This window comes from Peromyscus eremicus, chromosome 6, assembly GCF_949786415.1.
Source record: "Peromyscus eremicus chromosome 6, PerEre_H2_v1, whole genome shotgun sequence".
NCBI classification, from domain to species: Eukaryota; Metazoa; Chordata; class Mammalia; order Rodentia; family Cricetidae; genus Peromyscus; species Peromyscus eremicus.
This window is the reverse complement of record NC_081421.1, coordinates 93,536,106-93,824,463: the sequence shown is the minus strand read 5'-3', so window position 1 is coordinate 93,824,463 and position 288,358 is coordinate 93,536,106. Positions and strand designations below refer to the sequence as shown.

Here is a 288,358-nt window from a genome sequence, read left to right as displayed (position 1 = left end):
TGTCTGACTTTGTTAGTTTGCAAGGCTCGGGAGAACAAGGAGAGTTCTTGTCTCTTTCATCAGTGGTCCAGAAGACTGAGCCTTGTGCAGGCGCGCAGTATATCATCAGTGGACTTTACTCCTGGCATGGTTATTGCTAATTGAAATTCTTTTCCCAGGGACCAGGAGCACACATGTGCTCTCTGGTTTGTTTGGGTACAACGCTTGTCCAGTCTGGAAGATCTGGGTCAATCTGGGCCTTTGTCCAACTTTCTTGGCAACCGCGAGGAGGAAATTGCCACTTACAGACAACCCTACATCCTTCTCAGCTCCAGACTTTGAAGCCTGGTGAGCAGCCACAGACTGCTAGCCTTGAGTTTTGAAGTTGGTGTACTGCCTGATTCAGCTGTGCTATGTTCTACACTTGCCTCCGTTTCCCTTTGTGATGAGACCCCCCTTCTCTGAACAAGAGCCCATCTATCTGAGACATTCCACTAGCTCTTCCCCATCCTTCCCTTGGTGGGCTGGATGCCACTCTCTTTACTGTTGGTTGTTTTTGTTCTTTTGGGGGGCCCACTACCTCCCAAATAAATCACACACGGAGTCTTATTCTTACTTATGAATGTCCAGCCTTAGCTTGTTTCTTGCTAGTTTTTCTTAACTTTAAATCAACCTGTCTACCTTTTGCCTCTGAGCTTTGCCTCTGGGCTTTTTCCTTTTCTTATTTCTGTATATCTTACTTTTAATCTTACTCCATGGCTGGCTGTGTGGCTGGGTGGCTGGCCCCTGGTGTCCTCCTCTCCTTATTCTCTTGTCCTTTCTTCTTTCTTGCTTCCTAATCCCTCTTTTTATCCTTCTATTTATTCTTTCTGCCTGCCAGCCCCACCTATCCTTTCTCCTGCCTTGCTATTGGCCATTCAGCTCTTATTAGACCAATCAGATGTTTTAGACAGACATAGTAACACAGCTTCACAGAGTTAAACAAATGCAACATAAAGGATTACAACACATCTTTGCATCATTAAAGCAAATGTTGCACAGCATAAACAAATGTAACCCACCTAAAAATAATATTCCACAACACTCTTTATCCTTAGCTAGTTTTCTTCTTAAATAAGCTGATGGCACAGAACCACGGAAGCGATCCATGCCCAGCTTTGTTATGACAACTCTGAACCTTCACGACTTCTCTGCCTGCCGCACCCAAGGATAAGTCCGGCGCATCCTTTCCCACACTGTGCCTTCAATTCACAGCCCCCTATCACTTCCCTGGCTTTGTCCCGTCATCTTCCTCGCAGCCCTGAGTCTGTGTGTGGACAACACCCCACCCAGTGTTCCTCGCCTATAGATCTGTTCTGAGCTAGGTAGCATTTCAAATGCAGCCTTCATTCCGATTCCCACTTCCCAGGACGCCATCCACCGTGCCAAACCTTGTGCTACCACACTGGTACCTTGCTCAAAGACCACTGCCTTGCTTCAACGCTGCCCGTGTGACTGCCATCCTTCTTTTAGGGGTAAACCAAGCACACATCTTTTCCATCTTTGTGTGCCCCTAAAGTCACTAATGTGCCAACTAGATGTCCGATCACTGTTTGCTGAAGGGATGAAGAATTATAGACAAACACTAGCTAGAAACAGAATGGAGTGTAACAGTCTTGCTGGCCTTCTGACTACAGCTTATACTTCCCTCCTACATGACTCACTCTAAAGGGCCGTCTTTCCAGGTCAACAGAGGCCAGTAGTTCCCCACCGCCTGTTGCACTGAGTCCACGTTTAATCTGAGTCAAGACTGCTCCAAGGCCTCTGCCGAGCCTGGTCTGCACTCGGCCGACATTCTCTTCCTCCTCCCTAACCTCCCTATTTCTACCTGATACCTTCCACAAGGATCCATTCACCTCCATTTTTTCTGCTCCTTTTTTTTTTTTTTTTTTTTTTTTTACCTTGATGTCTAAATTTCTTTAAATCTTGTTTGTTTTAGTGTGTGTTTGTGGGGGGTCAGAGGACAACTTTCAGAAGTCGGTTTTCTCCTTCCAGCATGCAGGTCTTCGGGACTGAACTCGGGTCTTCAGGCTTGACAACAGGTACCTTTACAAGATGAGCCTTCTCTCTGGCCCAGTGTCTACATTTCTTCACCTTTGAAACGTTTATTCTCTTTCCTTTATTCCCATCTTATGCTTAGTAGAATTTGTTTTTTTGCCTGGCTGAAACTCAGCACTTAAATATTTTAGGATAAAAAGTTCCATCCCTTAAATGTTGCTCCAGATTTTATCTGGCGAGACACTTGTCTTAAAAAATCCTTAGGGGTGGTCTACACCCTTGTTTGTGGAAACCATGTAGTTGAACAAATGAAAACAATTAGCTGTTCAAACTTCTTGCAGAAAAACTGTGGGAAAACCTTGAAGTTCAGTTTAGATGTCTTGAGGCAAGAGATAAGTAGGAACAAACGCGATACATGCTGTGTAGGGCAGGGCGGAGAGATGGGAAATGTTACCAGGGTTGTAACAAATTTAACTGTTCATTCAGGATCTGAGAGTTGTTTACTTCTTTCTTGAGAGACGTTTGCTAATAACAATCAAAAGCTAGTTCTCACGTTTACCTTGTGCCAGGACTGAGGTAAGTTCTTGCAAGCATTACACCTCAAAACACCTTAATGGTTTCTCAGATCAGGAAAAGATGGCTCAGCGAAGTTAGGAATCAAGTCTTGAAACGAAGAGGCAGAGCCAAGATTTGAACATCAATCCAACTCATAGCCTGTAATCCCAAACTACTACCAGATATTTTGTTTCTGTTTTCTATTTTTGTTCATTTGTTCATTTTTTACTTTTTAAAAATTTCATGTGCATTGTTGTTTTGCCTACAAGTATGCCTGTGTGAGGATGCTGGATCCCCTGGAACTGGAGCTGTAGACAGTTATGAGCTGCCATGTGGGTGCTGGGAATTGAACCTGGGTCCTTCGGAAGAGCAGCCAGTGCTCTTAGCTGCTCCAGCTCCATTTGTTTGTTTGGTTTTTTGTTTTTGAGACATTGACTATTTTCTAAAAGTCTATTCTTTGCAAATTCTTGGGGTATATTTTATAATCATTATAGTAGTTTGTGCTTATTATTTGGGAGTTCAGACTAAAAGACATTTACTGGCAGGGATACCCAATTGCAACTTGCCACCTAGAACAACATAGCAACTTGAAGCTAATCCTGCTGGGCAAACATGGAAAGTGTTACTGCAGACCCCGAAAGACAGGAACTGGGTTTGAACACCCAAGCAAGGTCCTGTTGAGCCTTCTTGTCTGGGAAGCTCTGGGGAAGGGCAGAGGTCGGCTCTGTAAAGGTGATGCTAACCCGTGCGTTGGCGCCCTCTGCTGGCAGGAGGAGGCCGCTTCTTGTTCTTGCGGGAATTCTTGGTTCAAGTGTGTAATTGCTTTATCATATAGCCCCGGTCAGCTCTAAGTTTATAACAAAACCCCTATTGATCTTTCTCCTTCTGCAGCAACCAAATACACATCCCATTCTTGTTCGAGGATAGCACACCTGCCCCTGAAGCCAGACTCTATACATTGCTTGTCAGAGAAGTTCCACATGCCTGACACACACTCTGCTGTGACATGTATGTATAACCTTAATCGTCTGCAGCGCTGCACACAAGCCTGGTTTCCCACAGTTCCTGCTAAAGTTGTCTCGGTATTGTTTTTTATAGCTAAGAATCTTAAAGTCTCAACCAGCAGAAGGAATCAAATATCTACAATTCTTTGCTTTGTTAAGTTGAAACAATTATTTGCACATCTTTCCTTAGCATATGTTTTTCTCTGTTCCTATTTCTTGGAATTTTAAGAGTAATGAGTCATTATTGTTAATCATGCCAATGACTCCTCAAATTTGGGATTTTGCGCCAATGCCCCTAGGCAAAATTCTTCTGTATGGTTTTCCCACGGAGCATTGAGCGTCTCTCTCTCTGCTTGAGTTGTGAACAACTTTTAAGAATCACTGGAGGACTTAAAAATGTCATCAGTGCATGACACATTGCAGCCTTCATAAAGATACTATTTAGAAATGCTGGTTTTAGTGTATCGTTCTGTTTTGAGGGGTATTGCCCATTTTAAGAGGCAAAAAACGTTTAAAATCCTTGTTGTTAAAGAAATTGTTTGTATGGAATGAAGTAGGCCTAGCATTGGACAGGACTCTGCCACTATTTGTAGAGGCTATTCACCATTAGTGTTATTATTGCACGCTCTTGTTGGGTGTGCCAAGAATGCAAGATTGATCATTCTTTCTTTGGGCCTTTTTTTTTTTTTTTTCCAGAGTTGTGTTTGCAAGGAGCAATTTTGAGAGATGAGGTAATGTCTCCCTGTAGAACAAAGAATAGGCTTTGCTTACTGCTCACTATAAAACATAGTAGTTTCCGAGCTCAGCATTCCTCTCCTATAATGAAAACCATTTTGTGTTCAAGCATGCATCTGGGGCCCATATGCTTTGTTCCTGAGGGAATCCGAGTTCAGAGAACCAGCATAAACACGCTGACCCTCCGGCTACTGCTTTCGTTGTCGATAGTACGCTGGTGTTCTGTCAATATCGATAAAACCGTGAAAGATAATATATTTAGCCTGCAAAGTAGAATAAAATCTGACTCTTCGCAGTTCGCCTCACTAGATGGGGCCCCTGTGTGTGTGAGATTTAACTTATTGCAGCGGCGGTTTTCCTTTCTACAAAGGGGATGCTGATACTTGTCCTTTAACATAAAAATGCCCCCCTCCCCTGGACTCTTCCGGAGAATTCCCTCTCTCCTTTCAGTGCACCGCGCCAGGCAAGCACCTATCCTCGGATGCCCGGTTCTGCCTGGCAGGGACCACCCCGTGGACACAGACGGGTGCTGCTCGGGTGTAAAAGGTGTCAGCGTCAGGTCGCGCCACGCGATTCCTATGCAGGCGGGGTCCGGAGAGCCGCACGCTGATTGGAGCCCGAGCCGGGGCTTTTGTCTGGCGGCGGCCGTTGCCTAGCAACCGGGGTTTTATTTAGATCTCCCCGCGTGGCTTCGGGGTCGCTCTGATGGAGATCGGGGGTGGGTGGATGCGGGGCGGCGGGGGGGGGGGGAACCCCGAAGAAGACCCACTCTCCCCACGCCGCAGCTCGGATTCACGGTGACCCCCGTCCCTCTGAGCCAAGGTGCCACCCGGCGGGGAAAAGTCTCCGCCACCGCGCTCGGCCGCGCGCCCTGCAGCCGCGGCGCCCGCACCCGCGCGCTCCCCACGCGCGCGCCGTCGGCCTCCGGGGGCCGCCCACTCGGACGCGCGTGGGGGGCGCGCGGGCATCGGCGGCTGCGCGGCGGCTTCCCAGCCCCTCGGAGGCGTAGCGAGCGGACCAGCTCCCGGGAGGCCGTCTCGGTGCGGGGCGCGTCGCCCCCCTCAGGCCACCAGAGCCCGGATACCTCAGACATTCGGCTCTGGGTCTGTGGGGAGCGAAATGCAACCCAAAAGCCCGTGGCCCCGAAGGCCCGCGCAGCTAAACACGCACAAGCACGCACACAGACGTCGCCGCGGCCCGCACTCTCAGCCGCAGGTCCCGGCGTCGGGGGAAGGGCCCGGGGGCCGCCCCCCCGGAGGGATCGCTGCCTTCGCCCGGCAGCCCCGGGTGCGGCCGCTCGCCCTCGCCGCTCGCAGAGGCGACGGAAGTGCCCGGCGTCACCGGCCCGGAGCAACGGCGCAACGGCCGGTCCGGGCCTGCAGCCTCCGCGGCCCGGGCGGGGCGGGAGCGGCCGCCGGACACAGCTGGTAGGCGGGGGCGCGGGGCCGGCAGGGGCCGGCCGGGGAGGGACGGGCGCGACCGGCGTGCAGCGGCGGGTTCCCGCTGCGCTCTCCCGACCCGCGCGGCCCGCAGTCGCCCTTCGGCAGCGGCGGCTCCCGGGAGGGTGGGCGCCCGCCGGCCTGGCCCGGCTTCGCCGCCGTTACGGCTGGAGGGGTCTCAGGCTCGGCGGCCGGGCTCCGGCGACGACCGAGACGGCGGTGGGCCGGGCGCGGGGCCGTTGCCTCTGGCTTAATACGGCAGATGCGCGGAAACTCCAACAGGTGGCTCCGTGGCGCAATGGATAGCGCATTGGACTTCTAGAGGTTGAAGGCATTCAAAGGTTCCGGGTTCGAGTCCCGGCGGAGTCGGAGTGTTTTTAAAACCTTGGGAGGTTTGTTTTTGACTTCTACCTTTTTTTACTCCTTCTGTCTGTGGCCTAAACAGCTTCCACGCCCGGCCCAGCCACCGGACCCCTCCCCGCTGCGTGCTGCTGTCACCACTCCCAGCTGCAGCTTCCGCAGCCTCCGGGCCGATCCCAGTCCGGAGAAGAGTTAGGTAAAGCGGGCTGTAAAGAAGCGGGCCTCTCGGTGTGGGCCTGTGAGAGCGTGGGGCGGGCCTGGGTCCCGCGTGATGTCCCACGTCTGGAGCTTGACAGTGGCCGCCAGCAGGGCAGAGGGAGCGCGCTGCTCAGGCTAGCCCAAGGGCATCCTAAGTACACACCCCTGCCCCTCCCCCTCCCCCGTATCTCGAGTGGATCTTGTAAAAAAAAAAAAATATATATATACACAGACCTCAGTCGTCACTTCAGGATGCCTTTTCGGTGGACCTGGGAAGAGGCCCAGAAACCTGCGTTTCTGGGGCAGACTGCTTTCTTCCACGATTTTAGTGCCGAGTTGGAGTGGGCACACACTGCCTGCCAGCTGGAAACAGGAGTCACTTAGTCTAGTCCCCCTGTGACACGTCTAACTTTGCACAAGGTTAGCGTTCCCCTTCGCCGAAGACAAATAAGCGTCGGAATGAAGGGAGTTTAAAAAAATATATTACCTACAAAACTCCGGGTTCATGCAGAACATGAAAAATTCAAAATTGTCGGGAAAGGTCCAGGAAAGAGTACACATCCTTGTTATTCCTGTATCTGAGACTTGAAATTCTCTCCAGAGCCAGTAGTAATAATAATGGCTACTTGAGCCGGGTGACACACGCCTTTAATCCCAGCACTTGGGAGGCAGAGGCAGGTTGATCTCTGTGAGTTCAAGGCCAGCCTGGGCCACAGAGTGAGCTCCAGGACAGGCGCAAAGCCATACAGAGAAACCCTGTCTCGAAAAAACATAACAATGATAATAATAATTGATAATAATGGTTACTTGAAAATGTTTTCCGGTTTGGTTTGTTGTTGTTGTTGTTGTTTTGTTTTTAATGCAGAAGTTAGCCCTTTCTGTACCTCTGCTCCATCTGGAATATCTGTTGGAATGGAAGTTCTGCCCCAGACTTGCTGGTGATGAGCCCACTGTCTCTTCCATAAAAATTTGAAATGCCCACCTTCATGATGGTCTAAATTCCTGTATATGTAGTAACTAGTATTTTAAGGTGTGTTACTTTTATGTTGAACTCTGTGAAGCTGTGTTACTGTGTAAAACACCTGATGGTCTAATAAAGAACTGCCCAATAAAGAACTAGCAAGGCAGGAGAAAGGATAGGCGGGGCTGGCAGGCAGAGAGAATATACAGGAGGAGAAATCTGGGAAGAGGGGTTGGAGAGCTAAGATCTAGCAGCCAGAGGAGGACAACGACTCCAGGGGCCAGCCACCCAGCTACACAGCAAGCCAAGGTTTACAGAAGTTAGAGAAAAGGAAAAGCCCAGAGGTAAAAGGAAGTTGGGATAATTTTAAGTTAAGGAAAGCTGGCTAGAAACTAAGCCAAGCTAAGGCCGGGCATTCATAAGTAATAATAAGCCTCCATGTGTGATTTATTTGGGAGCTGGGTGGCGAGCCCCCCCAAAAGAGTAAAAAACCAACAACAACATATATACACTTTGGTTTCTGGATTTTCTAGTTTGCTGCATTGGTCTGAAATTTGTATGTGCTATTTTACAGTCTAGCAAGGTCAGGTGTTTGTTATTTTTTAAAAGATTTCCCCTTCATAATCATGAATTATTCATTAATATAATAATAAAGTAGCATGGCCAAGGCTGCACATGCTGTGATTTATAAATTATAAACAGTTTCCACGTGTTTGATAACATGTGACCTGTGGGGAAACTGAGGAAACAGGCATACTCACACATGCTGGGGAGACTAAAATGAGTAGTCTCCAGTTGGGACGTTAGAAATCTTTTTGTTCCTGTGACAAAATAAGATACATTTATTTTGAGTCAAGGATTTTGAAAAGGAACTACCATCTTGTCCAAGGAAACAAACGGCAAATTCTGGTCCCTTAACTTTGTGTTCGTTACAGGTATGCTCCCAACAGATTCTTCATGAAACACTGGTTAAGCTACAAGGCCAGAATGTTTACAGAGTTCCTTATGACCTCACCAGTTGAGAACTAGTGGGGATTGAGGAGGTTACACCTGAGGAAAAGCTGTTACTAAGGGAAAATCTTTATCCCCAAGACTTCTTCAGTAAGCCTCCAGATCACTTCGGCTGTCAGTCACTGCATTCACTCCTGGTTGACACACTTTGGGAATCACACAGCTGAGCAGTATATATTAACTGCCTGCCAGCTTATGAGAAGTAACACCTCTGACATGTGGATACTCTGACATGGTAACAGTTGCCTAGGTTATTTTGCAGAAACTTGAACTTTTGCTAAGACAGATTCTTCACTGGAGGTTGCAAATACCTGATGGATAACCACGGTAAAAGGCTCGGCATCTGTCTTCCTACAGTGCCCATTTTGCTGTCTTAATTCCTGAGTCAGCTCTGTATATAGATAAATGTTCATCATTTGAGAAAAAAAAATGTTTTATCCGAGACTAGTATCACTTGACCTGCTGCCTATTGGAGCTGGTATTTCTTCACCCCACCCTTGTGCTTTCTAGGCAGCTTATGTACCTACAGTCTCTATAAACCATGAGACCAGAATGTTTTATGAGAAACTCAGCAGTTTCTGTGCAAAGCTGACTGCTCATTAGCCCACCAAATAAAAGGAGTGTGTGTGTGTGTGTGTGTGTGTGTGTGTGTGTGTGTGTGTGTGTACGTGTACACAAGAAGCATGTCTTTTGAAACCATGTTGGAACTAATGGGCAGTGACCAAACCATAGTCCATCCCAGAAGAATCAGAAGCCCGCTGTGTCATGTTGTAAGTGAGCAGCCCAGTCACCTCTTTAGTCCGTGTTAGCCTCCCTTTATTCTTACCTGGAAGAGCCAATAAATGGAGCCTTGCCGTGCCTGTCTGTGTTCACACCACATGCTTGGAGCCTGGCTTGGAAGGACACATTTAAAATCTGAACTACTCCGAAGGCCGAGGCAAGGGCATCACAAGGATCAAGAGCTGTCTGTAGAAAGTCGCTGTCTCAAAAAGCCTAAAGAGGGCTGAGGATATAGCTCAGAGCACGTACACTTCCCAGAAATGCAAAAGCAAATATTATGACTTGGTCTCATTGTGTTGTTCCCAAGCCATAAATCCTGCTATCCAATCTCAAATTTTAGTCCATGGTTACTTGGCTTGGAGGCTTCAGTGTCTCTTTGAGACAGAACATCATGACGGGAGCACGTGTGAAACAAAGGTGGTCACATCAGCAGATGGAAGGTGGGGGTGGGTAACAGAAGCAAGATAATATACTTCCTAAAAGCATGTTCCCAACGACCTGCTCTCAACATGGTCCTAAGTTTCCACTCTCTCCTAATAGCCCATCAAAAGATTAATTCATAGATGGATCAAAGCCCTTATGGTTAATCTCTTCCCTAAAGCTCCACATTTATTTAGACATCTCATGTAGCCGAGGACAACCTTAATTGCTAGGATTACAGCCACTAGTCCATGCGATGTTAGGGTTCAAATCCAGGTCTATGTGCATGCTAAGCAAGCCCTGTACCAGCTGAGCTTCATTCCCAGTCTTCATTTGTTCATGTGCAGGCCTCAGTGAGGAGTGGGCCCTTCGGAAGTCCACCTGTTAAATTACTGATCTCTAGGAGCCTACCTGATGAGCACCTGGAGGCGCTCCTATTATTAAGAACTGGAGAAGCAGCTGGCTGTGGTGGCGCACTTTGACCCCAGCTCTAGGAAGGCAGTCTGGTGGTGTGGAATCTTTTTGTACACTGTGAAGATGTGCCACTTGGATTGATTTATTACAAAGCTGAATGGCCAATAGCTAGGCAGGATTTCCAGGCGCAGAGGATGCTGGGAAGAAGACGGGAGGAGACATGGTAGAAGCAGGAAAGCAGGATGGACAGTATGTAGATGAGGTAAACAAGTCTGGAGCAGCACATAGATGAATAGAAATGGGTTAATTTAAGTTATAAGACTAGCTAAAAACAAGCCTAAGCTATTGGCCAAGCTTTCATAATAAGTCTCCGTATCATGATTTGGGAGCTGGCTAGCGGAACAGAAAAAGACTCACTACAGGCTGGTGGTTCTCAGAGCTTGAGGCCAGTCTAATCTGTCTAGTGAGTTCCAGAACAGTAATGGCTTCATAGTGAGACCCTGTCCAAAACAAACAAACAAATAAACAAAGCCCCATACTTTCCCCCCAGGACCATATTCCAAATGTTTCATACATCATTGTTGAGTGTGGACTTAAAGGCCATGGGGAAACGCTGAATAGTTGTTAGCTGGGAAGCAGTGTGATGTGTTTTGTATCATTCCTCTGCTGCAGTGTAGACCATGAACTGAGGCTGTTGAAGACATGAAAGTAAGAAAATGTTGAGAGTTGGAATGCGGGAAGTGGTTGAAGAGAAGGCTGAGGATATAAACTCGAGCTGTTTCCCAGGACAGCTGAGCCTTGAACTGAGGATGGAGGAGAGAGCAGAAGCAGCTAGCTAGAGTGCCAGAGATCTGCTGTTTCCACTTAGGCCAGTGGATGAATGCTGACATAATTGAGACAAAAAATAAAATGTAGGAATGAGTGTAGGAAAGTGAGTTCAGATATGCATGTGTTGACTGTTGGTGCTTAGACATGCTACGCTAAGCACAGAGCATGTTCCCTATGACTGTTTACAGAATGGAAGAGCATGGCAAGGGAAAGTTGAAGGTGTGAAGCGAAGGAAAAGCTAATATTAAGGAGACAGATACAGGCTTTGGATGACCTTAATTGATCTACTTCTTCATGCCCAGTTGTAGTAGTCTCGCTTTGTTAGTCATTAAGCCTAATAATTGTTGAGTGAATTAGATTTTTCATGCTCACTAAACCAAGACAGTTTCATCCATTATTCAAACGCCAATGGCCCCTGAGGAGTCTGACTCAGAACTGACTACAGCAGAGAGAAAGCAACTTGCATTGAGCAGAAACTACTTTTCCTGGGCTGGTGATGATTCTCATCATGCTGAGCAGAGGAGATCATCAAGGTGTTAGATTGTGCAATTGTAGACTAACATACATATTCTGAGCATTTCAGGGAAACTAGGTGAGGCTGTATTTGGTACATTAGATGAAATGCATCTTCAATTTACACTTCTTTCAACTGAAACTCTGTGAACCCTATCTTAAGTTGAAGTACAAAAGTATTTGTAGTCAGGATGACAGAGACCAAAAGAGAAGTTCAAGGCAGATGAGATGGGTCAGTAGGTAAAGCCTGTGGACAAGGCTGAAGGCCTGAATTTGATCCCCGGGACTCACATGGTGAAAGGAGACTCTTAGGGTTGTCCTCTGACCACCATACAAGTACATGCATGTGCCCCATGCACATCCACAAATAAAAATGTAATAAACAAGTTCCTAACTTTGTAACAGGACCCCAGACGTAACACATCCGACACCGTGATGGAAGTACTATCAGGCCTTAAAATCCAGCATGGACGTAGGCAGCAAGACCTGCCAAAATGAGAACCAAGACCTAATCCATCAAAGTCCATCGATCTGGGAAAGTCTCTAATGTACCAACCTTGCTTTTTGGCTTCTGTAGTTCCGAATCTGACCAACTGAGTTGTGTCAGTCCAGGATGTGGTTTTTATGCTTAAAAGCCCACTCCGAGAAAGGCTCAGTACTGCACTGGGGTCCCAGACACCCAGTGTAGTTACCAGCCTGGTAATAAAGACTTTGTATGGCTTGAAACCATGTCCGATAGGTCTTCTTTGGTAGACACTCCGCAATACCTTCTTATAATTACAATACTTTTTAGATATTATTCTTTATAGTTTGGAAGATAATTGTTTTTTTGGGGGGGTGGGGAGGACAGATTTGCATATAAAACAAATTCATTACGTAGTTGAAATGATTTTCAATGCCTGATCCTCCTGCCTCCACTTCCAAGGTGCTGGGATTTCAGGCTTGTACCATTACTCTACTTTGAAAGATTTAAAATAAAACTTGCTCATACTCAATTAAGAATGAATGTTAATAGGTGACTTCAGATTATTTTTAGGTAATTTCAGTTTACTTGATGGAAGTGATTATTTTGTTAAACATTCCCTACTTTATATAAATGAAGTGGAAAATAAAGGAACTTTCCATTGCAGTAACAAGATTCCTGATAATCAACTTGGAGGGACTATTTTGGCTTCGTTTCATAGGTTGTCATCTGTGGTCACTTTGGGCCCGTGGCAAGGCAGACCACAGCAGGAAGGAAATGTGTAAAAGTAAAGCTGGCCACCTTATGGCTGAAAATAGAAGGTAAACAACCAGGGGTCCCATCCCCTTACAAGGACTTGTCCCCACATGTAACTTCACTAGGCCCCACCTCCTACAGGTCCCTCCACTTCCCAAAGTACCATAGGCCTTTGAGGTATATTTAAGACCTCTGCATCATTTCAGGCATATTTGAGCCTCATTGAGTTGTTTCTACAAGTAGTTCATGTTGGCTCCAGAACACTTTTCCCTTACCTCCCCACACACTGTAGCGTGTACGCTGGAAGAAACAGGTAAACATAAGCTGTGTCTACATCCTCCACACACAACACAGTAGTTTTTATATTTAGACAGTTTTGATCACTTCAAAAAGTTCTTTGAACATACTGCCTATTTATGTTCTAATTACATTTTCTTTAAATAACCGAATACCGAAAACGGGACTAACATACTAAAATAGTTGATACTCGTTTTCCCCTTTAACCGTCTAAAACCAGACGTACCATCTATACACACAACCTATTTTTATTACAAGGGACACATGATTGATTTTGTCAGCTTTATTAACAAACAGAAATCACTAAATATATATTATTTATATAAATTATGTGATGACTTCAGCAAATAAAGGAGATCTATAAAATGCTGTGGTTTGCTTTGTGGATTTTAATTGCGAAATTTCTTCTTTTTCCGGAACTTCTTTCCTGCTGCATTTGCTGCTTTCTCAGCCATGATTTCCGAATACTTCCTTCGGTTAAATCTAAAGAGAAAAACAAACCTTTATGCTCCAATCTAAAGCACGATGTATCAGGTATTAGCAGTTAATACAGTTTTAAGGAGGAGCTAAGTCTCAAAATGCTCTGTGCTGAGCTGTCTTGTTTATCACACTGCTACCAAATGTCAGGAGGCTGAGGACAGCAGTGGACAAGGAAGCAATCAATGGTCTCTGTCCTCAGAGTTTGTAATTCATTTTATTTAGGTTTTGAGATGGTGTCTTGCAATGGCTGGCCATGAACTTCCTATGTATCCTAGGCTGACCTCGAACTCACAACCTGCCTTTTTCAGCTTCCTATGCATTGGATTTACAGATGTGCACTGAACTCCTCAGCCAGAGTTTGTATTTAAAAGACCAGTATCCAGTTACCTGGTGATGTTAGATCTGGGTATAAATGTGGGATAAAAATCCAGAAAGGACAAAGTAAAAGTTTCTACATAATAAAAACAGTATTATTGACATTTCTTAGAAGCTCAGAGCCAGGTGTACGGGCACACTTGGGAGGCAAAGGCAGGCAATCTCTGATCCACAACAACCAGAGCTACATAGTGAGAGATCCCGTCTTAAAAAACCAAAACAAAACAAAACCCCTTAGAAAACAAAGAGCAATGATTTTCAGGTCTGCTCTCCAGATAAGAGATGTTAGGTAAAAAGTATTTCCAAAGGAACACTGAGGCATCATTTCTTTTCACCCTCATTCTGAGGGTCTGTGTGCAGTTTAAAGGCTACATGATGTAGGGCTTGGCAGAAATAGATGAGGATCTAACTTTATGCCAAATACTAAATTATTTGTTTTGTTATTCTCATGAAAACACAGTCACCAAAATGTATTCTGAAAACCTATAAACTTGGTGTATTTAAAGGAAAGCATACACATTATATGGTGGTGCTCGCCTTTAATCCCAGCACTCGGGAGGCAGAGGCAGGCAGATTTCTGTGAGTTCGAGGCCAGCCTGGGCTACAGAGTGAGTTCTAGGAGAGGCACAAAGCTACACAGAGAAACCCTGTCTCAAAAAAACCAATAAATAAATTAATAAATAAAACGTAAATTACCTCCTGAACTCAGAATCAGCCAGCAGCTCTTCCACAATAGTCTTTTTCCTTTGTTTCTTGGGAATTCTTGAATGGTAGAAGTCAGCTGGATTATCAACAATGGTTCCAACCTAAGAAAAATTGATTGAAATAAGTGATGCAGTACGTAGATGTTAAGTTGCTCCACATTTCAGTATAGGTCTAAAGGGTTTTTACAGAAAGGAACAGAAAGCACAAGCTTACATTACACATGGATTAAAGTTATGCCATTTTTTTAAAGGCAAAAATAAACCACCTATTAGCCAGTCCACTGGTGCTACCGATGACATTTCCCCATTAGTGTACAGTACGTCCAAACTTTATATTCTTCAGTGCTAAACAGTAAGTTCATGATGAATAGCACAAAACACTATAAACTGTGCTTTCTAATCTAATCCAATGTCGTACATTTAAATTCTACATGTCTATTTGATTTTAGATTATCATAGATACTGCCGGCCTAGAAGCTGTTTAGTAAAGGTTCTACATTGATTCATTCAGCTGGCGTTTACAGGATGATTACTATGTGCCAGGCACTGTGCTTAGGTGATGGGAAAACAAGGACTGAACATCCAGTCCACGCCAGGAAGGGGCCACAACCTTCAGGCAGAGCCAGGCAGACACTGAACACTACAGTGCAAATGATGCACACGGAACAGAACACTATACATGGATGGCTCTGAAGACCTAGGGATCAGGCTTATTAAAGGAGGTAAGCATGACAGGCGACATTTTAGCTTGGCTCTCTGTAAGTAAACGGTCACCAAGCAAACAAGGGAGAGAAGTCCGAGCAGAAAAGACTGGCCCATGCTCTGAGAAGGCCGAGTAGCTGACTGAGTGTGGTGACGTTTAAGGGCTCAATAACAAAGGGGTGGCAAGCTAGTTTGGGTGCAGATCATGAAGGTCCAAAGGAAGTGATACAGACCACCCCAAAGGTCACCAGAATTACTCAAGCTTCTCAGAAGTATAACATGAAAACAAATATGGAAGTAAATTACAGAATACCACACTAGCTACAATGAGGCTGAGGGGGAGAAATCTGGAAACCAAGTGAGTAGAAAAGGGCTGAGGAGAGTGGAAACAGGATCAACTTGCTCGCTCACTGGGAGACACTGAAAAGCAACTTTTGAATGTCTTTCACCGTCTATCTGCCCAGAGATGCTTTGAAAAGAGAAAAGGAACGGAATAATTTCCTTTCTCTCTACAGCCTGCATCAACTTTTGCTCTTTGATTAGTACTAGCCACACATTCAGATACAAAAATTCAGTGAGTTTAACAGAACTAACCTTGATCCCAGCTACCATTTTTAACCATGCCCCTCTGTACTGAGGACACATTATAAAATGATGGCTGGCTGAGCTGCATTCTAGTCTTTATTAACCCTAAGCAGACACTGACCACAGGCTGGGTATGCACATGTAAACTCTTTCTTACTTTGCCATGCTATTCTCCACATACCCTACCCATTCTGCCTGTATACCTGGAAGTACTTAGGGAAACCATCTCTGTCATTTTTCTTGTAAAACCTCTTTGGGTCCATGCTTGCTCTCATCTTCAATGCTTTGAGGTCATTTTTCAGTTCGTCTGTCAGTTCTGGAGCTTTCATGCCAAACCAACCATTACCAGCTGTTTTTTGTCGCTCTTTCTGAAATACAAGTTTTAAAAATAAACATTAAAAAAAGATTCGTTTTACTTATATGTATGTGCACATACATTTGTATGCAGGTGCCGGTGGAGGTGAGGAGGGTGAGGAGTTCCTGAGCTGGAGTCACAGGAAGTTAGGAGGTGCCTCATGTGGATGCTGGGACCAAACTTTTGTCTTCTGTAAGAGTTGCAAGTGTTCTTGACCACCAAGCCCTCTCTCAAGTCCCCAAAATAAACATTCTAACTCTTCTTTGTGAGAGTATAGAGACTAATTTCCCCCAAAGTTAGACACACTGCCCACTGTGCTATAAAGGTGCCTCCTGTAAAATTATAAAAGAGAAAACTGTGTGAATTACTTGGTTGTGGTAGTACACAGCTGTGACCTCAATACTTACAAGAGATTGAGGATGGATGATTGAGAATTCAAGAAGCCAACCTGGGCTACCCATTCAGACTTGGGAAAGGGAGCATTTACAAGAGCTGGGGATGTAACTCAGTTGATAGAGGTCTCACCCAGCATACGTGAAGCCCTGGGGTTCACTCTTCAACACTGCATAAACTGAGTATGGCAATGCACATCTGTAACCCCAGAATTTGGGAATTGGTGGCCAGAGGATAAGAAGTCCAAGGTCATCCTCTGCTTAGCCAACCCAGGATATGAGACACTGTCTCAAAAAAAAAACAACAAAAAACAAAAAAACAAAAAACAACCCAGCTTTACAGAAAGCATTTATTTCCAGGATCCTTATAAAAAGAATTAACTCCCAAACAAAAGACACCCAAAACATTTCTTTGGCACAGCATCATCAATTTCATAAATGATGGCTTCCTGGTGATAATTTCAGGGAAAGGAACACACACACAGCTTCCATTTTTTTTTGGTCTAAAAGGGCTCATATAAGAGATAATGTATAAAAACATTTTATTTTAGGAGCTGGTATATAAGCATAATTTTTTTAAGGGTCTGAGAAACTAACTCTCAACAAATTCAGACCTTTTTATTATATCCAAAATAAAACAAAATTAATTCATTTGGAAATTCTACCAAGCATTTTGTTTCATTCATCCAAAATGGTTTAGTGCCTGCCACGTGCCAGTGTGCTGCATTATTAGCACCTTTTATAACTGCTTATAAGTTCAAGTAGTAAAGTAAGTTTGCTTACACTGCTAAATTGTTTCCCTTCCCTCACCTGCCAGACTAAGTAGATCAGAGTTTTAAGTTGGTTGTATTAACTCTGTGCAACAGAGCACTAGCCTTCAGGAATGTATTTAAAATCCAAATGATATGGATGGCGAACCTGTATGCTGGCTGTCACTGTTTAAGGTGTATTTTCAAAAGCTGTATTTATGGGGCAGAAGCAATAACTCAGTGACAGGGTACATGCTTACAACATGCACAAGACCCCAGGGTTCACTCCCAAGCACCAAAACAAACAAAACCAGAAACTATTCGTGTGCAAAGATGTGAAAAGCCACACTAGACATGCTGATGGAACCATATTCAACAGCCCTTAGTGTCTCAGAACTCTGGTCCTGTCTACAAGAGATGAATACACACAGTTAACTGCACAATCACACTGTCACATCCCCTGAAGTCCAAAGGCAAAGCACATGTGAGCAATCTAAACAGCAACTCCCCACTTACCCTGCGCTGTTTCTGAACTTGATGCTTCGATTCACTATATGGAGGGACAGAATAATTTTTTTCAAAATCAGGTGTAATGACAGCTTTCTGCAGAAGCTAGAAAATACAAAATTATTAATTTTTTTAATCTTTCTTCCCCATTTAAACTTAGGCTTTTAAATTTTGTGTAGGCAAATCCATTAATCTCTTCCTGAATGTTTTTTGCACTTTAAAGAGGTACATACTGCCAAACCTACTGGCCTTGTTTTTGATCCCTGGAACCCACAAGGTGGGGACATGCAGCTACCGCAGGTTGTCCTCTAATCTTCTCAGAAACACCACAGCACAAACATGCCCCCCCCAAAACAAACGAATGCTTAAAAAATTAGAGCAAGAAAATAGGACCCCTGGGTCTCTAAGTGGTGGATGCAAATAATAATAATATAATAATAGTAATAACAACACTGATCTTGAGTTAATTTAGTTCAAGTATCATCTCTTACAGATAAAACTTCATTCATAAAAAACCCAACTACTCCAACAAGATGGAAAAAGAGCACAACAGACCAATAGAGTTTTGCCATAGGGAAAGTAGTCATTTTCTAAGAACTAAAGAGGATGGGACAGTTTATGAGCTTACCTCGGTTTTCTTTTTCTCCTTGATCTGTGTTAGGGTTTTCTTGTGAGGCTGCAGTTTGTCTACATTGAAATTAATATACAAACCGCCCAACTGCTTGATACTTAGTCCAGGGTCTATGCTGCTGCTTGTCAACTTCAGACTGAAAGAGAAAAGGTCACTTAAAGATCAAGTAAGAAAAAATGAAAACAAGGTTACATGTTAAAGTCACACATGGAAACAGAGCATCTTATCTGTACAGTGCAGTTCCTAAAACACTGAATAAACGTGTATCTCATACATTCACTTAGAATAAAGTCTAGGATGAATAATGAATCAAGACTATTGGTGAAGACATCCAAAAGATTCCCAAGATTTTCTAGGAGGACTAAGCAAATAACATGCCCACATACTTCATAAAGAACTTGAAGAAAAGGCATTCAGTTGAATTTCACACACTGGAGGACACAGTTCAGAAAGACACACTGTGTCTCTGCACCAGGGAGAAAGAGCAGCTCTGAACTTAACAGGCAATCAACTCTACAATTCTTTCCTAGGCAGACCAGGTATGGTGCAGGACTATAATCCCAGCCATCAGGGCCGAGGCAGGATTGTGTGTTCCAGTCTAATGTAGGCTACAGAGAGATCTGTGCGAAAGAAAAAAGAATTGTTGCTGGGTAAATTAATGGCAGTGTTTCTAAATACATCTCAGGGGGCAATGAGCACCAACCCCACAGAAGCAGAAAAGACGGCATACTCTCGACCACCAACCCAGTCTCTTCCACATCTGGCCCCGGCTCCTATCATATTTTTATAGTGAGAATGTTTACTTTACAAAACCAAGAGTCCTTTTTATAAGCAAATACTCTCAGACTGAAAGTCAGTTTCTTCTCTGATCGTTCTCATAAACCATGTAATGTAGTTCAAAGTACAATGAGCCTCCACTGGAAAGTGGAGTCTATTACAGCGCCTTGGTAGTGGTTCTTATCTTTGAATATACATTGGAATTAATGTGGGAAGGAGTGTGGGGTTTTAAACAAAACAAAAAACAACAAACAAGTAACAAGCAAACAACAACAAAAGTATTAGCCAGTCATGGTGATGAACACCTGAGGCCCCTCAAAACCAGAGGCTATTACCAGGACTCTTGGTGGCCCACCAAGGACTAGATGTTAAGACCCTACTGCTGGCTGAGTGGTGGTGGTGGTGGTGGTGCATACCTTTTATCCCAGTACCTGGGAGGCAGAGGCAGGTGGATCTCTGTGAGTTCAAGGCCAGCCTGGTCTACAGAGCGAGATCCAGGACAGCCAGGACTACAAAGAAAAACTGTCTCGAAAAACCCAAAAGACCCTACTGCTGAAGATATCACAGGCTTCGGTTACAGGACACAGAAATGAACCTGAAATCGAGCTGGCAGCATCTCTCCTGTTGGCTAACTTTTATAGTGCTGGAAAGTAACTACACAGGCTGGGGAGAAAAGTTACCAATGGTCTCACCTGTAGAGGCCCACAGGGGCTTCCCAGTGAGAACTTACTCAGGGTCCAAGAATTTGAGCTTGCTTTACCCAGTGGGACTGCATAAGGGGAGGCTTTGACCATGGGCGTGGTTACCAGGTGTTTGGAAGAGTCTACACTTGGCTGTGTGGTGTGCTTTGATCTAGCAAGGGGGAGGTCTTTTGCCCCGCCCCTTGGCATTGTTATAAAAAGCCCTCTTGCAGAAGCAGAACGGTCACTGGGTATTGACCCAGGTCCTCCCGAAGCTATCCTGTGTTGTCTTTCTTCTCTTCACTATCTTTCTATCTAGAAGTTTCCTATCCCTCTTCTCCTCCTCATAGAACTCCTTTTAAAAGGTGGGAGCTGACCTCCCACACTTACTCACTGTGGATCCTACATGTTAAACTGACTTGCCAGAGGAGCTATGTCTGCCTACTGGTGCACTGTTAGAGAGGTAACCAACCACTTCTATTTGGATTTGAGGCCCACTTACAGGAATACATACCTGGTACAGTAAACTGCATCAGAAGTCTGTGGTTGGTCACAGGCCCTAGTAGGGAAGCTACTACTTTATTTTGCTAGACACGCTGAATTCATTAAAAATCCTTCTAAATATTTAGGTTCCTGCCCAGGTATGGTAAGTCCCCCCCCCCCTTTTTTTTTTTTGCAGTGGGTAGCAGTTACTACCAAGACTCAGAGCTGGTCAAAAGTGCTGACAGTAAGTGTCTCCAGATGCTCGTTTCTAAGTGGGACATCTGTATCGCCCCTTCCAAAGCTCAGGGACCACTGCAGGAGAGGGGCAGAGAGCAGCAGTGTGGAATGCTGTTCTGGGTAGCACCTGGGAGTCGCACCCGGGAACTCACAGAAGCTGTTGATCGACTGCACATGACTGGACCAGTCGGCACTTTGTAACGGAGGGTCCAGGAGCTCACAGGCCCCACCTCGCCCTGAGGACCTACAGGCAGTTAATGATTACTGGGGGGAAGAGGCATTGTCTTCAATGGTGTGGCACTAGTAAGCTTCCCATGAGCGTTCTAAATAACCCCTCACCCATCCTCCTATAAGCAATTAAACTCACTGGGTCACCTATGTCCCCCAAAGACATGAAAGCAGAAAGAGAACTAGCTGGGAAAAGGGTAATGAGTGGGGATGAAAGGTAGAGGAGAGGAGGGGGGGGGGTAACTGCACCTCAGAATACACTATACACACACGTAGGAGAGCATCATGATGAAACATCTATAATATATACTAATAAAAATTACTTTGGGGCTGAGGTGCAGCTCAGTGGCAAAGGATAGGCTTCTCATGCTGAGGCCATAGACTTAATCCTTGCATGCCCTCTCCTATTTAAAGGTAGTACTTACAGCTTAGACTTTGTGTGATTTAGTAAGTCTTCCTCATCACTAGACTCGTCTTTCTTTTCATCACTGTCTGATGATTTTTCTTCTTCACTATCTTCCTCCTCTTCTTCCTCTTCTTCTTCCTCAATAGCAACTTCGCTCGAGGCCTTGTCTTCCAGGTAAAAATTTTTATCAGCACTCAATCCAGGAGTTCTATCAATTACAAACAGTGCACTACCACATGCCGACTCTTCCAAGTCTCCACTTGACGACTCCTTCTGGCCACTGTTCTCAACAGGACACAGAGTGTCCTTTTCATTCTCGCTGTTTTCAGACTGTTGGCTTTCATCACTGCTAAGAAACAGTAAAACAGAACTATCTATATCCTGAGACACGCTGAGTTCAGACTTGGATAGTTTGGTATCACATTCAGGACCCACATCACTTTGGCTGTTGCTTTCACCGACACCTACACTTGTGGGCTCTTCATTACTATCCCCGGGATCACTGAATTGTGTCAAGTCGCTCGTTTTTAGGCTGTCTGCTCCCTCTTCATTCAATCTTTTTATTTTCACAACTGCACAGTTGTGCTCTGATTTCATTATAGTTGCACGATGTGGACTTGAAGGCTGTGATATGGCTTTACTATTCGGGGTGCTTGAATGATTCTGAGAAACAGACTGCTGAAGGTGGGCGTCTTGAACTTCAGAAAGATTCAACTGGGAATCTTTCCCATCCATTTTTTTTACGTCTATTATTTTGGTGTCCTCTTCATCCAGGCTCCTACGATTCTCCTTCCTGATTTCTGTAAGAGATGCAACACTGACTTGTTTTTCTTCTTGAATATGCAAATGTTGGTGGTTTTGTGTTGTTAGTTTTTTTTCTGAATTTCTGTGGATGGAATCATCGAAGTCATTATTAGAGAAATCCGGCCTATTTACCTGAGAAAGTGGTCTTGCTGGTAACTGAGAGGTCTGTCTAACATCTGAGTCTTCTGAATTCACAGATGTACCCATGATTTGCTTTTTATTTCCTGGTATAACCTTAGTATCTTTCTTCTCAGCCTGGGCCTGTAATTTCTTCTGCATAGCCCTGGCTGGTCTCCTGGCTGTAACCTCTGAGCATGAGGACTCAGCATCAGATATAGCTTCTGCCTGTGATTCTTGGCTTGATTCTCTTTCAGATTTACCCTTCTTTCTTCTGCTGCTTCTTTCTGTGGAAGGTACAATCATGGAAACCCCCGAAGCATGAGACTCTGTGTCAGAAACAACTCCTTCATCGAGAGATTCGTGTTGAGGGGTGATTTTCTGCCTTTTCCTAATACTGGACTTTGGGGTGGGTGCAATTACAATCTGCCTCTTCCTAGTTACTCTTACAATGGGCTCCTGCACCTCCAACACAGAAGAAACCCCTGAAGCATGGGACTCTGCCTCAGAGGCCTCTGCATCGGTAGCCGGTTCAACTATCTCTGCCGGAGGGCCTGCATTTCTACTTTTCCTCTTCCCGGAGAGGACTGAACTTTGTTTCTCAGCAGTATGTGATTCAGTAGTACTTCTGTCATCGGATTCTGATTCTTTCTTGCTTTCTAGATGTGCCCCAATTCCTTGAGGGGCAGAACTCTGCAAACCAAAAACAAACACAGTATCATTTAGATAGGGCTGGGACAAGAGAAAGCAAATGCGGTTAAGATCTCAAACAGCAAAACTGATTAAGGTACCAAACAAAGCCAAACTCATGATGAAGTAATTTTTTCAGAAAGCAGAACTGAAAAGAGAATTTTCTCCACTTAGAGGAAAAAAAAAAAAAATCCAAATCATTTCTAGAAGCCCAGGGGGCGGGGGAGTTAAGTTCTAACTGAACAGATAGAGCATATATACATTTATGAGTGTATAAGGGAATCCGCTGCTTGCCTGGTTTTTACATACAGGAAAGGGCTGCTCTACATCCGTTACCACACAAGCTAAAGAGCATGGCAGCAGGAGACAGACAGAAGCTCTGAGAGACACACTGCCGCCCTTAATACGCCAGAGGAGTTGGTGCTGGGCCACCGCCAGCCTCCCCACGTGAAAACAATGCTCCCTCCCATCCCCGAAATGAGGCTCGGGAGCGGTAGCTGGAATCTTCCCCGGTATTGTCTCAACAGAAAGCTTAAAAGGACTCATCTGCACAAGGCAACCAACCTACACTCTGGCAAGTGCCCTAAAAGACCCCGAGGCCTAACCAGGTTCGGGCCGACTAGGCGCAGCACTGTGCGCGCAAGGCTGGGTCCTCCTCACCCTCCTCCGGCCCGCCGAGCCTCCCCGCTCTCCTCCACCGGCCGAGCTGCTCTGCCTAGCGGCGAGGAGACTCGGGGAACCTGGGACCGCTCACCTTCTGCTGGGAGCTTTTTGACGCGACCTGCAGTGTAGTCCGGGACAGCCCGGACCTGGTGACCACCATTTCCCCGGCTCTTTACTCGGAGCCAGCGCGGCTTCCTCTGGTCCGTCGCTCCGGAAGTGCGTCAGACAAGGGCCTCGCTTACGAGTCCCTGCGGAAACCGAGGCTCGGGAGAATCGTTCCTTCCCCGGCGCCGGGGCAGTTCTAGACAGGATCTCCGCCGCCCGCCGCAGGGGCAGAGCGGGTCAGCCGGGTAGAAGACGACCCGCCTCTTGTTCCGAGCGTCTCCCGCGGTGCTCTCCGCGGCCGTAGAGGCCTTCCTCGCCATTTTCCACAAAACGGGAAGTTGCAGTATTTACCCTGCTTTCCATCCGTCTTCTTTGCAGTAATTGTAAGATCTTTAACCTGAGTCTTGACTGAAGCTAAAGGGAGACTTTAGTTCTTTTAGAAAACACTAGTATTTGTTAAGTTAAATATAAATGAGATTTCGAGATTTGTTTGGATACAAGGATGTATGTTAAGTGCCCAGGATCTCGGAGAATAACTAGAAAGCTCTGGATTTAACTAAGATGTCTCCGGATTTAAAATAAGCTTTAAAGTTAAAATAAGAAAGAAAACGAAAAGGAAAGAAATTGTAAAGGAGAGGTGTTAGCATTCAGGCATTTACACCGGCGTGCTCTCGGGGACCTAGCAGGCTACGTCATCAGTAGCAGCCAAAACGTGACACTGTAGCTGCTGCCGCCACTAAGTAGAGCACTCGCCCTAGGCGCATGCGCTGTATCCTCTCATAAAAGGCAAGCTTCTAGGCCCGCCTGGCCTAGAGAGATCCAGGACAGGCACCAAAACTACGCAGAGACACTGTCTCAAAAAACAAACAAACAAAGGCAAGCTCTTTCCGCCTCCCCCAGAGGCCTCCTCTGCACCGCGCCCCCATCTCTCGGTGAGCTCTGTTGCCTTTGTGGTGTGGTGTCCCTTGGCTCCAACTCGCCAAGGGTGCCTCCCACCCCTAAACGGTTACAGGAGGGATAAAACTTTTTATTTTTTGCAACGAAAGGCAGAGACTGGCCCAAATCAATAGGGTTTCGGGGGTTTTGTTTTGTTTTGAGATAAGGTCTCTCTATGTAGCCCTGGCTGTCCTGAAACTCACACTATGTAGACCAGGCTGATCTCACAAAGATCCACCTGCCCCTGCCTCTCAAGTGCTGGGATCAAAGACATGCACCTTCACACCTGGTTGAGGTGTTCAGTTTTGTTTTACAGATGAAAGATGGAACTAGATTATGTTGAGAGGCTACAAAACCGACTGAGGAAGGGGTAAAGGAATTAATGTTGGGAGTAAGAAAAGATGTGCCTCATCGAATCTATTTTCCTTCATTTTTTAAACACAAAATAATTTTTCTTAAAAACATGTATTCCAGCCCGGCGGCGGTGGTGCACGCCTTTAATCCCAGCACTTGGGAGGCAGAGCCTGGCAGATCTCTGTGAGTTCGAGGCCAGCCTGGTCTACAGAGTGAGATCCAGGACAAGCACCAAAACTACACGGAGAAACCCTGTCTCAAAAAAACAAAAACGAAAAAAAAAACCCTTTTGGAAACACGTATTCCAGTGGGTACACTGCTTCTGAGTTAAATAGCTCCTCTTCGTTTGCCTTAGAGGCAGGTATGCATAGTGACCAAGTATTTTTGTTTTTTCAAGACAGGTCTTCTCTGTGTAACAGCCCTGGCTATCCCAGACCTCACTCTGTAGACCAGGTTGGCTTCAAACTCACAGAGATCACCTGTCTGTCTCCTGAGTGCCAGGATTAAAGGCGTATGCCGCCACTGCCCAGCCATGACCAAGTTTTGATTGTTAGAAGTTGTCTTAAAAACATGACTCATGCTTAGTAAAGTGGTTGGTTTGTTTTCTCCTGGAGAATGTCTCTGGTTTTCAAGCAGCCATTGTGTGCCCTGAGGATGCAACCTGTGCTTTTAGGAGTCTCATAAAAGTGAAGGACAAGAACATGTGTTCCGCTAACGGTAGAACTTGAGTCCATCTCCTGTCTTCACATTCTTTAAGGCAGGCTAGGCTTCGTGGAAACACCGACAACAGTGAGGGCTGTTACTTTTCAGTTTAGGTGTAAAAGGTTCCATCTTGTTCTCTCAGCTATCTGGTGAAAGCTCACTGCTGGATGTGAGCTGCTCTATGGTGAAGACGAGGAGGGAAGTTTTTTGGCTAAAATAGCCAGTGAGAGATTGAGACCTTCAGTCTGATCAACTGCCTTAGAGTGGAATAATGCCATGCCAAGTGTACACTTGATTTTTATAAGAAATGCCAAAGCCAGGTATGGTAGTGCATGGCTTGTAACCTCAGCACTTGTAATGCTGGAGGACCCAGGCCAGTCTGAACTACCTAACAAGATTGTGTCTCAAGAACAAAAAGAAAAAAATAATGCCTGGGTATTTTCTATAGCGATAGTTTCTGTCTCGCCAACATCTGAGAGTTACATTTGCATCATATTCTCACCAGCACTTGCTGTAGTCAGTCTTTGCATTTTGTGTCATTAGTGACATGTCACTATAGTTTAAGCTGCACTTCCCTGATGATAATGTTGAACATCTTTAAACAGTTGCAGGGCTTGGGGTTCGATCTCCGGCACGATTAAGAAATAAAAAGACCGAGTATGAAGTACATGTTCAGACAAACAGAACCACCAAGTTCACTGCATGTCCTAGTCAGCTGTCGTTCCTGTGTCAAAATTTCTGGTTAAACAGCTCCAAAGATTTGGGCTCACAGTTCAGAGGCTGCAGCCCACGTCACTTCAGTCTGTCCCTTTAGGCTGATGGCAAGAGAGTATGTGACAGCAAAGTTGTTCACCACATGGTGGCTGAGATGCATAGAGGGAGGAGGGGCTGGGGCCCTCATCCCTCTTCAAGAATTCCAATGACCTAACTTCCACTAGGCTCCACTTCTTAAAGTTTCTACCGCATCCCTACAGTACCATCAGCCAAAGACCAGGTCCCTAATACACGACCCTTTGCGGGGATTTACGATCCAAACCATAACACTACTCCAAAGATGTTGGTGAAAATTACTAAGGATATAAGAAAAACAAGTGAATTTAATGAGCACAGTACAACCATCAGGACTGAGCAAAGAAAGGGAAGAGAGCTGACTCAAAGTAATAATTATCTGAAGATATGAAGCATCTTAAAAGGATGGAAAGTGGACATACCAAATCCATGTATGAAATACATGCTAACAAAACACATCCTGTTTTAATTTTCTGGCAATGGATATACAATCATATCCTATTGGAGGGGGGTGACAAGCTTTATTCTCTTTTATACAATGTGACTTTTCCAGCCATACCTCAACCGAACAAGCCTTCTGTGTGACTGTGCTCATGTGCTTGTGTGCCCGTACAGATGCATGCACAGACCAGAGGTCTACCTCACGGTATCTTTCTCTGGTACATTCCATCTTATTTTTTAAGATCTAAGTGAAGCAGAGCTTGCTGACTGGTGGAGCTGTCTGCTTCCTAGTGCTGGGATTACCACTCCACTGCCATGCCTGGCTTTTTATGAGGATGCTGAGGGTCCAAACTCACACCCTCATGCTTGTCTATGAGGTATCCCTGGGGCCAGCCATCTCCCAGAACAGCCCCAGAATAAGACTTTGAAAATGCCTTCATTGTACTGACATGTTTACATATAAATTACTCATTTGATGAAATATTTACAAATCAGGCAGAGAAGGATCTCTACCCACAATGCTCAGCACACTTTGTTCCCACCTGACCATAAAAGGTAACTGCATAGGCGCTTTCTTCCACATCCTCCAACCTTTCCCCCATTTCTGCCACCAACCAAGATAGCTTTTTATTGCTCTTCATGACCTCATCTCCTCCCTTTGAATATACTGTAAACTCTTTAAAGATAAGGATGTTGATCTGTGTCCATTTGTAGCATTTTGCATAACACACAGCACACGTCTCTGCTGAGGGAATGAATAGCTTTATGGGTTAGATATTTTTCAAGTAACTCTCAATTTATTTTCAAATCATATTGTTGAATTCAAATGATTCAAAATCAATGTGATGCTGTAAGATGTTCCCATTTTTCAAACAACTCAAATAAAAAACATACAACTCACATTTTAAGTAATATAAGCAAAATAAAAATTATCTTTAACAATGCCTTATATTTTGCTTTAGTACACTACTACAGACACATAATAATTCATTATTTCCATTTTCTGTTTCCCCCAATCTGAAAACTATAAAATACTGTTACATATTTTTAAAAAATCAAACTCTGACATATTCCTTCATCAGTCTTATGATGAAGAGAGAGGTAATTAACTTTGGAACATTGGAAATTAGTGTTGGAAAAATAGGTTTAGAATCAAAGCTGGTGTATGTGAGTCTAAGAACACAGATTACACAAGTGATTTAAATTCTTCAAAAAACTTCACAATTCTCTATCCATACATTTGGCAGAAGGATGAACTACCAGCCGGTATACACCAGTGACTGGTTGCTTACATTTCAAAGATCAAAGTACTTGGTGGATAGCCTAGGAGGAAACACTTAGAGAAAGACATATAATTAAGATGAGCCTTACAACTTTTGTCCCTGAAAAGCAAGATCCTAATTTTGGTTACTGCTTAGCCCCGATCTAGAAAATCCGAACTGTTCATGCAAAATAGACAAAATAGCTTTCTGATTTTCACAGGAAACCGGAACTGCCTGTGCAATGCAGAATAACGTCAGTTTTGTTTACCTTTATAGATTCTTAAATCATTTATTTTCAAATCATACTGTTTAAATTCAGATAGTTAAAAGTAATGTGATGCTTTAGGTCCTAGATGTTCCCACCATTGACACAACCAAATGAAAGCATACGTTCACATACCTGTCCAGATGACCATTTTTCTGAACTGAAACTCTATTAGATATTTGTGACTCATGTTCTATCACTAGTCATCCTTAAATGGATACTATATTAGTGTTCTGGCATCAGTATGGTCTTTAGGGGCAGGACATGGTGGCACATGCCTTTAGTCCCAGCACTCAGGAGAGGCAGAGGCAGGCAAATCTCTGATTTTGAGGCCAACCTGGCCTATATAGCAAGCTCCAGCACTACAGAGACCCTGTCTCAAAAAAGAAAACAAAAAAAGTCTTTAGAATATACAGCATATGAATCTAGCTTATTAGAGACCTTGGTCCTTCTGGTGTCTATAGTCTCTTGGATGGAAATTCAAGGTAAGCTCATAGAATAAATCCCAAGTAACAGAATGCTGCTGAGTAAGGCACCTGTCGATTTTGGAAACATAGTAAGCTAAAAACCTTTTTTAAAATGTTTACTTGGAAAGAAATTATACACAAAGTATTTCTACCTTGGGTCACTGAATTAAAATATATCTGTCACACACACTACTGATAACTTAACTTTTCATTTTAAGCAGTTACTTGGGTAGTATTTTTGAAAGATCTGTGTGTATATACCATGTGTATGACTGGTGCCTCCAGGTCAGAAGAGGACATTGGATACCCTGGAACTGAGTTACAGATGGTTGGGCACCACCATGTTGGTGCTGGGGCCTGAATCTGGATCCTCTGCAAGTGCAGCAAATGCTCTTAGCCACTAAGCCATCTTTTCAGCCCCCAAAAGACTCATTTTAAAAAGGTATCCAATAACTTAAGGATTTGGAGTAAAAGAATATTTTAACTGGGCAAAGATGTGTTACATTATGCTGAGGAATATTACTTTAACTATGTAAAGGTGTGTTACTTTTGTTTATGTTGCCATTTGTTTAATGATGTAAAGACGTGTGGCATCTGTTTCACCTGGCCTGCCTAAGGCACCTGATGGTCTAATAAAGAACTGAATGGCCAATAGACAGGCAGAGAAAGGATAGGTGGGGCTGGTGGGCAGAGAGAATAAATAGGAGGAATCTAGGCTTGAGAGGAAGAATGGGGTTACACCAGGGGTCAGAAGCCAGGCAGCTGCCAGCCAGCCATGGAGAAGCAGTGAAAGTAAGATACACAGAAGGAAGAAAGGTGATGAGCCCCAAGGTGAAAGGTGGATAAAAAGAGACAGGTTAATTTAAGAGAGCTAGCCAGAAACATGCCTAAGCTAGGCCAAGCATTCAAAACTAGTAAGTCTCTGTGTCATGATTTGGGAGCTGGTAGGTGGCCCCAAAGAAAAAGCCTGGTACAAAAGAACAACAGAATCACTTAAAAATTCCATACATGAAATTTTTCTTTTCTGTGCATGATCCCATCACAAACTGAATCCATCACTGTCCTTCCTCCCCTGTGAGAGTGGAAGATGATCACAAGCTCTAGCTGAGATCTGGATACATAAGCAAAGAAAGGTTTGGTTTTTGTTTTCTCACATTGTCAAAGTAACCCTTCAAAAAACTAGGTTTTAAAAAACCACAAAGGTGATACCAAAGTTTCTCTCAGAGTAGCTTGGCCAGCTCACTTCACAGATTTAAAATAAAACATATATTTAAAGATTTATGCAATATGAAATTTCCAAATTTAAAAGTTACCTATATATTTAGCATTATATACAATCAATGTAATTATAGGCTTTCAGTTCGAATTCTACACAAGTTTTAGCAGGCAAATCAGTTGGTTTCACATAATTCTAATTGAGAAAACCATCCAATCAGTAACCACAAAGCCTTACTTAGAAAAAAAGGTCTACTGTGTTGACTTAACATAGACTATAGTTCTAAGTTGAAAATTTCTGAGCAAAATTAGTTTTTCAAGGCCTATGTTAAAGAAGACTGACATATAAGATCTCCATTAAAGAGAGACAGAGTGGGTAACAGGCACAAGTTTACAGCCTAAGACCCTTTGGTGTGCTGCAGGTAGCATCACGGCGTCTTTGCAAACGTTCAGTTTTTAAACTAGTATGAAATTAGACTGAATGGTTCCCCTCAGACTTGGCTTTTCTCGCTCCTTGTCAGTAATTAATAGGTACAGATATCAAATCTTACTTAGCTGACTCTTAAGCTGTCTGTCCAGAGCTCACAGTGCCGAGTGCATGGTGTGAGTGCAACGGAGCTAGTGAATACTCCTGAGTGAGCAGCAACACACTGAGGATGTGTTAAGAGTTCCAGAGACTGAAGAGGACAGTAGTTGCTTTTCTCAAACTCCCAAACAATAATGGTAAAGCATCAAGTCTCCTTTTCAGATTCACTTGGGCTTGTCTTTGTAAATAACATGTGGAAGAAACATGACACAGAGCACATGGTCAGATCATAGTTAAGCTGTAAGAAGACACAAGATTAAGTTTCCATTCGTGGATCAAAGAATGAATTTTATTTACATTACTAGTAGAGCCCAGCTGCTGTAGTTACTCTGAGATAGATTATTTTGCCAATGACAGGAAAAAATATCTTCCAGTATCTATTTTAACAACTGTAATTTAATTGCTTAGTTATAGAGTACAGAAGTATAGAGTAAGAAGCAATTAATAAATCTTGGAAATAAAAAATATGTATATATATCACCCTGATGCCTAAGCCAAAATATATCTAAAAACAAATTTTCTTGATTTCTATTACTCATAAAAATAAAGGAAATATATTGCAAGTATTTTTCTTTATAGACAATTTCAGTTAGAAAACAATAGTTTAATGAAAACAATACAGTGGTTCCTGCAAGTGTGCTGATGAAGAGGCAAGAGAAGTATTCAAAACTTGACAACACATTGCCTCAATGACACTTCTTATAGGCAATAGCTAGATTTTTTATACATCTCAATTTTATCTTATGAATTTTTTATCTTACGTTTGAGATAAATACAGGTCAGTAAGTTATGAGCTTGAGTTGTAGTTAAGAACCCCTTCTTTTGGCTTGCAAGATGTAGCCTTTTGACTTGATGATTCCTCTGCTTTTCACAATGACAGAGTATCTCAGCAGCCACAGCGGCACCCACTCCTGGGCTTCAATGTCAGGGATGCTTTCCTGAAGAGCTTCTTGGAAACTTGCCTCAGAAAGCAGTTCTAAAATAGAACAGCAACCCCCAACAAGTTAGCTCTGAAGACAAAAGCTCTTTACTATGTAAGTAAGCATTTAAACACAACAAAAATGAATACAGGGTCAGGAAATTAGCTGGCTGGTAGAATGCTTGCCTAGAATGTATCTGGTATTGTTTGCCCCACCCACATAAACCAGCTCTGATGGCACAGAGCTGGAACTCAGCACTTGGGGGTGGAGGCAGGAGGATCAGAAGTTCAGGTCATTCATATATACAAAACAAAACTGAATATAAAATACATGTATCATCTAAACTGAACTACAATATTAAACATGACCAGTTCTTTTAAAATGCACCCCTGTAACCCAGCCTCTTGAATTTGTAACTTCTGGTTAGTGGAGCCTAGAGTATACAATCTTTGAAGATCTCCAGGGGACTCTAATTTCAACCAGGGAAATACAAGAGAGTAAGAAGAAAATAAATCATTCCTAACCCTATTTACAGCATTTCTATTATATTTCATCAGGACTTTTTCTAGAATGTATTCATCTGCGCACACGCGCGCGCGCACACAGGCGGGGGGAGACAGAATGATTCACACAATATTGTATTTAATTACACTGGGAAATATTAACAGTATGTGCAAAAAGGTGTAACTACAGGAGAATTTAACTCCCCCATTAGTATATTCGGTATATTTCATAACAAATTCCTCATCATGGCAAAAAGAAATCTAGTTTTCCATATGTTGAACTTTTGCTTTGGCTACAGCACGATATTTAAGTATATTCATCAGAGCATTACTCCCATTACTTTCTTTATTATGTATACAGTGTTATGTCTGCATGTACACCTGCATGCCAGAAGAAGGCACCAGATCTCATTATAGATGGTTGTGAGTCATCATGTGGTTGCTGGGAATTGAACTCAGAACCTCAGAACCTCTGTAAGAGCAGCCAGTGCTCTTAACCTCTGAGCCATCTCTCCAGCACCCCCATTGCTTTCTTTAAAAAAAAAAGTGGGGTCTAGAGAAACGGTTTATTCATTCTCATGCTCTTGCATAGGATCCTGCCAACTGATTTACAACTCCACCACTGCAGAGACAAAAATAAAGATGTGTACATTTTAAATTAACAATAATATTTCTGTTTGACAACACTGCACATTATCACAGCACACACTTAAAATTTCAACATTTCTTTTCTTTTTTCTTTTTTCAAATTTGTGTGCAGTATGTTGGGGATCAAACCCAGGCCGTGCACATTCTAGACAATTCTATCATTGGCCTGCACCTCCAGCCCATTAAACAAATAGCTTTGGCCTTCCAAAAGCTCATGATCAATACCTATAAATGAAAATATCAGTCTTACCTTTTGGGTCATTATGAGTCAGTAGCTGTATGTCAAATTTTTTAGCAAATGCAGTCAAATCTGGTGGCATCACACAGCAGGAGGCAAGATTAACTTGATTACTATTTGGTTTTACCTAAAAGTGGAAATAAAATATATTAAATTATGTCATATAGAACATAGAAAGCAGAAAACTGGGGTTGGGGATTTAGCTCAGTGGTAGAGCGCTTGCCTACCAAGAGCTTCAAGGGCCTGGGTTTGGTCCTGAGCTCCGGGGGGGAAAAAAAAGTAGAAAACTACTATTCATAGCAGCTAAGAAACAGAACCAGCCTACAACGTGCTACAAAAACACCATGGAGTTCTAGTCACCATAAAAGAAAGGAAGCTATGATACGGGCAGGAAAAGAATGGACTTGGAAACTAGTATGTGAAGTGAAATAAGCCGGACTCAAAAAGGCAATACTGCATGGTTCTCTCACATGTGGGACTTTTGATGTTAGGCTCTGTGTATGTGTGCACATGTGTCTAGGTCATGTAGCTAGAAAGGGAGGAAGAGATCTTGAGGGGCTGGAAGAGAATAATGGAACACAATGAGGAGGAAGGAAGGAGCCCCAAAGGAAGAGTGGTGAGAGGGGAATTAATTACAACTTAGTATAATGACATATGTATGAAAATGCTATAATGAAGCCCATCGCTTTATATGTTTAGTTAGACAGTTTTGTGTCTTTGTCTGCACATACGTGTGTAGACCGGTACAGGTGTCTTCCTCAATTACTGTCTGAGTAATTCCTCCATATTGTCTGAGATAGGGTCTCTCACTGAACCTGGAGCTCACGAATTCAGCTAGACTGGCTGGCCACCCATCCATCTCCCGGGCATCTTCCTGTCTCCGCCTTCTCCAGATGTGCTATCACAGGCAGGTGTTGCCTTGCTAGGTATTTTTACATGTGCTTTTTTGAATGCTAGGAATTGAACTCAGGTCCTCATGCTAATATAGCAAGAACCTAACTAAGCCATTGCCCTAGCCCCCACATTTAAAAAATGACAGCAGTACATTTTAGAACATAAAACTATACTTGACAATTCTTCACTTATAAAATACTTTTGCATGACTATCTGTATTAATATATGCCTTCCTAATCCATGTTAATGATAACAAAAAAAACCAGTTCTAGAATGAGGGGAAAGACAATACAGAATGACATTTACCATTAAGATTCCAATTAAAGCCCACTGGAATCATTAATAATCTAGTACATCTGCTTCTGAAGCAGTGATTCTAAAGGTAATGGTTTCAGCAACAAGGAATTATCTTCAAGGTAGACACTGAATGTCAAGGTATAAATTGTGGCTACTATTCAGGCATCTAAGGAGACTCCTAACTCCCAGGAGCTGCACTGGCTAATGGTTATATACTTCCTATATAACTAAGTCTCCAGCTGTGTCTTGGCCACATACTGCTACCAAGTCAACAAGAGAAGGAACAATGCTCTCTGTGGTCTTCCTGCTTGTTATCAACTCTGGAAGTCTGAGGAAGCAGCTGAGAATGAAATAAAAGGAATAGAGACAAGATATAGAAGTCAAGGTAACATGCTGGTAACCTCCCTCATAATTTTGTAGTCCTTAGAGTGAAGAGATGATGGCTTTATGATTCCTGGTCCATATTAGGTTCAACAGACTAAGTCTAATACCTCTTTACTTAATAGAAAAATACTGTTACATAGATTTCCTTACTTAAGAAATTAGAGCCATAATACCCAAAATGTAATATTTTCATCTCATGTAAAACTGAACGAATGGTTTTAATTCATTTGCTCTGAAAACTTAGCATTTAGTTTTCTTCATTCATTTTAAGTGGGATGAATACTCAGTTCAATTAGACATATTAAACTCAAAACTCCACGCTCCTAATGCTTTAGATGAAGCCTGTCTCCAAGCTCTCTCACATTTAGAAGTCACTCCATAGTGAACATGCACTAGATGGATGATGCTCCAGTGTGGCAAGTGTCAGGATGTGGATGCCCTTTACCTGTGCCCACTGGTACAGCTGCTCCAGCTGTGTCTTGTCTAGATCAGAGGTGCCTATAGCAACAATTTTCTTGCTCTGAACTAAGTTTTCTAGTTCCTCCCAGTAGGGCTGCAGATGCTCCAAGGAAAGATTGACTCCGTCGTCAATGGGAGGAGAGGCGATGATCACAGAGTCCAGCTGTGCAACTCCAAGGACGGAGCAGGCTGGCAGAAAGAAGACACAGGGTGACTGTGTGCTACCGACTCAAACAAGGTGACTTGTCTTCACCAGATCCCACTGACTTCTGTCTGGTCACTAACTAGCTCTCTGTATAACACATGACTGCATAATGTACCTGTCCCTTAGAACATGTCTGTAAGTGCTCATTCACCTACTTCTCTGTGCGGCAGACAAGAGGGTCTCTGCTCTGCCCTCTTCCTTGGGGTCTGCCTTCCTTTCTTTTTACCTAACCAGGTGCTGAAAGTGAATCCACAGTATTTGTATTTTGTTGTCTCTGATTTCAATATTTTATCTATAGTGTAATATTTAAAGGACTAATAATGATTACAGAGAAATTCTTTCCTCAAGCAGCTAACATTTAATACATCTTTTACATTTCTATCAAAACATCACTGTATGTATGTGAAGATTGGTTCTATGCAAATCTTAAAAGTTAGGCTAGAAGTTCAAATGGTAAAATTGAAATCACCTTATTTTCTTTATCTAGATTGGTTATACCTAAGTCACTTAAGATAATTAAAAATCCGTTATTATGAAAAAGATAAATTTTTGCTTACCCATGTCAACTGCACTTCTAGTTGATGACGAAGAATTCGATCCTACAATGAACAGTTTTGCTGGATAACAAAGAAAAAGCTGATTACCTCGTGTATCCACACCTTACTGTGATCATGTGTGTCCACATCCTACTGTGCACTTCTATGTGTCCACATCTTAGTATGTAGGCTCTGACAGGAATTAGTTTTCTTTTCCTACTTCTGTAATTGTGTAGCTCTACTTTAAGACAGACACATGCACTTTTACTGCAAATTTTAAATTACATGCTGGCTGTCAACATGTTTGTTTCTCAAGAATAAAACAAATAATAATTTCCCATGCATTACAGGGCAGGGTAGATAAATATTTTTATAAGCTAAGCATTATGGACCAATTTACATGCCTTCTACAATGAGCCAAATCCAAGCAAGCCTCTAAGTGTATAATGAGAAGAAAACTGGGGGAAAAAAACATCTCTCTCTCTCTCTCTCTCTCTCTCTCTCTCTCTATATATATATATATATATATATATATATATATATATATATATATATATATCTCCACAATATAAAACATGGTATACCTTTTCTTAAAGCTCTAGTTGGTTTCTCTTTTAATTTTTTAAAAATTATTTTTAATTATGTGCATGTGTAAGTGCACATGAGTGCAGGTGTTCTCAGAGCATCAGGCCCCTCTGGAGCTGTAGTTAGAGGATGTGAGCTGCCTGACAATGTGCTGGGAACCCACCTCTGGTCCTGTGTAAGGACTATGTGCCTTTTCCTGCTGAGCTATCTCTGAGCCCCACTGGGTTTATCTTTGTGTGGTAAGTAGAAAGTTTTCTTAGTAATGATGTGCTTACTCCTCAAATGAGGAAGACCAATCAAAGTAGAAAGACCAAAAAAAGGTGGGCTGGAGAGAAGGCTCAGAGGTTAAGAGCACTGGCTGCTCTTCCAGAGGTCCTGAGTTCAATTCCCAGCAACCACAGGGTGGCTCATAACCATCTGTAAAGAGATCTGATGCCCTCTTCTGATCTGAAGGGATACATGCAGACAGAACACTGTATACATAATAAATAATCCAAAAAAAAAAAAAAAAGACTGAAAAGGAAGCAAGCAGTATCAGCAGGCAAGCTGTAATGTAGCCACTTCATTTCCCTTGAGTGTTGCAGATCAAACGCATATGTATGGATACAAGGCTGGTCCCCAGCCTATGTTTTTTTTTTTTTTAATTTTTTTTTTTTTTTAAGATTTTATTTATTTATTTTGTATACAGCATGTATGACCAGAAGAGGGCACCAGATCTCATTACAGATGGTTGTGAGCCACCATGTGGTTGCTGGGAATTGAACTCAGGACCTCTGGAAGAGCAGTCAGTGCTCTTAACCTCTGAGCCATCTCTCCAGCCCCCAGCCTATGTTTTTAATGCACAATTTTATACTCTAATTCTTTTGAGACAAGGTCTCTGTTTATAGCCCATCTGCCTTCAAGATCACAGTCCTCCTGCCTTCAACCCCGAGTGCCGGGGCTGCAGATGCAACCACACCAGTTTCCAGTTCTCATTCTTGAGCGTTATTCTGCAAACTGACAGGGTGTATGTAGCTCACTCAGTATTTACCTTCCTAAAAGTTCCAGCAGCTCCAATTTTTTACATGAACAACTTGGTAACTTTTTATTCAACTTTATACTGACTCATTTCCCTAAGAAGAGCTGTTAGAAACGTGATTCTGAGTAAAGGACTGGTGTACCTTGTGTCTTCCTCTATGTATCTGCTTTCTATTTTGACAGCCATGTCCCAGCTTACCAGACCACCAACAGTTAACAACTGATCCCTTACAATGCAAGATACACAACCATCAAAATCAACATCAACCCAAACCTGAGAGCCTCTGAGACCTGAAACATCTATAGTTTCAAGCAGTCAATTTGGTGGAATTTCTTAAAATTCAGCAGGCATAAAATGTAGCCTCCCAGGCTTTATAATTTGTTATTTCTTTGGTTACTTGTGGAATATTTTAACTATGAAAAGATGTATTACATTTGTTTATGCTACGGAATATTACTTTTTAACTGTGTAAAAGTGTTACATTTGTTTCTGCTGTATTTGTTTAATGATGTAAGGATGTGTGTTTAATTATGTAAAGATGTGTTACATTTGTTTCACCTTGCCTGCCTAAGGCACTTGATTGGTCTAATAAAAAGCTGAATGGCCAATAGCTAGGCAGGAGAGGTGGGGCTGGCAGGCAGAGAGAATGAGTAGGAGGAGAAATCTAAGCTTAGGGGAGAGAGAGAAACAAAGAGAACTAGGGGAGAGGAGGAGGGAGGAGGGAGAGGGGGGGAGAGAGAGAGAGAGGGAGAGGGAGAGGGAGAGGGAGAGGGAGAGGGAGAGGGAGAGGCGGACACACACACAGACACAGACACACCCAGGGCCAGAATCCAGGTAGCTTCCAGCCAGACATGGAGACAGCAGGAAAGTAAGATATAAAGAAAGGTTAAAAAAAAAAAAAAAAACAACCCAAGGCAAAACATAAAGAGAAACAGATTAAAACAAGAGCTACAATAAGGCTGAGCGTTCATAACTAATATTAAATCTTTGTGTCGTGATTTGGGAGATAGAAAAAGCCTGGTATGGTTACTAGGGAAGTTTTGCTTTGTTTTGTTTAGTTTGTGTGTGAACACATACACATATGTAGGGGTAGGTGGCTATGGAGGTCAGAAGTGGATGTTGCATCTCCTAGACTAGAGTTACAGGTGGTTATGAGGTGCCTGATGTGGGAATTGGGAACCAAACTCAGGTCTTCTGGAAGAGCAGCAAGCACTCTTTAGTCCTGAAGTTGATTAGTTCTCAATAAAGGAAACTTACACATATAAGATTGGCGCTCTGGCTTAAGTTAAACTCAACTCTGTATGTGCATGTTTGTATAACCCACTGTGTACAGAGTAGGTTTACAGTTTTGACAACTCTGTATGTGCATGTTTGTATAACCCACTGTCTACAGAGTAGGTTTACAGTTTTGAACAAATCCGAGAGTGGTATGAAAACAATGAAAGAACACAGTGAGAAAGAAGAATGGAAGGAAATGGGGTAACAAAATGCTTGTTTTAGGCTTTCTAGTGCTGAGAAGAGACACCATGACCACGGCAACTCTTATAAAGAACATTTCATTGAGATGGAGGCTTATAGTTTCAGAGGTTCAGTCCATTATAATCACGGCAGGGAGTGTGGAGGCTGGAGAGTATGGCAGCATGCAGGCAGACATGGTTCTGGAGAGTTCTACATCTTGATCCAAAGGCAACAGGAAATGAACTCTATCACTGAGCATGGCTTGACCATATGAGACCTCAAAGCCCACCTCCACAGTGACACACTTCCTCCAACAAGGCCACACCTACCCCAGCAAAGCCACATCTCCTAATAGTGCCCCTCCTTGTGAGCTTCTGGGGCCAATCACATTCAAACTACCACAGCACTCATACACAGTGACTAGTGTTCAACATAGGCAACAAATGTCCTTGTACTTGTTTATCTGGCTCCTCTTTTCTACTACTAGATCTTCCTAAACAACTTGGTCCTGGTGTTACTCCTAATGAGCAGCCATTATAGCTCCCTTAGCAGGTAAGTCAGTGTTCACCAACTAAGCCTAGCTTAAGAGCACAAAAACATGCTGAAAAACCTTCCTCAGCTGGGGTACAGCTTGATGGTAAAGCATGTCTTGTCTCACGTGTTAAAGCCCTAGGTCTGAAACTCCTCCCCTTGCAACAAAGAAAATCTCCCACTACTAATCTGTAATGGCTTCCTCCCCCCGCCCCCCCCCCCGGAAGATAGGGTACATTGAGATAGAAAGAGTGTGGGATCCCACAGAGGTTTCCTAGTGAGATCTGAGCTTGCTTTACCATCAGGGCTGCATAAGAAGATGACTGGACCACGGGCCTGAGTACCAGGTGTTTGGAAGGGTCTGCACTTGGCTGTATCTAGCAGGGGGAGGTCTTTTGGCTAGCCCCTTGGCATTGTTATAAAAAGCCCTTTTGAATAAAGTTCTGGGCCGTTAGGTATTGACCCAGGCCCTCCCAAGGCTATCCTGTCTTTCCTCTTGTCAGCTAGGCCTATCATTCTATCTACAAGTTCCTTATTCCTCTTTCCTCCTCATAGGAACCCTGTAAAAGGTGGGGGCTGGTCTCCCACAAAAGAGGCAAGCTTCTCTTATCTAAGAATTTTATTACCTATCAAAATTCTCAAACCCTACAGGAATGGAGGACAGCATGGAGGAGGAGGCCCAAGACAGTGCTGAACTACATACAGTCAGCTAGATAAGAATGTTGGCTTTCCTCCATTTCCTACATAAGCAGTGATGTGAAGTTAACAGAGGAAATAGGTTTTGGAGTCAGGCATACCTTCACAGCCTGCTGGTTCATCAGTTCACTGCCTGAAAGACAGCTTTCTTTTTTCTTCTTTTATAGCTGGTGGGGTCTCATTATGTTGTTAGACAGGCTGAAATTTCTAATCCCCCCGTCTCAACCTCCAAGTAGCTGGAACTACTGTTATATGCCACTACACCCAGGTCTCTGTTAACTTTCACGTTAATTAATGTCACTGGTGTGATGGGGATAACTATATGAGGAAATATAATCATAAAGGGACAGTTTGGTGCTTAGCATAAAGCAAGGCTCAACTGATGGTGTTATGATTGGAATGAAAAGGCCATCCCTATCTCATTATCCTACAATATATGTCTCTGTCAATATGTTAGTAAATAATAGTTATCTATTACTACTTTGTGGCAAGCACTGCCCTAGCTTTGTGCTTCTTTTGTTACTTCATCCATATTATAAAGAAGCCTGTGAAATAATTGTATCCCATTGTAGATAAACAAACTGATGCTCAGAGAGGTCGAACACTTGCTAACCCTAGATTACTCTAGGCAGTAAGCTACACATCCAGGAACTTGAATGTAGGCAAGCTCAGGATTTGAATGAACTCTATGCTGTCTGTAAGCTAGGGCAGAAACTGTTAACTTTTCACCGCTGCTTCTGAAACGCAGCAGTCACTGACATATGCTGAATGTATAGAATACTCTTTCTGCATAACTGCTGCCCAGACTTCCTTCTATACTTCCAGGCAGCCCCAGCACCGTGACCAGCACCCCAGAAAAGGGAGATGTGTCTGCCCTGCACAGACACTGCTCCTGACTGTCCCCTCTCCGCCCCGTTTTCTACTTTACTCTTCCTATTGCTGACTACACATAAACCACACAAGACACAGAAACATCAGGAGGAACAGTAAGTCAAAGTTTCATTCTGACTCTGTGGTCCTCAGCTCTGACTTCCTATAACTCACTCTGCAGAGCTGACATTAGAACTACGTTATCTGTTTTCCTCACTAATGACTGACTCACTCGCTGTCAGAAGGAAGGATTTACTCTCAAGTCCCTTTGTCCACAGCACAGGAGAGTGACTGGAAAGGGCGGAGCTTACCAGACACTTTCATTTCATCTCTTTCATCAGGGTTTATCTTCTCAAGTGCGTGGGACACAGTGCATTCCAAGACATCTGGAAATTCCTGTAGGAAACAAAGTACAATGGACATAAAGTTAATCCTGCTGATTATAAAGTTTCTTACTGTCCTAAGCACTTCAGAAGCAAAGACTGTTTTTTAGGACTAATGGACTTTACAAGATAAAGTACAGATGTAAAAGGTTAAGTGTATGTGTTTGTGTGTGTGTGTGTGTTTCTATTTTCTGGAGAAAAAAGTCTCATTTTGAGCAGGGATTCAGAAATATTTATAACCAAAAATAAAAAAACAAACAAGCAGAAGAGTGTAGAGTTGTATGAGGTGTTAGAAATCACTGGCACAGAAGATAATTTTACTTTAAAATTAAGCAATGAAAATCACCTATTTTGAATAATGACATGTTAAAATCTTTTAAAAAATCTTCTATATACCAAGTGTCTTAGTTGCTGTTCTATGCTGTGAAGAGACACCATGACCAAGGCAAAGCATTTATCTGGGGGCTTACTTAGAGTTTAGGGGGGTAGTCCATGATTATTGCGGCAGGAAGCAGACAAGCATGGCACTGGAGCAGTAGCTGAGAGTTTAACATCCTGATCCACAGGCAGCAGAGAGAGACTGCGCTTGGCATGGGCTTGTGAAACCTCCATGCCCACTGACACACCTCCTCCAACAAGACCACACCCCCTAACCCTTCCCAACAAATATATGAGCTTATGCTGTACCATACTTGAGCAGACGGACACATCTCCTCGTGGTGTGCGGCTATGGATCTAGCAAGGCCTTTTTCTCAGTGCATGTCAACAAAGGCCACAAGAAGCAATCTGCTTTCAGTTGACAAGTCAGCAGTATACCTTTATACACTTACAGGATGTATTAACTCTCCAGCCCTCTGTCATAACTTAGTTAGAGGGGAATCTTGATCTTTTGTCTCTTATACAAAATATCACACTGGTCCACAATATTGATGACATTGTGCTGATTGGACCAAGTGAGTGGGAGGCAGCAACCACTCTGGACTTGTTGGTAGCACATATGTACATCAGAGGATGGGGAATAAATCCAACCAAAATCCAAGGGCCTTCACCTCAGTGAAATGCTTAGGAGTCCAGTGGTGTGGACCATGCAGAGATAGTCCTTCTAAGGTGAAGGATAAGCTATTGCCCCGGCCCTTCTCACCACCAAGAAAGAAGCACAGCAGTTAGTGGGCCTACTGGGATTGTGGGGACAGCACGTTCCTCACTTGGGTGTGTGACTTTGGCCCATGTACTGAGTGACAAGGAAAGCTGCTGGCTTTGTGAGGGGCCTAGAAAGGGAGAAGGCTCCGCAACAGGTCCAGGCTGCTGTGCAGGCTGCCCTACCACTGGGACCACATGATCCCGCAGACCCGGTGGTACTTGAAATGTCAGTGGCAGATGGGGATGCTGTTTGGAGCCTCCGGCAGACCCCTACAGGTGAATCACAGAAGAGACCTTTGGGATTATCTGAACCACCAAGCAAAAGTAGGACATGCACAGCAACAATGAAATGGAAGCGGTAGATACACGATGAGGCCTGAGCAGGTCCTGATGGCACAAGTAAGTACATGAAGAAGTTGTCCAAATGCCTATGGTTTCTACTCCTGTTACAATGCCTTCTGATCCCATGCATGGACCCAAAGGCGCACGTGGTAAGCCCTATAATTAGTTGAGAGATAGAGAGACAGAGACACAGACTGACTGACTAGGCCTGGTATGGGCTTTTGAAGGGTCCAAGCCCACTCCCCAGTGACACATTTTATCCAACAAGGCCACACCTCCTAATCCTTCCCAACAAACATATGAGCCTATGGTGGCCATTCTCATTCAAACCACCACACCAACTAAAACAAACCAACCAACAAACCATCTTACCATTCTTTTGGATTTCAAGGTCAACAAGCTTTAACCTGTTAACATAGCTGCTTTTGCTTCAATAGACTTTTCACAGAGCAATTGTAGGTTCATAGCAATACTGAACAGGAAGAACAGAGTTCTCATCTCCCTCCTACTTCTACACAGACTTTGCCTCCGCCATTATCAACATCCCCATCAGAGTGCTTCACCTGTAACCATCTAGGATGGACTCTTTCCAGACTGACTTCTTTCACTTAGCGATATGCATTTCAGGTTCCTTCACGTCTTTTCTGGCTTGATTGCTTTTCAGGACTCAGTAATACCTCATTGCCTGGATGCACCACAATTTGTATCTCCATTTGTCTACTGAAGAACATCTAAGTTACTTCAAACTGTTGTCAATTACTAATAAAGCTGACACAAACATCCATGTGTAGGATTTTTGTGTGCATAAATACTCAGGTCTTTTGGGCAGATACCAATGCATAAAACTGCTGGACTGTATGACAATAGTATATTCAGTTTTGTAATTGCAAATACTTTAAGTTAAAATAGTTCTTTTCTTGAGTATAATTTTTTAAAGATTATATATATATATATATATATATATATATATATATATATATATATATATATATATATATATATAGTGTTCTGTCTGTATATATGCTTGAATGCCAGAAGAAGGCACCAGATCTCATTACAGATGGTTGTGAGCCACCCTGTGGTTGCTGGGAATTGAACTCAGGACCTTTGGAAGAGCAGCCAGGGCTCTTAACCTCTTGAGCCATCTCTCCAGCTCCTTGAGCATAATTTTTTAAATGGCAAGGACCATCCCAATACATTACAATGAATAATCTATTAGGATAATGATAAAAAGACAGCATCTATCAGTCAGAAAAATACTGCCTAAGATTTAACAAAGCAAATAATGTCTTTCTTGTGGCTCCTGCACACATTATAATACCCAGGACAAATCAGTACCAAGCGCTGACGAAGTCAGACACAGAAGAAACAGCTATTTCAGATAAACAGACATTAACTAATTTCTGTACAGCAGCTGGATGGTTAAAAATAGTATGCCCAAAGGAACCAGTATTTCCAGCATATATTCTTTGTTTGAAACAGGGACCCACTGTGTAGCTAAGGCTATCCTGGAACTTTCACTATAGCCCAAGATGGCTTCAAGCTCTTGCCTTGAGCTTCCCAAGGGCTGGGATTACAGGCTTATACCATGTTCCCTGATGCTCCTCCATGCTTTTAAGTAGTGTACAACTAAACACGAGCCTTTGTCTCTGTTGGATTTCAGAGCAGCTGCAGATACTTACTGGGTTAGTTAACTTTTTTGAAAATAGTCAGGTACTGACATTTAATGAAGTATAGTTCCTTAATGTTTCATAAGAAACTGACATTTAAAAAGTTGTTCCAGCTGGGTGGTGGTGGCACACACCTTTAATCCCAGCACTTGGGAGGCAGAGGCAGGCGGATTTCTGTGAGTTCGAGGCCAGCCTGGACTACAGAGTGAGTTCCAGGAAAGGCGCAAAGTTACACAGAGAAACCCTGTCTCGAAAAACCAAAAAAAAAAAAAAAGTTGCTCCTAGCTACATTATTGGGGTTACATTCTACTGGAGCAACCTACTAGTCAAGGTCACGATAATCATTCTTAGACTAGACCAAGTGTTAACTGGAAGGAAACTGGTGGAGACTAAGCAGGGGAAACTAAATGGGGAACTGACTGGAGACCAGACATTCTGCTGTATGCTCAGCCCTACGAGACCAGACTGCCATCTCAGCAAAAGAGCCCCAGAGGGCTTGATGGCCAACTGCCTACTGGACTTCACTCACCACACTGAGAAAATCAGCTTCCTGCTCACGTCACATCTGCTTAGGCCTGCAGGATTTCTGCATTCACATTCCACTTACCCTGATCAAATCGGGGCTAATTTGGGAACTCCACTCATTCAAGGTCTTTTGGATACAGTCTCGAAGCTGCAGAAAGAAGCATTTTCAAAGTTAATCAACAGCCTTCACACCCAGTACTTCAGTAAAGATGCATCAGTAAGTGAAGGAGGGAGAAAAGAGGTATTATTAGAAAATACTACACAAGCCCATGTTTAATTCTTTAAATTTTTTGTTTCCTACCCTATCAATTCAAACCTTGCTTTATTTTATTCTTAATTTTTTTTTTTTTTTTTTTTTTTTTTTTGGGAAACAGTCTCTTCCACATAGCCCTGGCTGTCCTGGAACTCACTGTGTAGACCAGGCTGGCCTCAAACTCACAGAGATGCACCTGCCTCTGCCTCCTGAATGCTGTATTAAAGGCGTGCACCACCACACCTGGACTTTGATTCATTCTTGGCTGGAAGTGGTAGTCTAATTATTTTGAAGGTGATTTTGTACCAGTGAAACTTTAAGACATTAAAGTATTCATAAAGAAACAAAAAAATTATTTCAAGAATAGGTTATAAAGACTTGGGCCAAGTTGTAGTGGCACACACTGTTAATTCCAACAACATCCAGGAGGTGGAAGCAGAACAAGTTCTGAACTAAATGGTTGAGAATCTAGATGGAGTCTGAACGGAATTCACGTAAACCACTGTCACTGTGCTACATCCCTCAAAAACAAACAATGGGCTGCAGAGAAGGCTCAGCACCCAAGAGCACTTGTTGCTCCTGCCAAGGACCTGGGGTCAGCTCCCAGCACCACATCAGGCAGCTCGCAACTACCAGCACCTCCAGTACCAGGGATCCAATGCCTGCTTCGGGCCTGTGGGCAACTGCACGCATGTAGTGCATATACAGAGAAGCAGCAACACACATGTGCACATAAATAGAAATACGTTTTTAAAAAGTAACAGAGAATAAGTTTGGCCAGAGGAACTTCTATGTTAGATTAACCTGCGTCATACTATTAAAAATTCAAACCAGGGCTGGAGGAATGGCTCAGTGGTTAAGAGCCCTGGCTATTCTTCAGAGGACCCAGGCTCGATTCCTAGGACCCATACAGCACAACTGTCTGTTACCTCCAGTTTCAGATGACCAGCACCCCCTTCTGGCCTCCACGGGTGTCGGGCACAAAAGTGGCGCACTGACACACACGCAGGTCAAACACAAACATACATTTTAAAAATCGGTCTTGGTTCAGGGATACAGCGCAGTAACAGAGCAGCTGCCCAGCATTCCTGAGACCTGCCTGTGGTTCAGTCGCCAGTACCAAAACATCCAAACATTCAGACTCCGAGCACAATCACAGACCTGCCAAAGACCTTCTCAGAACAACCAGAACTTTCATTTTAACAAACTTTCGTTTAACAAATTCATTCCAATCGCTACACAATTCTACAGCCTGAAAGCTACCAGCATGGATCACCTGCATCATGACAATCTGTAAGTCATCTCCTAACACACAGGGGAGGGACACTTCTTACCTTATCTCCAATGTCTTTATAACAGATTTTTATACTAGCATCATTGTATGTTGTAAATTAAAATATGCATATATATATACATATATATATCAATGTCAGTGAGCATGGTCTCATATAAGATGCATATTTACTTAATGAGTAAAGACCTAGATATACATAACAGAAAATAATTAGAAAATGCTATTTATTACTATATACCAAGCATGCTAGTGGCATGTCTTCTACTAGGGAAAACATGCCATTTCATTATTCACTAAACTTATTTTTAAGTTTTTATGAGATCTATTCATTTTATTTTATGTGTGTTTTGCCTGCATGTATGTATGTATACCATGCATGTGCTTGGTGCCCATGGAGACCAGAAAAATGCACTGGATCCCCTGAAACTGGAGTTACAAGGTTGTGAACCACCAAGTGGGTGCTGGAAATCAAACCCCAGTCCTCGGCAAGAGCCACAGCACTCTTACCTGTTGAGCCATCTCTCCAACCCCTCACTTAACTCCTTTAAAAAGATGTATTGCATTGTTTTATTGTGTATGGGTAGCCTCAAGAAGCAATTCTCTCCTGCTATGTGTCTCGGGAATCAAGCTTGGGGTGTCCTGCCTGGACAAGTGCCTGCTGGAGCCACCTTGTAGCCTGGCTCTAAACTTCTTTTCCATCACTAATTAACCAACTCTGGCAGCTATAAATCACTGCTTTAAAGATAAGCAAGGGCACAGTGGTTCACATTCTGTGGGCAATCAATGAAAAAGGGAATGAGTAACTACAAGCCCCTGAGTTGCAAAAGCATTTTCTTAATAGCAATAGGGACTAAATTTTTGAACTCACTATCCCAACTATGATTGCTTATGATAAAGACTGATACAACATGCATTTACCACGTCTTAGTACAGATAATTACAAGGGACAAGAGGGTACCTATTCAAAGTAACAGAGCCACTTAACGTTAATATCTGCAATCTAGAATAGTTTATGTGCCACCCACAATAACTCATCTGGATTCAAGTTATAAGATCTGTATTGTTATGCAAAGCATAATTGAATTAAACTGGTCAGATGAAAAATTATCTGATAATCCTTTCCACACAATTACAAATCTCTATATATAAAGAAGCAAATAAACATTTGTTTCTTTTTTTAAGTTTTGGAGTTTTTTGTTTTTTCAGCTTACAAAGAATTAAGTTTCATTACTGTGTTTTTCAAAACAGAATTTGATTCTGTGGTTTCTTTCCTCCTTATTCCCCATTCCTCATCCCCTCTGTCCTCAATTCCTCTCCCATTTCTTGATGTCTTTCTTTTCAACCCCTCCTGCTCCCCTCATGGCCTCTAGTCCTCGTCTGTATCCTCACAACTCCGCCTTTACACAGCGTCTGTCTGTGTGGGAAGACGTCAGCGTCTTCTTACAAACCAGACAGCACTGAAGCGGCAGGACCGACCGACTGACAGGGAGAGGCTAAAGATCCCACGGGCGGTGCTTTAGCTCGCATTTGCAAACAGGCTAAGATGCTCCCCTCTGGGAAGATGACTGGTTTATATAGTGAGGCTCTGTGGATGCATCCCTCAATCCAAGAAGATAAGCTTCTCCTCAAAGTGGTGGCCCCTTTTCTGAAATCATTTTTTTAATCAATCTTGGATTCTGGACAAATTATAGAAAAGTTCCACAGTTAATTACTTGAGAAATTCATTAGCTGTATCATAAACATATGATTTTTAATCTTATAAATTACATATTATCTCTATTGCCTGGATATTCACCTTGTATTTTTCTGTTTCCTAGTCTCTTTAGTCTTAGGATACTCACACAATATCACTAAAGATCAATTATCACAACTTAGCCAGTCATTAGATCTGGAATTATGTAACAACTTAAAACACTACCACACAACTCAATTGGTCAAACACCCACCGTGTATGTCCTTTTGTAGGTGGTGGAATTGAGTCTGATATAGCTCCCAAATAACCCTCCTGCTTCTACTTCCCAAGTGCAGAGATTCTGGGTGAGTACCACCAAGTGCAGAGATTCTAGGTGAGTATCACCAAGTGCAGAGATTCTAGGTGAGTATCACCAAGTGCAGAGATTCTAGATGAGTACCACCAAGTGCAGAGATTCTAGGTGAGTATCACCAAGTGCAGAGATTCTAGGTGAGTACCACCAAGTGCAGAGATTCTGGGTGAGTACCACAAGTGCACAGATTCTGGGTGAGTACCACCAAGTGCAGAGATTCTAGGTGAGTATCACCAAGCCCAGTTTTCCTGTCCAACTTTTGACATTGCAACACCACAATGCTGTCATCTCCAATAGTCAGGCTCCAGAATCACACAACAGAGTTACAGATAAATGTTTTAAGTGTGTTTACAATCTTGTCTGAGGCCACATGTGTTGGCTGTATGTGGCTCATGGGCTGTAGGTTTGACAGGACTGAATGGGTAAAAGTCTCACAGAGGCTCATTAAAAATCAAACAGTATTTGATGCTGGTTTGGAATCTCAGCCCTGCCAAATAAGAGTAAATATTTTTAAACCTAATATTTGATCTCATTAAATTCTAGACAAAAGTCTTGGCAAAGGTCATAGACTTTTTTTTTTTTTTTTAATGTATTTAAGGAGCTGGAAGAATGGCTCATCAGTTGAGAGCATTGGTTGCTCTTCTAGAAGACCCGGGTTCGATTCTCAGTGCCCACATGGCAGCTCACAACCATCTTTAACTCCAGTTTCAGGGAATCCAACACCCTCTTCTGGCCTCCATTGGCATCAGGCACACATGTGGTGCACAGACATACGTACAGGCTAAACACCCACACACATACAATGAAAACAGACAAACGAACTCTACCAATGTGTAAATTTGTTTTAATTACAGTGATTTTTTTCCTCTTTTTTATGGATCCTCCTAGTGATCAGTTCCATCAAGATGACTAGCCATCAACAATGAATGCAAACTTCAAACACAGCCACAGAAGTTACTGCCGATGCCCTGAGTACAGAGTAGAAGGGTAATATGGTCTGAATCCACGGTGGGAATGACAGATGAGATCTTTTCATGAGGCAGGTTGTCCTGACCTACAGCAGTGTGTACCTGTTGTTGAGCAAAGAGCATTCTTACTACAGACCAAGGAGAACTGGACCAAGGAAGTGCAAGTCTACTTGGGAGGCATTCTGGATACCAATCTGAGTGCTCTCAACTTGGTTATTGAAAAAAAAAGGGGAGGGGGAATTTATTCCTGGACTGCCTCAGCAGTTGGGACCCAAAAGAGCAAGCAGAATCCTCAAACTTTTCAATCCCTCTAAAGAAGATAATGTCCACCAATATGTTGTCGTAAACACAGAAGGCGAGAAGCACCCAAAATTCAGCATCTCGTTATTCCACCTGTCCTGCAACTCAATCACCAACTGCTCTGAAGAATAACACACTAAGAAAAATGAGGCTGCAGAATACACTAAGCTTTTGGAAGCCAAGGAATAACGTCAGGAACAGACTGCCAAGACACATGACGTGGGCTGTCCTCGCTGAGAGCTTCTACTTTTGAGTGCCGACAAAATAAGAATCTCTGAGCCTTCCTTTCTAGCCCATCTCCTTTGTGCCCAACTCTACTGCAATAGGCCCTGAGAAAAGTAATTTATTTAAAGCACAAGACAAGGACTTCAAAATAGCAATTGTTCCAGGACCTTGAAGAGGACACGAATAAATGTCTTAATGAAGATCGTGAAAATACACTTGAATGCAATAATGAAAACAGTATAGGATATTGAAGTAAAATTTAAGAAAGAAATAGATCACTAATGAAAACCCAAACTAAAATAAAACTCACAATGAAAAAGAGGCTATCAGACAAAAACCTCAGAGACCAGTGCCTCGTTCAGCTTATGTCAGAGTAGCTGCTTCTAACAGTAGATGGGAATTAACACAGACTAAACAGGACAATGTTTAAAGACTTTGGCATACACAGCCCTAAGTGGGATGTCTTCACCAACCCCCTCCTCAAAGCTCAGGGATCTATGTAGAAGGTGGAAAGATTGTAGGAGCCAGAGGTGGTAGGTCCCACTCCAAGGAAGCAGGGTCTTCCGACACAACAGCACTGATGCACACATGAACTCAGACTGGGGCAGCATGCACAGGACCTGCACAGGTTCAAGCCAGATGGGTCCCAGCACTGAGAGAGGGATGTGGACGCAGGGTTCCACCCCTACCCTTGAAGCTATGTGCAATTGATACCAACTGGTAAGAGAACAAATCGGTTTTCTCCAGTGGAGTGTCAGTGGGTCTATCTACCATACCCACGGCAGGCCCCATGCCTAGGAGTGGTTGGGCAACAAAACAACTCCATGGCTTTTCCTGTGGACTTTGTTTGGCTTTGTCTTGCTTGTTTTGTCTTATTGGTCTTTTGTTTGTTCATTTTGAGGTTTTGTGGGTTTTTGTTTTTTGAAAGAAAGAACATAAAGTTGGACGGGTGGGGCGGTGGGGAGGATCTAGGAACAATCATAGGAGGGAAAATACAATCAAAATACATTGTTTGAAAAATAAAATAAAATTTAAAAAAGACTCTTTAAGAGTAAAAAAGATGATCAGGCCTGGAAAAAAATAGTGGTTGTTTTTTTGTTTTCCAATTTCCTTAATCTCTTCAGTGAAGTTGAACTGTTTCAAACAGCACAGCCCACTTTGATCTCTGGCTGTCAGGAAATTCTTTATGCAGAGACTGCAGAGATGGTTCTGTAGGTATACCACACAAAGCAGGAGGATCTGAACTCAGATCTCAGGACCTAGGTAAAAGCCAGGCATGGTGGTGGGTGCCCGAACCTGTGAGGGTTTGGGGGCACGAGGCAGTGGAGACAGGCTAGTCTAGCCAATCCGTGAGCTTTGGGCTCAGTGAGATATCCTGTCTAAAAATCAAGATTAAGAGTAATAGAGGAAAATATCAGCCATCAACCTCTGGCCTCTGAGCTCACACACAGAAGAGAATTCTCCATGCAGAAACAGAACACACCCACTGCATTCTAACTAATCTGTTATGGCTTCCTTATACTATGCTGACATATCGTGGGGCTTTCCTCAATGTTTTCTAGTTTGAGCTTCTGTCCTATTAGGAAACATCCTGAGCAAACACTACAGACCATTATTAATCCTTTCAACAATTTTTTCAAACTTCATACATTAGTGCATTTAAGAATCAATTTTTTAAGAGCTGGAGAGCTGGCTCAGTGGTTAAGAGAACCTATTGCTCTTGCAGATGGCTCAAATTTGATTCTCAGCACCCACAAGGCAGCTCCCAGGCACTGTAATTCCAGCTCCAAGGGGATCTGACACACTCACGTGCACAAGCACACACATAATTTTAAAAATTACATTTTTATAAATGGCAAAGAATGTTGAGGAATAGCATTAATTGAATCAGTGGGTCATTTTAGCTCAGGTTATTTGTTTGTTTATTTATTTATTTATTTATTTATTTATTTATTTTTGTTTTCGAGACAGGGTTTCTCTGTGTAGCCCTGGCTGTCCTGGAACTCAATCTGTAGACCAGGCTGGCCTCAAACTCACGAGATCCCTCCCTCCAAGTTCTGGGATTAAAGGCATGTGCCACTACGCCCAGCTTAAAAAAAAAAAATCAATTTTTACAAAGTGCAACAGGATTGAAAAAAATATCTACCATACAGTATGAAAGGGTTAATGATATCTACCATACAGTATGAAAAGGTTAATGATATCTACCATACAGTATGAAAGGGTTAATGATATCTACCACAAAGTATGAAAGGGTTAATGATACCTTCTGTGCAACCTCTTTCTAATATGCTGATAAACACACATGTGGGAGGCCAGCTCCCACTTTTCCCAGAGTTCCTACGAGGAGGCAAGAGGGATAATAAACTTGTAGACAGAAAGATAGCGAAGTGGAGAAAGACAGAAACACAGGATAGCTTTGGGAGGAGCTGGGTCAATACCCAATGGCCCCTTCTGCCTCTTCAAAACGGCTTTTCATAACAATGCCAAGGGGCGGGGCAAAAGACCTCCCCCTTACAAAATCAAAGCACACTGCACAGCCAAGTGTAGACCCTTCCAAACCCCTGGTAACCACACCCGTGGTCCAATCATCCCCTTATGCAGCCCTGCTGGGTAAAGCAAGCTCAGATTCTCAGACACTGAGTAATTTGGGCCTCCACACACACAGAAACAGAACTAAATGATGAACTATGAACTAAATGGATAAAATGTATTTATTATTTTCAGTCAAAAACTTTTGAAAGCCTCTCTGATGATGGCTGAGAGATGCACTGAAATTCTCACAGGATTAATCAAACATTAAAGAAAAAAACAACTTTGAAAGCCGCCAGAGCGTGTTGTGGTTAGATAAGAGAATGTTTCACCCAGTACATTCATACTCGTGGCAAAATGCTCGATTGAACTCAGTGCAGGGAGAAATTAGGGCTCTCTGTACCAAAATATAGTAATACCCTTGGGAGAAATAAGCAAAGTGGGCAGCTTAAACAAAACATACACATTTAGCTGGAACCTGAACACACATGGGCTGGGCTAGGCTAGGGACTCAGGTTCCTAAATCTGACTGGCCCAGGCTCTCAGTTTACAATGAGGAGGATGCGAGGTGCTGTTGTATACTTGGTCTCATTAAAAGAGTTGAGGCTTGTCTGATGACAGGTACTAATGCTACAATATGACAGAACTTAGGAAGTGTTTACCTTCTGATGATACAGTTGATAAAAAGCCTGTATGCTGAGTATTTTCATATACCATCTTTTACTTTCCACAACAACTTGATGAAAGGATATTACTCAGGGTTGAAGTTACAGACAGGAAAATGCTCTCAAACATACAGCTCCTGAATGTCAATGTTTTATATTTTAAAGAGTTTCTATTTATCTTATTTTTTTTTTGAGACAGGGTCTCACATCGTAGCCCAGGCTGGCCTCAAATTCCACATCCAATCCCTCATCCCATTGAGTCTTAACACAAATGCAACACGTTTTAAATTCAACATTAAACTCTGTCACTTCCAACTAGTAATTAGGGTTTTTTCTGGGGGCGGGGGGGGGGGAACGTGGTGTTAAGACAAGGTTTTTCTGTGTAGCTCTGGAATTCCCTTATGACCAGGCTGGCCTCAAACTAAGAAATCCTCCTGCCTCTGCTTCCCCAGGGCTGGCATTAAAGGCATGTGCCACCGTGCTGTTAGTTTTGAAGCAACTAAAATGTTAACTTGCAGTAAGTACCCCCAAATCCAAATTCAACCCATCAGAGAAACGAATGTCAGTGACGTCAAAGTCGAGCGCATTTGTTAGTTCATCTACCAAGCACTAACCTAAGACCCGGCTAGGCGAGAGGCAAGGACGCAGAGGATGCAGGGCTGCAGTGGCTCTGTCCAACTTCCCCAGCCAGGCAGGGGACCCAGTGAGCTGGAGAGTGGAGAGATCAACCGAGAGCCCGGCGGAGGAGCCGCCGTGCAGCGGCACCTGCTCAGGCGGGATGGCACCCAGCTCCCCCGCGATACCTCCCTCCGGGGCTAGCCTCCGGGGCGGGCGGAGCCCTGGCGCGTCCCTCCTGTCCCCGACCTGCCCCGAGGCCCGCGGGATGTCCCCGCAGCCCCCACCCCACCCCACCTTCCCGGGGGCCCGGCCCCACGGTGCTCACCTCCTCGCTGTGCGTGGACGGACACTTTTTCCGCAGGCGGCCCCAGTTGAGCAGGTTCCCCGTCTGCAGGTGCAGGGTGCTGGCCCGCGCCAGGAGCGCCCCGGCCGCGCGGCTGTCGGTGCCCATGGCAGCTGCCGCCTTGACGGGGGGGACCGGGGAGCGACGGGGCCGCGGAGGGGCGGGCGGGAAGACGGCTGCCTCCGCAGGGCGCGGTGTCCCCAGGCCCGAGAGGCGAGCGCGAGGCTGCCGGGCTCCGCGCGGCCACAGCCCGGTGTGCGCTCGGGCCCGAGGAGGCCGGAGCGGCGACGGGGAGGCGGTCCCGGAGGGGCGGCGCCGGCGCGGACGGACGGACGGGCGGGCGGACGGGCGGGCGGCCGCTGCGGTTTCTGCGGCCAGCACTCTGGAGCGGCCGCCGGGGTTAAGAGAGCTGTTTCCTGGAAGACAATGACTAAGCAGAAACCGACCCGGAGAAAAGTGCTTCGTAACCGTTACTCGTCCCGCGGCGGGCCAGGGGCGGGGCGCGGAAGGGCCGGCCGGGGCGCAGGCCCGCGGGTGACTGGCCCTCGGCCTGCGGCGGGCGTGGCGCCGGGCGGCGGGGCGCGGGCGGCGCCGCCGCGGGGGGCGGGGCGGGGCGGGGCGGGGCGGGGCGGGGCGGGGCGGGGGGAGCGCGGCGCGCGGGGGAGCGCCCCCTGCTGGCCAGAGCGCGCCGCGCGCCCGCCGCCGCCGCCGCCTCGTTGAGAGTTCACGGCCCCCAACCCCGGGCGCGCTCCCCAGCCACGGGCCGCCGCGCTGCGGGTCTCCGCACAGCCTCTTTCTAAGGACGTCTTTGACGTCTTGCCTGCTCCTAATTCTCTGAAGTTCCCCTTGCCCCGCGCCCTGCCAGTGCTTTTTTGGCTTTGCTTGGCTTCCCTCCAGAACCCTCCTCCCAAACTGATGATCAGGTTTTCTCCCCGCGTGTGTTGATTTACCCTATTTGCTGGTACCGCATGAAATCATCTTTAAATCACTTTATCTTGCCCTTTCAGAAGCCTCGACTTCGAGAGACAAGGTCTAAGCCCACGAAACATGAAATAATAAGAATATCACAGGGCAGTTAGTTTCCAGGTAAGCTAAGCGTAAAGAGCAGATGATAAGAGAAAGCTTTATCACCCACACTCTTAACAAGCTGTGATTCTTCATTCCCTTTGGGGTAGACTGGGTAGAGCATCAAACGGACCATTTATTAAGCTTTACTCAAGAAACTTACACTTTTGTTGAAATGAGTCAGCTGCGTTAGAACCAAATGGGGTTTTCAATTGTAAGGGGGCAAAATCTTTTAAGAAGAAAAATGAATCTGAGTTGGTAAACTCGTAAGAAACAGGGAAGGCAAGTTAAGAAGATCCAGAGAAAGTGAGGCTGATGTGGAGTAAATATTTGTGGGCCCAATGAACAAGAGTCCGTGGATGAAAAGGGTTATCTCGGAAGCAAACCCTAACATGGCCATGATTCTTCTGATGAATTTGCTATATCATTACTTGACTTTTTATATATTCTCTTAAGTCTGTGTAAATAATATTTGGTTAAAACTCAGTGGTCATATTTCCTAAACTGTTCTCTCTCTTTACTAGGATCTTTTTAAAAGATCTGATTAGCCCATGCCTTTGATCCCAGCACTTGGGAGCCAGAGGCAGGTGGATCTCTGTGAATTTAAGGCCAGCCTGGTCTACATAGTAAGTTACAGTGTGGTGATATATTGTGCCCCCCAATATACTGTGTCTCCCAATAAAATTTACCTGAGGACCAGAGGAAGAAGCCAGCCACTATATTAACACAGAAGTCAGGCAATGGTAGCACACACCTTTATTCCTATCACTTGGGAGGCAGGGATCTGTCTGGATCTCTCTGAGTTCAAGGCCACACTGGGGAACAGAGCCAAGCATGGTAAAACATGCTTTTAATCCCAGCACTAACCATAGAGGTCTGGAGGTCTGTACAGACAGACAGGAAGTGACAGAGCTGAGCAGGAAGAGGAAGTGATGAAGCTGGGCTGAGAGAGCCAATGAGAGAACAGTATAGGTGTGGAGATACAGGAAGTTGCTCTCTTTGGAAGCTGCGGAGTTGGTGAGGTGAGGTTAGCTGTGGCTTTTCCTATTCCTCTGATCTCTCTCAGGGTTTTAACCCCAATTTCTGGCTCCAAGTTTTTTTTATTTAATAAGACCGTTTAGTGATTCATCTACATTCCAGGGCAACCAGAGCTATGTAGAGAGACTCTGTCTCAAAAAACAAACAAACAAAAATGTTTATTTTATGTGTATGTAATGTATGTTTGCCTCCATGAGTTTGTGTGCACCATATGTGTTCAGGGCCCCTGGAAGCCAGAGGAGGGTGTCAGCTCCTCCATGTGGGTGATGGGAACTGAATCCTAGGTCTTCTGCAAGAGGAGTGAGCTCTCTTAACCATGGAGCCATCTCTCCAACCACTCTGCTCTACCAGTTTTTATTAATAATACAGCATGTTGTTCAGAAATGTTGGCTTATAGATCTCACATCAGCAAGTACTCTCAATGTCATTTTACCCGAATTTCTGTTTCACTTTCTCAAAACCAGGAAGGTAACTTGAACTATCACAAGACTACCAATAGCTGACCATCTTTTAATGTGTAGATCTATACATCTACCATTTTTCAAGTTAATATTTACTGAATTGGGTAGATGTGATGAGTTAATAAGAGAAGGTATGGGGATTTCTTCGTCCAGTACAGTAAATGCTCAGAAAGTGAGGATGATTCTTTGTGGTGCTGGGGATGAACACCAGGACATTGCACATGTGTTCTGACCCTGAACTACATCTCTAGCCCAAGAATGTTGTGGAATATTTGTTTAACTGGGCAAAGATGTGTTCCATTTGTTTATGCAGTGGACTTACTTTAACTGTGTAAAGGTGTGTCACATTTGTTCAGACTGCATTTGTTTAATTATGTAAAGACGTGTTGCATTTGTTTCACCTGGCCTGCCCAAAGCTCTTAGTTGGCCTAATAAAGAGCTGAAAGGCCAATAGTTAGGCAGAGAAAGGATAGGCAGGGCTGGCAGGCAGAGAGAATAAGTTGAAGGAGAAATCTAGAAGAGAAGAAGGAGAAGAGAACGGAGAGGAGAGGGACACACCCTGGGCCAGCCAGACGCGAGAAGCAGTGAAAGTAAGATATACAGAAGGAAGACAGGTAAAAAGCCCTGAGGCAAAAGGTAGATAAAGAGAAACCAGTTAATTTAAGTTAAAAGAGCTAGCCAGAAACAAGCCTAAGCTAGGCCAAGCATTCATAACTAATAATAAGTCTCCGTGTCATGATTTGGGAGCTGGTTGGTGGCCCAAAAGAAAAAGCCTGGTACACAAGAACTTCTGTTATCCTGGTCTACTCTCTCCTGTTACAGCCTAGCTACCACAGGTTGACAGATTCATAACATGATCAGAAGGCATCGCAGTATTGTAATGGATCTTTCTTGTCGGACTTTCTTTGGACCACCAGCCCCGAAATAATGACATGGAGACTCATTAATTTTGAAAGCTTGACCTTTAGCTTAGGCTTTGTCCCAACTAGCTCTTAAATGAACCTGCTTCTATTAATCTACATTCTGCCACATGACTTTTTACTTCTCCATTCTGGATGCCCAACTCCTTCAGTCCCAAATTCTAACCTTCAATCTCTCTCTCTCTCTCTCTCAGTCCTGCCTATTCTCTCTTGCCTAGCTATTGACCATTCAGCTTTATTAAATCAATCACAAAGATACATCTTCACACAGTGTACAATTATCTCGAAACACATTATGTTCCTGAGATTTACGTATGTAAACTCAAATGCTCTTAGCCACTCAGTTGAGTGACTTGTTGAAGATTCCCAGTGAGCCCTGACCAGATGTGGTAGCACACACGTACATTCCCACCACTCTGCAGGCCGAAGCAAGGAGGATCAGGAATCCAGTGGTAGTCTGAGCTACTTAATGAGATACCTATTTCAAAACAAACAACAGGGTTGCGGGAGAGCCTAGATGCTGTCATTTAAACTCTTTACTCTTCCATCATATTAAAGGTAATTTAAATTCTTTAATGTGTTTGTGCATGATTTATATGCTTCTCATGCCTTACGTATTTTACTTAATGATACTGTTGCTGTAACACCACAGTTTGGGGGGGAGGGTGGGGGAAGAGAAATGTAATCTTCTAAATGTATTCAGGGTGCAAAAGGAAGGAGTACAAACCAGAAGAACTTGTGAGTCTTTGTCTCCAGGAGGGCATGCTTGCATACTTCCTCCTGTAGGTACAGTACACCGCAAGCTTTGTTTCCAGGTGTGTGAACACTCCCCTGCAAGAGCTGCATGCGCAGGAGAAGTCACGAGCACCCAGTGCTTTTCAGCTCGTGCTTTTCATTTCCTGGCGTTGGTAGGATCTGATAGCATTGCTGCTTGCCTTTTCAAACCCCTTCCTTTTGCTTGGCCTGTAACAGTCTCTACCACATCCCCAGTGCATGTAACTACGGAACTCTTCTGGAAGCCCCACAAGTATTTAGATCAAAGCAGACAAGAAAAAAAAGTTCATGGTGAATTCGTTGCTGTAGAAAGAGGTATTATTTCATCCCCAGCTTTTTGTTTGTTGTTTCTGTGGGGTTTTTTTGTTTTTTGTTTTTTGGTTTTTTTTTTTTAGTTGGTTGGTTGGTTGGTTGGTTGGTTTTTTGCTATATATGAGACTAAACAACATCTAAGAATTAAATTCCTTTTGTCAAATTGTTGTAAGAAGTATCAAATAAGAGTCTTTTCTAACATGCAAACGTTTTAATCCTTACTCACTAAAACCCGTGTTTCCTCAGAGGTCCGCTGCTCCAGTCTAGGAATTGGATGTCCTTTTCTGTTTGGAGCAGAGACACCTTTGCCTTTCTCCGTTTCCTGTGTGCCAATTCTTTTCAAGCTAGCCCATTAAGTAAGATTGGGAGGTCTGCCCCAGCCAGTGGGGAAAACACACAGGCACACCTTCCTTAGAGGAAGAACAGAAAAACAGGTGCACTTCCTGTCCAGCTATGTTCCCTCCTCCCGAGCACACCCTCTTGATCAAGAGTAACGTTTTGTCCAGACACTTCAGTTGACACCATAGTCTCTTTTTTTTTTTTTTTTGACTCCAAACATACTTTTAGTATTAGAAGGCTACCTGATGAATTTATTCTTCTAAAGTAGATTTAAATTCTCAATTTTTATTTTAACTCCCCCAGTTACCGTGTTTTTGTTTCCGTGCTCAGGATTCACTGAGTGACACCATCTTAAGGATGTGGCCTGTGACAGAGCTGGGCAAGTGCCAAGGAGTCGTTTGGACTGATGGTGGGAGAAGCCGTGGTACCCTTTATCAGTGTGACTAGAGTGTGGCTAACAGAGGAGCTTACCAAGAGGAGGCTTTGGGTTGGTGTCTGAAGCCCTGAGGAGCCTCTCACACTTGAGTGAGGCAGAGTTGACAGAAGTCAATAAACAGGCAAAGCATCTCTATTTAAAAACACTGCTCAGTAGCTGTGTCTCAAGTGCCCAGGATTTGACAGTATGAGGCTAAGTAGGCAAAGTCCCCATGAGTGTGCACTGGTCCCTATTCTTTGGTAACTTGCAGTCTATTGGAGGAGGCTGATGCTAGTCGTAGAACAGAAGCAAAGCCAAATTACACTGTGGTGGTTGTTACAAGGAAAAGGTACAAATATACTAAACCCACAGTGGCTTGTAAAATTATAGTAGGGAATGCCAGTCTGGAGCCCTGTAAGAAGACTTTGGCCATTATCTAACATGGCTTAACAAGAACCATGGTGAACAAAGGCTAAAGAGGAGTCACCAAAACAGTGTGTGTGCCTTCATTTTGCCCTAATTAGAAAGGAGAAAATAACACTGCCGTGATGGTACTAAAAAGTACTATGACTTAGACCAAGCAAGAGAGAAGACGGTCTATTTTCCTAAGGATCAGGGGTTCAAAGGGAGAATGGTCCAACGGGACAATGTGAGGGTCAGGATTGAAGAGGAAAATTTGTTCATAATCCCATATGTTTGCATGTAATAAAAGTCATACCATTAATAAATGAATCCATTGTCTAGTATGGTCATGTAGGATTGACTGGAGAGCCGCTATGTTGTAAAATTTGGCAGTATAAGATGGTAGGTGATAGAAGAAGAGAAGAAATTTATTACTTTTGTTTGGAGCTGCACTGATATTTTGGCTCCAAGATCAACACTCTCCTCTTAAAGTTGGGATGGTCATGTTGTTATAAATGGAGGCATGGTCTTAGTAGTCCTTATATACTTTCTTAGCCAGTTAATTAGGAATTTTAAGCTTCTATTTTTGGACTCGTACTGCATAGTTTGTTATGTTTATAGCACATAAATCTTCAAGTAATTTTGGCATCAAGTGATAGGAAGTAGATGCATAACTATCAAAGTATTTTCTAGTGTGAAGGATGCCTTGATGTTATTAAGGTAGTATGTGAATATTCTTTATGGTGTTACTAACACATAGTGGGAATACAGGGTCATAACTAGTAAAATTAAGTTCTACTAGGATAATAGTGAAGCTAGATCATCACATTGCTATTAAAGGATGTAATCTGTAATAGACAAACGTAGTATAGTTTGACTATGGATTTGTTCATAGTTTGAGTTTATGAGACAAAGCAATGAGAGTTCGTGACTGTGGGCTATCAGGACTAAGGTGCCATAAAAACTTCATAACGTTTGGCTAAGAATGACTGCAATTACCTCTGTATGACTTGACAGACTCATGACTGGTGATTTTTAAGTCTGTTTGGTGTAAACAAGTAGAGCTTGATTTGTAGAGCCTGATGACCCTTCATTGGGATAATATAAGAAACGAATAGGCTGTATGTTCTGTCGGTGTTTGGAATTAGAGTAATGTTTATTATTCTGTAGCCGCCTGTTTTATCAACGATGCCGCTGCAAGGACCGAAGAGCTAGTACCTGGGGCTTGTCTGGGTGCTTTCCATAGGCAGAGGCCATGCGGGGTATTCTTAACTGTGACTGCTATTGTACTTGCTGATCATAGGAGACTATTAAATGAGGAGCTTGGTAACTCAGGAGTAGCTTATCAAATAATTTAAAGAGTGCTCCATATAGATTAAAGCTATGAGTAGTCAATCAGGGTACAAAACAGGAAATGAAAATGCTCTGTTTAATCATTCAGTTAATGATTATCTGAATAATAATATCACCTCAGTGGGCGATAATAATTAAATTGGAGTTAGAATAGAGAATATAGAATAGGATTAGGTCTTTTGGCAATAAATGCCATGATTAAAAATATTTGTAGAGAACTCTTACTGGGCAGTGGTGTCGCACACCTTTAGTCCCACCAATTGGGAGGCAGAGGCAGGTAAACTCTGTGAGTTCAAGGCCAGCCTGGTCTACAAAAGGAGTTCCAGGACAGTCAGAGTGGTTACACAGAGAAACCCTGTCTGAAAAAGAACAAACAAAAATTTGTAGAGAACTCTTAAAAATTGTGATAGGAATGCTAAAGTGTAGCTCTGCACAGTTGATGGTTTCTGGCAGGGTCGGGAAGGACTCAGTTTTCACTAAGAGCTGGCCACTGGGAGTCTGACCATGCTCCAGTGAGTAGTATATGGGAAACACAAATTGGGCTTGGTATATTTTTCTTCTTCTTCTTCTTTGGGAGGAAATCACAAGGATGGATATGGAAGGACTTGGGGGGGTGAGGATGATTGGTGTGCATTATGTGAAATTCTCAAACAATCAAAAATATGTTGTAAAAATATTTGTAGAGGTTGGATGTGGTGGCACACACCTGTAATTCTAGCATTTAGGAGATAGAGGCTAGAAGATGAAGAGTTCAAGGCCATCTTTGGCTCTGCAGATAGTTTGAAGCCACCCAGTGATAAATGAGATTCACTTACAAAACAAACAATCCAGGCATGGTGCTCCATGCCTTTAATCCCAGAACCCAGGAGGCTGAATTTGAGACTAGCCTGGTCTACAAATTGAGTTCCAGGACAGCAAAGGCTACACAGAGAAACCCTGTCTCAAACAACAAACAAACAAGCAATACCCCTTAAAGCAAAGAATATATGCAGAATAATTAATATTGATTAATAATCAATATTGAGTATTTTTGTCTTTCATTGCCATAACAAAATACCTAAGATAAAGAAGAGGAAGATTTTTTTTTTTGTTGTTTTTTGGTTTTTGGTTTTTTTTTTTCGAGACAGGGTTTCTCTGTGTAGCTTTGCACCTTTCCTGGAACTCTCTTGGTAGCCCAGGCTGGCCTCGAACTCACAGAGATCCACCTGGCTCTGCCTCCCGAGTGCTGGGATTAAAGGCGTGCGCCACCACCGCCCAGCTTGAAGAGGAAGATTTTTGGTTGTGGTGGTGTATCCCTTTAATCCTAGCACTAGGGAGACAGAGGCAATCAGATCTCTGAGTTCAAGGCCATGCTGGTCTACATGGTGAGTTCTAGGCCAGCCAGAGGTACCCAGTAGGGGTGGGGGGTTGGAGGGAGACAGAAGGAGGGAGGGAGAGATTATTGTCATTGACCGTTCAAAATTGGTCAAGGAATATGGAAAACTGGATTCTGTATTGACTGTCCCCAAATAGTGCTTCACCCCGAGATCAACATAAAGTCCAAAAATCTATTTGCCATTAAATGAAGAATCATCATCGTTCATTAGAGAGAACCCCAGGCTGCAGGGACCAGAATCCAGACTCCTGGTAGGAGCAGAGATGGTAAATACCAGAGGAACCTCAGGCAGGCCAAGAATGTTCAGAATCTCCTTTGTGAAGTGAAGGAGTTGGATATAGTTTCCTATGGCTAGCTCACTCTCCCCAAAGACTCTTCTCAATAACTGGCAACTGAGAAACCAAGGATTATAAAGGGGCTATTTTCATAAGAGGATTAAAAGACGTAAGCTCTATCCTAATATTCAGAGGTACAATGGGAAATTGCTCCCATTAGAAGGTATTGAGTTGAGATATTAATATTTGCACATTGAACTAGTCTTGGTGTGGATTATCAAGTATAATTTGAATACTAAGAACCAGAGAATGGCAACTGTATGTATTGCAGGTAGATTGTCTTGGCTTTTGGGAAACAGAGATTGGAAATCTGCTTTTAAAACAAGGTGTCTCTTATAATCTCTGTAATTTGAGAACCATTGATCTTGCATATATATTTTCTTTGACACCCGATCACAGATTTGTTAAGGAGTCTAATTGTCTTGCCCAGCATTTCTCCAGTAATACATACATGTCTATCTTCTGAGTCAGGTGTGGTGGTACATGCCTATAATCCTAGCTATTTGAGAAGCCGAGGCAAGAGGATCACTTGAATTACAGACAAGCTTAGGCAACATGACTACCTGAAAAAATTTAGCTTTTAAAATTTAGTGAGTGCAGGCGTGTGTGTGTGTGTGTGTGTGTGTGTGTGTGTGTGTGTGTTTGTGTGTGTGACATGAATTCACAGACAGTGCATATGTGGAGGTCAGTGGGCAGCTTTCATGAATCAGTTCTCTCCACATTTCACATGGGTTCTGGGAATCAAAGTCATGTCATCAGGCTTATGTGGTAAATGCTTTACTTGCTGGACTGTCTGGCCTGCCCCATATTTCCATTATATAAATAATATAATTTATTGTAACATATCTGGAGTGTGCAGAAAAATAGAAGACAAACCATCCAGACAACTACATTTTAAAAAATACATATCTTTATGACAACGATTCACAGTCTCAACAACTACGTTTCTTCTTTTTTAAGTTTAACATCTTAACAAATATTTCCTTATACTACTAAAATTATTCTTCAGTAACATTTTTCTGTGAGACAAGGTCTTGCTATGCTGTGCGTGTTGCCCAGGCTGACTTTGAACTCACAGTTCTTGGCTTCCCTAGCTTGAGGGACTGTGTTGAAGATATGCCTCATGGTAGTGTGTTTGTCTACTATACTTCAGGCCCCGGTTTGGTTCCTGGAACTGCCAAAGAAAGACAGTTTTAAAAGAACAGTAGCTGGGATGAGCAGCATCTGGCTTTGCAATAATAACTTTTAAAGAATAGTTTCTGGGGTGTACTGCGAAGAGATGTTGGCTGGGTAATCCCTTGACTACTATCTGCCTGCTGATCGATCTTTCTTTCTTTCTTTCTTTCTTTCTTTCTTTCTTTTTTTTTTTTTTTTTTTTTTGGTTTTTTGAGACAGGGTTTCTCTGTGTAGCTTTGCGCCTTTCCTGGAACTTAATTGGTAGCCCAGGCTGGCCTCGAACTCACAGAGATCCACCTGGCTCTGCCTCCCGAGTGCTGGGATTAAAGGCGTGCGCCACCACTGCCCGGCCTGCTGATATTTCTTAAGGATCCACTTTTCTTATGGTAAAATTAATGCCTATTCTCTGTAGGAAACATGGAAATGCAGGCAAGAGAAAGAAAGCAGAGCCGAATTCTACCGTCAGCGACAGGGTCTCTCACTGGGACCTGGGGCTTGCCGATTGGGCTGATTGGCCAGTGGCCCCCAGAGAGCCAGCCTCCTGTCTCTGCCTCCCCTGCACTGAGATGACAGGGGCATGCCACCATACCTGGCTTTTTACATGGCTGTCCAGGATCAAACTCACTTCTCGCCGGTGCCACGAGCCCTCTGCCGAGCCAGCTGTCTCCCTGGCCCCTCCTTGAATTCTTAGTGGATTAAAATTAGGGGTTTGGATGTACTTAGGGGAATCACTTCTCGGCTGTGTGGCTAAGTTCAAGTGGAGATGTACTTAGGGGGTGGAGGGTAACCCTGACCCTGCTTCCAACCAGAGCGGTTGGTATTTTCGCTTGTTTACACATCTTGGTAATGATTTAAACAAAAGGTTCTTCAGCCAAAACGTATTTGAAAATCATTGACTCACATGAATTACAAAATCCCTCTCCTCCTATTATCCCAGGGTAATCATCTCCTTGGGTATTATTATTATTATTATTATTATTTTATTAAGGAAGAAGTTTTATTGGCCTTCTAAGAAGAATTATTCCGTTCTGGGAAATGGTTTCCCCTTTAGTTCCTTTCAAAACTGACATTTAACCATAGGTCCAGCTGGCTCCCTGAGGTCTCTTGACACGGGCTGTCGATGTGCACAGTCCACTTTGCTTCTTGTCCTCCTAACGTTTGCTCTTTTCATGCTGAGATCATTGACTGATCCTACAATCCAGCTCTGTGGTGATTTTGTCTTGAAGATCAGCAGACTGTTGTAGGTTGGAGCCAGGCCCAAACTTGCCTTTTGTGAGTTCAATGGAGTGAGAGAAGCAAGGGAGTGTTTGCAGGACCCATCCAAACATTTGCCATAAAAGCAGTTGTTCTTTAAAAAACTAGAATACAAACTTAAACTTAGTACATTAGGTATAAATGAGAAAAAACTACTGGGCAGGTTTTTGTGTGTAATGCACTGTGGTGGGTGATAAGTATCAATTACACTGTCTCAGGAAGCCTGGAGTAGAAACTCTTCCAAGGAACTGGTAAATTAACCTGCTGTTTGGAGAAGCATATGTGCTTGCATGCCACTGAAGACAAAGAGAATGTCAGCCGTTTTGACCTGGCTGGAGATGAATGTAGTTGAGACTTGTTCTTTGACCTGTTAATCTGAATTCTCTGGGTTATACATTAATGGTTCAGTGAATATAGTGTCACGGTTTGAATATGAAGTGTGTTCCACTGACTTATGTTCATAATGCTCGGTCCCCAGTTGGGGGTGCTGTTTGGGGCTGCTGTTTTAGAAGGTTGTGGTCATTTGCGGAGGTGAGGCCTAGCTGGAGGAAGTAGGTCATCAAGGGCAGGGCTTCATAGGCATCTTTTCCCCTTGGACTGAACCTTCTGAAATCATAACATAAAGGAAGTCTTTCCTTCTTTTCAGTTGTTTTCCAAGGTGTTTTGGTCACAATGACAAACAGAAGGCACATTACAGATTCTGTAGTCATGGTTCTTGGTGACTTGCGGTTTGTATAGACACACCATAGAAAGCAAGCATTCTTTTTTCCCCGTCTTTGCAAGCAAACATTCTCCTCCCTGTCATCACAGTCCCGTCCTGTTATTAACTGATTTTTAAAAACCTTGTTTAGGATGTGGCTCTTTCTTAAACCTTCCTAAGTCTAGGTTACACAGGCCTCTTCGTGTTTTCCTAAAACATCTTATATTCACTGTTACCCAAAGCGTGTATTCCTTATTGTGTTAGTCTGCTCACTACTGTTAACTTGTGCTGTGTTGTGGTGACCCTACAAGTAACTTACTTGGTGCTAACCATAACCACTGATGTGCTTTGCATGTGTAAACTTAAGTGGTTCTCATCACTGTGAGAAAGGGCCTGCTGTCACCTCTCTGCTAAGATACAGAGTGCTATGCCTTGGGCCATACGTCTAGCAAGCTGGGACTCTGATCCAAGTAGCCTATCCAGAGTCTGCAGTGTCAAACCAGATGCCTTTCCAATGCAAAGAACTTACATAGAGCTTACAATCCCAGTGGGGTGATTTGTTTGGCAAGTAACAGACATTAATGCATATTCATTGGAAGAGTGGATGGCACCCAGGGCACCTCAGGAGACTTCAGCATCACGGCCCTGTCACAGAGACCCAAGATATGAAATCAGGCAGAGATTTTAGGGGGACAGTTCCTGGGCTGAGGGCCTGGGAGGAACAGAAGAGTCCTGATGTCTGGGGGTGGAATGTGTGGGCTCAGTGCTATCCCACAAGACTCTGACTTCATGTGGAACACTTGGTTGAAATTGAACCACTTTCGATGTATCTTTTTTTGAATCTTGAACAAGTCACTCAAAAGACTGTACTTTTAAGAGAATACATACTTGATTTGTAGAAGTTTATTAAAAAACGAAAAATTTGCCAGGTGGTGGTGGTACATGCCTTTAATCCCAGTACCCTGGAGGCAGAGGCAGGAGGAGCTCTGAGTTTAAGACCAGCCTGGTCTACACGCAAGTTCCATGACAGCCAGGGATACACAAAGAAACCACGTCTCAAAAATCCAAAACAGTTTCTCTTCAAGAGTGACAAAATGAAACTTGCAGCATTATCCAAACAAAATGTTCAAAGTGTAAGAAAAGATCAATATGTTTTTGAAAGGATTTTGAGTCTAAAGAACTTTTATAGAGCAAGTATCATGAACTGGCCCAGTTTTCCATGCCCCAGATAACAGAAAGAATGTCTAGAGGTTGGCCAAGCACTGTGTGTGGAGACCACCTGCCTGCTCTCAGCTCTCTCCCTGAGCACTGGGGCCAGCCTGCAGTTGACAGCATGCATTCATACATTCTCGGATAGGTCTTAATTTACAGATTAGATGCCTCCCAGCTGAGATGTCAGAGAAACTTTGCAGTCTCCTTCCCTGTCCATAGGTTCCTGCCTTCTTCCCTTCCTCTGGCCCCTCCACATCCTTCTTCTTGACTTACTGAACTTCACAAAAACTCCACCACTCACTAATCTCCGCATTTGGGGAAAATGCCATAGCCTTTATGATCTGTACCAACTCCATCAAGGCAGTATTATACAACATGCTCTGACATAGGTCATGGGACTTGGGGCCTCTGCTTCTGCAAATTTGCTTTTATTAACTAACCTTTCTGAGCTGTAAGTTCCCTGTACGTTACAGAGATCACAACCAGCAATTTTGTGGCATGGGGTTTTGTTTGTCATGAGGGTAACTAAAGAAATGTGTGTCACGGTGGTGGGCACAATGACAGAGCAGTGGCAGATACACTCCCAGCCCTCCTGAGCCAGCTGCACACAGCAGGCCTCCAGGAGCCTTCCTTTGCTTCTGAGTCCCCATGGAATTCCCATGGTGACACTGGATGAAGTTTAGAGTGGCCTTGCCGCCCACCCTACACAACAGCCACAGCCCCAACGAGGTTGGACAGAGACTGGAGTTACTAATCTAGTCTTTGTGTCTGCTGGCAATAAGGAAGATTCTTTCTGGGCTACAGGACAGAATGTGCCAGAGCAGCTTAATCACTGGCTTATGTATTAACCAAGTCAGGGAAACGTTAGCTGAGGACCCTAACTTAACATTTGGGACATTAATCTTCTCTTGACCTTTGCCAGCTCGATGTGGATCCTTTAGCTTTTTCTAAATGCAAAAAGACGAAGCCAATCCAAACAAAACAATATTATTGGCCCCAGAGCTGGCATGGACAACTGAGGACCCGCCTCTTCATTCCAGATGCCACCCATTGTCACATGCCCTGATGCTGCTCCCAGCTTCCTGATATTCGTGCCTCAACCCCCAGGCTACAGGGATTTTTTTTTCTTAATGAGATTAAAATGCAACGATTGCAAAGGTTCTGCTATGAGTAAGCAAAAGCTTGCCACGGCAGAGAGCTCCTGCAGACTTAAAGCCAGGGCCTTGAGTAGGGGCTGCCTGATGGTTAAGCTTGTGATCGTAGGGTGGAAGGAGACAGCAGGGCTGTCGGGGATCCTGACTTTGTGTCTGCCACTGGGGTCAAGGGACTGGCCAGTCTTTGCAGAGGGGGCTCTGTGTCACCTTTTTATAACCGAATTCTTTGTTAGCTAATGAAGGTAGCTAGAACTGTGAGGTGGGTAGATGACATGAAAAGACCCCGAATCCTGCACTGTGTGACCAGGATCTGGTCTCGATCAAACTGAGAGACAAAGGTACACGAGGAAAGTCTTTTGAAAATAGATGCTCGGGTGAGGGGCTGTCCGCAGGCACCATGTCGGGCCGTGAAGGGAGATGAGGCTTTTGAGCAGAAACAAAAAGAGGAGCAAAAGGAACTCGGGAGCTAAAAGCCAAGGCCACGGGCAAGGGACCTCTGGCCACAGGTGGAATTAAGAAATCTGGCAAAGAGTAAGCTGTTCCTCATACCTGAGATGATGGTGGCCCTCTTCCATTCCGATTTAAACATCTGGATTCCCTGCCATAACATCTTTGCCACCTATAGTCAGAATGAAGTGTTATCCTAGAACCTGTTGTACATTGTAATAAACTTTTGTAAAGTAAATAAATAATACAATGGCTCATTGTCTCTAGTGTTCAGCAATTCCTACCCTCAGCTGTGAATTTAGAGTAAACCCAGTCTGAAATCCTACCAGAGCTGCTTCATCTCTGTTGTACTCTGAATTCTGTACCATTTTGAATTAATTAAACCAAGTCATTAAAAGGCAAGAAAGAAAGAAAGAAAGAAAGAAAGAAAGAAAGAGAGAGAGAGAGAGAGAGAGAGAAAGAAAGAGAGAGAGAGAGAAAAAAAAAATAGATGCTAGTATTCTCAGGCAAGAATTTCAGGATATTGGGGCTGCACAGTATTCAGTCAAGAAGAAAATGAACAGTAAAGTTAAATACATACAGAAAAGAAACACCAGTGCACATCTTCTCCTTCCCTTGCTGAGAGAAGTGTTTGCTTCCCCTTACAACAGTCAAACGCCTCCTAACTCTAGTGTCCTGGGCAGGAGTGTGGGTTTGCTCCAGAGTAGAAATCCAGGGACTGTCATAGCCCAGTGCTGTGGTGCTGATTATTGTTTGGTCTTGGAAGAAACATGGCCCAAGTAAGGTCTAAACTTTGGCCAGTGGGGTCAGCATGGTTCCTTCATGTTAGAGGAAAGTGATTCCTACCCAGTCTAGAATTGCTTGTTTATAAAAAGCACCAACTGCAAGGACTTTTGTGAGATTTTGCCCTGAAACCCAGTGGTTAAGTTTTAGGCCTCCCGAAGGCCTCTCTGCCATTGCAACAAACCAAATCAGACTGGATCGGGAAAAGCCCAGGTTTAATGGGTAAAGCACTCCCGGGCGATTCCCAGCACTCCCGGGCGATTCCCAGCCCACCGAGAGAAGACAGGGAAGTGAGACTGGAAGAACCATGTGTCTGTTTTTGGGGATGCAGTTTATATACCCTGTGGGAGTGGTCTTGAGGCTCTCTGGGGGAGGAGCTGTGTTTGGCGGGCTTTGAAGGGGTGGGTTTAGGAAAAGAGATAGGGGAGAGGAGTTGAGGTGGATCTTCCACCAGACTCCTTCCAAACACCCAGAATGTGACTGTACAATGCACAGAGAGCTTATTTCAGGCATTGGATTAGGCTGTATCCAGGACCGAGCTGAGCGTTCAGTGCAAGCCCCTGTGTACTATTTCAGATTAATCAGTTTTCTTCCACCTCCCATCTTCCCACAGTCTTAGCCAACGAGTAACCCAACCCTGTATCCTACTCTGGGAACATTCAGGCTTGCGCGGCATCAGGACTTTTCACAGTCACAGACAAGATCCTTCAGTCCTCGAACCCATTTAGCTGGGCCTTGCAACCCTTATTCAGCTCCGGTAGACTGACTCTGAGAACTTTGTGCTGGGGGCTGGGGTGACTCCAGTCTCCAACATTCTATTCTCTCCATGTGCAAATTTTCGGGAAAAGACATTTGAGTAAGTGTGCACTTTAAGGTAAAGAGGCGGGGAGGAGGGGACCATAGCCATGGCTGCTCTGCACTTGACAAGGACGCCAAGCCAGCCGCTAACTCCTTCAGCACATGCTTTCTGAGCCTTCTGCCCAGCGCCAGAGGCAATGGTGGTAAACATTACAGCCCTTGTCAACAGCAAGCCAGGATGACCCCAGTGTGTCTGGGAGCAGAGCTGAGGGTGTTGAACTCAGAGGGCACCCCGGGGCGGGGGGGGGGGATGGGGACGGGGACAACGACTCTGCAAAGGGCAATCACACAGAGGTAGAGAAAGAGTGAGTCACAGGATACGTTGGATCAAGGAACTCCAGATTGCAAAATGATTCCGCCTAGTTTAGTGGTTGGCCCGAGAGCTGGAAAGGGGCACAGGGGCACAGGGGTACAGGGAGGAAAGGGGAGCAGACCTTGGCCAGGATTGGCTGCTTTCAGACAGCCGCAGGGTGGAAGGCTTCATTCCATCCTTGTAACCTGAGCATATGTGAGCAAGAAACTCTAATCACATGGGGACTTCTGTGTGAAGGTGTGTGCTCAGAGCTCTGGAAGTGTGATGCCCAGATCATGACCCCAAAGAGACCACCGAAGACCTTGGATGTTCAGAATGCAACAGCAAGGTTTATTCTGTAGATACAAGTCTACACAGGGAACTCATTCCTACACCCAATACAATGAGTCAGGGAGGAGTTGCTCTTTCTTTGTGAGGCTAGCTTTTTAAAGGCAAAAACTGTAAGCCCTTCAGGGGGGGTTGGGGAGTTTGCCACGGGTGCAACTCGGATTGGTTTATTTTTATCTCTGTTCTCTTTTAATTGGGTGAGGATATGTAACCTTTGAATTTACTGTTTGGGAGTTACTATTACCATTTGGGGGGTAATCCAGCACAAGTCCCAGGCTTTGTCCTTGAGCCGCCATGGGGGCTGACTGGCCAAGCACATACTGACTGTGTGATTATGTCTCTGGCACTGGAGCTAGGGGGGTTTGTGAGCCTCCTGCCGCCTTTGTGCCTCACTCCTCTGCAAGGCTCTGCCGTGCACTACACGACACAGTTGGGGGCTCCTGCTTGAGCCCTGCTGCAGAGAAAGGCTCAGACCCTGGAAGCAGAAGCTGTAGCCTGCGTAGCTTTGGTTTTCTAAAAGAGACTACCTTCTTACGGGTTATATGAAAATAATACAAACTCCTTATGAAAACTTAAGCATCCCGGAAGTGTACACAACAGAAAGAACTCCCTACTTCCTCTTCCCCTGCCTCCCCCAAACATTACTCAAAGGGCTTCAAAGAAATGCTTGTATTGTATGTCCAGTCATTTCCTCTAGCATTATTCTTGCCCCTCTGGCAAGGTAAAACTAGACCCCCAGGGCCTCCAAATGTCCTCCAGTTGTTTCTAGAAGCACCCCCAAAGGGGGCTGTGGTGGTTTGAAAGAAAATGGCCCCCAAAGACAGTGGCACTATTAGGAGGTGTGACCTTGTTGGACTAGGTGTGGTCTTGTTGGAGGAAGTGTGTCACTGTGGAGATGGGCTTTGAGGTCTCATGTATGCTCAAGCCACACCCAGTGTCTCAGACCACTTCCTGTTGCCTATGAGTCAAGTTGTAAGGACTCTCAGCTACTCCTCCAGCACCATGTCTGCCTGCACGCCACCATGTTGCACCATGGAGATAATGGACTAAACCTCTGCAAATGTAAGCCACCCCAATTGAACGTTTTTTCCTTTATAAAAGTTGCCATGGTCATGGTGTCTCTTCACAGCAATAGAAACCCTAACTTCTTGTGGGCCGCAAGAATATAGTATAGAGATTCAGCTGTATATTAAAGCTATACTTTGACCCACCAGGGGTCCGTCAAATGGGAAACCATTTATCACAGAATATTTGGTGTTATACAGCCTTAATATTCAGCTGCGCCTTGCTGTGATTTTCTTGTGAGCCCATATATTACTAGACCATTTGGCAAACAATTCAGCTTCTCAGACCTGCTGAACCTCTAGGTAACTAACTCCCCGGCTGAGGCTAGGAGACAAGCAGGCTGAAGATGCATAACTTTGCTTCTTATGCAAATGAAGCTCAGACCACCCCCTTCCTTCAGGCCTAGGGGCATGGCAGAGACTGACTGAGGACAATAGGGCTTTTTGCATAACCAGGTGCAGTAAGGACTGGAGTGGAACTCCAGAGGCAGACACAGAACCACCTAGCCAGAGAGAGGACAGGAAGACAGAGAGATTCTATAGAGGGTAAAGCAGATCTCTTGGAGAGTTTTCTGAGAGCCAGGAATAAGGAGCCAGGAAGGCGAGATGGAGGACGAAGGAACAGAGGACGAAGATGAGGTCAAAAGCATAGGAGCTTACTAAAACTATGAGGACAGGAAAAGTGTGCACAGAGAGGAGCTGAATGTGAGGAGGGAGCTGAAGCTGTACAGATAGAATTTTGTCATAAAGGAATAAAGTAAATGGACAAAGAAGCATGGTGTATGTAGATTCCTTTCCCTCAGATAACCCCTTGCTGGATGTAGTGTCCTTCCCAGGACTCTGGGAGGAATTTTCTCAGGGCTGGCCAAGGGAAAATTCCGTTATCTTTACTAACTAAGACAGGGCTTACATGTATCCACATGTCCACTCCTTGCTTGTAACTCTGCATGGCAACTTCTCTGTTTTTCTCCTGTGTTTGATCTTACTCTTGTGTCTGAGGCTTGGAAAAGTTCAAATGTCCATGCTGTAGGAAGTGTCTCCAGTCTTTGGTAGGCAGAGAGCTGTTTGCTCATTGTATATCAGTACCTTTTGTCATCTGGGTCCCCCTGGGGTCCCTACTTTGATGTTGAGTCTCAGGAGGTCTCTTAAATGACCTCATTCTTCTTCCCATGCTCAATATTGGTGACCACACAATTTAATCTAGGGGTTAAGTCTCAGGATTCAGGAGGCCAGGCAGGGGATTTTGAGTTCCAGGCCAGTCAGGGCTACATATCTCAGAGGGGAAAGGAGGGAGGCCATTTTATTAGGGCCCTATGTAAAGCACCTGAATATGATTACTTTTTCATTCTATTCCTTCAGCTCCTTAATTCCATGCGCACATGGGTGCATGAGCCTGAACATACAATACACATGCACATACATGCATACACCACACTACCACCTCCACACAATATCACGGCATTCCAACCAATAAGGATCCAGCTGATGAAGGGGTAATCCTTTTAAGCATAAGTATAAAAAAGAATTCTGAGGAGTGTTTAGAAAGCAAATGGGTAAGTCTGGAGAGAAGGCTCCATGGATGAAAGCATTTGCCGCTTTTCTTAGAGGACCTGGGTTTGGTTCCCAGCACCCATATCAGGCAGCTCACACTGCCTGCAGCTCCAGTCCCTGAAGACCCAATGTCCTTTTCATGCCTTCATGTACACTTTGTATACAAGTGTTATAGAGGCATGTACTTTGGCATATGCACTTGCACATAAAATAAATAAATAAATTGGTTTTTTTTTTTTTTTTTAAACAAGGTCTCTCTCTCTGTGTAGCCCTGGCTGTTCTGGAATTCACTATGGAGACCAGGTTGACCTTAAACTCACAGAGATCCTCCTGCCTCTGCCTCCTGAGTGCTGGTGTCAAAGTCGTAGATCACCTTGCCAGGCTTGAATAAATAAATCCTAAATCAAGAAAGATAAAAGAAAACAAAGGGTCTTAGCACAGCCTCCTGCTTATTTCAGCCTGACTCGCCTGAGTACAAGACGATAGAGTGGTTCCTCGTAAGACAGGATTCCTACACGATCATAGATGACCTCGCTCTGTCATCCTAGGAAGGACTGTCTGTTGAGACAGCGTGTCTCGCTTTCAGCAAACAAGTTTTGGAAGGAGAGAAATGTGGGTTAGAGACTTCAGAAGAGAAATGTGTCACAACAATTGCATTCCTTTTTTTTTTTTTTTTGGTTTTTCGAGACAGGGTTTCTCTATGTAGCTTTGCGCCTTTCCTGGGACTCACTTGGTAGTCCAGGCTGGCCTCGAACTCACAGAGATCCGCCTGGCTCTGCCTCCCGAGTGCTGGGATTAAAGGCGTGCGCCACCACCGCCCGGCAACAATTGCATTCCTAACCCCCTCACCCCACCCCTATAAAGAGACACAACCGTCTTTTTCCATCGACAGATCTCTCAGTTTCCGAGGGGAGAGAGACCGGCCCCTGTGGTGGGTACTAGTAAGCACAGTCGCGTCTGTTGAAGGTCAGAGCCCTGACTCTTTCACCTTCTGTCTCTGTACGCTGTCTTAGAAATCTAACACAGGGATCCAGAAACAAAGGATCTCACGAGGTGACTCTTGCCCTTTGCAATTGTAGAATGTAACTTTCAGAAGTGTCCAGCTTCAGATGAGTCACACGAAACCGGGCTGTGAGCACCTGGAACTTGAGGTGAATGGAGGTTGGAAGAATCTAGTAAGATGGGCTATAACTTGATCACATGGTTCTCTAGTGTAAAATTTGAAGGTAAGTCATGTGGCAAAAGATCAAAAACTGGTATGCAGTTTCAAGAAGTAGATGTACAGGCTCTTGGTTGGAAAGCCATTATTGTAGCCAACGCAAAATATTTATCAGAGTATTCAGTCATCATAGGCTGCAAGAAAATAGACTATGTTAACCCAAGTGGGTTTGGCTCTCTAACATGATATAATTGGTATTTCAGGGTAATAACTCCATGGCCTGTACCCAAATTGCCCTGGACCCGTGTTAACAAGCACAGGTTCTGTCTTGCCAGGAGTTCCTACAGCCCAGACTAGACCAAACAGGGATCCATCTACCCCAGGCTCTGTGCTACAGTACAGCCCATCCCCCAGAATCCAAAATCCCTTCTGAGAATTCCATCCCAAAGCTTCACCATCAGTAGCCTTCACTGTCTACATGTTATACCTACATTTGGAATATAAAAGTTCTGAAAAAGACAGTTCAAGACTGCTCAGACATGGTCTTCTCAGAGGCCTCTTATTAGCAGATTTACTTTCAGAGCTATGCCGCCCCTGGGCCACAGAGGGCTATTGGAGGATTATCCAAGGATTAGGGGCCTTGCTGAGTGAGCAGGGACACGAGAACTTTCTGCTAGAGCAACTTTTCTGAAACGGACCTGATCATGCTACTCTTTTATGACTCCGTGTCTCCTACAGCTGTGTTTGGAAAGTAACCACCCAGCCATCCTCTGCACCCCCCTGAGGAGGGAGGGGCTGTGAAAAATGCAAATTCCTGGCTTATTCTCTGATCTGTTGAATCTGGACTTCTACATGCAGAGTTCTGGAATCTACTGTTACCACAAACTCCCCTGTTTATCCTTCCATTCCGTACAGTTTAAGAAGTAAAGTATACCGTGGGATAAAGCCCAGCTGTAGAGGTCTAGCAGGATGTGGTTCTGTTTGTGGGTCTATCTTGTCATGTCTGCCGGAAACACCTATGAAACCCACATCTCTCTCTGTCTAGCACACTGATGCACCTCATTAAACTTGCCCGAGTGTCTTGTTCACTCCTGTGGTTTAAATGCCTTTTGTGCCATTCCCCAGCCCCTCCCTCTGTCTTGTTATTTTTTTGTTCTTAACCAGCTTATCTGTCATTTCCTTTGGATTAGGTGTGTCTTCTCCACTTATCTCTTGGTGGCACACACATGGAATTATAACCATTTGGTTGGTCCGTCCTTCTTTTCCTTCCTTCCTTCCTTCCTTCCTTCCTTCCTTCCTTCCTTCCTCCTCCCTTCCTTCTCCCATTGGACTATAAGCCCACAGAACAGAAACCATGTCTTATGCTTGGTTACTTCTTGGTCCTGAGTAGGAGCTCAGAGGCAGGTGGGGATGAATCAAGATCTTGTTGGAGGCCCCAGAGCTTTGTGTCTAGTTGGGTTGGTTATGTCTTTTCAGTAAAATATTTTTAACAATGACTTCAAACTCTGGTCTTTAAAAGACATTCACCAATAAAGCAAGAAATAAACACAAGCTAGGAGAAAAACCGTGTACAGTTTACTAGAGATTAAGCTGGGCATACTACATGGGATGAATGGCAAACAGGACTGTGGTTGGCGATAAAGCCGTACTCAGGGCCAGGGTTGCATTGCTGGGGACGGTGGATGGGCTGTAATTGGGGAGTGGGACGGAAACCAAGAAAGCCATCATAGCCTAGGACCTCTGAGAAATGAGGAGGCAGAGGGCAGGGGTCTGCGTCAGCATCAGTAGAGGCATTGTCAATTGAAGTTCAGTGGGGAGGGGCACAAGAACATTCTCCTAGGCCAAATGACCGAACTTCTTTATTATGGAGAGGTATAGAACCCAGCCATAAGCCATGGTTTCCATTATGTGGGCCTGTAGTCCAATGGGAGAAAGAGGGAGGGGGAGGGAGAGAGACAGAGACAGAGACACAGAGAGAAAGAAACCCAAAGGGCTGTGATTCTGTGTGAGTACCATCTTGAGGTAAATATAGAAGCATGCCTAACCCAAAGGAAATGGTAATTAAGCCAGTTGTTAAGAACTAAAGAATAATAGCAGGAGGGAGGGTGGGAGGAGGGAATGGTAGAGGGGTGTCCTAAGCGATGGGAGAGAGAGAGAGAGAGAGAGAGAGAGAGAGAGAGAGAGAGAGAGAGAGAGAGAGAGAGAGAGCGCGAGCAGGTTTACGAGGTGCATCAGCTTGGCTAGAAGTGGAGAGATGCAGATTTCATATAGAAGGTTCAGGTGAATTAAAAAAAAAAAGAAATAAAAAGGAAAGGACATGACTGCTCCTAGGTATGGTGGAGGAGAAGGTTTATTATAGATAAAAGGGAGAGTATAGCCAGAGGCAGGGACATCTGGGAGAGTCCAGAGTGGACAAGACCCTGAGCCATGTGAGGAGAGGGGGAGGGGAGAGGGAGAGGAAGCCAGGAAGGTAAAGGGTAGATGAAAGCGCCAGGTAACCAAAATGGTTGGATTGTACAGGGAAGGGCAGCTTCGAGGAGGGAAGCCCAGCCTAATAACTAGGCTAGAGAACTTTAGGGTGGGCGGGGGCATGCCAGCCAGGAGGACCCTGTAACAGGTAGGGACTGCGGGGTGCTGGGAGAATCTGGCAGCCAGGACTGCTTTGATATGTGAAGTAGGCACCTCAGCCATTTGTTCAGGTGTTGAGACCTAACAGCAGGCCAAAGCCCAAGTATCTTAGGCCACTCCGAATCCTTTGGAAAGCCTTTCATTGTCCACCTCTACATGAGACTTAACACCCTTGTGACTATCAAAATCTTTCAAATGTATTCTAAGGAAGCCACTGTTTTCCACAGTCCAAAAGCTAAGAGTTTCGTCAGATGGCATCTGCAACCGAGAAGTTTTCCTACCTGCTGTAAACCACCCACTTGTGGCTCCCACCCATGTATCCCCCCAATCCCTTGCTTTATGACTTTGTTCTGTAACTAATGAAATCTCTCATGAAACCACTTCCGCTGTGGAGCATGGTATCTGGGGAAACCTGAATCCTGGGCCATGATCACTTCTATTTGGCTCCAGAATAAAATCTTTTATTCCCTTCAAAGTGAGAGTTGTGGGTTGTTCATTTGTTTCTTGCCTCAACAGTGCCAAGGGGCAGTGTTCCTAAGACCATTAATCACACTGAGTCCTAAAGCAGCAAGTAGATTCATGGATACAGAAAACGACGTCGCCAGGAGTCAGGGATCAGACCGAAATTGGGCCAAGAACAGTGAAGAATTGGACAAGGCAGGGCTAGCACTGCTCTCCAGGACCTCTGGGGCCAACTTAGCAGACCTCATTATGAGGCTTTATAATGGAGGCCTTGTTTGGGGCTGTCAATTAACGGACAGATCTGGGTGAGTGTTCCTGGCAACATACACCTATGAGAGGGGAGACATGGAGGTTAAGAAGCTCTTGAAAGAACCCGTCCCAGCCTTCTCTCTCTGACCTGCTATTGGTCAAGGTCTTTTATGATTTACAACATGGCCACCACCCCTCCTGCTGCTCTTACTGAGGACCATAAACGGCCCTTTCTTTATCTGTTGCTTTCTCAAAATGAAGTCAGGTCGTGCAATGACAGGCCAGTGAGTTTCTTAGGTGAGGCTTTGCTAACACTTCTGAAGCTATGAGGCTTTTTGATGTTTGCAAGAGAGAAAACATCCCTATGATCTTCCCCAGAACACCACCACCTCCTGCTTTATTTTTCAGGCTTTTCAATCTTAGCTAGACAGAGAGCCTATACCTGCCCTTTCCAAGTTGGCCGAATCTGTTCCCAGGGGCAGGGGCTGTCTCAGTTCATGCCAAATGTCTCTCTTCTCTTACAGCTTTTGTAAATCCTTTCGTCTTGTTTTTCCAGCTTGGCTTGTATCTACAGGTCTCTTCACCTCACTGACCTGTCAATCAAAACAATGCTTACTCCATGGATGACTCGTGGGATCATGATGTTGAGGAACGCTGTGAATGCGTGTGCTCTGGTCCCCCACCTACTCTCAGAAGCAGGTGTCCATGCCCTCGGGGCTGGGTTCCCTGGAGGCTGCTTCAGGATTGTTTCAGCCTTGTTATCCACCCTGCCCTAACCTTCCCGTCCCAAGGTTTGCTTCCTTCTAGCTCTGTGCGCTCTGCCTCTGTTTAGCTCCCCTTTCAGCCTGCACTGTTGTAGACATGCCATGCTTTTGTGAAGAGCCTGGCGAGTATGCACACGTCCTGTTGGCCCTGGCTCAGTTCTGGCCTCTCTCTGCCATTCTTTCTCATTAAAGGAGAGCAGGGTGTGAATGCAGGGTGGAGACAGGACTGGGGCTGTTAGGACCTGAGCCTGACCGACCGTGGCTCTGGCATTAAGTTTCCTGTTGCCCTCAGGTTAGCTCTGCAAACAGTTATTTATTTATTTATTTATCCTTGCATTCATTTGCTTATTTTACTGGTTCTAATGAGTAGCTTACATTGTTTCTTTCGAACACGTTAAATATTGCTGAAAATGCTAAATATTGAGACTATCTCCTTAGCTATATAGATGTGTTCTTTGACAATTTCCAAATTCCTTTGGCTTTATCTGGTTTTGTAATGTTCAGGGCCAGATACCCCATTTGCCGTGGTCTGAGTACTTTCAACTGGCATTCACTTTTCCATAGCAAAACAGGATCATCAGGCATGGACATCCATTTGTTGTGGCTGTTAAAAAAAAAAAAGTTCACAAGCAAATCCAAGAATGTGGTTATGAAAGCCCAGGCCTCCTGCCAAAGGATGATTGTGTATGTGTGTGCTGCTGTAGATCATGTGCTGTGTTATGCAACATCTGACCGTTGATCCTTGGATGCTGTCCAGTGAGTAGCTGGATGCCTAGGGAACTACTTGTAGCCTCTCTGAGAGCTAGATGACTCTTTGGAGTTTTGATCCTGTTTGTAAACACTCTCTCTGCTGGTACATCTGACAAGGCCCAGCTGGCTTCAGACCTGGTGATCTTGCTTATAGTACCAAGAAGAAGTTCTCTGAATGGACCATTGAGGAATCAGTTCCAAGCTTGCAGTAGGATTCTGCATATTCCCGAAGATCTCTGTGAGCTGCTATGGTGCAATGTCTTTTCTTTTCTCTTCTTTTTATTTTTTTTAGTTAAGAATTTTTTTTTTATGCATTTTACATACCAACCACAGATTCCCCTCTCATCCCTCCTCCCGCTTCCCCCCTCTGGCCCACCCCCATCCCTACCTCCAAAAAAAAAAAAAAAAAAAGGTAAGGGCTCCTGTGGGGAGTCAGCAAAGCCTGGTACATTCAGTTGAGGCAGGACCAGGCCCCTCCCCTCTGCATCAAGGCTGATCAAGGCATCCTATCATAGGTAATGGGCTCCAAAAAGCCAGCTCATGCACCGTGAATAGATCCTGATCCCACTGCCAGGGGCCCCTCAAACAGACCAAGCTACACAACTGTCTCCCGTATGCAGAGGGCCTAGTCTGGTCCCATGCAGGTTCCAAGCTGTCTAAAGTTCGTGAGTTCCTACAAGCTTGGTTCAGTTGTCTCTGTAGATTTCCCCATCATGATCTTGACCCCCCACCCCCACCCCGCCTTGCTCATACAATCCCTCTTCTCTCTCTTCAACTAGACTCCCAGAGCTTGGCCTGTGCTTGGCTGTGGATCTCTTCATCTGCTTCCATCAGTTACTGGATGAAGTCTCTATGATGACAGTTAGGGTATTCACCAATCTGATTACCAGGGTAGGCCAGTTCAGGCACCCTCTCCACTATTGTTAGTAGTCTAAGATGGGGTCATCCTTGTGGATTCCTGGGAATTTCCCTAACACCGGGTTTCTCCCTTATGCCATAATGTCTCCCTCTATCATGGTATTTCTTTCGCAATGTGTTTTCAATGCAGCGACTTCCAGCTTGCTCTGTTAAACTTCAACAAGCTAGGCAGCTCATTAGAAAGAAAAACCTTAGATACATTACATTTAGTAGCATCACGCTGAGCAGAACAAAAGATTCATTTAGTATCAGATATCACTCTGGATAAAGGCACTTTGGAGAGTTCTACTGCACAGTTTGGGCAGAAAACAGAAGTGGTATATAGAAACAGCCTGCTTGGTTACAGGTCAGCAGTTGCTTTATTTGGACACGTTTTATTGTTTTGCAGTCTACAATTGACTGAAAGCTCATCCCTTGTGCCGGGCAAAGACTTGGCTACTTGTTAAAGAAGACAGTCTCACATTAGGTTTCAGTTTGCTTGCATATTGCAGAGTTATATTTTGCTACATAAGAAGGCAGCCTTGGGCTAAATGTAATGTATCATTTGCCCCTCAATTTTGAGAGACTGACCAGAGCCCTGGGTCCCAACACTGCTTTCCCTCACTGTCATAATGGACTCCTTTGGTTTCAGTATGGAGTAAACATGAGTTTATAACACCAAATTACTTGAATGACCCTGTGTGTTTTCTTCATGTTTTTGCTATTCTAATCATAGAGAGCATTGTTGAACAAAGGATGGTGGTACACAAGTCTTCAGGATTCTCAAATTTGAAAATAACACATCAGGGAGGCTAAGACGGGAGGGTTGCCTCACGTCTAAGGCCAGCTGGGGTTATGTGGTGAGTTCTAGGACAGCCTGAGCTACATAGTAAGATCCTATCTCAAAAACAAATACACAAATAAAAAGTGGGGGAGCCACTGGGAACTCTATTAGAATATTTCCCTACGAAAGGAATCCAACACACTTTCCTCTCTTTCAAGGTTGGTGCTAGCTTTGGCTATGGGCAGTGATGGGCTCTGGTTATGGAAGTACAATCAGTCCCCACATACGGACACTTCAGTCAATGAGAGGCTGTGTGTACGATGGTCCCATAGATCAGACTGGGGCTGGAAAATCCTTGGCACCCAGTGATCTCACAGTGATTGTAAGATTGCAGTAGAAAACATCACTCGCATATTTGTGGTGATGCTGGTACAAGCACCTCAACTGGGTGCCCATCAAATAAAAGTAGAGAACCGTAATTATGTAACGTACATAATACTTGACAATGATAATAAATGACTATGCTACTGTTTTATGCATTTCACATAACAGCCCTTTTTACTGTTGTTTTGGCATGTGCTGTTTCTTTGTCAAAAAAAAAAAAAAAAAAAAAAGCTTCCTGTAAAGCAGTGGGCTGTGTTAACTCGGCAACAGCCTCATGTGTCTCCTCTGTTCCGTATCTCTGGATTGCAACAGTCCCCATTGTGCTTGATTTAATCTTGTATTGGTCATCAGGACTTCCAAATCCACTGCTAATTTCACCAGCAAGAGACCAAGGGGAGATGATAGACTCAGAAACAGAATTAAAAGCAGTAAAGACTGTGAAGGGGAGAAGTCAGCAATGGTCACTGAGTGATCATCAGTCATGACCCCTCAATCAAAGATACCATCTTGATGAACAAAAATCAGAGCAATGGATTCAACAATCTGCTTCACAGAAGGCAATGAGACTATGAAAATTCCCACCAGGACCTCTATCACTTGTGGAGAAACCTCCAGTGATCTGGACCAAAGACCAGGCCCAGAAGCATATTCCTGTCAGTACCATGGCAATCAAAACCGAAGCACAAAGGTTGATCTCAACATTAAAAGAAAAGACTGGGCCAAGCAATGATGTTGGGTTTACTATTAGCCCTGAGTGAGTTAAGTGGTTGTTTTGTTTTGTTTTTTCTTTTTAAAAAAAGATTATTCACTATGTGATGTGTAAGGGATGTCAAGTCTCTGAATTGCAATGTGAAGACAGCTAAAGAAATTTTGGAAACTCTGGGTGAGTTGACTTCAGGGAAAAATTACTTACTGGAGCAAATGTTTAATGTCGACAAAATTCCCCTATTCTGGTGATGAATGCCTGAGGGGACTTTCACCTTCAGGAGGGCAAGTCAATGCTGGATTGAAGGCTACCACAGACAGTTCAGAGTCTGGCTTGAGGGTACTGCTGCAAGGTACACATTGAAACCCTTTGTGATCTGGCATAGTGAGAGCCCCCAAAGCTTTCAAACGTGGCATTGTGCCTATACCACCAGTATGTGATAGAAGCAGTAAGTCATGGTAACGGCTTGGTAACATGTAAGTCAGCTCTTCTCCCACGATGCTGTCTTGAATTGCCATGCCAAGCAAAGCAGAGAAGTATTGCTTGGAGAAAGATCGTTCAAGGATCTCCTTGCTGTTGCTGATGTCCCCACACATCAGCCTTTTTGCTGGCGCGGCACTCACATCACAATTAGCGAAGTGATATCTTCCCTCCAAACACCACTCTGCTCTGCCCAAGCCATTGCTGTAACGGAAAGACACAGAGGCAGCTCCTTGGGGGATTAAAACCTCCATGACTGCATCAAGAATCTTGGTTGGATTCGAGGTGACATCATCAAGGAGTGTCAGGGTGGCATCTTATGACAAGAGGATTGCCCATGGTTTTAAAAGGTTTACCAAAGATGAGGAGCTTGCCAAACTCATCAAGGCTGCAGCTGAGCTGGCAACACACTGGACCTGGGTGTGACAGGGGATGATACCTAGGAGCTCCTGAGGAAGTGACTAATAAAGAATTGTTAGCACAAGAAGAGGGACACATAGCTGGAGAAGAGAGAGGAAAAAAGAAACCGAAGAAGTCCAAGAAGAAGAAGAAGAAGAAGAAGAAGAAGAAGAAGAAGAAGAAGAAGAAAAGAAGAAGAAGAAAAGAAGAAAAGAAGAAGAAGAAGAAGAAGAAGAAGAAGAAGAAGAAGAAGAAGAAGAAAGAAGAAGAAGAAGAAGAAAGAAGAAGAAAGAAGAAGAAGAAGGAGAAGGAGAAGGAGAAGGAGAAGAAGAAGAAAAGAAGAAGAAGAAAGAAGAAGAAGAAGAAGAAGAAGAAGAAGAAGAAGAAGAAGAAGAAGAAGAAGAAGAAGAAGAAGAAAAGAAGAAGAAGAAGAAGAAGAAGAAGAAGAAGAAGAAGAAGAAGAAGAAGAAGAAGAAGAAGAAGAAGAAGGCGGCCAAGAAGAGCCACAGAATTTAGCCGAAGTTTCTATAGCCCTCAATAATCTTCAAAAGTTTGAAAACATGACCCCAAGAGCATACATTTTCATGACTAGAGGAATGTTCGAGCTGCGTTGTTGGCTTACAAGTGAATCTGTGCAAAGGGGGCAAGGCAAGCAAAGCATCATGGGCTGCAGTGACGTCATCTTTCTGCTACCGCTATGGCTTGGGCAAAGCAGAGTGGTGTTTGAAGGGAAGGTATCACTTCGATATTGCGATGTGGGCGCGACGCCAGCAAAAGGGCTGATGTGTGATGTGGGGGGAACGTCAGTAACAGCAAGAAATCCTTGAAAGATCTTTCTCCAAGCAATGCTTCTCTGCTCTGCTGGCATGGCAATTCAAGAGTGCATCTTGGGAGAAGAGCTGAGTCACCATGACATACTGTTCCTGCTGCACACTGAAAGGACTGATGTCCCTTGGTATTGGCAAGTTGCAAGGCTTTCATGAGCGACTCCAGCAGAAGATGATGTTGTTGTAGGAGGTGACAGCTCCGAGTGAGTTATTACCCTGAAAACTTTCCAATGAGAAGAACTGAGGAGGTCAAGGACACTGGTGGTTCAACTCTGAATAACTCTAAGCTTGTGTCTTGATCGCTAACCAAAAAGTTTAAAAAGTAAAATAGTAAAAGAATAAAACATTTAGTTGGATATGGTAGTTTAAGCCAGTAATCCCAGCAGTCAGGAGGCAGAGAGACAAAAGGATCAGGAGTTCAAGGGTACTGTTAACTACAAATTAAGTTTGAGGTTAGCATAAACTACATAAGAACCTGGCTCAAATTTTTTAGTAGAAAGAAAGCTTATATAATAAGGGTATAAAGGAACTATTTTTGTGCAACTGTAGGAATTTGTGCTTTTAGCAGTGTCCTAAAAAGTTGAAAGCTTAAAAAAAATAGTTTTTGGTGGCAAAAAGCTTCAGTACGATAAAATGAATATTATCGAAGAAAGATAAAATAACAAATCTAGTGTAAACTGAATATATGGTGTCTATGAAGTCTACAGGAGTGCACATGTCCTGGGCCTCCACATTCACACACCCACTCACACTAAAGGTTCCGCAGCCCTGAAGGGACTCTGACCTGCTTGATTGGCAGGCATGGCTCTGGCAGGCCTTGCCCTTCTCTCCCAGTCACCCTGCCTTGCTGACAAATCATTAGATTACATTCCTGAAGCTAGCCACCAAGGTCTATTCCCTTATTTGGTCACTTCCTGCTCCTGAGGCTGACCACCAAGGTCCAGCTATCAAAGTGTCGAAGTCCAGCCATCAAAAGCTCCCTTTGGCTGCCCTAATTAACACGCCCAATTAAAATGAAACACCTCATCCTAACACAGGCTTTCCCTTTGTACCTTTATAACCAGCTATGTTCCTCTGGGCCACGCCCGTCTCCTCTCTCTCCAGAGGCAGCTCTTTGTCCCCACCCCAAGACAAATGCCCTCGCACCCTTTCCTTTGATCCCTCCCCTTTACCCTCTCACTCTAGCTCCTGTTTTTGTCCCTCATCCCTGCCCTCTGTCACTCTGGGACAAATCAATCTTCTTTGTGCTGAGAACTTGCTCCTGGGCGTCCTGAGCTGATACTTCTCCTTTCAGCCTCTATTCCTGCTGAGTTCCTTCAAGTTCTAAACTGTGTTTTCTCAGTGCCTTTTCTGTTTGTATAAACACACCCTTCCCCCTGTGTTACATTTGCCTGCAGCAGTAATACGGTAACATGCTAAGGAAAAAGTAGGCCAGCCCCTGCAGCCTTTTATAGGCCAGACTATGTAGGTTTACATATATATACATGTTCTAGGATATTCATACAATAATACTGATTACTGATCAACTTCTCAGTGTATCCCATTTAACACCTGACAAAACACTTCAGGGGAAGTAATGTGAGGGGCAGGAATGAGGAGTAACATCTGATGCAGTGTGGAGGCAGGACAGGGCATTCATATTCTCCGTGACCCAACATGCCCTCACAGTGGCTGGCTAGAAAACAGTGTCTCTGTTTGATCAGAGACAGGTTAAAACTGTTTGCCTATGAGTCCACACAGCTCCTGAGCAAAGTCCAGGGAGAAAAACCACTTTCCCATAGTCCCTTTATGCTGCAAAGGTACAGAACCACTTCTAGTGAGAAAAAAAACAAAATAGACTTAATTCAGCGCACAAGATACCCACCCACACCCCGGCAAAATATCCCAGTTGTGGGCTGGGCTGTGGCTCAGTAGTAAGACAGTTGTCTAGCATGTGCTATGCTCTAGATTGGATTCCCAGCATTGAGAAAGGGAAAACAAAACAAAACCCCAACATAATTGCTACCAAATACAGAAAACCTATCCATGAGATATCTATAAAAGATATTGAAGCCGGGCAGTGGTGGCATACACCTTTAATCCCAGCCCTCAGGAGGCAGAGGCAGGCAGATCCCTGAGTTTGAGGTCAGCCTGGTCTATAGAGTGAGTTCCAGAAAAGCCAGGGCTATACAAAGAAACCCTGTCTGGAAAAACCAACCAACCAACCAACCAAACAAACAAACAACCCAGAATAAACAAAAGACATATTGTGTTTCCAGTATTGTATAATCAAGACCCGAACCCACCACTGATGGCTGAGTAATGGCTTATGTGATGTCACTGGATTGACTGGGTTCTTTTTCATGATGTGTGGTTATGTACCATCATCCAGACCAAGACAACAAAGAGGCAGTCTAAAACCCGACATGTCAGATGGTGATTAGGAGGTAGGGCCAGAGTTGCAGGAGTTGCTAGTCTACTGACTGGAAAGAGCTGTTTGGATTTTAGTGGACTTTCCATAGAATGTGAGGACTTGTAAATAAAGTTCATTTCCCAATGCCACCGTGAAGGAAAGTTCTGCCAATCAGGTTGCTGCTGGCGGTGCTTTTAAGTAATTTAGACATGCCTTAGCTACTCGATCTAATTGCACAATATAATATAGGCGGGCATGGTTGTTGCCATGCTCTGGTATAAAAGCCCATGATTATGTTCATGGACAAGTAAGCTTAACAGGTTTAGCATAATATGGCAGGTTTAAAACTAGGGTCAGAGGTCAATGCCATTTGGTTAAAGGGCTGCCATGATTCTCTTCCTAAAACAAAGACTGTGGTTCCTTCTAGTGAGAAAGATGAGGCTCCTAAGAAAACATGTCAGACCCAGAATCTACATCATCCCACAAGTCAAAAGAGCCTTGTTATTGTCTTTTGGGTGTAGGTCAGAGAAAATTTTTGGGATGCTCAGTCTTCGTTCAGTGCTGGTGTGTGTGTGTGTGTGTGTGTGTGTGTGTGTGTGTGTGTGTGTGTGTGTATGTGTGGCTTCAGTGAAGCCTTGGGGGTGCACTGTTGACCTTTCCAAACAAGACTGACTTTCTCAACTAGGGTCTCTCTATGTAACCCTGGCTGTCTTGGAACTCAGAGAAATCAGCCTGCGCCTGCATCCCCAGTGCTGGGATTAAAGAGGAGCACCACCATGTCTAGCCCATTATACTTTTAGCATGATTCAATCTCTAAATAAGCAAGACATTTTCCTTAATTTATATAAGGTCTGGTCTATAACACTTATACATAAAATCATCTGGAACCCCAGAAGACGACTCTAATTAGATAAACCCATTATCAAAATGTACCTAGCCGGGGCTGCTAATGGATCTGAACAGTTAGATATTGGATGTAGTTCATTCTGGACCCAGTCTAATCTACGAGTTGCTTAAATCAATCCAAAGAGTTTAGAACACAGGTTTGTGGAGTTCAGGATCCAAGAAAGAACTCACCCTTGACCTCCAGTGACTGGGAGAGGCCAAGGGTACAATGGGCCCTGACCAGGCAACTCTATCTAGTCATTAGCAGTCCTGGAATTCTACTTGAGAGCTCACTTCTGACTCCTACCTCTTAGGAAGGAAAATGTTAGACACATTCAACAGGGGTTAATTGAGCAGATCAAAGACTGAGATGCAGATGGTACTTGTGGCGAAGGTGGTCCAGAGAGCGCTAGAACACAGTCAGAAAACGCTGCTGAAGGACAGAGAAGTAGCCTGGGGGCGTAGAGTCTGATTGTCCCTTAAATGGACATATTTCCTCAGTTTGTAGTCTGTGGCTGGCAGAATACTTGCAATTAGCTGGGTTCCAGCCACTGGTTTTAAAACTATATTATCATATTAGGTTAATTTAGGGTAAGGCAAGCTTAATTTAATTCACCAGTTCTCAACTTCCCTAATGCTGCAACCCTTAATACAATTTCTCATGTCATGGTGACCCCCAGGCATAAAATTATTTTCATTGCTATTTCATAACTGTAATTTTGCTACTGTTATGAATCATAACATTTTCATGCTACCCACTTAGTAGTTACTGAAAATCTAGTATGTTGTTAAAACATCAGGAAAGAGCATATAAATAGCAAAGGCTACAAAGACGAGTAAGACTGAAGATCTATAGAATCTTGCAATCTAGTGGAGGGATGAGAGAAGTGGAATAAATTGTCACTCAAAATAGTTTACAGGGCATTCAAGATGGCTCAGTGGATGCTTACTACCAAGTCTGATGACCCAAATTTGACTCCTGGGACCCATATGGTAGACAAGAATGGACTTCATGCTTCTCTGAATCCCTCATGCTGTAAGTGACTACTCCTCTCCCCTCTGAGAAAGTCTGAAACTATACCATATGCTGAACACTAATGAAGCCATGTTTAGGGAAGATTAATGAGTAGTTCACAAGGAGAGTGCATTTTATTCCTCCTTCCAAATAACACCCACACACCCACACGCCTCCCACCCCACAAAAGCACATCCACTCAGAATGGCCGAGGTGCTAAGCAAAGCCACTGGTCAGGGGCTACTTTGATGTTCAGGATGTTTGGATAGGTCAGTTTTGCCATCAGGAATTCCGGTGAGCCAGTGAGTCTTGGTTTCCTTCTGGAAGAGCCTCCTTGAGTTCACTGTGGGCGCCTGGTATGTTTGTCTTCTGCCTCGGCAGGCTTGTTTATGTTTGCCAGTCGTTCAGTTGATCCTGTGGGCAAAGGCTCCTGCGTCTCCGGCCGTCCAGCTTTCCCTTCGAGCTATATGGAACAAGCAACATGGTTGGGATCAGCCCTGTGGAAGGTTAGCTGGACACTTCTGGTTTTCTGGAGCAATAGACTTTTAGGTTTCAAGGTATAGCCATTGGCAGGGTCTGGAGGACGCTCAGCTGAATGGACTTGGATTCTATGGAACAACCAAGGTTATGGGCTGCCTTGAGTTCTTAGCTGTGAAGTGAGCAGACCAGATGTGCTCTAAGGTCCACACATTTCTTACAGAGACTTATGTGCCTGTGCGTTTACATTTTTAGAAGAAAGCTATTCCCTTGGTGCTCTTTCCAATGGATGTTTTGGAGACCATATTCTCCACTCCCATGCTGGCGTTCAAACCTAGATCCTTTCAGTGTTGGACAAGGATTTCTACCATTGAGCTAAGTTCCCAACCCTGGGTGTTGTTTTTTTTTAATAATTTATTTTTAATTTATGTGCATTGGTATTTGGCCTGCATGTATACCTGTGTGAGGGAGTTAGATCCACTGGAATTTAAATTACAGACAGTTGTGACCTGCCATGTGGGTGCTGGGAATTGAACTCAGGACCTCTGGAAGAGCAGTCAGTGCTCTTAACTACTGAGCCATCTCTCCAGCTCCCCTGCGTGTTTTATTTAACCCAAGAAAGTCACCATCACCTTGCTGGCTTAAAAGCCAAGAAGTTACCATTTAAGTTCAGCCCTTGTCTAGACCTCTCTTTGTCTAGCTCATTCAGAGGTGGTCCCTGGGAAGAAAGATCATTTGACCAGGATATAGATAGCATGAAGAGAGATTCAAATGGAGTTCATGATAATGAATCCAGATCAAGCTTACGCACTAAGTTCAGGGTCCTAGAGAAATGGACATGTTTCTAACTCAACCTTTCTAGCTAGAGACATATCATCTCTAATCATAAATTATAGGCTGTCTTCATGATCCAATACCAGCGGTGAAGTCGGGGGAGCAGGAGGAGGAGAGGGTTGGAGGTAGGCCTTCGCAGCCTATGTGAAATGTGGCTTGTCCAATTACCTGGTTTAAACACACAACCTCTTAAGAAATGGACAATGAGATGTAGGGATAAGAACAGGCTCTGAGACAGAACGAGGGTCTCAGTCAAGACTGCAGGTACTTAAACACTGAAGAATCTAACTGAAGGATAAACACGATGTAGGGAAACCTCTATGTATAAAAATAAGAATCAGACGTTGTTCTGAGTTGCTCCTGATTTTCTAAAGCAAATGTGATGGGTGTAAAATGATTCACTTGTTTAGGAGATTTCTAAGTTAACAGATCCTCAATCGCCAGCTCTCCTGCCAGGACCTTGATGTTCATCTGTTTTCAGAAAACAGATTGTGACAATGTATGGAGCCGAATCCTAAGAGATGTCTCCTAAGACTGGGTCCTTTGGAGAACTTTAAAACATCCCTGATAAGTAGATTTCTAGATAATAAAATGTCTGTTTAGTCCCTGCTCAAAACCAGGAGCTGTGAAGCCATCAGCAGCTGAACTTCCCGAAGCATAGCTTTCTTGTTTGCTCAGAACAAACTGGGAACATTGCCTGGAGCTCCTTGACTGACGTAAAGCACCTGCTTCTTGTCTTCAGGATATTTAAGTAGGATAATGTAGATAAGAACTCAATTACTATCTGTTTTATGACAGATTTATATATAATACCATATAAAGGATTTGTGTAAACTTTTTATGAAGATGGTATGTCACAGGTCAGAGTTAGATTTCCGAATAACACATTTATTATAAAAATAGCAATTTAGCCAATGTGTTACAGTAGGTTCTTGAACATGGGTAAGCAAAACAAACAAACAAACAAACAAACAAACAAACCCAAAAACCAACAAACAAACAAAAAAAAGAATGTGATAAACACAATAGAAACATGAACTTAGGGAAAAGTTGGAATCAACCAGTCCAAATCACAGACCGTGAGCAACCTGGCCTGGTCCAGGTCAGCTAGTGTTAGTCCTGTAGGAGGGACTGTGCTGCTGGCTATGGCAGCACACACTTGCTTTGGCAGACCATGGCTTTGGAGCCAACCTGGACCACACAGTGAGACCCAGTCAACAAACAAACAAACAAATAGGTAAAATAAATAAGTAAATAAAGAGTATGTCGTGGTATGTGGAAGGGGACATAGGTAGCTCTTAGAAATAATTTTGCTATCTAACTATGTGTTCTCTGTTATAAAAGGGACCCGTGACTGTAAATGACCCTCAAAGAATAATTTTTTTCAGCCTGTATCAACAGTAACTACAAGATCTAAAAATGAGAGGCAATAGTTAGAAGATTGGCAAAAGGAATTTTCCCTGGACGGGCATTTTCACTTGGGCATTCCGGGCCCTCTGGAGGGTGACAGATGGAGAGACAAAATCATCCTTGCCAAGTAGCCATGGGATGGAGAAGTATTCATTACAAGCATGACCTTGGAAAGACATGCTTTGCTCTTCTGCTGTATTTGACTTTTATTGCAATCAAGAAATTGGTTGGGAGGAAAGAGAAACCTACGGAAAATAAGGCTTTTCATGTGTTTTTGTTTGTTTGTTGGTTTTTTAAATAAATACTTTGGGTTGATTTGATTTGCTGTCCAGTAGTCTGGACAGAATGGCACAGTTACTTGTCCTTGTTAAAAATCTCATGCTTAAGCCCAGCCATCTGGCTACTGGCATGGACCCCACTACTCTTTCTAGCTTTCTTTCCATCTGGGAAACTGGGTGGGTACTCTCCTGATGTAAGCACTGCGCTAGGGCAGAACTGGAAGTCCATCCCAGGCGTTATCCTGGGACAGAACTTGTACCTTCCATCACTTTCTATCACTTCTTCCTTTACTATCTTGATTGCTTCATGAAGAATAAAGAATCCACCTCCCCCAAACTGGCCAAAGCCTTGGCTCTAACCAGACATGTCTACCATTAAATGGAGTGCCCATTAGTCCCCATGTTTTTAAGCTCCAAGGTGTGACCAAGAAGTGTTGTTGATATCCCAACAGCCAAGACGTTTCAATATTCTCTCTTTCCCTGCTTATTCCTAAAACTTGAAGTTTGGAGATTTTTAGTTTTTATGCTGTTAGTAAAAATGTTCGGGAAAGTTCCTTTCAAAATACTCTTTGGGCCTGTGAGGCGGTATCACTGGATAAAGGCACGTGCCTCAACCCTGACAACTTGGGTTGGACACACACTCATGCACACACATGAATAAGTGCTTTTAAGATGTGATTCACCCACCCCAAATGGTTTTCAGATTATAGGTGGGAGCCGCTCAGCTACTGGTGAATCTTCAACTGAGATCTGTTCTTAGTGAGGACGGCTGGGATCAAGCAAGCAGGATTTCGGGCATGATAGGGACAGGCGGGGATGTGGCATGGCTGCTCTCTGCAGAGTGTCGTCTAAATGAACCTCAGAGCACCTCCGGCCCAGCAAAGCCTCTGAGCTGAGGCCCTGTCTAAGCCATGGTTAGGAAAGGGCAGTTGGGAGTACCTTGGCTTGCCAGCTGGCTCCAGCAGCTCGAGGGTGCAGAGGGAGGTCATAGGTCTCAGTCTGCTGTTTAGCGAAGTTCACAAATACCTACAAGCAAGAGAAGAGAAAGTAGATGTTTCTAGAAAGATGGGACCCTACACCACATGCGTGCTTTGCTCTGTGTTTCCCACAGTTGATGGACGGCCCTGTGGGTGTAGTTTGTTTCCTTCTGTGGTGTGCCACAAGCCCACACAGCAGTGCCCTGGACAAGGCTTGCTTCTTAGACTCCCGAGCCAAGCGAGTTTTGCTGGAGGATTCCAAGGGCCACGGACATGAGAAACTGGGATAACTAAGACAGCCGGCAGAGTCCCGGCTCTCTAAAAACAGGAACTGAGCACAGGCAGCTGCTCTCTGCTGTGGTCTTCATGCCACATGCAGTGTGGCCACAATTTGTGCAGGAGTCCAATGTGACTGTCACCTGCCTAAGGGTGGCAAGAAAGTACAGATAAGCAAGTGAGTGAGTTTCTCTAGAGGTAAACACTCGCCTGATTCCACTGCTTTACCAAATGGTCTTTAAAGATGTTTATTAAAAACAAGAAATTGGAAATAAAAAAAATCCCCAACAACCCAGGACAAACTCAAAAATTCACTGATGAATGAATGGATACATAAGTAAAATGCAGGTCTAATTGAATATTACTCAGTCTTGAAAGGGAAGGCAATTCTGACACATGATACAGTGTGGGGCTGAACCCTTGGGGACATTAGGCCAGTAACAAAATGACAAGTACTACTTGATTACACTTATATGAAGTGCCTAGAGTAGTCAGTTTCATAGACAGTAGAAGGACCCAAACAAGGGTGACACCAGTGGACACACTAACGTGGATGGTGGGGGAGCTTCAGAGGCCCCAACCCTACACAAAGAACTGCAGACATCTAAGAAAGGCTGAGAGAGAGAGAGAGAGAGAGAGAAAGAGAGAGAGAGAGAGAGAGAGCGCACCGGTTGGACAAAAACATATGCATATAAGTAACATTATAAGAACTGATCAGGTTGCATTTATATATTTAGAAATGTGTGTGTATCTATATATCTCTGTCATTTATCTATCTATCTATCTATCTATCTATCTATCTATCTATCTATCTATCATCTATCTATCTATTGCTCAGTCAATCAACAGAAATAGATAGATATCAACAACCATTTTAAAGAGAAAGTGGGAGGCACCAGCCATGGTGGCACAAGCCTTTATTCTCAGCACTTGGAAGCCGAAGCTTACATACAGTCCTGGGTTTCACATAACAAGACCCTCAAAAATAAAGTGAAGTAGTACTTGTCAGGCACTGTCAGGGGAGCAAAGAGTGGAAAGACAGTCTTTGGTAGACAGCATTCACTGACACAAAATTAAGAGAGTAAAGACAGGCTATGGAGACAACTCAGCTCTTAAACTACTGAAAATGCTCATCACACAAGTGGGAAGACCAGAGTTCAGATCCTCCAGAACCCACATAAATGCCGGGTAAGTGTGGTCAACTGTAATTCCAGCCTTGGAAGGTGGAGACAGGCGATCCCTGGTGCAAGCTGGCTTGCAAGAGCAGCCATATTATTGGAAAGCTCTGGGTTTGACTGAGAGACCCTGCCTCAAAGAATAGGAAGGAAGAGCAATTGAGGAGATCCTGGCATCAGCCTCAGGCCTCTACATGCATATTCACACACGTTCATGTGTATCTGCATACATGCAAGTACACACACACATAAACATCACATTTATACTAATAAATAAATACCTACACAAAGAATAAATGTTTATAAAGACTCACTGAGCTGTACAATTAAATATGTCTATTTTGTTCTTTGTAAATTACACATGAAAAATTGATTTGGAAAGAACAAAAACAGCTACCACCATGTACCAGCAAGCATGAAATAACATGTAAGAAAAGAACAAAAATCGTCAGTGAAATTTGTGGATGACTGAAATATTATTAGAAAACCATTTCTGAAATGCCAGATTTTACTCTAAGGGACATAAACCAACGATGTGTTAAAATTAAAGACATCCTGTCTGCCCCCATGTCATCCACTACTCATGTCAGGTGCTGTTATGCAGCGGGCACAGCCGACTGGCACTTAGTACCCTGGGTGGACTTGCCTGGTCGAGCGTGGTCTGAGTGACTGAGTACTCCTCGATGAGCAGGCTGTCCTTGTGGGAGATGAGCAGCTGGAAGATCCTGGCCAGGGAAGAGGAGGCGACCTGGAACTGGAGCATGCTGTGGTGCCTCTCTCTCTGCACACTGCCTGGGAAGTTGCCCTGGAAGAACTGCTCGACAGGATTCAGGTCGGGAAGCAAGTCGTCCTTTGGCGATTTAATTTTCATTGTGACAATGTAGCCGTCCCCAAACCTAGCAAGTGCACAGAGTGGACAGGACTATTGGAGCTAAGGCAGTCCCCAAAGAGTACTCTCATTAGGCATAACGGGGATTACAAGCCCACAGCATTGGCCTTCCACCCACATTTAAAACTAGGAGCAAAAAAATGTTCGGCATCAGTTTCTGGAGGTCTGAATGTCTGTGTGGCGAAGTTGGATAAACATCCTTGCTGAAGTTCAAGGTGGTTATAGCCCCTTGTAGAGATCCCAAGCCCACCCACGAGGACATGGCTGGAGCACACAGATGTAGGGAAAGCTGAATAACTTTTCTAAGATTTGCCAGGGAGGAACAAAGGTCTTGGGAAGGCAGTACTTCCTAAGGAAAGTTCCTGAAGGAAGTGGAACTTGGTTGTGGTTTGGATATATCTCCTGAAGACTCATGTATTGAAGTCTTGGTCCTCAATGCAGCACTGAGTAGAGGTAGGACCTTAAGGGATGATATGATCATGAGGGGGTTCTCACCTCAACCGTGGATGATTTCATTAGAGGTGGGGACTAGTTGGAGGAAGAAGAGCATGGGGACATGTGCTTGAAAAGGGTATTCTCTCTCTCCTGGAATCTACTAAGGTAAGCAGGATTCTCTACCACATATTACCATGGCCGTGATAGTCTGCCCCGGGCCCAAAGCAATGGAGCTGGCCAGCCTTTGCTCCTTGATGTGGGTTTTCTCAGGTTTTTTGTTACAACGATATAAAGCACTAACAATGCTTCTCCCTTCTCCTCACTAGGTCTGCGGGTCACCAGAAAGAGTGTGCATCCTTGGCTGGTGACTGTGATGACCTGTGTGTGGGTACACTGTGTCACTTAAAGTTTTCTATAAAACTTCCTCTATGGACCAGGGCTGTCTCTACAGTAAGATGCTATTAGCCTTCCAGTTCCAGGAAATCCACCATCCCTCTACATGGGAATACCCTCCCCCTTACCTCTGCTATCTTGAGGCTACTGAGGAATGAGAGGGATAGTGGGGGAAATGTTCTTTAGCAGTTGGGCATGGAGTGTTGGTCACAGGGGTCTGGTGACCTCACATCCTCATAGCTATCTCTGTAATCTCCACATGGTGGATACTGGAGAAGTTGGGGCCCAATGGCCATTTGCCAAAGGCACCTTACGTATTAGATCTTTCCGTCCTGAGGCATGTGAAGGATGATGTTTGCTATGCAACATGCTCCCATGGACTCCCCAAGATTTGGGTCTCAGATAAGCTAGATTCTCTGTTCTTTTTACCAGCCAGCTTGGTAGCTTATATCCTGGGCTCTTGATAAGCATGTTAAATACATGAGTGACAACTATAAATCCACTCTTTCCCAGGCATATTAGGATTCAAGGAAAGATAGTGATGTTACAATAATCTCATTTTAATGAATTGTTAGCTTTATCTTATAAGCTAGGAAAAATAAGGAATTATCTTTAACCATTTATATGTTGTTCAAGATTACTGGCATTATTAGTTTGTCATATAATATATGGTAATTCCCCCCCCCCAAACTTAACCAGATACAATATTTTAGAAAAGAAAATTGGTTCTCAAGCTGTTTGGTCTTTTTTTGTTTTGTTTTGTTTCATTTTGGTTTTTTTCAAGACAGAGTTTCTCTGTGTAGCCCTGGCTGTCAGGGCTGTAGACTAGGCTGGCCTTGAACTCACAGAGATCCGCCTGTCTCTGCCTAGCTGTTTGGTCTCTTAATTATTCCTGCATTGGTTGTGGACTGTCATAAAACAGGCCGTGGGTCCTGGACCTGTAGGCAACTGTGGGTTGACACTAGCTCAGTGATGGTGACCCTCCTTCTTCCCAGGTGACCCTCCTACTTCCCAGGTGACCCTCCTTCTTCCCAGGTGACCCTCCTACTTCCCAGGTGATCCTCCTTCTCCCCAGGTAGTCCTCCTACTTCCCAGGTGACCCTCCTTCTTCCCAGGTAGTCCTCCTACTTCCCAGGTGACCCTCCTTCTTCCCAGGTAGTCCTCCTACTTCCCTGCTAGGCTCCGTAAATGCCCCAGTAAGAAATCTCCCATGCTGAGACTCCTATGAGCTTCCAGGCACAAGCAATTAGCCCAGTATAGAACATCTCACCAGCCTTCTCCATCGGCCTCCAGAGAGTCTAGCCCGGCCATCATTGGCCAATGCCTATGGAATGAAGAGGCAAGTGTCCCAAACGTCCATGATGAACTCAAGGCCTGGTTGAACCCACTGAATGTAGTGGAAGGCATGTCCTTCCATCTGCTTACTTGTACTTGAGGTGTTGAATGGTGCCCAGACATTGAAAAGTGCCCTTCACCATGATGGCCAGCCGTGTACACAGCGCTTCACATTCTTCCATGCTGTCAAGCAGGAGAGAGGACGTGAGAACGAAGATGGGGGATGTTCCGCCCTCCCTCCACCTCCCTGGGGATCTCTTGCCTGTGGGAGGTGAGAACCACAGCTCTTCCTTCTCTGATGATGCTCACAATGGTATTCCACAGCATGCGGCGTGCCTGGGGATCCATCCCTGTCGTGGGCTCATCCTGTAGAGCAGGAGAGTAAACAGGGAGAGATGGACTTGGAGGTAGCCGTTCTCCATCACTGCACCCTTCCTGGGCTAACAGACATGTGTACAATCACTTCCCAGCAAGCACGACAGAGCCATGAGCTCTAGAACACTAGAGCAGAAGGAGAATCGGAGGGCACAGAAACATGGTGTACAACTATAGATCTATGTCAGCTATGAGTAAATTACAGTTAAGACCACAGGAATACAAAATATAATAACAATAATAATAATAATAGGAGGAGGAGGAGGAGAAAGGAGAAAGAAAGAAGGAAGGAAGAAAGAAAAAAGGAAGAAAGACAGACAATAGTAGAATTAGCCTTAGAAGGGGTCGGTGAGGGAGATAGCCCAGGTAACTTTTCCAGTCCCCTCTATGTCCTGTGTCCTCTTCAAACTCAGACTGCATGGACTCAGGGACTCTAGTCTACTCCAAATTCCTGTGAGGGTCCCTGGAGGCCCTGACTCAGCTCAGCACTCCTGTCCACACAGTCCTTCTCATCCTGATTTCTAACCAGATAGCAACATTCCCTGGAGCTGATGGAGCTTTCCCATTCTTAGCTTCTGGCCCCTCAGGATACTTCCCACGCACTGAAGGCCAGACTGTGCTGTGACCAAACACTGGGTTAATTTCCTCAAAGGGGACAAGATATGAGTGAGCCAGGTAAAAGCAAACTGTTCTTTTCTAAAGCTGCAAGCCCTGAACTAACTTTCCCAGCCCAGGATACGCAGCGATGCTTCAACTCTGCAGGGTATGGGTGTCCTCACCAGCAGCAGCAGGGGCGGGCAGCCAATGAGTGCTATGGCGGTGGAGAGTTTCCGCTTATTACCTCCACTGTAGGTGCCTACCAGGCGGTCAGCGTACTGAGACAAGCCAAGGCTCTGGATACCCCAGTTAGCAACCTAGGAACGTGAAAGACAATTCAGCTGGTGGATGATGAACAAGTGACTGCCCCAGGCACCGGACACAGTTCAGAGAGGTTCTCAGATCTCTTCCTGCCAGCCCCAGATCTGTGGCAGCAGGGCCGCCTGCTGGCTGGTATGCACTAGCACACGCTTCAAGGTCAGAAGGTCAATTTGCTTTTCCCGACCTTTGGTTTCACCAGCGTGGCTTCCTCAGTTCCGCAGCTTTAACCAAATCTGAGCACTAGGTGTGCTCAGTGCCGTTAGGGTATTTTGTGCCTGGGTCCTCTCACGGGACAGACAGACAGACAGACACACACACACACACACACACACACACTCACACTATGTATGCCATATGTGCGTACACCTACATACACATAAACATGTCAAGAGTACACAGGGATATCTCCAGTCCCAGTCTACTCCTCCGAGTTCCTTCTTGTCTCCCCTATTCCTAAAATGACATGCCACCTCTTCTACAATAAGGAAAGTAGCTCCCCAAAACATCAACACATTTGTTCATTTACTCAAGTCTATCACACACCTACAGTTCTACAGAACTGCTTTGTCCACTCTCTTCCTCAAGGGCTTTGTCCCTTCTGCCTTGCCCATGACTAAGGATAAATACCAACTGTCTGCATGATTCTTTAAAATAGACTGGTTTGTTCCAATTACATTCAATGCTAGGCTTTCTTCCTGTTCTCACGTTCATCCCCCGTCTTGCTCTTACTGATTCCGTCTTAGTTTTGAATCTGTGGAGCATGAACACACTTGCCTGAGTCAAAGCCAAACAGAAGGATAACTGCAGAGAAGCATCATCCCCTCCCAGCTCGCTCTCACGCCACTGTCCTCTGATTTCCACACTCACTGTTGTCTGGTTTACCCTCTTATGTCCTATTTGTAAAACTAAGCAGCTATACATCTGCTACTTTATTTTCCTACTTTCTTACATAAAAGTAGCATCCTACATGTTCACCTTCACACCTTGCCTCTTCTCATACAGTAATATTAGAAATAACATTGGCAATAAGTCTGTAATAGACCACAGAGTTCATCCTTTTTCTTTCTCTATAGCTGCATAAGACTATCACGTGTATCACATGTATCCAGCCAACTACACCTACATATTTAGGTGGTATCCAGTATTTTACAATTGCAGGTGTAATGAATAACTTTGTGCTTATGCATTTTATACTTTGACATGTGTGTCTTCAGGGTGAATTTCAAGAATGTTGATTGCTGGGTTAAAAGACAGATGCATGCACTACCAGATAGACTCCAGGGCAGGGACTTGCTATGTGTGTGCCTGTTTTGTTCACTGTTCTATCCAGCTTCTAGGTCAGCAGTTGGCAAATGGCGAACATGACTATTTGCTGGAATGGGTGGATAGCGTGCCCAGTTTCCTGTCTCTACATGATAGTGCTTCCTAAAGTAGGCACAGAGTTTGCCAATCTCCCCTGTGGTCACAACAAACTGATGTTCACCTTCTCAATGTCCTCTGCTGGCACGCCCCGCAGCCTGGCATAGAGGTAAAGGTGTTCTCGGCCTGTGAGCAGGTCATCAATTGCATCAAACTGAGGACAGTAGCCCATGTTTTGATGGACGTCAGAAATATTGGTTAAAATGCTGCAAGAAGACAGAGCAATTAGTGAGTTTTCCTTCATAAAGGGGGGTGACCGGAGAGCAGGAGCCAGAGAGGCTTCCGCCACTGGGGCATGACCTCCATTCTAGAAATGTACACGGAATTTGGAAATCAAGGTGGGGATCCTACAGTTGGAAGCATGAACTTCAGGAGTGCTGAGCTTTAAAACTAATCGGACCCTTCCGAGTGTCCACATCTAAGATGAATGGCCACTCGAAGGATTAGGTTGGACCACCTGGCGTGAGGGCTTAAAAACAAAGGTTTAAGAGATGATCAATGGATCATCATGGATCCTAATCCCTTCCAGACATTCGGGGAGTAGCTTGGGAAAGGTGGATGTCTCCCAGTGGAAGTCGGCCTCTTCCTCTGTATTTATTGGCAGACAGGGAGAGACAATCAGATAACTACCCAGCAGAATAGGATTCTATTTTCCTCATCTGATGAATCCATTAGATACCCCACTAGAAATGTATTGACTTCAACAACAACAACAACAAAAGTGTACATAAATCATTTTGTCTAATCACCTTCGTCTAACCCCTCATAGCTTAGGGCTTATTAATAAAGGATGGCTAGAACAGGATGGGACAGAGAGAGTCCACTGCAGTTCCTCACTGTGACAAAAGTCACTCAAGGTATAGGTTGGTCAGTTGAAACCACTCAGGGAAACAAGGAAGCAACCTTGCCAAATGCACAGGAGTTATCCCACCCGAGAGCCTCAGTCTTTAAACCTTGGCTCTCTCTCTAACTTGCAGCTCAGTTTTACCTTAGGATATCAGGCCGTGTCTCACCTGTACTAAAACTGGTGTCACTTAATAACTTCCTATTGCATCCCTCACTGAACCCTCTCTCCACAACTCCTGCTGTTATCAATGGGGAGTCGCTCGCTTGGTGGCAGATAGCTAGGTGGCAGATGACATACACTCAGCCATGACCTGGCTCTATCTTTGTAATCTGTTTGCTTCAGATCCACCAGGCACGGCCATGGAGGGCTGAGACCCTGGATTCATTGTATCTGAGTCCCGGAGGTGTGCTCAGGACTCTGGCTGCCCACTGGGCTGTGTTGAGCAGGGCTTTTTGGCAAAGAAAGGGGGTCTTAGTCAAGCAGATGCCAGGGAGCTGTCAGCAGTGTCTGTCCCCACTTACAAACCGGAACAGAGAGCTGTGAGCACCCTCACTGCGTGAGCACCCTTACTGCATGAGCACCCTCACTGAGTGAGCACCCTCACTGTATGAACACCCTCACTGCATGAGCACCCTCACTGCGTGAGCACCATCACTGCGTGAGCACCCTTACTGCATGAGCACCCTCACTGAGTGAGCACCCTCACTGTATGAACACCCTCACTGCATGAGCACCCTCACTGAGTGAACACCCTCACTGTGTGAGCACCCTCACTGTATGAGCACTGTCACTGCATGAGCACCCTCACTGTATGAGCATCCTCACTGCGTGAACACCCTCACTGTGTGAGCACCCTCACTGTATGAGCACTGTCACTGCGTGAGCACCCTCACTGCGTGAGCACCCTCACTGCATGAGCACCCTCACCGTGTGAGCACCCTCACTATGAGCACTGTCACTGCGTGAGCACCCTCACTGTATGAGCACCCTCACTGTGTGAACACCCTCACTGCGTGAGCACCCTCACTGTGTGAACACCCTCACTGTGTGAACACCCTCACTGCATGAGCACCCTCACTGTGTGAGCACCCTCACTGTGTGAACACCCTCACTGCGTGAGCACCCTCACCGTGTGAGCACCCTTACTGCATGAGCACCCTCACTGTGTGAGCACCCTCACTGTGTGAGAGCATTGCTGTTCAGGAGCAGCCAGCAATGAGACCATTCATCCTCTTCCCTGGCCTGCCTCCTAGAGGACAAGTCTGTTTAAACTCACAGTATTCCAGAGGCCATAGTGACTCTCCAGAAGCCAAGGATACAGCCAGCTTTCTCTTTCTTAGCTTTCCTTAGTCTGATGAGAGAAAGGATTGGCATACCAACAGCCAAATCTGATAAAGTCCTCCCAAGGTCCCTTGAATGGGGACCTCCATTCTGAAACTCAACCTAGAGAAAGGATGTATTATCCTGGGAATTCTTAATCTGGGATCCAGAGGCTGCAGAGGGACCATGGGTATACCCCAGGGCTCAATAAATTCCTCAAGGCTTTGTAAACTGTCAGGAGGGAGACAATGGGAGGCTATGGAATATTCTTACAGAGGCAGAGGACGCAGGGCTCATCGGTTGCCGAAAGGAGTTTATAGCCCACGGAGAAGAAGAAGCACCGACTTAGTGTTTTCCAGAACTTTCTAGGAATCCATGCTAAGAACACTCTTTGAGCCATACAGTGTAGTTTGGTTTCCCAGTGTGCCTCTGTCTTGTGTATTTCTTAATCACATTCTGTGGGAGGCCTCCCTCTCTGCATAGATCTTTCTGGGTCTCAGAGTTACTCTGGCGTGTGACTGAGAAACATGGCCTGTGGGGGAACACTCTACCACAGGCAGGACAGAGCACTCACCTCTTGCCTGCTACGGTAGCATCGCCTGATGTCACTGTGGTGTCCCCAGTGAGCATCTTGAATGTGGTGGTTTTCCCTGCACCGTTCACTCCCAGGAGCCCAAAGCACTAAGAGAAAACAGAGAACAGGTGTCGCCCTAGTGACCAAGGAGGTCTCCATTGCCAGACCCCAGGCCAGTGCAAGAGCTGGAAGTGTCGTTTTATACCTGGGCTGCCGCCACTGAGATTATTGGTCATGTGTGGCTGGCTACCAACAGGAAGCACACCTAATCCTAACTGACATGGGTGCTAAGTGTGTATGTAACATTGGCTTTGAAGACTTAGAACAAGAACAACAAAGAAAAATGAAAAATATCTCAGTAATATTTTATAGTAATTACACATTGAAATATTTTAGCTATATTGAGAAAAATAAAAATAGTAAATTTATTCTGATTTCTTTTTCCCTGTATCTACTAGAAAGTTTGGCTTTCATTAGATTCCTATCGTCCAGCTCTGCTCGGAGGGAGAAGATTCATGGTCAAGGGCTGATTTTTCTCAAGAGCTAGTCTGTATGGTACCCACCTCTCCAGGACGGACTCCGACACATAACCTGTCTACGGCTGGACTGGAAGAGCCTGAGTAAACCTGGAAGATGCAAAGAAACCGGGCTGAAGACCAAGACAGGGGTAGAGAGGGACAGTGGACCAAGATCAGAAGGCAGCAAAGAGTGTTTTGGGAGAAAGCCACCAACGCTAGGAGGTCACACATTAACCTGGTGACAGGAGAGGAGCCACGACACGGAGAGGTGTGGAGGGAGGACCACACCACGCACACACTGAACAGAGAGCAGATGCTGACACTCAGTTGGAGCTCTTCCGGAGGCCCTGCAGTACCCAAGATGAACAGCAGGGGCAGTACCACAGGAAACAGGTGCTCCCGGACGGCAAGTGAGAATGCAGAGATGGCATGCTTGTTGTACAGGACCACAGGATGGTCCCATGCCCTGTGTGGGTCAGCTCGGACCTCCAAGATGATATTGCCCACTTGCGCCCCTCACCTTGGTTAGTTCATTTAACCTTAAGATGTCAGTTTTATTTCCCCCACTAGTAATTCTTTGTCTTTCTTCAGCCACATCATCGTCTTCATCAAAAACGGGCTCTCGAGCGGGCTCGGCGACCCTAGAGGAAGGAATGTGGACAAGATTGGGCTGGGCATGCAGTAGCCGTCACACCGTCCGCTTCATCTCTCATCCCATGCCCCATTTTTACTTCCCTGGACTTCTTTCCTCTAAGTCTGTTGTCAAAATGGCTCCTGACAGGAGGGACACTAGGCAGAGAGGTCACGTGCTTCTGCTCAAATCAGCCCTGCATGGCAGCCCTGCCTCCTCATGCATGACTTTGTGCTTGCCTTCTCTGGGCCTTGCCTTCTTCAAGCATGTGAAGGGGAAGGAAGAAGGCTATCTCAGGGATGTGTGAAGATGAACTCTGAATGATGCCTCGTGGAAGCTCGTGTTGCATTATTAAAAGCTTTCCTCTGTGGCAAGTGAAATGTCAGCGAGCTATTATCTACCAGCCCTTCCTTCTTCCTGCAGCCTTCCCTACCGACCCAATGTCGAGATAGCCTTGTCATCTTACTAACACATGCTTCCAAAGATTTCTTGGTTCTTTGTAAGCTGTGAGTTCCAAGTCTAATTCTCCAAGCTTCCGTGTCCTGCAGGCAGGTCCCACAAGCCTTTGCTATCTGCACATTTTTAATGCACTCACTTCTCTACCAACCATTGGCATGTGCTCTGGTCCCTACCTCATGCAGGCCATTCCCCCTTGCTAGCCTCAGCATGTTCTCTTCCTTCTGCCCTGCCAAGAGAATCTTGCTCCTCTGGAAATCCTTCTGACCACCTATGTGCCGAGTGTCCAACCTTTTGACACTGACATATGACATTGTCCTCTACAAGTGCATCATGCTATACTCATAGCTCTCCTTGGATGCATGTAGACAGTAGGCTGTAAGTTAGACATGCCTGACCTAGGACTTCAGCTTTTCCCTCCTTCCTCACTGACCACATCTGGTCTATCACTAACTCTTGTCTAAAGGACTTTCTTCTGATTTTCTCTATCATTGCCCAGTGCCTCCATCCCCATTCTGGTCACTGTTGTCTCTTTTGCGTATCACCTCTCAGCTGTGGTAAGATCATGATCACGTCACTCCCTGGCTAAAAGCCCCCAGGGACTTCATGTTGCTCTTAGACTTGAGTCCCAAGTCATCAAGATGAGGAGCACTTCATGACCCAACACCGTCTTCCCCTCTGTACCCATCCTGTACCCCCTTCCCCTTCCTGTTCCATAGCTCCCTGGGAGTTCCTCCATCCCATGTTTTACTCTCTGGGGCTACTGTACTTTTGTGCAGGCCTTGTCCTCTACCAAGAGCATCCTTTCTTCCTTCCTTCCACTCTCTGTGCTTGTTAATCATCGGCATGGGTGTAGGTGTTGAGTGTCTGGAAACCAGGCCTCTCTGATCCTCTAGGGCTCACTTAATTGTGGTAGTATCACAGTTTAAACGACTTAGTTTTGGAAATCAACTCTCTTCCCCTCTTCTCTTTTAAACCTTATGGACAACACTTTTGAGGGGTCTGCAAAGGGCTGGGAGGCCCACCCATAGGTTCTCACAGTCTGGCCCATAACTGAAGCACCACTGACTGTTTATTCCACGTGTGTTGATTTCTTTTCTTTCTCAGCCCTCTCAACCCCGTCATTAGGGAAGTAGGTCATTATAAGCACCCAGCCTGGGGACCCTTTTATTTACATGTTATCAAACTCACCCTAAGAGAAGGAAAGGTTAAGAAACAACAACAAGAAAATTGTCATAAAAGTTCTTAGGGAGGGCCTGGGCGATTGCGACACAGGGCCCTGGGTGTGTGGCCCTCTGAAGGGGTTGTCAGCATGAGGCAGGCAGGACTGGAGAAGAGCCTGGGGAAGAATGGCGAGGCAGGAGCATGAGCTGGCTGAGCTGACCTTTGAGATGTTCTGGAAATTCTAGGGTTGGCAAACATCTCGCTTGGAGATGGGCATGGAAGCTGGATTGCTTTCTTTCTCTTCTCCCTAGGTGCCTGGCTGTCCTCACCCATCACAAGGACCCAAAGGGACTCCTGCACTCCATGTTCTAGCTAGCAAGGGAGTTTGTTTTGTCTCACTCCTCACAGGTCAAAACCCTGCTTCCCTATATCTTGGATATTCCACAGTAATCCTTATTTACAGTGCTAGCATCCAGTTTAAGACAGGGATGTGGTAACAATACAAGAAGGTTAAATATTAGTAACTGAAATGTAACCATTATAGTTCTAAAAGTTTGAAGCTAAGATTTGTCTCAAATTCTAACAGGCCCATTTTAACTCTTCTCTCCTGTAGTATGCAGAACAAGTAGGCCTTAAGAATGAAGAAAAAAATCAGAATGCAGTTTCTGAGAACCATGCTGATGTGAAGCCTAGGGTTGGAAACACTCGCTACCAGATGGCACCTTGGGGCGCAGTAAGACGTACCACCGGGTGAGGAAAAAGTGGTGTTGGATGAGGAGTGTCAGAAGGAAGTATACCACCCCTTCTATTGCCATAGCAACCAGATTCTTCCCAATCAGGTCCCACTGGAATGGGTTGGAAGAGTACTCCTCACCTGGGGATGGAAGCAAGAAGCCATTAGCGGGAATAAAGTCTGCATTACGGCTCCCGGGCTCACCCATGAGGACCTGACTATGACCCAGATACCCAGGCCAGAGCCTAAAGGAGACCCCAAATCAAGGTCCTCTTAGTTCCCCAGGTCAGAGTGCAGGAGGGTAAAATCTTGTCCTTGGCCCCACCTGTGGCTCCCCAGCCTCTAGGCTGCAGATCTGACATCAGAACCCTTGTAGCTTTCCCAGCCTGGATGGCTCCATGGTTGTGACCCACAGACCTAGGATGCTACCCACCAAACTGGGCATAGACGTCTGTCACAGCCTGGCTCAGTGCCAGGTCGATGAGGCCTCTGCCCAGGCAGAAGTGGGGAAAGACAATGAGCAGCTTCCTCAACATGGCGTTGAACCTGAGCAGCGTCTGAGAAAGAGAAGCGAGGCTGTTGAGAGTGGAAGCTGAAGCTACCTGTCCCCTTGTGAGCAGGTGGGCTCCAGTGCCTTCACAGAGCAAGGCCAGGGCCTCTGGCCTCTGGCAGCACTCAGTGCAGATGTGTGCCACCCTGTGACCTGTGAAGAACTAGTGAGAAAAGGACAGGCTAAGGAGACACTTGAGGACACAGGCCACCACCACACCAGGGAGCTGGATTGCTGGGAGGACAGCCAGAGCACAACACAGCCAGAGTACGGCACAGCCAGGGCATGGCACAGCCAGGGCATGGCACAGCCAGGGCACGGCACAGGCAGAGCACGGCACAGGCAGGGCATGGCACAGCCAGGGCACAGCACAGGCAGAGCACGGCACAGGCAGAGCACGGCACGGCCAGGGCACGGCACAGCCAGGGCACGGCACGGCCAGGGCACGGCACGGCCAGGGCACGGCACGGCCAGGGCACGGCACAGGCAGAGCACGGCACAGCCAGAGCACGGCACGGCCAGGGCACGGCACGGCCAGGGCACGGCATGGCCAGGGCATGGCACGGCCAGAGCACGGCACGGCCAGGGCATGGCACAGCCAGAGCATGGCACAGCCAGAGCATGGCACAGCCAGAGCATGGCACAGCCAGAGTAGGACAGTAACCATAAGGAGTGAGGGATAAAGACAGCCACCTCTGCAGCCACCTCCTCTCCTGGTTTTTAAGGGTTCTGTCTGGCACCCCCTTCTGGACAGGGAGAAGTCAGGGGGTGTAGACAGGGCAAGTGGGCTCCTAGGTTGTAAACAGAGTCGTTCAGACCAGGATTTCCTAATTCTGTCCTCAGGATTTCTTTGGGAGCAGGACAGACAGTATATGCTAGTATGTTGTCGTGTGTGTGTGAGTGTGTGTGTGTGTGTGTGTGTGTGTGTGTATTTGTGCGCACGCAATCTAAATCCTCCTGGGGAAACTTTCTAGCTTTAATCTAAAAAGTTAGAATCATGAGTGAATATATATATAGCTTAAAGAAGAGGCGCACAGAACCATGGCTCTCAGAGCACATAAATCAAGAGGCAAGAGAAGGGGAGGCAGCCCTGCTCATCTGTGCACATAAACCTGCATGCACAGTGTTTGCCATGGCTCTGGGGACCGGTGCATCTGCTCTAACATCCTACTAATTACACCAAGGAGCCAAGAAAGCTCTGCTCACCCGGTTATTCTCAAACAATTCCAGGACGAAGGTGATGGCGCTGCTGTTGATGCCGATGAACAGGTTAGCACAGGCCAAAGCCACATAGGCTGTGCTGGGGACGTCAAACAGGAAGGATGCTGGGTACATCATGGGGATGACTGCCCACCTGTGTGAGGTGACGCGGCTCAGAGGGAGAGAGACCCACCCTGTCAACTAGACCTCTTTATACCAGGTGACATAGTTGAACTGGCTGGGGTCCCAGGGAGAGAAAGGAAGTACTCCATTGCTTTTTGTGCCTCGTCTTCAAAGGGAGACAATGATGCTTGCCCTGACCATCTCATGAGTTTTATGAGGAGCAAATGAGGCAGGAGCTATGTGTGAACTTTATGAGACATAAAGCTCAGAGGTCACCCACAGTAATGCTCTCTACTCCAGGGAAAGCAGAACTGAAGGTCCCAAGAACTCAATCTTCACAGCTCATTTCATAGTTCCCAGTCAAGCTGGCTTCTGAGTCCATTTTCAAGGGAGATGAATGGAGGCCATTGTTCTGGGATGAATGGAGGCCATTGTTCTGGTAAGACTCTCCTCTCTACATAAGAAAGAGCCAAGCATCATCTTTTTTATAGATGAGGAGCCTGAGGTCCAGTTAAACGGATTATCTGCCCACAGTTAAACCTATAGCAAGTGGTAGTCCAGGGATACAAAGCTGCGCCCTGTGCTCCGTAATTCAATTGGATTTGCTCTCTACGTCATCTTCTAGCCTGATATGGGGGTAGTGTTATGGCCTGGAATCTTCTGTGGTAGGCAGACAATTCTTGGCAAGCACAGAGAGAGACACCACACTGGGCAGCTTGCCCACAGAGGGAATGGAAATCAGAGCTGGGGAGGAAGTGGAGAGGGACCGAGTCCCAGACTTTGGTCAAGGCCACAGTTGGAAGTGAAGAAGATTCAGACTATCTCTTTCCCTGAATGGACTAGGACTCAGAATTACATGGCTGGAGTCAGCCAGACAGATTTCTGATTAGCTCCACCGAAGCTTCTGGGGCTGGAAACTAGGCTTGCTGTGCCCCCACTACAAGAGGACCGAAGTTCACTGTCAGAAGAGAATATCTCCTCCCCTGGCCCAGACGGCTTACCCATACAGCATGAGCAGAGCTGCGAGAGCAGGAAGGTTGTCCGCAGATGTGTAGGCTTTCTTTTGAAATCCAATGAAGATGCCCACCACCAGCCCCGCACTCACAGCATAATTCATCTTGAAGAGAGGAGACAGTATGTCACTGAAACTCTGCGACCTGGGGACCAGGGCTCCTCTAGCTCCTGTGGTCTGGGATTGAATCTACTTGTCTAAACAGTTTTTGGTTAGTAGATACAGAGTTAAGATATAGGTTAAGCTGTTCATAGTTCACTTACAATCTCTTTTCTACTCCTGTTCAAAGGCCATCAGTCTGTATCTTTGCAAAGGATGGCTATGGAAGTCTATGCGATCTCTTACTCTCTCTCACTAACTGGTCATAAAGCCCTGATGGTTATCCTTTCCATACATGTCTCCAGAATTTAGAAAAGCTTAAAATATAGTCCTTGGCTTTGAGAAACTCACAAATTGGGTGTAACTCTTCTAAACAATGAGGTTTTAAAGACATTATTAGGTCAGGCTTGGAAAGATAGGCAGCATGGTAAGATTAGGTCTCTACCAGGGTGAAACCTGGTAAGAGTGAGGAGGGCACTGGACGGGTGCCAGAGGCCCTGTTGAGACAGATAAGCATAGGGACTAGCTTAGCAGCCTGGGGCTCCACTTGGCTTGGGCTACACGCACACCCATCTCCAAACAATACACCCACAAACTTGTTAGCAACTTAGGTCTCCTGCCTAAATCAAGTCGCATGCACACCTGTTTTAAACAATGGAAATAAGTTACCCCTCTTAGCAATCCCTTGATACGACCCATTTAGATTCCAGACTTCCTGGAACACAGTCTTGGAATTACAGGTAATGGACCTATCCAGCCTAGACTGGGGAGAGGTACAGGCACAATAAGGCAAAACTGTACACCCAAGTAAACTTTTAGGAGAAACTCCCTATTTACTGTCTTCTGCTGTGTAACTGGGCATGCGCATGACTAAAATCGGGAGGGGCATGCACCTTAAGCAAAGATTTACACAATCCTAGTCTATCAAAGCAGAAACTTCTGTACTCCACCAAGCAAGCTCACCTCCTTTTGAACCCCCAAAATAACTGGGGACCTTGATTGCCTCACTTGTTTGGCCTTCTGTCAATCTTGACAGTGTATCTGATCCGGTCTATTGCTTACTTTATATAAAATGTCTTTGCAGTCTGTGTAGGACTGTTTTTTAAAGATCTGATATATATATATATATGTGTGTGTGTGTGTGTGTGTGTGTGTGTATGTATGTATGTATGTATATATATGTATGTGTATATATATATATATATGTGAATGAATGTTTTGCCTGAATGTATGTCTGTGCACTATGTGCATGCAGTTTGCTAACAAACCAGAAGAGGTCATCAGATCCTCTGGAACTGGAGTCAGCAGTTGTTACATGTGGGTGCTAGGAACTGAACCCAGGACCCCTGCAAGAGCAGCAAGCACTCTTAACCACTGAGCCCTCTCTCCATCCCCTGCGTAGGCTTTTATTTCATTCTTAAACAGGAGCCAAGAACCTGAGAGCACCCATTCCAGACTCTGACTCATAATACCCTGGGTGAGGAAAGTGTCTGTATTGAGCCACATGGAACATCAGCACCAGGGTAGAATAAGGAGGACCTCCTCCATGCAGCAGCCGGAGCAGGGAGAGGAAGAGGGTATTCCTACAGAGAAGCAACCAGAGCAGAGATAGAGCACCCACTACAAGTGTATATATCGCTTGATTAGGTAAATGACTGAGGGTGGTAGAGCCAGTTTCTTACTCAGAGAAGAGAGTCATGAGCTTGGAAAGTCAGAAACCTAGCATGAACTCTTCAGTAGTAGACTTGAGTTAGAGGTGAGCATCACAGAGTGAATAGAGAGACTGTGGAACACGGTGTAAACCTCTGTATGGATGCAAACGTCTTCTCTGGTTCTATCTACTTAGAAGCCTTGCCATCAATGCTCTCTTGGTGGCAATGAAGAAGTCTGGTGCCCAGATCTTGGTTTATGAAGGCTCCTTTCCACTGAAATGAGCCAGGATCCCTTGGGGAAATATCTGGTTTCGGGGGTGGTACAGGTTGAGCCTGGGGTCTCTTGCAGTCAGGGGTAGTGAAGTACTCCAGGAAGATGGATACAAGTCAACCAGACATAAAAGCCATCTTGGAGGAGTTCCTACTGGCCACATTGTTGATTGTCTCTATATTAAAATGAATAATAGTAGTATCGGATTATAATCCACTGGTTAACAAGATCCATGACTGCACATAGACATAAATAAATGAACAAGTGGAAAATTTGCTAACAAACCAGATATTTGCATATCTTCAAAGTGCCTCATAAGGTTCTCATCAATAATAAAGAGTAAAAAAAATAATAAAGAATAATTCTTCTGGTGGAGACACTGGGCAAGCACCTTCTTAAGTGACAAAGTGAACACCCTCAAAACGGGGACAAGTTGAAATCAGATCCAAACTGATAGGATGCAATGAAAGCCCAGCCTCTGCACCCCAACACTGCTGTCAAGGACACATGACCTCAGTCTGGTCATGAGGACCTCAGATTGCCCCAAACTGAAAGACATACTGCCAAATAACTGCCTTGTAATCTTCCAATGGGTCAGGCCATGTGTGTTAAGGGGAGACTCAGGAACTGTTTCAGGTTGAAGGAGATAAAAAGATAGGATGGCATAGTGCAAGGCATTGGTATGAAGGTGTGCCCTTCTTTGTAGAGGTACACACTAGAGATATGTGTGTGTGTGTGTGTGTGTGTGTGTGTGTGTGTGTGTATGAAAAAGAGACAGAGAGGACACATACGTACAGATACACACACACACACACACACACACACACACACACACACACACACACACACATCGTGTTTCATCCCCTTTCCCCTGGCTAGCAACCTAGAGACTTCAGGATGCCTGGAATTTGTGTAAAAGACGTCAACCAGCAGGAGTGTGTCAGAGCTCTGGCAACATTCCTCAGAAAGTCTGGGAAGCTGAAAGTTTCTGCATGGAAGGACACAGCCAAAGTGGCCAAACATAAAGAGCTCGTTCTCTATGGTGAGAAATAGTTCTCCACAAGAGCTGCTTCCTCCGAGCAGCCCCTGTACACCTGGGATAATGCTGGGGTTGGATCCATCACCCAAATCTTCAAAGGACATCAGAGAAATGGCATCATGCCCTGCCACTTCAGCAGAGGCTCTAAGACTGTGTCTTCCAAGCCCTACGGGGGATGAAAATGGTGGAAAAGGACTAAGTTCGGGGCCACAAGACGACACCTCAGGAACAGAGAGATCTAGACAGAATTATGGGAGTTGTGGAGCTGCCAACGAGAAGCATTGGAACGAAGAGTCAATGACTTGCTTCATTCTTAAAAAGAACGAAAGACACTTTCAGCTAACTCAAAAGGTTTTAAGCTGTGCTTGCCAGGCCATGGGTCTAACACTGCTTCAGCATTTAAAAAAAAAACAAGACACATGAAGTACAGGCGTTCACAGTGTCACAGGTGTGCTGAGTGTATGATATAAACAGTTCGTTGTCACTTCAACAATGGCTCTCCAGGCATGCACTGTCTTCTTTCACTGACCAATGAGATAATGAGTACTTTAATTCTCGACCACAGAGCTCAGACTGCCAGTGAGCTATAAATCTCTAGAGTGTCAGGAAGCCTGCCAATGCTAACATCTTCTGGTCCTTGAAAGAGTGAGCTGTTATCTACTTTGCCAGTGACACCTCTACCTGAGATGTCCATCCCTTCCTTGTAGCCACGCCTTTCTACAGGTTCCAAGACTTTTCTTTGTATCCATAAGTATACATATAGGCCAGTCCCAAGTGTAAATTGCATACCTCATCTTTAAAACAGTAAAACAGGGGCTAGAGAAATAGCTCAACTGTGAAGAGCATTCGCTGCTCTTGCAGAGGACTCAGGTTGGGTTCCCAACACCTATATCGACTATCAACGGTAACTCCAGTTTCAGGGGATCTGATGCTCTCTCCTGAGCACCAACCATGCATTTGGTGCACGTATCACACAGGCAAACACTCACATACCTAACACACATAAAATACAAAATATATTTTAAAAAAAAAGATCCTAGACTCATTTTAGCTGGGCAGTTGGTGGCACATGTCTTTAATTCCAGCACTTGGGAGGCAGAGCCAGGCAGATGTCTGTGAATTTGAGGACAGCCAGGACTGTTACACAGAGAAACCTTGTCTCAAAAAAACAAACAAACAAAAAAATAAAAAAAATTTAGAAATTAAAAAGATAGTAAGATAGAAAGTCAACAGTTTTAGCAGTTAGCTTATTAAGGTAGGCGAGCCCAACTTCTTTCCTGCTAAAACCACAATACCAAGAGAAGCTCGTAGATCCTGAGCTGCCCTTGCTCCTGGGAGTGAGCTTTTATGCAGGCAGACGAGAAAGGAAATAATTCAGTTGCTAGTGAAGTTTTCCAGTTTTGTATTGTTAAGTGATAACTACATAGTAAGTTGAGTGAGCTCAAAGGAACCATGTCACCAAGAACTTTATATTCAGCATCATTAGTAAAAGGCACAGGGAGAGGGCCATTTGTGCTGGTCTCCATGAGCCGGTATGTTTTATCTCATGAGAGAAGCCTCATTTTGTCCTTGTTGAGATAAAACAACGATCTCATGGGCCAGGTGTGGTGATACACATCTTTAATCCCAGAACTTGGGTGGCAGAAGCAGGCAGATCTCTGTGAGTTTGAGGCCAACCTGGTCTACACATCCAGTTCCAAGCCAGCGAGGGCTACATAGTGAGATCCTGTTTCAAAACCAAACAAAAAGACTCAACGATTTCATTATTCAAGATGCCAAGAATTATAACTAGATTATAGCTACATTATAACTAGATTATAACTAAATTATAACTACATTATAACTAGACTCAGTTAACAATGGTTCCTTTTGATCCTGTGGCCTGTAATTATATATACAGCATGCTAATGTCTCTCTGCCTCCACCAACATTGATTGCTGTTTGCTGTTGATCTGATGTTTGTTTTTTCCTTAATTTTCCCTAACATGGTAGCTGATCTAATACAGTGGGGATCTGGTCACTTAAAATAATCATTGTGTGAGTATGTGTGCAAGACATGTATGGGTGCACATGCCATAACCACATATGTGGTGAAGGCAGAGAATACTTTTCTGGGGTCATTTCTCTCTTTCTATCTTTACATGGATTCTGGGGATTGAACTCAGGTCATCAGGCTTGTGTGGCAAGCACCTTTACCTGCTGAGCCATCTCACTAGCCCCTAGTTACTTTGAAGAAGTAAAATAAGGCTTCTGGGCAGTGTCCCCAGATTTGGCAAATTAAAATATAGAATGCCCAATTAAATTTTAATTTCTGATAGGCAGCCAATAACTTTTAGTATAAATATGTACTGTGCAATAATTGAATCGGGATATACGAAATATTTATGCTACAAGTTGTTCATTGTTTGTCCTGAGATCAGAGTTGGTGGTTAGCCTATATTTATCCAGTGACCCTATCACAAGGAAGTTCTACCTTCCTCTTTTGGGAGGTTGAGACAGGACTTGAGGAGATGATGGATGAAGAGTCCTTTAGGTATTACCTGTTCAGACCCATGCTACTGACAGAAAGATCAGCCTCATCTCTGGCATATAGAGATCCTGGGGTGGATCAGAGCCCTCTTGCTGATGGACACAGAGTGTCCCTACTCAGTGGCTATTAACTGTGTTCTGTGGTCTTCCCGAGGGTTAGTTCCCAACTGCCTTTTTAAGAAGATGTCAAGGGCTAGCAGTCAGGAGACCGCCCCAGCAGCCCTCCTGCCCAGACATACACCAGTCCCACCCTGGACCCCTGGAGGCTAGGGACGGCCTGGCACTCACAATATCCCAGAGGAAGTTGGTCAGCCAGTAGGTGGCGGGGCTCACACCGCTGATAAACTGCAAATGCTTGGCTTTTGTCACCCTCTCCTGAATCAAGTAAAGGACAAAGCTGGCTGGAACGAAGGACATGGCGAAAATCACGCAGATGGCAAGGACAACATCCACCGAGGTGGTCAGCCTGCAGCAGGACCAGAGATAGGGGACGTCAGAAACCCAAGGAAGGTGCAGAGAAAGCTCTGGGCAGCCCTTATCCACCCCCAGCCCTAGCTTGAAGCTCTTCATCCACAGAATTGTCTTCATCGAGGTTAAGTGGATATTTTTGTAGGTTACTTTTTTGATTCATGAGAACATTCTAGACAACCTTTCTTCTTATTTTACTTCTACTTATTTGTGAATAAGTTCATAAATGAACATTTGTAGCAATTCCAAATTTTTAGCTCTGAATTTTTCTATAGACTCTTGAGTTTCCCGCAGGCACAGACAGACTTCTGTTCTCTGAAATCACATGTCACAGGAAATGGTTACATGTAAACTCAAGGGATATGAGCCTAGTTACGTAAGATTGGTCTCTGGGGCCACGCAGAAGGCATTTGGCTTGGGAGTAGACACTGAATCCTGACTGAATGCTAGGAGGTTCTGCTAGCTTCCTAGAAGTTTGTACTCACAAAATGCTTCTCCTAGCCAGGCAGTGGTGGCACATGCCTTTGATCCCAGCACTTGGGAGGCAGAGGCAGATGGATCTCTATAAATTTGAGGCCAGCCTGGTCTACAGAGCAAGTTCCAGAATAGCCAGGACTATGCAGAGAAACCTTGTCTTGAAAAACTTAAAAAACAAAAGAAAACCTCCTAAGTCCTCCTGTCTATAGGCCTCAAATAGAGCAAATGGTGTCACATACACAAGACCCATCAGTGTTCTTCCTGCCGGGGCTGACATGAGGGCCCAATCTTGAGGAAAGCAAACAGCTCCAAAGCATGACTATCTGCGGGAAATTCCCAGAATCTACAACTCTTCCAGGGAAATGAAGGAGCCTCCCTGAACCTTCCAGCTCCTGGCAGGTTCTTTGTGTACTGGCAAGGAGGTTAGGGGTGTAATTCGGGAGGAACTTGTTATCGAGGGCCCAAAAGGAACAGCGTAAAGTGTTAGTTTACTTTCCAAATAAACGGAGAGGGGAAAGAACAGCCAAGCAATTTGGTACAGGAAGCACTTGAAGCTGGTGCATTCATATGAGCCCAATTAAAGTTACCACCCAGCCCTGCATCTCACAACACACACACACACACACACACACACAAAAAAAAAAAAAAAAAAAAAAAAAAAAAAAAAAAAAACCCAAAACAAAACAAACAAACAAACAAAAAACCCAAAACACAGAGAGGGAAGAAGATAGGAAGGAAGCGGAGAGCCTAGGGTAGTGGCAGCTCACACTGTGATCTCCGAGAGCTGCTCCTTGGTCAGGTTCAGGGGCTGGCTGATGACGGTGATTCCATACTCCTCAGGGTCCCTGTCCTTAGGCAGACTAGCCCGTAAGATGGCGTTGTGGGCCACATTCAGGAAGCTGACTAGGGCATGCCAGCCCTTGTTGTTAAACCATACCTAGAGGGCAGAGAGGCTTGACTGGATGGGCTGAGCTACAACCCAGGCTCTAGAGAGAGGACACTGACGGACTGTTTAAACAAAAAGCGAAAAGTGACCAGCAACAAAAATGACCGTGAGTGGAGGAGGAGGAGGAGGAGGAGGAGGAGGAGGAGGAGGAACTTGGCCAGCATTCCTCACCTGGTTTCAGCAGGGGGAGTGGAATTTAATTAAGCAGGGTAAAACCAGGCAAATAATGAGCTCACAGGAATTTTTAGCTTCAGGTCAGTTACCTTAATGTTGTCTTTAGTTTCAAGATGTTTGAGGAAATCTAACATTTCTTTAGAGGCCTCTCTGGTGACAGGACCCTAGAACAGAATAACAACAACAACAACAAAAAATGTTTCTTCTTGTATCCCCTCCTTCTGTAGTATGTAGGATAATTTCCTTCTCTTAATATTTAAACAAGTCAAAAATCCGACCCCAGACTCCAGTGTGTTTACCTACCCCGCTCACATTCATCATCTGGCCAAGGTCACTTAAGAAACTGACAAGTGCATCCCCAGTGATGGGGATGGCAGGGAGCGTCCCTCCGATGGAAATCCCTCCATATCTGCAAGGCAGCAAGAGAGTCCCCTGTCAATGCCATGACGCTCATGCCCACCAGGGTGACCTCAGCTTCCGTAGGGGGGTGTGAATATGGGAGCAATTATCCAGGCTATGGAGCAACACCGTCCCACTTTACAAACCTTTATCCTCCAAATAGTTCTATCTCTAGATTTAAAAGCTAATAAACCCACATCCTAGATTCCACATATGGGATAAAGTATATATTTGTCTTTCTAAATCTGGCTAAGTTTGATCTCTGGTTTCATGTCTTTTTCTGAGAAGGACATGACTTCATTCTTCTCTACGGTGCATATAAACCCGCACATCACATTTCCTCTGATGGGCCTCTAGGTGGATTCCTTAGCTTGGCTGTTGCAAACAGTGCGGCAGTAAACTTAGATCTGCACACATCTCTGTGGTATGTTAACTTACACTCCTTTGGAAACACATCAGGAGTGGTATAGACTGAACACAGCTCTACTTTCAGTTTTTGGAAGAACCTCAGTACTGATTTCCATAGTGGCTGAGTGTACATTCCCACATACAATGCAGAAGGGTTCCTTTCCCTTCTGTATCCTCAACGACATTTGTTGTCATCTACCTCCCTTGTGACAGTCATTCTGATGGGGAGAGATGGGATTTCAGTGTACTTTTGACTTGTGTTTCCCTGGTAGCTAAAGATGTTGAGCATCCTTCATGTATTTACTGGCCACTTGTATTTCTTTTAAGAAAGATATGTTGACTTCGTTTATTCATTTACTGGTTGATTTGTTCTTCCGGTATTTAACTTTGTGAGTTCTTTATGTATTGTGGATATTAGTCCCTGGTTGAAGGAATAGCTGGTGATTTTCTTCCGTTCTGGAGGCTCTCTCTTTCCTTTGGTGACTGCTTTCTTTGTTTGACGGACGCCTTCACTCTGCTCTTAATTCCTGAGCTGGCAGCAACCCTGCACCTGGGCTTGTATCTTGAAGTAGCTTCCCTTTAGTAGGTACAAAGTTTCAGGACTTACCCTAAGATCCCTGATCCAGTTTGAATCAATTTTGTACAGTGTAAGAAGGGGGAGTCTAGTTTCAGCTGTCTACATGTGGATAACTAGTTACTCCAGCACCACGTATTACAGAGAGGAGCGTTTTGTCAAGGACCAGGTGGCTGCGACTGTGTGGGTTTATGCGTGAGTCCTCTATTTTACTCCATTGGTCTATGTGTCTATATTTTAATTTCTTTTATTTTTGAGATTATACTATAATTACACCATTTTCTTCTTCCCTTTCCTCCCTCCAGAACCTCCCATATGCCCTCCTTTTTCTCAAATCCATGGCCTCTTTTTTCACTAATCATTACACGCATGTGTGTATATGTATATACATATCTTTGAACCAGTATATAGACTCTGAAGTCTGAAGTCAGATGCTGTGATATCTTCAGGTTTGCATGTTTTGAACCAAATATACACCAAAATACATACATAAGTACAAAAGATGCTGAGTAGCTTAGACAACCTCCAGGATGCCCTAAGAACAGGGCGGATGTTGGGGCTGGGCCAGTTCCCTTGAAACTTAAATGGAACAAGCCAGGGAACATCTACACTTACAATCTAAGATTCTAATTCATCATAAAAATAGTGTCTTTCCAGGCCTGGTGGAGCATGCCTTTAATCCCAGCACTTGAGAGGCAGAGGCAGGGGGATCTCTGTGAGTTCGAGACCAGCCTAGTCTACAGAATAAGTTCCAGGACCGTAAGTGTTTGGCATCTGCTTCACTTGAGAGGCAAGACTTCCTATGACACCGTGTTTTGGAAGCTTCTCAGGTCATCACTGTAAGACTGACCCTGAGGAAAGAGTGCCACCTACTGAGTTGAACTTCCCAGGTTCCCTCCAAGGGCAGATCGCCCAGGCTCAGCCAGCACTGCCCTAACACGTTTAATGCTAAAAAACAGTGAGACTGTTGCATAGTGCATGAAATCATATTATCTTTTCCCCCAGCAGCAACCAATTTAATGATCTAGCAGTCACATCTATAAATTAACTATTTCAATCGCCCCCCCCAAATAGTTTCTTACCTTTGTTCATTGACCCAGAATTTGCTCTTTAAGCTGGAAGTCAAAATAAAAGCATGTAATAAATACCATAAGGATAGCAATAATGTTAACTTTTCTTTCTAGTCATTGGGGTGTCGCAGTCCTAGGGATGTTTTTACATTTCCTGATATCTAAGCACTATAGTGTGGCAGCTGGCCTGCCTCAAGACCCAGGTGAATCTATACACAGAGAAAGGACTACCATGTTCCAACCCCGGCTCTCCCAATTGCCTCCTGCACACTGGACTGTCTGACTAGCCCTTTAGACCGGCCTCATGCTGGACCAGTGAACCCAGTCTAGACCTAGAAAACATGGCAACAATCAATGCCAGTGTGGAGTGAAGCTTGACACTCTCTTTCCTTTACAGAATATAAGAGATTCTAATAACCAACTGCATCCTTGGGACGAGTTTGGACTTACAGCTCCCCGTTCAGTCAAGGCACCAACTTCTGGGCGTTTGAGGATAAGATAACATGATGAAGAAGCTCTAGTCCCTAGAGTTCCAGCTGGTCCCGCACCGTCATTACCATCAACCATCCAGTAAAAATCAAAAAGTCCGTAATGCTAATTGGTTATTGAGCCAGGTTTAGAGAGTTTTGTTTATTGAATTAATGAGCAAACTCACCCTCTGCTTTTGGTTTTGGATCGGACGGTGCTCTTTTTCTCACGGCTAGCTTGACCCTGCCCTCCCAGCAGCTGTTTCCCCGTCTGCAGTGAATTCCAGCCCTCTAGGTCCATGTGCTACTCACTCGGGCTCTACTATGGAAGGCAACTGTCAGGACTGCTAAAATTAGACGGGATGCTGCGTTCGAAAGCCATAGAGCCCATGGAGACTGAGTCACACCTCCTTAAGGACCTTTCTGGTAGAAGGTTTTGGTCAAGCCGACAGGGGCTGCCGCAGGCCTCCCATCCCAAGCCGGGCTTCATAAGGACAGCCGCAGAGCTGAGAGCTCTACATAGTCAAGTGTCTGTGGATGTGCTCAAGGGTGGTGGTGGCAGGTGATAATGAGCATGACGACGACAGTTGTCCCCAGCCGGTGCCTGGCCTGGGCTCGTACCCACATGCCGTCCCCTGCCTTTCCCCCTCACTCTCCTTTTGTTTCTCTTTCATTCTCCCTCTACTTCTGCTCCTCAGCTTCCCCCACTTTCTCCCCACCCCCTACAAACCTGGCCTCCCTTACCTCCGGAAGAGGTAAGGCTTCATTACTGAACACGTTTTTGTGACACTTGCAACAGTTCCTGGGGTAAACTTTGACTGCTTTTCTTAAACATGGAACAGGCAAAAGAAAATGAACCTCCAGCTGCCCCTGAGGTGCATATACCCCAGTTACTTCTGCTGCTGGATGTGGCCTTCACCACATTCTGCCGCCACCCTCACAGGTTCACAGCGGGGAAACTGGCTTTCTGCCGTGGTTGATATCGTCACTAGGCAGCCGGGATTACAAGTGTGACAGGGTCGCCTACCTGCTTCGGATGAGAGCAGGATACGTTTTTACCAAGTAGTCGGAGATGTTCCTGTTCGTGAGGTCTTGCAGGACTTCAGTGCTGCGCTGTGTCCTCTGGGGCGAAGAGACACAGTCAAGATTTGGGGGCTGAGACATTAGAGTCTGTGAAACTGCTGTTCCTCGCCAGAGTTTATTACGGACTCAGATGCTATGAAACACTCATCACAACCCTGACATCTTTTTGGTTCCTACATCAGTGATGTGGGAGCCATTGCTGATTCCCACCTCATTTTTCTCACTCCATCCAGTGACAGAGAGCTTAACTGCAAAATCAATCTCCAGCATACCTGTCTCCCCCAGTCTGATCTGGTCACCCCAATTTAAGCCACCACCTAGTCCTTGCCTACACCTCTTCAGAAATCTCCATACTGTTTCCATGACTCCGCCTTGAGCCTCCACATTCTGCTCTCTATCCACTGTCAGATTGAGTTTTAAAGACAAAAGGCATCCGTCAGTCACCTCATGTACCCTCACAGTGCTCATCTCACACGAAACACGCCTTTGTCTGAATCTCCTCACTGCCTCTACCCTGTCCCGTGCACGAGGTCATCTCTGTGAAAGCAGAGGCCTCCTCTGCCTTTTTGGCTTTCACATCCCCAGTACCCAGATACCGGATAATGTATTTGGAATGCAAATGAAATCATTTGAATAGCACTGTACATTTCACAAATCACTTTCAAAATATATCTAGGAGTGGAAGGTAATCAAGAGATTTGGAGGAATTCCAAAGTGCTCGATTTTGGCCACCAGGTGGCAATATCACCCAATGTTGAGTTTCTTGGATTAGTCAATGTCACAGGTCAGTCAAGAACCTTGGGCAAAAGCATTCACGCTGTCTAGATTGCCACTCAGAATTGGCTGACGGGATTCAAGGTGGCATTAAACCACCATCAAAATGCGTTTGTTTTCCACATGTTTTCTAGATTCTTCCCTTTCCCCATTTGATCTCTCCTTCAGTTCACCTTCTTCCTCAGATTCCTTCTCTGCCAGGTGAAGTAGCAGCCCCTGAATGCCTGCAGTGTGGCAGGGACTGTGGTAAATGCTCTGTGTATGTGATCCCATCCCCGTGGCTCTCACAAGAGAGAGCTTTACCGAGAAAGGGAGGTTAAGAAAAGCTGGCTAGCTTGCGTGTGGTTGGCCTAAGATCTCCCGCGTCTGACTCCCCTGCTGTCTATTACCTGTTCCTCAAATTGACCACAGTACCTAGCCAGACAACCCTGGTAGGAGGCAGGGACAATCCCTGGTGTGTGAGGCAGGTTGTGACAAACGTTTTCTAAAACTTTTGTCAACTACAACGTTCCTACTTTATCTCCGTGTAGAGTAGAGGTCAGAGATGGGGTGCATCCATATCAAGACCCTCCACTATTGAAGGCATGTGAGAGCCAGAAAGGATGCTACAGATCACAGCATCTGCTGCCATGACTACAGGATACTGCTACCCTACTTTCCATTTGCCACCTCTGAACCAGGGTCCTCCTTCTGCTCTCATTTCTGGATGAATGGGAAGGTGCTAAGTGAGGGTGAGTGGACGTGAATGCATGTACTTGTGTGTATGAGAGGGGGTGGCTACATAGGTGTGTGACATTCAGTTCTGCTCCTAAGGAGATATGAGTGTTAATGAGGAGACTCAGGGGTAAAATACAGCTGCAGACCAGCTGTGACTCTTCTAAGACATTGAACTTCACCCTAAGGACCGAGGACCAGTGCTACACTGAAGTTTCTAAGTTAGACAGGCGGCCTATCATTCAGTTAAGAAATAAACTCCTGTGTAGCAAGGCTTGACTTTTTCTTCTCCCAGCCCAAATCCTAGGCAGTCAGGGATACCTTCAATGTAGCAGTTTAGAAGTCATCCAAGGGGAGAATATATTGCTTGAGAAACATAAAGGCATATGCCTTAGAATTAAAAAAGAAAGAAAGAAAGAAAAAGATTGGCACAGGACCAGTTATGAGCCAGCAGCCGTGATAGATGAGATAGTAATCCCATTGTAATAGTAATAGTTGTCCCATTATGTCTTCTTCCTGGTGCTCTTGTTATGACTTTTCCCATGGGCACAGGCTGTGCATAATTAAAGTGGCAGTCACTGGTGTCTCCCGATGCTGGGTCCCGTCCAGCGACCCTTCAGTGGAAGGGCTATGCAGTAGCTTCTAGAAGTCTTCCTTGCACACACTTAAAACATTTGCTGTATCTTTTTCTTCACCCTTTCTAGTCCACTACCTAACAAAATACTTTCCACCACTCTGGCTGGAGAGTCGGAGGCCTGTGCCAGTCAGAGGAACAACAGACAAGAACATCGTAGACCGCCCGTGTTAACTTTTGCACTCGCGAGAGGCAAGTTGTATCTCATTTCAGCCGCTGTTAGGTCAGGGTTGCCATTACTTGAGCTGACTCTAATCCTAAATAGTTCATTGTCCACACTATTTCTCTGAATCCTCATAATGCTATGAACTAAGTGTAGTTCCCCTCACCCTCCAGGAGAGAAAATGAGGAAGGCTCAGAGGCCAAGAAACCAAACCATGCCTCCTGACTCCCACCTGAAACCCTGCACCACCCTGACTCTTTGGGAAGCATCCATTCATTGAGACACAATGAGAGACCATCCAAGTCACCTGGGAGGCTGTTACTAACCAGAGAAAAGGTGGAGCTCCTCTGCCCTTGAAGGCACTTCCTGGCACCTCCAGGAGGGCTTGTGTGATATAGAGCACACAGCTCTAGACAAGACACTGCTCACAGTTCAATCTATGCCGCTCTTGCAAAAGATAAATTGCAGGCCGTGTACATACATGTATGTTAAATACATAGTGCATAGGCACATAGGTCATCCCCACCCCCTTCTTCCTTCCTTACAACGAATATCAAACCCAGGGCCTTACGTCATGCTCGACAGTCTACCACCGAGCTCCACCGCCTGCCCCCATAGTAAGCTTAATTAAAACTGTTAATCAATATGTGAACATATTAACACTTGAATGTACATCACAGCATTATTTAGAATAGAGAAAAACATTTTAAATCTAAATGATCAACCATGGGAAATAATTTTTTTGTTTTGTTTTGTTTTGTTTTGTTTTTGTTTTTTCAAGACAGGGTTTCTCTGTGTAGCTTTGGAGCCTGTCCTGGAACTCACTCTGTAGCCCAGGCTGGCCCCGAACTCACAGAGATCCACCTGCCTCTGCCTCCCGAGTGCTGGGATTAAAGGTGTGTGCCGCCACCGCCAGCTCCATGGGAAATAATTTAAAATCCATCAAAAACACAGGGCTAGTATGCACTTGTTAAAAATGATGCCGGTACCTGTGGAGGCGGGAGCCCTCCGGCACCCTCAGGGCACTCGGGCAGCATGGTGAGCTTCTCTCTGGTGCTGCATATGCAGGATGGAGAGGGGTTGGCTGCTGTCCATTTCTGCTTCTGGAGCAGGTGGGTGATGTTCGGGGACACAGAAGGTGTCTTCCAGGAGGTTGAATTGCCACAGGGGTACTCCCTTATGGAAAATGAGAAAATATTCCACAGTCAATCCCACTGCTGATTTTGTTAAATCCCTAAAAAAGAGGAATCATTGCCGGCCGGCTCCTTCTCTGCTCTTCTCTTCCTTGGAGCCTTGGACTCTAATCCTCTTGGGGATTAGAGTCCGCTTGAGGACTATCAAAACGGGGGTCCTGCTCATGACGGAGTGTAGCCTAGGGAATAACCGCCTAGTTGGCGGACTCTCTGGGTTTTTGTTTGTTTGTTTGTTTTGTTTTTTTATTTTTTGTTTTGTTTCTGTCTAGCAGCTCTTACTGTTGAGAGATGAAAAAAATAATAGAAGCATCTGAAATGTGTCCATTTTGCTCTTTAGCAATAGCTTTGGAGAAGATTGGATGAGGGAAGATGCTGTAACTACACAGAACTATAAAGGTTCCTGGCGGATTTCAACTATCTTCTACACGTCTCTTTTCCAGAGTTACAACAATGAGTGAGAGCTGGCCACAGAACTAATTCATGCCACTCAAGTTTCAGTTGTATAATTGCATATCTTCGTCTCCTTTCATCCAGGTATAGAACATAGAAAATTTCTGTATTGATACACAGAGCTGTTGATGATGGGGGCTTCCTAGGATGAAGTTCTGCTTAAAGAAGAAGCTGGTAAGTGCTGGTTGGAGACATGGACGTGACCCATACAATAACACAGGGCAGGACTGAGGGGTCTTTCCCAACACCCCCAGGCTGGCTTTGGGGTCCCCAGGGGAGCTGTTTGTGTTAGGGCAGGACTTACGGAAGCCACTCTTTCTTTAGACAACGGTTTCCAAAGCCTGGCTTGTTCAGGAGGACATCTGCCAGCACTGCGAGGTGTTCATTGCTGGGCTCATCCATGCTAGGAAGAGAGAGAGGGAGGGATGCTCACCTGGTCGTCAGACTGGGACAGAATGCACAATGGCCACTAACGCAGATATAAGTGTTTACTGAATTCCATGCCACGTGTGTATGGGAGGCACTGAACCCTCACTTAGAATGGTTATGGGGCTCCTGGAAGTGGGGTAGCCTACCATACACACCTAGAAGTCTGATGGTGGATCATCTATGCCTCAAAAAGATGGAGCTTCAACCCCCTTTCCCAAGCTTCACATCCTCTTTCCCTATGGGCCTTCCACTGGGTACCACACTGCTAAGCACTGACTCCTACGTTAGCTTCCCTTCTAAGAACAATCCCAGGACTCCTTCTACCTTGGTGACGATTCCAGGGAGGTGGGGAGGTCAAGACCCTTCTAGCAAGCATGTGGTCCAGGAATATCACATGTCAGAGGACACTGGTGTGCCCCGGGGATGAATCTACACACCTGAAGAAGGTATATTGATGTCCGTACATCCAGGGGTGAAGGGTTAAAGCTGGAAATTCACCAAACGGAGGCACAATGATGGAAAGCATCAGAGCCAAAAACACAAAAGTGGCAGGGAGAACAATCTGTAAGAGAACATCAATGGAGACACGGGCTGAAGTATGAGAGATGATACACATGCACAGGAAGGCACTCAATGCACACATGTGTACCCATGGTAATGCACACGTGCAGCACACACATTTTCTTAAGCATTTATCCTCCACTGCATATTCAGATGCTGGTAGGGAAGGGCAGGCATCTAGGGGAACATTATAGGCAAGTGTAAAAGGTAATACATGCAGAAGGAAATGGAATGTTTCTGCAGTCATTAAGAATCTGAGTGTATGCCATGCTCAGCTAGAGCCTCAAGGGAAGTTTAAAGAACAAGTTACATTTTTTTAAATGAAAAACATAGACACGGGGCTGGGCATATAGCTGAGATGGTGTAGAGTGTTTGCCCAGCATGCACGAAGCCCTGAGTTCAGTCTGTACCATTGTATAGTATTAGTTTAATGGCACATGCCTTCAATCCCAACACTCAGGAGGTAGAGGTAGGAGGACCAGAAGTTCCAGGTCATTCTTAGATACACATCAAGTTTGAGGCCAGCCTGGAGTACATGATACCCTGTCTCAAAATAGGACAATGGCCTTGATCTTTGGGTCATTAGAAAAATGAATTAAATGTATAACTTTGCCTCTCATTATGAAAATAGAAACAATATTGACTATCTTATTTTTTTACTCTAAATGAGGCCCAAACCTTTCAAGAAGGTTTGCAAAACCCACAATCAAAATAAAGATTTGACAAGGAGGAGGTAGAGGTGATGGGAGCCAAAGTGTTCTGGGTAAAGGTTGAGCTCATCCTCACAGATGCTCCTGAGAAGACAGACCCCAGACCTGAGGGGGAGAAACGAGTCAAGCCCAAGCTGGCCACAGTGGTACCTGAGCCAGAAAGTCCTTGTGGCTGCGGACAGCATGGTGGAATCGCTTGACCAGCAGCGCCTGCACGTGTTGAAGAATCAGCCTAGCGCCTGTGTTGAATGGGGCGTTGGGTTCCTCTGGCTCTGGGGAAGGTTGGCCCTTGGAAGGATCCACTTGTCCTAGGGAGCAGGTGTGGGAGCCCTGGGCAGGCTGCCTGACCTTCTCGGCGGGAGCAGAACAAGGGTGCCGGAGACTGACATGCTCTCTGTTCTGCTGCATGCCACCTAAGGGATATTGGATCAATAATTTGAGAAATGCAAACGTAAGAGATTATGATATACATTTTCCTCACAACATCAGTTACTCTTCATTTGGAGAACCATAGGGCATGGAGACTAACAATCTTTCTGTAGTTGTTCGGGGGCAAGGTCTCACTCTGACCCGTCTGTACTTAGCCACTAGTACTGTGGGAGGTATGAGAATGTGGAATAAAGATCCATCAGTCTGTGTGGCTTTAGGCACCTCATCCAGCCACAGTGAACTCGAGTTTCCCCGGTCTCTGTCCTATCTATCTGCCTCATGAGATTATCGTGATATCAAGTAACACAATGATATCAGGTGCTTTGTCAAGTATAAAGAACCATGCAAGTATGAAGTGAGAGGATTTGTAAGTGTTACCATGAGGGTCTTCTCAAATCTCGATCACAGATCACATGCTCATAAAAACTTGGCGTGTATTTATGGAATTCTCTCAATGATTTTTAAAAGTATATGTTATTATTATTCTCCTTTTCCTCATCGGGAAACTGAGGTATGAAGAGGCTAAGTACCTTGCCCAAAGTCATTTAGGTATCAAATGATGGAGCTCAGGTTTGATGGTTGTTTACTGCACTCTAATGGCTAAACTCTGAATACCTGCTCTTTACTGACTCTGAAATACCCACCTCTATGGCCATGCTGACCAATCTTCAACATCTGACTTTATTATTCTGATAGGCTAATTATTAAAAAAAAAAGGAGCATTTTGTCCAGGTAAAAGTCCCCAACTTTTAAATCTAGCACAAGTTGTGGTATACTTCAACATATTTCCATTCTTGTCTTGGTTAATGTGAATCTTTGGCTTTGAAAGAACTGAGAGAATCAATTGCTTTCTGCAACGAACTTAAAGAGAACCTGGGCCCCACAGTGAGCTACTCCTACCTTCAACAGAGGACTCATCCCTTCCCCCTCTGCAAGGTTGACTGCCTCAATAGTCTGCCACCTGACCTATATGGGTAAGTTGGAATGCATACAGACTGGTAATATTGGCAAATCTAGGCATGAATGATCCATGCTTGGTGACTTAGAAGCTGGATGAGACACACATTATATCTTAGAAGGTGGGAGCAGTAGCAGAAATTCTGCAGGAAGGAAACATTGCATAGGAAGACATTACAATGTGCCACACTGGGTAGGAGGAGGGGACCAGTGACCCAAGACAGCAAGAGAGAATCGCTGCCCATCTTTGCCCCTGAGCAAGAGAGAGGGTCCATTGGGTCTATTTCAGCAGAGTGGGAACATGCCTCTTGCTCTATCAGAAATGATTTGTGTTATGGAGACGTTACCTTTCTGATACTTCTGTTCCCTCTGCAGGAAGTATACAACACTCATAATGCTTTGTGTGGCTGTGAAGAACTAAGCGAAGGACCCAGGCTAACACATACAGAAGAGAGAAGGCCAGATTTCACAGGAATTTCAATCCCCACCATTTCAAAGTCCACAGGTTACTGCCTGAGAGTTTAAGAGTATTTTTATCTTGATCTCAAAGGGGCCGGGAGACTGTGGCTGGCATCTGGGTTGTATTAACTGTCGTCATTATCTCTAAGGACTCCCTGCTAGCTATCACTCATACAGGCAAGAATGGACCAGAAAGAAGCCTGGTAGAGAAGAGAGGAGGTGATGATAGGGAAGGAAAAAGAGAGCAGAGGTGTAGGAGCTGAAGTTTGAGGAAGAAATCTACCCATCTGACATTGATAAGAATCCAGATTCATCCAGAATGTCCCCACCCAGCCAAAGTCAGTTCCCTGTCACCCCGCTGCCATGAAGACACAAAGTGCGTTACATGGGGCTCTGGAATTTAGGAAGGAGTGGATGGCTGCTTTGTTACTTTCTCTGTAGATTTTTCAAGATCAAATCTGGAGAAACACAAAACAGGCCAAAGGGTCCAGCACCATACCTGCAAACATAGAGCCGGAATCAGAGTCCTCTGTGACCTTCAGAAAAATCTGTTGAGACACGAAGAGAGAATTTGACTCAGGCATTCCTACTTCCAGGAAAATCTAAACCTAGTCCCATTTTGTCGGGCACTGTTCACCATGGGAAGAAACGCGTTCTAACTATCTAAGAGCATAGTCTATAAATGGGAAGGTGTGAGCACACGGGGACCATAGCTGCAGAAAGTATGTATGCATGTGGACTGAGGCAGCAGGAAGCCAGCTGGAGAGAGTTGCCACACTGAGTGGGGGAATATCAGCCCTTTGCTTTTGTAAGATTTTTGCTTTTGTGTTAGATTTTTGCAAGAGCCGCCTCTTCTGGCTCTAGTCAGAGACCAGCTGCAACCTCTGCCTTACCTCTTCCAGGGGAGTGTCCGAAATTCCAAAGCTGCTGAGCCCCAGGTCAGTCAGCGTCTCCTCCAGCTCCCGGAAAAGGCTGGCATACGCTCTCTGCTTGAAATTCTTGTTTGGAAGGAGGAAGATAAGTTCCTGACCAATGCATTCCACCAGCTTTGCCTCTGGAACATGGTGGTACACCAAATCCATCAGCTCCTTCACATTCCCTAAGACAAGAAAAAGGGCTGCTACCAACGCTAGTCAGCCTGTTCTACAACCTGGAAGACTGTGAGGTCGCCTGGGCCTCCTGGTCGATTCCAACCCCCACCTCTCTCCTCCCCCCTCCCCATTTCTCTCTTGTGTGTGTGTGTGTGTGTGTGTGTGTGTGTGTGTGTGTGTGTGTGTGTGTGTGTGTGTGTTGAAACAGGGTCTCATGTAGCACAGGCTGGCCTCAAACCCTTTATATAATTAAACCTGATCTTGAACTCCTGATCTTGCTCCCTCTATCCTCAAGTGATGGATTAGAGGTGTTTACAAATATATCATCTTTATCTGAGTGACGGTGGCGCACACCTTTAACAGCACTCGGGAGGCAGAGGCAGGCAGATCTCTGTGAGTTTGAGGACAGCCTGGGTTGCACAGAGAAACCCTGTCTTGAAAAACCAATCTATATGCACCTTTGGTGGTGTGTGTGTGCGTGTGTGTGTGTGTGTGTGTGTGTGTGTGTGTGTGTGTGTGTTTGCTGAGACGGGGTTTCTCCTTGAAGCCCAGCTTAGCCTGTATGTTGGTTTGGTACTGGCTGGCCTTCCCGAGTGCTGGGATTAGAGGCATTAGAACCACACTCTTGGCTCCTGGTGTCACATCATTTCTTGTAGACTTGAAGCTCAGCAAGTCTATTTTTAGCTTAGTTGACTCTAGGACTAGAGCACTCCAGGTGGCTAGCTGTGCAACCTGAGGGAGGGCATTTCTTCCATTGTTCAGTCAAACGTGTATTGCCTCAAGGAATGCTACACTGCGCGAGTCCTTCCCGAGTTCCTCATCTGTGAAAGGGGGAAATAACTGTGCCCACTTCATGACTGTTTGTGTGCATGGGGAGTTAACGTATACACAGTGCTTGGAGTGGTGCCTGGTGCAAAGCTGGCACTTAGCTGCTGTTGCATTCCTGAACATCAGCCCAGGGAAGAACGTTCATCGGTATTGTTGCTTATGCTCATTCATTAGAAACTTAGGGGTTAAGTCAGAGTTGGTTTCTTCTTCCTGGTCTGGCCCAAACAAGCTGTAGGAGACTTATCCAAGACACTAGAGAGGAGACTAGTCCCCTTCCTAAATTGCCTGGTTTACTTCTTAGAGAGCCACACCATTTTCCCTTGGGTTGTACCTGTCCTCTCAAACAAAACAAGATTTGTTAACCAGCGACTGCTGGAGATTGAAAGGCCCTGGAGAGGATGAGGATGGCATGGGAAGTGGGTGGGAAGCATGTTAGCATGATAACTTTGAACAGCCAGAACTGGATTTTATGGACAAGCATGGTATTACATTGGAATTGAAAGCCTAACTTTAAAAAAAAAAAGTCTTGCTTTGTAATTCAGACTGGCCTTGCACTCACAATCCTGCAGTAGCCTCCCGAGTGCTGGGATTGTACGTAGGAGATGCTCTAGTCCCAGTGAGCATTAATGTTCAGGCCAGTTTTCTTAAAGGGTCAGCATTGCCTAGGAGAGTCTCGCCTTTCTTACAAAAATGACGTGGTCGGAATATTTTGTAACTCCCCATTAAGACCCTGTGCTTAGCTAGAATGAAAGGCGTGTGTGTCACACCTGCAAACTGTGTGATTGTCTTCAGTCCTGGATGATCTCATACTGGGACCGGGGAGTTCTTTACTAGAGGAAATAGCTCTGCCCCAGTAGCTTGTAGAGGTCACACTCATTGTTCTCTGAGGAAGGAAGTGAGACAGAGTCACTGGATTCCCAGGGATTCTGTCTTAGATGTGTGTCAGCCTCTCACAAGGCTCCATCTGGAGGGAGGTCTGTGAGTGTGTGTGTGTGTGTGAGTGAGTGAGTGAAAAGCCAGCCAAGGGGGTTACCGGGGATTAAGGGATCGCTCCTCCCTAATGGGGGGCATCACTGCCTACCATACTTAACCACCATCTCAGCACGCCCATGCTATACAAAGGAAGTCTTTTCCTAGAAATAAAGCCATACTTTAAAAATCATGCCGGCCACAGACACATTCCAACTCGATCTTGATGGACTATACAATAAAACACATCAGTGTTGATTTGTTTAAAGAAAATATCAATGTCTTGACCAAGATTCCAAGAAGTTTTCAGCAACACCAGAGATGCCCATAGCGAGATGAGCAAAGCGTGAGATCCAGAGACAATTCCAAAGCCATGCTTTCTGCTCAGCACCGATTCTGCCGGCAGGGGGAGTCAATACTGGCGATGCGACTCCAAGAATTTCCTCTCAGGTGGTTGTTATGTGAGACAGGGTCTCACTCTGTCATCCAGGATGGCCTAAACTCCCTATTTAGATCTGGCTGGCCTAGAACTCACAGAGATCTGCCTACCTCTGCCTCTGCTGGGATTGAAGGCTTGTGCCAATACATCTGGCTTCCTCCTCACCCCTACCCCACCCCATCAGATTTTAAGCAGAGCACATCAATGTTCCACCAAATTTCACTTAGTAGATTCTTCAGGTTTTGGGGGGAGGAGTGTTAAATAGAAAACTTTGTCTTTGATAAGCACACACTTTCCTCTGTTCAGAAAGCAGGGTCAGTACCTAAGTTTATTTTGCTTTGACATAGGATCTTAGGGGATGTGGCATTCCACTTGCAAAGTAACCCTCATGAGAGGCCCGAAGATGGGCAGTATTGAGAATGGAAAGGGTTCTAGCAAGCTCTTGGGATCCTGAGCTTGAATCTGACAGGTGAACAGTTGCATGGACAGTGAGCTTATTTACTACATCTCTCTGGTGACAGGGAGCGGCCTCTGAGAGATAATATACCCTTAAATTAAAGGGAGGCTCAGTGGGAACTTGGGTAGCACTAGGAAATGTGTGCATTGCACGAAGATGTCATGCATCCTCTCCACCGACAAGCTCAGATTCTCCAAAATTTCCCTGTAAGAGACATGCAGGGATTGAGAGATGGCTCAGCGTGTTAAGAGCACTCATGGCTCTTACAGGGGCCCTGGGTTCAGTTCCTGGCACCCACCCGCTGGCTCACAGCTGTCTGTAACTCTAGTTTCAGACCTAGTGCCCTCTTCTGGCTTCGGCAGGCACTGCACATACATGGTTCACTTTCACCCATGCAGACAGTCATACACATAAAAATAATAAATCTTACACAGAGAGAACCAGATGGTACCTTGGCACACTTTTAAGAGTAGATGCGTCCACACTCTGTTACAGGGCAGGGGGACTCTAAGGACCAAAGTGTAATATGAGTAGGGGTGGGGATGAACAAAGATTGGATTCCTTATTAAAGAGAGGTCTCTTGGGTGCACGACTTTAAAATCGCGCTAGGAGGAGCAACGGGCTCAAGGAAAAAGATGAGCAATTGCATGACTTTGGGCTTCGAGGCACACCGAGTGTTCTCTTTGCTCGAGTGCATCACAACAGAGCACACCCGACCACGTGGCAGATGGTCACTGAACCAGAACTGGTGTTCAACCTGGCCAGCTCTTACCATCCAAGACTTGTTCCTCGGTTATCTCATCAGCTCGGGCTGGACACCTGGTGGAGAAAGCCTTTGATGTACAGCTGCAGGCCCCCTACAACAGACAGACAGAAGTGACTGATAAGACGCACATCCTTTCAACGACAGCATCTTCACGGTGCCAGCTGCTGTCACCACTGCTCTGTTGGCCTCTCATCACCAACTGGGGCCAACATTTTTTTGTTGTTGTTCTCTGTTTAATCTATTAATTCATCTGAGCATTTTGAGGGTGTAGCTGCTTGATTTTTATCCCAGAGGGAATGTGAGTCAGGCGGAGAGAGAGGCGGAACCTCAAAGCATCCCTTCGGCTGGTCATTCATCATGTGGCAGCTAGAGAGACATTCTGCTCCCCTCCCAACCCCTGCAGACACCAGGCTGTGAAAATCTATGCAGGACAGGAAAACCCACTACAGCCCTTCACACTGGAGGTGTAAATGACGCTACAGAAGAACAATTGCGGCGATCTGAGTACCAGGGACACCTGTTTTCAAGGAGCCCGGCAACATTCACAACACTTTATCTCATTTGTCCCCACTACATCCCTACCGGGCAGAGGCCGGCACCATCAGCTTCTTTTTCCACGTAAGGAAAGACAACAGTAAAGAACAAAAATCACTTGCTCAGGATGACACCATGGACTTGCCAGTTCTAAGGGCATGCTTGGTGGTCTCTGCTGGCTTCCCCGCCCCCGTATCATTTTCAGATTATAGTTCCCAACGACGCCTCTCCTTAGATTTCATTTACTACTGGAATTCAGGCTTAATTAGGGAACATGGATGTTGGAATGAAGGAGAGACGCTTAAACAAAGCGGACTAACCTCGAAGGGCACCACTACGTGTATAGTTTGGGACACTGATGTGTAGTGCTTTCAGGTTATTTTAAAGTAGTTGTATCTGAGTGTGTGTTGGGGGGCATCTCTATAGGGTAGGTTAGGATGCGATTACCGAAATCTGCAAATAGTCCCAGAAACAAGCTGATTCTGACAGCGAAAGGTCCAGTGGGTAGAGATATCTAGAAGAGCAGCCCCACACTGCCTGTCCCTTCTCACCCAAGTCGCCCGGGCCCCTTCCCCGGGCAGACACGTACCTCACAGCCACCTCTTTGGCTCTGGATGTTTTTCATCTTGCGAACCAAGGTCAAGTAGAAGCCTGTGCCAAAGCAGTTCTTGAGGAAGAGTGGGGTTCCGGAGCAGTAGAGCCTTCCCTGGGAAATGATGGCAATGCGATCTCCGAGGAGGTCAGCCTCATCCATGTGGTGAGTGGACATGATGATGGTTCTGCCTGTGAGGAAGAGGTCGGGGTTGTTACCAGACAAGCCCTAGAGAGGATGGACAGCAACCTGCAGGCTATGCGGTCCCAGAACTCGGAGTTAATGAATAAAAACAAAGTAGCAAATTATGCAGCAAGCAAGTGGTGTTAGAGTAAGTACTATATCCTAGCATATGCACACTATAAAGCACCATCACATAGACTGTCTCTGCATTGAGCCTCAGGTAAGACTCAAACAATTTGACATGTGTGGGACACAGTCAACACCATCCTCACTGGCAGCATCTCTGGACTTCCATATGGTCTTCACATCATAAACACCACTCGTACTTTGTAGGAACACACACAGCACTCTCTCATTAAATGGGGACTGTTATTTAAAAAGGAAATGAGAATTTTAGCCTTCAGTGAGGGGCACGAGGAGTACAGTAAGAACAGAGGAGGCAGCTTTCCAGGCTGCGCGGGATGAACCACACTGCTGCTTGTGTGGGGTCTCCAGGCTGTGCAGGATGAACCACACTGCTGCTTGTGCGGGGTCTCCAGGCTGTGCGGGATGAACCACACTGCTGCTTGTGTGGGGTCTCCAGGCTGTGCGGGATGAACCACACTGCTGCTTGTGCGGGGTCTCAACTCTGCCTGACGTGGCTTCTGGATGTGAATCCTCTGGAAGGCGCTGGGATGGATGGGTAAAGAGCCTGTCTAAAACATCTTCATCTGCCACAGCCTTCTGCAGTTCCAGACATCTAGCCCCCTGTTCTTAACACCTAGTCTCAGGGGGTCACACAACAGCTAGGCAGCTTCTTGGGGTACTTTTGCCAGAGGGCAATTCCACTTTTTCAGATTGGAGGACTAGGGGTAGAAACGACTTTCGTTTTTGTTTTCCTTTGTTGAGACAGGGTTTCATGTAACCCAGGCTTGCCTTGAACATGCTGAGACTGATCTTGAATTTCTAATCTACCTGCCTCTACCTCCTGAGTGCTGGGATTTATGTGCATGTGCTACCAGGCTTGGTTTATGTGGTGCTGGGATTGAACTTGGGGCTTTGTGCATGCTTTGTAAACACTACACCAAATGAGCTACACTCCCAATCCAGCTTTCTAGAATATTTCGGCAAGTAGGCCACTTCATCCAGGATTCCCTGCTTGTATTTATGTAAAAATCTCAGGAGGCTCTTACTTGAACTCGAACTCACTGATGGTCTCCAATGAGTGCAGTTATGGCTGTTAGTATACATAAGTATACAATACTAGGTATGAGAAAATGGGATTCCTGGAAGCACCTCAATGGAGCATGAGCAGCAACCCTCACCTGAGCGATACTTCAGGAGCAGGTCCCAGATGGAGCGCCTGGAGTAGGGGTCCACCCCAGAGGTGGGTTCGTCCAGGACCACCACTTTGGAATCTCCCACAAAAGCAATGGCCACAGACAGCTTCCTTTGCATGCCACCTGGAGGCGGGAGGAAGACAGTGGTGGTACATCACAGACACCTTGGCATGGGGAAGACAGAAGCCCAGGGCTGGTGGCACACGGAGGTTCGTTACATCTGACAGTTGGATACTGCCACCTCAGATGTGCCTACACCGTCCGAAGCCATAGTGGCATTCAGTCTTCATCAATGCAGAAAGGCCACCCTTGCATCCTAGCACCCGGTCATCTGAAGACTGTAGGTTTAACTTCGCAGAAGTAGTAGGAGCTGTCCCCCGTTAGAAGGCCCTGCTCCAGTGGTTCTCAACCTTCCTAACGCTGTGACCCTTTAATATAGCTCCCTGTGTTGTGGTGACCCCCAACTATAAAATTATTTCGTTGCTACTTCATAACTGTAATTTTGCTGCTGTTATGATTTGTAATGTAAATATCTGATATGCAACCCTTGGGGGGGTTGAGACCCACAGGTTGAGAACCACTGCTCTACCCCACCCTCTGCTAGGGTGCACTGAGAGGCAATGGATGCTCCCTATGAGGCTCTATCTCCTTCCAATACCAGGCACCTGAGAGGTCCTGAGCTTCCTCGTTTCTCTTGTGGTGGAGACCAGTGTCTTCTAACATGGCTTCCATCTCCAGCTGGGCCTCCTCCCAGGACTTCCCTTTCAGCTGGGCATAGAAGAGGATGTGCTCAGCCACCGTGAGGCTGTGGGGACAGGATGAAGAGAAAAGCAATGGGCTAAGCAATTTCATCTCTAGCAATTTCTCTTAGAAAATAAAGATGAAGCAGAGTGGTGGTGGCGCACGCCTTTAATCCCAGCACTCAGGAAGCAGAGGCAGGATGATCTCTGGGTTCGAGGCCAGCCCTATCTCAAAAGAAAGAAAATAAAGATGAATATGAAGACATAGCTGTGATGGTTTAAAAGAAAATGGCACCCAAAGGGAGTGGCATAGTAGGAGGTGTGGCCTTGTTGGAGGAAGTGTGTCACTGTGGGGGCGGGCTTTGAGGTCTCTTTTCTCAAGCTTTGCTCAGTGTGACCGTCAGCTGACTTCCTGTTGCCTCTGAATCAAGATGTAAGACTCTCAGCTCCAGCACCATGTCTGCCTGCACGCCGCCATGTTCCCCATCCTGATGATAATGGACTGAACCTCTGAAACTGTAAGCGAGCCACCTCAATTAAATGTTTTTATTTATAAGAGTGCTGTGGTCATGGTGTCTCTTCGCAGCAATAAAAAACCCTAACTAAGACAACAGCAATCAAAATTTTCATCATGGTATTATTTACGATATAAAAGTGAAACAACCAACCAATCCTGCCCAAATATCTAATGAGAAAATTAATTAAATAGTTCATTTGTACATTGGAACAGTATATAGACATTAGAAATTTCTTTTTAAAGAAATATGTAATCACGCGAAAAGATATTCAGTTACAGGGCTGGCGAGATGACTCAGTGGTTAAGAGCACTGGTTGCTCTTACAGGACCTGGGTTTGAGTCCCAGCACCTACATGGTGGCTCACAACTGTCTGTAATTCCAGTTCCAGGGGATCTGATGCCCTCTTCTCGGGCACTAGGCACACCTATAGTGCACAGATATACACTCGGGCAGAACACCCAGACACGTAAGAAAATAATTAAAAAGAAAACCCATTTTCAAGAAGTCAGCTTACAAAATTGTACGTGTAACTTTACTCTCCTTTATAGTTTCCATGCATGTCTACACATGCAGAGTAATTTCTGAAGAACCATATCTAGAGGTGTTGACAGCAATTGCCTCTGGGTAGTAAAATGTCTGGTGACAGTTTTGCTTTGTTTTGTTTGTTTTCCTTTGTGTGTGGCTGTCCTTCTGTCCTTCACCCCCCTCCTTCCCTCCACAATGACTGGAGTCGGGACATAAAATATGTTTCGACTGAAAAGAAACGAGTAGGGTAAGAGAGAGAAGGAGGAGGAGAGGGACAGAGGGGAAGGAGAAGGAAGATGGAGGTGGAAGAAGAAAGGGAGAAAAGAAAGAAAACTCCAGCAAACCAGCGTGAAGGGCCTCCTAAAAGGCAGTCTTCAGCACTCAGCATGAAGGAACGAAGGCTCTCCTCTCTCTGGTTCCTGCCTGGAAGGATTTTGGGGCAAGGGGTTGGGGGGTTCAGAAAGAATCCGCTGTCACTCCTCTGGCTGGGGACACTGCAGCTGTGAGCACCAGGAGCACATTTGGAGGGACAATTCTTACCTAAGCAGGACAAGGGCTCTGAATGGGACCAGGCGAAAGCTTTGGGCTGGAGGGAGTACGTACTACGGGCAGTGAGGACAGGATACAGGTGGCTTAGGGTCACTATTGCTGTGATGAAACACCGTGACCAAAGCAACTTAGGGAGAAAAGGGTTTATTCGGCTCACACTTCCATATCACTGTTGATCTTCAAAGGAAGTCAGGGCAGGGACTCAAGCAGTGTAGGAACCTGGAGGCAGGAGCTGGTGCAGAGGCCATGGAGGAGTGCTGCTTACTGGCTTGCTCATCATGGCTTGCTCAGTCTGCTTTCTTATAGAACCCACGACCCTCACCCCTGGGATGGCACCACTTGAAATGGACTGGGCCCTCTCACATCAATCACTAACTAAGAAAATGCCCTACAGGCCTACTTACAGCCCCATCTTATTGAGGCATTTTCTCAACTGAGGCTCCCTTCTCTCCAGTGACTCTGGCTTGTGTCAAGTTGACATAAAACTGGCCTCCACAGCAGGGGTCATTTCCAATAGACATTTTGTTTTCCTGTGGTGCTGGGGATGGAACCCAGAGGTGATGGACATGCCAGGCAAGCACTCTCCCACAGAGCCCACCCCTGCCCAGGAGGACTTCGACTTCAGCTCACTTACTGGTGGAACAGGATGTTGTGCTGGGGACACATGCCCAGGTTCTGGCGGATTGCATCCAGGCTAGTTTCAATGTCTTTTCCTCCGATGAGCACAGTCCCCGATGTTGGGGGCAACAGCCCTGTCAGGATGGACCTGCCAAACACAGGGTTAAGTGGCAGAAGAGAAGGTCTTTAGGACTCACCAGGAGAGGAGGGCAATGCCATTCCAGGGTCGAAAGGACACTTGTGGTAACTCCTGTCCCATCTCTCTATCCAACTCAAACCTGCGGTAGCTGAGGGGCCTAAACATTTTCCACACAGGGCTTCCTTAGCCCTAGTGCCTATATCCAGGTCCTAGTACTGAGGACCGCAAGGGCCTTCTCACTCTATCTTTTATTTCCTAATGCTTCCAGACCAGCAGCAAGAGCCGCAGAGATTCCCAGCCTCAGACATCCCATCACTCACCCATCACTGTGGTGGTGAGTGGTAGTGCCTGCTGGGATGGTCAGCCATACTGGTCACTGCTGTGGTCAGTCATGTGGTCACTGTGGTGTTCACTGATGTGGTCAGCCATAATGGTCACTGTTGTGGTCACTGTGATGGTCAGCTGTAGTGTCCATTATGAAGGTCTGTCATAGTGGTCACTGTGGTGTTCACTGATGTGGTCAGCTGTAGTGGCCACTGTCTCGTTTACTGTGTGGTCAGTTGTAGTGTCCACTGTGAAGGTCAGCCATTTGGTGGCTATTGATGTGGTTAGCCCTTGTGTCATGGTCACTGTTGTGTTCAGTTAAAGGGGTTGAGAGCACAGCCCACTGCTTTACCTGGGTAAGCAACCTTGATTATGGAGAAACCAGCTGTTGCCTTTACAAAGCCCAGGTAGGTCCCTGGTGATGATGAGAAGCTGAACCCACCTACACATTCAGTGTGTGTCAGCTGATTGATTAACTGCAGTCAGGCACAGGAATTACCACTAACAATTTCAATTTTGGATCCCAAACATAAAAAGCCCATAACTGTGTTGTGATTTTTTCCCCCTTTCTTTAGTAAAGTAAGACATATTGGCCCCTACCTGCTTAGGTAGTTGTCTGGGTTAAGTGAGTCAATATGTACTTTAGAACAGCACCAGTATGAAGTGAAACTTAAAAACGTGATGTTATTCCCGGTGTTAGGAGCATTATGTTTCAACGCCAGAGGAAGTTGAATTTCTGCACTGGGTGAAGTAATGTGTTTGTCTTGAAGAGGTCCTGGGGTCTTGGATGGAGCTTCCTGTTCTCTGACCACGTGAGTTAGCTGGAAGATAGGCCTAGTCTGCCACACCCAGCTCTGTCTTGAGTTCTGATAAAATCGCAGGCTATCTGAACCTGTATTTAGAAGCTGAAATCTTTGTTGATCAACCACTAGAGGGAAACAGTACCAAGCACAATGGCACCAGCCCCGCATTCCATTCACACTGAAAGGCCCGAGAGCACATTCCAGAGCAGGGTGTACACCGCTGTTCCTTCCCGGGGCTCTGGGAGCCAAGCATTTGATGGCTGCTGTCACATGGCTTGTTGACCCCCCACCCCCACCCCTCCTCCACCCACTCACCCACCGGACATCTGTCTGTTCTCAGCAGGTGGCGCTCAGGCCCCTGGAGAACTGTAGGGCTGAGAAGTCCACCCAGAGCCCCAGATCTTCCAGCACTTGGCTTTCCGCCAGGCAGCGAGTAGACTCCCCAGTTCTCTCTCCACTGTCTCAGAAATGTAACCACCCCCCAGCAGAGGTCCCATGCCAACACTGAAGCGTCCCGATAATTGGTAGGAAAAAGGAGCGCTCCTTAAAAACAGTGGTGTTTACAGACCCTGGACATGGCAGCCATGACTTTACCCTCACTGTGGATGACAGTGTCAGGGGAGACATGAGGGCTAAGGAGGGGACTTAGGGTGTTAGAAACAAGAGGCAACTGTCTGTGATAAGAAAACCTAGCTAATACACCTACTGAGCCATCCAACTCAGAGGCTTCAGGAAAAAAAAATCACTTAAACTCTGAATGTCTATTTCCGTGGCAGAAAGAGAGTGATACACTTACTCCGAATTCTCTCATTGCTTCTTATGAATATTAAATATACTTGAGTGGGCGTTGAATACTGCAGCATTCTTAGGAGATTTTTTAAAAACCTTGTTTGTTTGTTTGTTTGTTTTGCAGTGGTTGGGAGGGGGTTGTATTCAAGACAGGATATGTACACTATGTAGTTCTGGCTTATCCCGGAACTCACTATGTAGACCAGGCTAGCCTTGAACTCACAGAGTTTACAAGCCTCTCCCTCCCAGGTGCAGAGATTAAAGGTGTGAGTCACTATATTCGGCTTGCTTTGTAAACTCTTGGGGCCACAAAATAAGTGTTTCTTTGTTTTGTTTCCACCAAAATTCAGTAGGGAAGAGCTGACTGAAGTTACTGGGGAGAGTGAAGCCAGGGAATGGGATGGGATGGCATGGGATGGGATGGCATGGCATGGGATGGCATGGGATGGCATGGGATGGAGACAGCCTCTCTGCTAGAGAACTCACAAGGTGGTAGTTTTCCCTGCTCCATTGTGACCCAGGAACGCGGTGATCTGGTTCTCATAGAAAGTGATGTTGAGGCGGTCCACAGCAGGCCGGCTACAGGGCTCAAAAACTTTTACCAAGTTCTTCACACACACTCCAGGCACCAACCCTGGGAGCTCGCGTTCGAAGAAGGAGTCTTGGAAGGAAAAGCACATTGTAGAAACATAACACTTTGATGGATATGCTCAAGGAACATAGTGCTTTCTTCAGTCCTGTGTCCTGCCTGAGATTTCACCTGCCCACATGGCTACAGCTTTGTAAAGAGGATCAGAATAGCAATAGTAATGATTGCATTGGCCATTGATTTAACACTTACTGTGCGTTAGGCACTGTTTCCAGTGCTTTCCAAGAATTACCTCATTCCACACTCGTAGTCCTATGGGTAGATATTACTAGGCTCATTTCAATAGGTTAGAAAGCCCAAGACTGAGAGGCGTCACCTGTTCTATTGAGTCCACATGGCTTGTAAGTGGCAGAGTTGGGGTGTGAGCCCAGAGCCCATACTTATCTGAAATAGTTCCCGCCTAGATATTGTGTTAACCCCAAGCTCCATCTGTGCTCTCAGGCTGTCTATAGGACTCTTCCTGGGTTTCTGGCACCCGCTCTCACTCCTCAGCACTCCAGGACAGTCCACTCTTCCTCATCATGGCTCCTCCTTCCCTATGCTTCCTGTCCGCTGCAGTGTTGACCTCCTCTCTCCTCCCCTGACCCCTACCACATCTTCTCTGCAGTTCACTCTATAGAGCCCCGATTAATTACTGTCAGACTATGAATTCCAAACATCGACTCCCTTGCTCTGTCTCCAAATCCCATTGCATCGTCCGTCTGTCTGTGCCTCCTGGTCCAGCCTAAAGCTGAGACAGAACCAGCATCCTCAGCTCCACTGCCTGTCATTTCAGCCTTGTCAAACCACTCTGGGAGGGTCTTCCAGAGGCATCCCTGCCTGCAAACCAACTCTGTGAGGACCCAGGTCTCCAACGTCAGCTTTGCAAAGAGGTACCTGAGGGATACACACGCCAACATCGGGCTAACCCAGAGCCTGTGTGCCTCTCTAAACCCAAGAAACACACACACTCAAAGATGAGAACCCTTCGAAGAATTAGCTCAAGAGGGAAGACATCAGCAAAAGCCAGGGACGCAAGTCTTATGTTCCCTGCCGGTCAGCCCAGGAATGATTAGGTGACTTCCACAGCCAGCAGAGACTTCTGATGGTGGCAGTGAATGGACTCAGGGTCTGTAAACCTTGAGTGGAGTGCAGGCAGCTCGGCTAGACTCCTTCCCCTCACCGCACTTATTTTTGTCTTTCCTTGTAGCTCATATCCGCTTCAAGTCCCAGTGACCCAAGTCATTGTTCTGGCTAAATCCTCGGAAGTCAGCACATTCGTGCAATTCGCTTGGGATTTGCCTAACAAGGGCACAAACACACTACAGACTTGGGATCTGCTTTCTCCAGGAAATATGCACTAATGTCTGGGTTGGACCATTCATTCCCCGCGTGTGCAGCTGGACATCACATTTAACACCAGTCAAGAGAGGGAGTCAGCTTCCTGGCCTGCATTTCACCCGTCTCGTGGTTTTGCTCTGGCACTACCCAAGCTTCCTAGCTTTCGCCTTGGCTCTGCTCCGCTCCTTTTTTCTTTGTTTTTGGTGGGGTGGGTGGTGGTGTTACCACTCATTCCTTCTGGATGCTCCGGATCCTCCATTTCCTCTGTTAAAGGTTCAGTCTTCTCCAGGGCCCTTTCTTCTCGGGTCGAGCAACCTGAGCCAACCAGAAGGCTATGTTACTCTTCAGCAGAGACAGGCAAGGCGAGGAGGGGTAGAGGGGACAGATGGGCTCCCCACCTCGAGGGGAGGACGCTCCCTCAGCAGGTGCAGCCAGCATGGCCTCCGGCCTGACCTGCTGCCAGGCCCTGGGGTACTCAGAGATGATCGCCCTGTCTTCATCGGCCCAGGGGGACTTCTGTAATTGGAGCCTTGGAGGCGGGGAGTTTCCATTTAGTCTAGTGTTTGTTTTTAGGGGGAGCCAGGAATCAAACTCAGAATTTCACGCATGCTAGGCAAGCACTCTACCACCAAGTCACACTCCCAATGCTAACCTCTTCCTTTTAATGTGTTAGGCTTCCCATGTCAGAAATTGTGATTTAAAAAAAAAAAAACAAACAAAACCAGACAAATAAAAAAATCTGCCTCAGGGTTAAATTTGGAATGGGCTAATTATCTTTAGCCTACCACCTGGTCCTCTTTTGCTCCAACCTAAAACATGTCAGTCATGGGAACATCGAGCAAAAAATCCGTCTGTAGTGAAAGGATGGGTTGTTAGCTTAAATCAGAGTTTGAGAAACAGCTCTCTTGAGAAAGCCACCTATTTGGGCATTCAGGAATCTTGAGGTTAACACCAGGATGGAGTTGGTGGGCATTCAGGATTGTGAAGGGTGATATCACACACACACACACACACACACACACACACACACACACACACACACGCACGCGCGCGCGCACGCGCACACGCACACGCACACGTACAATGGATTTTTTTTTTTTTAAATTGGCATTTGGTCTAAAAGGGTGTCAAGGACATCCTGGGAAGGGAAGAAGCAGGAAGGCCATCCAGCCAGAGAGGAAGCAGGAACAAGAGGAAGCCACCAGCACCAAGCCCTTAGGGCCCTGGTTCAAGCACAGATGGGCAAGCATCTGTGGGTCTTGTCAGTGTGAGCCCACCAGGGCCTCTACATTTGCAGGGTGTGAGGGAGCAGCAGGCTGAGAAGTTCAGAAGTGTGCTGCCTGCTCCGCTTCTGACTCCACTTCCTGAAGCAGTTTTGAGTCTATGTTCCACAGTTCCTGAGGTCAGCATACTGCTATCAGACTGTCCTCGGGTGGAATAAAGCAGCCAGAACAAATACCTTTCCAAATAACCACTGGAGTGATTTCCTTGTTGGGAAATGGTCTAGATTCTGTCCCTCGTGTCCCGTGGGATTTCTGTAAGGAATGGATGTCTCTGGGGCTCCATTTCTGTGTCTATGAAAAGAGGTGCTGGGGAGTGACTCCTCCGCTTTCTGATCTAGATAGTGTGAGGGATTGAATTTCATCTAGCCTATGAGACAAGTGAAAAATATTTCCCTTCTGTCAGCAAAAGTGTATGTGTCTCGTTATCAAGGAACACGTTTCTCAGGATTTTTTTTTTTTTTTTTTTTTTTTTGAATAGCAGAGTACCTCTTGGGATAATAGAGGGGACAAGAGAACATGACCCCTGATGTTCACTGACATTAAGAACATTCCAGGGGCACACCTATTTAAACATTCCTATTTATGATGGGCTGATAACTTTATTACAGAGACGTTTAAAGTTTTGTAGATACACACAATGCATAAAACAATATAATTGTCAAAACATTGCTTGAACTATCAAAAATGTATACAGAGAAAAATAACTGGGGGGGGGGAACCCTTAAAATGTTGAACAAAGCCTTTTAAAGACTCCAGATTAAGCCCCTAAAGAACTAAATATCTGTGTTAGTGCTTAAAGGATTGATAAACCCTAGCCCAGGAGTAGTAGTTCAAAACGAAGTGTGGATAGGTGAGAGGTGAGTTCGAACCCTTGAAAGCGTTTTTTTCCTTCCTGAACCTCCCAGTTATAGGGAAGACTGTGGTTCATAGCTCTAGAGTTTCTCTGCCTTCTCAGAAGACTATGATCTAAGGGTTGTCTTATGATTTCTAGAACTCTCTTGGCCTCCTGCTTTGTTTAGGAAGAGAGACAAATTGTATTTCAGAGGCCCTGTCAGCAAATGTCCTTTTGGCTTCCTTCTCCAGCCAGAGAGCTGTGGTAGTGTCCGCCTTGGGGGGTCAACAGTGCAGCTTCTGCCTCGTCTTCAGAGAGTGAATTACTGTGTGTTTCCAGAGTGTGGAGAATGATGACTGAGGAGGATGGGGGTAGCAAAGGATGAAGGCAAAGCTCCCTTCATGATTCCTGGATCTCTGCTTTCAAGGTAGGAGAAAGATATTTGACTCCTGAAATGGTGCAACCCCCTTTCAACAGGCATGTAACACCCCCGGGACGAACTGTCGACTTTCCGCCTTTTGCTCTGGCTCTGTGATTCATCAAAGGCAAGCTTGTGGGGGCCGTTATGCTGTGCTGTCCTGCTCGCCCACCACAGATGGCAGGAATCACGCACTTGACATAAAGGGCCCCCTTGGCACCTTCCACACGTCTTGCACGTACCCCCAAGGATCTAGTTTCAATCCTGAAGCATTTCTGTTGTTGTCATTTTGTTTTAATATATTTTTTCTTTTTTTGTTTTTTTTTTTTTGAGGCAGGGTTTCTCTGTGTAGCTCCAGCTGTCCTGGAGCTCACTCTGTAGAGTAGGCTGGCCTCGAACTCACAGAGCCTCTGCCTCCTGAGTGCTGGGATTAAAGTCACGTGCGACCACCACCTGGCTGTTTTAATGTAAAAACAACAACAACAAAAACAAAAAAAAGCAACGACAAAAAAGCCCAACTTACCTTCACCTCCAAGCCAGTAAGACTCCTGTAGGAGGAAGTACCAGGGAAGGGGCGTTCCATAGTCTCCTGAGAACAGGAACACAAAGAAAGAGAAAACAGTGAGCCCCATCCCCCCACATCATGTAAGCTCTATGATATACCCAATCCAAATCTCAAATGATAGCTCCAGGTATCGATAGTCCCAAGCCACTACGTGGTGACCCACAGGCTATCAGATAGACTGCTTCTTTCAGTCAGTTTATAATCAAAACACCATGGTGGTTTTTTTGGGTGTTACCAACAACACTAACAATGATGATCTTGGTTGACATCAGTTTTCCAAGAAATAAATGTTATTAAAGAATTAAATCATGCCATTTTTTTACCAGTTACCAGAAAACAATAATATTGCTGATGGCAAACATTTGCTACACTCTATTTATGTAACGGGCATATTTTACACTTCCCATAAGTTACATCACTGAATTCTGAAAACCACCCTAGGAGTTGGGTGGTAATATTAGTCTGAAGGATGCAGAAACTGAGGAGCACTAACTTTGAGCCATCTGCCCCAGTCCATAGCTAATTATGTAAAAATGGGAGAATTCTAACACAGGCAATTGGGTTCCAATGTCACCGTTCTAACCCCCCACATTCTCCTGGATTCAGCTGTGTTTGAAGGAAAACGGCTCCCAACTTCCTGGTTCAGTTCTCTTCGTAACTTTTGTTCCCCTTAAAACGCTAATTTTTTCCAGGAGATGGTGTGTATACCTTTAATTCCAGCACTCGGGAGACAGAGGCAAGTGGATCTCTGTGAGTTCAAGGCCAGCCTGATCTACAGAGTGAGTTCCAGGACAGCCAGGGCTACACAGGGAAACTCTGTCTAGAAAAACCAGAAAAAAAAAAAAGTTGATTTTTTTTTTTAAATAAAAACATGACGTTGCTTATTTTTCCCTTACATTTTTTAAATTGTGTGTGCGTGTGAGTATGTGTATGTGAGTGTAGGTGCACTCTGAGGCCTAAAGGGTCAGATCCCCTGGAGCTGGAGTTGTAGAGTGTTGTGAGCCACCTGAAATTGATGCTGGGAACTGAACGTGCGTCCTCTGGAAGAGCAGTGTGTGCTGGTTCTTGACTGAGACACCTCTATGGCCCTCATTGCTTTTGAAATAGTCATGGCTTTCGTCACTGCGAGACTGATTCAAGGGCAAGCCTAGATATTTTGTTTTCTTTCAAGTTTTATTTAGTGTGTGTGTGTGTGTGTGTGTGTGTGTGTGTGTGTGTGTGGTAAACATTGCTTGGCAGCCATTTTGTTAATTTTTTTTTTCATAGGTTCACATGCCACCGTGCACATCTGGAGGTCGGAGGTGATTTTTAAGTCACCCATTCTATCTTTCTACTGTGTTTTAAGACATAGTCTGCCCCACCCCACTTCCTGCACCGTCTCGGGTCCCCTCCTACCATTTCCCATAGGACTGCTTGGGTTACTGATGTGTGCCGACATGTGCCGATGTGTACTTGGCTTTTTAATGTGGGTTGGGAAGCTGAGCTCAGGTCATCAGGTGTGGTGAAAGATTTTGTCCATGGAGTCATCTCCCAGCCCACGTGGGCCTTCTCTGTCCTCTGTGCTAAGATGGGTCCGAGGACATTGTGCATACCAAACAAGCGCTCCACCACTGAAATACATCCTCAGTCCCAGATCTGTCTTTTCTAAATGTCCTGGTTCCCAGAACATGGCCACATAGGGGCTGCTCAGTGCACAGTTGTTGATGAAATGAGAACTTTAGCTTGGCTAAAATAATGTACAAATCCTTATTCCAACCCAACTAATTTTCACTTATTAGATCTCTTTCCAGGGACACAAACAAACAAAACAGGCTGAGTAAGTTCAAGTGTCTTGCTCAGGTCACTGTCAGAGGTGGAACTGTGTCCCTCTCCAAGCAGGGGTCAATGTTGATGTCAGTGATACCATATAAAGTATATGTGGTCATTGTTCTCAGTTCAGTACCGGCCACAGAGCTCTACTGCCCTTGAAATTTCCCAAGTAATAAGAGTACTTTTCTTTGTTATTCATGGAATATTTTTTTTTCTACTGTGTCTAAGCTCATGCTATTGAGATGGCTCATAGGGGAGCAGCAAGATCGCGTCACATTTGGGTGTTGCCTACCAGAAAGACCAAATGCGAAGAGAGAAACCTTTCAGCCCAATCTCTCTGATCTCCAGAGATTAAGGGGCGGCAGACAACTCCAGAACCTCAGGAAGAGGATTTGAAGAGATTCTGGACTGGCGACCACATTTCAGTGCTGGTCAGTGGTGGTCCAGAGAGGGCTGCTCCAGACCATTTCATCCCTGTCCCCATTCCTCACCTTATGGCTGTCCTTGAGTTATACCCGTAACAATAGTGCCGTAATTGAAAAGAGAGCACTTTGTAAAGTGTTAGCATCTGAACGGAGGGAGGTCTTACAGGATTGCCTCTAACTCTGGATAGTCTCAGAGTGGAATTCAATGGTTAGTGACCGGGATTTTGATGGTGTTTGAGAAAATACCCATTTAGTGTCCAAACCAGAGTCCCAACCTCATATCTCAAATGTGGTATTATTTATACTGGAGGAGGGTGACCACATAGAGTCCTCAAAAGACAGCCTCATGTAGACCAGCACACGGGGAAAATGCCACGTGAAGATGGAGGATTGGAGTGATGTGCCTGAAGTCAGGGAAGCCGGAGGATCAAAACCCTCCAGAAGCTTGGTTTTATAGGCAGCATGGCCTTCCCAGCAGCTTCATTTTTGATTTCTAGCTTTCAGACAATGAGATTAAAAACAATAATAACAACAACAACAAAAAAAACCCAACAACTATTATTTTAAGCCATACTATACATAGTCCTTGTTATAACATCACTAGAAACACATCCTCCTTCAGGTGGGACACAGACCCAAGCCTCCTGACTTAGGCTAGCCACCTTTTCCCAGTCAGGATTGCTGCACATTTGTGTTGTTTGATTGATGGGTTCTCTGTTTCTGACAGGGTCTTGCTGTAACCCAGGCTGTACTCGAACTCACAGTCTACCATACCTGGTCCCACTTGCTTCCTTCTGAGGACCATGAGCTTGTTCTTTCGGGCCCATCCTCACTCTTCCCTGTCTGCTTTGTCCAGGGCATCAAGAGCTATACCCAGATGTCATTGTACAGTGAAGGCTGACGTGGAGGCCATTCAGATGAAGAGGGGACTTCTCTAGCTATAGAAAAATGCTAATTTGAAGGAAAATCTGAGTGTCTGCAAAGCAGATACAAAACTTTGCAAATAGCTAATTCTGATCCAGTAGCTGATTTTCTGGGCTTCAGGTAAGTTAGATAGTGATTCGGTGTCTATGAGAGACAGGGCTTCCAGGCTGTCACTGAGAAATACACAGGCCATGTGCCTGCTCTCATGGGCTCGTACCCTAGGAAGGGTGGTAAGTCGATAAACACATACATAAGGTTACATCATGTCAGGTGGTGAGGAGTGCTAAAAAAAAAATAATAATAATAAAGTGGGGTAAAAGGTTAGGGCCCCGGAGGGAGTATTGGTCATACAATGATAAAGACCTAGTAATCTTCAGTCTAGAAAGATCCCTGTGATAAGTGACAGTTGAACAGAGACCTGAGCGGAGTGAGGAAACCAGGAGATAGGAGGGATAGCCTGGGGTGAAAGGCCCTGCTGGTGAAAACAGCAGGTGTGAAGGTCCAGCCCTGGAAGTGTGCTCATGTGTTGAACATAAGTGGGGAGGCCGTGGTGGCGGGAGCTGAGAGACTTAGGGGGGGAGGGAAAACAGGAGCCGCAGAAAGAGGGTAGCGGAAAGGCAGGCGGAGGAGGAAGCATTGGTAGGCCTGAGTTGGGAAGCTGGGTTTCACTCTGAATGAGGGGAAAGGACCATGAAGGAATCTGAACAGAGGTTGAGACCATCTGGCCTAGATTGCAAAACACACCATCTGCCTACTGTGAGGAGGACAAGGTGGTCATGGTGGGATTGCAAAACACTCCATCTGCATACCGTGAGGACTCGGTGGTCATGGTGGAAAGAGCCTTGGAATGGGAAGGTAGATCGGTGGTGAACAGGAAGCCCGTTCTAGACCTGTTTCCCAGTCTCCTCTCTCCCTGCCTGTCTGTGTGTGTGCGCACACGCATGCACACACGTGCATACAAGTGTATGGTGAACACACACGTGTGTGGGTATGCACACTCATGAGCATGTACGCAGAGGCTAGAGGAGCTGCCTTCCTTTATGACTCCACACCTGAGTCCTTTGACGCAGGATCATTTGCTGAACTGGAAGCTTGCTGTCCTGACCAGGTTGGCTGGCTAAAGAGTTCCTGGGGTCCACTTGTCTCCATTTCCCAATGTTAGGGTTACAGTCACTTGCAGACATGCCCAACTTTTATGTGGGCTATAGGGATTCAAACTCAGGTCCTCATGCTTGCACAGAGAGTACTTTTACCTACTGAGCCTTCTCCCCAGCTCCAATGCTAGACCTATTTCTAAAGGGGAGACAATAATTTGCTGGTGGAGTTTTAACTTCTAGATGTAAATTCAGCTGCTGGCCCTGAGAGCTTATGTTCAAACAGCTTGTGCCTGTGTGTGTGTGTGTGTGTGTGTGTGTGTGTGTGTGTGTGTGTGTGGTGGCGGGGGAATCAAGCTTAAACAAGAAGATTGGGCCAGGCCTGTGCATCTGAAGAAATGCATTCCCTGGACCATGGGACATGAAGCAGCCTGGCTTTTCCTTGCTTACCTGGGAAAACCTGGTCAAGGTACCAGGCAAGCAACCCGTACAGAGCGGCGTCAAGAAGCATCATCTCCATGGACAGCAGGAAACTGAACTCATCCCCTTCCATGGGACTCTTCCCAATGTTGTCCCACTGCAGCCCCAGGCCTTGCTCCTCGAAGCGGACCAGGTACTCAGTGCCAAAGCCAAAGGCCACGGGAGAAATCAGACTCTGCAGTGAGTGGAGGGGGACAGAAATGGAGGGAGAGGACAGTGGAGCCCAGGGGTCCACAAGGCGGGGGAGGGAGGAGGGCCAAAGAGGGTCTGTGTTGTGTCTGCGAGTGAGGCTACTCAGGGAGGGCTTACAGGGGTCTTCTGGTGGGAAGAGAATTCCGGAAATGCCTGGCAGGCCTCAGAAATCCCCACCTGTGCCCCGTGAGCCACCTCTCACCTGTTCCATAGAGTACAGCTAGGCTGTCAGGGGATGCTGGTGAAGAAGTGGTCCACATACAAGACTCCGAAGGAATGAAGGTCCTCCTGATCTCCCTCCTCCCTCCCCCTCTGCCTTCCACTATCTGAAAACCACACAGCTCTGGGCAGAATGAAAATGCCAAATGAGCTACTTTGTGAGACTCCCGCAAGAACGGGCCTCAAAGTCCCCATTTTCCTATGACCAGCAAGGACGCAAGGTCCTCTGTGCAGAAAGTAGTCCGCTGGCTAGAAAGAGTGCAGCAGGAAATCTGAAGAGAGTGCCCCGCCAAGTCGCCATGGGTGGCCTCTGACACATCAGAGCGTACTTGCCCTTGCCAGAAGGTTCCCTGTAATTTGGAGGACCCTGGATAGAGTTCAGACTATCTCTTACCAAAGCAAGAAACCCTCTTGCACACACACACACACACACACACACACACACACACACACACACACTTAAAATTAACTCAGCTCAGCTCTTATCTGTAGTTGCCAGACCTGAAGCTTCCTGGTAGGTCCAAGAAGCTAACTGTGGCTTCCCAGTACCACATAACAACCTGACGATTACCAAAATTGCCCAGCTCTGCCCACAGCCTGAGTCACAAGAGTTTCTTACTATTACCCATTGTGATCATCTTAGAAAACTAAGTGCTATAAATAGGGGCAATTAACTTCTTATTTAACATGAGAAATAATAAAAGGCAGATGCACCAGAGTTGGAGTCCTGAGAACAGGTTCTGCCAGCAGAGAGGCAGGCAGTAGTCCTTACTGACGTAACAGGGACAGGGAGATTCTGGAGGGCCAGAAAACTGCACCCTGTAGGGCTGAGGCTGATTAGTACTGCCTAATGAGAGGGTAGAAATGGCCCATTTGAAAACCATTAGAAAACAGACCTATATTTATTTGGGAATCCTGAACTAAGAGGTCTCTCAAGGCATCAACAGCCAGCTTCTAGAGTCTTCTCTCAGCCAGAGAGCCTAATGGTGGGGGCTCATTTCTGCATCCAATTCTGTGTGCACTGTTAGAGCACAGGAAAGACTGAGATTCTCTGATCCAGTTTCTTCTGGAAAAACGAGCCCTGTTTTAGCGGATGCAACCTTCTTTCTGAGCGGACAGGCAGTAAGGGTGGGGGGTCAAGCTTCCTCTCATCTGATTCTCCTCAAGCAGGAAGAAAAGAAGGGTGAAGGGATGCGCTGGCTGGCTCTCCTCTCACACAGAAGCAAAGGAAGCCAGGAGCTGACCTGGTTCTCCAGTCCTTTCCCAGGGCACATTCCTCAAGCAGGTCTAGGGAGGCGTTACTACTTCATGGCTCCGGGGATAGCTGTTTTCACTCTGGCTCCTAACCTTGGTATTAGCCTTTCAACCTTATGTCCTCTTGAGTCCAAAGGCAAAGCGGACCTTCTCAGAGAGCAGGCCAAGAGGCTACCAGAGTCGTCAGAGGAAATCTACAGGACAGGCTAGGGGTAAGCCCTCGGGCCTCACCACAGCCGTCTTCAGGTCGGCCGTCAGCCGGTCCTGCCAGGCAAAGCAGAGAATGTGTGGTAGGTAGAGGGTAAAGTAGATGACCCCACTGCAGGCTGCTGCGAGGCTGGCCTTGGAGAAGAACGTACTGAGCAGGAAGCACTGCATGATCGTGGCCGTGGAGAAGGCCAGCAGAAACAGGAAGAGGATGAAGGGGTCGCTGTAGTGGAGGATTCTCCCATGCTGAAACCAAAGAGATCAGGTATCAATAATTCTCACTCGTGCCCAGAGGCGGGGGCTCACTCAAGGGGCTTCCTGTGTGCAACGAGGCCTTCGGAAGCCTTCTGCTGCCCAAGAAGGGGCTCCCGCAGCCGGTTGCTAGTGTTTGAACTTTCGCGTGCACACTCAAATGCACTGAGTTCTTTTGTCTTGCCCATGCCCATTAGGCAACACTAACGTTTTATTTTAAAAAACTTAACTGGGAAACCATTAGGCTGAGTCAGCTCCAGTGTTCTGGACTCCTAAACCAGTAAACCCAAACCCAACAGCCAAGTAATTTAACCCAGTCAGCAACTGCCAACTAACCTCTAAGTGGGGACTTTAAACTATGGAAACTTTCTTTGTCATGCAGAATTCCCCATTCCTTTAGTGGAGTCCTGAGGCACATGTGGCCTAGAGTTGCCTGGGTCACAAACCACTGATGCTTGGCACTATAAAACTGGTCTAAAGCCCATATGGGGTGGGAATAGGGCCTAGGGTAAGTACCTACTATCATTTTCATAAGAGGTCATTTTTGTCAAACTGTGTTCGAAATACTTATGTTTGTAGCCGTAGATTTGTGTTGCCCTCAGCTTTGGTCTGAGAAGCTTCCTTTGCTGTGGGTAAGCGGCTAATGCCGAGACTCATAACTGGTCAATGTGCCAAGTATAAATAACTCTGAGTGCTCAGCGGTGGGTGGGTCGTCTATCAACCCCCCACTGTCCGAGGCTCAGGGAACTTCATGGCTGAGGGGATGTGAGGAATGGAAGAGCTGGCTGATGGAGAGAACTGTGAAGTGACTTCTGGAGAAGAAGAGGCTGTTGCACATATTACCACACAGGGGCTGTGGATCCCTACACAAGACCGAGACAGTGAACGTTCCAGCATGGATGGGGAAGGGACCCGGAGGGCCCACCCCATCAGAACAGCTACTGGCAGTGAGGGATACCGCGAGAAGGTCAGTCACTGTCCTTTGGGGGTCTGGCTGCTGGTGGGTCATTCATGTCCCAGTGGAAGTTCACACGTCCATGTGCATATAGGTATCACTAAGTAGACTTGGGGATATTACATAAAAGTAAAATAAAAAAGAGAAGAGGACATGAAGCTGGGAGGGACATGGAATGGGGTGCACTAAGGAGGGCTGGAGGCGGGTAGTAGATGGATATTATCAATATATGGTGTAGAAATGAATGAAACTTTCAAAGCATAAAAATATTAAAAAATCTTAATGTGCCCACAGTAATTATGGGTCAACTCAGCAAGTTCACGGTGGGAAGGACGTCGTGTTCAGGCAAGGAAGACCTGGTGTTAGGTCTTACGGTATCACCAGCACCCTGCAACCACAAAGGGAAGTCCATTCAAACAAGCCTGACCCTTTGCCTGACCATCAGCGCCTGCTTCCTGAGGTCTGCCGCTCACACAGGTGGAGGCATCAGTAATGGACCCAGAGCCTTTGGAAGCAGACTGGTCCTCCTCATCCATGAAGGCTGTGCTTTTCAGAGAACCTATGGACAAGACTCAGTGTCTTCCCCATTGTGTATGTAGGAAAAAGTGACAAACTAGTGACTTTTTCTGAACAAGCTGCTGCCCGATTACATTGTAGGATAGACCGAGATGTTCAACTGCGTTAGACCTTCTTCATCTCCTTTACTAAAGCCCTGTAAAGAGGCCAGCATTGTTGCTCCATCCAAATTCTGCATTCCCAAATACATAGAGTTCCTCCCGTTCTTTTCTCAGGAACACAAAGGTATAGGCAGTAGAATTCTGGGAGTGTGTCTCAGGCCTCAGAGTTGATACTCACTTGACCACCTCCATCTATTCAATGGGACATAGCTGAGTTGTGGTGTAATGAGGGACACAGACATGTCACACAGCACAGCACCCCCGAGACCCAAAGTCCTTGTGCTCTCCTCCTTCCTGCGTTTTTCTCCGTGTTCTTCCATCTTTTAGAACTGCCCCATCTCATGAATGGGCTCTCATCTACAGAGAGGGACTCCCTGAATCACTGCTTCCCTCTCAGTAGAAAAGAGAGAGACCAATTAATGCTATCTGTCCTGAGCCGGTGAGAACCAAGTGGAACTAATGTGCTCCTTATCTCCCACAGCCGCCATTTCTCCTTCATGCTCTCGTGCCTGTTGGGCATTGAAGGAACAGACTGAAAAAGAGATGAGGGGAAGATATGCAAAAGGGAAGGATGGACAGGAGCCACACTTAAAGCGAACCTAAGTCTGAGGAAATCTAAAAAAAAAGGTCACAATTGGAGAGCTGTTACTGCTCTCTGTAGAATGAATTCAACTTCTAGTCTGAGCCCAGAGCAAAGTCCTGCAAACATCTGGACTGTGGACTTTCGGGTAGTTTTCAAAGAGGGGTGCCCGTCACTCAGCCAGCCTCGCCATTTCCTGACCCAGCTTCCTCCACCAGCCACTTTCCTCTCTGCTCCTTGTAGGCTGACTAACAATGGAGCCTTCCCATTGTCCCTGTCCCCAGCTTCTTTCCTGCACAGCGGTGCCGGGGAGGAAGGGATACGCAAAACACGGGGACTCATTCAAAGGAAAACCTTATTCTGGTGTGGAAAGTTCTGTTTCCGTCATTATTGGAACGGTGTCCTGGTTCCCACAAGGAGGAGCTCCTCTGTGCTAGAAGCTCTGGGTGAACATTCTTTACCTCACGTCCTGAAAGCTTTGAAGTCCTAAACACCCCTTCTCAGGAAGGCAGATCTCAGTGTCACCTATCAGTAAGAAGTCAGGGCAAGCCTCTGCCGTTCATCCGGATGTTTACTCGTGGAGTCCTTTAATTCTAAGGACACAAAACATCTGCTGGGGAGAGGGACAGGCTAAGGTATGGGGCAGAGCAGAGGGCCTCTGGTGGATAAGGAGTGAGTGGCTGCTGCTCTCACCTCCTCAGAACTCTGGTATCCTTTGTAGACATCAAGCCGTGCTGGGTGGGGTGAGGTTGTTTGAAGACAATGACCTGCACCTCCACATTGGTTTTGAGGGGACTCTAACATGGGGTTTGATTCACACCCAGGGCTCACTGGGTCATAGTGTAATAGCAAAGACAGAATGCACGAGGTGGAGGATATTTTAGTAGAGAACAAAGGCAGGATTTGGATTAAATGAATATGTAACTGGTGAGTTGGATCTATGATGGGACATTCTTAGGTCAGGTAGCCACGATCCAACATGGGATGGGAGATACTCATCCCGTCCGGCCCACTACCGTGTCGCCTGATGTGAGGACAGCGACAAAGTTGAATGAGCTTGCTGAACCGATAGCAGGAACCAACTTCCATCCAATAAAACATCAAAAACTATCAAATGTGTGTAGTCACATTTCAACAAGTCCAAAAAAAGCTTCTTCTATGAAGGAGCTAAAAATATGCACTATATAGGCTAGCAGTATATTGTGGAACGGTGTTTTATTTTCAGTTCTAGCTTGCAGAAGAGTCTCGGACTTGCAGAAGATAGGATGACATGCTTTATGGCAATAAAAACCCCTTATCCCTGAGAAAGGTCGGGCTCCAAATTCCATCCTTTAAAACAGAGTCCTGGGAGATCTTTGCCGGCAGAAGGATGTTACTTGGTGAAGCTAATGGCCTGGCCATGGGGATGATAGACAAATTATCCAGATTTTTCCCCTCATACCACTGGCAGTGTTTGCCTCATTCTAACTGTAGCCAGATATTGGAACGGTAATTCTAAGAAACCCTCTTTAGACTCATGCCTGTCTTTGAAAGAAGAGGCAACGTTTGAACACACAACAGTCCCATACTGGGCTTTGGTAACAGCAGCCTCTCTAAGTGGTCATGAAATGGACTGGAAATCTATGTAGGCAGTGAGTGACCCTTAGAAGAGGAAGATGGGAAGATGCCACCATACAATGGCTCTTTTGAGGGGGATGGGAAGCTGGCTCTCCAAGTGTCCTACCTGGTTGGAAAAGCTGGGAAGCTACCTGTCTTGCTCAGATAACTCGTCCAGGCACACACACATTAACCGGAGGAGGGCAGGAACAATGGAACAATTTTTAAAATGTCAGGGTCTTCTCCACCGGGCTTACCATGATGAACAGTGTCAGGAGGAAGATGCTCATTGACATGATGGAGAAGCTGTCCAGGAACCAGGTACACCAAATCACAGCATTAGAGACACCCTGGTTTTTCAAGGTCTCCTTCAGCCTCAGTTCCTTTTCCAAGACAATGCCCTTAACAGTCATGGAGACGGAGTAGATCCATGCCAGCACCATGAAGATGGGGAAACAGCGGTTCAGGATGATCATAAAACTAAAGTGAGAGAAAGGAAGGAGAACAGAGCATTCTGGGCCTGGTAGAGACGAAGTAAATATTTACTGAGTGAAGAGTTGAGAAGGAAGTCCAGAGGAAAGGAAAGGAAAGCAGAAAAATAAATCATGAGACCTTCACTAGGTTGGACTTTTAAAACTACCTTTCACATTAGCCACTTTTTCTTTAGAGCAAGATGGTGTCTTTCCAGACAGCCCAGATGAATGCTCTATACAGAAAGTGAAGGAAGAAAACCATACCATCTCTGTTATATAGCATAGACCTTCCCCGTAAAGGCTCATGGGAAAGACTGTAGACCAGTTGCCATAGGTTGTGATTGGGACAAATCAGAGATTCTACAGTCACTGATTCCATCAGCCATGAATACATGGAGTAGATCCATCCTGGGATACGTTCTCAACAAGCAAGATGGATTTAACAGGAAGGAATCAAGTTAGGGTTAGCTTTTCAGGTTTTCCCTGGGGATGATGCACTAGTAAAGCCCTTGGGATTATTATCTATTGAAACTGTTGGGTGTTGTCACAGGAAGGGCCCAATGCCAGCGTGGGAGGATAGTTTCACTCAAAATGGCCCTAGGGAGAAAGCCCAACAATCAAAAAGCATGCACTTCTAGAGCTGGCCGCCAGAGGACTCTCCCATATTGAATGACCCCAATTCCTACTGCCTCTCCACACCCACTCATTTCCCTGCCAGCTCCTCCCCTTCTAACCCAAAAGTGGACCTGGGCTTTTGCCCTTGGCTCTACTTCTCATCTCTGCTTCTTATCCAGAGGAAAACTAATGGCTCAACAGCCACTGTTATCTCTGCCGCCTTCCACGGAGCTGGAGAACTGATGGGCCACAGTGTTGAGAGCGGCTTTCCTGCATGCACGCTAGGCTTTATTTTACAACCTCTCCATCTGGCAACTGGCCTCTTTCCTTTACGTTTTGCTGTCTCTGCTTCCTGAACCCCACAGCCACACACAAGGGCTATAGTGACCTACCCAGTGTTCCCAACACCCCAGGAGCTAAATTCCTAAGCCAACTATAGCTCAGGAGTGTTTCCGACCCCATCTACCATGGTAATCGGCCTTCTGAGTACCTCTTCTTCTCTGTCCCTTCCTCCACCACTCCAAAAATCTAGTTTCAACAAAACAGTAGGCTGTTTGCTTAGCATGCTACTAGCCAACAGATGGACAGGCTTTAGGACGGGGGAGGTCAGAGGAGGAGGCCAGAGCTCATCCAACATTCCTCTACCTTTTCACCAAACATACGTCATAGGAATGTTAATTAGGGAAGGAGCTGCATTATTCTGAGGCTCCTGGGAACCAGACCTACTTGCCATGCAGTCCAAATCTGCTGACCTGGCAATCAGTGGGCAAACGCTCTGACCCTAACCCTTTCACATACCAAACATACTACGGAGTGGAAATTTAAACAGCCGGCATCCCCTCCTTCAACCTCAACTCCTACTGTTTAACCTTCAACGCCCCTTGTGTACCCCAACACCCTACTATTTTTCTTTTTCCTCTGCTTCTGTCTGCAGTATGGGGCCAGCAGCTTCTTCAGTTAGAACCCTACTCCCCCCAGTCTGGTCCCAGTCCCTGAGGTTCCTTCAGGAGACACGGAAGCCTTGAGAGCACCCCTGTTTACTTCAGCTCAGGGAGGATGATAGAGGCCTGGGACTCACGAGTCATCCACAAAGCAAGGATAAGGCATCTGCTGGAGGTAGATTCCGACGGGAACCTCTGCCTGGGTCTGACTCCTTGTGATTCCATGTTCAACCATGTCCTGTAGATAGGCAAAGCCTCCCCAGATGTACCGGAGGTCTTCCACAGGATCGGCCCTAGGACCAGAATCCCAGTACCTAAAAAGACACAGGATGAAGGGAGAAAGGATGTAAGTGGGGACGGGCAACCCACTCACTTTAGGAGCCCAACTTACCTTAGAACTCAGTGTCTTGAAACAGTCTCCTAAATCCGTGGTTCCCAACCTTCCTAATGGGGCGACCCTTTAATACAGTTCCTCGTGTTGTGGTGACCCCAACCACACAATTATTTTTGTTGCTACTTCTTAACTCTAATTTTGCGACTGTTATGACTCATAATGTGAGTATCTGATACGTGAGATATCTGATATGCAACCCCTGTGAAAAGGTTGTTCAACCTCCAAAGGGATGGCGACCCACAGCTTGAGAACCATTGTCCTAAATGTTCCCAGACTATCTAGTCCTACTTTGGATCACAGTATTAAGTCAGGAATGACTGTGAGTCACAAGGTGATTGCTCTATCTACTTGGATCTGCTCAAATCATACCTCCTCCCATTTAATTGACCTTCCTTTGATTTATAGGCTGTGTTTACACTTAATCCTCCACTCTACCAAATATAATTCCCCGTGCATTTGGGAGAAACCCTGCAAACCCAAACTCAACCATCCTCACCTGTCTTTGATCTTATTGGTCTTCTCCACCACATCTATGTCCATCCGAATCTTGTACTTCACGTGGGGAGGTAGGGAGCTGGTCCAGGGATACATGTCAGGGAATACGACTCCAGCCCAGAACCTGTTTTCTTCCAGGAGAGACAGGGCTCGTTGGATGAGCTGAGCTTCATCATCATAGCTTTCAAACTTATCCAGGACCAGGCACTGCAGATAATCACAAAGGTGTAGAGAGTTGGAGACTTAATTCCAAACCGAGAGGCAGAGGAAACTCTACTAGCCAAGGGACAGGTCCCCCACAAAAAGACCTGTGTACCTAATAATTGTTTGACTTCAGGGTCTGGCATTAATTTCTTCATGTGACTAGGTTCAGGGGTGCAAGGGTCCTAGAAATGGTGACAGGCCCTTATCCCCGAAGAGTTAACAAAGACCGTGCTACCCCCTCTGTCCAAGGAGGTCCAAATACGCAAGTCGTCAAAATGACACAAATCCTCAAGCCTCTCACTCCCCAGCATGGGGAGGCAAGGGAGTGGGGTCACGGTGGACATAGTCTGCTTTGAAGATCAGAAAGCCTGAGGATAAAAGACTTTTAAAGAGAGAAACATTGCTGGCGTTGAACTTTCCTGGCTCTCTCCAAACATGCACAGCCAGCTGAGGGACGAACCAGGAAGAAGAAAGCAGAGAAGCAGACAGCCAAAATGGTTGCATCTGAGAAATCATTTTCATTTACAACTTCATGACGAGAAAGTGGAATTACCCCAATGTCCCTTTTCTCCTTTGGGGGGGGGAGGGGAGGGAGGGAGAGAGGAAGGGAAGGAGGGAGGGAGAGAGAGCTATAAAAGAACAAAATTAAGGATTTCTCTGAGATGGATTTAGGGGTCCTCACTTGCAGAGACTTGCTGAAGTAATTATATTGTACTGGTATTTTGTTTTACACTGAGAGTTTTGTGTCCATGACTCTTAGAATGTAACTCACAAGAGGTCAGTTGGCCTTGTCTTGATTAATTTGTTCGAAGAATATTTACTTAGTGAATGCAACATGCCAGAGCCTGCCTGGCTCCACGGGTACAAGGAGAGACGATAACAATCTCTTCCTGAAACAGACTCAAACCTGATGAGGGAAAGATTGTAGTAAACCATAAGTGCTGTGCAGAATGACAGGAAGGCTTCGCCTAAAAGACTCAGGGAATCCAGAGGAGGGCTGGGTCTACTGGGAGGGATCCAGGAAGGCTACCTGGAGGAAGAGGCATGAGCAGAAGGAGAACAGACAGAAAGCAGGCAGAGGAAAGAAAACGGAGGACAGCTTGACCACAAGGAGGAGCACTGGGGTCTCTGGGGACCTACAGGAGCAGAGTAGTGGGCCCCACCCTCCTTCAGACTTTGGAGCATTGGATAGCTTTAAAAAGATACCAGAGGCTCTACTTCAGAATCTTGAGAGGCAAGGCCAGGGCACCAGCACTTTGCTTAAAAAGAAAAAAAAGCAAAACACCTCCCCAGGTCTTCACAAAGCACAGAGAAGGGCCCTGGGTGAAAAGTGGTGAGTGGTTGGGATCAGATCCTTCGCTCTGCTGGATTTTGGAATGTTACTGACCAACTGAGCAGGTTTCTGAGGACATGAGCTTTCAGACTAAGACCGGGAGAACTCTAATCTCTAGAATACTACAAGGCCACTGTGGGGTTTAAGCAGAAATACAAGATCAGAGAACAATAGGGAAACATCAGGAAGCGTTAGACTAGACCGCTGAGCACATTCAGGCTCAGTTAACTTCAGGAGAGCTTTGGAAGTCAGAGGGAACCTTTCCTGAGCTATGGAAGAAATTGCAGAGATGCTCCCGAGTTAAGGGTAGACTGTGGTAGAACCAGGGGTCCTTGCTCTCCAGCTCAGGCCCAGAGTTCCTCCCAGCACGCTAGAGCCCAGAGGGATAGCACGCACTGCACAGCCAGCATTGTGTAGCTTACGGAAGGATCCCTCCATGCGCTCACAAGTGTCCTGTAGGTTGAACAGTGAACACTGCTTGTCCTCACCTGGTAGCTCAGGAAAGTTAGGCTCTAGAGCAGCGATTCTCACTCAACCTGTGGGTCACGAACCCCTTGGAATCACAAATCAGATACTACCATTCATAACAGTGGCAAAATTACAGCTATGAAGTAGTAATGGGATAATGTTATGGTTGGGGGTCACCACAACATGAGGGACTGTATTAAAGGGTCGAGCATTAGGAAACTTGAGAACCACTGCCCTAGAGGACTAAAAACTTCCCGGAAGTGGTAGGATGAGTATCAAGCCCCTATTCACTTGGTTAAGGAGCAATTAAGAAACCAGAAACACAAGCAATTAAGAAACCAGAGAGCCAAGCTCTACTGCACTACAAAAAGCAAGCAGACTCAGCTCATTCACTGCAAACCCCTCACTTCCGAAGCCTAGCCCAGAGCGTTAGAACACAATACAGATGAGGGGGCTGTATTTGAACTCCAAGGTGTTACAAACCCACCATCACTGGGTTTTCTGAACTCAATTGTCCTGTCCAGGCTCAGCCCCGGGAGAGGGTCCCATGGGGTAGTCTCGGTGCTCTGGATAAAAGGAGAGAAAACAAAGCAATCTTCTTTCTAACTGATAAAGGGCAGCAGCAACACAGGGGTGTGAGAACATCACCAGCGCCAAGGCTTAAAAGGCTTCTAAGATTAAAAGGAAATTGGATTGGTATTTCTTTAAGAAATACAAGTAAGAACAGAGACATCACAGAGCTAAGTAGATTTTCTTCAGTCAATCATTGTCTTGCAAACAGGACTTAATTGCTAAGACTGACACTGGCCAGTCCTAAGACAAGACAAAGGACTTCAGTATATCATACACCAAGGAATTTTCATTTCTTCTGGGCAGAAGTAGCTTATTGTATTCACAGTTTTGTGTGTGCATGTGTGGTGTCTGATGCATAGACTCTCGGGCAGCTGGAGAAGCCAGCCTGCAGCCAGTCTGTCAGCAATTAAGCCACAGCATCACCGTGGAGACAGGTTTGGCAGTTGCTGCTGGGGCAAGGAGGCTTCAGGACTGAGTTTACTAGCTGGGCAGTAGAGACCCACGCCTTTAATCCCAGCACTCGGCAGTCAGAGGCAGGCGGATCTCTGTGAGTCTACAGACTGAGTTCCACGATAGCCAGGGCTACACAGAGAAACCCTGTCTCAAAAAAATAAATAAATAAATAAAACACCGAAAAACAAAACGAAACAAAACAAAAACACAGACCACATGTTTAAATTTGCTTTAGTGAGACCTCCAGGTTTGACAAAGATAAGCAATAAATAATCCCATTTTGGCTGTTTGGCAAGTTTAGAACTGGCGTGTATTTAAATTAGATCAACTAGACACAGGCAAGCGTCACATCTTCTCACTCATTGAAGGGACTAGTAAGTCAGACTTGCAGAAGAATAAAATAGTGTTTGCTAGGGACTGGGAGGTGTGAAGAAAAGGGGTACAGAAAGAAATTCAATATGGGGTGCCAAGACATAGAATGGAGGATTTATTTACTTTGGGTTTTCTTTCAGCACAGTAGAGTAAATATTGGTTAAGACAACCTGTGATGTTTCTCAAAGTGACTAGGGGAGCAGGGAATTTGCAGTACAGCAAAGACCAGTGGTTGAAAAGGTAGAAATGCTCCTTCCCTTATTTCGGTTCTCAGACATTGTAGACATGACTTGAATTACCAGACTATGTTACTACCATAAAGATTTAGAAATATTGTCTCAATAAAACAAACAAATGGCAATTAGATTCACTTTGAAATTAAATTTCTAAAATAAAATCAAAATGACCTGGGGAGATAAAAGCTGTTTTAAGCAGTTTTCTGTTTTTTAAGCAGTGGATGTTGCACTGAGAATGTTCTTACCGATTCACTCAGCATCACAAAGCCTGGACTGAAATGTCTTGGGTCTTACGGTCTGATGTCCTTGCTTCACAAACAAATGAGACCAGAAGTGTAGAGAACCTTGCCTTAGTTCCAACACAAGTTAGAAGCAAAATCTGCATGCATGTCTTCAATGTGAGGCTTGGAAGTTCCAGTCTGGGTGTGGGTGTTCCCCATAGTTCCTTTGAGAGTAAGCCATGGACCATCTACAAAGTCCTGACATTACTGGAGGTCTCTTGTCTGAGAGCCACACTGCCTAATGACTGCCTTGCTCTCTATCTGCCCTCCCCAACATGGTGGCCAGTGATCACATGTGGCTATTGAATACTAAAGATATCATGGATGCATCATAAGCACTGAGTTTTAAATTTCATAGAGCTGCTGGTGGCTGTATGGGTCAATAGAGCTCTAGTGGTAATGAGTCCCTTGAGGTCAGGGCCACGTTGTGTTCAATGTGGTCTCCTGTACAGTATTTTCACATGCTAGGGAGTCAAGAAGTATTTTCTGAACTGAATTGGTTTAAATTTACAAGCCCTGATGGACAGAGGTAGCTGTACCTCTATGATTTGAACAAGAGTCTGTGCATCCCAGACTCATGAACAACTAGCAGCAATTTGTAAGATGACTTTGTTTTGATGCTCTTTGGGTATAACTCTTGGGGAAAAAAAAGGAGCTGATATAAATAAATACATGGTTAATAATGTGACTTCCAGGGTTCTCTAGCTCATTCTCTTTGAACCTACGCCTTTATGTACTGGAATAAACAGTTGATGTTTTCAATGATATTGTTGAGTCCTGTGATGATGTGGGCTCCATCCTGGCTGTTTGCTCAGGCAGCTGATTCATAGTCATATTTCCTGATGTGTTTTCCTAGATGGGGAACCTTGATACTCTGGAAAACACAAAATTTAGCAGGTTCTCAAATGCTCGCTGCTATTCTAAAACATCTGGCCCATTTCCCTCTTCATCATCACCTTGGGAGGAGGCACAGTGGAGAGTTGGGGTCGGATAGTCCTCTATGCCATCCCCTCTTGTGTTTCCTAACTGTGGCTTCTGATGCCGTCGCTGAAATTTGAGCTCTGTCCAACCTCAGTTTGTTCTAATGGTTTACAAACACGTGAAACAGTGTTTGTAAAGGCCTCAATGGGTGCCTCACAGAATAAAAAGCCAAGGGTGTGGCTCAGTGATAGAATGCTCACCTAGCATGCCCAAGGTCCTGGGCTATTTTCCAGTATTGCAAAAGCATAACAAAAAATAAACATCAGCCGAGCAGTGGTGGCACATTCCTTTGGTCCCAGCACTAGGAAGGCAGAAGCAGGCAAATCTCAGTGAGTTCAAGGCCAGCCTGGTCTACAAAGTGAGTTCCAGGACAGCCAGGGCTATTACACAGAGAAACCCTGTCTCGAAAAACCAACCAACCAAACAAACAAAACAATCAACTACAAATACTGATGGTTTCCTTCATGCCCCAAACTGGTCCAGGGGCTTTGTTCATACGAACACATTTCACCTTCACATTACATGCAGGTCTGTTACTGTGATCCTTCAGAGCTCACTTACAAGGTGCATCGGAACAAACTTCCTCAGGGCACAATCTGTTTTCAGCCTCTACACAACACTGCATTGTCTCATGAATAATGAAGCCTTTATAAATACCAGTTTACTGTTGTTTTTGTGAAATATCTAGAACGTCAATAATCAAATGCCTTTCAAGTTCCTGCCAGGTTAGCCCTCATTAGTGACAGTTATTCAGTGGGGGAGGAGAGCAGTTATTTATTTTCTTTGAACAATCTCTTTGAGGACACAAACTGTCCTGAGCTGACCCATAGTCCTGCATCTGGTCGGAACAATGCTCAGGACAGACCCCAAAGCCACCAGGGCGATGGAAGGTGGAGAGGGCGGTGGGTTTTAGTTAGTGTCTATTAGCTGTTAGGTGAAGTATTTATTAGGATGGTAAGTGAAGAGGAAGGTCTTATAAAAACCAAACATGAATATCAAGTCACTCTCCCCAAACTTTCTTGATGAGGTTAACAGGTAGAAACTGCTTTGAATGTGAGTCAGCAGCCCCCAAGTGCTCCTCTGAGGTATGATTCACAATGTAGCTTTGTATTCTCATGGGGAGGCCATTTGCCTCACAGCAAGTGACCTCATTCCCTCCTGATACTTACACTAATCCCTGGAGTTAAAATCTTGGCTGATGGGCATGTATATTGGAACATGTATGTGTGTAAGAGGCAGAGCTAATGACGAATCCCTCAGAAGAGGTCCTGGGTTGGATGTATTTAGTCTATTGTGACAGGCTTGTCAGTCACAACATACTGGCTTCTAATGAGGCCAGGGAGTCTATTTTTAAACGCTGTCTTGTTCCACGAAACCGTGCCATTGTGGAGGTTAGGGAATTATGTAAGGCAACAATATTGGCTAGTGTAAAGTGCTCAACATAAACCCAGCACGCCTATTTGGAAAAGTGAATAAAGTCAATACCCTATGCCCTCAGAGGTAAGCTGTGCGCAAATGTCACAGCAGGGATTCAGAATCTCAGTGAGAACCAAAACAATGCCCTCTGAGAGCCAAGAAAGCAGCAATCAAGCACACAAAGGTGTCTCACAGTCTGTCATGTGGTGCATGCCTGTGTGTGGTCACTGTTCATGTCCATCCCCCCACGCCTACCCCAGCTTCCTGAATAGCCAAGCCGCCACATGAAGTTCCTACAGAGTGAGAGGCTGGAGCACTCTGGGGGGGGGGGGGGGACGGGGACTGGCAGCTGTGCCCAAATCCTGGACAGAAGACACCTGTTTGTTGACACAGCTAAACAAAACACCACCTTGGAAGAGAAGCTTCGGGCAGCAGGTTCCCTTCTTCAGCAGTGACCTCGTGGTCTCCAGTTCAAAAACATTACGTCATAGGTTCACGGAATTATCTATTACGTGGCAAGCTGTGTTTAGAAGAGGCAATAAGGAAACATATCCTTCTTTTCATTTGAACTTGGTCATCAAAGGGATCTGGCAAATTGTGTTGACAGCTGGGCATAAATAGCCGTATTTTGACCATGAAACGGCAAAGGCATCTAGGTCAGGTCTCGAGATAAGGGAGGCACTGAGGATTTCTAACCCTGCCTCACATCTTTTCAAAACCAGCTGATAAACAGGAGTGGAGGCCTACTGTGGTCCTGATGGTATTCATGCAGGCACCTGGGGCTCCTTTTGAAGAACAGCAGTGGATGTGGGCAAACATCCCAGAACTCATTTCCTGGCAGATGTAAACTGCAACCTTCAAGATTTATTTCCAGCTACATGGAAAAAGCCACAGCATAAAATCACTTTGGGCTATTTGGGTTGATTGGGATGGTGAATTAGAGGCAAGGTGTTGTAATAAATTGTATTGTGTATACCGGGCACTGTGAACAGACTTCTGAAATATCCACTCACATAGAGCGAGGAAACGCACTGTGATGGGGCGATGAGGAGGCAGGAAACACGTGTCAATAAAGAATAAAAGTGTTTCTAAGATAAATAAATAAACGCAGCATTGAAACAAGTAAAAGGGCCAAGTCGGAGCAAGGAGGTATAAGGGGGCAAAGCCACCAGGGCAATGTTTTCTACCCAGCTGGTGCCAATGAAAGTTATCATCACTTGACCAACAACTTCCCGGCACTTCAGCTCTACCGGTTTCCTGTCCCATTGTTCCAACGACACCTGGAGGAGGTGAGGGCTACTGTACTGGATAATAATGGGGCTGTGCATCAACCAGTAGGACCACCCCGTGTCACAAGCACTCTGTTCTGCCACACCAGTAGTTGTCGCCCAGATAGCTTGGGTTAGCTTCATCTTTCAGACAGAGGTATGTTGTCCCAAGTGGCAGAGCCCATATATAGGTGCTGAAGAGTGCGTCTAGTCACCCACAGAAGGAAGCTTTTACAACCCATACTGGCTAACTCCAGACCCACCGCTTCTCTGTTCCATCCGTTCTCTGCCCAGACCTTTATACCACTACAGATCTACTCAGAAAAGCTGAGAAGTCAAAAAGAAAAACAAGCTGCAGTTTTAGCCCCTGAAGTGGTCAGGTCAACAAAGGGGAAAGCGTGTGGACAAGTCGTGACTGGGCTCCTGTGGAGGGAACACAGAACAGAGAAGAAGGCTTGGAACACTACTGGGACCTGAAGTGCAGAGTGGGTACGACCAGCCAGTGGAGCAGTGGGGGAAGATGGACACTGTCCACGTTGGGGGTCTGGGGCAGCCTCATAGGATGAGAAAGAGCTGCGGGGGCCATTGACCTTCGTGGTGATGAGGAATTTCTGAGGAGCTGCGAGCCATCTGTCACGGTGGACTTGGGTTTTCCAACTACTTCGTTGGAGCGGGTGTGGGAACTGAAGAGAAGCAGCAAGAGCCTGGAAGCCTAGTAATGGGCTAGGAGAGACAGGACAGGCCTCTGAACGCAGCTGAACGTGCGGAAGGGGAGGAAAGAGAGACTGTGGAAGAACTGACAGGGCCTGGATGACTTGTCAATTTGATTTTGTATTTGTAGAGAGTGAGCTCCTGGGGAGTCAAGGGTTAACAGTCATTATTTGGTGTTTCAAGCTCAGTTCATGTAAATACCCACACAAAAGTATGAACTCCACCCTTTTTGTGTTCTCATTTTAATCTGGTTATTTTTAAGCAAAAAAAAAAAAAAAAAAAAAAAAGACCAACTCATTATCCCGAGTACTATAAAATAATTGCTACTGTTATTGGATCCAATATGTAACTGAAGCAGATAATACTTGCAGAGCCTTTGGGGTCACACTTGTACGTTACAGGGAAAAGAATTTCATTTCTAGAGTCAGTACAGGCCTGGGTTAGAATTCCGAAGTCCCAGCCCAGTGGTGGTGGTAGTGTACACCTTTAATTTCAGCAGTCGGGAGGCAGAGGCAGGCAGATCTCTGTGAGTTCAAGGTCAGCCTGGGCTATAGAGAGAGATCCAGGACAGGCACCAAAACTGCACAGAGGAACCCTGTCTTGAAGAACCAAACAAAAACAAACAAACAAAACCAACAACAAGAATTCTGAAGTTCCCACTTATCTTCTGTGATGTACTGGGAAGTCGAGCCTCTTAGAGACTTTGCTTTAAATTCCACACGAAGACAGCAGTTATGGCTACCAGGCAGGCAGCAGTGTGGCAGGAGATGACAAGCAAAAGTGTCCAACTCAACCCTAACTCCCAGGGCCCATGTAAGTCTCTTTCCTCCATGTCCCCAGCCTACCTTCCACCTGTTTCCTTTTCTCTGATTGAGTTCTAGATTTTTGAGAGCTCAAAAAGGCATACAATACAGTGATGTCTGTGAGTTGCTTAGGATCTAGTTCATGGCCCTTGAAATAATAATTGATCTTGTATAGACTTGAACTCGCCCAACGATACCTTCCTAGTACCTGAGGTCATTGAGTTAACAGAAGAAAGCAACTCTGGGTAGCCAGCCAATATCTACACATCTAACTGTACAACACCTTACACAAGCCAACCTCATCTTCCCTATCTCATTTCCTCCCTAAGGTAGCCTGAAACACACATTTCCAGAGAACATCATGGTTGGATGGTGGTGGCATGTAGCCAGAAGTATTAAACATACCAAGGAAAAGTAGTTTTTAAAGAAAATGGCCACTGATAATTCAAGAAAATAACCACCATCCAGTTCATAAAGAGTTATGTACACACATCAGCTGAGCTGATAGCTAAGGAATGGCAGCTAATGAATGTGTGTTTTCTCAAGACTTAGCAGAAGGTAGTTGTTACTGGTTAAAGTACAATTTCATGCTTTGATGAGAGGTATTTTTCATATTAAAGTTTGGCTAAATTCAGCTTCCTGATATGAAACTTAAGACCTGAAATTCAAATGTACTAAGCGACTCAAATCCAGTGTGAACTGTAAATAAATAGTATTTGATTTATTCCAGGCCAAACCTTTTGCTGCACAAAGAAACTGAAGAGGAGAGGTATATATGTTTATTTCAACTAAAAGGTAATCAGAGGGTAATAATTTGTTGATTTTTTATAATTGCATTTTTCTATAGAAAACATGTAAATAGAGACAAATATAGGTTATGAATAAAATGTGTGTGCATAAGATTTTAAGTTATTTACCTAACTGTGGGCCAGCAAGATGGGTCAGAGGATGAAGTCACTTGCTACCAAGGCTGGAAACCTCCATTCAACCTGAGGAGCCCACAGGTAGGAGAGAAATTACTCTACAAATTGTCTTCTGACTTTCACGTGTCACGGCGACCCTTACACTGTCCTCTGCCACACACACAAAGTAGGTAAATAAATAAACAAACATACTGCCCCCCACACACACACATAAATGTTTACCTATGAAGCCCTCACTGAACTTCAGTTTCCCTAGATTTGGAGAAGAGGATGATGGGACAGTGTCTGGGAATAGCCTTTCCACACAAGAGAGATGTGGAGATTCTCAAATGTCCCTAGCATCCCTGTCTCGAGACCACTGTCTACCTTCTGACCAAGAGGTCTGTCTCACTTTTATCTTGAATTCTCAGGAACAGCCGAAAGGCATAAATTAGCTATGGGGTGAGGGATGCTACATAGAAAGCTTTATCTGAGGGGTGGTCTGAGAATAAGAAAGTTTCTCAGCCTTTGAGTCACTGTCCACTGAAGTCCGGCATCCCAGACCTATCCTCCTAGCCTATGGGAACAGACAGACCCAACTCTGACTCTCAGCCAGTTCACTAAGGCTAACCCAGAGATCAGCATGACAGGTCCTGACTAATGTCCAGGCATTTCTGAGTGTGAGAAAAGGAATAGTCTTGATTTGGTTCACGGGTCAGGGCAGCAGCTGCCACGTGTGCATGTCCTTGGAGTGAACTCAGAGTGTCTAATGTCATCCCCACAGCTGTGAAGAGGTATTGGTCCTACCCCACCTTCTAGACGAAGAGTCCCCCAGCCTAGCATTTACACACAGGTTTGATGAATGTGCTAAGCGCTCTGTCCCTCATTCTGTCCTTGTATTGTTACTTAGAATTGTACAAAATTGTACAGAAATCAAGCCATAGAGTGTTAAATCTCTCAGAACGACTAATAAGAAGCAGAAATTGTAGCCCTTGTGGGACATGTGGGCCAGTCCCATAAACAGCTGTTTAACCTGGACCCACGAGGCAGATTCATGAGAATGGATACCCTTCAGGTTGCTCCATGGGATGGTCAGCTCCTGGGGCCTCACCCTCAGCAGGGAGGGAGATTTAACCCTTCTAGTCACCCAGAAGAAAATCCATGGGGTCACTCTCACTTTCCATAGTGAGGAAAGGCTTAAAGATTTGTTCCTCCTTCTCAGGGCTTCTGTTATTTTCCAGTATCACAATTAAGTGTCTCATTGTTATGGGCAACAGAATTCATTTGCCTAATTTTCCTTAAGTGACGCTTGTTTGGTTTCTGTTTTTAGAACAGGAATGGATGTGGGCACCTCGACTGGCCCATGAGGAACTTTTCTAATTAGCACAGGTCCCATTATTGAAAAGGAGGTACCAAGCTGGCCTTCTTAAGTAGGGTGTAGGTAGTCACAGCTAGCTTCCCTGTCCTAGAGAAACCTTTAGACCCATCAGAGAGGGGTTCCATGGCAAGTGCACTACTCAGGTGTTCTGGAATGGGGTGGGGGCATTTTTCAAGGCTCCTGCAGACGGCCCCACACAAGAGCAGATGCAGACAACCCAGGCTGGACGGCAGTGGCTCTCTCCTTCACTGCCTGTCTTCTCCTGCTGGACCTCCTCCTTCCTGTCCTTGCTTCCCTCACTCCCAAGGGCAAGACGATAAGAAACTGAGTCATCATTTCTGCTATTATCAAAAGCCTTGTAGGGCTTCCCACGGGGAGGCCACTGACTCTTGGCCACAGTGGGCCGCACTTCAAAGTCCTGGGGAAGTCCCAGGGGCTGAGAAGCTGGATATATGGTCAGCAACTTCACGAGCTTGAGAGGGGCACCAGCTGGGGGTCAGGTCTGACTGAGACCAGGTTTATTTCTGTTTTGATTAACATTTAATATTGATTAATAATGCTTCTTATATGACAGTGTATTGCATGAATTAGCTCATTTAATTCTCAGAACAAGCCAAGTATTAGGTAAATACTCCTAAAATCTACATTTCACAGATGCAGACAGAGGAACAGAGAATCGAGTCTAGGAAAGTCTCAACCTGAAGGCTTAATTCTTAAATATTTAAGAGACTAATGCCCATTAAGAATATATTGCTACTATATTAAACACAAGATGCTTAGGAAAAATAATTCCTTTGGGGCTGGGGATATTACTCAGTTGGTAGAGAGCAAAGGAGTGGAAGCAAGGGAGGGAGGGAGGGAGGGAAGAAAGGAGGGAGGGAGGGAGGGAGGAAGGAAGGAAGGAAGGAAGGAAGGGAGAGAGGGAGGGAGGAAAGGAGGGAAGGAGGAAGGAAGGAAGGAACTTTTCATATCATGATACAAATGTCAAGTCAAACAAAGACAAGAATTATTTTTCATACACGTCACAAAAACATTGTGAAAACCACTATAAGGAAAAAAAAAATACTCCCATGCCCACCCGCACCCCTGCACAGGTCCTGTCTGTACTAAGATTCAGACAACAGTGGTGGGCCTAGCCAGAGATGTGAGCTTAACTGCAGAGGAGGGAGCCATCAGCTGGGAGCTGTACATGGAGCAGCAAGCCTCTTTCCCCGGGTCTAATAGATCTGCAAATGTGCGTGGGACACCAGGGCTCTTCTGGGGAAGTTCTGAGTCATCTGGTCTGGGTTGGTGCTCAGAATGTGTTTGCTAAAAAGCCCCCGAGGTCACGGTTGTCTTCTGGTAAGATGGGAATTGCTTCGACTCTGGTGCTGCCGCCACCATGCTTTGTACTTCCTAAGGAACTGTGTGGGAGCGTGAACAGTGATGTCACTGTCCAGGCTTCAGGAGAAGGAAGTGCACATACTCTAAGGAAATCCTGATGGCTCCAGGGCAGCAGGGAATCCTCAAGAACACGGAAAGCCAGGCCTTTTCTCACTAGTGAGTTACTCTTATGACCCGCCATCTGGGAGAGCTCTCTCCTGTAGGTCTTTCTTATTTCTAGGAGCAGCACCTTCAACCTTTGTTTGTTTGTTTTGTTTTGTTTTGTTTTGTTTTATTTTGTTTCCTGAGATAGGGTTTCTCTGTGTAACAGCTCTAGCTATCCAGGAACTGGTTTTGTAGACCAAGGTGGCCTCAAACTCACAGATCCACCTGCCTCTGCCTCCTGAATGCTGAGATTAAAGGCATGCGCCACCATGCCCAGCAACCTTAAACTTTCCAATGGCTCTAGAATTTTGAAGGTTGAGGCCCAGCCCACTGGGTGTGATCAGCCTTCAGAGGTGAAAATCCCTGGGGCTGACGTTTGAGAACCCGAAGATAACTAAGATGTGCCCACTGATGCCAAGTAATCCATCCAGCTGTTTAAACCGGAGACGGACACAAAGACAGCTCACTGTACTAGAACTTGGACAAGAGCCTGAGAGGGTATGAAGAGAGGGCTGCAGATCATGGAAGAGTGAATGTCTAAGCTTACGTGAAAGTTGAGGAATAGCTGAGGGCCAAGTGTTGAGGAACAGATGAGTAGGTCTGGGAGTTGCATCTCCATGGTAACACTTGCCTGGCACGCATGAGGCCCTGGGCTCTCCCCCCAGCACCCCAAAGAAAACAAACCAAGAATTACCAGATAGATGGGGGCAAAAGGAAAAGCCACTTCAGGCTTGAGCAGATACAAGGTGCATTTTCTTTCAGGAAAATCCCTCCCTCCCTCCCTCACTTCATCGGAATCTTGCTCAGAGTCAAGTCCCCCATGGTGGCATGCGGTCCAGGCCTCCCAGTCAGAACTACTCCCTTCCCGAGGCACTAAGGCCCCCAAAGCCTGGTGGAGCAGGGGTCCCTTTGGGGGTATTGCTTATGCTGTGAGAAAGGCGTTCCCCCCTTCTGTGGAATTTGTGGTGTAAGGATGACCACTGAAGGCTGTCAGCAGCTGAGGCACTACCAATGGATGCTTTTTTGTTGAGTCACTGAGACTTTAACCATTCGAGTGATGCAAGCAGATGTGTGTTTGGAATGTGATGCTGGAGTCTGGGTGAAGGAATGCCCGGATTAACAGAGACCGAACCCTGGAATCCAGGGAGAAAGCTGCTCGGACAGGCTGGTACAAGGCCTCTAGCCCTCACAGATCCCCAGAGCAAGAAGAGGCAGCGCTGAGAGATGTTTAGGAGATGGAAAAGACAGAGCACTTGGACTGGGTGTGGCAGGGGAAGAAAGAGGTCATCAGGGCTGGCTCTGAATTCAGGCACACCCACATTTGGACTCTGCTTGGTACTCCTAATGGCTGTGGGATCCTATTCAACTTCTTTAAGCCTTGGCTTCTGCGTCTACATCCAGGCAGGGATAACATTGCCCACTTAATGGACTGTAGGAGGATGAGATGAAGCAAGGAGAGACAAAAACATGTAGTACAGAAATGAGCACCAGGTACCAGTATATAACCACTCTTTCATTGAGAGTGAAGAGGGAAAAATTAAAGATGACCCTGATGTTCTCTCCCTGAGAATCTGAGCAAAGGCTGATGGAATTAACTGGCATAAGAAGTTCAGGAAGTTTACTGGAAAAGGAGAGTATAAGTTTGTTTTGAGGCATCTTGAGTCTTATAGGCCCCTAGGACTTTGGGGTAGGGGTGTCCAGCAATCCATGAGGCTCAGATTCAAGGTTTGGTGGACACTGGCCAATAGAAGGTCATTGAAACAATGGCAGATGGGACAAAGTTGAGGATGCTGTGCACTGAGAGGGAGGAGGGGAGAACCAAAGGAATCATGAAGTTAGCAAGATGCAAGGAAGTCTTCATGCAAGTATAGAGGATCCTCCAGAGAAGAGGACCTGTGAGATGACCATGACACTCTTACTTCTTCATGGGAAGGATGAAAGACCAAAGCCAACCCCAGTTGACTGGCTAACAGATCTCTAGCCTTACCCATGAGATTATCTTTAAGAGGCTCACTATGGTCCTCAAGTGGATTGATGCCTCTTACCTCCAGGTATTGATTAGCCAGGCGTAGGAAGCGGTCTGTGATGTTAAATACATCCCTCCAGTCAAAGTTGGTCATGCCATCAGCCTGGCTCTCTCGTGGACCGCTACGGAAGAAGTTTAATATGGCTTCAGTGGTAATACCTTCTTCTGCAAGCTGCCTATTTATGAAGTCTTTTACTGTTGGGTGTTCCAGGGTATCCTTGGGAAGAAGAAACATAGTCACAGAAATTAAGAATTCTGTAGGCTCTTTGATCTTATTCTTAGAGCATTTCAGATTTTTAATGACTAGTGATTGAGACACTAAGGTTCACTAGCTGGTAGGTTTTCCTCCCATTACAAGGCATATGTATGCCTATTTTCTTCAAACACAAGGGCCTCTAGAATAGAGGAAAGACAAGATGGAGTGTGGGAGGGGTATTAGTGAGCACGTAAAATGATATAGAAGATTTCCATTGGATGGCTGTCTGTTTTGTTCTCATTTTAATTTCCCTGATATTGAGAACTCTTGCCTCTTGGCTTTCCAAAGTTGCAAATGAGGCCGTACAGACACAAGTGGCCATCTTGGTAGTATAGAGCTGGCCTCTTCAGGAGATACCCTTTTGAACCTGAGACCTTCAAGTGAATTCATGGGAAAGATACTGCTCTTGTGGCAACTTTTAAATGCCCCCAGAATTTAGGACACATATTCCCCACCCAGTGCCAGTGACTCCACTTGGTCACAGTCTGAGGACTAGTGCTTGGGGTTGTGCTTGCTATGGCTTGATCTGACTCAGGGAGTGATGCACTGTCTCTATAGCCTTTCTCCTTCTTCCCCATCCTATGATGTGAGCATCCTTACTCTGATCATGGTCATCTGTGTGCTCTTTTCAAAGAAGTACCAGATCTGGGGCCCCACTTCTCCCCAGGCTTTGGCCAGCTTCCTAACTCGATCCAGTTCTTCAAAAGTTGAGTTGGCCTAAAAAGACACACAGAGAGAAAACAGAAGGGAATGCAAGAGAGAACTTTTAGTTCTATCTTCTGCCCTCATCATAAACCTTAATGTTTGGGCAAGGTTCCTCCTCCTCCTCCTCCTCCTCTTCCTCCTCTTTTTAGATTTATTATTGTATTTGTATTTTAAGTATATGGGTATTTTGTTTGCATGTATGTCTGGGTACCACGTGCATGCCTTGTACCCATGGAAGCCAGAAGAGAGTATCAGATCCCTTGGAAAGAAAGTTACAGACAGCTGTGAGCTGCCATGTGGGTGCTGGGAATCAAACCCTGGTCCTCTGGAAGAGCAGCTGGTTCTCTTAACAGCTGAACCATCTCCCCAGCCTGCAGGCTCTTCTTGGAAATGCTTTTCCTTTCCTAGACTATTGCCATTTCTCAGACTCCAGGACTGACAGAATCCAATTTGTTAGTTATTGCGGAGGTACATGTAACAGTGATGTTATTGTTTCCAAGTCTCATTAAGTTATATTTGGGTCCTAGTGAGCAAATATTCATCCTCCCCATCTTTGACTGTTCTGGGAAGCCAGGGACCAGAGAACGGCGAATATTTCCACTAGGGATATAAGTCACAGAGCGGGAAAGAAAACTCCATTGCAGGCTGCTTCAGAGAGGGTGGGCCGGGCAGGGGCACCAGAGGGAGGCATTCCTACCGTGACTGTGCATGACTGTGCATTCCTAAATGGAGGAATCCATTTAGGGAAAACTAGCAGGGGAGCCATTGGCAGGAGCATATTTAAACACATACACACACACACACACACACACACACACACACACAAATACACACACACAAATACACATACACACACATCACACATGCACACACACCACACATGCACACACACCACACATACACCACAGACATACACACACATGCACACACACCACACATACACACACATGCATACACACACGCACACCACACACACACCACACATACACACACATGCACACACGCACACATACACACACACCACACACATACACACACATGCACACACGCACACATACACACACACCACACACATACACACACACATGCACACACACACCACACATACACACACACACACGCATACACACACACACATGCACACACCACACACACACACACACACACACACACACACACACACACCACTGTCTGTCTTCTGGGAGGTCCGAGACATAAGGGAACTAGACCATCTGGGATCTCACATTCTTCAGTAGCCTTCGAACAGCAGGGGAATCAGGAGTAAAGAGGATTTTTCCCATCAGCAATGGCTTAGCTGCCCTCCAGGCTATTTTGGTTAAAGGGTTGGACTCCAGACTCTGGATCAGTGCGTTACAAAAGGGTGCTGTCAAGAGAAAGGGACACATTTTTCAAAACTCCCCACTGCTCATAACGAAACGTAGTCATTAGTGCATCAAATCACATGTCTCGCTCCCATTCAATGCCACACTGGAGGGTTTGAGAAGTAATCTAAATTATTAGGATGGACCCCACTAATAACAAGCTCATCATTAGTGACAGAATGCCACAATGCCCCTTGATAATAGCCTCCACAGTGTGACAAAGGATAGGGTTTGTCTTGTGGCTTATTCCGCTTAAAAGAAAGAGTTGAGAGGCCTGCTTGTGATCTTTGCGAGAGCCCGAAGGGAATAAAAGTCCAAAACAAGCTTCCCCACATCGGAATCTCAGCTTTAGTCTCAACTAATTCCGTGTCTATTAACTGCTTCTCTTCTTTGTTGTATGCAACTGTCTCAGAGCCCACCTCCTTGTGCTGTGTCGTTTGCTGTCTTTTTGTGATTCCAGAGCCCACCCTACCCCAAAACAGTACAAGTGAAGCAGATGACTTGCCAGGGCCCTATTGACCTGAGCTAGGTTGTAAATCTGAGTCCTCTCCTCATCCATCGCTCTTCTGTTCCTCTGGAACTTAGCCCCAGTTCAGTCACATCAGTGGGAAATGCCCCCTCTCTTCCCTTTCCAAGTGGGCTTGGGTGCTTCCCGTGGCTCATATCTAGCCTTCTACGAGCACCGTTCTCCTCTACAAGGGGAGAGAGACTTTCTGAGAGAAATCCACTTACCCAAGGCCACCGAGAGCGAGGGGAGTCAACCCCAGGACTGGTTTCTTAGAAGGGCTAACCCATCACTTTTCGTATTAGTGTGCAATGTGTGTGTGCAAGTGTGCATGCACATGTATGCATAAGTATGGAGGTCATAGGATAACCTAAGGCGTGCCGCTGTCCACCTTGTTTTATCACTAACTTGACACTTGGTAAGTAGGCTAAGCCAACTGGCCAGCAACCCCCCCAGTATCTTCTTGTCTCAGCCTCTCCAGTGCCATGATTACAAGTGGGTACCATCATGCCTGGCTTTGTGTGTGTGTGTGTGTGTGTGTGTGTTCTAGGGACTGTAATTGGGTCCTTGTGCTTATGTAGCAAGAACTTTACCAGCTGAGCCATCTGCCCAGCCTTCCCACATCCCAACCCATCGTCTGAACCAACACCAGAGGCCAATTGGCCTGTAGGACTCAGAGAACTTACTCGCTCTTTTGTCATAAGAATAGGCGGGATCTTTCCTTGTGGAATCAATCCCCAGGAAGGCTTTATAGTTGTTGTCTTCATACCAGTTAAAGGAGAACACCCGAGAGCCTCCTTCTGGGTAGCCACACAGGAGGTCAGACAGGATGCCCATCAGCTGGGTGAAGGTCTCGGGACCACTGTTCTGCAGAACAGGTCTGGTTACCCATAGCAAGTCTTGAACACTTGGCCGATGAATAAACTAGGAAAAGAGAAAGACTTTGAATAATCTTTATTTTTTTAATTTATTTTATTTCACATACATTGGTAGGGTTTTTTGGCTTGCTTTTGTTTTTGTTTAATTTTAATTTTATTTTATGTGCGTTGGTGTTTTGCCTGCATTCAAGTCTGTGTGAGGGTATTGGATCCCCTGGAACTAGAGTTAGACAGTTGTGAGCTGCCATGTGTATGCTAGGAATTGAGCCTGGGTTTTTTGGAAGAACAGCTAGTGCTCTTAAATGTTGAGCCTTCACTGCAGCCCTGACTTTGAATAATCTTAAAACAGACAGAACCAAGGCTTGCTCATGTGTGTGTTTGATTTCCACATTTAAAGGGAAACATATATTCTCAGCAATTCTTAATCCAGCTGTAGAAAACAAAACAACACAACACCTGCTGTCATCTATCTAGGGACAAACAAGAACACAAAACATGCTAACCAACATCGTCTGCTTTCCTTTGTTTGGGTTCCTTGGGATTGTGTCCTTGGGAAAATGCAGATTCTCTATCATCATAAACTAGTTGTTATTCCATCAAGATGGAGACACTGGAAAAAGGTGGGAAATAAAATAATGGAGAAATGTCTGTGTTTTGGAAATGTAAAGTCAAGGCAAATTTCTGTGATTAAAAAGTTTAGAATTTGGTGTTCTATATTTCGAAAATAATCTTTTTAGATTTATTTTTACGTGTGTGTGTGTGTGTGTGTGTGTGTGTGTGTGTGTGCACATATATATGCATGTAGAAGACCATAGAGGCTAGAAGGAGCTCTCCTGGAGCTGGGATTACAGGTAGTTGGAAACTGCCATGTGGATGCTAGGAACTGATCTCTAGTCCTCTTCGAGAGCTGCAAGTGCTCCTAACCACTGAGCCACCTCTCCAGTCCTCAGAACGTCTTCTTACTAACTTAATTTTATCACATGTGAGCTCTTCCATTCAACTGAATGGTGTGGCTTGTTCTCTCCCCTCCCCGCAACCCCTGTGTGTGTGTGTGTGTGTGTGTGTGTGTGTGTGTGTGTGTGTCACAGTGTGTGTATATGTGTATTTTTAAGATCCAAGCAAAGGCCGGGCAGTGGTGGCATACGCCTTTAATCCCAGCACTTGGGAGGCAGAGCCAGGTGGATCTCTGTGAGTTCAAGGCCAGCCTGGGCTACAGAGTGAGATCCAAGACAGGCACCAAAACTAGACAGAGAAACCCTGTCTCAAAACAAACAAACAAACAAACAAAAACAAACAAACAAAAAAGATTCAAGCAAAGAGCTGGGTGTGGTGTAATTCCAGTACTTGGGAGCCAGCCTGTTCTATGAATCCAGTTCCAGGACAGCCAAGGCTACACAGAGAAATCCTGTCTTGAAAAACAAAAACAAAGTTCAAGCAAAGAACAGAAGATGTCTCACTTATGGAAGAAAATACCAAATTCTATGTCAACTAAGAGGGGCCTGGCGTCCCTTCTCTTCTGTACGGTGTCATGGTAATCGTGGCTTCATCCTTGAAAGGTAGATCTGTGATGCTGAGAACTAGGCTGGGAGACACTGGCAAAAAAGGCACCAGTATCCTGGTCCCATAAGGCCATGTGGCTTTATTTTAGGGAAAATATAAAGTAAAAACAATGCTGTGTTTATTCCCTAACCACACCTTACTGTTCACGTTCTAAGGAATTTGGAAATTAAAAAAAAAAACAAAAAACAAAAAACAACCATTAGGATTCACCCAGGCATGCTGGAAAACATTCTCCCACTTCTGTTAGCGATGTTGACCTGTGGACTCTCTCTCTTTGTACACATGCCAACACTTGCTTTCCGAAACTGATGAGCACCGTGTGGAATCCGCATGGTGAGTCAACGTTTATAATCACAGTCTATGCCTCAGTGAGAAAGTCAGAATCTTAAATTGCTTCAACAACAGTGGGTCTTATGACCAGAGGGTTATTATCATGATTATATTGCCCATTTAATCAAAGCACTCAGAAATGAAGGGCTGTGTTGGGGTCAAGTGGTCTGATATCAATTAATATAAACTGGGCCATGTGCTTTAGCCTGGTTCACAGATGCTTAGACCTGTTACCTAAACAGGCCAGGGATGTTCTAGAGCGCCCACACAGAATTCAAAGCGTTGATGTGCCTTGGGAGGCTATTTACAGTCTCTGTGGACTTCACCGCCATTATACGGATGTGAGTTTTAAAATGCTATAAAGAGGAACATGTTAGACTCCCGCAGCAGGTGGCCCGTAGTACAACGGGCCCTTCTCTCGCTCTCCCTGACAAGCAGGGCTCCTGCTTTGCCCTGATTGAGTTTAATTTTATAAATACAGATTCCAAGCATGTTATTTTCCAAGTTGGCTGAGCCTAAGGCGGCTGGGAAAATCAAAGGGGAAAAGTCCAGGGAAAATCATATTTTCGGTTTCTCTTCCCCTTCCATAGTATTCATCACCCTTAAAGAGATTTGCCTTTTTCATCCTTGTCTTTGCTGACCATATACTCAAAAAGGCTTGTGATGGTGTCTGTCTACTCTCTTCCTATCTCCATTATCAATCAACTCTTAAATGGAGGAATCAATTTCTATGTCTGAGAAGTCTTATACAAGCAGATAGTAATTAAATTGTGTACATATTTCATAAAACAACACAAAAAAGTCACTCTGGAGGGATGAAGTGAATCTGCGGAGGTAAAGCGCTAAGAATCACACCCATAAGCACCATATACATATTTGCTATTGTTACGGGTGGCATATCGGTGACTGCACCACTCAGTACCAAAAACCTGACGCTCATTTGCAAGTCCACAAGGAATCATGCTACTGCAGACAAGTCGTGGGTTCCAGTGGTACTTAGGTCTTGATGTAGCATCACAAGGATGGTTGTTTTCTTTTCACCTCCTACTCAGGAGCGCAGATGGTTTAGAACATGAGCAGATGCCTTTAAATTGCTAGACAGGAAGAGCAAATGGATTTCTCCTTAAGAGGTGAGAGGTACAATTAAATTATTTGATATAGTAAGTGTGACTGAAATGGTGTAAAGACATAATAAGACTATAGTTAATGGCATTGGGCCTCTTACCTTTTGCATTCTTGGTGACATATCAGATAATATTCCTCCCCAAAATCTCAAGTTGATACCTTGAGAACTGCTGTCTAGGAGTGTGGGGAGCTGGAATCAACCGGAAAAAAAAATTTTTTTAAATGTGGTTACAAGGTTGAGGAGATGGCTTAGTCAGCCACACAAGCATGAGAACACGAGTTTGCTCCCCAGCACCCACACAAAGTCCTGGTATGATGACACAGACATGTCACCCCAGGGCTGGGGAGCTAGAGATAGGGGAATCCTTGGGACTTGCTGTATAGCTAGTCTAGACAAATCCAGAGAGGCCTGTCTCAAAAATTAAGAGGAAGATACCTGATGTCAACCTCCAGCTCTACATGTATGTGCGCACAGACACATCTACACACACACACACACACACACACACACACACACACACACACAGGCACTAGCTGATTTCGTATGTACTTGCAAGCCATTCTTTACTTCCTAATAGTACTTCTGCAAGGTTGCCTTCAGAAACAAAATTCTTTTGCCCCAATCTAGAAGAATCAAAGGCTCCTGTTCCATGTTTCCCTGCCAAGCTCGTCAATCATGAACAGTCTCACGGTGACAGTGTATACACCAAAGTGATCCTAACTGCTATTCTGGGACACCAGACGAGATTCCCAGAGGAGGGGAAACAGCAGCTGGTGGAGTGTGAAGCCAGGCAGTGTGGAGGACGCCCATCTGTTCACCTCCAGGCTCCGCACGCCCTGCCAGGCTTCCGTCACTGCTCAAGTCTGTCCCCTTTGTGTCCTTGCTGGGCAGGCTGTCACTCTTTCTCTGTTCACAAATACCCTCTTATGGAAGATTCCACCAAGTCCATCACTTTTCTTTGAAAGCTGCAGTTCACATGAGTGACAAGTTCCTCGGTCAAGTTCTCTAGCTGAGAGCAACATTTGGGTGGGGCTTGCCGGGGGCGGGGGGGAGGGGGAGACAACTCAGAATAGTTTCAGTACTTTCCATCTTGATTGGGAATACCAAAGTCCTCAGTTTTGCTGCTCGCCAGCCTTAGAGCCTGATGCAAACACCTTGCACACCAAGTTCAAGTCCTGATCGACTTTATTCGTCACAGCTTCAGAATGGAATTGAACCACTGACAGCCTACCCGAAACAGTCTTTTAGGACTGAGTGCTAAGTGTTAAGACAATGGTTTTCAAATTCAAGGGAGCACCTCTCTCTAGCAGCAGTGGCCTGGAGAGAGGCCTTGGCAAAGCTTGTACTTCATCCTTGCTCAGGTATGGTGTAGATCACAAGCCATGAGCCTCACCTCTTTCCTTCTGTAGGGTGGTTATCCTGAAGGAAGGCTGAACTGGTCTAGCTGCATCAAGAGCTGAGTTAGGTATGCTTTCATGCCTTCTGCCCTCTGCTCTGACTGGGATGAAACACCCGTCTTACTGAGTCTTCTTTTCAAATTACTTGTAAATAGCTTTAAGGGTAATGGATGCTCAGCAGGTCACTTTAATTCCTGGTTTTGCTATAGGCTAATGGGGTGGAGTTCACTAGGTAGGAAGAGAGGAAGGATGTAAATAGATCAAATCACATGTCAGCGAATGCTCTCACTAATCTTGTCCATCTTCTCTCCTAAAGACTATGAGAGATAAGAAGGGACACATTATTATTATTATTATTATTATTATTATTATTATTATTACTATTTGGATTTTTTGAGACAAGGTCTATATAGCCCTGGCTATCATGGAACTCACTATGTAGATCAAGCTCCTCTGACTCTACCTCCTGAGTGCTGGGATTATAAGCATATACCATCACACACAGCTATCTTCCATTATTTTTAATGTATCTTCTTTCCACTAGATCAGTGGTTCTCAACCCCTTGGGAGATCACATATCAGATATCCTACAATCAGATATTTACATTACGATTCATAACAGTAGCAAAATTATAATTATGAAGTAGCAATGAAAATAATTCTATGGTTGGTGGTCACCACAACATGAGGAACTGTATTAAAAGGCTGCAGCATTAAGAAGGTTGAGAATCGCCGGGTGGTGCATGCCTTTAATCCCAGCACTCGGGAGGCAGAGGCAAGTGGATCTCTGTGAGTTCGAGGCCAGCCTGCGCTACCAAGTGAGTTTCAGGAAAGGCGCAAAGCTACACAGAGAAAGCCTGTCTCGAAAAACCAAAAAAAAAAAAAAAAAAAAAAAAAAAGGGCTGAGAATCATTCACTACATTAGATTATGAACTCCTTAAGCATAGCACCAGGCTTTATTTTTATATCTTCAGGGCAGGTACCCATGAGCCATGGATATGTGTTGTGTTAATGATCAGTAGACTAATCTTGTAGCAAAGAGACAGAGTCTCCTGGGGTTTTAGGTTCCATGAGTGGTGTCTCTGCCAGAAAGGGAGTAATCAGTCCCACTGCTAGGGACTAGGCCGGTGACACTTGAGTTGATAAAGGGATGATGTGATTGCAAGGATGAAGGCAGTGGTATCTGTGCACAGAAGGGTTGTAGGGAGTCTGGAATTCCAGGTGGAGAGAGGAATGTGAAGCCAGACACCGAGAGTCAGCCTGGCTAGATAGCCAAATAAAAACAAGGTTAGGAATCTGGGGTGAGCAAGCCTGGAGCCAGGGTGTTAGATGCATTTTGTGTCTGGTCAACACTTCCTTTTTGGATCTCGCTAACAATTGGATAATATTTATCTATCATACACTTGCTAAGCCCCAGTGTGCGCTTGGTGTCCTAGCTACATTTCCTTTCCTGGTTCTTTTCCATGGGGATGATAAATAACGAAGGACATGTGTTTTGGAGAAGCCATTTACAACTGAGAACAGAGCCTGCCTCCCAGGAAGCCCCACTCTGTATCTGCTCACCAGCTTTTTAATTGATGTTGCTATAAATTATAAAAAACTTCCTCGGGGCTCACTTCTTTGAATTCCCTCCCCATTATCAATTCCAATTCATAAGACCTGTTCTTGCCCAAAGAGCCAGAAGAGGCTGTAACTTGATTTGAATGGAAATGTGGAAACATTTCTAGAAAAAAGGGTCAGGGACTAAAATGGCAAATAATACTATTACACACATCCCAGACTCCTGTGTCAGCAAGTTCTCTTACTATTTTAAATAACAAATAACTTTATGTTATAATTGGGTTTGGGACTGATCACTTGAGTTCAAGGCCAAATTAGAATTAAGGAAGACTGGTTATACAAATAGGGTTGTGGCAGTATATGTCTTTATTAATTGTGGTTGGTCTAAGTGGTCCCTGAGCAGTAAACCCCTACTTAAGCAATATAAGGTCCTCATAGGGGGCTCCTGAGAACTCTGTTAAGATTCTTGGAGGACCAAATATATTCCTTTCCCTTGGAGCATGCAATCTGTATACCAGCATGAAATAACAGCATTAACAGTTCCCTAAACATCTTGATGGGATTTACTGATTCAGTAGCTGTCACTACATCAGCACATGAAAGGAGTGGCCTATGACTGATTTTTTTTTTTTTCCTGACTCAAAGGAGCCAATCTGGAAACAATATTCATTTCTTTTTTTGTTTGTTTTTGGAGACAGGGTTTCTCTGTGTAGCCCTAGCTGTCCTGGACCAGCCCTACAGACCAGGCTAACTTTAAACTCACGGAGATCCACCTGCCTCTCGCCTCCCAAGTGCTGGAATGAAAGGCGTGTGCAATATTCATTTCTAAGTTGAAGATATACCCAACACATAGTATGTGGTTAGGTAGCATCAGGTTAAAAATGCCTTTATGAGGATAACATGGTTTCTGGGAACCACTGAAGATTCTGGAGTCAGGGGTGGGTAGCTTGTCTTGAAAGCATCTAGACCAGAAGTTGAGGGCAAGTGAAGCCGTGGATAGACAGCCCCGGCCTGTTAGGTTCCTTTCCCAGCAGCTGCTACAGGAAGCCCAGGTTTATCCGGGAGGGAAGTTGTTGCTGGGTAACTGGAAGACTGTGGACTTAAAGCATGTTTGTTGCGGCCTGACAGTTGTTAAGCATGGGATAAAAAGAGAGGAAGCTGCTTTGGTGGTGAGGGGGCAACCAGGAGAGGCGCCCTGCATGCTAGGAAATGCGTCATGAGTGGAGAATTCAGACTCAGTCACAGGAGGGTGGGAGGACATGCCAAACTGTCTCTACTGGGAGAGGTCATCCAGACGTGCTGTCTCCTGGCACTGGAAGGAACGGTGTCTGAAGGTCGGAAGCAGAGGGTGGGCTCTGGGGTATGTGAGCTGACGAGTTACAGAGTTGTCTTTAGTGCAACAGAAGCTAAGGCCTCGTCCCCTCCTGACGACTTCTGTTCTAGTGTCTGTTTCTGATGAAGCAGAACTGAGCTCGGAATCCGGGGGGCAGTGAAAGGGCATTTTGTGAGACAGTTTCCTCTGGTCGCTGGGGTCTGAGGAAGGAGCAGAGGGGCCACTGCAGAGCAGAGTGTGTTCTCCTCTGCCACCTCCCATTTTCTGTGTGTGTGTGTGTGTGTGTGTGTGTGTGTGTGTACGCACATGTGTGTGTGCATGTGCACAAGTATGTACAAGCCAGAGGGCAATATTGGGGGGATTTATTAAGGCAACTCCACGTGGTTAAAAAGAACCTCAGGGGTCATTCCTCAGGCACCATTCACCCTTTGGTTAATTAATTAACTAATTAATTTTAAAATTTGAGACAGGGTCTTGACCTGGCCTGGAGCATGCTAGGCTGGCTGGCCAGTGAGCCCTAGGAATACACTTTTCTCTGCCTCCCTAGTGCAGGGATTTATGAGCATGCTTCATCATTTCTGGCTTTTTTACATGGGTTCTAGGTATTGAACACAAGCCCTCATATTCGTGGGCCAAACACTTTACCGACTGAACTAGCTCCCCAGCCCAGGACTTCACTTTGGTATAGGCAAAACGTCTTTGGTTTCAAAGTGTATTTCCTATCCTTTCTCTAATACGAATTTCACTGAAATCCCATGACATGTGTAGAATGGGTCATATTGTCAATTTCACGAATGAGGAAGAAAGAGTTCTCTATAAACAACAGCAAGTTGGGTGTCATCCTGTAGCCACAAAGCAGTCTCTAGGCCACTAGGGGATGCTTGTGTGTGCCAGTCAGTGGCCCAGGACTCTGGTCCTCTACCGCTGGTCCCACACTCGAGAGCCAGTGCTGAGGAGTTATGAAAAGAGCCAAGGTCAACAGCAGCGACTGGCATGGCTTTCCTCTACCCTGGAGGAAGAAATACCTGGCTGGTGCTGAGGCTGGGCCGTGGGCAGCAGCTCAGGGTCCTGGGAGTTAGCCAGACTGAAGCTGCCTTGGTGCTGAGATGCTCATGACAACTGTAGGAGCTAGACTGTGCTGGAACCCAGATGTGAAGGTCACATCTGTGTTGTGATTACTATCACCCCTGAGCTCCGAAGCTCAGTATACATTGGGTATTGTGACATGGGGTCTACTTTAGGGCTGAATTCTGTTGGCATTCTAATCCTGAAACGTGGAAGTGAGTTTTCTACCATGCGAAGCTGCATTTGACCTGTAAGCCCCTTCTATGCCCACATGCAGACAAACAGCCCCACCCCCTCAGTGTCTGCCCTGCCTGAGCTGTGACACATGCGGGCCGTGTGGCCCTGTCCCTGTCCTGAGTGATCTTGGCCTGTGTGTAATGTGTATATCCATTCATATAAGTGCTTCTGGGATAAACAGATCTGTGTCATTCATGTTCCCACTTAAATTTTTAGAGTGCTTTTAACTCTTGAAAACAACAACAACAAAATCTTTGTTTTATATATGAGACCCACTGGGGTATTTTGTATTAGTGGTAGGTAGGAAAGGAATTTCATTGCAGGAGTGTTTAACCTGGGGTCTGGCTTCAATGGCTTCATGAATCCCCACCCCTTCACATCTGTGGGAACTTATATTTCTTAGGGAAAGTCTTTGAGCTGGTGTCAGAGTCTCAAACATGACCCTAATCCATAAAAAAAAAAAAAAAAAATTCAGAGCTGCTGTTCTGCAGAATGCTGAAGTATTGGGAGCCCAAATCCTTCTGAAGGTCAGTTACTCTGGGGAAACCTGTCATCTAGCATGTGGGTAACACATACTCTAAGTACATGATCTAGAGTGACTGGACACAGGCAGGGACGCCAGGCCCCATCACTGGAACTAGCACCCTTCCCAGGGGCTGGCTTCTGTCCCAAGTCACATAAGCATTGACCAGTTGGGAGTTCCTTCTTCTTTAGTCTATAAAGTTGCATCTGGTCTGTCAACAAAACAAGTTTTAGCCTACTGTATACATCTGGAGCCTACAAGACAGGCAAATGATAAGATCATCAGCCTAATGCTTGCTTAAAAAAAAAAAAAAGGAAGCAAAACAGCTTCTCTTCTATTTCCTTCTTTATTGAAATCTATTTGCCAAGGGGATCCCCCCCCCCCCAATAACCACTGATTTGGTAGATGTAGACAAATGCTGTAAACCAAATATACCTAGTGTGGCTTAATGGTTTTTAGAACCTCATTGCTGGCTGAGTTTTGTTTCTACCTGCCACCCCCCCCCACACACATACACACACACACACACACACATATGCACATACACACATGCACATACACACATACACACACGCACATACACACACACACATACACACACACATACACACACATATGCACATACACACACATACACACACACATGCACATACACACACACATGCACATACACACACACACACACACACACACTGCTGCTTGCACTGTGATTTGATTTCCTTCTTCCCAAAGTAGGAGAAGGTTACAAAGACACAGCAAGAGGTGGGAAGAGAATCACGGAGGTAAAGTCACTAATGAGACGTTATTGTAAAACCCAGGAGATGTGGGGGTTTCCCCAGAGGACGGTACATAGCAAAAAGCCACTTGAAAATTGGAACACATAATTGAAATTTCACCAACTGCAGCCAGTGACCCCAGGGAGCAGAAAGCAAGGCCAGCTCTCACCAGGCGATGTGCAGTCCACCCCTGTTTATTCCTGGTGGCTCAGGAATTCAGAGAGCTGAGCCAAGAGTGAAGCGGGACATGGACAGGAGCATGTAGTCAGGACCCCCAAGACTGGGCCTCTTCTTCTCAGGAACTCCATGTTCAGCCAGCCCATAGTCACAGGGACCTGAGTACAATGGAGTCAGAAAAGCAAAAGCCACAGCAGCGTCGAGGTGGAGGAGAAGGAAAAAAAGCCAATTTGTGCTACAGCAGGAACATTTACAGAGGGGAAACCAGGAACCCAAAAGGCAGCCTTTCCCCCATCCACAGCGATGGAGAAGGGGGAAGGGAGGGGCACTCAGAATCCCCAGCAGAATGGCAGGTCTTAGCGTCCACCTCAGTTCCACAAATAAACATTCAAAGCTGAAGGGACAGACTTGCTTCTCAGCAAGATTTCAAAGCTGTGCATCGGAGTGGGAAGGAAAACAGGAAGGCTGGGGGGTGGGGTGGGGGTGGGGGTGGGGGTGGGGGTGGGGGTGGGGTGGGGGTGGGGTGGGGGTGGGGGCTGGAAAACGGGATGGAGGAGGGACAGCGGGGGCATGCGCAACCCGGGCTAGATCAGATGGGAAACCGCCCAACCCCTCCCCCGAAACTGGCTGAAGTACTGAAGTGATGCCCCGTTTTTTTTGTTTTTTTTGTTTTTTTTATGAGGTGCGAACATTTCAGGTATGCTGGCAGTAATGATGCCCTGGGCCCAGCTCTGAGCTTTTGGGCTTCAAGTTGCCAGTTGCTAGCCTCAGGTGAAGATGAACTTCTTCAAGCTACCGGAGTGGCAGGTGAAACCATGAGAGGCGAAACCTTGAAGAAAATCCAGCCACCCGATTTGCTGTGTGCTTCTCCACCCACCGAGGTCACCAATCACGTGTGAGCATGGGTTCATGCAAAAGAACACGTGCAAGTTCCGTTCCGTGTGTGTGTGTGTGTGTGTGTGTGTGTGTGTGTGTGTGTGTGTGTGTGTGAGAGAGAGAGAGAGAGAGAGAGAGAGAGAGAGAGAGAGAGAGAGAGAGAGAGAGAGAGAGAGAAAAGAGACAGAGACAGAGACACTCTGGGAACGGAGCGGGTGGAGCAACGCCCAGAGAACTGCATTTGGATTATTTGAAGATGACAACATTCAGTTCTGACCTCCAAAGGACAGAGGAAAAACACAGCTGGTCCCAGTTGGTGCTAACTCCCACTCGGTTTCCCTCAGCTCCACGGATTCCCAGGTCTGGAGGTTGCTCCCACCCTACCCCCAACCCTTGCTCTGTACCCAGCAGGGGCAGGTGCCGTCACAGTGGCTTACCGAAATTTTTCCTCTTTCTTTGTTAATGGGAACTGACTTGGCATTTAATAAAACCTTATTTATACAAGGGCTACGTGTGCACAAGGAACAGCCCCTCTGGGGGGCTGGCCCAGCACCCCCACATCAGAATGACAGTGGCTGTGTGCCAACCAGCTGCAATAACAGCCAGGCCCCAGAGGCTAGCCATGCTCCTCCAGGGGAGGTGGGGGCACGGGGTCTGCCCTGGCCACCCCGTGCCTGCCTGGGGATCACTTTCCTAAAACCACTCCCAGGATGGGTACAGGAAGCAATGAAAGCAAAATCTCATTTAATGCTTGCTATTTCTTTTAAGTTCTTTATTAGTGATTTATTTGCTTTTAATGTTTAGCTGCCCTGTTCATTGGGCCCGGGGAAGGCACATTTCAAGGGCACCAGACGGCTAGACGGGGTGTTTGCGCTTTGCTAGGAGCTCACGTGTTCTGTGTTAGTCAGCTCTCTCCTCACTGAGGCAGAAGCAGGAATCGGGAGAAGGGCAAGCAAGGTCTCTGAGGCGGCCGGATGCCTCCCACTGGGGTGTTTTCCTCTGGCCTGCCTTGGCTGGGCAGCTCTGTTGAAGGGAATGGGTAGGCAGGCAGCACTGTTCTTGAAGCCCAGAGGTGTTTGGGGTACAAGTGTTACTGTTTGGTCTACAGAAACTGAGATTGTAAAGTCAAACTCTTTTGTTCAAGGTTAATAATTTTTGACCCTGACTGGACTTTGAAATTATCTGGGAAGCTCTGGAAATACTGAAGTATACAGTCTGTACCCTGTATGACTGACTCAGGGTCTCTGGACTCGGAGTCGGGGCCTTGTTTGAGATAGTCTCATTTAGTCTAGGCTGGCCTTAAACACCCCCATGTAGCCAAGAATGACCTCACATTCCTAATCCTCCTGCCTCCAGCTCCCCAAGCGCTGGGATTACAGGTATACACTACCATGATCAGTTTTATGCAGTGCTGGGTATCAAACCCAGGGCCTAGTTAGGCATGTTAGGCAAGTACTCTACAACTGAACGGAATCCCCAGGGCCACATATGTAGCTGTTAAAGCTTTCCTGGTGATTCGACATACAGCTAAGCCAAGAACTGCTATTCCCAGGGACAAGTACTGTTTGTGCTGGGCTTTCTAAGCTGAGCAGCCTTGAATAGGTTTGTTGACTTGTTGCAAGTTGAGGTCAGGAGGCTCAATGTTGGTACCAGGGCCTCAGCTCAGTGCCTGTCCCCTGCAGGTACCTGCTGCAGCTGTGAACGTGTAGACACACAGACAGAGGGGGTAAATAAGTACCTTGGGCCCATCTAAGTCAGTGAGGGTTGCTGGGGATATCTTTCTGTATGCTGTAAATGTGTGTTGCTCTGATTTGGTTGATAAATAAAATGCTGATTGGCCAATAGCCAGGCAGGAAGTATAGTATAGGTGGGATAAGTAGAGAAGAGAATTCTGGGAAGAGGAAGGCTGAGTCAGGAGTCACCAGCCAGACACAGAGGAAGCAAGATGTGGAGGCAGAACTGAGAAAAGGTACCAAGCCACGTGGCTAAACGTAAATAAGAATTATGAGTTAGTTTAAATGTAAGAGTTAGTCAGTGGTAGGCCTGAGCTAATGGCTGAGCAGTTTTAATTAATATAAGCCTCTGTGTGTTTACTTGGGTCCAAGCGGCTGCAGGACTGGAAGGTGAGAGAGATTTGTCCTGAGCATGGGCCGGGTGGGACACAGGAAAACTTCAGCTACAGAGGTTACCTGGTAAAACCTCTGATCTCTAAACTCAATGAAAGGCAAAAGGAAGGTTTCTTGTTCTTTCTTGTTTGATAAGTAAACACTCAGGTCAGTGGCCCCAGCTTGGGATTAACTATAGTTTGGATCTCGAGTGTCATACAAAGCCCATCTGTTAAAGGTATGGCCTCCATCTTGGACAGGGTTAGTGGGAGGTCTGCCATAGAAGGGTATAGTGGGAACCTCAAGCCCTTCCCCTTTTTATCCTTTGCTTCCTGGCCAAGAAATGAGTGGATTGTTCCACCATGAATTCTGCCACAATGTACTGCCTAATTACAGGACCAAAAGTGATGAGTCCATCAGCCACAGCCTGGAATCTCTAAACCTGTGAGCCAAAGGGGACCCTTTCTTGGACTGACTGAGATATGGGTTACGGTAAAGCTGAACTAACACAAGGTCTAGTCACTAATGGATAATTTTGTCCAGATGCACAATCTTATCTGGCTGTACCCAGGACTAGCTGAATTGAAGACCATGCCCCACAATAGACCAAGTGTTGCTTTGTAGTCTGCTGTAGGACAAAGACATTCAGGCCACAGGCTGTTTATTCTCTCCACAGTGTGGGAAGCATCAAGACCATCTCTGGGGTCCTAGATATTTTATGGTGGCCTCCTCATGTCCTGACCCTTTTGACCTACTTTGGAAGTCCACCCCTCAATGAGCTGGGAAAATTGCAGAATAACTTCCAAGGGAAATTCAAAATAAACTCTGCCAGAAACAATGAGGCCTATTTTATTTGACTCATTTTAAAGAATTCATCTGGCTTCTTTTCTTCTCCTATCCTTCTTTTCTTTTCTGTGTATCCCTTACCCCCTACCTCGAGACAAGGTCTCTTGTATCCTAGGCTAGCTGGAGATGAGTGTGAACATCTGGCATTCCTGTCCCCACCACAGAAGTGCTGGATTACAGTTGTTTACATGTGCTGAGGCACTAACCCTGGCTTTGTGCATGGGACACAAGCACTCTTACCAATTTGGCAACAGCCCTGTCCCCAGTTTAAAGACAAGCTGAGAGCAGGAGAGAGAGAGAGATCAAGAGTGAGAGACAGTAGGGGAACAAGGACCATGAGAGCGAAAACAAGAGAGAGAGAGAGAATGAGAACATACCTCTACTGGGATTTGAGAAAGCCACCATAAAGACAGACAAAATGTGAATTCCGTAATCAACAACTAATTCCAGAATGTCTCAAAAAATATCTTAGTGATTGACATTCCTCATGGTACAGTTCCAAAAATTAAAATACAGGCCAAAAGAAATATATAATTAGGTGCTAGAAGCAGTCTATGTTTTCCAAAGGATTCTAATGAATATTCCTAAAAGTGTGGCCTCTGAGGAACCCCTTCAGAATCTCCTAAGCAATGAGGCATCTTCCCACCAGCAGGCTGGGGACTTGAACTTGCATGTTTCAGTGACCTCTGATGACAACACACTTCCTAAAGGCTGACACGTCTGTGCTCTACCACATCCTTCCAGCAAAGGAGGAAGAGACTCTCACAGGCCCCGGGAGTCTGGACTACATACAGTTTTACAGCAGAAGGCTGGGCTTAGCGATATAGGCTTTCCAAAATGTTGAGATTATAAAATTTCCTATTTTTTTTTCTATCTAGAAAGAGCACCTTTGAGGATCAAGTACAGGTTCACAGGAAGGAGCTCGAACTGCCCATTTGCTGAAATTTATGGATGCTTTGCACAGTGTTTTCTCTATATTTTCCTACTATTTTATACACAGGTATGTCCAATCTGTGGCCCATAGGCTGCAGGTTCACCAAAACAGCTATGAAGGCATCCCAATAGACCTGTAGATAATAATGTCATGTTACAGTGTCAAAAGGTTAGACACCCCTGGAAGTATCGTCCTTGCTGTATACATGAACATTAGGACCAGGAAAAAGTCACTGTCTTGCCTGTAATCATGAGCTAGGAATCCACTGCTCTGTAGGTGGTGGAGAACACTTTTCTCACAGTTGGTGTGGACAAACACCTACCACATCGTGTGCTGAGGGATGAGCCTACCCCCTTTCCCTTGCTGCTGTTCTAGAAGGACTGCTGTTTTTTTCTTGGGTACTAGGATTCTGGAGCATCTCCAAGACTTGTCATCAGCCTCAAGTTCACACCTTCCTCAGTGTCAATTCCCCAGTGGCCTGCCTGCTCCAGGAATCATCTACAAGTAGGGAGCATGTAACTCTCTCCTTACCACACGGAAGAGTTTGAAGAAGTCCACGTTGGCATACAGAGTGTCCTCTATCCACTGTAGGGTAACCTGGGAGAGGGGACACAGGGTATCACGCACGGTCTGTGCCCCCCGATGCTGGCTGAAGATGATGAAACGCTGCAAGAGGGTCTCACTACAGGCAATGCTCTTCAGTTCCAAGTCTGGGACTCCGTAAGCAAACTGCAGGGAGGAGAAAAGATGCTGGAGAACTCCTTGTAGGGAAATAGTACCACCCTCCTGAACAAAGATGCCGCTTCCTGACCCACAGGCCTGACAAACTAATCATATTCTGTGGCAAAGAGAATTAAAAGAGCAGGGAGATTATGTCTGCTAACTAGTTGGTTTAAAACAACAGATTAGCCAGGTGGTCGGTGGTGATGAACACCTTTAATCCAAACACTTGGGAGACAGGGAGCCAGATCCTGTGAATTTGAGGCCAACCTGGTCTGCAGAGCAAGTTCTAGGACAACTAGGGCTACATAGAGAGACCCTGCCTTGGGAAAAAAAAAGACACAGATGAATTTGAAGGAGGGTTTATGTCTTTGAAGGGTACTTGAAATTGTAAGGAGGCAGAAGAAACTGATTATCAGAGTACTGTGATGTGAGAAAGGCTTTGACAGGCCATTGTTTGTCTTGCAGATGCAGAGGACCTCATCTAAGGAATGTACATGATCTGCAGAAGATGAATAGGATGTTGTTCAAATCTTAGATGGTCTTATAATAAAAAAAAAAAAACAAAAAACCCAGAGCCAGATATTGGGGTGAAAGCTGAAAGGTCAGAGAAGCAGCAAGCCACAGCCAACCTCACCTCACCAACTCCTAAGCCAATCCTGTTTCTTCAGACTGGGAGCCTCTGAGTCCTCACCGGAAAGGATCTCAGCTCAACTGCTTTAGAGCAGCCAGCCACTAGTTCTTATCTCTACGTAAACCTCAGTCTAAAGAGAGTGAGTTCCTGTTTCCTCATGCTTTATATACTTTTCTCTGCCCAGACATCACTCCCTGGTATTAAAGGCGTGTATGCTTCCCAGTACTGGGATTAAAGGCGTGTCCCACCACTACCTGGCTCTGTTTCCAGTGTGGCCTTGAACTCACAGAGATCCAGATGACTCTCTGCCTCCCCAGTGATAGGATTAAGGGAGTGTGTGCCACCACTGCCTGGCCTCTATGTCTAAACTAGTGGCTGGCTCTGTCCTCCAATTCCTAGGCAAGTTTATTAGGGTACACAATATACCACTGCATAGGATGAGTAAATAGGTTTTTCCTTTAGACATCCCGGTAAAGACTGTGACTTAATGGTACCTTGACATTCAGACTTCTGATCTCAAGAATCATAAGATAATAAACCTGTGGTGTCTTAAGCCTTTATGTTCGTGGTCATTTGTTATAGCAGTAACAAAAATCTAAATCCTCTCTCAAACCTCACTTTATCAGAAAGCTTTTAAAATTTGAGAGATCTCCTTTGAAAGGGACACTAAGGTGCCATCAAGACTGTCTCCCAGTGGCAGGTGTGGCAGAGTGGTGAAAACACATTAATAATGACAATGAATGACCAACTTCTTCTTCTCACTAGATTTACTACATAAGAACATCAGATGCCTAGATCAGTTTGGTTCTGGTTTTGTTATTGTTTTCTGTTTGCTTGATTATTTGAGGCAGGGTCTCGAGCTAGCCCAGGCTAATCTGGATCTTCCTCTGAGGCCTAGGTAATTTTTCTATTTCAGTATCCTGACTTTACAGGAGTAAACCATCATACCTGGTACAGTTAAATTAATTTGAATTTCAAATAAATAACAAATAACTTTTAGTATGTCTCAAATTAATTCCAAATGGAGCACAGTTATGCTGAAAATTTTGTTTATCTGAAACTCAGAATCGAATATATAACCTGTATTTTACCACATCCCACACCTCCTAGAAGCTCACTGACAATGACTTGGAACACAACTATGATGGCCTCCATGGCTCAGATAAAAAAGAGGTCCCAACCCTGATCAGGGCCTCTTGGTTGCCTGGAGTGTTTCCTAGCACCCTAGAGTTCGAGGCTTTATACTGTTGTGGAATATTAATTTAAGATATGTTACATATGTTTATGCTGTGGAATTTGTTTTAATGATGCAAAGATGTGTTGCATTCTTTTATGTTGAATTTATTTAACTCTGTGAAGCTGTGTTACTTTGCCCATCTAAAACACCTGATGGTCTAATAAAGAGCTGAATGGCCAATAGCAAGGCAGGAGAAAGGATAGGAGGGGCTGGCAGGCAGAGAGAATAAATAGGAGGAGAAATCTGGGAGGAGTAGATTAAGGAGCAAGAAAAGCAGGAGAGGAGTGCTGTGGGATGTTCTGTATGGCAAATGTGTTGCTAATTAGTCAATAAATAAAACACTGATTGGCCATTGGCTAGGCAGGAAGTGTAGGCGGGACTAGGAGGAGAATAAAGCTGGGAAGTGGAAGGCTGAGTCAGAGAGACACTGCCAGCTGCCACAATGACAAACAGCATGTGAAGATGCCGGTAAGCCACGAGCCATGTGGCAAGGTATAGATTAATGGAAATGGATTAATTTAAGCTGTAAGAATAGTTAGCAAGAAGCCTGCCACGGCCATACAGTTTGTAAGCAATATAAGTCTCTGTGTTTACTTGGTCGGGTCTGAGCGGCTGTGGGACTGGCAGGTGAGAGAGATTTGTCCTGACTGTGGGCCAGGCAGGAAAACTCTAGCTACAGAGGAGGATGCCAGGGGCTAGCCACCCAGCCACACAGCCAGTCTTGGAGTAAGAGTAAAAGTAAGATATCCAGAAGTAAGAAAAGGAAAAAGCCCAGAGGCAAAAGGTAGATGAGATAATTTAAGTTAAGAAAAGCTGGGTAGCAACAAGCCAAGCTAAGGCCGAGCATTTATAAGTAATAATAAGTCTCTGTGTGATTTATTTGGGAGCTGGGTGGCAGGCCCTGCAAAGAGCAAAGACTAAAAACAAGCAACTATATTGTATTTGAACAAATTTGTAAGACTGGGCCTCAAAGACACCATGTAGCTTCTAATCACATAGGTTTCCACACTGGAAAGCAGAGCAGACCCAGGCTGTTATCCCCAGGGAAATGTTGAGACTACACTGATCCTCCATGAGACACAGGCTGATGGTGGATTAGCTGTGGATGGTCCGTCTGGGGCCTGTAGTGGGGGTGTACCCACAGATCATTCTGCCTTTGCCCCCACCTCATTTGGATCTCTGGGCAAAACCCTATCCTCTCTCTAACCAGAGGCTGAAACCTCTCTTATAAGCTCATTTGTCTGATCCTCTCACACTCCAGAGGAGGAATGGGGACCGGGCAACAACATACGTAAGTATTACCTAGTGTCTTAGTTTGCTTTTCATTACTGTGATAAAACACCATGACCAAAAGCAACCTTGGGAAGAAAAGGTTTATTTCATTTTATAGTTTACAGTCCATCGTGAACGGAAGTCAGGTCAGGAACTCAAGGCAGGAAGTTGGAGGTAGGAGTGGAAGCAGAAACCATGCATGGAAGAGTGCTACTTACTAGCTTGCTCTCTATACCTTGTTAAGCTTGCTTTCTTATACACCCCAGGACCACCAGCCCAAGGATGACATTGCTTCCAGTAGGCTGGGCCCTTCCACATCAATCAGCAATGAAGAAAATGCTCCACAGGCTTGCTAACATGACAATATGATGGGGACTGTCTTAGTTAGGACTACTATTGCTTGATAAAACACCATGACCAAAGCAACTTGGAGAGGCAAGGGAAGGGTTTATTTGGCTTATACTTCCACATCATAGTCCATCATAGGAGTCAGGATAGGAACTCAAACAGAGCTGGAACCTGGAGACAGGAGCAGATGAACGCGCCATGGAGGGGTGCTGTTTACTGGCTTGCTCTTCAGAGCTTGCTCAGTCTGCTCTCTTATAGAGCCCAGAACTACCAATCCATGGATGGCACCACCTATAATGGGCTGGGCCCTCCCCCATTGATCACTAATTAAGAAAACGCCCTACAGAGTTGCCTACAGCCTGATCACAGGGAGTCATTTTCTTAACTGAAGTTCCCTTTCTAAGATAACTCTAGCTTGTGCCAATTTGACAGAAAACTAATCAGAACAGCTAACAAATGGAGATACCACAAAACTCCCACTCATTCCATCACTTATTCTCTCAACATCATTCACTGAACTCCTATTGTACAGGGAGGGGCCAAGTTAGTGACTGGAGACACAGAGGTGAATAATACAGGCTCTCTGTCCTTTGAAGAGCTCTCTAACTAGCTAGAAATATGGGCATTTAGACAGTTTAAGTATAAGAACAAATAGAGCAAAGCTAGACCATGAAAGGAGAATCAGAAAGGTCAGTCAGGGCTAAGCTACAGCATGGCAGCAGAAGACCCACCCAGTTGTGTGACACCGTGGGTTCAAACCTAACATAGAAGAAAGACAGAAATAAACACAGAGGGGGTGGGGAGAGAGTGGAGAGGAGAGAGCAGCAAGGTAGCTATGAAAGTTTCTAGAATTTACAGGGCATGGTGTACATGCCTGGCCTATAATCCCAGCACTGAGGAGGCGGAGGCGGAAGATCAGACATTCAAGGCCATCCTCAGCTAACCGTGAATTTGAGGCCAGCCTGGGCTACATGGCAGCCTGTCACAAAACCAACAATGACAAAGTCCTTGGTGCTTATTAAGTGTTTATTTTGTGTCTGGCAACATTCTAAGTGCCTCGCGTATATTGATTCTTTTCCATCTCTCCTTATAACCACCACACGTGATAGGCATTCTTGAATTTGCATTTACAAGTGAGGAGACAGGCATAGAGTGGTCCTGATGTTCCAGTGTGTGGCTGATGTGGCCTGATGTTACAGAGTATGTGGGCCTTGCAGAGATCTGACTCCTAGAGACTCACGGACACTTACTCTTTGGTGAGTAAGAAAACGTGAGGATTGGACAAAGAGAGGAGGGCTTGTGAGCATCTCCATTGAGGAAGCAACATCTGAACTGGGTCCTGAGGTGTGTGTAGGAATTTTCGAGGTTAGGCAGTTGGGAATGAGACAGAATGAGTCAATGATTCCCCATATGGAAAGAAATGCTGTGGAACAATCTTTGCACACTGTAAATACGTATTGCTCTCATTGTCAATAAGACGCTGATTGGCCGATAGCTGGGCAGGAAGAGATTGGGCGAGACAGCCTGACACAGAGAGAATGCTGGGAGGAAGAAGGGCAGAGTCTGGAGTCTCCAGACTGATGCAGAAGGAGCAGGAGATGAACATGCCAGGCTAATAAAGGTACCACCATGTGGCAGAGCATAAATGAGGAATGTGGGTTAACTTAAAATGTAAGAGCCAGTTAGTAATAAGTCTGAGCGATTGGCCGAGCATTTATAATTAATATAAGCCTCAGGGTGTTTATTTGAGAGCGAATGCAGGACAGGAAAACTCTGCCTACAGAAAGAGGTGTTAAGATGCCCTCCAGAGCTGTGCTCATAGGCTGGGAAGAAAGGCTCAGAAGGAAAGTCTACTGACGGTGAAGAACAAAGCATTCCTGATTAGTAAGGACGATCAATCACAGCTTCCGCATGGGACACCAAAAAGGCATATTGGCTTCTTGGCTGCAAGTTCTGATGGTCATGTTGGCTAAAGGTCACAGAGCTAGATGGGGCGGAAGCCAAGATGGGTGGGGATAGCTGACCAGCTGAGAAGCGAGGAGGCCTGGGAGATAGATACAAAGGGAGCCGGGTGTGGGCTGTGACTGGCCTCGAGGCTGGGAGAGGGAAGTTGTGGAACTTGCTGATCCGAGAGCACTGGTTACTCCAGCACAGCATCCGCTAGCCTACTGCCAACCTGGTGACCCTGGTCCTTGCCTCTGAAGAGCCTCAGTCCTGGTGTCAAAAGGGCAGCCCCTGGAACTCCAAAGGTCCTGACTGTACAAACTCGAAGGAAATTTCCCCTAAATTCCAACCCTTATCTCCGCCTCCCTTTTATTACCAACTGGAAATTGTCTCAGGCATTGTTGCCAGGACTGGAGTTTTATGACCTGAGGAAAAAGCAAACGGGAAAAATGAGCCATCAGTGCTGATGACACCTCCCCTGTGGTGAAGACAGAAGCCAGGCAGTGCCAGGGAGCCAGGCCCACTTCTCTGGGCCTCATCAAGAACAGATTCTGCTTTGCTTGTCTGTTTCCAGGCATAGGGTCTAGACGGTCAGGAAGCAGGCATGGGCTCCTTCATGGTGGTTCAGGGAACCAGCATAAAAACCCCTTCATCAGCTATCCCCACCAACTGGGAAGGGGCCTCCCTCTCTCATCTGGGCTCAGATAACAGCACCCTCTGCAGACCTTCATCTCCAGACTGGCTCATGATCTGAAAGGCTCTGCTTATGTTTTGGTCTTCCCCGGAGTCACGTCTAGCCAGGAGGGAGTCAGGACAAGAGCACTGACCCTCACTCTGAGCTTGTCAGTCTCCCAGGAAGCTTGCTAACACACAGCTGAGCTCTGTACCTGACACTGGGGACTGACTGAGCTGGCAGGTCCTGAGAACTTGCGTTTCTAACAGGTACTCCTGTGTTACCCATGCTAATGACCACTGGACTTGAGGAGCCAGCTCAGTGGCTCTCACAATGGGAAGCCCAGTATTCCGCTTGGCCTCTGAGGACTTTGAGTTGTACAACTGTGTGCAAAGTATCTCCATCATCAGGCGTTTCAGTTTTCTCATCTTTGTGTTCACTTCAGGACTACTGTGAGGGACAAAGGAGCAAATATGTGTGAAAGTCACCTATTTGTATAAGTATAGGAAATTATTAACATGAAGGGAATAAATTTGTGGAGTGGTCAGAAATGTCTAGAATGGGCAAGTGGCCTAGGAATACAGAGGTAGTCCATCTGCTGCCCTTGCCAGATGTGAGAGCCAACTTCTATTCACCCAGTTTTTTGTTTGTTTATTTTGTTTTTCAAGATGGTTTCTCTGTGTAACAGTTCTGGCTGTCCTGGAACTCTTTTGTAGACCAGGCTGTCCTCTAACTCACAGAGATCCGCCTGCCTCTGCCTCCCGAGTGCTGGGATTAAAGGTGTGTACCACCACCACCCAGCTTCACCCACTTCTTCTTTTAAGACCTATTTTAATTATAGCCGGGTATAGATGTGTTCATCTGAGCAGGTGCAAAAGGAGGCCAGAGATGTTGGATCCTCCAGAAGCTGGAGTCAAAGGAGGCTGCCAGCCTACTGGCCTGGGTGATAGGAATCACACTTGGGTACTGTCTTAGACACTGTTCTGTTGCTGTGAAGAGACACCATGACCAAGGCAACTTTTATAAAAGAAAGCATTTCACTGGAGGGTTGTTTAAAGTTTCAGAGGTTAGTCCATTATTATCATGGCAGGGAACATGGAACTGGAGCAGTAGCAGAGAGCTACATCCTGATCTGCAGGCAGGCAGGCAGACAGAGACTGGGCCTGGCATGGACTTTTGAAACCCCAAATCCCAACCATTGTGACACACTTCCTCCAACAAGACCACACCTAATCCTTCTAATCCTTTCAAACAGTTCCCCATTCTGGTGACTAAGCATTCAAATCTATGAGGCTATGAAGGCCATTCTTATTCAAACTGCCACATGTCCTCTTCAAAAACAGTGTGTGCTCTTATCCACTAGGCCATCTCTCTCTACACACACACACACATGCACTCACACACAATGCACACACACACATGCACACACACACATGCACACACACAATGCACACACATGCACATGCACACACACACATGCACACACACAATGCACACACATGTGCTCATGTTGTTGGCTGCAACCCTTCCCTCAAGTACTTACAGGTCAGCTTCCTACTGAGGAAGGGTACTCTTATCTTCACACAATGACTCCTGACATCCAGGAAACACAACAGAAGTTTCCATTTCCATCAACCCTCCTCTGGGATGTGAGTATCCTGAGTCGGGGGGGCCTCTTTGTCTGTCTCACCCATACTACTGCAATACCTACAGCTGTCCTTGAAGATTGATTAGCTAATAAATGGCAAGGCTTCTCCACTCCACAGGGTAGGTTCAGCCTCATGATTTCTCTGCTTCCTTCATTTTCGAAATCCTGGGGAGTCTTATGGGTACCAGGGATGTTTCAGAGTCCTGTGATCAGGTGCTTGTTTGACTCACTAACCCCAGGTATGCCCCTGAATATGGAGCATGCGTCCTGAATTCTGAATATGGAAACACAAGGGAAAAGAGAGAAAATCTCCCTTGTCTTTCTCAGGCTCGGTACCTTCCCCCCCGCTCTTCAATGGCCCTCACTTACCTGCTCCACACGAACTTGGGAGTTGACCAGAAGATGGGCAACGGAGTCAGACAGGCCAATGTTTCTCGTGAGAAATAGCGTCAGGGTCTCCTCATCTTTTAGGATGTCTCGGATTTGTAATCCTCTTCCTGCGTATGAACCGAAGAAAGAGTAGGGCGTTGAAGGGGGGTGGGTTAAAATAAGAACAGCATCTAGAATTGACTGGAAATACTTCTATGTGACTCTTAGAAGCGGTGGGGATGGGGGTTGGGGGTGTTCTTGGCTTCCTGGGGAACTCTCGGAGACCAAGGCTGTTGCCAGTGTCTGTCACCCACACCTCACACCACTTGTGGCTGAAGAGCCTGGGCACAGTGTGGGAAGGTACAGAAGGTAGAAAAGTTAGCCTAGGGTGAGCGGGGTATCAGGTCTTTTTAGGGTTGGTCTGAGACCGTGGCTTTCAAGAGAGTGAAGGATAAAGAACTACAGCAGGGGAGTTTGGGCTCTGGAGGAGTGTCCAGCAATATCTAGAGACATCTTCGGGCAGTGTTAGTGGGGAGAGGCCAGTGACATTGCTAAACATTCATAGTGTACAAAACAATGCTTCCTCCCCAAAGAATCTCCTGTCCCTGCAAATGTCAGTGGTACTTGTTACGATTCCTAGCCACTCCCTAATCATCCCAGGGCCTTACATCCTATGTACTACAAGCACCACATGATCACATAATTTGCACAGCATGACCACGTGCTCATGAGTGGGGGGATAGCTGCATAGGCCCATGTGCACATGCTCAGGGGGACCAATAAAAGCAGATTCCACCCATTTCCACACCCCTTCTCCCACACCATTTGCCTCCGGTAGGCGTATTCCACACCCTTCCTTTACTCTCCCCTAATAAACTCTTATAGTGAGTTTTGTCGTACCTTGTGTTTCTCTCGCAAGGTAAACAGTGCCACATAATAAATAACTACTAAGGCTGGAAAACCCTGCTTACCTATATACTCCACCAGAAAATTCATAGTTCTGATAACTTCCTACAAAATACAGGAGGATTAAAAGAAAATCAACTAAAAGCTACGAAATCAGTGGCCTTTCCGTATCTAGATAACAAGCATGCTGGGACAGAAATCAGAAAAATAACTCCATTTGCAGTAGCATCCAAACCAAACCAAACCAACCAAACAAACAAACAAACAAATCATAGAGTAAATCTAACGAAGAAGGCAAAATGCCTCCATAATAAAAAATTTCAAATCTGAAATAAGTTGAAGGAGACTCTAGAAGATGGAAAGATCTCCTATGATCCTGAACTGGCAGAATTAATAGCACGAAAATATCTGTAACACACAAAGTAATATATAGGTTCAATATCATTCCCATAAAAATTCCAATGACATTCTTCACATAATTAGAAAAAACAATCCCGGTTTCATACGTAAGCAAAAGAACCTCAAATAGCCAAGGCGATGTTGTGGGTGAAGAACTCAAGTAAAACACCAGAGCCATAGTAACAAAACAGAATGGTTACTAGCACAAAAACCGAGTGGTGGCCAATGGGATAGAACAGAGCAGCCAGAGTCATACTCGTACAGCTATAGCCTCCTGCTGTATTGGCAAAGCTGGCAAGCACATACATTGGAGACTAAAACAGTTTCTTTGGCAAATGGAGCTGGAAAAACTGGACAGAAGAATGAAATTGGATCCACATCTCTTACCCTGCACAAAAGGTCATTTTAAATGAGTCAAAGATCTTAGTAAGGGTCTGCATTTCTGAAAATACTAGATGGAAACACTTCAAGATATAGGCACAAGAAAGGACTTTCTCGAAGGGACCCCAATCATTCGAGAAGTAACTCCAAGAATTGATAAATGGAATTTCATGAAGTTAAAAATCTTCTACATAGTGAAGGAAATAGTTAACCGTGCAAAGGGACAGCATAGAGATGGGAGAAATCTTTGCCAGCCATGTATCTGATAGAGTATTAATATCTAGACTGGTGGTTCTCAACCTTCTTAATGCTGCAACTTTTAATACAGTTCCTCATATTGTGGTGACCCCAACCATATATAATTTTGCTGCTACTTCGTAACTCTAATTTTGCTACTGCTATGACTCTTAATATAAATATCCAATATGCAGGATATCTGATATGTGACCCCTGTGAAAGGTCATTGACCCCCCAAAGGAGTCTCAACCCACAGGTTGAGAATCACTGACCTAGACTATTTAAAGAATTCAAATAGAGGGCTGGAGAGATGGCTTAGCGGTTAAGAGCACTGACTGTTCTTCCAAAGGACCTGGGTTCAATTCCCAGCACCCATATGGCAGCTCACAACTGTCTGTAACTCCAGTTCTAGGGGACCAGGGGACCCTCACACAGACATACACACAGACAAAACACATAAAATAAAAAATAAATAAATTATTAAAAAAATTCAAATAACTAAACGCCAACCCCCAATAACCCAATCAATAACTGGGCAAATAAAATAAACAGCAAGATGAAGTATAGATGATCAGTAGCTACATGCTCATGCTCAGCATCTTATTTGGCGACATGGCTCATTGGGACAGGTGCTTGCCACTAAGCCTGACAACCTGACTTTATTCCTTGGAACACACATGGTGGAAGGAGAGAACTGACTCCTAGGAATTGTCTCCTCTCACGCCCACAGACATGCTGCAGTACATGTGTCCCCACCCTCGATACATAATAAAAACTTTAAAATGTTTTTAATGCTAAACATCCTTAGCCACCAGAGAAATGCAAATCAAAAGTACACGAGGTTGCCAGGCAGTGGTGGCGCACGCCTTTAATCCCAGCACTTGGGAGGCAGAGCCAGGCGGATCTCCATGAGTTCGAGGCCAGCCTAGGCTACCGAGTGAGTTCCAGGAAAAGCGCAAAGCTACACAGAGAAACCCTGTCTCGAAAAACCAAAAAAAAAAAAAAAAGTACACGAGTTTCCGTTTCACCAGTCAAACTTTTAAAACAACACATGCTGGCAGGGATTCGGGGACAGGAATCCTTATCCGTTACAGGTATGAATGTAAACTAGTGCAGTCACTGTGGAAACCGGTATGTAGAATGCTCAAAAAACTGAAACTTGGTCAGCCTGGCATGGTGACTCATGCCTTTAATCCCAGCACTCCTTGGGAGGCAGAGGCAGGTGGATCTCTGTGAGTTAGAGGCCAGCCTGGTCTACATAGCGAGTCCAGGCCAGCCAGGGCTACACTGAGAAACCCTGTCTCTAAAACAAAACAAAACAACAAAACCCCCAAACTGAAACTCTATTGACCATATGATCGCTATGCCCCACTCCTTGTGAGTATGCCCAAAGGAATCCAGAGAAACTGCTCATCCATGAATATGGCATCGCTATTCACAACAGAGAAGTTATGGAGTCAGCCTCGGCTTCCATCAACATCAACAACAATGGATAAAGAAATGTGATTCTCCCTCTCTTTCTCAAAAAGACAAAATTATGTCATTTGCAGGAAAATACATAGAATTAGCTATCATTACATTAAACAAAGTAAATCAGACCCAGAAGACAAATATTATATATTTACTTCCATGGTGTGCGCACGTGTACACACACACACACACACACACACACACACACACACACACACAGAGAGAGAGAGAGGCAATGAGAGAGGCAATGGTGAAGGAATATGGTTAAAGTTCACAATATAACTGAGGAGAAATGTCCTCATGAAATCCAACACTTCATACAACGAATAGACACTAGCAAAAAGAATTCTTTCAGGAAAGGAAGAAGCTGCTTTGGGATTGGAGATGTGTGCTCTGCCCTCGCTGCAGTTATGATGGGACCAGGACCCTTCTATGGTTCCTGTCAGCTCAGCCCAGGGTCGAAGCTCTGCACTTCGGCATGAATGGGGTGATTCAGGGCGAGAAGAGCTTCATGTAATGGGGAGTTTCGGGCCTATTGCCCAGGCTCGTCCTGGTCAGCCTTAGCCACATTCTCTCCAACTCTACTCAAAACCTTTTAGAACAGGAACTCTTTTTCGAAGAGGCATCAAATAAAGGACTACTTACCGTGGAGGTGTCCCTGGGGCAAGTGACCAGCCTCTCTCCACGTGATCGCAGTCACCACATTGACTAGATGTTGTAGGGGTGACAAGATGTAAAAGGACCCTGAAGCTCTTTACCCCAGCCCTGAAAGTAGTTACTACTCAATATATGTTTATCCTGACAGCATTAACATCATCCCACCCCTCCTGGAGGATTCTCCAGGCCCTGCCTCTTCTCTCACGTCCTGGCCAGTGTCAGCCTCAAGCTGGCTACTATGACAGTGTAGGAGATGCTGACCAGAGAAAAGCCCACAGGCCCAGCTTCTGGAAGTCGCTTCAACATGAAAGCAAAGCCCTGGATATGTAATGTCATTCTGGCCCAAATTCTCCAGCTGCCTGGTGCCTTGCTAAGCTCTGAGTGTTTCTCCAAGGGGCATGCTTTTCCCACACCCCTGCTCCTTCTGACTCCAGCTCCATAGTGAACTCCACCTCCCACCCCAACCTTTCCCTTGCCAGGCAAGTGCCTGATAACCTCCATCAGGGATACGATGTTCCTGTATGGTGACTGGACTAGATCCATGCTGCCAATGATGGCTTCCCACTGAAGGGCAGGGGTCGAGCCCACAGATCAGCCAATGTCTAAGCCAGGGCCGACCGGCCCTGATGTTCCGTTCAGCAGTCTCCTGTCAGGAAGGGTGCCTCTGAGAGCTACATCAGTGGGTCACCCACTGTCACTCAGCTTTGCACAGGACACTGCCAAGGACTTTGGGGCGACCTGAACATAGGGTTCCCCTGGAGCAGCAGGGCCCGAGAGAAGGCACTGTGTTTCATCTCTGTCTTCCTTTCCTGTGGGTGATACATATACCCTGCCGTTTTCCAAACAGCTCGACTGTTCTCCTGTATTACAGAGAACAGCCTTTAGATACAGCCTTACAGGCTCTCACTACGGTAGTCTGCACACAGTAGGCTGCATGTATACACACAACCGTGCAACACACGGTTGTCCAAGGGTTGAGGACCATGGGTCCCGCTTTTCTGCATCCCTTGTCCCACCTAGCCATGTTGGGTACACAGAGGTAAGATTGCGAGGTCATTCTCTCTGTCATTCTCTCTCTCTCTCTCTCTCTCTCTCTCTCTCTCTCTCTCTCTCTGATACTCCGTAGTAAGGCCTGCCATGGTATCGAGGCCTCAGTAAATGTCTGTTGAATGATTCTAGGCACTCAATAAATACCTGGGCTCTTATCCCAAGAGTGAAACCCCATTTGTCTGTTTATTTTTTAGTTATTCTTTAACATCCTCAGCTGATATTGCATACAGATGCCCTGGGAGAAGGGGTAAGACAGAGAGTCATTTTGCCTGAGTATCATAGACTGTGGCCTGGCTGGGTCAGGGGTGGGGTGGGAGAAGAAGGGCAGGGACATGGTGAAGCACACACCTGAGGAGGGGCTGGGGGCCACCCTGCCTGCGGAGCATGGGGCCCAGGGTCTGAGTGGCAGGGTGATACCAGACAGGCCCTTCATTGAATTCCTGAGGGAGACATGTCGACAGAGGTGGGGGTGGGGGTGAGGGTAGGGGGTGGCTGGGGAAAGAAAGCTACATTTCATTTAAAATGTGGTTCTACTTGTTCTCTTAGCTGGGAGCACTGGAGGCTAGAAATGGGGCGGGGGTGAGGCTGCGGGAAGCGGGGTTTACAGATGATTGAGACCACAGAGCTGGCTGGGGACAGGGGGCTACGTCTGCAACCTGTGTGTCCCCATCAATCCTCCCCTGCAGAGAATGCAGCCCTACAGGTTTGCTGTGAGAAGAAAGTGCTGCTGGGGTCAGCACAGGCACATTTTCCCAGGTAGCTGGGAACCCCCCTGGCAAACACCACAGCAACTGGGGCAGTCCACCCCATTTTGCATGACTGAGTTTCTAATGACTTCAGAATTCCGTGTTTACCTCGACCAACACCCTACAACCTCCCCCTGCCATCTTGACTAGACTTCAGTACCTGGTCCGGCATTCCTCCAGAGGCCATGCCTTACTATTTAAAAGGCAAGTAGTAAACCAGGCAGGATGGCTCATGCTTGTAATCCCAACACTTCGGAGACTGGGGCAGGAGGATTGCCACAAGTTCCGCACAAGTCTGAGCTACATGAGTTCTAGGCTGGCTAAGCTAGGCAAGAACCTGTCTCAATAAATAAATAATCAAACAAACAAATAAAATGCTGGCTGTATTTCTACTATCTAGAGTCCTTCAAACTTAAGCTAACTGGTATAAATACTTCTCCAAAAGAGTAAAAATGTAGCATTTGTAATCTGAGCTATAGAAATGATGACTGCTCTACTGTTTTGGAAGCAATTTGAATGTAACTAAGCAATCCTAACCCAGGGATCTGAATGTACTTGTGTGCTTTTACTCCTCCAGGGAGCAAAGGCAGAAAGTGGCTAGATGAGGGGGGGTGGGGGGTACTGTGGGATAATCCTCCTGTACACTGTAAAGATTTGTCACTCAAATTGGTTTAATAAAACACTGATTGGCCAGTAGCCAGGCAGAAAGTATAGGCAGGGTGACCAAAGCAAGATTAGGATGCTCTACTGAGAAAAGGTACCAAGCCACGTGTCTATACATAGATAAGAATTATGGGTTAAGTCTAAGAGTTAGTAATAAGACTGAGCTACTGGCCAAGCATTTATAAGTAATATTAAGTCTCCAAGTCAATTATTTGGGAAGCAGCTGCTGGGTATTTGGGAGTTGCTGGTGGGACAGAAACTTCTGTTTACATATGGCACCCAAACATTCAGTAAGAATTTCTACACATGAAGCTTGAAAAAGCTTAAAAAAGGATTCTAAACACATAAAAATGGAATCAAACTTGGCTTCTTGGTAACCGTCTTTTCTCCAATAGGCTCTGTTTACTGCCAGCGAACAGAGGCATGGCTCCTTTAAGAGATGGCTTCCTGACTCAGCATTCTGGCAAAACCCACAACCACATGGCTCTTTTAAGAGGCCCTGCTACCAAACACTTAAAGAGCAGCAGGTAATGTACTACTCGGTGGCAGTATGGACCCCAAAACTCCCCAGAGTTGGTGTGTTAAATGTGGCTCCCGCCAGTACCTCCACCATAGAGCTAAGGACTCAGAACCAAGGAATGGGGCAGATTTGGTCCTAGCCAAGCCTGATTAGCAGATTGAAGACTTATGTGGTAAGAAAAAGACAGAGATATGCAGTAAAGACAGATTCAGATAAAAAAAAAATTAAAAAAAAAAAACCTCTAAAGAGTTTACAGTATGTTTAGAAATATACATAGGCTTGGGGGAGTAAAGAGAAGGTATAGGCAGTCATAAAAAAGAAATATTTTTATATAAAAATATAGTTTTAAAATAATAAAGTCCTTAAAAAGGGAGTAAAGTAATATAAAAAAAGTCATGTAGTCTGGATACTGTATGTTATTGTGTTGTCTTTGAATTGTTTGGTAGCTAAGGAGCAATAGCTGCTAAAAAACATTTGATTATAAATGTTGCTGGATTAATCCAATCTATATATTTAGAAAGTACGTTGACTTCAAAACTTAAGTCAAAAGATATGTTACTTTGGAGAAGAGTTATGCTTTTATTTCCATAGGAAATGAGAGGCTCTGGATTCATTCTGGGTTTAGAAAAATCAGGTTTGCTCCAGGAATACCCCCTGAAAAATCTCCAATGGGAAACAGATGGCCCAGATGATCCAATGTTTCATAGTGCTTCTATTACAGTTTCCTTTGAGTTCTGCATCCAGAAAGGCTTCAAGGCTGCTGGCTGAGATGATCCAGTCTCACAGAACTCTCCAGCCAAGACTTAACCATTATTCTGAATTTTTCTCAGGGTCCCCTAAAGATTACCAGTGTCCCCAATCAGCAGGAAGTAGTCTATAGAACTATGCCCACATTCCCAAAAATGAATTATGGACAGTTGTCATTGTTTGGGGGAGGGTTGGTTATAAGCTGTTATGGATAATGATCAGAGAAAAAGCTAAACAAAGGGGATTAGATTCAGGGATCTTGTTTTGAAGAGAAGAAGAGGGGACATAGTTTAGATATGATAGGATGAAAGGGTAGATTAATGAACCTACTTTTAAAGAGTAACAACTTGTTTAAAATGTTTTACATTGCTATAGATTTTAGTTTATTGATACAAATTTAAACTTAATATTGTTATACTGTATATATATTTCTATTCTTGTGTGAGATATTATGTTTATGTAACTCATTTAAAATTGTAATGGATAATTAAAAAATAGATTAATAATTAGTCATCTATGATAATCATATTTGTAGCCATGTTAGTTAAGTCTTCTAGGTATACATAGATATATTTCAGATAGATAGGTAGTCTTCAAACACTTCAAAGACCTACAGAATATGGCATTTAAAATGTTTTAAAAATTTAGACTTTCTGGACAGTGAGACATGTCTGCTCCTGACAGCACCAATTTACTTCAGAAAAGAGTATGGGCATCAAAGACACTCCATATGGAGTTTATCTTCACCTTGACAAAAATAGCCATTTGGGCAAGAAACTTTTCTTGCCTGGACTTCTTGATCAACTTGACATACAGGACCCATACAAAGGTAACCACTGAACTTTGCTTGACAAAATGGTCCTTCAGGTTCCTGATTTGCAGAGAAAACTGCAAGACATTCTACAGGACACAGAAAAAAGTGAATGAGAGACTCTAGGCCTGCAGGCTGAAGACTGATGCCCCAACTTTACAAGAAAACTTGGAATGACTGTCCAGGCTGTCAGCTGTCTCTGTCTACCCTACAAGACTCCCAAAAGTTGCTTGCATCCTTCTCCCATTTCTCAGGTAGTATTATATACTTCTGAGGTCTTTGATGTGGTTAAAGTCTAGATACTTACAATTTTCCTTAGTTATGATAAAAGATAAGTTATATATAAAACTTTAAACTTACAAATATAAGATAGATATCTTCTTTTATATTGTAACTATAATTCTTACTCGATAATTATTTTGTTATATGTAATATTACTGTGTTGAAGTTAAAACCTTCCTTTTTGAAAAAGAAAAAAAGGGGAAGTGCTGTGGATATCGCTCTATATAAATACAGCACTGATTGGCCAGTGACCAGGCAGGAAGTATAGGCGGGACAAGGAGAGAGGAGAATTGAGGAAGGAGGAAGGAAAGAGAAACCGGCTGGAGCCACCGCCAAGACAAGGAAGATGTAAAGTACCGGTAAGCCACGAGCCACATGGCAAAGTAAAGATTAATAGAAATGGGCTGAATATAAGAGTGAGAGCTAGACAATGATAGGCCTGAGCTAATGGCCAAGCAGTTTAAATAATGTAAGAGTCTGTGTGTTTATTTTATAAGTGGGCTCCGGGACTGGCGGGACTTGGCAGTGGGAGCTGGAGGAAAATTCTCCAGCTACAATACAGAGATATTTTTCAGGTAGATAGGCAAGCTTCAAACACTTCAAAGACCTATAGAATATGACATTTAAAATGTTTTAAGGCCAGGCAGTGGTGGTGCACACCTTTAATCTCAGCACGCAGGAGGCAGAGGCAGGTGGATCTCTTTGAGCTCCAGGCCAGCCTGGACTACAGAGTGAGTTCCAGGAAAGGCTCCAAAGCTACACAGAGAAACCCTATCTCAAACAAAACAACAACAACTAAAAAATGTTTTAAGAACTTAGGCTTTTCATGACAATGAGATATGTCTGCTCCTGACAGCACCAATCTACTTCATTGAAGAAACACCATAAGGAGTTTGTTTTCTTTATAGCAAAAGCTAGCTATGTGGGCAAAGAAATGGCCCTTGCCTCAATTGCTGACCATTACTGTCCAAACTGGGCCAGCAGGACACAAGAAAGGCGACTGCCTAACTTTGCCAAGACAAGGTAGGACAATCTTTCAAAATTCCCTGCTTCACAGAAAAGTCTGTCAGATATTCTAGGCCTGTGAGCCAGAGCTGGATGCCCCCAATGTTACAGAGGACCTTTGGGTGACTGTCCAGGCAGCCTGAGGTCCCTGTCATTAGGTAACATTTCATTCTTTGGGGTCTTTGATGGAGTTGAAGACTAAATAGTTATAATTATAGTTTTCCTTAGTTATACTAGAAAGTAAATTAGATACAAAACTTTAGACTCTCCAAGATGATAGATAATTAAGTATTTTCTTTAATTTTGCCAAATGCAAATGGATTAGTGCTACTGTAATTCTTAATAACTGTTTTTGTTGTATATAATCTTACTATGTTAAAGTTAAAACCTTTCTTTTTAATTAGACAAAAAGGGGGAAATGCTATGTGATAATCCTCTTGTACACTGTAAAGATTTGTCATTCTGATTGGTTTAATAAAACACTGACTGGCCAGTAGCCAGGCAGGAAGTATAGGGAGGGTGAACAAACTGAGTATTCTGGGAAGAGGAAGGGCAGAGTCAGGAGTCACCAGCCAGATGCAGATGAAGCAAGATGAGGATGTTGTACTGAGAAAAGGTAGCAAGCCACATTGCTAAACATAGATAAGAATTATGGGTTAATTTAAATGTAAGAGTTCGTAATAAGCCTGAGCTACCAGCTGAGCATTTATAAGTAATATTAAGCCTCCAAGTCAATTATTTGGGAAGCAACTTCTGGGTTTTGGGAGTTGCTGGTAGGACAGAAACTTCCATTTACAGGAGGGTGCCAGATTCTATTTCCAGTCTTTCCCCTTTCTGACTCCCCATGTTCTCAAAGCCCTCTGCTTCTCCATATGATGAGGGGCATCATTGTCTACCCCATTTTTGTTCTCTAGGTGGCTGTGGGTAGGCACTCAACCCATCCATCTCTCTATTCCCCAGAGACCAGGCCAGTATATACCTCACAGTAGGTGCCAAATGTGTGCTGAGTATAGGAGGGCTGGCTGGTGACATCACCGTCTTAACTTTACTGTTTGTAACTTGGATAAAAGCTGCCTATTCGGCCTCTCTTGCCCCCTTGGCTTCCCTTGGAAGTCCTTTCCTTATGCCGTCATCCTCTTAGGGTGATCTTTACAGTCACACACCTTTGTCTTCTCAGCACCACCTGCTGCCTCTGCCCTCCATTCCTGGAAGTATCTTCACCCACTAGCAAACATTTCTTAAAAGATGCCTCTACCCACAGGCCCACAGCAACCCTTAGATTCCTGGGGCTTTACTGCCTCACAGCCTCTGCATTACAGATGCTCAGGCAATGGGTTTCAATGTTCACACCTTGTCTCCCCTGGCGTCCAAGGTGAAGCCTACTGAAGATGAGCAAGCCCTGCAGTGCTCAGGTAAGACTTTGAAGATCTGGTGCTGTGGTTGCTTTGTTTGCCTCTTGTTTCTCCCCTGAGACTGGGAGACATTTCCACCCCTCCTCTTCGCTGTTCCTCATTCTAAGTGGCTCTCTTGCCTGGGTGTCTGGTTCTATTTTATTTCATGAGCATTTGGTATTTTGCCTGCATGTATGTCCATGTGGGGGCATCAGATCCCCTGGAATTGGAGACAGATAATTGTGAGCTGCCATGTGGTCACTGGGAATTGAACCCAGGTCCTCTAGAAGAGCAGCCAATGCTCTTAACCACTAAGCCATCTCTCCAGCCTGGGACTATCTGGTTCTTGCTATCTTTCTGCACACTCTGTGTCTGTAGCAGCTCACAGCCCAGTTCCTCATTTCCTTTACCTGTCCCTCACTGGACCTGGCCCCTTCTCTCTGTTCCACTATGTCTACCCCGTGGTACCCTTTATGCCTGGCTTTCTTTGATATCCTAAATTCAAACATTCCAACTACAGCCGTCAGTCCTTCCATCTCACTCCTTTTTCCCACCAGTTAAACAGGATCATAGAAGCCACCAAGACTGCTGTTCCACACCTTTCAATTTCCCCCAGTTAATCTTTGTGTTCCTGGCTTCTCATGCAAGCTCGATACAGCCCAAGCTCGATGCAGCACAAGCTCAATGTATATAGTTCCAGGGCCTCCCTGATCTTCTGTGGTATCTCCTTACAACCTCTTCTCTACATTATATCCTGTTCTTAACTGCCCCATGTGCATCATTCTGGATGCTAAATATTACTGGAAATGTACATTAGAAGTCTTTGTGTATGTATGCATGTGAACGCGCGCGTGTGTGCATGTGTGTGTGTGTGTGTGTGTGTGTGTGTGTGTGTGTGTGAATGCAGGTGCACACATGCCACAGCATGCATATAGAGGTCAAAGGACAACCTCTTTGTGTTCACTGCTGTGTGAGACAGACTAGCTGGCCTACAAGCTTCTGGGGATTCTCCTGTCTCTGCCTTGCATATCACCATAGGAGTGCTGGGATTACTAGCGTGTGCCTCTGGTGCCTCTGGCATCTTGTCACAGGGGGTGGGGAAGTGGGGGGTGGGGGGTGGTGTTGCCCCACTCTTTATAGCCTCTGGTGCATTAGGCTGAATGGGGACACCCAGGTTACCTGCAAATCTCTCAGGGTGAGTCCGCAAAGTGTCCATGAGTCGGGACAAGGTTCGAAGTTCAGTCCAAACCTGGCTAAGATGCTGGATCTCTGGTGTGTCCATGAAGAGCTCTTGAAAATCTCGATACACTCTTGCCAAGCTATAGAAAGGAGAATGCCTTATAAATAAATAAATAGCTATCATTTTTATAACAATATAGTTAACAGCCTTGTGCTATTTTTAAATTGCGTGCTTGACTTAGCATAGCCCCAATTTGATGGATATTTATAATTTTAACACTGACAGATGATGAGTGATTTGCTCAATATTTGAGTTGCAGGAGAGCAAGACGGCCTTGAACCCTGTGTTCTCTGAGTCTATTGTTCTGAGGATGTTGGAAGATATTACCAGTAAGTCTTCCCAGCCTTCATCCAGTTCTCTGGGTTCTTCACCACCCACCCTTAGGGATGGGACCCGGTGCCACATTTCATCCACAAAGTCCACCCTGTGCAAACCCATCAAGGCTGACTGGACAGGGAGAATGAAGATGGGCAACTGGTTGTTCAGTTTTGTGGGTTAAAAACCACTCTGTGGGAGCCACATCCCAAGATTCTTCCTCTCGAGGTCACTAACGACAATTTAAGTTGAGGATTTGGAGTTCATTACTTTCTTCTAAGAAGTAAACTTTACATTGTAAATACGTCTTCCTGTTTCCCTGCGCTGCTCCTTGTCATTTCTCCCAGGCCTTGTCTAAAGAAGCCTTTGGAGGAGACAGAGATGGCTATGAGCAGCCTGTGGTGGAGTGTGAAGGAAGTCAGTTTTTCTTACACAGTACTTCCGCCTTCCAGAGGATGAGGGGACACATCACAGCCTGGGCTGCTATTAGATTCTAGGTCACCTCTTGGGCACAAAGATGAAGCAATCGTGTCCATGTGGTTTAAGCTGGAAGGTTTTTCCCCAGGTGCCCTGCCATTAAGAGGCTATTAGGTAGGAAGTTGCCCCTCCCCACTTCAGAGCCCCTCCTCTGCAGGTGGGAGCACATACTGCTGCGGCATAGGGTGGTATGGGAGGGGGTGCAAGTTCCTTTCCTGTAGGTGGGGAATCTCAGCACTTACATGGAGTTGTTATAGTTTGACACAATTCCAGGAGATTCTCCCGGGGTGGGGTTTTGAAAACAAGGGTTGTTCAGATTGCAGAAAATCCCCTGGAGCCATGGTAACATTCCTGCTGAAGGCATTGCCTTGTTGGGAAAATGGCCTAAAGACAGAAAGTGAAGACAAGAAGGAATTAGTCACAGAGGTCAAATAGGAAAGCATCTGCCTTCTCCGCTTGCTTATGAAGCAGGAGCATCTAATACAGACTAGGCCTTGTGCTGTGTACCGGAGCTCCATGATAGACAAGGAGACAGATGATGTTCTAGAGCTCTCAATCTGTAGGATGTGACCTCTTTGGTGTTGAGCAACCCTTTCACAGGGGTCACCTAAGACCATAGGAAAACACAGATATTTACATTACAATTCATAACAGTAGCAAAATTGCAGTTATGAAGTAGCAATGAAATAATTGTATGGTTGGGGGTCATCACAACATGAGGAACTATATTAAAGGGTCGTAGCATCAGGAAGGTTGGAAACCCCTGTCCAAGGGACTTAGATGGACATATGGAGGGGAACTGAGGCTGGAAAATAAGTTTCTGGAGGAGGGCAAGGAGGCGGTGAGTTGGCTCAGGGAGGGTCAGAGGCTGTTGGTGATGACAGGGGACAGGCCTGCTGAGTTCTTTCCATGGCAGGCGTGGAGGCTGTGTACTCCTGGGAGTGACAGAAAGAAGCAAAGGCTTGTTGGACAGGAGGTGGGCAGAGCAGTGGAGGTTAGAAACTCAAGAGCAGGGAATGTAGCGGCTTTCATAACTCTTGAGGCGTCCATGTCACCTGCCTAGAAGGAGAAGTCATCATCCTGGCCAGAAACCACCACAGGGGACCTTCCAAGAAGGCTGCTCTACATACAAAGCAGGCTTGGAGATGCCTTGAAGCTCCAGGGAATAATATTTATTGAAGTATGATCTGTACTGTCCCTTCTCATTTCCCCCGCCTGGCACCATGTAAAACAAATCCCCTAAATCAGTCATGATAAAAAATAAGTTGGGTGGTAGTGGTGCACACCTTTAATCCTAGCACTTGGGAGGCAGAGGCAGGTAGATCTCTGTGAGTTTGAGGCCAGCCTGGTCTCCAAAGTGAATTCTAGGATAGCCAGGGCTACATAGAGAAACCCTGTCTTGAAAAACCAAAAAAAAAAAAAAAAAAAAAAAAAAAAAAAAAAAAAAAAAAAAAAGACCTAAATTTGTAATATAGCTAAGTTTAGAAAACAACAAAACAATAAAAAATTATATACACGCTGGGCGGTGGTGGCGCACACCTTTAATCTCAGCACTCGGGAGGCAGAGCCAGGCGGATCTCTGTGAGTTCAAGGACAGCCAGGGCTACCAAGTGAGTTCCAGGAAAGGCGCAAAGCTACACAGAGAAACCCTGTCTCGAAAAACCAAAACCAAAAACAAACAAAAAAAAAATTATATACACACAATAAAACATATAAAATACATACAAAACAAAAAAATACATAAGAAATACATACTCAGGGATATGTTTGATTCCCAGAACTGCAGAATGAAAGAAATTAATAAGCAAACAGTTCATTCTTTCAACACACCACTACAACCAAGATTGTACACGTTTTAAGACACTAGAATTTGTGAAGCTTTGATGAGCCTGGTTTACACATCAAAGCCTCTGAAGTGTTAACAGAGGTGATACCCCCATTTCAAGCCAAGAGCGTCCTAAAGGGAAGGACAGCCCAGGTCTTCTGCGGCCGTACTCACATTGATGTTGACTGTAGAGTGGGTTGGCATTCCTCAGCCAGATTAACACCAAAAACAAAGACAAAGGCCACACAAGTTCCACCACAAAGCGAATCTGGAAAGAGAGAATAAAAAGAAAGATCAAGGGTGCTGAGAGATTTGGGGAGATACAGACAGAGGAGAGAGGACTTCCTCTGTACACTGTCAGAGCACCAGGACTGGGCTGTGCTACAATCACACCCCATCTAACACTTTGGGCAACAGTGGATCACATGCCCCACAGCAGCCCCATAAGTCATGATGGAGCCAAAACATCCCTGTTACCGTCTTAACATTGTAGTGTCTGTGCTGATGTCTCATCACCTAAAACTACAGCATGTACAATTATATATAGCAATGCTACTCGATAATGACAATGTGACTGTTAGAGGTGTGTATATTTACTGTGTTTAAATCATTAATTGAGAGAAAAGTCTATTCATAAAAAAAAAAAAAAACTAACAAAAAACCCATAAGTTTGAAGCGAAGTGTGATGGCATGTGTCTATAACGGCAGCACTTGGAAGGCTGAAGAGTGAGTTCAAGGCCAGCAACTTTGAGACTACCCTGTCTCAGAAACAATTCATTGTAAGAAGTTGACTGTTGTAAAACCAGCAGCAGCCCCATGCATCCTGTGTTTACTGTCTCCTGCTGCATCATTTTCCTTCGTCTTGATTTAATCTTGTGTTTATTACGGCTCTAGGAGCAATAGACTACACTATGCATAAATATGCATTTATACCGTAGAGCTATGTTGCATGGGTGTGTAGTGGGCTCTGCTGGGTAGGTCTTTGTCAGTACACTTTACAAGGTGCAAAAGGTGATGAAATGACCTAATAAGGCACTTCCCAGAGTCAGTCCCATTGTTAAGAGTAGCCTGACTATTTACCTGAAGAACTTCCTTCTTTCAACCTTACTCCTCCACCACCTCCTGCCTGATTCATTATGTCAGCCAGATTCTGTGTTCCTCTGCATTCTACCTGCATCTGTTCCTGAAACTGCCTCCACACGAGGCTGAGACAAAGGATCTCAGGGCTTGAAGATGTGACTGTGTACATGGATGCAGATTTTTTTTCCCCTTTTGGGTTTTTGAGGCAGAGTTTCTCTGTGAACCCCCAGCTGTACTGGAACTCATTCTGTAGACCAGGCTGGCCTCCTAAATGCTTGGATTAAAGGCGTGTACCACCACCAACTGGCTATGGATGAAGATTCTAATAAACTCCTGGGTAATGCTGGTGCCTCAGACTGTAAAGATCTCATCATCTCTCATTCCGTGAATGAGCAAAGAAACCTACAGAGGACAGGTGACTTGTGCAGTGTCACAACAGGAAGCAAAATCCAGCCTCCTGCCTGCCAGGCCGTCTCTCTTCCCACACCGTCCCATGGCTTTGCCACCTTCTGGTGCATGGTAGACCTTGCCTGAAGGTGGCCATTGAATTCATGAATGAACTAGGGAGTAAATGACTCTGAAATACTGTGCCCCAAAGCAAAGTCAACAGAAATCCAGTTAGTCAGCATTTTTTCCTTCAACAAGATCTGTTGTTGAAGGGAGGCAGACATACTACCATGGCTCCTCCTCCTCTTCCCCAACCAGAAGAGGCAGCCGATCTCCATCTATCCCAGAGAGCTGGTATATAGACAGAGACTTGCTTTAGAGTTAAGAGAGTTCTCCTGACTCCAATAGAGGAGGCACCTCACGGCGGCGGTACTCACATCCCAACACTGTACACAGTGGGAGGACTGAGATGTGAACTTATGAAGGAGAAGAGGGAGCGGGAAATGTGAATTGGGGAATTAGACATGAAGGAGACATCCTAGCAGGCTGATGCTCGATAAATGTTTGTTCCCTGCCTGCTAGTAAGGAAGAACCACATGCTGCTTAAAATAACAACAAAAACGAACAAAAACCCCAGAAGGTTGGTGGCAACCCAGTTCTGACACATCTGAAAACTGGTGGTTGAAATAGATCGCGTGAAGCTGGGCGGCGGTGACGCACTCCTTTAACTGTGCACAGTGGGAGGCAGAGGCAGGCAGATCTCAGCGAGTTTGAGGCCAGCCTGGCCTACAAATCAAGTTCCAGGACAGCCAGGACTGTTACACAGAGAAACCCTGTCTTGAAAAAAAACAAACAAACAAAAACAAAACAAAAAAAGAAAATAGATCACAGGTTAAAAGAAAGCAAAAATGTTTACAGGTACATGGTAACTCTTTAAAAAGGCTGCACTCAACACATAACCAGGGAGAAAATGTTAGAGGAAACACATATTAATACAGCAAGAAGACAGGACAGTAGGTTTCCCTTAATGTGCTCGGGTTTTCACGGCTTTCCTATCTACCTCTTCTCCTACAGAGTGACAAAACACCAATATTGGGCAATTCCCACCTGGTGTTTAAGGAGACTGCTCCCAGGAACACTTGCCAGCCGTTAGAATGGTTGGTAATTGCTCACAGGGCACGCAACCTCCAGAACCTCCCTGGCCTAATCCCCTGCCAACCCCCATCACTCTTGCTATCTCTCGGTCAGTCCCTAGACCAACACTCATGGGCCCATCTGCCTCCACTGTGACTCCAGCACCCCATACAAGGCAGGATTCATGGACGTCCCCATCACATTTTTATGGAATGAGAAGTTTTAGTCAGGGGCCTTGGGTGCTTCTCTGGAAAGCTGGAGTTGACACAGGGACTCAGGCCGTCAACAGTCAAAAGACTTAATGCACTGCCCCCCACAAAGGCATGTATACCAGCTTCTCTCTCACTTCTCTTCCAGATCGTCCTGTAAGGACGGTGGGGGAACGGGTTTGACAAGATGGCATTGTGACAGGTGCAAGGGATGAGACTGGAAGTCGCTCTGGGTGTCTTCACCAAGGAAACAAGACACTTGACTCCTGAGACAACTGCTCGTACTGTTGGCTCTCTACCAACGAGATTACAGCCTTCTTGCCGTGTGTCAGCCCGTGAGTTGTCTGGGATGCTAAATGCCACTCTGGGAATGGCAATGTGAGAATGTGAAGATTTGGGTTTGCTTAATTTCTGAGTCTCTGTTTTCTCATCTCTAAAATGGGTATGCTGTTCTGTCCTATAGTATAATGAGAACTAAGAAGAGACTACTCTGGGGCCAAGTACTAGGGTTCACGACGCTGGGAAACCCTCCTAACCTCTCTGTGCCACAGAGGCTCATCTGTGAAAAAAGGAATGGTACCTGTCTCCCAGAGCCATTGTGATAACAATGACAGAAAGCTGAGCCTGGCCCACAGACCACTTACTATTGTGTCTTAAGGTCATCACAAAGGCCACAGGGGCACAGTGGGAGATACCAGGTTGTAGAGAGATGATTAAATAAATACAATGAAAACGAACAGCAGTCTCGTACCCCTCCCCCACACATTCATGTCTCCTCCCTTTATGGCAGTGGTTCTCTACCTGTGGGTTGTAACCCCTTCGGGGGTCACATATCAGATATTCTGCACATCAGACATTTACATTATGACTCATATGTAGCAAAATTACAGTTCTGAAGTAGCAACGAAATAATTTTATGGTTGGAGGTCGCCATAACATGAGGAACTGTATTAAAGTGTTGAAGCATTAGGAAGGTTTGGGAGCATGGGGTCCCCTGAGAAACTGACCACACACTGTCCTCTCCTCCATACTTAAAGAAAGGCTTGGATGTGTAAGTTCATGGTCATGGGGGGAGGGGGGGCTATTTTGCCTTCCTGCCCCCAGGAAGAGGGTTCTAAACTCATGCTAGTACATCTCATCTGTCTAGGAAATGCTACTCACAAGTTTTGGGGTTTGATTCGTTTTTGTTGTGAAAATGTTTTCTTGTTTGTAACTACTGTGCAGTGTCATGGTACTTGGACCTTTGCTTCGCTTATTTTTATTTTTTGCATGTGTGTGAGTGTGGTATGTGTATGTGTTTGTATGTTCCTATGTGTGCAGGTGTGTGTTAGCGTATTTCTGTGTATGAGCGTGTGTGTGTGTGTGTGTGTGTGTGTGTGTGTGTGTGTGTGTGTGTAAGCCCCAGGGACATTGGGTGTCTTCCTAGTGTTCTCCACTTTGTTAACTGAGGCCAAGCTTTTCACTTTCTGAACCCAGGGTCCCTTGTTTCAGTGAGTCTGACTAGGCCAGCTTGCTCCCCGGATCTCAAGTCTCCACCTCCCTGGAGCTGAGAAGACAGGCAAAAATCACCAGTCCCCTCGGGTTTCAGGTGGGTTCTAGGGCCCAGAACTCTGATCCCTACACTTGCATGGCAGTACTTCAGCTGCTGAGCCCGCTCCCAGTTGTATTTGTGTTAATTTTTTAAGTTATCCTTCCTTCTAATTTGTCCCCGTTCTGGACTACCCTGCAGGCCTGCCTCTGCCCCATGGTTCCCTTCCTCTCTCCAAACAGCCCCCTTTTCCCTTGAGATCTTTCCCCACTCTGTATTTGGGCATAGCTGGTCTGTGAAGTCGCCATGACTGAAGTCCTCTATCAGAGGAAGTGGGGGTGTGGGGGTGTGGGGGTGTGTGTGGGGGACACGGACTGACCCTCCTCACTCCCTTGCGCCTGCGCTCTTTGTCATGTCTCTGAATTTGGGCCGTTCTTCTCTCCACACGACCCAGGCCCCTCCAGCCAGCAGCCTCCCTCAGTAGCCCTTACCCAGCTGCAAGCTGGACTCATGGGCATCTCAAGCCACATCCAGAGGGACATCAGAATCCCCCCCCCAACTTTTTTAGGTAATTCCAGTAGCCAGACAAGGCTGAGAACCCCCATCCCAGCATAGCTGGCCGTCTTGAAGAAGCACTGGGGAAGCTGATATTTTTCCTCTGCATGCAATCTGGATCAGCCGCCCTTACAGGCCACTCTCTGCACAGAGACCACCTGTGGTCCTCTCTCCACCTCGCAGAGACAGGTGGGTCCTCCCAGCAGCCTCTTCCCCTCCCCCAGAATCAGTACCACCAGCCCAGAAGGGCATCGTGGCCCTCGCAGCTCAAGTGTACACAGGCATGCCCTAGGGAGAAATTCCACATTGTAATAAAAACATGTCTCCAGAGTCGTGCCCCCCCACACACACTTTAAGCATGTCTGTAACTTTAATTAAGCCCAGCCTAAGCTCAGAAGCACCACCACCACCCCCCCATGGAATTTTTTTTTAACTATACTGGTATTTCCTTATTCCCGCTCCCCTCCCCCTCCTTACCATTCAGTCTATGAGGGGGAGGAAGGGTTCCTGGGGAGGGCAGAGTCCTGCTTGTTGTTTTAAAACAGCCAGTTAGGTTTTCTCCCTTCCCTCTCTGTTTTCAATTTAAAAGGGAGGGAGCCAGAGCTTGAGAGCAACAGGGCTGATCCTCCCTTCTGAGCTGAGAATCCAGACGGGACTCAAACCTGGCCCAATGCCACCCACAGTCTGGCGCACTTGGAGCTGATGCCCAGCACTCCTGGCACCCGATGCTCTCTTCCCCTAATGCTGGGCCCAGCACTCCTGGCCACGGTGATACCAGACACGAACCTCTAGAGTTTAGGAAGTGAACTCCTATTTTTATGAGTCCTCAGGCCTTCACCAAACATCCTGTCCTCCCCCGGACGTGGGGACCTGGGGACACCAAGGCATTCTAGGGTATGTAGCTCAGAGGCAAGAAAAAGCAGCATTAATATGCTTTACAATCCTCTCAATCCACAAGGGCAGATACGATCTTGGGCAGTGTCTTCCGGAGGCAGGCGTGTGAGGGTTAAACTCCCAAGAAATGTCCTCTGAGCTCCTGGGCCCCTCCCCCAACCCCAGGCTTCTTTCTGCTCCACTACTCTGCTTAGGAATCGTGTGTGATGGCCACCTCCTGCCTGACTCCAAATTCCATCAGGGCGAGGGCTGTGCTCAGTTCTCCTTCATCCAGGACAAGCATACGCTCAGGCTACACACCCAATCTGAGTCTACGTCTACTGTCCTGGTGGGTGAGAAATTACCCAGTCACTCTCTCTTGGTGACATCTGTGCCTTGTCTGCTAGTCAGGGCAGTGGCGGTTAATGACCATGGCGGCTATCTCGAAGTCACACACGGTTTAATCCCAGGTCTAGATCCAGCTCATGCTGACCCTTCTGAAGCTTCGGTCACCACAGTGGTACCCACAGGAGTAACTGACGCCTCTCTGTCCTTGCACTGCTGTGAGGGATAAACGGTGAAATGCATTCAGTACAACACCAGGTACTTCACAACATCAAACAAGCACTAACAGAAGATGGGAGATGAAGGGAGGGGAGCAGGCACCTGAAGACTCCCACCTGCAGCCTGAGGGGGTGAAAGAGCAGTGACGGGGAACCTTGGTATCTGTCTGTCCTCACTTGCGATCTGCTCACAATAGCAAACACCTAACTTATAAAAGTCTGAGGAATGGCTGCATTATGAGCTGCCATGCTGCGCTTAACGCAGAGTTATCATTTTCTAGAGGTGGCTCTTTCCAGAAGATCCAAATGCCTGGAAAGGAGCCACAGGCCCTTTTAAAGAGCTACTGGGGGATTAGGAAAATGCTCTCATCTTGTCCAGACATCCTGGATACACTGGCTATCCAGAGGTACAGGGGCAAGCTGTTTCCAGGCCATGAAGGCGATATCAATAGGCAGGCGGGGCCCAGGCTTAGGTGAGACAGGGCTCACAGCATGAACGGCTCCATCCCCTGGGGATCACACAGTGAGGGAGAAAGTCCCCATCCCCCAACAGGGATACATTTGCCAATGCGAGGGGAAGGGATAGAGATGGTAAACCTTCCTGAGCCAATCCTGTCTCTGGAAAACCGAGTTGGCTTGCCACATCAATGGGAGCCCTTGCTGGCCAGCAGTCATGGTGCTAGGGGAGGGGAGGAGAGGAGATGGGGGGGAGGGGCAGCAGTGGGGGCATATTGGATTTCCTTGGCAATCCATGGAGTATTTGCACCCTGAGAGCAGAGGCTGAATTGTCTCATTTATCATTGTGAACTTAGCACCTGGCACACTGCCCGGTGACTATTATTTCTTGACTGAATGAATGAGTGAACCCGATGAAGTTAACAATGAGTGTTGCTCAGGTTTGGACGGCATTTTCATTCAGGAAGGGAAATTTCTGCAAGGGACTGAGCCTTTGGTTACTGTCAGCACTTGGTCCCTGGGGGTCCCAAATAACCTCCCGGCTAATTTGAAATGACACCAGCCTTGATAAGGAAAAGCAGCGGTAGGACAATGGTGTCCCCAGGGTGAGCTTGGCCTCTCCCTCCCGCCACACCTAGGCCTTTGAATCGTCTGTGTGATGTCCCTTGCTTCTTCATATGTGAGTTAAAAAACTATCGCCCCTCAACCCTAAGGTCACCAGCCGGGGTTCCTTCCTCATGGGTCTGGGCCTGTGGAGCCTCAGAAACCCTGATTTCAGCTCCACAGATCTCTGGTCTCAGTTACATCTTAGCAATTCCTCCTCCTTCCCTAGACTTTCTCACCTGAGTGTGGCGCCTCCTGCCTCCACATCCCTTCCGGTTTTCCTCTCCTCTCTCAGCTGCTAGCTTTGTGACTAGCTGACACATGTCCATGCTCATCTCTCTCTGACCAAATTTGCCTGAGGCACGCACACAGGTCTCCACACGCTCCACCACCTGGTCCTATTTCTTCCCTAAGGGTCCTCCTGATACTCAGGAAAGCCCTGCTCGGCCCACAGAAACCCACCCCAAACCATCCTCCTCTTTGCCATGTCCTCTTCATGAGGTCCAGCTTTCTTTCCTTTTAGTGTAAGTGTTAAGTGCATGCTGGTATGTGTGTGCACATGTGTGTGACAGGGTGCAGATGTGTGTGGAGGCCAGAGGTCTGCAAGGGGTGTTGTCCTCTGTTCTTGGCCCGATCATTTAATCTCAGCCCTCTCCACCTCTCACAGCAGCCCCACCCCACCCAGGCTCCTGAAGTCATTCCATGTTTCTAGAACTCTGCAAGGCACTGGGACAGCCGTTCTTTCCTACCTTCCTTTCTTCTTCCTCTTCCTTCTTCTCCTCTGTCTGTCAGTCTGTCTGTCTGTCTCTCTGTGTGTGTGTGTGTGTCTGTCTGTCTGTCTGTCTCTCTCTCTCTCTTAAAACAGGATCTCATTTATCGTAGATTGGCTTTGAACTCACTCACTATATAAGTGACCTTGAATTTCTGACCCTTTTGCCAGGTATGTACCATCATGCCCAGTTTATGTGGCCCTGGGGAGCAAACTCAGGGCTTGGTGTAGGCCCAGCAAGCACTCTACCAACTGAAGTACATTCTCAGTGCCATTTCTTTAGGGATATGTATTTATTTCTTGTCCCTTCACAGAAAAACCACAGAGGAGATGTTCACAGCGGCTCTGGAGGGGCTCCGATCACCTGCATCGTTCACCTGCGTCTCTCCTGGGACACTCAGCCTGCATTACTTTATATTACTCTGGGTTCTCAAATTATACGTCAGGTTTCCCCCGCTATCACAGAAACCAGTTCCGAGGGAACACACACCGTATGCCTTTAAAGCCTTAGTCTAGCCCACTCAAGGGGTTTGGGAGAATCCGTGGTTAATAACAGGGTCACACTCCCGGGACCTCTAACAGCCGCTGGAAGATGCAAGGTTATTTTTCTCCACCATAAAGACAGAAACAGCGTGCTCAGTGACAGTGTGACTCCCGACTCAGGGAATCGCGTCCCTGTTCCTGCAATGCTCGTGTGTGAAGACACCCCACTCTCTAGCGTGAGGAAATTGCTCTTACTGAACTGCTAAGCCAGTCAAGCCTTCTTGCCTTCCTTTGGGTTAGTTTTTCAGGGTTTAGGATGCTTCCTCTGTGCAGTGAGAACTGGACCAGCAGATGTCAAAGTGGGAGGGGGTTGGGGGTCGCAATGGATTCCTCTGCTGGGCGGAGGACAGAATATTTTTCATACCGTCAAGGGCAAGAGAAGCATGTCATCCTGTGGAGGGCAATGTTCAGAGAGGCTCACAGAGCAGCTCAAGGTGGCCTCAGAGCTAAAGGGCAACCAGCTTTCGGCCCCTCCTCCGTTCTTCCTCCTCACACCCCACCTCCACCCACCCCATGTTGTTACCTTTTGTCTCTTCCTCAGGGTCCAGTTCTTCCAAAGCAAAAGCTGTATCTGCCTGGGAAAGCCCATGCTGCTGACCACCCCGGGACCAGGGGATCACTGTGAGCCTCGGACACAAAGGCCACTGGACCGCCTCCAGCTCAGGCTGCTGTGTCCTTCTGGTGATTAAAGGCCGCTTTTCCCCTTCAAGCCTAATCCCTTCTAATTACCTGTAAGCCCTTTGTCAGGGAAAGGAGGCAGGCCATGGCTCCTTTGCAGAGGGAGAAAAGCCCTAACTAAATACACAAGTGCCCAGCACTGAGGGTACAGAGATGGGACATTCAATGGGAGGTCAAGAGCCTCAGGTATCTTCCTCCATCAGACATCAGAGGGGCTCCTGGCATTTCTGAGGAAGATGCCTTCACTCTCTCTGAATGTTAAGTTTGGGACAATTCCATTTGCTCACCCAGAGGCTGGACGTTTGCCTCCCAGTGACCTAACATAGGCCAGCATCCTGGATTTGACTGTTTCCCCCTTAATGAGTTAGAGCTAAAGTGACCCCTTCTTTTTCAGCCCTTTGTTTTGCAATACAATAACTTCAAGTCTGATCAACCAGTCCTGGCTACCTGGAGTAATCGGACTCAGCAGGACAGGAGCAACGTCTGCCACGGGCTGGACATGGTACTTAGCACCATTCCAGCTCAGCAGGCTGTTGCCAGATAGACTGACCACTGGGTGATGGAGCCGGGATGCCAAGGATACCCCGAACGTGTCTCTTGGGTACTTCCCCATGGAAGTTTTGCCTCTGATTCCTCAAATCTCAGGAATATGTCCTCTTTGAATAGTCCTAAACATTAAGTCCTCAAGGTCTTAATGTCTAGGAAGAGGACCATGGAGTAGGGTGGATACTGACTTGGTGGCATTCATGGTCTGTTTGTAAACGTGGGACGAGAACTTGGACAGCCTAAGAATGTATGAGAGCAGCCGTGGGGGTTGACTGGCTGTGCTTGGCAAAGCTTCCAATAACAGAGAGGGTTTCTGTTTTGAGTGCTCGGAAGGTTCCTTGGAGGTAGTGGCATTTAATACAGGGCTCTGACTAGTACAATATACGTACATTTAGGACGTGGTATAACTGTAAACTGCCTTTGCATATCTTGTTTTTATCATCATTACAGTCTTGTAGCTGTCCGCTTTGTTATACAGAGAGGCAATCTGAAGCCTCATGAAATAAGTACTTCGCTAGTTGTTACACATGATAATACTGGGTTATTGAACTAAGTAGCCATGGAAAGACAGGGAGGCAGGAGTATCTTATCCTGTTGAGGAAACCACAAGTTATAAGGACGGCTCCAGTGGGATACGGATGGGAGATACTGGAAGAAGAGGTTATAAAAGGGAGACAGAGACCAGACTCAGAAACTCACGCTGATGACTGATTCCACCGAGATTAAATGAGCAACTATGAAGTGATCTCTGAGCGGCTCCCAAGTGCAGGGCACCCCTAAACAGAAGCAAGCTCTGGACAGAGTCATTAAGCACTTCTTACACGGGCAAGTGTGTGGTTTTCATCATCCAGGAAAAGATAAAGTACTCTAAGCCAATGCCTACCAGAGACAGCTACGTGGGCCAGGCTGCCTGAGAGAAAGCAGGGAGTGTGACCAGAGTCACGTACAGGGGAGGGGAGGGACCGGAGTGGCTGGAAGCAGAGACACGGCAGATGGGTGGCTGACTGGAAGTGAGCTGTGAGGAAGAGGAAGAGGTCAGCTAGAAGGACGGGGCTTGGAGCTGACTGGCTGGATAAAGAGAGGATGGCCCTCAGAGAGGAATGGCATGGAGAGCCAGCTAGGTGGGTAGAAGAGATTTGCATTTAATTCTGATTTTTTTAAAGTTGGCATCATGAGACAGTTCTAGGCTGGCCTGGAACTAGATATAGAATTGAGGATGACCTTGAACTCCTGATCCTCCTGCCTCCACCTCCCAAGTGCTGGGGTGTCAGGCCTGAGCTAGCCCACGTTTCGGTAAAGCTGAAGTCCCTGTGATGTGTGCTGTGTTGAGATGTTCAGCAGGCAGCGAACACCTGGGTCTGGAGTCGTGGACCAACTTCTAGGATGGAGGGAGAGGCTTGAGACTCATCAGCACACAGATGATGACTAAGTGCTAGGCATGATTAATCAGTTGCCGATGGCAGATGCTTGGAGAGTATATGAGATTATGGTGGGTCAGGGTCCGCTGGGGAAGGAATGGGTTTTCTTCCAAATTACTCAAAGATGGGAGAAGTTATAGCCATCAGATTATCAGCTAAGTAAAATGTCTCCTATTAGAATTTAAGTAGGCCACTTTGAACTGAATTAGAAAGTGTTTAATGGCAAGCACAGTTGATAACAATCAAGTAGCGTTGTTTCCATGGTTTCTCTCTGACTGGAGCTCCTCTTGCCTGAACTAATGCTGGCGGAAATTGACTGTTCCTCCTTTTCATTGTGAGATATATGTAACAGAAAATCACCATTTTGGTCAGTTTAAATCACATAGTTCAGGAGTATTAGGAATGTGCCCCTGTTCGGCCATCACTATCACCCATCTCCATAAACTGTTTCTTACTTTACAGTATTAAAACCCTGCATCCAGTAAATAATAACTTCTCATTCTCTACTTCCTCCAGACCATGGAGACCACTATTCCCCTTTCTGCCAATTCAATGGAATCACGTGATATCTGTCTTTCTTATGTCTGGCTGATTGTGCTGAGGGTTATCTGTGTTGTAATATGTTGTCTTAATCACTTCAGGCTTCTCTGACAAAATACTATAAGCTGGGTAGCAGATAAACAATGGCTGTTTTCTCACAATTCCTAGGACTGTGTCAGACTAAGACCATGAGACCGATAGACGTGATGTCTGGTGAGGCCCCACTTCTGGTTCCTGGACGGTGCCTTCTGGATGTGTGCCCACAGGAGGAAGTAAGGGGCTTTCTTCAGCCTTTCATAAGCTCACTGGTCCCACTCACCAGGCCTCTGTTCTCAGACTAAGCCTTTCCAAAGGCTCAGACTAGTGTTATCATATTAGGGGTAGGATTTCAATTTGTGTATTTTCAAAGGCCATACATTTGGTATGGTATAAAGCCATACCGTTAGACTGTATTCCTGGGTAGGTCCATGATCATGGTATTAATTTAAGGGGGAAATTCTATTGAGTTGTATAAAGTGTCAAGGAGAAGAACCTTGGTGTCTGATGTGTATAGGTATATATCTTTTAAGAACACAAGGAAATCCATGGGTACCACATTCCAGTTATGAGCAAGTTCTAGGTGCTATTTATTACACAGGCTAGTGACCACAAACAGCAATGGTGAACTGTATATTTCAAAAAGCCAGAAAAGACTTTGAATGTTTTCAGCATCAAGAACTGGTAAAGGTGGACTGGGAGTGTTATTTAATTTGGGGAGTGACTGCCTGGTATTCACAGGGGCCCGGGTTTGACTCTCAGCCCTGCAGAAAGCCGAATGTGTTAGAGCATTACTATAATCCCAGCAATGGAGAGGTAGAGGCAGGAATATCAGAAGTTCAAGTTATCTACAGCTATCTAGTGAGTTCGAGGCCAGTCTAGGTTACATAAAATGCTGTCTCGAAGGAGGAGAAGGATGAGGAAGAGGAGGGGAAAAGGACGGGGAGGAGAAGTAATGGTGTACGAAATGATAAATGTTTGAGGAGACAGATATGTAGATGTTTAATGTGGTTTAAATATTACACGGTATGTACATATATAGAAAGATAGTATGGTTCTTCATATATATGTTCAATGTTTATGTTCTCATATTACATTTGGAAAAATGGAAAGAAAAATTAATTTTAAATTTTTAAACAGGAAGCAGAACTCCCAAACAGCCAACACTTTCAATTCCTGCACATACCATGAAAAGGCTGGCCAAACTAGTTAAGTCCACTGACAGTACGGTGAACAGATGTGTGGCAGGCTTCCAGCCCTCAGCAGCCACCGCACATCATGATCCAGGCCTGGAGCAGTTTCACAGATCATCAAAACACAAAAAGCATATTGGTTGAGGTCTGGTGAGACCACTAAGTGGGAAAGAGCACTTGCCATGCCCGTCTGCTGACCCATGTCTAATTCCTGATTCCAACATTGTCCCCTGACCTCCACACATGCACTCATTACACACACATCCTGCTAAGAAGAAATCTTAAAAACCTTCTAAATTATACCAAGTGACTCTTTCAATACTTCGGCGGCTGATGAATAAGCAAGGGCAATATTTGTTTCCAACTTTGAATTCTGTTTAAGATGCACTTATCAGTCCCTGAGTGCTACTAGAATTCCTTACAAGAGCCTCAGAGTGAAAGTATAAACACACTTTGCCTCTGTGTTTAGAAGTGGGAGCAGTATCCCCTAGTTTAGAGAGAAGTGATAAATGCTCCAGAACCACGTGGCACAGAATAGAGGAATTTTTCCCAAAAACATAATCTCTAAAAGTCCCGGAAGAAAGAGTATCTTAAAACTGGTGACAAGCCAGTTATTACCCTTACTAAAGGATGTCCAAACACATTAAGTTCTATTTTTAGTGTTCTATTTCATTTGAATATGAAGTATTTACATATGACAACATTTTAATAAAAGCATTAAGTTAAAAAAAAAAAAGAAAGAATGTCTTTGGAGAAGAAAAAAAAAATAAACATCTTGAAAATGTGGTATTGCCCTGTTTCCTCAGGACAGCACAACATGCATCACTATGGTTTTCTAACTACATTATTACATTTAAACATATAATTTTTCCTAGACAATTATACTACATTAAAGTAATTGCTGTATTATCAAGTACAGGAAGGGCGGGGCACCTAAACAATTCTGGAGGGATGTCATACAAACGCAATTCCAGAACTCAGCACTAACCTACATCCATGTAGCTGTTTCATTGTTTAACCAGTCTTGTCTGTCCTCTTACCCAACATGGTCTGTGTGTGTGTGTGTGTGTGTGTGTGTGTGTGTGTGTGTGTGTGTGTGTGTGTGTGTTGTGTGTAGTGTATATGTGTCATGTGTGTGAGAATGGACACATGTGTTCATATCCTTGGAGGCCACCCGGTGTGCTCCTCAATTGCTCTCCACCTTGCTTTTTTGAGACAGGGTTTCTCCCTGACTTGGATTTCACTGATTTGGCTCTGACGTTTTTAATGAGCCCTGCAGCTCATTGCAGACTGCTTTGATTTGGCCCATCATTGAAAGAAGAATAGCAGGTCCATTTCCTACTTTGTCTCACTAAGACCATTTACAGGGCCAGTGAGAAGGTCCAGGCACTATGACTAATTGCTATGGAACAGAAAGGAATGATCAGGGTTTGCCTTGCAAGCATGAGAACCTGTTGAATCCCCAGAACCCACTTTAAAAACATCAAATGTGTTGGCATGAGGTTGTTTTCCCAGCACTGGGGAGGAGGCAGACAGACCCCTGGTGTTTGTTGGCCAACCTATCCTCCAGAACCCACTTTAAAAACATCAAATGTGTTGGCATGAGGTTGTTTATCAGCACTGGGGAGGAGACAGACAGACCCCTGGTGTTTGTTGGTCAACCTATTCTACTTGGGCCCACAGAAACGGTGTCTCAAAACCCAACATGGACAGTGCCCGAGAAATGACCTGAGCTTTTCTTTGACTTCTATCAGCAAACACACACATGTGAACCTACACACACACACACACACACACACACACACACACACACACATGTGAACCTACTCACACATACACACACACACACACACACACACACACACATGAACCTACTCTCACACATACACATGTGAACCTACTCTCACACACACACACTTGTGAACCTACTCTCATACACACACATGTGAACCTACTCACACACACATGAACCTACTCACATACGCGAACCTACTCACACACACACACACACACGTGAACCTACTCACACACACACATGAACCTACTCACACACACATGTGAACCTACACACACACACACACACACATGAAATTAGTGATCAATTTATGTAATTTAAGGCCTCTAGTCGTTGTACAATTATCAGTCCTATCAGCAGAAAAACAAGATATTTACTAACTAAATCACTCTTATAAGAATCTTGTACATCAGCCAGCACTAATTTAGTCTTGCCTAAAAAGATTTCAGACTTCCAGATTTTTGTTATTGTTGGGTTAAAATGCAGATATAAAAATTGAGCTTATAAACCTGATGTGGTGGTGCACATCTTTAACCCAGCATTCAGGAGGCAGCGGCAGGTGGATCTCTGTGAGTTTGAGGCCAGCCTGGTCTACAAAGTGAGTTCCAGGACAGCCAGGGCTACACAGAGAAACTCGGTCTCAAAAAACCAAAAAAAAAAAAAAAAAAAAAAGAAAGAAAGAAAAAGAAAAATTAACTTATAAAAATTGTGTTTGAAAAAATATGTACCTGAACATTCCGTGAGTTTCTTTCTTATCAGGAGAGAAGAAACATTTACGGTTTCTACATCTAAACAGTCTTTGACCAGCTCATCCTTTAAATTCCCAGACTCCTCTGGGCAAGTCCACAGGGGCGCTGGAAGGAGCAGCTGTTTAAAAATCAGGCACCCATTTCCTCACAACATCCTTTTAAAAAGCATCACCGAAGAATGGATAAGTGAATTAACTAGACCATTCTATTTTCATTTTTGGTGTGTGTGTGTGCGTGTGCATGTGAGTGTGCGTGTGCGTGTGAGTGTGTGTGTGTGTGAGAGAGAGAGAGAGAGAGAGAGAGAGAGAGAGAGAGAGAGAGAGAGAGAGAGAGAGAGAGAGCGCATGCACGCTCACGTGCTTCACATGCCACAACATGTGTGTGGCTGTGAGAGAATAATCCACAAGAGTCAGTTTTCTCCTTCCACCACCTAAGTCCCAGAGATCAAACCCAGGCCATCAGTCTTGGCAGCAGGCTCCTTCCCTGTCAAACTGTCTTGCCTGCCCTTAACTCATTATAGTCTTCCCGTCAACTCTCTTCAGTGATGAGAACAAGCTATGACTTAAAAAATGTGGACGCTTCCCTCCCACACAGTGCTAAGCCCACAAAGCATGGAACGCAAGCCTTCACAGCCCAGATTCACAGAAAGTTTAGGCACAGGCAGCAATCACCTGCGATGCTCCAAGGAAGCATGGGGGTGATTCTTAGAGAGGACACTGACTGGAAAGGGTACCTGGTGTGTTCCTAGGAGTGCTAGACACAGTCTGCTATCTGTCCTGGGTACCTGTCACCTGGGCATGCTCAGCCTGTGACTTTAACTTGAGCACTCAGAGGCCTGTATGTCATGTTTCAACAATCTGTTTAAACCACGGGTGAAGGAAGGAAAATCCAGCAAAGGCGGCTGAGCACAGGGAGTGACAGATGGTGAGAGGTCTGAAAAGAGGAATCCGTTGGACACCACGGAAAGAGAGACCTGTCAAGGGGGAGGAGGCAGTCCACGATCCCAGGTGACCCAAAAAAAGTTAAGTAGGATAAAGGCTGAAAACTGCCCCCTGGGTCTGACGGTTGACCATGAAGAGAGGCGTTTTAACAGGAGGCAAAAGCAGGCAGCAGAGGATCACAGGATGGGACAGGGGACCCGACGCAGTGGCTGCTCTTTCTTTCATAAAATTGGGTTGAGAAGGGGAAGAGTGGGGGACACAGTAGTTAGGGGGCGCCTCAGGTCAGCGAGGTCTTCGCTTCCCTTAGGAGAGGAGAAACTGGTCTTTCTAACATATGGGAAAGCCCGCTGGAGAGAGATGCTGAACGCTACTGTTATTGCCGATACTGCCGTAACTGCAATCACTGCCGGGTGATTGATGGGGTCCCGAGGAAGGCAGCAGGGAGGAATTAGCCTTGGGCAGGGGAAGGGTACCTTACATTCCAGGGGCACTGTGGGAAAGAAGGCCATCTGGGCTCAGGTGCAGCTTCAGGGAGGAAGCAGGGCGGGACCCCACAAAGCTTGCTCTGCAGCCCTTGTCTTCGTTGTGAAGTAAATAGAGGGCACCGAGTGAGATCTGTGGAAAGCCTGTGTGAGTTATAAATTGGTCAGAAGTGTGAGAAATCAGCTCATCGTTCTTTTGACTTCTTTGTTTTTTATCCCAGCCACAGTGTTTGTTCAGACATCTCCGATGAAGAGCCATTTATTCACAGTGTGAAAAATCCAAGGGGCAGATTCTCCAGCCTCCCGTTCTCCTTCCCCTCCACTACATCATGCCATTTGTTGGCAAATACAGAGAAAGGTTGTAGCTATTCAGTACACCGTGGTCATCTAACCCAATAATCAGAACTAACTGCAGTCTTTTCCCATGTGCTGCTCTTTCTGGTCTGGGGTTGCTGCACCCTTTGCAAAGACCTGCTGACCATCGGGAAGTGAGGCCTAGCTGGAGGCCAGACTGTGACCTCTGCTGCCTGTTGCCAGCCCCAGAGAGGCTCCCTGTGTGCCTTGGTCATTTCCATCCAGACCCAGTTATTTCTCTGGAGTTGGTTCAACTTTTGTGTCACTCAGAACAGGGTCTATGGGGGCTTCTCCTGTCACCCCAGCTCTAGCAGGTCAGACTAACCTGAGGAAATGATACAGACCTTGCACCTTTGAAAAAGTCTTCCTGGATTTCAGAAGGTGGAAAGGTAGAAAAGACACATTTCCCAGTACAAAGAACTCTCCTTGGCAGAGTAAAGCTAAACCAAGGTGTTATCACAGAGGAGAAGGCGGCTTGATATCCCCAGTGGATTTTATTTGTTCATTCCAAAAGTATTTAGAGTTTTGCTGGCTTGACATTCAGAAAAGACACGGAGCCTGGAGGTCTTACATTTTCTGGGTATTACACACATGACGTAAAAATTACCAGATAAGCATTGTAAGAGCATGTGGAGGGGAGGTTCACCGCAGAGCATCAGTCTGGGCTGTTATCACTCACCGTGGAGGCCTGAGCTGCTCACTGAGCACCGCCTGGACTTCTAGGGTCAGACCTGATGCTCTGAACTGGATGTGTGTGTGTGTGTGGGGAGGGCCTGATGCTCTGAACTGGATGTGTGTGTGTGTGTGGGGAGGGCCTGATGCTCTGAACTGGATGGGGGGGGGGGCGTGGGAGGGATGCTAAACTCAGCTGTCATTGTGGACCAAAGGTCATACATTCTAAAGCTAGCAACACCACCAATGGACACTGAAAGCCATTCTAGTGTCAAGAAATAATTTTTGAGAATCAGAGCTCCAGACTAGTTCAGAACAATTTCTTTCTAACGACCCATTTCATATGAATGAGATAACTAATCTTTGGAGTGTGACTCCTCACAGGCAAAGGCAGCCTCTGCTCCGGGGAATTTATGTTTAGGAGGCTGGAGAGTGACATCTCCAAAGACTCTGGACTTGCAGGTGCCTGGATGACTTCCAATAACAGATACCAAACACGATTCTCCCACAGCCTCTCAACAAACCAGGGACCAGAAGAAACCCTAGCCCCGGCTTTCCCAATCATGACAAACAGCCATGTGCTGTCTGTTTTTTCAGAAACCATTTGACCTTGAGCTTGGCGACGACAGGAGGAAAATGGAAAGTACCGAGGCAGCGTTTTGTGAGGCGGTGCGAGCAGGTGGTGTGGGAAACTATGTCTGTGGTTCCTGCCTGCTCAGCCTGACAAAGAAAGCGTGTGATCTGTTGTCAGGTTCCTTCCATTCAATGTGTCTCCTCCTAGAGAGAACTTGATTTCTGTGAGCCTTCCCTCCCTCCCACCCTAGTGACTCACACCAGCCCTGATGAATCTGTCACTTTCTCGAATATTCCTTGAGGCCAGGAAGCAGAAGAGAGAAGAGATTTAGAAGCTGAGCTACAAGTTGTGTATCGGCCTTAGTCCCCACCATGGACTCATTTCCAGCTCTGCCCCAGTGAGAATGTCACGTGGTTGTTTTAGCAAACACAAAAACAAACAGGGAAACATCAATATGAGGCCATTATCCCAGGAGCCTCCATGAATAGTAGGTAAAAAGCTTCTGCACCTATGGATGACGAAATTATAGTCTCTATTCCTTTGTTAACTTACATTAAAAGTGCTATTCTTCGGGGCTGGAGAGATGGCTCAGAGTTTGAGAAAGCTTACTGCTTGTGTAGAGGACCTAAGTTCCATTCCCAGCATTCCCATGGTGGCTCACAAATGCCTGTAATTCAAGTTCCAGGGGATATGACCCGACCCTTGTTGCTGACTCCTTTGGGCCCCTGCATGCATGTGGTGCATATACACACACTCAGGCATGCACACAGGAAGAATATAGATATTCTTGATGAACCAATGAGATTTATGGGCATCACTTACAGGAGTACGGGTGAGGGGTGACTTACAGGAGCAGAAATGACTCATGGACAGGTGCATCACCAAAGCCCACCCCAGTGTGGGTGATCTCTCCTGAAAGCTGGAGACCTGGGGCTCACTGTACAGCCTGGTATGAGAGTGTCTCCTTCAGAGGACTTAGTTGAACAGAGCCGCTTCTGGACATCAACAATTGACATGAATAGCAATCTATGGTTTTCAAGCGCCATTCTTGGGGGCTAGGGTTTAGCTCAGCTGATAGAACGCTTGCTTAGTAGACTTAATGCCAGCACCACATAGACTGGGTGTGGTGGTCCACAGCTGTAATCCCAGCACTTAGAAGGTGAAGATGAGAGGGTCAAAAGTTCAAGGTCATCCTCAGCTACATGGTAAGTTCCAGGCTAGCCTAGTATAGACAAGAGAGCATGTCTTTAAAAGAAAAAAAAACTCGGGGCTGGAGAGATGGCTCAGAGGTTAAGAGCACTGACTGCTCTTCCAGAGGTCCTGAGTTCAATTCCCAGCAACCACATGGTGGCTCACAACCATCTGTAATGAGATCTGATGCCCTCTTCTGGTGTGCAGGCATACATGCTGTATACATAATAAATAAATAAATCTTTAAAAAAAAAAAAAAAAAAGAAAAAAAACTCTCCTCCTCCTCCTCCTCCTCCTCCTCCTCCTCCTCCTCCTCCTCCTCCTTCTTTTTAAGGTTTTTCAAGACAGGGTCTCTGGCTGTCCTGGAACTTGCTCTGTAATCCAGGCTGGCCTCGAACTCAGAGACCTCCTGCCTCTGCCTTCTGAGTGCTGGGATTAAAGGCCTGTGCTTCCACTACCCAGTTGAAAAATGTTATTCTTGATGCTCCTGGTTGTGTTTATTGAAACGAGGAGGGAGAAGGTCTCCGGTAAGCCGGAAGCTCCTCAAGGAAGTTCGAGTAGGGTCTTCTCCTAATAGATGCTTATTTTTTTTCAATGCAGTTCTGCTGAAGTTGCAAAATGTGTTTGGAGAAAGATTGGACAGTCCCTCGGGGTGACAGGCTACGTGGCTCTTGGCTGTGGTCAGAACAGGCCCCAGCAGCTTCCCAAGGATGTCCTGAGACGCCTGAAGCAAAGGCTCTGTCATGGGGGATCAGGAACTCGAGCTGTAAAGCCAACAGCTACAATAACAACAGCAAACCTCTGCTCCGCAGCCAAGGAGCCACTAGTGAAGGGCAAAGGGGACCTAAACGGAGGGTGGCAACAGCAAGGGCTATCACAGACAGTCCTCGGAGCCCTTGGCCATTTCCTCTGAAGGACCAGAGGTCGGGGGACTTTAAAGGCGAATTTTGACTTTTCAAAGTGAAACTGGGGCCCGTGTGAACAGTGTGGCATGGGAAGCTCCTCTCGGTGATGCAGATTGGAACGCATGTTTCTTAAGCACAAAATCAAAGACCCTTAGGTCCAAGCTGCTTTCTCTGTTGGTTGATTGGTTGGTTCATTTAGCTAAAGTAAGGGGTGGAGTGCAAGGTGAACCTGGGGGAGATACCAATGGGCCTCAGGCCACTACTGCTGTATAGAAGAATAAAGGGGGGCCTGGAGAGATGGCTCAGAGATTAAGAGCACAGACTGCTCTTCCAGAGGTCCTGAGTTCAATTCCTAGCACCCACATGGTGGCTCACAACCATCTGTAATGAGATCTGGCACCCTCTTCTGTATACATAAAAAATAAATAAATTAAAAAAAAAAAAAAGAGTAAAGGGATGAAAGAGCAGCCAGAAGCAGCTTTGGGGATCCTGGGAGTCTCCAGGGTGCCTGTCCAAGCTTCCCAGCATCACACTTCCTCCAACAAGGCCTCACCTAATAGTACCACTCCCTTTGGGGGCCATTTTCTTTCAAAACACCATAGCACGAGACCAGAAATGTCCATCCAGACTCTTACTACTTCCTCTCAAACTGCAAGAACATACTCTAACATCTTGCTTCATTTTTGTGATTTGGTAGACACTGTCGTTCCTCCAGTTACTTCACAATCACAAAAACACTTCACATTTTGTGTGTTTATGGTGTATGTGTGGGTGTACAGTGTGTGTGTTATGTGTGTGTATGTGGTGTGTGTGTATAATGTGTGTGTGTGTGTGGTGTATGCACGTGTATGAGTGTGGAATAGTAGTATCAGGGTGTACTTGTGGAAACAGGACAGCCTTGGGTGTTGATCGTTACCTTCTTTCTTGTCTGACATAAGCCGGTCGCTGCTACCTGGCTCATGACCTTCCTGGCATAACAGTCACGTGCTGCCATGCCTGGCTTCACACAGATTCTGGGGATCGATACACCTGGTCCTCATGTAGGAGGACAGCATACCTTTCTCTACTGTACCATCTCCCTGGGTACCCTCACCCACATTTTTATAGGTTTAAAATGTACGTTAACTCAGGTACTCTACCTCAGCTGTCCTTCACAAATGCCCTTCAGTGAGGAAATGATTTGCATTTCATAGATGAGGAAACACATTTCAAAAAGGTGGGATGACCTATGGAGGCCACCTAGAATACAAGTGGAACGGCTGGTAGGCAAACGCGTGGGCTGACCTATGGAGGCCACCTAGAATACAAGTGGAACGGCTGGTAGGCAAACGCGGGCTTTCTTACTCTTTCCCACCCCATGAAACCCGACCAAAGCAGGAAATAAATACACGGTTGGGTCTTCCACTGACTTAGGTGTCCCTTTCCTGGCCCATCATGTCACAAGCTTCTGCAGACAGTTCCCCTGCACCTCAGTGAGTAAGAACACAGCCGGCACCCCACTTTCCACTGCCACCAGCTCGGAGGACAGTGTGAGCCCCTATCTGGGACCAGCATGTCAGATAGGAAAAGTAGTCAGCTGGCACGGACCAGTCTCGAAGGAAAACTGAGTCATCTGTTTGTCGCTGGTTTCCATTCTAAACCCCTCTCCGGCGATGGATGGCCAACTGCTCCAGACCTTTGGGTGACTCACTCACGCTGGCAGCTTGTCTGTGGTTTTGATTCAGTTCCAGCAGACCCAGTTTCCTACGTCCTCCCGGTTCAGAAACTGTCACAGTGGACTTCGGTTACCACTGTGAGCATTCACACAGAGGAAAAGATTGGGATGGCTTTACTGTTCTCCATGTGCTTTCAGTCCTGAAGATGGGAGCTCTGAAATGGGGCCTACACGCAAATGTGTCCCGCACTATCTTTACTTATTTGATTTTTGCTTTGTCATTATTTTTTAAGACATTGTCAAGTAGCCCAGGCTGGCCTCAAATTCACTAACAAAAAAACCAAAAAATATGTAAATTAGTATGAGGTTCAACTTGCAAAAAGGTAATATGTCTATTTTTCTTAAATGAAGGAGAACAAACAGGGTGTGGAGGTGCATGCCTTTAATCCCAGCACTAGGGAGGCAGAGGCAGGAGGATTTTTGAGTTTGAGGCCAGCCTGGTCTACAAAGCAAGTTCCAGGACAGTCAGGGCTACATAGAGAAACCCTGTCTAGAAAAAGCAATAGATAAATAATAAAACAAACGCAGGAGGCTGAGCCCCATAGTGATGGAAACGTAGAGACAGAGAAGCTGGACAGTGAGGACCTCTCAGCATGACGCCTTCTTGTGGATGGGCTCCTGGCACCTCCGTTCCCTTCATACATAAGTCCTTCATGTCCCTGAATTTCCCAAGGTGCAGCTTTGATCTGATTTGGGACCAGCCTATTGAGAAACTGTGACTTCTTCCTGTGAACTTCTCCCCTGGATCTTGGCCCCTACAGTGGTGAGTAGCTTGAACATTATGCCAGTAATAATGGCCTTGAAAACATTGGCTCCAAAAGTGAATTTCAACCAGGAATAAATGTATCCAAGGGGTATATAAAGTTGTTTATTGAATAGATGTATTTATTGGACAAACACCAGATTTAAATGAAAAAAAATGTAAGGCATGCTTACCATGAATAAACTTCCATGATGGCTTTGGCTGTCAAGGCCTTGAGGTGGGCAGGGTCCTTCAGTTGCTGGAATTTACAAGCCAGAGCACATCTTCTGTAAGTTTCATAGTACCCAGATCAGAATCAACCAGCTGTGAAGCATAGAATCCTGGGTAAGATGGCCAAGCTGTTCAATGAGGCCTTCTGGTCTATGTTTAATACGCTTTCCAGGTGACCCCCCACATTGAGAAAAACCCCAGAAGAAATTGGAAAGACAGGCCAGTCTTCTACTGGGGTGCTAGCATTTGCCTCTAGGCTTTCTGATGGTGTTCAGGTAACTCATGCGGCTTCAGAAATACTACAAGCTCATCACTTGGTTTATATAAGAAATATATCACTGACATTTATTACCTCATCAAATGGAACACCAAAACAAAGCATGAAGCTCTTGGAGGAGTTTTTGCTGAATCATATGATTCAGTTTTGCAATCTTCTTTGTGAAATTTTTATTTGAATAAACTAGTCATCCACTTTAAAAGAGAAAAATTTAGATTATTTGTGTGAGTGTTTTGCCTGCATGTATGTTTGCACACCATGTGTATGCCTAGTACCAGATTCTGTGGAACTCAAGTTATGAAGAGTATGAGTCACCATGTGGGTGCTGGGAACCAAACCTGGGATCTCAGAAAGATCAACACTGGATCCTAACCACTAAGTCATCTCTCCATCCCCTGGTTATCTATTTTTAATCAAGGAAAGACTATAAAAATATGAAGAATGTTCTGTGAGAACAAAGTATTTATTTTCTCTATGATCTTAATGACAAGAGTCTCCTTACCAAAAAGAAAAAGAAAAAAAAATCTAATTCTACAAGAGGTTAGGCCTGCCCTGGTTAAGTCAACAATTTGGTGGGCTCAAATGACAGGACTCCAGAAGGTACGGTGTGACACTGCCAGCCTGTTATTGACTCAGAACCACTTGACTGACTTGATGAACGGTCAGTGGCCATGCCAGGGAAGGACCACATCTTGTAGGGCAGGATCTAATGAGTTTACCAGTTATAGAAACAGTTTTGAGAGATGTCTATGTGCCAGATAATTATGCTGAGGTCTCCAAAAGGGGTCAAGCATACTATTAACAGAATGTCTCAACTGCTTAGTCTTTTAAAGCAGCGAGGTGTTTTAGGTGTGGTTTTCTTCACACACTTCCTAAACTGGAGCCTTCGGGGGAAGTTCCTAGGCAAAATTATAAAACTTCTGTTAATCCACGAGAGCCAAGATAAAAACACAAAGCCACTGTCCTGGGAAGAGCCTTCCCTTTCTGAGAATGTTACTCTCGGAGAGGTAACATTATCCTAAGTGTGTGTGCAATAAGAACATGTAGTAAGGAGTCAGACAAAGACCTAGCAGTGATAGATAACAAGATATTATGCACGAGGAAATATATAGATGGAGAATAAATACAAGCTATGGAGCAGTTAGGGAAAGATGGGTATATTCTACCATTTCTCACTGATTGGAGAAAAAAAAGCTCTGCTCTTCAGTTTCTTCAGATCAAAAAAAAAAAAAAAGGCTTATTCTCAGGAAACCTGATTTTAGTTTAACAAGTATTGCTTTAACATTTTCCTAACTGTCATGTAAGTATTGGAACCACATGAAATAGTATGAGGGAACAGAGTGGGGCCAGTGAAACGGCTCCATGGGCAGGAGCACTTGCTGTGCAAACCTGTCCGGACCTGAGTCTAGTCCCTGGAACCCATGGAAAGGAAGAAGAGGAGGAGGAGGAGGAGGAGTGACTCCCAGAGTTGTCCTCTGACCTCCACTGTGATGTACTGTGGCATGTACTGACCCCCAGTGCCCCCTCAAACACACACACACACACACACACACAAATACACACAGCACACACATGAATGAATGAATGAATGAATGAATGAATGAGTGGAAATTACAGTGCATACACTGTACAATAAACTTCACAACATTTAACTTTTAATAGGCTGTGAATGTGTGTGAATATATATTAAACCCGTGTTTAAATGTTGAAATCAAAGGTTTGCAGCGAGCCTAGCCAGAGGTTCTCTGAAGGACATGCTGTGGAATGCACCTTTCTTGGCAGTTGTTCTAGTGGACACAATTCAATTTTAAGCAGATTTCTTTAATCCTTGCCTGTAACTGGGTCAGAGCCGTCTGATTTCAAGCATTACTCAGGAGACACATGCTCAGTGATTACTGAAACAGTTATAACCACCTTTCTGTGGAAGTTACTTTTTTTCCAGTTAGTGCTCAGAAAACCCAACTTACATGTTTCTGAAAAGTCACAACATTTTCATTTTAGGGGAGGGGTAAACAGTGAGGCTGGTGGTCCTTAGATGGCAAACGTGCCAAAAATTCCACTGAGGATTTTTTTCCTGATAGGCTGCTTAGGAGAAATGCTTAATTAGCTTGCTACAGTCCTTGTATCAGTTCAGGAAGTTTCGGATGGGTAACTTGAGGGCATGGTCTTGAGACTTCTCAGAGTTGAAAGGATGACACATTTTAAAGCATGTAGAAGATGGGTTGGAAAACGGCTCAGCAGTTATGCTAAGCAGCTGACCAGAGTTCAGTTCCCAGAACCCAAGTTAGGCAGCACACCACTGCCTTTAACTCCAGATCCAGACTCTGACACTCTCTTCTGGCCTCTACTGGCACTCGAGAAACACACACACACACACACACACACACACACACACACACACACAGAGAAAGAGAGAGAGACAGAGAGACAGAGACAGAGAGAGAAAGAGACAGAGAGACAGATAGAGAGAGACACACACAGAGAAAGAGATATATGCACATAAAACTTTAAGTCTTTAAAATCAGGATATCTACACAAGACAATTAATTGTGTGGTTATGTGTCACCCAAGACTTATCAACAGGTGATCAGTAACAACAGTCGCAGGAAATTGTGAGGTACTATGCATTAATTTAGGATCTCTTTGTATGCATAAGCAGCTTACTACATTCTCATTTGTCCCACCAAATGCTATGTTCCAAAACTGGTTATATAAGAAAGCCCAGATTGGGTGTGATGCCTTTAAACCTAACACTTGGGAGGCAGATGCAGGTGAATATCTGTGAGATCAAGGCCAGCCTGGTCTACATAAGTTCCAGGATAGCCAGGGCTACAAAGAAAGACCCTGTCTTTAAAAAAAAAAAAAAAAAAAAAAAAAAAAAAAAAAAAAAAAGCAAGCCTAAGTTGACAGGTGGACTCACTTGCAATGATAAAGGTATTACATAATTTTTAGAGAAGATACTCACAAGCTAAAACATACAAAGGAATTAATGAATACTCTCCCTGCTAAGTAGTGAAGACCACATGTTCTCCAGAGCTACATATCCCTGATGTTTTATTAACCCCTGCAGTGGCATACACTGGAGTCCCAGCTCCTGTGAGCCTGGGACAGGAATGTCACTTGAGCCCAGGAGTTTGAGACCAGTCTGGTTAACAAAGCAAGAATATTTTAAACGAAAGGCTGGAAATACACAAGCATGTCCCTTAATGACAGGGATGTGATCTGAGAAATAGAGCCACAGTTTGGTCATTGTGCAAACATCACGAAGTATACTTACCCAACCCAAAATGGCTCTGATGTCACTAGTGACAGAATCATACAGAACCACCATCTTTGACCATTGATCCAAGCATTACACAATGCATGACTGTGTACATGTGTATAGTACATTAAAGCAATAAACAACTGTAACATTTACTGTTTGTCAAAGTTTGGCTTACTTCTATGAAACTCTTTGATGAAGACTTGAACAAGTGTTTCCATCAGATAAATGTACCAATGTGAACTTGCTGAGGGAAAAACTAATGGTTTCAAGAGGCAGACATCAGTGAGTTAACTCAGAAAAGTTACACCACCTCAGGCCAACCGAATGCAGATGTGCCCTGAATCCCAGGATCTCAGACACCTCACTTGGTCTGTTTTTTAGCTGCACTCAGTCCACAGTGAGAAGACAGCGTGTTATATGACTTGGGTGCTCACCACAGCTGCCTCGCTAAGAAACTGTAACATCTGCTAGGTCAGACTAAGGCTGAAGAATTGTGCCCTAAGGGAAACACTGCCATTTCCCATGGGTAGCTGCCCCGGGATTTACTTTCTTCTTTCTCCACCGGTCTGATCCTGTGGGCTGTGCTCTCTCACATTCACAACAGGTCACGAAAATCTTTTCTATTACAGTTCCTCATCATTTACTAAATAAATCAAATCCTAAATAAATCTGTCAACATTGCCTACAGGTGTGTCCATATTCTCCTAAAATTATATGTTCCAATGTTATAATTATACTCCAAATGCAATTTTGACTAAGGGTGACTTCAACATCATTCCAATGGAGTCTGTTAGACATTGGAGAAAACTGAATAGAATTAAATGCATTATTAATAATGTTTTATCAGATAATATCTTAGTCCAAATAAGATAAGGCTGTGGTTCAGTGGTAGAGCACTAACCTGTAATATATGAGGCCCTGGATCCAATGCCCGGCATTGCAAATAATAAGTAAATAAAATTCAGATAAAAACAATCTCCCTTTAACGTAAAATGTAGTTTAAAACAGTGTGGTGGAGATGTGCAGGCTTGGTGGTACACACCTTTAATTTCACTACTTGAGAGGCAGAGGCAGAAGGATCTGTTGTGAAATATTAGTTTACGATGTGCTACATTCATTTATGCTGTGGAATATTTAATGATGCAAAGATGTGTTGCATTCTTTTATGTTGCATTTGTTTAACTCTGTGAAGCTGTGTTACTTTGCCTGTCTAAAACATCTGATTGGTCTAATAAAGAGCTGAACAGCCAATAGCTAGGCAGGAGAGAGAAAAAGGCGGGGCTGCCAGGCAGAGAGAATTAATAGAAGAACAAGAAGAGGAGGAGTGAGAAAAGGAGGAGAGGAAGATGCCAGGGGCCAGTTACTCAGCCACACAGCCAGCCATGAAGTCAGAAGGAAAGAAAGACATATAGAATAAAGAAAGGTAAAAAGCCCAGAGGCAAAACATAGAAGAGATGGGATAATTTAAGTTAGAAAAACTGGCTAGAAATAAGCCACACGAAGGCCAGATATTCATAAGTAAGATTAGGTCTCTGTGTATTTATTTGGGAGCTGGGTGGTGGGCCTCCAAAGAGGAAAAAAAAAAAAAAAAACCAACAACAAACAAACAAAAACAAGAACAAAAACAAAATAAAACCCAACTATATGGATCTCTCAGTCTGAGGCTAGCCTGGTCTACAGAGCTAGTTCCAGGACAGTCAGAGCTACACAGAAAAACTCTGTCTGGAAAACAAAAAAAAATCAAACAAAAACAAACATGAAATCATCGAGGAAAGAAGGGACATATTCAGTGGGTAACCAAAATTTGCAGCTAATACAACCCCCACAACTACTTTATGGCATAAAGTGTGGTTGCCACATGAAGTCTGACAGGATTCCAAGCAGTTCAGGATTTTCTCCGGATTGAGCTTTACTTTGGGGAGCAAATTAGCATCATCTGCTAAATATTTATGCTCAAGCCAGTTGTGTACCTGAAATCCCAGCATCTGGGAGACCCAGGCTGCCTGGTAAAAGCATCTCTTTTTAAACAATTAGACTCACAGCTTGTGTTCCTTGAACAGTCAGTTTTAAAAGAGGGGCCAAAGTGTCTGTGGATGATCATGTTTTCTCACAAAGCCTGAAGCTCCTGATCAGGTTGGGCTAGCTGGTCAGTGAGCTCCAGGAATTCACCTGTCTTGGCCTCGCTGGCACTGGGATTCCAGGTGCATAGTTTCACCTGGCTTTTTATGTGGGTGGTAGGCACCAAACTCAGGTCTTTATGCTTGTGTGGTGAGCACTGGACTGAATGTGCTAGCTTCCCAGGCCTCAAACTCTTTTTACAATTTGTGTGTATTAAAGTAACTGTATTTTCTCCCTTTAAGATAATGTGGTCAATTACATGGAACAATTTTTCAAACTCTATGATAAGTTGAACTAAGCCAGTGAGAATTCAAATGAGCCCTTATATCACAGGATAGCCACAAACCATACTATCCTTTTTCTACCTTGATAGTTTCTTTTCGAACAGGCAGTGTCTTTATGAACTCACTCTGTAGACGAGGCTGGCCTCAAACTCTCAAAGATACGCCTGCCTCTGCCTGGGATTAAAGGCATGTACTATCACCACCAGGCAGGTAATTTTATCTTTAAAGTTTTAAAAATAGACTCAATTTTTACAAGTAGATGGGGACTCTGCAGATTTCCACTTTTAAAACGACTTGTGTTGTGTTCAGGTGCAGTCGAGAGCAGGACAGAGATGAAGTCCTCTACAGCTTTCTACCTTACTCCATTGAGACAGAGTTTCTCACAGAACTGGAAGCTTGGCTTTGGGCTAGGCTGGCCGGCCAATGAACTCTCGAGGTGTGCCTGGACTGAATGTGCTAGCTTCCCAGGCCTCAAACTCTTCTTACAATTTGTGTCTATTAAAGTAACTGTATTTTTCTCCCTTTAAGATGTGGTCAATTACATGGAACAATTTTCTAATCCCAGTGCTGGGGTTGGTTCCAAGCAAGTGCAGCCATGCCTGGGTTTGTACATAGATACGGGGGATCCAAACTGTCTTCAGGCTTGAAGAACAAGAGCTCTTATCCACTAAGCCATCTCCCTAGTTCATTTTCACTAATTTTGTTCTTGTTCAAATACTCAAACTGAGGTTGCTCATTGCATATTTCAAATGTTTAATTCTCTAGAAAGAGTTAGTTTTTCAATTCCAGATACTATTTTTCCTTTTAAAAATTAATTTTACTAATTTATCAATTTTCCTAAGCTTTTTAAAACTTAGCTTTATGGTTTTAAAGTTGGTGTTCTATTAACCAATTTCTACTCTTTTATTTCCTTTTCTATTGTTCTCTTCTGCCATACTGGGTGTCTTCGGGTGCACATATGTGAGGCGAGCACTCCACCATTGAGTGGTCTCCGTTCCCTGACCCTTTCTAGTCTTTTGGCATCTAGAGATCAAAACTCCTAATGTAGAATAATTATTCTGACGCAGCTGCAGTCCCCAACTTTCGGCATGACTCAGTTTAGTATTTGGTTTAAAATACTGTTTATTTCGTCTTTGAGCCATGACTTAGAGGTGTGTTGTTTAATTTCTAAGCAGTTCAGGCAAATCTGAGGATTCTACTCATCTTTTGTTACTAATTTCCAGCACATTTCCCGAGGTTGGAGAGCGTATTCTGAATTATTTAAATCCTCTGACATGTTCGAAGGCTTTCTTTACGGGCCCTGTTTTCAGTCTTGATGACTTTTTGATACAAGCGTCAATGGGACAGGAATGTACCATCTGGCCAGTGTCACCTGCATCTCGGGGGACTTGCTGGTGCTGTTACTACTTCTTGTCTCCCGAGCTGTGCTGCAGCGACCCTGTGACTTTGGGTTGACTCAGTTTTCCTCTCAGCCGTCTTCTTTGCCACGTGTATTTAGAAACAGTGCTGTTTAGACGGATGGAACTTTGATGATGTGACTTTTCAGTTGTAAATCTTCTCTTCAGTTGTGTTTTATTTGAAGTTTGTTTTTTATGACATAGTAGAGTCACATCGGTGTTTCAGTAGTTGTCACCCACATCTTTCTGTCCTTCTGTTTCCTGGGCAGCTTTATTTGGAAAGTCTCTTGTAAACAGGAAGTATGTTAGGTTTTTACCCCTCTCTGGTCCAACAATCTTAGTTTACTGAAGTATTTACCTAACTTGGATTCAATTACTCATCTGAGTGGGGTTTTCTCTACCATCGAACTATTTCTTTTCTCTTTGATCTTGCCTTCTTTTGGATTACCCAAGTAACCCCACCTCAATTAAAGTCCTCAAGTACTTAATTTTCCCTACTTAACTTTTAAAATAGTATAAGCTTTGATTAAATTTAATACAAACCATTACTTTCAATACTCCTTGATGTTGACAGAACATTTTAATATTTAACTCCATTGTGGTTGTCATGTGTTCGAAGTCAACATCGAACTCCAATGTTCACTTTATTTGTTTATTTATAGAAGTCTCCATTCTTTCCTGCTTTGCTGTATTTCTGCCTAGGATTATTTTCCTTAAGCCATTCATTTTAATCTTTGCTGTCACTTCTTTTTTCCAAATAGAGTTCTTGCCACATTGCCTGGCACTGGCCTTGAACTCTTCTGCTCAAGAGGTCCTCCTGGCTCAGGCACATGACTATCTGGGATTACCAGCAAGTGCCACTCATCTGGCATCATTTGTGACACTTGAGAACTACTACACTCCAGGCTTCCAGGCCAAGTCTCATTTTCTCTAACCCGCCCAATTTTACATTTACAATGGGTCGCTAATCCCTGCTAACTGTGTTCCTAAAAATAAACTAGAATTTCCATCATTAATCCTAAAGATAGTTTGTCCCTTGGACTGCAGACCCTTTCCCTGATTATGAGTAAAAGCCAAACATCCCCTTCACATCTTGTTCTCTTTATGCTTAAATCTCTAAAAGCTGTGCTAGCCTTGCTTCCCCAGCTGTTCTTGGGGAGAGAATGGAGGAGTTGGCTTGTTAACCCGTCATCTGGTATGTTCTCTGGCCAAGTGTAACCTGCACAACTCACCATAACCCAGGAAAACTTAAGCATTTTAGGTGAAAACTTGCAGTAAATTTTTATATGCACACACTGAAAGTGACCTCAGAGTTGGGATATGCTTTACTTCAGTATCCTAGCAACCAGAAAGAAAAATCTCTAAGAATGATTGGTAGCTGCCTTTGCTTTAAAGAGATCAAGTTTTAGAAATGAGGTAGTTTATAACAAGGACATCTGAGTTCACCTTTTGCTAGTTACATACTTAACATCTGTGTTGTCTATTTGCTTGTGTGGAAAGGCAGTTAAACCCGTCTCAAAACTATTAAATAAGCCGGGTGGTGGTGGCACACGCCTTTAATCCCAGCGCTCAGGAGGCAGAGCCAGGAGGATCTCTGTGAGGTCAAGGCCAGCCTGGTCTACAGAGTGAGATCCAGGACAGGCACCAAAACTACACAGAGAAACCCTGTCTCGAAAAACCAAAAACAAACCAAACCAAACCAAACCAACCAACCAACCAAACTACAAAGTGGACTTTTTTATAGAGTGCAATAGAAATGAGGACTTACCAGAGAGCAACTATAACAGGTCTATGCCAGAGGTTCTCAACCTGTGGGTCACTACCCCTTCAACAACCCCCCCCCCCCAAATTTGCAATTCGTAACAGTAGCAAAATTATTTATGAAGTAGCAATGAAAATAATTTTATGGTTTGTGGTCACCACAACACGAGGAACTGTATTAAAGGGTTGTGACATTAGGAAGGTTGAGAATCACTGTGTGCCTACAACTATGAGTAAGCCCTTACTGTTCAGTTAGGTCCAGCCTGCTTGCTCTCTACAGCTCAGAGCCACATTCACTTACTAACCAGCACTGCCTAGACAGCAGGCGGCTTCCAGTCTAGTGAGGCTGTTACGGTTTGAACCTACAGTGTCTCCTGAAGGCGGCGGGTTGAAGGCTTGCTCTCAGTGCGGCCTTGTCCAGAGGTGCCTGGATCACGGCGGCTTTCATCCACGGACAGGTCTATAGCTAAACGGACTACTACAAAGTGATGGAAAACAGGAGGAGGGGCCTGGTTGGAGGTAGTGGGTCACACGAGGTGCACCATTGAAAGGCTAATCCATTGTCCTCCCCCTGACGGCCATGAGGCCAGCAGCCGCCTCTGCTACCTACTCCCCTGTTGTGAAAATGTCTCAGCTCAGACCCAACACAATGGAGCCAGGCAACCACCAACTGAAAGCCGTGAGGCCATGAGCTCAAACCAACCTTGCCACCTTCGTCTGTCTCAGGCATTTTGTCACTGTAAAAAAGGCACCATCTACCCTTCTTTTTCAGCAAGGAAGACTTAGAGCACCCTGTAACAAGTGCACAGGAGCACAGCCAGAAAGCGGAGGCAGGTTTTCGGTGAGGTACTGCTACTGCTCATAAGCTATTTATGTGAAATGCCAAAGACTAACCCTAAAAGAAAATCTCTAACTTGGAAACATGCCTAATTAAATCTTCTACACTAATTTTTTATACTGGCAAAGTAATTACACGGGTTGTAGACGATTCAAACCACATACGGCTTTCACTTAAAAGCTTTCTGCAGTCAATATTCAGTAACTGCTCATTTAAAAAAGATTGCAAGGTGCTTTCTTCCCTTCCCTCTGGGCCACAATTCTGAGTTCTGAGGGTTGACATTAGGGGGTCACAGATTCAGTGTGGTCTGGGAAGATGTGGTAGAAATCAGATCTTTGAGTCTGGTTTTGAGATAGGGTCTCACTGTACAGCCCTGGCTGGCCTGGAACTCTCTTTGTAGACCAGGCTGGCCTCGAACTCAGAGCTCCACCTGTCTCTGCCTCCCAAAAGATCAGAGTTCTGAATGGCTTGGGATAAGTGTAGTCAGAGCCAGTGCGGCTGCGACTGAGGACCCATGTAGCCGAGATGAGATGCCTAGTGGGGAGGGATTGTCAAGTATGGAAAGGATGAACTACATTAAGTGCTCAGAACTTCAATTTTATCTAAAGGAGCATGAGCTTCTTGGAAAATGCCCAATTCTTGATCTGAGATATGGAAAAGGCCAGGTGACTTTCCAACAATTAACATACCCCCTTAAATAAACTCTCAAGTCAGGAGGCAGTATCAAAGGCACACACGTCACCTTGAGAAGACTCCCACAAATCAATTCTGGGGACTTGAAGTACTAAAATAAAGGACAACACATGGTAATGTACTCTGTGAAGGAGGAATCTAGGAGTCTCTACTGACGGATATGGACAAAGGGATAGCTCTTCCTTACAGCAAAGTCCTAAAGTCATCAACTTGCCATCTGGTGACTGACTGATTGCCAACGGACTCAAAACTAGCTGTTGGCAATCAGTGAAACACTTAGTTTTTAGGAATCTCCTCCCAAATTGCTTACACTTTAACACTTCCATCTTTTACTGTGTGTGACGTGTGCTTGTGTACAGACACGTGCATGTCATAGTATATGGTGAGGGTCAGAGGACAGCTGTGTGGAATGCTTCTCTCCTTCCACTTTTACGTGGGTCCCAGGATTGAACACAGATCATCAGATGTGCACTGCAAGAGCCTTCACTTACTGAACCCCAAAGTACTTCTTCTTCTTTTTTTTTTTTTTGGTGTTTCGAGACAGGGTTTCTCTGTGTAGCTTTGTGCCTTTCCTGGGACTCACTTGGTAGCCCAGGCTGGCCTCGAACTCACAGAGATCCACCTGGCTCTGCCTCCCGAGTGCTGGGATTAAAGGCGTGCGCCACCACCGCCTGGCTCCAAAGTACTTCTTAATTACTAGCTTTACAAAGGAAAAGCTCCCTGGAATTTATCCTAATCAAATGACCAAAGACAATAGTTCCAGGACAAATAGATATTACTAATCTCCTGGTATAGCAAAAATACAGAACCATTCCTGTAATATTTTTGACAAAATGTGTGTCCTGACTCCACCTGTGAAGAAACAGCACATGAATCCAAACTGATACTTAAATAATTTGGTCTGTGCCCCTTAAGTATCAAGGTCATGAGGTCAAATACCAAAGAACTATTCCAGATTGGAGGAGACCAAAGAAAGAGGACAACTAAATGCATCATGTGACCTAGGACTGGGCTAAAGGCACAGACAGGAACATTAATGGGGGCAACCAGTGAAATTTGATCTATAGAGTAGACGTCACTATTATGACAATTTAAACCTCCTGAATTTAATGGGTGTACTACGGTCATATACAAGTAGAGGTTTCCAATTCATATAATAGAGAACTCTGTAAATGTCCTGGTATGAGCTAAAATTTTCTCCTCTGGACATCTTTCATTAGATTTTTAGAGTCTTCAACTTCTATTCTATTGAAGAAATGAAGCCCTAAAAACTTTCATTTCTGTTAGTTGCTGCTTTACGGGAACTCAACTGACTTTTGTATACTGATTGTGAATGTAAGAACTTTGCCAGACTGTGGATCTTAACTGACTCATCTACACATCCAATAACATCAATGCACAAAAATTATCTCCTATTTTTAGGAAAGGGAAAAAACAGAATTACATGAAGCATAACTTACTTAAAAATACATGGCAGTTCGAATTTGAAGGGATGTGTAGTTATATAAATGCTACAACACAGTGATGGTTGCGCATAGTGTTGTCACGGTCCACCTAAAGTCCCAAGGGAGTGAGGTGCAAGTCCATCTGCTTGTGAGCTCACTAGGCCAATCCCCACCGGGACCATAGTATCTCCACAGCAAAAGAATTAGCTTGCCTACGCTATATCAAAGTCATTTAAAATAATCACAAGTTCTGCTAAGCCCGTTTAGGAAGTATGATCAATTTTCCATAACTGCTGGCCAGAAATTTCCATAAAGCTTTCTGGTGGTCTGAAAGCTCTTTTCCTGGACTCCTAGCTTCTACCCTTTCCCCTTGCTCACATCGATCTCCTTCATCATAAAGTAACTCCCCAGTGGGTGGCTGCCTCTGTATTGGGTGGCAGGCATAGTACAAACTGTGGGCACCCCTTCTTCTGAGAAGCCTGCTTACTGCTCCCAGGAGAACAGAATGGGCTGGACAAGCCCTAAAGGTGGCCCCAAAGGGGAATTGTCACTTACGAAGTGGGCAGAGAGGCAGCTTTATGCCACGATATATTCATTAGTGACTGGGCTGTTTCCACATAATCCAACTGGAGTTAACACTACATTTTACAAGTCTTAGTGTGGGATGGTGAAGAAGTTGTGGAGATGCCTAGCTAGGCACACTTGCATAACAATGTGAACAGGCTTACTGTTCCTGAACCACACATAACAATGATTCACATGGTGATCTTTAGGTGTTTTCACAGTAACAATTTTTAGAGGGGTATTTGTTATTGTTAATACTCTCTGATAATACCGAGTGCTCTCACAGTTGCTAAGAGCATCAAACATCAAAATAGGAGAGCGCTTTTGTTGTAGGTTTGATTCTGCTGTGACATCTGTGGGACTCGGAAGTGTGTCACCTAAGTCTCTATTGCCATCAGTGGCAGGGGAGTAACAGCATGCTCACCTGCCCATTACAGGTTGCTATGAAAATTTATATAGAAACTTGTAAAGGTTGCAGCATATAGAAGGGGCTCAATAAATGCTGGCTGATTTCATTTTCATTTTAGGTTTTCACAGCAATAGGGTGTGCAATAAGGAATGAAAACAAAGTTTCATCATGAAAATGCTGGTTACTCATTTCTCCCTGGTTCAGAATGGCACAGACTCCAACACACCTTGTCACAAAACACTCCATGTTGTAGTTATGGGATGCATGACCCAAGTGCTGACCCCTAAGTCAATGGTTAATAACATCAAAGATCACAACATCAGCGCAGTCCTGCCAGACAAGCCATGAGAACCTGAAATACTTTAACAAGTGGATATGTACATGTATTTATCAAATACACAAGGTCATACAAAAGCATAATATAATTCACACATACAAAAGGCTACTGTGTTTGTTGTCCCTTTTACATCCGATTTTAGACAAAACAATGACATAGAGAGTATCAGGAATGCACAAGTTCTGAAAACTAGGTTGTTTTTTCTTAAACAGATCTGATCATCTACACCTCTCAAATTTCTAAACTCTTGGGATCAACTTAAATAAATCTTCACTCATTTGAATAACTATACATTTTCAATGGTTGAAAGTTATGTAGAAAAAGTATATAAAATGATTCATAAGTCAAAACATTTCTTATAAAAGGAACAGTTTAAACAAAACCCGGGTAATAAAAAGAGGAAATGTACTGAATTTTAAAACTTCTGAAAATAGCGTCTTTTCTGGACCACTATATAAAATATTTAAAAGTTCAGAACTGTTGAAAAACAAAAGTTTATATAGATAAAACTAAGATAAAACAAAACAAGCCCCTCAAGCCCCTACAAATGTTATTAAAAACATCTAAAGCCAAATAAAAGGTAACGGAACTACACAGTTCAGGTTTAAGTGCATTTTTTGGGTACAATTAAACCACCACATATAAAAATTGGCAATTAAAATATAATTAAATACAGATTGGCAAACCCTTTGGCCATTATGTAAATATTAAAAAGTGAATTTCCAATGGAAAAATAAAGGCTCACATACATACAACTTCAGAAGCACAAATGATTGAAGATGCCCCATGAAACTGCAGGAACTATAGCCCATGACATCTTCCAGGAACTAGCATTCAGAACTACTTTATAAATATGCACTTGATCTCACTCTGCACAATAAAGCTCATTTTCCCCAACTGCACCTCCTGCTAAAAACTATCATATATTAAGGATGAATTTAAATGGATCATTTGATGAGGAAAATCAACTCTTAAAAAACACGAATCCACGCATTTTCTTTACAACTTCAAAGATCATTCCAGTGAGGCATAAACGCAGCCTAGTCAGAACTCTCTCCATCCCACATGATCAACAAACAACACAATGACAAACAGCTTTGGCAATCCTATACAAAAGGGCCCTGTCCAAACATTCCTTTCACACACAAAACAAACAGAAAATGAATCTGACGACCCTACACAAACTGTGGGATCTCATCCTCAAGGTCTTCAAACTGCTGCATTCGTTTTAGTCGTGGTCTCTGGCAGGCTGGGGTCCCCTCAAGCAGGCCAGGCTCCTCAGAGTTCTCTTTAGGTTGACCACTTGGCTGCACAGGACAGGCTGATGTGGCCCTCAAGTCTGGGTCTGATTTGGCCACAGGACTCTGGGGGGCATGCCCCGGGGCAGGAGGCCCAGCTGCCGTGGGCAATGCTGCCTTCTCCTCAGCCCCCCTGACACTGAGGCTGGGATTAGGTGGTTTGTAAAACGTTGTCCAGTGCTGGGGCTGCAATGTTCTGGGTGCTCTGACAGCAGCCACAGGACAGGAATCAGAGGACCTCCGCTCTGACGCGTCTCTTGCTGACCTGGCTGGCTCTGCGTGTGCTTTACTGGCCTGGGTGCCACCACCAGAATGGTCCTCGCTATTCCCTATATTTGCGGTCAATCCTTTCTCAGGGTGTGCACTGGGCACAACCAATGTAGTCTTGGCAGTAAAACTGTTCCGTTCATACTGTTTATCCCAGGATTTCTGGGGACTTTGCTGGTCAAAGCCATTAACTTTGGAACAAGTAGTATTTGAGTTGTCTTTTCTATGAAGTCCTTCAGCGGCAAGACTCTTGCCAACCTTGTCTGACTCTCCATTCCCTATGTTCCTGCTGCTCCTCTCAGGAGAACTTGCAAGCAGCAGCAGCCGATCTACGGGCAAACTTACAGGTCTTATCTTGGTCCTTGGAGTATGTCTCTGCACACTGTTTGCTGCCCTATCAGATTTCAGCAGAAGCAGCTTGGGGCTCTTACAAACCTCTCCCATCTTCTGTGATGCTGACTCAAGCTCTTGGTCAAAAAGCAAATGCACTTGGTTGTCTGAAAAAGAAAGTAGCCCATGATTAACACTAGAATCTATAGACAGACACTGGCTAACAAAATAATTTTATAAAAGTCCCCAGCATGGTATTCTCAGTTGTCTATGCAGAAGACCTAACTGTTCTTTAAAGACACAGTTTGAATTTAAAAGTTCATTTAAAATTTTATGTAAAAAACAACCACAAAGCATTTACAAATTAGTTAAAAACAGAACAAAGTACAAAAACTACTTGTCTAGTAATTTGTTTTAAAGAGCTCCCGATGAACAGGTATTTTCTAGGTCAAAAGATTCAACAGGAAGACACTGGTGAGTTAACTCAGAAAAATTACACCACCTCAGGCCAACCAAATGCAGGTGTGCCCTGAATCCCAGGATCTCAAGACATCCCACTTGAGATGTCTTCAGCTCCTTCGTTCCACAGTGAGAGGGTGCTCGCCACAGCTCTCAGAGCTAACCAACTGTACCACCCACGAGGTCAAACTGAGGATGGAAAACTGGACTTTAGGTAGAATACTGTCATTCACAGGTGGTCTCAAGGCCACTCACCCCGAGTCCTCAGCTTTCCATAGCCTGTCTCTTCTAATTCTGCAAAGGTACTGCCCTTGGCCCCCAGCTCCTTGATGCTAAGACACAGCAAACGATTGGCACCCTGATACTGTTCTGACTCTGAGTAGCAGCTGGTCATGGCTCTGTGTGTGGCTTGAGTCTTCTGCTTTGTGACACATGCTGGACATGGTATACAGGTGAGTACCAGCGTCACTTGTCAGTCATCAGCTCATCTAACCCCTGTAACCTTTTTATTTAAAAAATGAATTATGTGTGTCTGTGTGCATAGATGCTCTCAGAGACAAGGTGTTGGATCCCTCTGGAGCTTGAGCTGAGTTCCGGGCAGCTATGAGCAGCCGGGGTGGGTACTGGGAATTGAATGCAGGTCAACTCACCAAGCACTCTTACCCGCTGAGCCATCTCTCCAGCCCCCAGATGACCTTTCTTCCTGAGTTCTTTCCACATTCACAGAGTATCTATGGACCTGACTTACTGCAGTTGGCCTGCAAGAACCAGAGTACACGCACTCCTTCGGTTCTGCAACAAGAGTCACTAGCAAAACAGAAAACAGTGTAGGTTCCAGGTCAGCTGCCTGGTCACCTCTTGGTCTTGATCTGCACTGGAAAGGTCACTGTATGGTCCCTACCTGCCTTCACCTGTCACATAAGAATACATGTGTCTAAGTTGTCATGCGGTCTAAACAGTCTAACAAAAAAAGTACCTAGAACTATCTTGTATATAATAAATACTAAAAAAAATCCCTTCAAATTATTTATGTTTATTAATATTACTAATTGGGAACCTAATTTCATGGGGTAGTGAAAAACAAAAAATAGGTTAGATTTATAAATTAAAATAAAATTAAAATCCTATCTGAATAATTCATTAAACATATGACTTTTGGTATCGTTTTTCTCTCAGACTGTCAGCTATGAGTTCCTGAATAACTATTTAGAGATTTAATATTAATTACAAACTGTTTGGCCTATTGCTCAGGCTTATTACCAACCAGCTCTTATAACTTAAATTAACCCATTTCAATTCATCTATATTTTGCCACGTGGCTGTGGCATTACGGGTCTGCTGGCATCTTGCTCCTTGGGCAGGTAGATGGTGACTGTTCCCGACTCCACCCTTCTTCTCCCTGTCTCTCTGCTTGGATTTCCTGCCTGGCTCTTATCCTGCCTTGCCATAGGCTAAAGCAGCTTCACTTATTAACTAATGGGAGCAACACATATTCACAGAGTACAAAACGACATCCCACATCACTCTACTCCAGGATACCTTCCCATCAAGGTGAGAAAAACACTAAGCTGTTCTCTCAGGCACTATGGCACAGCTAATGTACAGCATCAAACGGAGAAGTCAGGTAGGTTCCCTTCCTTTCTCAGGCCATGCTCCCTGATATTTGATTACACATCAACTCTGACCTTTCTGCCAAGCTAGATTACAGAATTACAGTACAAAATGCACGTATTTTCATCAGCATGACAGCTACCAGTCAACAAAATCAGAGGAAAACTGCTGATGGAGATGTCAGATCAAGCAAATGAATGAGGTACACCTATGTGCCCAGTGCAAAGGTAGTCCACAGGAAAAGCACATAAAAATGTTTGGAGTCTAAACTTTTCCATTTTCAGAACTCTTTTTTTGGGGGGGGGGTGCGCGTTGAGACAGGGTTTCTCCATGTAGTTTTGGTGCCTGTCCTGGATTTCAATCTATGGACCAGGCTGGCCTTGAACTCACAGAGATCTGCCTGGCTCTGCCTCCCGAGTGCTGGGATTAAAGGCATGCGCCACCAATGCCTGGCTTAAACTCTTTTTAAAAATTAAAAAAATAATTCTTTTTTTTAAGATTTATTTTATACATATGAGTGTTTACTACTCTACATATGTGCACCCCATGAGTGCCGGGGCCAGTGAAAGCCAGAAGAGGGCATCAGATCCTCTGAAACCTGAGTTACAGATGGATGTAAGCCACCATGTAGATGCTGGGAATCAAACCTGGGTCCTGTAGCAAGTGCTCTAAACCACTGAGTCATCTTTCCAGCCCACTATGGTTTAATGCCTATCAGCAGTTAAATTTAGCAATACTTTGAATCACATTACAAAACATGTTATCCATTAGCACACTGCTGAAGACTTATCTGCCTTGACTTTAACTGAACATGAAGCAAAAGTTAAAACAAAACAAAATTTTAGCAGGAGCACAAAACCACTTAGGATCTCTAAGGCATCTTTAATAAATGTGAGGGACAGGGCTGGAGAGATGGCTCGGTTGTCAACGCATTAGTCCCACAACAAGGACCAGTATACACTTTCCGAGTGAGAACCCATGTTAATGTTGGGGGTGGCTGGCAGTTTGCCCAGGATTCCAGCCTCAGAAGGCAGAGATGGTCAGAGCAAGCTGGCTTCCAGGACTAGCCCTATCAGCAAGCCCTGGGTTTGATTAGTAGACACTGCCTTAATAAATCAGGTAGAAGCGAGACCAAAGAAGATTCCCGACACAACCCTGGGCATCCATATGCATGTCCGCACATACATGAAAAGCACGGATGCACACACAAATGGCAAAACAGAAAAGCAAAGTACACCAAAAGGCAACTTTCTCAGTGGCTGGCGCAGACTTGGAAGTGACAAAACGTGGAGGTTCGGACCTCCCTTCCGTGGCTTGTGTCTGTCTCTGCAGTACTGGGGGCCGGACCTGGTGCACTCACCTTGGCTTTTAATAATGGTTTATCTGTAAAGTCTCAATTTCGTGCCCATATGGCTACTCACCAATGAGAGAAGCATCACATTTTCCCAATGCATTCTGTTTGCGTTCTGATTCTTCAAATGATGTAGCTAATTCAAAAGTTTTGCTCTCACAATCTGCAGTATGGAAATCCTGCTAATAGAAGAGAATATTCACACTTGTAGAAGCAAAGCACATTTCAAAAACCATACAGTTCCAGTGCAATTCTTTAACAGTCAAAACTTTGGCTTAACAGGAAAAGGTGCCGTTCACCCGAGCCTGACAACCCGAGTGTGAGTCCCAGAGCCCATGTAAAAGACTGGATGTAGTGAGTGGCACGTGTCTGCAATCCTAGTGTGTCTACAATGAGGTAAGAGGCAGAGACCCAGGAACTGCTCAGAAGCTTGTGAGCCAGCTAATTTAGAGCATACAGCACAGTAGCAGAAACCAGACCCTGACTCTACACTGGTGGAAGGTGAAAACTGACTCCCCAAAGTTGTCCTCCGACTTCCACCCCGGTGCCATGGCATACACAAGCCCGTCTTCTCATTTGTGTGCATGCTTGTACACACACACACACACACACACACACACACACACACACACACACACAAAGAAACCACTTACTTCCTTTGAAGAAAAGAATAGTGGTTTCATAGAATGATCTGAATCTCTCTCATCTGGTGATAACAGAGGTCTTGGAAGATACCCTTGATCAACCTGAGGCGCAACAGCACCTGCACTCGATATAACAACATCTTGGGGCTGGAGGGACCCATCGAAGATCTTCTGCGAGTAAGTAATGAGGAACTCCACTAATCGTGCCTGGTTAGAATACTCAGCAAGTGACGAGATGGTGACAGGGGCAGTTGTGGGCCTTGGCCTAATGAGACTTGGTCCAAATATCACCCCCAAGTTCTTAGAATTCATCTTGTTTTCTTCTGCATGATCTACCACCCTGCAAAGCAGAACACACAAAGCTTTATGAGACATGCCTGTTAAAGTTCTTCAATGTAGTTTACTATGGGTTGGAAAGAGTAGATAGAAACCCGTTTCTCTAGCCTGGCACACAGGAGGCACCTGAGGGACCACGTTGATTGCTTCGACACACACAGGCTACAAAAGCCTAGAAAACAGTCAAGGGTCAAGTTGTGAGAGAGATCTAAGAAAAATACATATTTACTTGATTAAAATATTGATCATGTGCCAAATTTGGTTTAATAGTATTTTTGTATTAGGATAAAAACCAAGGAGAAGGAATTACTGATATTTTCTCAGCAGATACAAAAAAAGGATCCTTAACAATTACTTCTGTATATGCTTCCAGGTCTTTATTATAACGGAAACAGAATACTACTGTCAATTTCCTATAACCAAGGCTATTTCTCAAGCCTAGATGACTCCCTCTGAGAGCCTCCATACTAGATGGTCACTCTCACATTCCCAGTTTTCTTCCAGCTCTCATCACCCTTTGTTTCTATGACGACTCACAGAGACTAGAACTTGTATAAAGACTTCCACTCCAGTCCATTCTCAAGATCTCTGCCAGAAAGATCTAACAGGCAAATCTGAGCATGTAAAATTCCTGGCTCAAAAATCTTTAGTGGGTACACAAGCAAGATGGCAAACAACCGTTAGGTATGTAAGATCTTATCAGTTCCCACTGTGCATTCTGTAGTGCAGCCTAACCACGTCACTTTATTTCCTAAATGTAAACTGCTCCACTTATCTGTGTCTGTTACCCTCTGCCTGGAATGCTCTTCTGAGCATTCTTGGACCACTAAGTCACTACCGAGTTCTTTAAGCCTCACTTGAGGGCTGCTTCCTCTGACTTACCCCATCTTCCTTTGCATGCTGTACACACCTACTGAACAAATGATGCTGCTCTGTGTGTGCGTGCAGGTCTGTGAGCCCACAGATGACAGAAACTCTGTTTCCATCCCGTTTCTCCAACCAGAGCCAGGCACACAGCAGACATATGAGGATGATGTTGGCTGCCTGAATATACACTCACTCCCTTTCCTCTAACATGTTAGAAAAATGAAATTCATTTTAAAAATACAGGAATGTACTTAACACTACTATAGTATTAAAAATGGTAAAAGTTTTGCTACATTTTATTCAACAAAAAACTACTCACTAAAGGTTATGTCTATTTATGTAAAACTCTCACCGCTTCAGATGTACGATGAGGTAATGAAGACTATTAAAATTTGATGCCGGCAACTGCCTCAGTAGGTCTTTGCTCCTCAGAAGGATTCGGTTGATTTCTATGCACACATGTGGGTGTTTTCTGTCTTCAGGGCTCTCCTTTTTTGCTTCTTGTTCTTCATTTACATGTTGTATCTCTTTTGCAAGGTCTATAAACTCCTTGTATAATCTGAATAAAATAAATGGTTCTGGGAGCTAAAGAAATAAAATTACATTATGAATATTGTTCTGTCTTTCTTTTTCCTGCTATAATGTTAACTATCATTCATAGCTAATCAATGATTCACCATGTTCTTTTAGGTTAACAAGATTTAAAGTAGGCCTTTAGCTATGTATGTCTGGGGCTGGAAAGATGGCTCAGTGGTTAAGAGAACTGGCTTCTTTTCTAGAGGGATGTGAATTCCATTCCCAGCTACCACACAGCTAGTCATAACTGTCTGTAACACCAGTTCCAGAGGATCTGATGGGCTTCTAGCTTCCTTGGGCACCAAGCATGCATGTGGTACAGACATACATGCTGGCAAAACATCCATTAAAAAAAAAAGTTTAAATGTATATGCTTACTACAGATATGATCTATTACGTTAATCTGAAATCACTGTCATAAGTTAAATATTTAAGACATTAACTAACAGACAATAAAATTCTAAAACTAAAAGTTCCACAAGGGATTTTAAAATGCTGATCTACGTCTATATTTATATTCATTACCATCCCAATGTTACTACTGATTTAATAAAACAAATCCACTATAATACACAGATGCAGTCATACGTATCAGAAGGAACAGTCCACCAGAGTTTGTAGTGATCAAAGAGTGATCCTAGAGATAGAGAAGTTTATAGCAGTGGGAAAAGATGAGGCTGAGGGAATCTTCTAGAAAGTACTACAGGACAGCAAAAGCATGAGAATGAGCAGAGACAGAGGAGAGACCTGAGTCAGCACAGGTTGCCGAGCACCCAAAGCAAAGTTTTACCTGCAAAGTACAGACATTTACTATCTACGCTGTTCCATTTTCATCAAGAAAATAGAATAAAAACATTTACAGATGAATAAGGTCCATCTTGTTCAATGACAGACATGAACAAAACGGGGGGGGGGGGGGAGGCAGAAACAAAAATATGGGGTATTTTCTTCACACAAAGAAATCCCAAGTCAGAGGCTGTATAAACGACCAACAGACTCCAAAGACTGACATGGTAAGGATTACCAGCACTGCTCTCTACCACCATCTCTTCAACCTTACCCAGGAACAGAATGCCAGACGGGCTTAGCCCAAGTCGTTTTTGTACCCGGTTCACAACACTGTGCCAAACTCCTATACCCTCTCCATAAGCTTCTGCCTGAGGCCACTTACTTTACCCCATAGATATGTTCTCTTTGTAGCTGGCTCCCACAAATCCTGAGACCCAATACTGAGCACAGAAAAAGACAATATAGGATGGCCTACTTCCTGACCACAGTCCTGTTGGTTTTCTAGTCCAGCTACAGGACGGCTCTGCTTCTTGCTCCAAATATGTACTTGAAGGTTTTCCCACTGACCATCTAAAATAGCTGTTTTGAAATATCAGAGAAGACAAAACTAAACCATGATCCAAACACTGTTCTGCTCACTGAATATTCATGGAACAGTTCAATAGTGGCCTTCCCTTACAAAGCTAAACTATGCTTTCAAAGAAAGTCAAGTTTCTAAAATTTAATATAAACACTTCATGTTATTTACTTCTTTATGTCTAGGAAAATGTTTATTCCTTAAATGGTTAGGAAAGGGCTTCCACAGAGTCAGGAGGCTGTAACTGGAAAAGACACATGCAGGTCTTTTGTAAGGTCGAGTAATATTCTATGTTCTTACACTGAGATGAGAAATCAGTGTTTTATTATTATTACTTCTAATTGTATGTCTGACTTATTTACGCTATGACCTATACATTAATATTTAGAAGACATCAGTATGGTCTATGTCAATGAAAATACAGCGTACAAGGTTATAAACTGTAAAACAAAACACAAATCACATTTTTATGGTTTCAATATGATGATAGGTTATACCAACTTTACCTGTCGTAGGTATAATTTCAAGACATCGCAGATGTCATGTGAACTGAATTCTGAAATGTCTACTAAGTGCATTCCATTTTCCAAAGCTTGGCACAGTTTCTCAGTTTTTATTTTGTTTCCACAAACACGGTAAATTCCCTTGAATAGAGAAACAAATTCTGTTTTAGTTCAAATGGCTTGATGTGTCTACTTCACTTTTTTTAGTCTTGCAGGAAAAAACCTAGCTGGGGCCAAATAACATTTTCCAAATAAGTTGGAACAAAACCAACTATGACAAACTGATAGCAAGACTTTTCCTTAGAATAAATGACATGCACTTTTTTTTTTTTTTTTTAAATTTAAGAGGTACCTGGAGACACAAGGCTCTATTTTCAATTTCTGAGGCACATATTTTTAGTACAAAAGGGATGCCATCTGGTTCTTTTTTTGCAACTTGTATAAATTCTGCTCCAAATATGTGCATTTTCCCCTGAAGTTTCTGATGACCACAAATAATGACTAAGTTCTCCAAACACTTCCGATGACAAACGAGGAGACACTACAAGAGAATGACGGTTTAAACTCGTTAGGTCACCTAAAACTGCTTCCAGGTGAGCAGACGATAGGAGACTGGTAATGTAACTGAAACAAGTGTAAAGTGAATTATGTGTAATGTCTGAAACAGAACTAACAACAGGACAAACACAAAACTACAAAAGATACACTACAGCACAACTTATTAAGAACATATTTGTAGGGTTGGAAGAGACAAGGGCTGACCTTCAGCTCAGAGCACCCACAGAACGTCTCACAACCATCTGTAACTCCAGCCCCAGGGCATCTGATGCCCTTCTCTGGCCTCCAAAGGCACTGTACACATTTAGTGCACAGACATGCATGCAGGAAATCCATCAACACACATAAAATAAAAAATAAAGTAAAAAAGTATATATTTATTTGTAAAAGAACCTAATAAATAAAATCCTAACAAAAATGAAATGCACACAGTGAAAAAATCAACACTATTTAGTGACACATATGTATGAAGATGCCACAACAAAACCTATCATTTTACATTCTAATAAAAAACAGTGGTAAATACAGAGGAATCAACCAACTAAACAAGCGAGAGGCCAATACAATTACAGACAGATCTCACCTCTTCACATTCAACGCCTGGGAACATTACGATGCCTTCACAATCCCTACATTTTGTGGGGGATCTCAACTTGCGAAACTTGTGAGTGAGAGCTGCTTTTGACATCAGTGTTTTCTTAAATGCACCAAGGGAATTGGGTCCTTGAAACAGACATAGTACATGAGAATGAAAAGGTGACAAATTATTTTATGTGTTCTAAGTATAATCCTTAGACTTTTCAATCATCTACACGTTACAAAACTATTACAACTCTTGTCTGGGGTTTCTAACATCAAAAACATCCAACTTAGAGATATAACCACATACTTCTATCAAATGATTTAGCTGTAAAGCCACCACCAAACCGGTAAGTTAATTCTAAGGTAACATGTACACGATGTTCTCAGAATGAGAAAGTTTATGCTTTTATTAAGATGTCCTGTACAGAACAGGAAAGTATGTTTATGGGTGGCATTATATTCCTAAGAAAACTCAATTACTACTTCAAAAGAGCTAGTCACATGAAGCTAGCATGCCAGCAATATGTGCATTAAAGATAGAACTAGTGTTATGAAATTACAGATTAATACTAGCTAGTTATATATTTAAGCCACAGTGGAAGTCAGATATCCTATTAATTTGGGAAATTCTGCCAAAAGAGATAGACATATGAATGTACCAAAGATACAAAAGCTAATTCATATACGTTCAATTCAAGTCATTAAGTAACTGATTTTTATATCTTCAGCACCCACAACTGTCCTTGTCCTTGAGAAGTACATTTATCTGCTTTTCCAACTTGGCTTCCTGCAGTTTCTTCATTATTGGAATTATTGTTCTGCTGTACTCAAGCTAGAAGCCAGGGCTTCGTGCATAATAAGGAAGAGTTTTACTACTGAAGTTTTTGCCCATAGCCTCTGCACTATTAAGAATGAGCTTTTCCAGAATTTTTCATGCATTGCCACCCTTTTAACAGAAAGTTGCTGTACTGAACTTATAAAAGAACACCATATACAACCTGCTGTTCTACACACTAGCAGTATGTCTTAGATCTAGGAGTTTTACTCCTTATTCTTGTGGACATTATTTCAATCATCTAATCAATTCATGATCAGTTCATCTCATATACATAAACATGCAGATATATCTAAGATATGTCTAACAAAGTAATGATCTAGTATTATGCATCGCCACTATTTCAACTGGGTTAGCGGGTCCTAAAAGAAGATGAATGTGATACCAGCTTCTGAAGGGGACGGTGGCTCCCGTTCATCGAGATCATCAGCAGAAGACATGGTGCCACTGGATGGAGTTCGTGGAAGTTTCCGATGAAAGTCTCCTAAAAGGAAATTGTGGATACCATTCTCTGACTAGTCAGTCAAGAACAGCAGAAATAAGTAGTGATAAAAGTCTTAGAATTACACAATTTGAATTATTTTATTAGCTTTGATTGAAATTTTTCTTTTACTCTCAAAATCTAGGTAACAGGGGATTCAGATATTCATTTCTGGGAATAAAAAGAATATAATTAAATCTGATTAAAAAAAAAAGAAAAAGAAAAAAGGGCCAGGTGGTGGTGGCGGCGGCGGCGGCGCACGCCTTTAATCCCAGCACTCAGGAGGCAGAGGCAGGTGGATCTCTCTGAGTTTGAGGCCAGCCTGGTCTACAGAGCAAGTTTCAGGACAGGCTCCAAAGCTATAGAGAGTAACCCTGTCTTGAAACAAACAAACAAACAAAAAAGATTACCTATTCTTATGAGCCCTTACTATCCAGTTCTTATAGTCAGCACTTGAGGTTTCAGGCTTTACAAGGACAGGCAGCATCTTCCATTCATATTTTAATGATCTTTCATTACTAAGTTATTATAGAGTATGAACATGGAGACAGCTATTCACATCAACATGGATGAAGGAAGTCAAGGCTTAGTTGGGGTGCAGGCTGTAATCCCAGCTACTTGGGAGACTGAAGAAGGAAGAGCACAGGACTCAAAGCTTGCCTGGACTATAGAATAAATTCAAGGCCTGCCTGGGCAACTTAGTGAGCCTGTTTCAAAAAAAAGTTTAAAAACAGGATCAGTGTATATAGCTCATGCAAGAAGTCTTAAGTCCAATCCCTAATACCAAATCAAGAGTAAGGAAATGATTTTATTTTTATAGCATCCAGAAGAGGATAAAGTCCATGAAATACGTTGCCATAAACATTTAAAATAGCTGGGGGAATGTTTTATTCTGGTGAGATAGGAAGTGACATATCTATATATATGTATGTTACTTATATCTGTATTTGTGAAGCTTCTCATGTACTATTAATGTTCTACCTGCTGGGCTAGATGATGATTCCATGTAAAAGTTTCATTGTTTTTCTTTAAATTACACATATATATGTATATTCTCTTATGTCAGAGATAGATCATCCTAAAACTATGCTCGTTAAAAATATCCCAAATGGAGCCAGGTGGTGGTGGTGCACTTGGGAGGCAGAGGCAGGTGGATCTCTGTGAGTTCAAGGCCAGCCTGGGCTACAGAGAGTTCCAGGAAAGGCACAAAGCTACACAGAGAAACTCTGTCTTGAAAAACAAAAACAAAAACAAAAACAAAAACAAAAAAAAAGAAAAATCCCAAATAGACTATTTCAGCCTTTCACTGAATTTTCAGTCAGACTAGATATATCTGTACCTGGACTTATAGATTCGGAATCCAGAGATCTAGATTCACTGCTTCCTCCAGTACTCTCAGAGTCACTAAACATCCCGAACTTCCATGATCTTATCAAAGAAGGACCTTTAAAAAAAAGAAGAGTTAAAAACTTGCCTACAGGTAGATTTCATAAGGTGAAATACTGACATTTACATTATGTAAAAGGAAATGATTCAAACTTCTTTAACAACGGCTAATTATGGACTTTTGAGACTGCACAGTGGTTAGAACTGTAAATGAGCTAACAGTAGACTAGTTCCAGAGCTCAAATTCATTTGGTAAGCGCGTGAGTCCCGCTGTTGACAAGGAAGTGCTTGCTCCAGTACGAAACGCACCTGTCATGTCTGCACTGTTAGAGCACCTGTCCTCTTCCAGTTTACTGCAACTGTCAGGGAGGCGGGCGACGTCCTCTAAAGAGTCAGCAGGTCCATATCCAGACGTCTGGGGACTACTGGTTATCTTTTTATTTACATTCCTATAGGGTGAAAATAAATAAGGCTCATCACTAATGGTCTATTAAAAAACTTGTTAATAAATATAGAATAAGTAAGCTTACTAAATATTAATAACTTTATTATACAGATTCTTTTAAAGATTTGAATAAAGCTTTTAATGTGCACTTATAACAGCTGAAATATGCAAGAAGTGTAACAAAAGAATAGTCAATGTTATGATTAAACTTTTCTAATATAGCATTAGTGGAAAATACAGGTTAAGTTTTTGGGATACTCAAAATATGTAGGTTACTATTTGCTATTCCCAAAGGATTTTTAAGACTCAAAGTGAAGTCTGTCTGTGTGAAAATGAAAAGCTTTGTTCTCAACTATGTTACATCTATTCCTTAAATGTACTAAGAAACCACAAAATAATATGAAAATATCGAAAAAAGTTAAAGTTAATATTTCAGTGTAAGAAAAGACACTTCCCTATAAACTTAGTAACTCAGCAAACGATTTCTCTCTTGAAATAATTTCACCTATCCATAAATTCTTACCCATCAATCTTTTCTTCTATTTCCCTTGAGCTTGTAGCCTTCACAAATTCACTGTACTCCTGACCTGGATCATAGAGCTTGGCACTATCACAGAGAGACTGTAAGCTGTTGGCAAGGGCTGCAGCCTGTAGCTGCTGCATATGGAAGAGGTTAACTGTTACCTACAGTCAAAGACAAGATGGACATAACTCATGAGATACAAAATGCTATGATAATGCATTTATGTAAACCAGCACACCAATAAAAAGGTCATGCATCTGACACACTCAACACTGAGTATCGATATCAGCACGCTATGTTGACTGTGGCATGCACACTTAGAATGGAAATCAAACAGCAGCTTTAATCTACCAGCTAATCATGATCAATTCCAGCAAGATGGGTTTAAAATTACAACCCATATCCTTGCTGGTTAATGGCTTTAGGACACGATGTGTCTCAGGATCTCTAGCTCTACCCTGATGGTTGACCCACAATTGTCTAAACTCCTAAATGAAAAACACATGGATGGGGGAATCTTCCAATTATAAGTAGCATTATTTCAACTATTTTCACTTTTTCCTTTTTTAAAAGTTCTTTTCTTTGAGATGAGGTCTTGTTATGTTGCCCATGCTGGCCTGAAATGTGAGATATTTTCGTCTCAGGCTCCTAATTAGTCTACTACATTTAGACAACTGTCATTCCTATTTACAGTAATGACTACTACAATAGTGGTTATAAAACTCACATAATAAGCCAGAGTTCATAAAATATCTGAGTTTTATATTAACTAATTTCAAACACACACTATACTTCAGTATATTATGGCAAATCAATGGGCTATTCATCCTCATCTACTTATATATGATCCTAAGGGTGGTTCCTAACATATTTTGTGGTACTGAAAAATGTTATAAACATTATATAAGAATGTCAACTTGTGCTGGTGAGATGGCTCAGCTGGTAAAGGCACTTGCCCAACAAGCCTGATGACCTGAGTTCAAGTCCGGGAACATGTAAAAGTGGAGAAGGGAACCCAACTCCAGAAAGTTGTTCTCTGACTGCCACTCACATTCTACGGCAAGCACGTCTGTCATCACACATACACACAACCCCCATATATACCAATAACAAATTAAAAAGCAGTGACTACTAGCCCATGGAGTACTACCATGTATGTGTTTGTGGAGGGTATTTTCAACACAGTAGGTCAGGGAAGGCTGAAGACTGAACACCTGAAATATGACGACGTGAGAAAGAGCCAGGACATAGCTCCAGGGAGAAGGTCAATTCAAACAAAAGGTGCAGAAAGGAGTGGGACAGAGCTTGTGCTCCAGAAGCAGACAAAAGGTCAATGGGCTAACGCACACAAGGAAGCAATTGCTGTTGGACACAGGGCAGGAAAGGGAGCAGTCAACTCAACCATGGAGTCTGAAGGACTGCAGGGAAAGGGGAACAGGAAGCCAGCTAAAGACTTTAAGCAAAGCATGATCTCATTTATTCCCTAAAGTGCCACTCTAGATTCTGTGTGGCGAATATACTTAAGGAAACAATATGGAAAAAATGTCAAATTTTGATTAATATTATTTCAAAAAGACTATCATGTTTTCTCTTCAGCACTCAGGGTTTATCAGATGACAGGCAGAACACACGACCACAGTCCTTTCCAAGGGGGATAACACATTTCTCTAAGGACAAGCCAGTGAACATACGCAGTATTTGAAATGTATTACCCAAAAGAACAGTTCATGTCTTAACCCTTCAATTAACAAAGGAAATTCAGCCTTTATTTGGTACAGTTTAAATCCAATGACTGGCTATACTAAGGCAGCCTAATGCTAATGGTGAGTTGAACTTGCTTGATCCAAAGGGTAACTAATATGGGCGACAGACACTGATCAAGTTATTTATAATTTCTTTGTCCCAGAAACTTGCATCTGAGAGACTTTGTTCAAATGCAGATTCTGATGCAGAAGTCTGGTTCAAAACTCAAACCTCTACATTACTTATAGGCTACCAGAACAATGTCATGGTGACTGGTCCGAAGACCATCACCCCCACTGGAAAGAAAGACTTTCTCAACTTCTGATTCTGCATCAGTAAAATGAGCTAAAAATATGTGTACCTAGTAGGACCCCTGAGAACTAGGTACATTCATGTAGATGGACATCTTAATACATAGATATGTACTCAATCTTAGCTATTATCAGCTATGATTTGAGGTAAAGGGAGTTTTATAAATATTTTAAGTTATTTTATAAACCTGAAAGCTAATAACAATCAAAATTTGATAAGTAAATGATACAACTTTTAAGAGCTCAAAACATTTTAAAAGTTCCTCATTGAGATGGAATCTTTTCTCCAACTGAATCCACTGAAAAGTCCTGTTCAGAATCCATATATTAATATCATCTATCTAATATATAACAATTTTAGATACATTTTTTGCTTTTCCCACTCCCATAATGCTTTCTAGCCTAGGCTGATTGCCTCAAGTGTAGCATCAGGTATGGATACAGAGAGCTTCAAGAGAGGGCCTCTGTGGACCAAAACAGCCAGGGGGTAGAAATGTGCCTCAAAAGGGGGAAGAGAGCCCTGGTTTCTCTGTTCCATCTTCTGCCCCATTCCTCATACAAGCCCAAATCCTTGGGGCACAAACCTGTAGTAGCAGTGATGGCAGTTACAGGAACTAAACAGATCTAAAACCCTGAAGGGAATCCTCCTTTATGATCAGCTGAACTGTGATCTAAGAATGGTGGTAGACTGTTGAAACTCCTGTAGCTTTCATTTTTCTCTTTATCCCTGTATCTCCCGCCCACCTCCTCCACTTAATAGTGAAGACTTGCTCTCTCCGACTTTCTGGAGAGCAGAAGTGTAAATAGCATTACACTTCAGCTTCCCAGTCAGACCAAGGTGACAGGCCAAGCTGGGAAGGTGAACCTACCTAGTTCAAATGGTCATGTACACTTTAAAACAGTAGTAGGACCCAGAGTCATACAAAATAACACCGAAAATACCTAGGACAGCATTCAAAATGTGTTGTGGAATGCTGTCCTCCGGGCATGGCCCTCTTGAACTCAGCAGCTGTGATTCTCCGGCCCTCCCCTCCCCTCCCCAAGGATACACAGGCAGTTAACAGTTGCTGGGGGTGAGGTGGGGGTGGGCACTCACCAGGCTCTTCCCCTAGAGGACACATAAGCAGTTAACAGCTGCTGGGGAAAAGACTACTCCTTTGTAGTTTAGCTTCTATGGTTGCCCACGCTCCTGTAAGTAATCCCAGTTAAACTGACTGGTTCACTAAACTAGACTCCAACCAAACTTCCTTTGGCAGTTACTGGTACTTTATCAGGGTGAACGGACATTTGCTGCTGATGTTTTCCCAGGAAAAGTTAATGTACAAAATTACTTGTACATTTCCTGATACTGAAATATCAGGACAATCCTAACCACTCAAGAAGACAGCTATCAACCTGAGGTAACTCAGACACCAGGATGAAGCCTCTATGGCAGTTGTTACAATGGGCTGTAGAAGTAAGGGAAGAGCTGGAAAGCTGGGGAAGTGCTTGTCTTGAGTTTAAGCCCCAGAACTCACGTTTAAAAACACAAGAAAAGAAAACAACAACAAAGAACAAGTATGGTGTCCTGTGCTTATACCCCAGCACTGGAAAGGAAGAAGGAACAGATCTCCGGGGTTTGATGGCTCGCCACACCAGCCTACTCAGTGAGAGACCCTGTCTCCAAAGAAAAAAGTGAATGGTTCCTGAGGAATCATACCCATGTGTACAAGATACACACTCATATACATAAAAGGGCAAATTAAACATGGAAAGACACAAATCTCCACAGAGAAACTGAAGACCAACAAAAAAAGGCAGTTTCAGTATTGAAAAATATAATTTCCAAAACAAAAGGTTCCTGAAGGACTATATTGGGAAAGGAAAATAACAAAGGAGAGGTAGTAAACTTGAAGGCAAATCAAAAGGACAATATAACACTCCTCAGCTTATAGTGGGATTATATGTCAATACACTGATCCTAAGTGGAAAATGTAACATTCTGATGAATTTGAAAGAGAGCAAGGAGGGGTATATGGGATGGTTGGAGGGAGGAAAGGGAAGGAAGAAATAATATATTACCTCAATTAAAGTAATAGAAAAGCAAACAAATAACCCCTGCCCCCTCCCATACACACACAAGAACAAAGCCAGTTTGGTGAGGGTTTTTTTTTTTTTTAATGTATATGCATTTAAATAAAAACATTACTACAATTCACGCTGAGTAAAGGGGCTTACATGTGCTAAGTTTTCTGCACCCCACTTGAAGTACTAAAATCCTGGTTCTTAGGGACTCAGTAAACATGATACAAAGCTATGCACACTGGCATGCTTCTGTAATCCTAGTACTTGGGCAGTAACGGTGAGGGCTGCAAGTTTGAGACAGCGAGACCCTGTCTTCAAAATAAAAGTTTAAGTATATACTTGTTCCTCAGTCAGTATCCATGAGGACTGGGTATCTATCCAGGGGACCCCTCAGGTACCCAAATCATGGAGAGTTAAGTCTCTTATGTGTAGTTAGCTTATGCTGCTTATTCTTCCATAAGATTTATCTCTAGATTACATATAATAACTACTAATGCTACACAAATGCAAAGTGAACACAGCCGTTACACTGTATCATTTAAGGAATGGCAAAGAGAAGAGGTCTGTATATATTCAGTAAAGATCAAATTTTTTTTCTATTTGTTGTTGAATCCAAAGATTTGGAATTCACATTTATAGAGGAAAACTGGAAACAGCAAATACACAGCATGCATAAATCTGCATTTCAATTCCTAGTTCAATAACTACAAAATTTAGAGAAAGAATTAATCCCAAAATATGAATTAAGTAAATAAATTAGAGTGTTGATAAACAGTTCAGATAAAACAATACCAACAGATAAAAATAAATGAAAGAATAGGAGTTATAAATAGGAAGGAAATAATATGGTAGGTCTATATCTGACCATGTGTTTACATTAAACATGAATGAATGATCTAACCACTCAAAAGACTGTCAAGAAATGTTTAAAAATCAAGACTAAAGTAAATGCTATTTGTAGGCTATATAAGAAGCTCATTTTAAATATGTTTAAAAATTGTAGGGTAAGGGGCTGGAGAGATGGTGCAGCAGTTAAGAGCATTTGCTGCTCTTGCAGAGGACCAGGGTTCAGTCTTCAGCACCAACATGGCGGCTTACAATCATTTGTAATGTCCACTCCAGGGGATCCATGCCCACTTTTTTACCTTTGCGGACACTAGACACACATGAGCTACACATACATACATACAAGTAAAACATTCATACATATAAAAAAAAAAATCACTCTTAAAAATTAAGGGAAGCCGGGCGGTGGTGGCGCACGCCTTTAATCCCAGTACTCGGGAGGCAGAGCCAGGCGGATCTCTGTGAGTTCGAGGCCAGCCTGGGCTACCAAGTGAGTTCCAGGAAAGGCGCAAAGCTACACAGAGAAACCCTGTCTCGAAAAACAAAACAAAACAAAACAAAACAAAACAAAACAAAAAAAAATTAAGGGAAAAATATATCATGTTCAAAATAATTAAAAGTAAATAGAAATAGCTGTATCATGTTAATACTAAATAAAGTAGAGTAAAAGCAAGGAAATTCACCAGGATAAAGACATTGTGTTGGAGGCCGGGCATGGTGGCACATGCTTTTAATCCCAGAACTCAGGAGGCAGACTCAGGCCATATAAACAATCAAGCTGAGCAAGCCTGGGGAAGCAAGCCAGAATGTGCTTTTCCTCTGTGGTCTCTGCTTCAGTTCCTGCCTGCAGGTTCCTGCCCTGGCTTCCTTGATGCTGGCCTACAACCTCTAAGCCAAATAACCCTTTCCTCCCCAAGTTTATTTCAGGTACTGGTTTATCTGAGCAACAGAAAAGCAAACCAGGAAAGAGATATTTCAAAGAAGATCTGCTATGATGGTGAAACATTTGAAATAGCAGCAGATTTCAAAATATACAAAGCAAAAGCTGATGGAACTAGACACACAGTATGTTGAGGACCTCTAAATTCCCTCAGTAGATAGACACAGTTAAATACAACTAATCAAGAATATAGAAGAAATAAATTACAACACAGACTAAAGAACTGATATGTACAACACATCAGCCAACAGTAAAAGAATACACATACTTTTCAAAGTACATTCACAGAATATTCATCATTGATCTTTTCAAAGCACCTTTTAATTTCCTCTTTATTTTTTCAAAGTTATCAACTTCTTTCTGCTCTTTTTTTTTTGTTTTACAAAAACTTGATACTGGATCAATTTAAAAAAATGTAACAAATTTAAGAAGCCTAAAATCATATAACTAGTTTCTCCTTCCACAATAGAATTAAACTAGAAGTTATTATCAGAAAAAAAAAAACCAGCTGGAAAATACTCAGAAAAGCAAACAAAAAGCTTTTTCATTATCCATCATTCGAAGAGCAAATCTTTAGAAATGTTTTGAACTAAGTAAAAATGAAAACGTATTTCAAAATTTGTGGGCTGTAGGTAAATAACCTTTAGGAGGCAATTTGAAGCATTAAAAGCCTATACTAGAGATGGAGGCAGGGCTCAATGAAGAGAAATCATGAAAGTTAAAAAAAAGACAAATAGCAAGTAAAAACTAATAAAACTGGAAAAAAATCAACTAAAAACTTTTTCAGGAAAAGATCAATGAAGTGTATAAACTTCTTGCAAAATTGGGGGAATATGTGTGCAAATTATTAAGAATGAAAGGGGAAACATCATCTACCCACTTAGACAGCTAAGGGATGAAAGAAAGCTACAGCAACTATATATATATATATATATACACACACACACACACACACACACACACACACACATCAAGTTGAAAGGGATCAATTCTATGCAAGCCATAAGCTACATACTTCACCTAAGAAATAATTAACTTGAATATATCAAAAGAAATGACCATGTAGAAAAAAATTCTTTCAAAATCTCAACCCTAGATACCACACATGCTGCAAGATAAGGAAGAAATAACACAAATTTGATAAACCCTTCCCCCAAACAAAAGTGAAGACTATTTTCTCACTTCATTTTATGAAAGTAGATTACCCTAACTAAAACAAAAAGCAGTAAAAGGGGAAAGGAGGAAGGGAAAATGAGGAGAAAAGGAAGAAAGAGAAAGAGGGGCAATAAGAAGATAAACTCCATGATCACACAGAATAACATACACAGAAAAAACTCAGCAAACACACAGAAAAAAAGAAATTTCTTAACTATATACGAGGCATCTAGGAATTATAGCTACCACCCTATTTAAATAGTAGCTTTTCTTTGAAGACTGAGACTAAGACAAAGAAATCTCCTCTCACCATTCCTATTTAACTGACAGCTCTATAGGGAAATTAAAAGATGCAATAAAAAATAAATAAAAGGACTATAAAAGAGAAAGACATAAAACTGCTTTTATTGCAAACAGCTTGATTTTCTATGTAGAAAAACCTGAAGAATCTACAAAAATCCCTAAGATAAAGGCGTTTACCAAGACTCCAAGATAAAAACACTGTGTCAAAATTATCTATGGTTCTAAATATTATGAAACAATTAGAATTTGAAATTAAGTGGAATGGATATATAAGTTGTATTGTGTATAGATTACTCATAACAGCTCCCAAAGCAAATACATAGATATAAATAAAACCTGTCAAAGATTCTTATGTTGAAAACAAAATTCTGATTTTAAAAATCAAAGACCTAAATAAATGGAGAGATGTACAAACATGTAGTTAATTCTTCACAGTCTGATCTAAGACTTAATACATCCCACTGAAAATGTTTATAAGATTTAATATAAACAAGCTGATTCTAACAATTTTACGGAACATTAAAGGATTTCAAATATAATTTTTAAAAATAATAAAATTGTGCTCACATCTGATTTTCAGTATAAAGCAACAGAATCAAGGGAGAGAATTCAGAAGTAGATACGTATAAATATGGTCAACTGATTCTGAAAAGGTGCAAAGGTAATTTAATGGAAAGAGGATAGTGTTTTCAACCTATTGTGTTGGGACAGGTAGACATCGGTATTGATTATGTCCCCATCTACCACATTTTTGGATGATATTTGTAACATCTTTAAAAGCTGGCCAGGGAGAAATTACATCTGAAAAGACAAGAGCTTGGAGGACATCACATCTTCATATACAAAACTAGTAAGTCTCAAGTTCATAGTTTCAATCAATGTATCTACCACACCAAGTCAATTTCCTCTGCCCAAAATGAGCCAAGAGTAAAGCTGAAGGCCTCACATCTCATTCCCAAAGCTCACTGAGCTCTGCAAAGCAGCCAATCTGAACCATGTGTAGTCTCTGTTCACTTTACTTTTCTTGAGGGAGCTCCAACTAAAATTCTTTTTTGTTATTGTTATTACGTTTTGTTTGAGACAGAATCCAAAGTTGCTCGGGCCTGGCCTCAAACTTGCCATACTGCCAAGGACGACACTGAATTTTGATTCTCCTACCCACTATCTCCCAAATGCTAGGATTACAGGTGTAATCTAGATGCACCAACTACATCTAATTTCCAATGAAGATTCAGAGGCAGAGACAAGTGGATTTCTGAGTTTGAGGCCAGTCTGGCCTATAGGATGAGTTCTAGGACAGCCAGGGCTGTTACACAGAGAAATCCTGTCTTTAAAAAAAAAATCTCAAACTTAGTTAAATCTGGCCACCCTTGCTTTCTGCTCGCCAAAGCTGCCATTCCCTTTGTAATCTTGTGTGTTATGGTTTCTCTTCTATCAGGAAACAGAAGTAATAACTTCTTTCTCTGGTACTACTCTCTTTTCTTAAAAAAGGTATTTGTTAAAATCCTTTAGGTATGACTTTAATATGGCATCTATATGCCCAAAACCAACTTCAACCCACACCTTGCACAAAAATGAACTCAATATGGACTAGTAAGTGTCAGACTCTATAATTTTTAGTACAAAACAAAGGGGGAAACTCTATGACCTTGGGGTAAGTGACAGACATAACATCAAAAGCATGACCCAAACAAGATAGACCTGAAATAAAGAACTTTCCCCTACAAGACACTGCTTAAAGTATAATAGAAACGCTTTGGAATGAGAGAAAATACATGCAACCTCAATCATAGAACAACAAAAAAGGCAATGAAAAATTTAAAATAGTCAAATTATAAATAAGTCCTTGAAACTATTTTTAATGCTATTATAAAATTCTAATTAAAATATAATTACATTACTTCCCCATCCCTTATTCGGAAACACAAGTGAAAACCAAAATTAGATCTCTACCACACACCTACTAGAGCAGCTAAGCATGTCAGAAGATCAAGGACTCAGAGCTAGAATTCTCACACTGATTAGAACCACTCTGGAAAACTGTCAATTAGTTTCTTATTGCGTTAATCATGCATTTGACAGTTGTCACACTTCTATGTTTTCTCTAAAATGTAAAACTATGTTCAACAAAAACCTGTCAACAAATATTTTTGGAGCTTTATTCATGACCCCAAACTACAAACAACACAAATGTCCACCTGGTAAATGGATAAACATTGTGATACACTAGGCTGTTGAAAGCAGCCTGTTTCAAAAGGTTATGCATTATGAGTCCATTTATGAGATACTCAGGAAAAGTTGGGAAACATTTAGATACAAAAAAGCTTATTCTATCATTTTTGCAGATAATGAACAAGATGGAGAACACATCAGTATTGCTAGGGATTAGGTATATGTGCAGTGACTGACAATGGATGGGCAACACTAAGTGATGAAAATGTCTGTTTATCCACTGTGGTGGAAGTTAATAGATTTATATCTATATAACTGTCAACTACATGCCAAAAGGGCCTGTTGAATATGAACTCTAAAAAATACTTTAAAGACATAAATGAAAATGTGATGTAGGATGCTTTGTCTTTACATAAATCATTTTTGGTTCAGTTTTACCAGACCCTGTCTCAACAAACAGAAAGAAAAAGGTAACTCAAATTAGAAACTGAAAGTCCGTATGTTCTGAGTCTCAGAATTTAATCTCTCAGCAATCAAAACTCATCAGGTCCCAAGACTTTTCCCCTGTTGCCTTCAAATAACGAACAAACTTACAGCTTTAAGTGTAAGGTCACACTGGAAAACAAGTGTCCGAAGCTGTGTTAAAATTTCTCTCTTGGTATTTTCTAGGTCATTCCGTCTTTCTTCAACATTTGTCACACAGACTTTGTAGTGTTCATTTGCTTCTTCTACCTTTAAGAACATCACAGGAACAAACAACACTAATCACTAGAATTTATATTAAAAAACTGACTGCAGTTAAAGCTATATTTAAAAAACTGGGAAGTCTTTATGAAAATTCTGAAATCTTTTATTTTAAATATAGTACTATGAAATGTATTTTAAGTAAGATAATTTAAAGATAAATAGCATTTTGGTTGGCAATTTAAGAACATTCGATTTTAATTGCTAGGGGTAATATGCAATTACTATATTGTTTGCATCCATTTCTATTTTAAAAAGCACTGCCTACTTATATTTACCATTTATTTTACAGACTCTGTCAAATTATACTTTTATATTATATTAATTTATATTATATTAATTTAAATTATATTAATATAATTAATGATACAAAGCCTTGGCTTATTCTTGTCAGCAAGCATATAATGCAAAGCTGCCTAAAAAGTAGACTTTATAAATAATCCAGTCAAAAATAAGACACCACTATCCTCTCTCAGCTGCTTCTTTCACAAATCCCTAAGTATCCCAGCACAGTGGTTCCCACAGCATGGGTCTCTACCAGCGGCATCACTGTCACCTGGGGACTTGTTAGAAGAGACACTTGTCAGGGCCCCACTCTTGACCAGCTGAGTAAGAAACTCTGGGTGAGGCCCAGCAGTCGGAGTATGCTTTTCTGGTAACCCAACTCCTGGGAAGGTTTGAGGTCAAATCTTAAGCAGAGTATACTGATTCAAGTTTCACATAACAAAAATGGTACCTTTTGAAGAGCCTCTTCTTCTAGCCTCCGCTTTTTTTCTAGTTGTTTGTTGAGATTTTTTGCTAATCCAGCACTTGAGCTTAGCTGCTCCTCTTCCACACGAAACATGGAAGACTTTGCCTTTTCGTATTCATCTTGCCGTTGCATGCATAGCAATTTTGCCTTTTTGAGAGCTGTCTCTGTTTCGAGCTACACAGAAAAGATCATTTAAAAGATTATAGGAGAGCACTTTAGGGACCCCAGAGTAAGACAGATGGTGTATTTACTGCAGGTGACTTCGGATGGTCACACACACGCAGGTCTAACTCCAATATAATACTAACCAGTTTATTCTGTTGCTGCTTCCAAAGCTCTTTTATTTCTTTCCTTTGTTTTTCCATTTCATTCTTCCTCCCAAGTAGAGGCTATTAAGGAGAGTAAAAAGAAGTAAGTTGTTTTATAAAGGTATTCTACTAAAACTATGCTGTATGTATTAATTTTTACCTGCACAAATTTGTTGGCTTGGAGAGCTGCAATTGTTTGTTGTAAAAGGTTGCTGCTGTGTATGTCGTTAAGAAGAGCATTGGTAAAGAGGGACTGCAGAGGCATAAACTCCTGGAATTTCAAGTGGAAAGGGAAGGTGTGTAAGAGTACAGTTCTAGAGGCACTTGCCTGATATACTGCAGCTCAGTCTCTGTTACATGTCAGAAAAAAAAATAGCACTAGAGTTCTAGATATATCCCTGTCCTTCCAAAAAGACAACTTTAGATTTCTTTCTCTAGTAAAATGACATTACCTATGGAGAAAAATACTGAAATTATGAACTAGTTAGCAAAATTAGTTTCAAAATAGGTATTTGTATAAAATTGTAAATACTCTAGTTTCATTCATAAGGAATAGCCATTTAAATTTAAGTTTCTGTCAATAAGTCCTTTTTTCTATGAGCTGATTGGGAGTTTAAATGAGTAGTCTCTTATAGAACCTGAGGAGTTCACAGAACACTTACTTGTATTCCAATGCTAGATCTAGTTGCCTCTGCCAATTTTACAATATTTCTAGTGGACTCCAATTCTGAAAAGGTTAAAAGACAAAAATTAACATTTTTTTCTCTATATATATATACTCTAAAATTATTTGTGCTTCTTCAATTAAAAGTGATCACACATATTAGTATGCATCATGATATAAGAAGCAATCCTTAATCTAAGTGCTCATCAGAATCCACTGGGGAACTTTGCAAACACACATGCATGACTCTCACCTGTCAGAACGACACCTACCCCAGTGCAGTCTGAGCATAGGCTCTGATGACTCCTACGTCCCTCCAAATACGCCACATGCTCATAAGCAAATCTGCTGTGCCCCTTAGGAAAGTTGCTAGAAAAGGGGCATAACAATCCTGTCTTGCCTATTTTCCAAGTATTAGGGGGTTAGGTAAGGTAACAGATACGAAAACATTTTCTCAGCTGTAAAACTACTGAGCTGCTGTTTCTCCACGCTTCCTTTCTCTCTGCTTACGCATCCACTATTGCTCTCCTCTGCTTTTACTATTATGGATTATACCTCCTCACCCATCACAGTAAGGCCTCTTTAAAGGCAGAGACAGTGTTGTCTTTGTGTGCCTATAAAAAATGTTTAGTATGTATATTTAGTATAAGAAAGCCTATCGCAAGAAAAATTCTATTTATTAAAATGAAATAAACACTAATTAGCAATAACAATACTTAAAAGTCTGCAGAAAACGAATCACAAACAAGTTAGTGCTAACATTTTAAAGTTAATCAGATGTTCTAACAGAACTCACCCAAGTTGAGCTTCTTTTCAACCCACGACACTATGTTCTTGGTGTATTTTGCCCATGTTTTAGCATATGACAAAGCCAATTCTATAGAGTCAGTGTTCTTTAACAGCAAGTTGTCTAGTTCTATAGGGGAGAAATTTCCTGAAATTACAAACATCAAAGTAAGTATATGTTAAGTATGAGCACATAATAATTCTAAAAACAAAGTACATGGATCCTTAGGAATTAATCAACAAAAACTAGTTAAAAATTCAAAGGATAAGTCTATAAAATGCTATTGTTTATACTTAAAATTTTACTGTATTTTCAATCTTTAAAAATGTATTTATTTTTACTTGATGTGCATGTATGTTTTGCCCGAATGTATGTCTGGTGGGCACCATATGCATGAAGCAGGAGTAATCCCCTGAAACTAGAGGTACAGAGGGGTGTGAACTGCCATGTGTGTGCTGGAAAACCACTCCAGGTCCTCTGCAATAGTGAGTGCTCTAATCACTGAGTCACTGTATCTCCAGCCCCTGTATTTTTATACTAATATGTATTTCTATTATTTGAGTTACAATCTGTATGTAATTATGATGTTTACATCATCACATCATCTACTCAAACAAGGTTTCTCTTTACACACACACACACACTCACACTCACACACACACACTTTTTGTTTTTTGAGACAGGGTTTCCCTGTGTAGCCCTGGCTATTCTAGAACTCACTCTGTAGAGCAGGCTGGCCTCCAACTCAGAGACCTGCCTGCCTCTGCCATCCTGAATACTGGGATTAAAGGCGTGCACCACCACTGCCTGGCTCTCTTTATGTTTTATATGTAAAACTTTCCATATCATTTTATATTAAAAATGAATACACTAGATTACAAAGTACAAAGAGATTAAGCAAAATACTTATTGAGAGAAAATGCAAAATATCTAATAAAATCCTGAACACTACCTTTTTCACTGGGTAAGTCCACCGAGTCCACAGAAATGTTTTCAAAAGACTTAACACATGGAAGAAAACAAATTTAAGATTAGACCAGAAAACAACAAACCACTGCTTCCAAAATTCCGTTCTCGATTTTACTATGCTGACATAATTCCTGCTCAAGAATTTCAAGTATTTAAAACTCAAAGGGCCTAAGAAGTCTGCTTAAATACCACAACATTGCAAGAATTACAGTTCCCAAGATTTAACAATGAACAAACTCATTTTATCTGATTAGTTAAAAATCAACGAATCCACATAAAACTTCAATTTCTACAGATCTAAAAAGGTTCAGAAGTTAAAGAAACAGTTACAATAGACTTCAAACAAGAGAAAATCTAGCCATCTTTTGCCATTTTATGACAGGTACACGTCTTTTCAAGTTTTTTAGGCAGCTTAGTATAAAATTTCCTGTGATAAAAATGCCATGCACATTATATTATGTATATATGTAGCAGATACCAGTTACATATAGCTACTCAAACATTTAGAATATGGCTAATCAACTAGAAAGTGAACTTCTAATTTTATTTATCAATTTAAATTTAAAGAACTACATGTAATGGCTATACCTTATTAGACAGTGTTTAAAAATATCATCCCAGTTGCTAAATTTTTTTGTTTGACTGTTTTTTGTTTTGTTTCGTTTGTTTAAAAAAGGGTCTCATATGTAGCTCTGGCTGGTTTGGAACTCACCATGTAGACCAGGCTAGCTTAAACTCATCGAGATCTGCCTGCCTCTGCCTCCCAAGTGCTAGGACTAAAGGTGAATGGCTAAATAAATTCTTAGACAAATCTGATCTACATTGCTGGGCAATACAGGATTTGCAGATTCAATGCAAAAGGGATCAAAGACACCAGGGTCTAAAGTTCAGTTCTAGTAGGTGGATGACACTGGACTGCACTTTTAGGCTTACCTAACCTTAGTTTGCCCTTCTATATAAAGAGAACAGGAAGCTATTTTCTATGTCCATCTCTTGTCTCCACATGCTCATAATACATATACCCACACCCATATCCCCTCACTCCCCCCAAAAAGCTCTTCACTCAAGTTTTGGACCCTATAACATCAAATTCATGAATAGTTAGGCTGCTTTCTTAATACAGCATCACTTAGAAAAGTATAACTAAATTATTACTACAGAAGCTGACCATTTTATCATATATAAAATGAACTAATCTGCTTTGTTTAGCCTCAAAATGGTAAGGTAATCTATAAAGTTTAACATCATCAGATTAATACTAAGATCCACATCAGAAAGCAGCTGTGACAGTAAGTTAAAAATATTAGAGACCTCGCTTTCAGAATACTGGGCCTACCTTACTTCCCCGAGAAACAGGCAGTCGCAGTACTGAATCGTTGCCCACATCTCCCATAAGGAAGTTTGTGAGGCTGTCCAGAGAGGTTAAGAAAAGCATGGAAATAAAAAGACAAGTTATTACACGTCTCTGTCTCTTACTTTCAATCTACATCTAGAATAAATTGCTTTAAGAAACACCTAGGAATCTCATCACACAAACCAGACACAGGCCCTTGCAAACAGAGGCTGCTACTAAGAGTTCTACAGATACTTGCAAGTACAGTCAGTAAAGCAACACAGAAGGTAGCTCTTGTCAAGTTGTGATGCTATGTGATACTTAGTATTTTATTTTTCATATCTCCTACAAATTTATGGACTACATATTCTCATTAAGACATTCAGGTGCACTAACTTAAGTGATAGGCTTTACTTACATATTTCCAAAGGTAAATGCCAAAGTTTCAATGGAGGAAAACACTTCTTGAAATAGATAGTTTTTGTTTTCTTCATTAACTTCCGTAAAGTTCACAGCTAGAAGCAAAGATCAGTTGCAGTAAGTGGTGGAAGAAAACAGGTTTAACACTAGATTTATACGAAGTCATTTACTCTTTTAATCACTGTTACTTCAAACGCATTAAAAGGTTCAGAAACTTAAAATCTAATATACAAAATGGGCAGAACACTTAAGTTCCTTATTAAGGAAATCGTGCAAAAGCATCAGTTTGCATAGAAGTAGCTGGAACTGCAGCTGATGAATGTGTGCATTACAGAATCCAACACATCTAAACAGTGACTGTGAAATTAACCAGTCTTGGGAGTAAGAGTTCATACTGTCCCTGACCTCTTTATGGAGTGTTCTGTGTTATTTTCTTCCCACTACTCTCTGGCATTTTAAAAAACAACTAAAGATGCTGGCCCACTGAAGTGACTAAGAAGTACAAACTTGATATAAACTATAAACAACTGGAGACATAGATACATTTTTGCATACCCTAGAAAGTATGACACAGCATCACATTTAAAAAAACAGTACTTTGGAGAAGTTAAAATCCTATTTATATATAGCTTTATTTCCTGTCAACAGGCTCTAGGGTTCTGAGGTACATTTAACTCACATAGCTGGTTTTGTTTACAGTAGGTATATTCTGACATTTGCATTCTGACAGTTTGCTAATGAATATTATGAAATACAACTTGAAAAGGTTCTTATTTTAGCTTCTTTCTGTGTACAAGTATTAAAAACCAAGACACAATTTATCAAGGCAAAATCTGAAGGTGGAATGGGCTTTTTTTTTTTTATTTAAGTAAGCCATGTTACTCTGTAAGAAGCAGCTGGTCCCTGCATTGCCCCTCCTGCATGCTCTGCTTACAAAAGACAGGGGAGGAAGCTAGGAAGCTACCCTCTGCATTACAAGTCGTTATAAATCATGGCTGGAGTCTGAAAAACAGCTCTATCACCAAAGATTCAGATTTCATAGGTTTATTATTTCATAATAATAATTTATTATTTCAGAAGTTGATTGAAATACGCAAATAAGGTTAGAAAGCAAGAACTCATGAAATTACAACCAGAAGAATTATTGTATAGATACTCCTTTGTAAACTACGGGGTAGGGACACTCAGGTCCCTACCTTTCAAACTTTTCTAAATATCCCTTATTAAAAAAAAGAAAACTTGCCGGGCGGTGGTGGCGCACGCCTTTAACCCCAGCACTCGGGAGGCAGAGCCAGGTGGATCTCTGTGAGTTCAAGGCCAGCCTGGACTACCAAGTGAGTTCCAGGAAAGGCGCAAAGCTACACAGAGAAACCCTGTCTCGAAAAACTAAAAAAAAAAAAAAAAAAAAAAAAAAAAAAAAAGAAAAGAAAGAAAACTTAAGAATCAGTCAGTGCAAATAATAAGAATGTTTCTAGATCTTTGCCCTGGTTAAGTTGGAGAAACAGACTCCACTTCTGCCTAAAATAACTAAAAAACGAAACAAAATCCTGTACAAAACTGAAGAAGAAACCATCTTAAAGACATTAAATTATTAGGCAATAAAAGGCAGTAATCTTTTTGTTGTTGTTTTTTTAAAGTCAGGATTTGGGCTTCTCTGTGTAGCCTGGCTGTCCTTGAACTCACTCTCCAGACCAGCTGGCCTTGAGCTCAGAGATCTGCCTGCCTCTGCCTTTTCAGCACTGGGATTAAAGGCATACATATGCCAATATACCCAGCTAAAGGTAGTAATTTTTGACAGACAAGAAACTAACCATGATAAGCTTACAATTGCCTCAGTTTACTGCCTCATATTACACAAAGTAGATTTCCAAAGGACATGTCCAGAGTTATTTTTTTAAATGTTATAATCTGAAGAATCAGTTAATCAGGAGGACATAACAATTTCTGTACATATTTATAAATGTATAGAGCTGCAAAATTCATAAAGCAAAAACTGACATAACCATAATGAAAAATGGACACATTGTCAGTGAAAGACATCTTAATACTCCTCTCAATAAGTGACAGGAAACATAAAGTAAGGAAGGATCCAGAATACCGAATGATACGCATCAACCAACTTGACAAGACAGACATTTTTGTACAACTCTACCCAGGAGCAAAATGTACAAAACACAAGTTCTTATCAAGTGGATGTTCAGTAACACAGCCATATTATGAGCCATAAAACATCTCTCAATAAACATAATCGTTCAAATTATTCAAAACATACTCTCTGACTACATGGACTCAGATTAGAAGAAAAAAATTTCTGAAAAATTATTGAACACTTGGCAATTAAATAGCATCTGTCTATATAACCCATGGGTCAAATACAAAGAGAAATTAAAAGTACTTTGAACAGAGTGGAAATGAACACACAGAACAGCAGAATCTGTCTGTCAAGGAGAAGAGGACAGGCAGAGAGGAGAATCCCAACAGGACTGTCCATGCAGCAGCATTTACTAAGCAGTAGCATTAACACAGGAGTAGCTTGCTGTATGTCTATTCGACCACAACAACCACTTTAATTTTTCATTGGAGAGTACTTTATAACACTATCCCAATTTTCATAATTATTCTTCCTTTCCTATAGGTATATCTTTTCATGACATTAAATACAATTGGGAGATACAAATAATTATTATAATGACTGTAAAAGTAATGAAAAGGTAATTATTTTGATCCATCTTTCTTGTCTTCCTTCCTATTTGAACAAGGTTTCAGTCAAATGAGAATTCCAGTGACTGCCTTTCCCTCCCCTTCAAAGCAGCTCTGTATTTCTATATGCTTTATTCTTGTTGCTCCTGCTCCATTTCAAAAGTCTTTGAACAATGTTATACCTTCTCATTCTCTAGTTCAGAACCCTGTACCAACATTATTTTTCAGTCAGTGTTTGGTCCGAGTTCAGTCAACACTCTGCTGAAGGAAGCCACAGACCACACAGAGCCCTCTAGCTCTCACTGCTGACTCCTAAGTAAGAAGATAGGTTCTACAAACAATCCACTTAGGCCAAGTCTTCGCTCTCTTTCTTACTATACACGAAACTCTAACATCTTAGCCTCAGTATCCTCATTTATAAAGTGGTATGAATTGTAACTTCAGAAGTTGCTGTGGGAACTAAATGACCTTGGAAAACCATACTCAAACAGCACTATCAACTTTCCATAGTGAAAATTGAAAGCATTCTTTACCTTAGTCTTCAATCTCCTTACTTATCTTCAACTTTCAGCTGTTTTACCACTTACTCTGCATACAACCTTGGACAAACCTCTCAGGACACTTCAGCCTCCTTATCTGCTGAGGGAGAGCTGATCTGACAGGTTTATTAATCTCAGAATTGTGCTGATTATGTGAGGTCATCCATGTAAAGCATTTAACAACCTAAATAACATTAGCTATAATTACTAATTATTACAAAACTAACCACTTCCTTCCATCATGAAATATTCTACTCTCTTAAAAGTTATTTGTTAAAATACATGGAAGAGTAAAGCTTTGGGGTTTCAGACAAGGGTTCAAGTCTGACCTTGACCACTTCCAGTACTGAAAGATTATCTAAATTTACTTTCTTTGCATGCAAAGCAGCATATCAAGGACAGAATGAGAAACAAACATTAAGCCTTGAATTCAGTAGATATGTGCACCCTACCTCAGTTCTGTACCCATCAGCAGACATTTTTACCTCATACAGATCTTATCTTAGGCTGCTCCCTTTATATTTTACTAGACCCAGAGAACTTATCATTTCTATACTACTGAGGAACCATTTCTCTAGGTGCCACATGCTACAGACTAACATTTACAATAGTTTCTTTCACATGTTTCTTCTACTTTTCTCTTGCTTTTTCCTATACATTGCTTAGCTCAGAGTTTTGCTTCTAAAATGTTTCCTTTCTTTTCATTCCTACTACTACTAGCTTCATTTAAAAGAATACATTTTGTCTCTCTTGAGATTTAGATTTAAATTTAACAAATGATACCATAAAAGCTTTAGGAAAAAAGACCTAGAAAATGGTGAAACATCAGAGTAAGGAAGGCCTTCTAATAACTAAAACTCACTATTTGTCTTGAAAAAACAAAATAAAATAAAATAAAACTATTAAAACTATTTTAAAAAAGACTGATGCTTTAAAATACAAAAATAAATAAAAAGATAAAGCACAGAATGAATAAAGTTATAACCTATAGTAAATAGCTAATGTTAGAAATACAAAGCTTCTATAAGTTATTCATATTTAAAAAATATCAAACATCAAGAGAAAAACAGGAAATAGACCAATTCAAATAAAAGGATGTACAAATGACTCTTGGAACATACTCAATTGCACTCAAAATGGAGAAAATGCAGATCAAACCTACACCAAGATATCAGTTTTCACTACGAGCCCAGGTAACGAATATTGATTACTAGCACTGCTGGTGGTGGCAGGGGAATCAGCTCCTTTCACATTAGCAGAGGGCAGGGCCTGAGGACATCTGGCAGTACCCAAAACTACAAGCACACGAGCTCTCTCAATACTATGGACTAGGAATTTGCAGGGCTTCACATAGAAGCAGCAGCAGGAAACAATGTTAACATCTACAGGAATGAGCTGGTTAAATTACAGCCGTCAGCATTATGTATAACCACACAGCTTTGAAAAAAAATTAAATAAAAACCAAAGAACTGAGAAACACCTTCTGTGCAGACGAATGAGCAAGCAGAAGAATACTATTATTTGTAAAGCAAAGAGGTTAAAAAGGAGAACTGTACACATGTTTGCTTGTTTATGTGGTGATGTATTTCTGGAAAGATTCAAAAGAAATTAGTGACAGTCATGGTCTATCTCAGGACTAGAATGAATGGCTAAGGTCTGAAAAAGCAATACCCTCTGAGCCACCTGCATTTTGACTGTATGAATGAACTACATGTTGAAAAATTAGGTTTATAGAACAGAAAGATGAGGCTTCAAAAATGTGTGTGTAATTAAGGTTTTTCTTTTTCTGTTTGCCAATTTTTGAATACAGGGCAATATAGAGATGAAAAACACAAAAAATTCTTTTCATTTGTATTATCAATAAAACTGACCTAAACAGTTGAAAATACTAAGTACATCATAAATTACTGACGTCCGAAGATGTCTTTATCTGCTTCAAAAATAGGCTGTATCTCTCTTACCATATTGCAAATATTTTGTCAACTGCACTTCCTGCTTGGAAACAGAAAGAGACACAGGAACTACAAATCACTGCCAGAATGAATGGGAGAAAGCTAAGAATTGTTCTTTTTAAAGTTATTACAAGGTAAATTCCATGTTTACAGTAAAAAAAAAAAAAAAAAAAGGCCACAGGAAAGATTCTGTTTTAGAACTAGACACATTGCGTGATTTCAAACCTGTGGCAACACAGACAGGCTACA

At 44.5% G+C, this 288,358-nt stretch overlaps 4 protein-coding genes, 1 long non-coding RNA gene, 1 other non-coding gene and 1 pseudogene across 6 annotated transcripts; 3 read left to right on the top strand and 4 right to left on the bottom strand.

Annotated features, from left to right (window-relative positions):
* Positions 1-6,033: 6,033 nt before the first annotated feature.
* Positions 6,034-6,118, top strand: Trnar-ucu (transfer RNA arginine (anticodon UCU)). The gene is given in 2 exon segments: positions 6,034-6,070; positions 6,083-6,118. It is a non-coding gene; the product is annotated as a tRNA-Arg (tRNA).
* A 1,896-nt stretch (positions 6,119-8,014) lies between these two features.
* Positions 8,015-11,960, top strand: LOC131913521 (uncharacterized). The gene is made up of 2 exons (XR_009379908.1): positions 8,015-8,606; positions 11,640-11,960. It is a non-coding gene; the product is annotated as an uncharacterized LOC131913521 (long non-coding RNA).
* Positions 11,961-13,018: 1,058 nt separating this feature from the next.
* On the bottom strand, positions 13,019-23,539 carry Dnttip2 (deoxynucleotidyltransferase terminal interacting protein 2). The gene is made up of 7 exons (XM_059266179.1): positions 23,407-23,539; positions 21,061-22,655; positions 18,228-18,366; positions 17,609-17,704; positions 15,800-15,964; positions 14,302-14,411; positions 13,019-13,233 (listed from the first exon to the last, which is right to left on the bottom strand). The coding sequence occupies exons 1-7, from the start codon at positions 23,473-23,475 to the stop codon at positions 13,140-13,142; spliced, it is 2,268 nt and encodes a 755-aa protein (XP_059122162.1). The 5' UTR covers positions 23,476-23,539; the 3' UTR covers positions 13,019-13,139.
* A 7,165-nt stretch (positions 23,540-30,704) lies between these two features.
* Gclm (glutamate-cysteine ligase modifier subunit) lies at positions 30,705-54,109 on the bottom strand. The gene is made up of 7 exons (XM_059266178.1): positions 53,965-54,109; positions 44,822-44,887; positions 40,991-41,075; positions 35,543-35,602; positions 34,767-34,969; positions 32,759-32,873; positions 30,705-31,413 (listed from the first exon to the last, which is right to left on the bottom strand). The coding sequence occupies exons 1-7, from the start codon at positions 54,088-54,090 to the stop codon at positions 31,244-31,246; spliced, it is 825 nt and encodes a 274-aa protein (XP_059122161.1). The 5' UTR covers positions 54,091-54,109; the 3' UTR covers positions 30,705-31,243.
* A 34,454-nt stretch (positions 54,110-88,563) lies between these two features.
* Positions 88,564-214,691, bottom strand: Abca4 (ATP binding cassette subfamily A member 4). The gene is made up of 48 exons (XM_059266177.1): positions 214,559-214,691; positions 213,464-213,603; positions 201,020-201,147; positions 192,706-192,903; positions 180,445-180,534; positions 177,138-177,375; positions 175,809-175,948; positions 174,460-174,576; positions 173,623-173,820; positions 158,673-158,878; positions 157,920-158,096; positions 156,011-156,233; positions 151,718-151,939; positions 149,792-149,996; positions 145,048-145,113; positions 142,217-142,306; positions 140,509-140,683; positions 137,984-138,115; positions 135,683-135,822; positions 135,003-135,140; positions 133,513-133,706; positions 132,396-132,480; positions 128,733-128,938; positions 128,339-128,387; positions 126,145-126,407; positions 125,161-125,285; positions 124,599-124,697; positions 123,641-123,827; positions 120,311-120,405; positions 118,829-118,861; positions 116,669-116,774; positions 116,455-116,529; positions 116,013-116,182; positions 114,589-114,766; positions 108,700-108,815; positions 107,582-107,729; positions 106,259-106,382; positions 105,837-105,966; positions 103,362-103,482; positions 102,887-102,949; positions 102,324-102,430; positions 99,647-99,788; positions 98,025-98,159; positions 97,133-97,236; positions 96,961-97,053; positions 94,465-94,714; positions 92,330-92,416; positions 88,564-88,854 (listed from the first exon to the last, which is right to left on the bottom strand). The coding sequence occupies exons 1-48, from the start codon at positions 214,678-214,680 to the stop codon at positions 88,732-88,734; spliced, it is 6,753 nt and encodes a 2,250-aa protein (XP_059122160.1). The 5' UTR covers positions 214,681-214,691; the 3' UTR covers positions 88,564-88,731.
* On the top strand, positions 111,630-112,194 carry LOC131912800 (small ribosomal subunit protein eS19-like; annotated as a pseudogene).
* A 38,320-nt stretch (positions 214,692-253,011) lies between the features above and the next one.
* On the bottom strand, positions 253,012-288,121 carry Arhgap29 (Rho GTPase activating protein 29). Its single transcript, XM_059266613.1, has 21 exons — positions 288,070-288,121; positions 282,917-283,013; positions 282,502-282,574; positions 281,149-281,197; positions 280,206-280,343; positions 279,408-279,472; positions 278,906-279,016; positions 278,746-278,826; positions 278,423-278,611; positions 277,537-277,674; positions 267,409-267,569; positions 266,750-266,889; positions 266,394-266,498; positions 264,959-265,057; positions 263,740-263,879; positions 262,951-263,139; positions 262,602-262,739; positions 260,506-260,738; positions 258,960-259,290; positions 258,377-258,485; positions 253,012-255,052 (listed from the first exon to the last, which is right to left on the bottom strand). Exons 1-21 carry the CDS (start codon positions 288,119-288,121, stop codon positions 254,166-254,168), a joined length of 3,525 nt encoding a protein of 1,174 aa, XP_059122596.1. The 3' UTR covers positions 253,012-254,165.
* Positions 288,122-288,358: the final 237 nt, after the last annotated feature.

Coding starts and splice junctions, on each gene's coding strand:
- Arhgap29 (XM_059266613.1), bottom strand. CDS start 288,121: ATGGTAAGAGAGATACAGCCTATTTTTGAAGCAGATAAAGACATCTTC. Junction 266,499..266,749: donor TAACAGTGCAGACATGACAG/GTGCGTTTCGTA, acceptor TTTTTTTTAAAG/GTCCTTCTTTGATAAGATCA. Junction 262,740..262,950: donor ATAGAGCCTTGTGTCTCCAG/GTACCTCTTAAA, acceptor TCTCTATTCAAG/GGAATTTACCGTGTTTGTGG.
- Abca4 (XM_059266177.1), bottom strand. CDS start 214,680: ATGCCTTCAGCAGGAATGTTACCATGGCTCCAGGGGATTTTCTGCAAT. Junction 116,775..118,828: donor TTCTGGGTCAATGAACAAAG/GTAAGAAACTAT, acceptor GCTGCCTTGCAG/ATATGGAGGGATTTCCATCG. Junction 97,237..98,024: donor GCCCGCCCCTGCTGCTGCTG/GTGAGGACACCC, acceptor CCTGCTCTACAG/GATGAGCCCACGACAGGGAT.
- Gclm (XM_059266178.1), bottom strand. CDS start 54,090: ATGGGCACCGACAGCCGCGCGGCCGGGGCGCTCCTGGCGCGGGCCAGC. Junction 41,076..44,821: donor TTAGCCCCGATTTGATCAGG/GTAAGTGGAATG, acceptor TGTTTCCTACAG/GAATTTCCAGATGTCTTGGA. Junction 35,603..40,990: donor AGATGAAATGAAAGTGTCTG/GTAAGCTCCGCC, acceptor TTTGTTATCCAG/CAAAACTGTTCATTGTAGGA.
- Dnttip2 (XM_059266179.1), bottom strand. CDS start 23,475: ATGGTGGTCACCAGGTCCGGGCTGTCCCGGACTACACTGCAGGTCGCG. Junction 18,367..21,060: donor AATCACACAAAGTCTAAGCT/GTAAGTACTACC, acceptor TTTCTCTTTCAG/TCTGAAGTTGACAAGCAGCA. Junction 13,234..14,301: donor GCTGATTCTGAGTTCAGGAG/GTAATTTACGTT, acceptor TTTTCTCTTTAG/ATTTAACCGAAGGAAGTATT.